This window comes from Melanerpes formicivorus, unplaced genomic scaffold, assembly GCF_026170545.1.
Source record: "Melanerpes formicivorus ecotype bairdi unplaced genomic scaffold, bMelFor1.0.p_v2 SCAF_97, whole genome shotgun sequence".
NCBI classification, from domain to species: Eukaryota; Metazoa; Chordata; class Aves; order Piciformes; family Picidae; genus Melanerpes; species Melanerpes formicivorus.
This window is the reverse complement of record NW_027142449.1, coordinates 532,637-784,482: the sequence shown is the minus strand read 5'-3', so window position 1 is coordinate 784,482 and position 251,846 is coordinate 532,637. Positions and strand designations below refer to the sequence as shown.

Here is a 251,846-nt window from a genome sequence, read left to right as displayed (position 1 = left end):
CATTAAATTCTTTCCTATTGTACTGCACTGCTTGCTAATGTAGGCAGGGTTGGTATTAACACATTTGTAATATGGACATGATCTGATTCTGCACTGCCTGGCAACTCAATGAATTGCCAAGTGACTGACACTAAATGCTGACCCCCCAAAATCAGACTATTTGCATTCAAGAAGGGCCAGGTAGGTTACTGCTACTCTGGTTACTATTTGCAGTCCAGTTTCATAAACAGTGTTTTACTGGGTTATTTGGCATCTGCATTAGCTCCCTGAATTCAGTTCACAATATGCTGCACAAATGCTTGTGGCTATACAGTGCAGGCGTGGTACAGGAATAGAAACACACAGCTGGGAAGGAGGAAATGATGATTTAAGCTGGCCTTAGCAGTATTGTTGCTGAACGTCAAACCTTACTCTGAAAAGTTCCCTCTGGAACACTTCTGGGACAAGGAAAGGAGAATTTACTACCAAAACAAATTATTGCCTAGGCTTCTGCTGTGACTATGCAAGTACCCATGCTATTTTAGAGGCATGTTAGTCACACTGTGGAAAATTAAGTCAGCTGGAGAGATAGAATATAAATATTTTGTATGAAAAATGTAATAATCAAATGGAGTCTCAAAGTATGCTTTCTTCACACCTTGTGGTGCTTGAATCAGAGGATTGTCAGGGTTGGAAGGGACCTCAAGGATCATCTAGTTCCAACCATCCTGCCATGGGCAGGGACACCTCACACTACAGCAGGTTGCTCGCAGCCACATCCAGCCTGGCCTTAAACAACTCCAGGGACGAGGCTTCCACCATCTCCCTGGGCAACCTGTTCCAGTGTCTCACCACCCTTATGGGGAAGAACTACTTCCTAAATCCTGGAATGCTGAGAGCAGTGGCTTCCAGGCTGGTCAGGAACATCTCATTTCTTATGTTCCATTCCTAAACATCTCATTTTGTTATTGCTCTTTGCCTTTTGTAATGGTTGTGAATCTATGGAATCTGAACAGTCACCATGTTCTGTACAGTACCTAGCACAGTGTGGGTCCTTATCCATAACTAGAGCTCCTGGGCACAACAGTAACATAAACAATGTCTAATAATCAATAAATATCATATAAATTAATGTACCATAAGAAAGGGGAGCAGGAGGAAAGTGACTAAAAAAAAAAACCCCAAACCCAACAACAGCAAAACCCAAACCAAACCCTAAACAAAGCAACAGAAAAAGAAGCCACCAAACAGGGAGGGTTAGACTTTTCCTGCATTTATTTCAAGCACATTCAACTGACAGTTTTTTTGCACTAAATAACTCATAAATTTCTTTTCCACAGGACAGCCAAAAGCAGGGTGAAAAGTGGTAGAAAGAAGTGTTTAACCTTTCTGTTCTTGGCAATATTGTTGTTGTTCAGGCATTAGCTGAGGCTCAGCCTCAACAGCATTAACTGCAAATGAAGTTATGCAAAAAATGGACTACATCTACTTTGCTGCTTTGCAATCAAATTTCTGGTTTCATATACCTTAATATTATTACAAAGATAACGGCATCTTTTTTGTTGCTATGACACTAAAATGGCAATGGCATCCTGGCCTGCATCAGGAAGAGTGTGGCCAGCAGGAGCAGGGAGGTCATTGTGCCCCTGTACTCTGCATTGGTTAGGCCACACCTTGAGTCCTGTGTCCAGTTCTGGGCCCCTCAGTTTAAGAAGGACATTGAGACACTTGAACGTGTCCAGAGAAGGGCAACAAGGCTGGGGAGAGGCCTTGAGCACAGCCCTGTGAGGAGAGGCTGAGGGAGCTGGGATTGTTTAGCCTGGAGAAGAGGAGGCTCAGGGGTGACCTCACTGCCCTCTACAACTACCTGAAAGGGAAGGGGTTGGTCTCTTCTCCCAGGCAACCAGCACCAGGACAAGAGGACACAGTCTCAAGCTGCACCAGGGGAAGTTTAGGCTCGAGGTGAGGAGGAAGTTCTTCACCAAGCGAGTCGTTCGTCATTGGAATGTGCTGCCCAGGGAGGTGGTGGAGTCACCGTCCCTGGAGGCGCTCAAGAGAAGATTGGACGTGGCACTTGGTGCCATGGTCTAGTCATGGGGTCTGTGGTGATAGGTTGGACTCAATGGTCCTAAAGGTCCCTTCCAACCTGAGTTATACTGTGATACTGTAAAATAGAAACAAAACTGGGGGGGGGGGGGGCGACTTCCAAGAAAGTTCTTTACAGAATCAATTGAACTTGGCTAAATGCTAGCAGAAAAATAAAATAACTAAATAAATAATTAAATAACCTTAACCAAGTTTGTTTTCTAAAAGACAGATTTAATTCTTGTGCTCCTAAAATTTTACTTTTCATCTTTTCTAAGAGCAAAAGTCTTGGTGGAGTTTTTTTGGAGTTGTTTTTTCTTTGGGGGGGAGGGAGGGTTTGTGGGGATTTTTTTGGGTGGTTTGGTTGGTGATTTTAATTTATTTTTTTAAAAAATATGAATTATTACACTCTTAAGAAAAGGAGGCAAGCTCTTCCAAAGGGTAATAAATCTATTAACTCGCTCAGATGTTTTGTTTTAGATGTTATTTTTGCTGGCTGTATCTCCAATGGGTTGATAATGGTTTGGCAACTGATGTCGTTTACCTGGACCTGAGCAAAGCCTTCCACACTGTCCCGCACCACATCCTGGTCTCCAGGCTGGTGACACATGGGTGTGATGGGTGACCACTAGATGGATAAGGAACTGGCTTGATGGCTGCACCCAGAGAGTGGCTGTCAATGGCTCCATGTCCCAGTGGAGGCCAGGGACAAGCAGAGTCCCTCAGGGATCAGTCCTGGGACCAGGCTTGTTCAACATCTTTGTGGGTGCCATGGACAGTGGCATTGAGTGCACCCTCAGCAAGTTTGCTGATGACACCAAGCTGTGTGGGGCAGCAGACAGGCTGGAGGGAAGGGAGGCCATCCAGAGGGACCTGGACAGGCTGCAGAGGTGGGCACAAGCCAACCTCATGAGGTTCAACAAGACCAAGTGCAGGGTCCTGCATGTGGGTCGAGGCAATCCCAGGCACAAATCCAGGCTGGGCAGGGACTGGCTGGAAAGCAGCCCTGAGGAGAGAGACTTGGGGGTGCTGGTGGACAAGAAGCTCAACAGGAGCTCTCAATGTGCACTTGCAGCCCACAAAGCCAATCAGATCCTGGGCTGCATCAGGAGAAGTGTGGCCAGCAGGTCAAGGGAGGTGATTCTCCCCCTCTACTCAGCTCTGGTGAGACCCCACCTGGAGTACTGCCTCCAGTTCTGGAGCCCCTATTCCAAGAGGGATATGGAGGTGCTGGAACGTGTCCAGAGAAGGGCCACAAGGATGATCAGAGGGCTGGAGCACCTCTCCTGTGAGGACAGACTGAAGGAGTTGGGGCTGTTCAGTCTGGAGAAGAGAAGGCTCTGAGGTGACCTCATTGAAGCCTTCCAGTAGCTGAAGGGGGCTACAAGAAGGCTGGGGAAAGACTTTTCAGGATCTCAGGTAGTGATAGGACCAGAGGGAATGGAATGAAGCTGGAGGTGGGGAGATTCAGGCTGGATGTGAGGAGGAGGTTCTTCACCATGGGAGTGGTGAAGCCCTGGAATGGGTTGTCCAGGGAGGTGGTTTGGGCCCTGTCCCTGGAGGTGTTTAAGCCCAGGCTGGCTGAGGCTCTGTCCAGCCTGATCTAGTGTGGGGTGTCCCTGCCCATGGCAGGGGGGTTGGAACTGGATGATCCTTGTGGTCTCTTCCAACCCTGACTGATATTATGATACTATGATTTCCATCCCATTTTTTTAATTGCATTTATTTTGCTGCACTCTCATGACCCAGAATGAAATACTGAGTTGTAGCCAGAATCACCAACCAGACAAAGTTCTCTTTGAAATGTTTCCACAGAAGCCCAAATTCTGACCTCGTGTCAGCCTAATAAAGGTACTTCTTGAGGAAGTCTGGTTTAGAAACATCTGCCCTGCAAGTCCCTTTGCTCAGACACAGGTCTAGAGTGGAAAGCCTCATCAGGCAAATGTGCAAAGCCCACACTAGACAAAAAGGAGGCTGTTGTGTAGATTTCCTTGATGCTTTCTGGCACATGGGATTAATGCTTAATCAGGCCTTAATCAATGAAAAGACTGAAATGGGACTGTGGAGCAAAAATACAGAATCTATGTGGTGAAGGACTCTGCTCTGCACTGTGCACTTAAAAAACCACAGGGAAAGGAGCATGCCTGGATGATCAGATGAGAAAAAGCAAGGAGAACCTGGTTTAAATTGGCTGTGAATTTTATGACAGTGGCCTTGAAGAGCAGCCTGACATTTACCTTGGAGAAAAGATGAATGAAATGAGGTCTTGGTGTACTACAAATGCATCAGGAACAGTATGGCCAGCAGGAGCAGGGAGGTCATTCTGCCCCTGTACACTGCACTGGTTAGGCCACACCTCGAGTCCTGTGTCCAGTTCTGGGCTCCTCAGTTTAGGAAGGAGGTTGACTTGCTGGAGCGTGTCCAGAGAAGGGCAACGAAGTTGGTGAGGGGCTTGGAACACAGCCCTGTGAGGAGAGGCTGAGGGAGCTGGGATTGCTTAGCCTGGAGAAGAGGAGACTCAGGGGTGACCTTATTGCTGTCTACAACTACCTGAAGGGGGCTTGTAGACAGGCAGAGGTTGGTCTCTTCTCCCAGGCAGCCAGTACCAGAACAAGAGGACACAGTCTCAGGCTGCGCCAGGGGAAGTTCAGGCTGGAGGTCAGGAGGAAGTTTTACACAGAGAGAGTGATTGCCCATTGGAATGGGCTGCCCGGGGAGGTGGTGGAGTCGCTGTCCCTGGAGGTGTTCAGGAGGAGACTTGATGGGGTGCTTGGTGCCATGGGTTAGTTGATTAGGTGGTGTTGGATGATAGGTTGGATGCAATGATCTTGAAGGTCTCTTCCAACCTGGTCTGGTCTATTCTATTCTACCTGGTGAAGGCAGACCAACAATACAGTGAGGAATCTTTTCATGAGCAATTGGTCTAGCCTGGTAATCTGCAAAGTGAAAATCATAACTGTAGAATAAAGGAATCAGAGCCAGTCAAAACATTCTCATTTAGTTTTGCAAATGGTCTCATTGATCTGATCTTAACAGTAGGTGCAACAGAGGGAAATCAATACATAAACCATATACCATACTGCCAATGCCAACCACGAACACATTGCTCGGAGGGGAAAATGCTCAGTGAAACTTGGGGAAGTCAATGAGGAAACGCCAGAGTTCCTCTTCCTTGAGAGAGAACTACAGCTACCACAGGGAAATGCTAGTCCAGTGGGAAGTAAGCTAAAACTAAAATCATGCCACAATCCTCACGCTGTACTACTTTTCCTGGGTTTGAGAGGTTTTGTTCCCGTGAATATTCATTCCAGAGGGTTTGTGTCTTCCTGTTGGACAACACAACACACAAGTATTTTTCAGAGGACTTAATACCAAAATGACATTTACAGGTACTCCCTCAGTGTTCTGGTAGGAACTGCTAGCTGTCACAAGCAAATCTTCTTTTACATGCTGTATCACTGATCAGAAGAGTCTGCTGTCTAGTTCTGAGGAAGTTCCCTCTCACAGCAAACCTTTCAGAGTGTCTGTTTAACATAATGCAACCTCTCAGAAAAGCACACAAAAGCCTTCCCCCCCACCCCCAAATAATCAGAAGAGGAAAGTAACTGAAGAGCCCTTCTTGCATCATCATTTATGAACCATCTCACACAGTCAGGGAGCTATCAGCTTAACAAATATTTGATGATGGATTAGGGAAATTAAAGAATGCCATTGGAATATTGTAGAAGCCGTGGTGCATGGATTTGTTTCAAGACAGTAAAAGTATAACATCATGGGTTTATTATTCATATTCTTGTATTAGTAAGAACACACTAGAACCACCTGGCCTACAGGAACAGGCAAACCAGTTTGTCCTGTCTGCAAGAAACACAGCTTGCAAGAAAAGCAGCAGGCACAACTGGAGGTCAGCCTGACTGAATGGGGGAACCCTAACTCAGCTCAAATACAAAAAGGGAACATATGGGAAGTGGAAGTGGGTAGGGACTACCAAGGACAAATACAGGTGCATTGCCTGAGCATACAGGGATGGAAATAGGAAGGGCAAAGTGTGGCTAGATTGAAAACTGGCAAGGAATATGAAGGGTAACAAGAAAGGCCTCTGAAGTTACTTTGGCATCAAAAAGATGACCAAAGAAAACCCAAGCCCACTCACACATTACCATCATGGGCAAAGCAGGCTTGACCCCAAGAAAAAATAGGTTATTACCAACCAAATCAGAGTAAACAAGGAGAAATAACCCCAAATCTTAAACCCCATGCGTCCCATCCCTCTCAACTTCACTCCCAATTTCTCTACCTCCTCCTCAGTGGTAGGTAGTTTAATAATAAAGAGTACATCTTTTTATTTGGGAGTTGAAAAGGCTGACCTCCCCAGCAGTTCATCCCCCTCTGTCAGCAGAGGCTTCAGTACTCCCAGCTCGTGTGTCCAAAGGAACTTGATTTGGCATGACAAAGGGAAACAGAAATCCCTGGCAGGGAAGGGAAACTCCTAAAATGGATCTGCCACTGACAGGACAGACTCATTCTGGAATCTCTGCCCTCAGCTGCTAGTTCCCATGCCCCAGATAGAGATTGCCACTCTCCTGTTGTGTGACAAATGCCAAGTCAACTGTTTGTGGAGCTACTCTGACTGGGAGTAGCCCATAGCATGGGGCAGGACACCTTTCTTACTGTCACTTTCATATTAATGGTCATTTGTTCTTACAAAATAAAATTAATTACCTCAGTTAAAAGTCTTTAAGGGTTTCTCAGGGCATTAATTCAATGTATAAGTGAAATGCTAACGTTTACAGAATGAAATGTAGGAATGGTACCACTGAATAAAGTATTCCTTTGCACTGTCCAGAAAACAACACAGTATTTCAGGCAGGCAGGTAGGTACTACTGACATCTAAAAGAGATTCCTCGACTTCAGAAGAGTCAGCTGCTCAAAAATCTGCCTCACCTTCCATCTTAGCAAATCTCAGATCTAAATAATTCTTCCTTAAGGCTTCACACATTTCTCTGTGAGAAGGGGGAGGCTGCAGCTACTGCCACTAAGACACCTGCTGCCTGTGACTGAACTGGCAGGGAGGAGAGAGAAGAGCAAAACACAAGAGTCGTTTCGGCTGTCAATTGCCAGCTTCCTTCCAGGGTCACAGAGTGGCTTCTCTGCAGGAGAAGCTACAGCAAGGCTTTTACTGAGCAGAGCATCTGAAAAACGTGAGGCTCCTGCTGTCCCTTTTGAATAGCTAAAACTGAAAGCAAGACACGACTTTCCCTGCACACCAGGAGCCTTCAGTTAATGACACAAGGAACGTCCCAGTGCAATCACAGCTCATTCTACCTGAAATTTCACAATGCCTTCCCTACTTGGGCTAGGCTTGCCTTCATTTTATGGCACTCACATTTGGAAGTGAGAAAACAGCACACACTGGTCTGCTAGGAGACAAGCTGTGGACCAGTTCATCCCCCATACTGCATCGATGCCTATGTTTGATATGCCTTTGAAAACACCTGACACTGTGTTTATGGGAAAGTAGAACAGTAATTCAACAGTGATCTATTTATTCAAATGCTAAGAAGTACCTGTAGGAGTGATCTGAATCACTAGCACTGTCACCATTCTGCCAATGACACTGGCTGCTACAAACAAGAACCAGGCAGGACAGTGCTGGAAGCTGCAGGGCAAGCACAGCACTTTCAAGGTCTGAAGCCAAAAAAGTGTAGTGCATCATTTTCCATCCCTGCCCAGGGGAAACCATTATGAGATACCAGCATCTATCACCCAATCAAAGAGAGTTCAGCTCCATTCATATTGTTCCTATACTATTCAGGTGTACTTAAAAACAACAACAACAACAAAAAAGGCAACATGGGAGCAAAGACCCTAATATTTGAAAGAAAAAACCACAAACCACACTCAAAATTATACAAAGCCTGTTTAAAAACATGTAAAAAAAATTTAATAATTCCTTAAAGGAAGAAGCATAGCTGAAAACAAATAAAACAATGAGAAAATTGGTTTTCTGGTACTGTGTGGCACTACTTACATGCATCATTAATTTCCAAGATGCACCACGGATGCTCTTTCACCAAACCAAGCTGCTCCCAGTGGTTATATAGGGACGATGGGATGCTTTTCAGCTATGTGCCTTGCTACATCAATTTCACAGGGGAAGTGACTTCACAGCTTCTGTAAACAGACAAAAGCTCTGGAAACCTGTGGCTGGGAAGGCTGAGAAGGGTCTGTGTTGGCTGGTACGTTGTCCAGCGTTGCCGGGGAGGAGGGAGGGTTAATTCCCCTGGCGTCAAGAGGTGCTCCTTCCCGTATCAATATTTAAAATCGCAATGACTCCTGCGCTACGCTGCTGAGTGAGTCCTCTGCTATTTCCTTTCACCACTAGCTGATAGGCTCTGTCAGCTCCTGCCTATTTCCACCAATTATTGTAGCTGTGGCCCCCCGGGAACAGATGAGCAAGCCTGGGGACTACAGGCTTGGTTGTGGCTTCGGAGAAAGCTTGGGGGCTGCAGGAAGGGCTGGGACTCTGCTTGCGGTAGATGGTTATGACCTCCTGCGCTGTGCCGCTGGTGCCGCCAAAGGCTCCCAGGCCCTGCGGGGACCCGGATCTCCTTCAGGCACCAGGACCCGGCGAGCACAGGCCGGGAGGAACCCGGGCCCCCAGACAGTCACGTCGGGCAGGGCTGGGCTAACCTCACCCCCAGCAGGAGACCGTCCATGGTGGGCCGCACGGACGCTGGGGGGAGGGTACACACCTCTCTGTCAGAACCAAGCGACCTCCGGGGGGATTATCCCCACTTAGCCCCCAGCGCGGAGAGTAACCGCTCCTACCCCAGCCGCCCCTCACGGTCTGCCTCTCTGCGCGGGGCTCAGCGCAGCGGCAGCCCAAGCCCCGCGGCAGCCCAAGCCCCGCCCCTCGTCCCCCGCCAGCCCCGCCCCGCGGCACCTTTAAGCGCGCGGCCGAGGCACTGAAGGGCAGTGTCACGTGAGGAGGAGCGAGCCGGAACCCGCGCTCGTGCCCGGCCGGCTGAGGAAGCCCTGGGCTCGGCTCGGGAGCGCGCCTTGTCCCGGCCCTCCCCCTTCCGCCCGCGGAGCCGCGCGGCTGCGGAGCGGCGGGAGCTGCCGGAGCCGCCGCTTGCTTTCCCTCGCTCCCTCCGTTCTGGTGGCGGCGTGCGAGGATGGAGCTGTTCCAAGCCAAGGACCACTACATCCTGCAGAGCGGGGAGCGGGCGCTGTGGTGCAGCCGGAGGGACGGCAGCCTGCAGCTGAGAGCCGGTGAGTCCCTGCCGCGGCAGCGGGGCTGGGGCAGGGGCGCGCCTGCCTCCCTGCTTGCTTCCTGTGTGGGGAAGGGCGGGCCGGCACCCACCCGCCCGGGGTGCTCTGGCCGGGGCTCGGCGGCGGTGGACAATAGCCGGGGAGAGGGTCGCTGAGGGGAAGGGCGGTGGTGACGCTGCCCTCCGAGGACCGGCTGAGGGGACCGCCCCCAGGGCCGCCGAGAGCGCCCGGTAGCTGTACCGAGCCCCGGGGGAGGGAGGGGGATGCCAGAGGCCTCTCTGGAAGTCGGTTCCGCGGGGCTTAGCTCTCAGCGGGCGGGGAGCAAGTGCCCTTCTCCATCGCCCCGGCTCCCAGGGAAGTGCCGAGAGAGGTCACCTGTGTCCCCGCTGGGGGCCAGCGAGAAGCCAACCTTCTGCGTGCTGAGGAGCTTTTCTTGCACCCTGTGTTTGTTTCTCACCGAACCGTCCGGCTGCCCCTGCCGGCTCCCTGTGTGTAACCCGAACGGTTCATCATGTTGAAATGCGCCGGGTCACCCTTGGGGGAGCATCATTAAATGGGAAAGGGCTATCTCGCCTCGGTGTCAGCCTTATATGAGGGATGCTTGCTAGTGTTTCTGATGGATTGTGACGGCGTCCTCGAAGAAATGTATTCCCAGGTGTCCTCTTTCAGGGGGAACTGAACAGGTGTCTACGCTTGTAAACTGCTCTCAAATTCTTGTAGCGACTATAGGTGGTGTAAGTGGCAACTCCAGAGTGGGGGCAGGTGTGTTAATAGCAAGCTGCAGAGAAGGTAGTGTGAACAAAAATTGTAGACAGTGAGTTGTGTTAACGGAGATTTTTGCAGCAGTGTTAATTATAATGTCCTACCTGGGAGCTGAGTCAGTAAAGGAGTCTGTAAAATGAAATACTATCCTTAGACATAGCTTGCTTTGAGTAATACGTGTAGCTTGGATGCAAAGGACAGCAGTGTGCCTGCTTCTAAGTTAAAAATGCTCTAAGTTGTTGGATATTTCAACAAACCTTTGGCATGTTTTCTAAAACCTGGATCTGTTGTTACACCAAGAAAAAAGCCCAGCAGTTAAGCATGTATCTGGCTGAGGCTGGTTGTCTGAGTACTGTACGCTTCAGGAGCTTTCTTTCAAAGGCTGGAGAAACTTCATGTGTAAACATCAAATACCATTGTAAGCTCTGTTTATCCAAAGAACTGTTCTTCATGCTGCTCGCTCTTCTGTTATGTATTTGTATTTGAGTCGTGTCTTGTCGGTGTGCTTTTGGTTTTGTATCTCTCAGATAAAATTCTACAGTCTACCTCAAATTAATGTGATGTATTCTTGGGTAAAAATTATAGCACAGCAGGTTCCACCTCAACATGAGGAGGAACCTCTTCACTGTGAAGGGCACAGAGCACTGGAACAGGTTGCCTGGAGAGGTTGTGGAGCCTCCTCCTCTGGAGGCTTTCAGGACCCATCTGGATGCATTCTGGTGTGACCTGTGCTAGATTCTATGGCCCTGCTCTGGCAGGGGAATGGGAGTCGATGATCTCTGGCGGTCCCTTCCAGCCCTTAACATCCTGTGATTGTCCTGCAGCTTCACTGATGGTTGCAAGGCCAGTCATACATTGACTTATAAATCACGTTAAACTATTTGATGTTAAGTTAGCAGACAATGCTACTATTCAGTGAAGTGCATTGTTGTTTTTTTTGGGGGGGTGGGGGAATACAACAAACAACCCAACCTTCAATTTTAGATTTGTTGTAGTTAGGTTTGTTGTAGTTCCAATCATCTGCATAGGCTCTTACTTGACCCAGAGCAATAAAAGCACAAACTAGTCAACTGTAGTACTAGGAGATTGAGAGCTTTAATTTTAAAAGCATTGATTGCTTGTTTTCAGGGAGCCATGGCTGTGACTTATTTATTTATTTTCCCCTCTGAAGTCCATTAATTTCATGGAGGCATTGCCAGAGCCCAGCAGCCTGCCTGCATATGCTCAGCAGGCTTTTGTCCTTAGCCTATCTTTAACTTTTTAGCCAGCATACATGTGATGCCTATTGTGTGTGCCCTACAGATTAAGGAAAGGAAACATGATACTGAAGTCTCTTAGCCTGCTTGAATCTTTTTGTTGGTCATGCTTTCCCATTTCAGTGTGTTTCTAATTCTATTTTTCTAGTCCTGTCTATGGGTTGTCTCGTTGCAAGTGGGTTCTAGGGCTGTGAAAAGGAACACCTGAATATGTTAAAAGTAAAGCAGGGAAGAAGCTTCTCCTTTTTATTTTCTCCACTTCTTGGCTCAGTAGCCTTTGCTTTTATTAAAACTAAGCTGGAGATCCTCAAGTTTATAAATGATCAGACATAATAAAATGCTAATGGAGGCCACTGACCGGAAATGAGTAAATGGATTACTGTGTGATGAGTCACTGTCATATTAAACAAAACAAAGTCATAACTTGGGTTTATTGACATGTTTAGCAGTCCATCAAAGGGTTATAATCTAATGATGTGTCTTTACTGTTTTTTGGCAGGCTTTGGCTTTATTCTGCCTCACAGAGGCTCCTCTGAATTAATCTCTACACGTTCAGGGGTGGAAATAGATGATACTGCCAAACCTCGCAAAATACTGCTTTGTGTGACAGGTCTGACTCGAGAGAGTTGGTGTTGAGCTTTATAATATGCTCCTTCCTCAACTATAAAGGCATGCTGAGAAATTTGTTAATCCTGAAGGCTGTATTTCTGACCTCTTTGAGTCGTGAACAGCTTGACTTAAAAAAGGCATCAGTAAATATTTGCTATAAAGCCAAGTCTGAGGTTGGCCCTAGTTTGAAGGATGTCTGCCTGCGTTTACAACATGTTTCAGTGTTTTTTTTCCCCTCTGAAGTGAAAGCACTTATGAGTCACCTGCAGGAAATCAATGAGTCACTTTGGCATCATAGATTTTTGTTGGGAATTTAGCTCTCTACAGTGTACTTTCAGTGTGGCGAAAAAACATGTGGTCTTCAACCATGCTTTAAATACCTTACATCAGATTTTGGTGAGGATTTCACACTTGATTTACTGTTTATGCTGTGCTTGGCTGCTGCTGACTGGTAGTTCCACAGAGATTACAGATACTGTTTTATTGATGTTGTGGGTTTAATGTATGCGTTTAAATATGCATGTGTATGCACATATAGAAAAGAGCAGAAGGATCGAAGGCACTGAATTCTTCTCACAATTTTCTTGACAGAAAGAGGAATGAGACTGTTTTACTGGGTGAAAACTTGTGTTGGCCTTGATGATACCCTCAACAGTAATGCCAAACCAATTAGGATTGTGGAGAGCTGCTACTAAAACTATTGCTAGTAGTAACACTGGTTCCCACCACCCTGGAGAAAGGCCTACAGGAGACTGAGTGATAGTTTTGGATACTTCATACTCAAGGACTCCATGGCCTCCACCTGTAATTGCAAGGTGGTGCTTATCCCTGAAGCTCTGACTGGAGACCAATGAGCATTTGCTTGTTTTACACACTTTAGAAACTTAGTGCTGTGGTAATGATTTTCATTTGTTGAAAATGGTTGTGAATCAGCAGCTGCAGCAATGCCTCTTAACTGCTTTTCCTGTAATGAAAAACATGTTACCAAACAGTATTTCAGAGCACTGAGACAGATTTTAGGCTAAGTGTCTGAGTCTGATAGATGGTATTCTCAGAGATCTCACACTAATAGTCTACCTACATGTGACCTTAATGACATTACAGGAGTCCTATAGAAATTACTTGTCAGAATTCCTCAGCTGCTCTTCATGCTTGTAGAGTGGAGGAGAAGAGTAGTTCCTTTGTCTGAATGCCTGTAAATACTTAAGTAAAGCAACAGGTGTATCAGTAGGTTTAAGGCTACAGCACAGTCCTAAGCATGGCTCTGAGGGGATGGTGGCCCAAGTGTTAATTCATGCTGCAAAACTAAGTGTTTCACACAAAACTACCTTCCTGGATTTCAGTGGCATGTCTTGGAAACTGCCTGTCTGCTCTGGAAAATGAATTCTGGAGGAGGGAGTTGTAGCTTTAGAAAAACTCTCTCCATATTTCAAGTTACTTCATAGGGAACCTCAAGCTGTTTTTTGACACTTCTTAGCTGCAGTGGTTACCAAACTGTTTCTCACCCTTGTCTGCTCATTCTGTTCTCTTTTCCTTACCCTTTCTTAGTTGCCAGCACAACGTACTTGTGGTGTATGTGACAAACCAGATGTCAGAACTGATCTGCATTAGCTGCAAACTGTCAAGAATATGCACTTAAATCTTGACTCCTCCACCTCCCTGGGCAGCACATTCCAATGGCCAATTACTTTCTGTGAAGAGCTTTCTCCTCACCTCCAGCCTAAACTTCCCCTGGCTCAGCTTGAGGCTGTGTCCTCTTATTCTGTCACAGCAATCCCCACCTGTCTACAACCTCCTTTCAGGAAGCTCTGGAGAGCAATAAGGTCTCCCCTGACCCTTCTCTTCTCCAGGCTAGACAACATTTCATGTCCTCATAGCCATCACCGTGATAGGAACAAGTATCAGGAGGAAAAGAATTTATTGGATGGATTCTATTTCTAGAGGAGAAGTTTGGAAACACTGCAATCCCCTTCATGAAAGCTTTGCTTTAGTAAGCAGGACCATTAATACTCAATGATGGTTTGTACATTTGTTCCAAGCACCTCTGATTGCTTCTACAATAAAAACTCTGGAGAGGATATTTTTTTTTCCTGAAAAGCTGAACTGAAATGAATGGAATTCTATTTGATTTTCCTTTTAAGGAAGAAATCTTAGTTGAATAGAATCCCTGAAATAGTCTTTGTGTCTTGAAATTGAAAACAAGCTCTTGAAAATACTTTGAAAAGTTAATGCTTTGAGTAGTGTAGTAAGTGGGCCTTTACCTCTGATAAGATGATAGGGAGTAGTAGGCAAGATCATAGTGAAATGCCCAAGTACATCACATAAGATGCCAGCATTGTGCAAAACAGAATTCTGAGCCAAATTTAGAAATACAAGCTTTTGCCCATGAGATAGTTGCAAAACAGCAAATGTGCTGGTCTGGCATTAATTGCTAACTTTCAGTTTTTCTCCTCCTCTGTTTCTCAGTGTAGCAACTTTCCCACGTGTGGCTGATGCTTAAGTTTCCCCCTCTACTGAAATGTCTCCCAGTAGTGCTAAAAGATATATTGCTTTTTATTGTTTGACTAAATAGCTTAACAACAAAAATAAGGAAGGGGAGGGATGCGTAGCGTGTGTCATGAAATCCTTTCCTTCTATTTCCTGTTCCTGAAACATGCCAAGGTTTTGAGTATAACTTCTTTATTTTGTGTTCTATGTAGTTATTCCAAATCTATAATTCTCTTTCTGCTTTGAGTTTAACTGGAGAGTCACAGAGGAAAGTTAATTATGGAGTGAGAAGAAAAGGGAGGGATAGGGGAAAACCTCACCTTGCTTTGCCTTGGCTCACCACAGCTATACCAGTGCTTCTCTCATGATTCTTCAGAATCCTTGACATAAATCAGTGATAAATAAAGGTTTTTTTTGATCACTGTGAAATCCTGCTTGTGTTTAAATCTTTTGAGGATGGGATAGCTTTGTGTTCTCTTTTAAGTATAGCTGAAACTGGGCAAACCTTTTAAAGCAGCATGTCTTCAGTACAAGTGAATGTAGTATTTAAGCTGTCTGTTTGGGAAGTAGGTTTGACTACAACCTTTTCCCTACCTTTCTGATAATTTTCCTTTGACAAAGTACATATGCCTAAAAAAAAGGCAGACCACCTACTGCTGTTCTGGCTTTAAGGATATACTTACAAACCACTTGAGCTTTGAGATACAGGCTGAAAATAGGAATGTGTGTTGGTCTGTAGTAATCTTAATGAATACAGTGTTGCTAGTTTTGGAAGGATAAAAGACATTATTTCCTTACCTGTATCTTCTGTTGAGAAAATAGGTGTTTGACCAGCAGAATTCAGCAGTCTAGAAGAATAAAGGGAAATTCTGAAGTAAAAAAAAACCACTGAACTTCAGTGACTTAGTGCCTGCTTGCATTTTAAGAGTCACTGCTGGGCACTTACCAGAATGGCATTTACAGATTCGTGGAAGGGGTAAGGAGGTGATTCTAACTCCCAAGTGGTGGAAATGCATCTACTAGATGCCCACACCAGTGCTCTCTGAAGTGGGAGGCATGCACCTTGGGAAGAAAGTATTTTGTACTGTTAATAAAGATAAAATAAACACTGGGTTTCATTTCATCCCTGTGAATCTGTTGTGCATGTTTTATAGGGTGTAATATTAGTACAGCAGGACATGTATATAATTAGGGTGCAGGCTAAAACACATTTTTACTGCTGTGGTATGTGACAAGATTTGAAGAGCACACATCTGTAGGGTTAGATTGTTTGGAGGGAAGATGTTTCACCTAATAACAGCAGTTTGTTACCTCTTGCAGTACAGGAGTTCCCTGTGCCATTCCTTGTAATGCTGGATACTCTCCAGACTACTGAACACTTTCTTTTCTTTGTTTCCTAATCAATGCCTGGTGACTCAGAAAATTTTATGACTGCAGTAGAATTCAAAGAAGTGTTCTTTATCCAAATGAATAGTAAAGATTCTTTCTTTGGAGCTTGCTTCCTGTTTTTTGCAGCAATAATACAAACTTCTTGTATACTCCCATCCCCTCTGCTTGAAATCTGTCATTATACAGCCTGGGTTGTACTTGGACTGTTCCTGTTAATCTAGTTGAACATTGAGATACTCAGTGTCCAAGGAAGCTAAATCAGTTTCATTTTCCTGGATGTCTGTGGGTAGATATGTACTTTGTAGTGTGGTGGTATTCTGCTGTTGAGGCAGGCACTCTGCAAGAAACTTGCTTTGAATTAGTTTGGAAAACATCATTCTTGTTGTTGGAGAATGGAGGGCAGGCAAGGCTATAAGGTGTAGTAGCAATGAGAGCTCAGGAGGTTTTTACATCCTCCTACTGTATCCTAGCTGTAGGCTTCTTAAGGGCTGTGTGGGTCAGGTTGGGGAGTAGTGGTGATTTAATTCCTCTTTTGTAATGCAAAGCACTTAAATTCAAAGGGATTGAGGGCTCTTAACACTTACAGAGAGCCATATGAATGGCAAAGATAATTAAAACAGGTGACTAGCTGAAGGGGTAACTTGTTCGAAGTTTTGGGAGAGAATATGCAAATACAATACTTCATGTCAACTAAGAGCTTGCACTACCAAACTTCTTACTCCTCCTCCTCCATCTTTTTGCAATTACAGTAGCTTAACTGTAAATTTGGAAATCTGTGCTGAAAGGAAAACTTAATTAGGCTGAATTTTGCTCACATAAGTAGCATTTTATTTCTTACAAGAGAATGAAGTTCAAGTTTATACTCTTGAACCTTTCCAGTTAATTTGTAATCTCTTAATCCTGGTTAATATTTTGGAACACAGTTCAAAGATAAACTGGAACTGGGAAGCAGCCTTTCAGTTGAAAAGCCACAAGAAGTCATAAGGGTCAAACAGTGCTAATAAAGTCTTGTAGTTGTTTTTGATCTAAAGCAGATTGGAGATTTTTTTTTCCCTTTAAAAATGGTATCAAAGATTTTTTTCCTGAAAGTTAACACTTAGGTGTCAGAAGTTACATAGCAGAGCTGAGAGATTTACTCTGGCTGTTAACAGGGGGTTTACTCAACTTTTACTTTCTATACATAAATAGCTATTGCTAGTGAAAGTGATTGTGCAAAGTGCAACTCTGTCAGGCTGTGGGAAGAACTTTGGGGAAATAGCTGCATGAAATGATACAGGGGCTTGTTGAGGGAGCATTCCTGTCCTGGGAGCTGTGGAGAGGAGACAGAGGGCAGCGATTTCCTCTCCATTATCTGCATGGGTGAAAACAGTCTTGGCTATTTGAGTAGATGGGGTGGTGAGGACATTCCTTATAGCCAGCTGGCCTGTTTCAGGTATGGGAGATCCACATTTTTACTGGATCCACAATTAAGATCTCAGTGTTTGAACTTAAGTGCATTATATACTGCTATGAAATTAGATGTTGCGTAGGTACATAGGACCTGATGTGGCTCAGTTGGTAGCACCTAAGACCCTTAATGGGAAGGTTGTGAGTTCAAGCCTGCAGTGGGCAGTAGTGTCCTCCCTCCTCTAGTCATGAGGTCTGTGGTGACAGGTTGGACTCGATGATCTTTGAGGTCTCTTCCAGCCTTAGTTAGTGATACTAATAATAATAAGGACAAGGGTTGAATGTTACATAACTACAATTGGACTCAATTAGAAAGATCTTTTTCAACCTAAGTGATTCTGTGACTTATAGTTACACACACATATATATTATACATATGTAACTGAGCTTGAAGTTCATAGTATCAGTCAGGGTTGGAAGGGACCACAAAGATCATCTAGTTCCAACCCCCCTGCCATGGGCAGGGACACCCCACACTAGATCAGGCTGGCCACAGCCTCAGCCAGCCTGGGCTTAAACACCTCCAGGGATGGGGCCCCAACCACCTTCCTGGACAACCCATTCCAGGGCTTCACCACTCTCCTGGGGAAGAACTTCCTCCTCACATCCAGCCTGAATCTCCCCACCTCCAGCTTCATTCCATTCCCCCTAGTCCTGTCACTGCCTGAGATCCTGAGCAGTCCCTTCCCAGCCTTCCTGTAGGCCCCCTTCAGATACTGGAAGCCACAATTAGGTCACCTCAGAGCCTTCTTTTCTCCGCGTTGAACAGCCCCAGCTCCTTCAGCCTGTCCTCATAGGAGAGGTGCTCCAGCTTCAGTGACACTTTTGTTTGTTTTTGATACTAAGTACACTGACAGGAAACACTTGCTAACTGAGGTCTATTCCTGAAAGCAAACAGTTTGCAGAATTCCTCAGGGTTGGAAGATAAACAGTTACAGCCAGTTGGTGGATTGAACCGGCTACCAGCTCAGTACTAAGTGCAGTATTGAAGTGATGAGGTAATAAATACTTAATGATCCTTAAAATCATTAGAGAGCAGCCATCAGTTTATTGAACATGGTGGGTTTACAGAGGGTCATCCCTGAAAGGTTTCTTACCCCAGAAAGAGCTAATCACACCACTTATATAGAGCCTAACAATACATGCATCAGGATTCTGAAAGCTTATTTTGCAAAGACAAGGTCCTTTCACTCCTGGTTCTTCATTGTCATAGTCTGGCCTCCCGACATCATTGCTACTGATTCTTCTTCTTCTAGTTAATTCAAGTTGGTTTCCAGCCACTCCTCAAGTGAGTGAGAATTCTTATCTTGGCCCCTTCAGGTTCAGCAGCTGTGTCTGGGGGCTGCAATTTTATCAGAACTCAAGGTTGTACCTATGTCTTATGTTTAATTAAAACACTTGTATGTCTAAAAACTTTTATGCTAACTCTTTTATGCTACTGAGAATTTTTTAACAGAAAGACAGTTAACAAAAACCATTCCAGTAGAAAGAAAACACTTAATGAAAAGCAACCAGTGAGTTTCCCCCATTACATTGCCCCCCTTTCCAGTTTCAGTCTGATGCTTCAGCTTGTTCCTTTTCCATTAGCTGTAATCCTGTATAGGGCTCTGACAACACCACATATAATAGTTGAATACCACACAACACTACAATCAATATCAAACTGCCCACAAGGAGTTGCTTTAGCCAGTTTAGGTTGGGTAGCCACTCTGTTAGCTTATGCCATGCTTCTCCAAAGCCATAGCTGGTGTCACCATCATAGAATTGTTAGGGTTGGAAGGGACCTCAAGGATCACCCAGTTCCAACCCCCCTGCCATGGGCAGGGACACCTCACACTAGATCAGGTTGCTCAGAGACACATCCATATTTTATGACTACTCCCTTAATATCAAAGGTCTCTACATCTGTATTGTTATGGCAAAAATTAGCTTTTGGAACATACCTCCTATCAAGTGTAGTGTTTGTTAGCATTAGCAACTGCAATTCAATTCAGGGATTGCAGAACCACTGCCACACTTACATGTACCATTCTCTACCAAAGGATGGTTTAATTTAGAAAATGAGATGTTGGTCCAATTTGCACTGATTATTCCACATAAAGGTACTTCCAAGTTTTCTCTAGGCATGGCAGTGCAGATCCAGCAATCCCTAACCTTAGTGCTACTAGCTCAAGTTTGGAAGGCCTGGTGTTGTGCATTCTTATGCCAAGCAACAGTTACAATATTTACACATCTTATTGCCTCTGTAGTTTTAGCTTCAGGGGGCTGATGGATTCAGAAGTCCACTGCTTATCTGGAGCTTTCTCCACCTGGGACTGGTATATCCATGCTGGCTCTTCCTTGATCTTGATTGCAGTGTAGTTTGTAAGCAGCACCTGATAAGGTCCACTCTGCTTCTCAGCCAAGGGGTCACCTGTGAAATTCTTAACACAACTATGTTCCCAGGACAATGTTATTAATTATCTCCAGTTGGTTTTCTAAAAGATAACAAAATTTTGTAAGTAAGAATTCCCCAACTGATTCACATCTTACCCTGTGTACCTATCACATAGTGTCTTGAAATCCCTTGCACTCCCAGTAATGCAGTTTTGACTTATTGTAGTATATGATTCATTTTCTCCACTGGCCTGTGGTCTGTAGGGTATATGCAATTGCCAATCAGTTTTCAATATTTTCTAGCCTGTTGCATTACTTAAGCACAGCAATGAGTACCTCTGTCTGGTGGAATAACCATGAGCACTCCCAGAGAAAGGCCTTGGTCATCTGAAACGATATCTGAGCACTAAAAGGTACCCCCCCACACACCTTGGCAGTTTTGAGAAAGTGATGTACTGCTATTTCCTCCTAGGAATTTCCTTTCCCAGTGTATATCTCAGTATGTTTTATTCTATTCTACCCTAACAACTCCCCATATTAGTTTACCTAAGATTATAACCCTGATATTGTTTAATTGGTCCCATCCTTAAAGGAATGGATGTCTGTTTTTAAATACTCAAAACTCCTGGTTGCTTAAAATGCTTTTTCTATTATCTAAGGCTAAATCCTGTCCCCTTAACATGTTTTCTGCTGTCTTTGGCCCCATCATCAGCCAATTCATTATCTTTCTCAGGATCAGTGTTACCCTTCTTGGAACAGCAATCTCAGCAGTTGGACCACTTCTGATAGATGTAGTATCTCTTCTGCATATTTTATCTGCTTTCCTTGGAGCTGTTAACTGTCTCTTAAACTTGTCTGTAATGGTCACTGCATTCCTGCTTCTCGGATATCTTGCCAGACGAAACCACTCCAGCTGTCCTCTGCATTCACAGGCTCTTCCTTCAGGTTTGGTCTGTTAGAGTAAATGCAGCTTCTGTAGTGTCCAGACAGTCATGGTTCTGTGGCAACTCCACTGAGAGAAGAAGCTGGATTTATAACATCAGTTATTTCAATCGTGATGTCTTTGTATCAGGCCTAGTGCCGGTGCCCTCATTAGCTTTTTCTTTGAGGGTTTTGAATCCTGACTCAGTGATGTTTTTCTTTATCAGTTTATACAAAGGTCCATAATTACAGATCCATAATTGGCACTAGCCTGTCATTTCCAGAAAGGCTTTCAAGGTCTGTTAGTGTCTGGAGAGGAGTAATCTTGCAGATGGCTGCTTCTGGTGTTCCCACTTCCAGGTGTGTAGGAGAAGACTGCAAGAGACTGAGGCCAAGTGGATTTTTAGTCAGAAAAGCTTGCTCATGCCTCAGTTTCTTGGCCTTAGGTTCTGATGATAAGTCCCAGAACTGTGGGGCTGTTCTTAAACTCTTATGATAACACTGTCCAGTTAAACTGCTTATTTTTTTTTCCTCCTACTCATGGCAGGGCTTTCCATTCAAGTGTAAATAACTTTTCTTGGCTCTCTGGAGGCCAAGACAAACAGAAAACATGTCTTGTAGATGTATCTGTATATTCTCCTAATATATCCCATCTCTTTTTGCTTTCCCTCATACCAATAAATTCTTTAAAATTAAGCTTAAAAGATCCAGTAGCTCTTCCTCCTGCACCAACATTATACTTTCTCACTCAAGTAATATTGCCACACTTGATTCTATTAAGTCATTACATAATAAGTCTAATACATTCCCATTGCTTTTCTTGCTTTGATCTTAAAGATTTGAAGAAAATGCCTTGTCCTGTTGGCCAGTGGCTTTTTTTCAGTTCCAAGACCAGTACTAATTAATCCTTGATTTACAACAGAAGAGGCACCTGCATCCACCAGAAACTCTACCTCTTTTTCCTCATTTTAACCAGGGGGCCCGCTTCTGACGCGGCGTCGGCCCACCACACCGGACAATCTTTCTTCCGATGTTCCTTTTCATAACAATAAGAACATCGGATTTTCCCCAAGCCCTTCTTCACAAAATTTCTTTTCTCCATTGCCTCTCGACTGATAAAAACCCTCCAAGCCTCTTCTACCAGTCTCCTTAGATCTCCTCTGTCAGGTTCTTTAAGTTTTCGGAGCTTTTTCTGTATGTCTGGGGACGACTGTCCCCGAAACAGGGAAATGAGCTGTTGCTTCCCTGCATCGGAGGCAGGGTCCAACCCTGTGTGTGTTCTCAGGGCCGTTTGCAATTTCTCTAGAAACTCTGTGGGAGATTCTTGTGGTCCCTGCCTAACAGAGTATAAAGCTGATTCATTTGCTGCTTCTGGTACTGCGTTTTCTGATCCCGTGCTTAAGGGAAGCATTTTGTTTTTACTTTCGCCCTGCATCTGATCTTGTATGTATTTTAATACTAGTTGTTTCTCAGTTTCAGACCACATCCAAGTCCTGTGATACCACCACAGAGTAATAACAAGTGTCAATCCTAATATCAAACACACAACGAACATATTCCACTTAACGTTCACAAACTTCTGTTTGTTCCGTAGGAATTTGCACTGGGAAAAGGAACTCAATCACACAGGCGGTTTAGATACTCCCTCTCAGGGTGAAGCACAGGTCACGAATCGTATAGCAGAACATGCACACCTCTCCCTGTATTACATCCACACCACACACTTCAAATTCTGATACCGTGTATCACACCAAAGCAAAGCGGACCCTGGACCTGCCGGAGGGTGTTCTCGAAAATCACCGAGTGAAAGACAAACCAAAGAAACACAACACCTTAGTACTAACGGCACAGTCACAACAGCTCAGTTAGCACTTAATCGCTGACGGCCACACAGCCCACTCGCACCCCGCAAAAGCGGCGCGGGAGGGGAGAGGCAGTGCAGTGCCGCTGCCCTCTTCCCCCCTGCCTTCTCCTTTCCGGAGCAGAGGGGAGGGGGAGGGGACCCTCGATGCTCAGAGCCGCAGACCACGTTACCGAGGCCTAAGAAACCGTTCCGACGAACAATCGCAATGGTCTCGTACCTCCCGATTTTCCTACACAGGGAAGGATACTGAAAAGGCGCTCCCCGCACTTACAGAGGGAAGAAAGGCTCACCCTGGTTCTTCCCCAACCAGCACGGGGGTGGATACCTAGCGTCCGGCTGCTCCTTTCACTTCACCTGCGCCTGGCGTCCCAAAGTGACTTAGGGTCTGACCTTCCCGAGAGACCCGGCTTTTCCAAAACTAATTCTTAAAGGATGCTTTGTATCACAGGTGAGTCTTGTCTGGACCTCGGCTGTCCTAGAGAGGAGTCCCTCCGGAAAAATGTCCAGTGGCGCCAGGGAATTGTTTCGGGGAACAGAACGGAACTAGTGAAGTAACTCCAGGGGAGCCCTTGCTGCGGGGCTCTCCTTGGCCCGAGCGGGGGGCCGGAGTCCTTGCTGCGGGGCTCTCGTTTGGCCCGAGCCGGGGGGCCGGAGTCCTTGCTGCGGGGCTCTCCTTGGCCCGAGCCGGGGGGCCGGAGTCCTTGCTGCGGGGCTCTCCTTGGCCCGAGCCGGGGGGCCGGAGTCCTTGCTGCGGGGCTCTCCTTGGCCCGAGCCGGGGGGCCGGAGTCCTTGCTGCGGGGCTCTCCTTGGCCCGAGCCGGGGGGCCGGAGTCCTTGCTGCGGGGCTCTCCTTGGCCCGAGCGGGTCCGTCTCAGTGCCGGTCGCTCCACTCCCAGGATCCGTTGAAGCTCAAAAGCAGATATGCCTGGCTTTCCCACTGATGGAGTGATAAAGGCTTAAAGATCGTTAAAATCATTAGAGAAAAAAACATCAGTTTATTGAACACGGTGAGTTCGCAGAGGGTTGTCCCCGACAGGCTGCAATCCCCGTAAAGAGCTAATCACACCTCTTATATAGAGCCTAACAATACATATGCATCAGGATTCTAAAAGCTTATTTTGCATAGATAAGGTCCTTTCACTCCTGGTTCTTCGTTGTCGCCTTCTGGTCTCCCGACAACATTGCCGCTGATTCTTCTAGTTAATTCAAGTTGTTTTCCAGCCACTCTTCATGTGGGTGAGAATTCTTATCTTGGCCCCTTCATGTTTGGCAGCTGTGTCTGGGGGCTGCAATTTTATCAGAACTCAAGGTTGTACCGATGTCTTATGTTTAGTTAAAACGTTCTTATTGATGTCTAAACACCTATCTCTTACACTGACTCTTTATCTGTTATGCTACTGAGAGAATTTTCTAACAGACAGAAAGAGAAACAGTTAACATTCCAGTAGAAAGAAAACCCTTAATGAAAGGCAACCAGTGAGTTTCCCCACTTCAGAGGTGATTTCAGATCCGTTTTCTTTCTTGCCCTCTCCCCGAAGGAAACTGACAACCTTGTCTGGAGTCATTCAGTGTTGAGCAAGTGGTTTTTAATCCCAAAGCAGCAGTTTTTCTTACCAGTTTGTGCCTGACTGAGCATCAGCTCTGTTAGTAGTGGACTGGAGAAAGAGCTAGAAAGCAGTTTTGGCTTCTGATGCTCTTCCAAGTTCCTTTGATATCACTTTTTTTAGGCTTATATTTGTGTAAATACAAAGAACTAAAGAAATTTTATCAGGCATTGTGTGGCCCTGCATCGCTGCTGGTAAGCTCTGAGGGGTGGAGGTGGAAATAATCTCATCAAAGATGGTTTTGTTCTGTATTTGGGATGGAAGTTCTGTTGTGCTGCAGCCACAATGTTGATAGGATCACTGTGAATGGTAAACTCATTCTCAGTGATGGTTAATCTCTGACAGGAATCAGCAACAAGAGGCAACACTTATTTCAGTAGCTTGAATTTAGTTAGTGGGGTAAGTAAGGGGAAGAGTGAGCAGTTTTGTACTTGGGGATGAGAGCTTCATAAGTGAGTACGCACCTTTGGAGTAGTAAGGGCATGTGTCAATGCCTATCAAACCTGGGCAATTATCTCAATTTAAAACACAGAGGACACTAGAGCAGCTCTGGAGTCAGAGAATAAAAGTGTGTCCCTGGAATAGCAAAGTCTCAATTACACATTTCAGGGTGGATACAGTGTTTGAAAATACAGAGTAGCAGAATGAATGTCAGTTGTCAGATGCACATCTCAGACTTCCAAGGTCTGGTGAATGAAGTGTGTGTGGGTGGATGAGTTGTGTTCTTTTGTATCTTCAGATACTGTGTGAGCTTGTTCTTTTGTGGTGTTCTACTTAACACTGGGAGCCGAGATATTTAATGTGTCTGGATGTTTCTGCAGTTTTAACTCTTCCATCTTGGAACAAGGTAGATGATAGCAAGCCTCTTGTCCTTCCTGGTTTAGGAAAATGTTATTTTCTCCTTTGCATTTGCAAGTTTGTTCCCTTCTACACAGATATCAGCTGCTTTTACATTTGTTTTCACTTAAAACGTTTGACTTGTGACGTTTATTCTTTCCCAGAGTCTTAAACAGATACTATACTAACAGAAACTTTTTGAGAGTATCAGTAATGTGTCTGTGTAACCACAGGTTATTCTTCATGTTTATACTCTTTCACTAACTTGTACCAAGTGATGATTTGAATGAATGTGGAGAGGAGCACCCTTCATAGATGAGAAAGCTGATAGTGTTGTCTTCCTGCTTTCTCTTTTACTTCCTATGTGATTCACTGGAATGCCTTAACAGTAGAAGTGTAAAACTTAACTTGTATATTTTGGTTGTATTCCATGTAGTTGAGTCTTTTGACAAAAGAGGAAGTGTGTGTGTGCATGGATATGGAAAGAGGATGTGAAATGGTAGTTGGGTAGATAAGGGAGAGAGCTGGGGCTGGAAGCTAAAATCTAGGGGCTTTTTGAAGCTACATTAACATCATGACCTGTATTCAGCTTCCCTATAGCCATGCAGAATTTCAGTTAAGCTAATGGATATCAGAAGAATTAAGTCTCCATTGAAATTCATCTTTGTAGCCCAAAACAGTTAGGTGTTTTCCCCTTTAAATCTGGGAAATAGCTTGGTTAGGGCTTTAAACTGGAAACTTAATGATTTAGTTGTACCTTGGTAACAAAAATGAGTAGCATACGAATTTATTGCAGGAATCCTGGTGTATTTTGTACCCTTTAAGGTGGGGAAAGTGGAGAGAATGACCATCTCTGTATTAATTGTCCTGTTGAGTTTGCTCTGATTAAAACAGGAGCTTTGTTCTTCCTTGCAGCTACCGATCTTCTTTTGGCTTGGAATCCCATTTGTCTGGGGCTGGTAGAAGGAATCATTGGTAAAGTTCAGCTTCATACAGGTATGTGGCTGGTTTTGGTGTCATTTGTTGTTTATTTTTCCTTTCTTTTCACTCTTCTCTGGCAGCATCACTGACTCAAAACATACTGTGTAGCTCAAATGGAATTTGTAGTGCTCTTTGCAGTGGAGGAGTACTCTGCAACTGTGTGAACTTGTCAAAGTTGTCATATTGTAGCTGCAGGTGCACATTCCCCCTGCTTTCCAGGTTCATGTGAAAGAACAAACAAATCTTTACTCTTTGGGAATGTGGTTCAAGGTCTGTAGGCTCCATGTGAGATGTGTAAAATTCTTGCACCCTATGGAATAATTCTTTCAAGCACTTTTTGTTGTCCTGCTATGGTTAATGGAAACTTTCACAAATACAAAGCTTGAATTCTTGATGGTATATGAAAACCTGAAGAATAATTACTACCCTGGTAGATGACTTTTTGAAACTAAAAGGAACTCTAAGCTTACTTTTAGTTAAATGTAAGGTATAGCTGTAAAATAGAAGCAGATGTAGAATGCACTGTGACTTTAACTATCTCCAACTGATTCTGGTAAGACTTTCCTGTAAAATAAGGTCAGTGCTCTTTTACCTTTAGTTAGCTGCAAATTCCTATAGCCATAATAAATACTTATTTTGATCCTTACTAGCTTTGTAGAAAAATCTTTCCAGGTAAATAGAGCTCCAATATCTATTTGCTGACAGATAGGAAAGCTAGCTATAAACTCTGCTTCACTGCCTCTGTGCTGTTTTTTGTTGTGGATACTTAGCCCCTGAATTTAAAGTAGTGCCTGGCAATGTGATCAATACAGGTAAAGTTTCAAGTGTGTTCCAGGATAGCAGAATGGATTAAGTGCTGAAATGGATCAGATGCTTGTGCTCCATTGAATAGAAACAGATTGTTCAAGAAGGCAATGGCATAGTAGGAATAGGGAAGGAAGGAAGACAGGGACTGGTACTGCACTGCATGAGGGTATGACAGATTTGGTTCTAGGAAATGCTTGGCTCTCTATTTACTGGAAGCCCTAGGTCCTGCTCCTGGGAGGAGCAGTTCAGAGCCCATGTCTCCACAAAGGTTATTGTCAGACATGTCTTTTCCAGTTACATTGCTTCATCTTCTTTGAACTTCACCTGATTTCCCTTTTTTTCCTATGCTCATTCTACAGAGGAGATTCAAGAGGAGATTGGACGTGGCACTTGGTGCCATGGTCTAGTCATGGGGTCTGTGTTGATAGGCTGGACTCGATGATCCTCAAGGTCCTTTTCAACCTAAGTTATACTGTGATACAGATCTATTCAGCCATCCTTTTTCAGATCTGATGATGTGAAGTGGTTCAGGCTCTGCCACCCCATTTTAACTTCTCATCCAGGTTGTCTGTGCTGTTTAGCATGTGCTGTTTATGCTGAACGATGGCTAAGCTCCAGTAATGACTTTTTTCTGCTGTGGGAAAGTGCTCAGTGATTGTTTTTTAGCATGTTGTTTTGTATTTGCTTTTTTAAACCAAGCACTGAAGTACACAAAGGCCTTTCCCCCTCTCTCTAGGGAATTTAGTTATAAAAGCCTTTGAAGGGGGAGACTTAGTCAAATGCTTTCTGGAAGGTCTAGTATCTTATAGCAACTGAATATCTTGCAGGTGTGCTTATTGTGAGGCACTTCCTCTGCTTATGAAAGCAGAGTTGAAACTTTCCCTAGCATGTGACTCTTCAACAGGTTGCCAGCTTGGATTGCCAAGTAAATCAAGATTATCTCTGGTAGTCTTTCCATGTCTCCTGTAGAGCTACTGAATCAACTATGTTCATCTGTTCAGTTGCTGCCTAGGCCAGGGGAAGCCTTCTGTTTCCTCTCTGCATTGTTTGGTGGACACCATCACCAATTGTTCAGACTGTCCTTGTTTATATTGTGGTGTTTAGTGATGCAGCTGTCCTGTAAACAGGTATTTATTTTCTGCCTTTAAAGGTCTGAAGAAAGATACAACCTTCACATGTTTATCCTTCTGCTGAGAACTGCTTCTCCTTTGAATTTGCTAACAGTTGATGAATGTTCTCCATCAGACTACAGTCAAAATGAGGGGACTGAGATGTCTTAGGTCTCTTAAAGCCTATTGCTGTCCATGAACTCTCACTTGCTCATATTCAAATTTAGTTTTATGTAATCCTCCAGCTGAATCACCTAGCACTCTGTAGCAGTAACCTGTCTTCATTACTTATTCTTGTATCAATCTTTGTCACTTGGAAACTTTGTCAGCAGAAGCATAAATATTTAACACTGCAGAACCATTATCCCCAGTTAGTAAGGGCACTGTGCTGTGGAAGCTGGTTGAAATGCTTGTCTCCCAAAGCTGAGCTGGAAGGAGGACTTGTTGCTCTGCTTTCTTCTCCCTTGCCTCCAGACTATAAGGATCAGAAAACCTTGAAGCTTTTTTGGATTACTAGAGTCCTGTATGGGCTTGTCCTGCTCAAAACCTTGCTATTGGCTCTGGTTAGAAAGAACAACTGGTGTGCATTAAAAATACTTAGCACATGCTGACTAACTCTGGAAAGCTGAAATACCTTTTCATGTATTGAAGTTGCTTGCCCTTTTGCCTTGGGCATAAATCTTTTGGTTTTGAAAGATTTGCTTAATGCAGGAATGGTGGAGTGGTCCTAAAATGACCTTGAAATGTCCCTGTAGTCAGTTTTGGTCTGTTTTTAATTTAACATTGAGGTAGCCTGGACAAATTGCTGTAAGCAGGGATGGGATTTAATTTACTCTTAATCTTGCTGTTGTTATCGCTGGCCTAGTGCAGGAGAACTTGTAGGAAAGCTGCTGTGGCAAGGAAGCAGCCTCTTAAAAAGCAGCTAGCCAACATTAGATGGTCTGTTTTCTAATTCTCTGAAGAATTTTTGCCATGAGAGGGTCAGTTGTACCTCTAGACATAACTTTACACTCACATTGAAGATGAAAGTCTATTTAAAGTATCATTTGTCTTCCTCAGTACTGAATTATCTTTAAGAGGCTTTCTGTTGTTAAGAGGAGGCAAAATATAACCCAAACAACAAAACCTTAATTGAATATCAGAATGCAAGGCTATGGTAATCCTGCCTTTTTCTGCCTCATCCCGTGCTGGAGTGTGTCCAGAGAAGGGCCAGAAGGATGATCAGAGGGCTGAAGGAGTTGGGGCTGTTCAGTCTGCAGAGGAGAAGGCTCCGAGGTGACCTAATTGTGGCCTTCCAGTATCTGAAGGGGGCCTAAAGAAAGGCTGTGGAAGGACTTCTCTGGATCTCAGGTAGTGATAGGACTAGGGGGAATGGAATGAAGCTGGAGGTGGGGAGATTCAGGCTGGATGTGAGGAGGAGGTTCTTCCCCATGAGAGTGGTGAAGCCCTGGAATGGGTTGTCCAGGGAGGTGGTCGAGGCCCCGTCCCTGGAGGTATTTAAGCCCAGGCTGGATGAGGCTCTGGCCAGCCTGATCTAGTGTGGGGTGTCCCTGCCCATGGCAGGGGGGTTGGAACTAGATGATCCTTGTGGTCCTTTCCAACCCTGAATAATACTATGATACTATGTGGAGCAAGAATGGAAATAAAAGGGACAGGATTTTAGGATGCCTTGTTGGGATTAGTTACTGCAGTGGAACATTGCACGTTTTCCTGGTACAGATTCACAATTGAATTGCCTCTGCATGATCTGCCCATCTAGAGGCAAGCATGTCTCTTGCATAAACAGTTTCTCCTTTATAGAATGCTAATTTTGTTTTGTGGTCCCTTTACTGCCTGTACATACAAATATCAGTGTAGCCCCTCAGTTTCCTCTTGTCAGAGTCTCAACACAGGAGGAGAAACAGCTTGTGTTATTTTTTTGTTGGAATTAAAAGTAAGGATACTTTGATCCAGTGAAATGGTTAATGGCAGCCTGAAATGGAATCACTTTTGATCAGAGACAACATTGTAGTGCTAGAACTTGCTCAGAGTTAATTCTTTATATCTACCTATAACCAAAGTTGGATTTCTTAGCTAATTTCAGCAGCTTAGACTTAACTCATTCATTACCACTGCATGTTTTTGTTTCTTGCTCACATTCCTGTGCAGTCTAATGTGTATCAGTTTGTGCTTTTCCAGTGCTGGTTAATTAATACCCAAATGAAACATTGCTGGCAAAGGCTCCATAGACTCAGTAAATAGAAGGGACATGGAGTTCCTCTTTCTCTATCCCCAGGAAAGGAAGACTCCTGTTTTTTTTAGCATGCCTCTGCAACTTGAGAGAAAGAATGAGTGGTTCAGCATCTGAAATCTCCTCAATGAGATGTAACTGCTGCCATTTCTAACTTCATGCAGTCAACAACTCAGAACTTTTGGTTTTGCTTTATTATTTGGCTAAGAAGCAAAAAAGGTTGCATGGAATTCCTTGTCTAACATCATAATACTTGGGATCTCAGGTAGTGATAGGAGTAGGGGGAATGGAATGAAACTGGAGGTGGGGAGATTCAGGCTGGATGTGAGGAGGAGGTTCTTCCCCATGAGAGTGGTGAAACCCTGGAATGGGTTGTCCAGGGAGGTGGTTGAGGCCCCGTCCCTGGGGGTGTTTAAGAGCAGGCTGGCTGAGGCTCTGTCCAGCCTGATCTAGTGTGGGGTGTCCCTGCCCATGGCGGGGGGTTGGAACTAGATGATCCCTGTGGTCCCTTCCAACCCTGAATGATACTATGATACTATGAAAAGGCAGCATTTGTAGTGAATTTATACACATAGAAACACCCAGTGGTCTGGGTTGGAAAGGACCTCCAAAGGTCATCCAATCCAACCCCCTCTGCAGTCAGCAGGGACATCCTCCACTAGATCAGGTTGCCCAGAGCCCCGTCAAGTCTTACTTTGAATATCTCCAGGGATGGGGCCCAACCACCTCCCTGGGCAATCTGTTCCAGTGTTCCACCACTCTCATGGTGCAGAACCTGTTCCTAACATCCACTTTGAATCTGCTCTTCTCTAGTTTGAATCCATAGCCCCTCATCCCATCACTGCAGGCCTTTGGAAACATTAAATATGCGAAAGCATTTGGATGAACTAAATGCTAGGTTATTTGGCAAGTGTTAGAGAAAATAAACAGCAGTGGTGTGCTGCCAATGAAGCAAAAGAAGAGCTAAATTCCTGTTTTAGTGAGGAATGGCAGCTAATAGCTTATTTTAGGTACAGTGCTTTAAATTAGTTGGTGCCATCTGCTCTGCCACAGTGCATAAAACACTGAAAATGAACTTTGGATGTTGAAAGATGATTTGAAGCATGCGGTGTTATGGAATGACATGGCTGTAGTGTTCCTTTCCTGTGCACACCATGCTTCCCTCATTGAGGAGAAAATAGCTAATCTTTTTTCTCTCTCTGTTCTCTGGAACTGCTTTAACTGCAGAAGCACTGCTTTGGGATTCAGTCACTTAGATATTGCTGACAATTATAATATGCTGCTTCTCTGGCTGTTGTTGAAGCTTTTTACTTCAGGGCATACTTTACTACATAATTATTTCCTGACTGTTTTCTTTTGATCTGCTGGGGAATTCCTGCTTTTGTGCAGTGTTCCCTGGCTATAATACAAGTAGGCTTTTGAAATACACCAAGATGATTTTGAGTGCATTGTAAAAGAGTTATAAAAGGGATACAGGACTCACTTGTCTGGGCTCTTCTTGTTTACTGCTGCCAGGGTTTGTTAAGATTAGGTAAACTGAAGAGTAACCAGGGAATATTTTTCTCTTCCAGTTTTGACTAAGGTGTATCTGCTTAGAAATAACTCTATATGATTTCCCCCCCTTTCCCAATGGAATAATTGTTTATTTCACTGGATCTCTAGATTGTATCTTTTCTTAAGAGAGTATCTGGCTTGTTGACATACACAGATGACCTCCTCACAGGAGTAGGTTGTGTGGCTATGCTTCTGTAGCTGGGAATGGATGAGGTTATAGAACAGAAATATCTCTCTGGATGCCCTTTTGTATTACACTTGTGTAAAGCTTGAATTGCTGTGGGTTTCCAGAGGCTCTATTTGTTTTGCCTGTAGGAAAGCAATATAGAAAATGGCTAAGCATTTCCAGATGAAGTGGTAGACACCTGCACCTTTTGCTGGTTTGTGACTCTGGACAACCTGATTTAGTTGAGGATGCCCCTGCTTACTGCAGAGAGGGTTGGACTGGATGACCTTCCAAGGTCAGTTCCACCCCAGACCATTCTATGATTTCCACTTCCTGTTTTAAAAGGATCATCTCACTTTTGCTCTAGAATCTGTCCTGTTTTCCTCAGCTTCCCTTTTCTTTCCACCTCACCCTCACAGTTAAAAGGAATGCTGGAAGCCAAGGCAGGCGTTCCCCAAGTTGTGTTGCCTGTGCTCATACAGGAAAAGCTGTTCCAGCACCTTCTGTCAGTAAGGATGACTGTCTTCCTGGCATTTGCTGTTCTCTTGCCCTTATCCTTTGACCAGTTTTAAGGAGTCTCTATGTATGGCACAGCTTTGACCTAGTCCAGCCTCAGAGCTGACCCTGTGTGAGCAGAGTGATATCCTGAGGTCCCATCTGATGTGACTTGTCTCTGCGATCGTGCTTCTGATGCTGTTTCCTGAGGAAGTAGTGCAGGGCTCCTTTTAGGAGATCACATACATTAAATAAGTGGTGCATGCCTTCATTCCCCTCTTTGCCTTTTGGGGGGCAGCTGTTGGATCTCACAGCACATTGGTAATTATGAGGATCTGTAGCTTTAAATAAAAAGGCTTCTGTGTACCCAACAAAAGCACATCTCTCCTTGAAAGAGTAATGTGGAGGCACAGTAAGAACTGGATGCCATAATACATGTTAGCCTATTTACAATGATCATTCCTTGCCTTTAGACACAGGAAACTGCTACTTACATCATGTCACATTTGGACTGAACTGTTCAAGGATATATTTTCTTTTAGGTTGTAGTTACTGGGAAGATGTTCCCAGCTTTGACAGAGCGTTAATTCTGTGCTGAGAGCATACTGGAAAATCTGGGGAAGAGCACAGCTCTGGATGGGTTGTGGCTTTAAACTCGTTATCCTGTGTGGGCTTGCTCTTGTTTTTTCCTTTTCCTAAGCACTTGAAGGATAAAATACTATTTAGAATTTACTGAGCAGGGAAAACAAACTTTGTATTTGCTCTAAATAGGTTTTTCAAAGGCTGTGGCTGTAGTGAAAGACACAATACATGAGACAACCGACTGTCGCAAGCGTGGAGGCTTATTTAAGTAATCATAGCAGGCTTTTCATGTCTGTATGACCTCTTCAGTTTAACTCAGCTGGTTGCTTCTCAGAAATAGTAAGTGTAGATGTGTGTTCTCTTAAGACTTTCTGTGCCTTTTCCATATCTCAATACTGTTGATTCATAAGAGCCCAGCATGCTACAGATTTAACCAAGGGATTGCAATCTAGGAAGTTTGTCTCCAGGCACATTCAAGCACTCAGAGGGGATGCTTGTTCTGTTTCCCTCTTTCTTTAAAGTGTTGAAGCTGCAACTGCTACTGTTTCAGATCAGATGTGTGCATGGAATGCACCTGTTAGGAGTGCTTCACTGATCTTTGGTACATTATTTCTACACCTCTTAGATGCATATACTACAGGAATGATGCTGTGAAGCTTTAGACATACCTGAGCTGCTTTGTGACACAGTCCATGTTTGCTCACCAGATGTCTTCAGTCATGAATCTTGTAATCAGATGCTACCTATGCCTGTCTTGTTTCCTGTTTTATACACAACAGGAGCTACAAAGGGGCAATCTTAGCTTGCTGTCTCTTGAGCTCCAGCTGTCCTTTTCAAATGGCACTGCCATTAGTGACACTAAGAACGTGCATCATCCTAGAGACTGCCTTATTGCTATGGAATCATAGAATTGTCAGGGCTGGAAGAGACCTCAAGGATCATCCAGTTCCAACCCCGCTGCCGTTGGCAGGGACACTTCACACTGCATAAGGTTGCCCAGATCCACATCCAGCATGGCCTTAAAAACCTCCAGGGATGAGGCTTCCTCCATCACCACCTCCCTGGGCAACCTCTGCCAATGTCTCACCACCCTCATGGGGAAGAACTTCTTCCTAATATCCAGTCTGAATCTATCCATTTCTGGTTTTGCACCATTCCCCCCAGTCCTATCACTCCGTGAAAACCTCAAAAGTCCCTTCCCAGCTTTCTTGTAGCCCCCTTCAGATTCTGGAAGGCCACAATAAGGTTTCCTCGGAGCCTTCTCTTCTCCAGACTGAACAGCCCCAACTCCCTCAGTCTGTCTCCATAGCAGCGGAGCTCCAGCCCTCTGCTCATCCTCATGGCCCTTCCCTGGACACCTTCCAGAACTGGACACAGTGCTCCAGGTGGGGTCTCACCAGAGTGGAGTAGAGGGGGAGAATCACCTCTCTCAATCTGCTCCCTAGGTGAAGCAGTGGTGTTTACCTCTCATGGACAGATCTATGAAATAGTTAATCTCCTTACTACACTGGAGATTTGAATAGGTATGGGTTTGTACAGTGGGGTGATGGGTTTTTTTAATGGCAGTGCATAATTACAAAGCAGAGCAACAGTGGAATCCTCCTTCCCTGGAGCCTTCTAGTCAGGTGGTTCCTGGCAGGGCTTTTACACTGCAGAGAACCTTCTGGCAGACTAATCAAAGTAAATGCCTGCTGGGCAAATCAAAGTGTCTACTAATCTTTTTCCAGATTTACCCTGGTGGCTACTTCTAATTCGACAGAAAGCATTGGTTGGCAAACTTCCAGGAGACCAGGAGGTTTACAAAATAACCAAGATTGCAGCAATTCCTCTTTCAGACACAGAACCTCAGGAGCTGGAATTAGAGGTATGACTGTTTCCAATGAATTCTGGCTTTCCACCTTCTGCTTCAGTGACACTTTAATGTGAAATACAATGGTGAAACCTCTCTTTTTGTTTGCCTGGTGTATGCAGGCATTGAACTTTTTGTACTTTAATTTTTAGATACCATTTTGATTCAGGTTTTAATTTTTTTGGGGTAAACAGAAATCACAAGTTATGCAAGGGAGGGAAGTGACAATAAAATGGTACCTAAACATCATTAAAACCCTCAAAAATAGCACACAGCAACAGGAGTTTTATTAATGGAATTAAGCAACAGATCATTTGAAAGCAGAATGGACTCCACTACAGTAATTTAAAGGGACAGAGTTGTGGAGTAGGAGAGGAACCTTGGGGTTTTGATTTAAAAAAAAGTCCCAAAGGTCTCCAGATTTACCATCCTAGTCATTCAGAGGTAGACTTCCTGTCAAGCTCAGTACTCTGAGATCATCTATAGGCTGGTTATTGGACTGCTGGAAAAACAGTGCTGTCTTCAGGCTTCTTTTTGGAACATGTGTGGTGTGAGGGGGTGGTGATGAAGGGGCAGGACAACTTGTGATCTTATCTGTGGTGCCTGTATGACAGCATGAGAATCCTTCCCTGAAGAGAGTCTCATGTGGAATCTCCAAAGCTTTGGTAGAATTCTAGGAGCATGAAGAGCTGCTGAAGCACTGCTCCAGATCTGCTGGAGGGTAGAGAGGCTCTGCAGAGGGACCTCGACAGGCTGGGCAGATGGGCAGAGTCCAAGGGCATGAGATTGAACACATCCAAGTGCCAGGTTCTGCACATTGGCCACAACAACCCCATGCAGTGCTACAGGCTGGGGTCAGAGTGGCTGGAGAGCAGCCAGGCAGAGAGGGACCTGGGGGTACTGGTTGATGGTAGGCTGAACATGAGCCTGCAGTGTGCCCAGGCAGCCAGGAGGGCCAATGGCATCCTGGCCTGCATCAGGAAGAGTGTGGCCAGCAGGAGCAGGGAGGTCATTCTACCCCTGTACACTGCACTGGTTAGGCCACACCTCGAGTCCTGTGTCCAGTTCTGGGCTCCCCAGTTTAGGAAGGAGGTTGAGTTGCTGGAATGAGTCCAGAGAAGGGCAACAAAGTTGGTGAGGGGTTTGGAACACAGCCCTGTGAGGAGAGGCTGAGGGAGCTGGGGTTGCTTAGCCTGGAGAAGAGGAGACTCAGGGGTGACCTTATTACTCTCTACAACTACCTGAAGGGAAGTTTTAGACAGGCAGATGTTGGTCTCTTCTCCCAGGCAGAACAAGAGGACACAGTCTCAGGCTGCCCCAGGGGAGGTTTAGGCTGGAGGTCAGGAGGAAGTTTTACACAGAGAGAGTGATTGCCCATTGGAATGGGCTGCCTGGGGAGGTGGTGGAGTCGCCGTCATTGGAGGTGTTCAGGAGGAGACTTGATGGGGTGCTTGGTGCCATGGGTTAGTTGTTTAGGTGGGTTGGATTGGCTGATGGGTTGGATGTGATGATCTTGAAGGTCTCTTCCAACCTGGTTTATTCTATTCTAGTCAAGAATGTGACTTGAGATCTGGATGTAATGTCTTACTGGTCTTAGTTGTGTAGGCAAGAACATACCACATCTGCTCTGCGCTTCTGTGCCGGGCAACTTGACAGGAGCTCAGATTTGCAGTGCCCTTTCCCAAGTACTTCAGCTTGCTTACTCCCAAGGTTATCCCCAGATATCTAGGATGGCTTTTCACTTTTTTTTGGGGGGGAAAGCTGTTACATTTTTGCCCTTTGAGTCAGGAGAGACTATATATTTATTTTGTTTTTATTAATGGGTACTCTTTTGGAATCTTAATTCTGTAACTTGTCTTCAAGGGGAAAATCCTTACTTGAAATATGGCTGATTTTTTTTCTTTTTCCCAAAAGAGACTAAAAAAAGGGTAAACAATCCAGGTAAGTAACACTCATTTACACTGTAGCTTGGGTGAGGAGGTGAAGTGGGTTTGGGCACTCAAGTCATATCAGCGTGAGGCAGGAATTCACACAGTCACAGGAGAAAACGTCCTCTTTTACAGAGAATTATACTAGAGCTGGAAAGCTGTATGTACCCCTGGTGTTTCAGAGTGTCTCCCCTAGCTTTGTGGACATTGCAGTCTGGTTTTTGTGGACTTGATTTAAAATTCTCTTGACCTTTTTAAAGAGTGCTCAAGTATTTGCTTTAATTCAATATCCTTATTTAGCTTTGTAAAAAGCATCACTTTGGGATAAACAAGCCGGAGAAGATCACGCAGTCCCCAGATGAGACAAAATTTCTGCTGAAGACTCTTACTCAAATTAAATCAAATGTGTCTGCTCCAAATAAGAAGAAGGTAAAGCTTTCCATTGTTTTCTGGGTGTTTTCTTAAAGTGTTTACTTAGTAATTCAGAGGCTGTGGCTGCTGATCAAATGGAGTACTACAACCTAAAAGGAGAGAGAGTGAAAACCTGCAGAATGTGCAGCTCCTCTGTCTCCAAGTTCAATTTCATTTCTGCTTATGGAGCTGTGGCTTGATTTTTAATTTTCTAAGTGTGTAATTTTGGCAGAATCACTCACAGAGTGCCTTCTTACCAGGACTTCAAACTTGTGTGCTCAAAATCTGTAACTAAGGAGGTTGACTTGCTGGAATGAGTCCAGAGAAGGGCAATGTAATGGGTTGGGGCAAATCCCCTCCCCACCACGGGCAGGAACAACGACTCAGACAAAGGGATTGCAGAAGTGATGGAAAGTTTAAACAGAAAAACAATTTAAAAACAAGCAACAATGAAAGCTTTACAGAGAACCACAAGCACAGTGACAAAGAGATCCCAGAACATGCCCAAGAACATCCCATCCCCACCTGGGGGTACACCCAAACCCCCCACAGGGCTCTTTCCTCCCCCCCAACCCAGCCTCGGGCCCGGGCAGGCCCAAGGGAGGCAGCTCAGGCCATTTTACCTAGGCTGCAGCTGGGGACAAAAAAGGAAGTGAAGACCCCACATGGGCATTTTATAGGGGAGCAGGGCATTATGGGAATGGAATACCTGCCTGTGACATCCCCCTGGGCTGGGCCCACCCCCTGGGACCTCCCAGGTGTGGTCTGTGCAGTGGCATCCGTGCCAGCACCCAGCCTAAACCACCACAGGCAACGAAGTTGGTGAGGGGTTTGGAACACAAGCCCTATGAGGAAAGACTGAGGGAGCTGGGATTGCTTAGCCTGGAGAAGAGGAGACTCAGGGATGACCTTATTGCTCTCTACAACTACCTGAAGGGAGGTTGTAGACAGGCAGAGGTTGGTCTCTTCTCCCAGGCAGCCAACACCAGAACAAGAGGACACAGTCTTAGGCTGCGCCAGGGGAGGTTTAGGTTGGATGTTAGGAAGAAGTTCTATCCAGAGAGAGTGATTGCCCATTGGAATGGGCTGCCTGGGGAGGTGGTGGAGTTGCTGTCATTGGAGGTGTTCAGGAGGAGACTTGCTGGGGTGCTTGGTGCCATGGGTTGTTGTTTGGTTGGGTTGGATTGGTTGATGGGTTGGACACGATGATCTTGAAGGTCTCTTCCAACCTGGTTTATTCTATATCTATTCTGTATCTTCTAAACCCACCACAACTTGCTACAAACCGCCCTGCGTAAGAGTCTCTCTAACAGAGAATTTGATACAGGATTTGGTGCACAGCTCTTCAGAGAACACCATGCAGTCTTATCAAAATGTTTTGAAGATGCTGATGGCCTGGATTAGAAATTCCAAAAAACAGTTGTTAAAATCAGGCCAGGTAGATGCAGTATTTCACAGAAAGTCTTGAGATTGAGGCGTACTCCTTGAATGTAAGCTCCAGAAGTTTTACAGTCTCAAAAGCTCTAAAGTTTTAAAGGGCTTTCAATGCCCTTACTGCTAAAAGTAATAGTGTAATATTCCTGAAGATGCTGTCTTCTGTGTTTAGCTCTGCTAGGAATTTTCAGATCCCGCTCCTCAGTGGCAAAATGTTTGCCTTACGAGGTTAGGCATGGCATTTAGCAAAGCCTGAAGTCTCTTATCAGAGATGTAAAAAAGCTCTTTACTTTTTCTTTCAGATTAAAGAAAGCAAAGAGAAAGAGAGGCTGGAGAAGAGATTGTTGGAGGAGCTGTTCAAAATGTTCATGGATTCAGACTCCTTTTACTACAGCCTTACCTATGACCTAACAAATTCTGTGCAGAGGCAGAGCGCATGTGAGAAAACGAACTTAGCGCTGTGGCGGAGAGTAAGTGTGTCTGGGTTTGTTTGGGGTGGTTTTGTGGTGTTTCTTCTTGTGCCTTTTTTGTGTGCTTTGGTTGGTTTGGGTGGTTTTTCCCTTTTTTTTATTTCTGTTGGGTTTTTTGTTGCTCTGTTGTTTTCTTTCTGGGAGATGTGCTGTTCAGTAATGTACGTGGCCCAAACTTGAGTGGCCACGTTCTCTGCTGGTGTACTATACAGCAGCTTAAGATCTTGCCCTGCAACCAGCTTCAGTGCAGTGAAACAAAGGCTCCATCAGCTTGTCTTGAACTGAGTTGTCACACTCCAAGCAGTGAAGCCTAGACTTGCATGTACAGCTCCAGTGAATAACACCTGGTGCCTTTGCCACCAAACCTTAGTTAAAGTATTGCCAAAACTACCCTTTCTGTTTTGAACAGGTGGATGACAGGTTCTTTTGGAACAAGCACATGATTGAAGATCTCATCAGCATTGATGTGAGTCTGATTTCTAGCAGTAACATGTATTATGAGAACCATTCTTCAGCTGTAGGTGAAATGTTTGCTCAACACTTCAGAGGAGTTTACTTAAGAACCTGCTTGGCAGCCAGGTCAGGGTCAGGGCTGTGCCTTTTGATGCTGAGCAGCTGGTGTTATCTTCTTCCCCCAGCCTTCTAGCTAGCATGTGATCATTAAAAATGAATCAACAACAACAATTAAAGATATTCTTACAATAAAGCACTGCAGAGCAGTTTGAAGTGTGATCCATTTGTGCTGTTTTCTGAAGGCAAATTAAACATGCATTCATCTGAAGTGGCTTATCTCTGGACAGAGCTGAACTTGATAAGAAGGTGGAGGCAGAAGAACAAATTCCTGGGTTTTGAGACCTTTTTAAGTGGAGAAATACTATTTATCTCCTTGAACAGAGTAACTGATGCAACAGTAATGCAGAACAAGTTGTTCTGAACAGCTCTTCAGAGTAGATAAAGCACTTGCCTGGCTAGTAATGTGTGTAGAGAAACTTAAGCCAACTGTTCTTCGATATAGGCTCTCAATTTCTAATTAGCTTTGTAGAAAGAGGACTGAGTTACTGACTATTAGTTAGTATGTCAGTTTAGGTCAAGACTTGGGTTCTTCAAAGACACCAGGAGACATCCTAATGTTATGCTCTGCCTGCCTCTCTCTCCTTAACAATTTTGCAGGGTAAGCATAGGTGCTCTGTGAAAAGTTGTGTGTAATGCAGGAGTTACTACATGAAAAATGCAACTAGTTATAGGTATTAATGGATAACCTTGAATTAAGGAATGTGAATCTCAATTGTGGTCAATAATTTGAGGCTTTAAGATGAAAAAGCACTCACGTACAGAGCCCTGAACCAGTTGGCTTGGGTATGAAGTCAGTCCATATAAAGCTTACCGAAACAGGCTAACAACATTCTGCTTAAAGTTTTATCTTCTAGCTATGTAAATCTAATACACTCTGTCTACATACATAGTGTGAAACTGCCTTGAAGCAGAAACTAGGCAATAAATGATCTGTATTCAGATGCCTGCTGTATCTGAATTGGCTGTGCTTGTCTTTGACATGAGAAACTACTGCTGTAAGCTTTTAATGTGCTTAACATGTCATATGCAGCATTGTATTTAAAACTCCTTTTAGGGAAACTGAGAAAGAAGCTTTAGAATACTGTAGGTTTTTCTTCTGTCCCTAGAGAGCTTGAGAGCAGAAGATGACTTTTTGCCTTGCCTTGATTCAACTTGTCTCATCTCCACAGCAGAATCTAAAGTTGCTTTTGTCCTTCTGATATAAAAGCTCTTTATTTCTTTCTTCCTTCTGATTTATGAGCCTTAGGAGTAATAGAGGAAAAATGCTGGTGGTACTTAAAGAAATAAGAGAAGGATGTGACAAAAACTTCTTAAAAGATGAGAAGCATGCAAAGCAGCTGTGTATAAATATGAGAAATGGCAGAAATAATTGCAGGCAATGTAGAGCAAACAGGAATGTGAATGTTTTTTGTAACCTTCAGAATGCTGAAGTGGACTTCTGGATTATACCCATCATACAAGGATTTGTGCAAATTGAAGAACTTGTAGTAAACTATAGTGAATCTTCTGATGATGATAAGAGCAGTCCTGAAACTCCTCCTCAGGAATCAACTTGTATAGATGACGTTCATCCAACATTTTTGGTGGCACTTATTTCACGCCGGAGTCGGCACAGAGCTGGTAGGCAAACATAGTTCAAGGTACTGGGATTGTTCCTGAGCACTGCAGAGGGATGCAGGAGATAAATCTTGAAATAGTGCTGTGCTGTTCAGCATATGGTCAGCTCTTGCCAAAGTATGTGCCTACAGCCTTTCCTGTTGTTAGGAGGAAAAGAAAAGGCTGTAATGCATGCAGCACTACACAGCTGTTAGTTAGAGGTGTTACTAAGTGAGCTTCACTAGTCTCCTAGTGTGCACTCAATAGATCTTTGGAGGTCACAGTTCTGAGATGAAGTTCTATCTTTGACAAAGAGCAGCTGGGTTAAGACCTTGTGTACAGCTCTGTCTTCATGTACTTCAGTAGGCCTGGGTAGGAGTTAAGTTTTCAGAAGTCTTCCTTTGAGGGCTTGGACAGCAGCTGCATAGAGTTAAAAAAGCACATGTGTGCATGTCTGTGTCCCATGAGATGTGTGGGGCCAAGGGGTGAAATAAGAGCCATGCTTTGCACCTTACTTGACATAGTCTAATAACAAGTAAGGCAAACAAAAAATATTCCCTGTCCTTAGGAACACAGAAAGATAGATTGAATTGCTTTACACTGTGGTAGGCCCTGTTCAGCTCTACCTACCAGACTCTATAAGGTATTCCTATCCTTGTCCAACTCCTTTCCTACACAATCAGGCTTTTAACTTGTCCAAAAATAAAAGAAACAAAAAAGGGAGAGCAAAGCACCTGTTGAGCTGACCCTGATACAGGGCCAGCCTTTGTACTACAGCTCCCTTCAATGCATTTCATTCAGTTCCCAGTTTGTACTGTGCCTTCCATCTCAAGTGTTTCACAGCTAGAGAGGACAAATTTCTTATGGATTACCTCTTATTATTAAAGACACTATGCTCATCTGATGGCTGGTCCAGAGCATAAGCTGAAGGATTTTTTCCCTTAATGCAGAAAGATTATTTTGCTGCATTATTAATATATAATTGATGCAATATTTTGAAGAACAAATTAACCACAACCCCCCAATTCTGTAACACATCACTTTGCTAAGGAGTTCTGGTTAATGAGCAGAACAGAGCTGGCTAGGCAAAAAGCTGTTGTGGTCAGAAGAGCAGTCTCTGTGCTAACTGTGCAGAATTAGCCAAACAGGTTAAAACAGAGGGCTGTGGGTGGGAAGTCTTCAGGTTTGTGGAACATGCAGATCATCTGGGGCTGCTTTGTTGTGAGATGTGGAGCATCTATCAGTGAAAGTGACCTTTAGGTTCCTGGAAAATGCTGAACTGCCAGAACTGATGAGCTTGCCAGAACAGGAAGTGATGTGCCCTTTAGAGTGGGCCAGCTCCATTATGGGACTTCCTAGTGCCAGTAGCCTGCCTTGCCCTGTCGATTTGCTGGCTATTGCTCCTGGTGTATCAGTGAACAAACTTTATCTGAAGAGTCAGCATAACTTTCAGGCCTTAGACTAGGCTAGGAGCAACTCTCAACATTGTGAATTTGGGCCAGAGCTCTCTTGTTAGCATTGTCAAAACTGGTAACAAAGTCCTTTAGTGTTGAATCTTCCAACGTGAATTGATCCTTCTCATCCCTCCTAGGGATGCGGTATAAGCGAAGAGGCGTTGATAAGAACGGAAACGTGGCAAACTATGTGGAGACAGAGCAACTGATTCATGTTCACAACCATACTCTTTCATTTATACAAACAAGAGGCTCTGTGCCTGTTTTCTGGAGCCAAGTTGGTTACAGGTACAACCCCCGGCCCCGACTGGACAAGAGTAAGTATCTGCGTGCAATACCTAAAGATCAGAGCGCTTTAGAAAGGTTCATTCTAGTGTTGCTTTACCACTAGAGCTTTGGTGGCACTTTCTAGAAGGCAGGAATAACAGTAGTCACAGGATGGCAGAGGTTGGAAGGGACACAAAGAGATCATCAAGTCCAACCCCTCCTGCCAGAACAGGACCATAGAATCCAGCACAGGTCACACAGGAACACATCCAAATGGGCCTCGAAAGTCTCTAGAGAAGGAGACTCCACAACCTCTCTGGGCAGCCTGTTCCAGTGCTCTGTGAGCCTTAGAGTAAAGAAGTTCCCCCTTGTGTTGAGGTGGAACCTCCTGTGCTGCAGCTTACATCCATTGCTCATTGTCCTTGTAATGACTTGACTCTTGTTAGCTGCTACTCTAGCTGCAGCTATGCAGAGCTCTGACTTCTTGTCCTTTGTAAATTTCCAGAAGTCTTGGATTTTACTAAGTCCCTGATTTATGTCTAATCTTGTGGCAGTGTTTCCTGTGTTGGAAAGAGACTGTTTGCCTTTCTTGTTTGAGAATCTGCTTAGAAATGTCTTACAAATGTCTTTGAACACAAAGATGACTTATGCTGATGTTCCCTCTGCCATTAAAAAAACTATTTTTAGGGCTGAAAATAAAGTCTCTTTCCAAGGTGGCTGTGATGTTAGAAAGTTAAACAGCTGTTCTTCCCTGTGTCTTGAGTAAGAGCCAGAGCAAAATGGGCCTTTGGGGTTGCTCAGAAACTTGGACAAAGCCCATGATTTTAAGTTGAGAAGCAGTTACTATCTTTGCTAACAGGTTGGGTGATTTTATACAAAGCCTGGAGATTATCATAATATCAGTCAGGGTTGGAAGGGACCACAAGGATCATCTAGTTCCAACCCCCCTGCCATGGGCAGGGACACCCCACACTACATCAGGCTGGCCAGAGCCTCAGCCAGCCTGGGCTGAAACACCTCCAGGGACAGGGCCTCAACCACCTCCCTGGACAACCCATTCCAGGGCTTCACCACTCTCATGGGGAAGAACCTCCTCCTCACATCCAGCCTGAATCTCCCCACCTCCAACTTCATTTCCTTCCCCCTAGTCCTATCACTACCTGGAGAGGAATGGCTTGTTGCCACATCCTGGACATTCAAATGAAGTCAAAGGGAGGGAAGTAAAAATAAGTCACCTCTTAAGTTCTCCTCCTTCCTGATACTTGGGAGACATTTCGGGAGTCCCAAATAAAAGCTTGTGCTGTGGCAACTTTTTATAGAGCTGAGCAGGTTTGTGGTGTTTGTTGTTACCTTTCCTTCTGAGAGAATTAGTTTCAAAGAGTATCAAGGAATTGCATTTAATTTGGTAGATTTACAAATAGGAATTGAGACTTTGAGGCACCAACTGGGCAGTGGTTTAGGGTTTTAGTTACCTATAGTTGTGTTTTGTCCTTTAGGAGAACAGGCTAAGATTTCCAGTATTAGCCCCTGTCCTTCATGCCACCCTCTGCAATTTGCAAACCTTGCTTGTAACTCAATTTTGTTTCCTCAAAAAGGTGTAAACCCAACATCCCTTCTTTTCCAGGAGAGGTGCTTGTGTGGGTGCATGGTGGATAAGTGGAAGGATTAAATGGGCTCAGCCTGCTCTGCACAAAGCCCAGAGTAAACTGGAAGTGTTTAAGAAGAGACTGGATGAGGCACTTGGTGCCATGGTTTAGTTGATCAGATGGTGTTGGGTCATAGGTGGGACTTGATGATCTCAAAGGTCATTTCCAGCCTGGTTAATTCTGTATTGAGAATGTATGAATGTTGTTTCCTGTGCGCTGTAAGAGAGCAGCAATGCTGAAATTGAGCAGGTTGAAAGATGCAACTCTACAACTACCTGAGGGGTGGTTGTGGCCAGGAAGGGGTTGGTCTCTTCTCCCAGGCAACCAGCACCAGAACAAGAGGACACAGTCTCAAGCTGCACCAGGGGAAGTTTAGGCTCGAGGTGAGGAGGAAGTTCTTCACCGAGCGAGTCATTCGTCATTGGAATGTGCTGCCCTGGGAGGTGGTGGAGTCATTGTCCCTGGAGGTGTTCAAGAGGAGATTGGACGTGGCACTTGGTGCCATGGTCTAGTCATGAGGTCTGTGTTGATAGGTTGGACTCAATGATCCTCGAGGTCCTTTCCAACCTAAGTTATACTGTGATACTGTGATGCATCAAAGTAATTCTGTGCAATGTGTCCTGCGTCTAAGTACTTTCAAGTGTAGCTGTCTAAACACAGTCCCATGCTAGCTACTGTGAAGAAAATTAACCCTATCCCAGCCAAACCCAGCACACTTGGCTTTTTAGAGTATAGGTTTGGGCATGGCTTAATACTTCAAACAGATTTTGTTGCTGAACAGGTTGCTGCTGTCTTAACACTGCTCTGCCTTGTAGGTGAGAATGAAACGGTGTCCTGTTTTCGTGCACACTTTGAAGAGCAGCTGAGAAATTACAAGAAGCAGGTGAGTGCAGCATGAGAAAATGAATCATCTCCTGAAAATGCAGGGGATGCCAGCTCATGGTTTTAGCTTGTTTGTCTTTTTGGTGTTAGGAGGTGTGGTTTTCTAGGAGCTTATTGATAACTGGAAGGGTGGTACATAAAGAGATTTTTACCAAGTTTTTCAAGGATCCTTGTAAGTAACCTCTAAGGAACAGCAGTAACTCACATGTGTTGTCCCCACTTTGGTTCTGCCTGTCCTGTGAGTTCATAGTTTCCCCTGTGTTAAAACTCAGCTAGGCAGGTAATTTTTGGAGCTTATTTGATCTTGGGTACAAACTAACAAAAATTGTCCCCTCAGCAAGATTGCCTACAGAGCTTTTAACTGTTGAGCTGTTTGTTTTTCCGTGCTATGTGTCTAAGCAAATCATGCAGCAGATGACAAGTGTTAACTAGTTAAACTTTTGAACAGGTTATTATTAATTTGGTGGATCAGACAGGCAGAGAGAAGATTATTGGAGATGCTTACCTTAAACAAGTTCTTCTGTACAACAATGCAAATCTGACCTATGTTTCATTTGACTTCCATGAGCACTGGTAAGAAACCTTTTAAAAATGTCACTTTGCAGCTTTTGTTAACGTGAAAAGAGAGTGGGAAGGAGGAGAAAAGCCATTATTGTTTCTACTTCTGCATGAAACACTTTGAAAGGGGGAGAATGCACTTTGTAAGCCAAAGAACCATAAGAGATCAAGTTCATGGAATCATAGAACAGTTTGGATTGGAAGGGACCTTAAAGATCATCTTGTTCCAAGCCTCCTGTCGTGGGCAGGGACAGCTCTTGGGACTAGGTTGCTCAAGGTCTCATCCAACCCAGCCTTGAAGACTTCCAGGGTTGGCTCCTAGTTTGAGTAACCAGGCAGTGCTGTTTGATCTTGTGTCCCTGACTTGTTAAATGTACAGTTATTAAACAAAGCTTAGGAGCTGTTGGCATTTTTCAAGCAAGAGGTTTTCCTTAAATATGCTCTGAATCCAAATCCTTAACCATGCTGTGAATGTCAAGCTGTGGCTGACCTGCTTTCCAAAGCATGTAGCTTTCTGCTCCTAATTCTTTACTACAAGGCATTCTTTTATTTCTCTTGCTTACTGCTATAAACATATACCAGTACAAATGTTCAAATCAGGAATCAGCTGTCACTTCTGTTTGCTTTTCTCCCAAGAACTGTTGTAGTGCCTAGGACTGTTTGTTTCTTTACTGTGAGCATGAGTGAATAGAGAACAACAGTGCAACCAGCTTGGTGGGGTGGGGGAGGAGGGGATCATGAAGGGGCTCATGTGCTGTAGGTGGGTTTTGTACAGAATCACTGCTAAAGCAGGGTAGGACATCCTCATTTCAAATCTGTAGTGGCTACTCTTGTTGAGGCTGTGCCCAAGATGAGAACAGAATGCTGCTCATGCCTGAATAGCTGCTCACTTGTTCTTCCTTATGGAAGCAGCAATCAAGAATGCAAATTCTTGAGAAACTGAAGATCTGAATCTCTTGCCTCAGGTTCAGACATTGAACTGTCCTTAACTGGTTCTAAATTGTGGCTGCTACTTAAAGCTTACTACAGGAGAGAATCTCCCTCCCGCTTAGCTGAAGCACTATCGTTGCTAACATTACAGATAACACAAAGTAATGAAAGACAAGAATCACTGCTGTAGGTCAAACTAACTTGTGTAAAATTCTGTGTTCTAGCCGAGGAATGAAGTTTGAGAATGTCCAAACACTAACTGATGCCATTCATGATATTATTCTTGACATGAAATGGTGCTGGTAGGTACTCAACTCTTTTTAGATGAGCGTAAAGCATTTGTGGAGAAGTTAAACCAGTGAATATTCACAGGCCTTGACTTTCTCATAATTGATATGTTCTATATTCCCCTCTTGGTGCCTAGCCTGTGTGTCAGAGCTTCTGTGTTCTGAAGTGTTGGTATTATACACACCCCAGCAAAAAATCTCAGATGCTGGTTTCTGACTCAGGCTTACTGCATTTAATACTTTTAGGGGCTTTATATTCCATGTGAGACACACAGTATTCGACCCACATGCCCTGGAAGGCCAACCTTGCTATTGCTAACCTTAGGCATGTTTGAGCTTTGGTTTGTACTGATTGAAGTTCCTGCATTTTGGTAATGAGGATGGCTGCAGGCTCCAGCCCCTTCCTGGATGTTGTTCAATGCACTTTGTGAATGAAAGGCTGCTGTCATCGTTGGCTTTGGTGGTTTTGAAATGAAAGCTCATGTTATATATGAGTTGAATTCAACATCTGATTACACATGAAATTTATGGCCCCACCAGCATGTGTGTTGGATATCTAACCTAGACTCAGGAGGAGGTGCGACCAAGAGTAGTTAAATCTGGGAGGAGTGAGGCTAGGGTGATGAGTGGGGACTCTGAATAGCACAGCATGTGTAGAGTTGTCTGCTGTTTTGTAGAAGCTGATAGATAACCCTGGGTTTTAAGTGTCTCAGCATGCTTTTGTTCTCTTTCTGTTTGAAAGGGTTGACCAAGCTGGTGTGATTTGCAAACAGGAAGGCATTTTTCGAGTTAACTGCATGGACTGCCTGGATCGTACCAATGTTGTGCAGGCTGCTATTGCCAGAGTGGTCATGGAACAGCAGGCATGTATAGCTAATGTAGAGCTGCTTAAGTGCTGACTGCCTTACAACTTGCTACTCACAGGGAAGCCTGGGTTTGAGAACTGATAAACCGAGCTCTGCTGAAAAGGATCTTTGCAAATGAGTTAGGAAGCTGAAAGCTGTATCTGCAATTACAACAAAGCAGTGATGGCCAGTGTCTTCCTTCAGAGAAGTGACTCTCCACACCTTGTTTTCATTTGGTAATGTTAGTGTAAGTGGTGCAGTAATACAAAGCCAAAACACACCCTCTCTCTCCTCCAGTAAGTCACTCCCCTAAATGATATATTGAACTACTACAATCCAAGTAGAACCTGGTTGTGACTTTGGCCTTTCTGTAGTGAGATATTATGGTACAGCAAGTAGGGAGGTTAGTTGTCTCTTGTGTGTAGAGGAATAATTTACTTCATGATGTTAATACCCCAGATGGCTGAGAGTACCACACTCTGGAATATTTCTCCCTGTGTAGAGAAGGCATTGCCAAGCAGACTGACAGCCCTTCCTTTCAGTCTTCTTCCTCTGTCCTGCCTCCCACTTGCTTTTGGACACAAAAGCTCAGTGATGATTGTCTTCCTTTGTGGAGAATTAATAGTCCTGTAACTGAAACTTTGAAGCCTCAGTTACAGCCCAGCCCAAGATGAAGAAACCTGTCTGTGCTTAGAGTGAAGGATAAAGTGGGTCCTTCATTAGGATGAAGAATGAATGGCTCTGGCCATCTGGCAGTTCCTCTTTGTCATCTGCTTTTATGAGCTCCTGAGGTGGGGTACTGGGGATGAGTGGTGGGGGCAGCAATCCTGCAGTGTTCATTTTACAGTGCAAAGACAGTCTTTCAAAACCAGGAGTTACAGGCTCTTCTGAAGAGGACTTTGCTAATTCTTCTCACAGGAGTAGCTTGTGGTGTGCTACATCTTTATTATGTTAAAGCTGAAGTACTTTACAATCAATTCATAACTGAGAAGCACCCCAAGCACTGGAAGGTGACTGACATAAAATGGAAGACTGAGAGTTCCATATACCTTACCTCTGTATTTCCTTGGAACCACAGGACTTCCTTCCTCTCAGCTGGAAACTTAAATGAAGCTTTCAGAGTCAAGGCACAGGCCTATCACTTGCAAAGGGTGCTGGAGCACTTTGGTTGTACACTGAGGTTTGCCTCTGATTTAGCCCAAGTTCCTGCAGTTGCCTAACTGCACACTGCAGTTGTCTGCAGCTTTAGTCTGTGTAAAAACATTAGTGTGTCCTGTGCCAGAGTCTTACCTTGGGAAAACTTAGGTACTAGTTGTTCTGAAGAGTAAAATACCTTTCTCCCAGTACCCAAGAGTGACTGTCCAAAGTGCACAAGTGTTAATCCCCCACAAGGGATGAGGAAGGGTGAAGGTAGAGCCACCATGTTTGCTTTAGAAGCAGAAGATTGAGGGTCTGGAGTGCCTTGTGTTGTAACTGGAAAGAGATTCCATTGATTTTTATGCTTTTGAGGTCACAAATGTCTGGCAGTAGGAGACATTAACTTATTTATGCATGTTAAAGCTCTGTCCTGTCTGTTGTCCTGATATTTCCATTTCCTATAGAGAACTTTCCTGTATCTTGAGTAATCTGAAGGAACTTGTCTTCCTTCAGCTAGCTTTTGGGGAGACTGACTCCTGCTTCCATGATTGGTACATCACTGCTGCATCCAGTGATTAAATGTTGAACAATGAGTTAGTGATTCATTGCCAACAGCTGATTTAAGCTGACAAATGATCAGAATGGGTTCCTCTTTCAGATCTTGAGGTAGTTAATGAAATTCTTGGCAAGTGTTCTCATGTTCTTAATAAAATGAAACCAAAACACAATTAATCTTGAACCTTGTAATAACCTGTGTCAAATTCCAGCTCAAAAAACTGGGGGTGATGCCACCAGAACAGCCTTTGCCAGTGAAATGCAATAGGATCTACCAGATCATATGGGCAAACAATGGAGATGCCATAAGCAGGCAGTATGCTGGCACAGCAGCCTTGAAGGTAAGGAGTGGAAAGTGTTGTGTGTTCTGATGATGAGCAGGGTGGGATGCTACAGGCTTTGTCTCCACTGCTTTTATGTATCTCAAGATTAGCCAAATGCTTTGCATGGTTTGGTCTTGAATATATTGCCTTGCCTTTGTGTCACACAGAGTGTTGGACCTGTTGGAAAGCAGTGAAGGGGAAAGGGACCTGGGGGTCCTAGTGGATGGAAGGATGACCATGAGCCAGTAATGTGCATGAGCCAAGAAGGGCAATGCCATTCTGGGGTGGATTAGAAAGGCTGTGGTTAGAAAGTTGAGCTTCTTCTCACCTTCTGCTACTGCTTCAGAGTTGCATGTGTGCATGACTGGTGTTTTGTGTGTAACAGGGTGACTTCACAAGGACTGGTGAAAGAAAGCTGGCAGGGGTGATGAAGGATGGAGTTAATTCTGCAAACAGATACTACTTGAATCGTTTCAGGGATGCTTATAGGCAAGCAGTCATAGGTAAGAATACAATTTCAACCAAGCTGAACTACATAATGTGTAGAAAAGTTTATGGAAATCATCTTGGCTTTGTCTTGCTGACCTTTTTCTGAAGCTTGGAAGCTCCTCAAGTGTGTATAATGTTCATGTCTATGTAATGGACATCAGATAGAACAGCCATTCTCCACTTGGAGATGAAACAGAGGGATTACATGCAGCCTAACTTGCTGTAGAACTTCCTTCTGACTTCTTTTCATAGAATCAATAAGGTTGGAAAAGACCTCAGAGATCAAGTCCAGCCTATCACCCAACACCTCATGACTAAGCCATGGCTCCAAGTGCCACATCCAAGCCCTTTTTGAGCACCTCCAGGGACGGTGACTCCACCTCCCTGGGCAGCACATCCCAATGGCCAATGGGTGTTTAACTGTTTTGTAACACCTCTCCTTTAGACAAGGCTTAATCATTGTGATTCTTAAAATGGTGAGTTGACTCTCTCTGAAAGAAGATAGACATCTACCAAGTCTTTAGTGTCAGGCAATGTTCTGTTCAGAAAGAATAACCAAACCTTTTCAAGGGCATCTTCAAATATGGACCATTTGTAAAGCATGTACAAAGCCCTCAGGCTGGTGCTGTGTATCACTTCTAACTGCTGGTTCCTCCCTTGATACTTTGTGGGTTTTATTTAGATTTGATGCAGGGTATCCCTGTAACAGAGGATCTCTACTCCATCTTCACAAAAGAGAAGGAGCATGAAGCCCTGCACAAGGAGAATCTGAGGAGCCATCAGGAATTGATCAGCCAGCTGTTGCAGAGCTACATGAAACTGCTCTTACCAGATGATGAAAAATTCCATGGAGGATGGGCACTTATTGACTGTGATCCAAGGTTTGTTGAATGAAGTCATACCTGACCAGCTGCTGCTATCACACCTCTGTTCATTACTGGGGATTGTTGAAAGATATTGGTAGGATGTGTGAATGGGATCCAAGTGCTTTGTGGAGTAGCTGAAGTCCTTGTAGGGACTGAATGCTTGTAGTTGTGAAAGAGAAGGTTCTGTAAATGTGTGCTTTTCCCAAAGTGCCATAAAAATGGTGCATGCTGGAGCTACCCTTGAGACACCCCCTGGAAATGCAGTCAGTTAACATGGCCAAAGTGTGGTAGGCACTATGAAGAGGAATTCTCACCACCCTTAGTTCCAGAAGGGGCTGTTTGAGTTGTGCCTCCTAATTGCTTTATAGGGAAAATGACTTCAAAGACCTAGCTGATGAGATTCAATTCTTGTGTACTAAGTCAGTAGTAGGAAAGCTTAGTTTTCTCTTCATGATGAGTAGTGAGCTTAAGCCCTAACTTCACTGATAAGTCTCCTTATCAAGTTCAGAGTTCACTAACTTGTAAAAGAACAGTGGTTAGATCTCCTGCAGGTTAAACTTCAGCACCTAAAAATAGCAAAGCAGGATGTTATGGTATCTATTCAAAGCTCAGACTTCTCACCCTAACAGAGTCTGAGGTACTTTTCCACTTCCCTGTTAGCATTTTTAATAGCTTGATTCTATTTTGTTTGTGGCCCTGCTGCTGACCTATTTGGGCTGTTAGATACCTCCAAGTTTAACTCCATGCTTACCTGGATCCAGTCTAATGCTGCATCTTGGCTTGTGAAGTCTGTTGTGCACTTGTGAAGTGGAAAACTCTACCTTGGTTTTTCAGTGGCTATGAAAAGGTAGCAGTATCAAACATGCTGACACACTATAATTGAACCTCTTGGTATGGCAGACTGTCCCTAAAATACAGCTGGGCAAATAAAACCTTCATTATTCTTCTTCCCCTTCTTCAGTCTCATTGATGCCACTCATAAGGACGTGGATGTTCTGCTGTTGCTTTCTAATTGTGCCTACTACGTGGCCTAGTAAGTTACTGCTTTCTCTTCCTATGTCTAGTTCACTTCTAGTAGCTTTGTTTTGAGTAGGAAGCCTTAAATTCTGGTTCTTCTTTGTTCTAGTTACGATGATGAAATCGACAAAGTGAACCAATACCAAAGGTTAAGTCTTGAAGCTCTGGAAAAAATAGAGATAGGTAAGAGTGTAGTCACTGTGGCTTTCCTGCATGCTCTCAAAAGCTTCAGCATTTAGTCAAAACATCCTAGAGAGACTGTAACAGCAAACCTCAGTGTGTTGCATGTATCCTGTGTAGCCCACCACAGCTGGAGATGTGCTGCCTTGCTGGAAACAGATGCCAGGGTTGAGTCTGTGTTCTCTCACTGTCCTGGTCTTTGCTAGTGCTTGAAATAGAAGCTTTGATCAATGGGAGGTTTTGAAATTTCTCCCCTTTCACACTCTTAAAGCCCCCTGGGATACATCAAATTCCATTCTTTACCAAGTGATAGCAACAACTAGAATGAATCCTGGGTTTTGTACATTCAGTGCACTGGATTCTGAATTGTTCTTTGGAGCCACTTCATGGCATTTAAAACTCCCTTTTATCAAGGTCTGATGAGAACCATGCTGTTATGAAATCACCCTGTGGTGCTGGCTTAGCTGACTTGTTGTCTGAAGAATGTAACATCTGCAGGCTAAGCCCAGCATTTTTTTGCTGCAGGTATTAAAGGTGTGATTGACTTTTACAGATGAAAAAGGTATTCCAGTTGTAGAGAAGGGAATGGAACTTTGTGGGCCCCTGATAGTGTAACCCTCTATTGCACAACAATGATTTCATCATCTCCTTGCTGTAACTTTCACTACAACTGTGCAATTTCTGAGTTGGGTGGAAAGGAGACCTAATAGCAGCCTTCCAGTACCTGAACAGTATAAGAAGGATGGAGAGAGACTGCTTACAAAGACCTGTAGTAATAGGACAGGGGGCAATGGACTCAAACTAGAGAAGAGCAGATTTGGATTGGATGTTAAAAACAAGATTGGCACCATGAGGGTGTTGGAACACTGGGACAGGTGGTTGGGGGCCTGGGGGCTCTGTCCCTGGAGATATTCAAGGTGTGGCTCCACAGGGCTCTGGGCAACCTGATCTAGTTGAGGGTGTCCCTGCTGACTGTAGGGGTTTGGACTGGATGAGCTTTGGAGGTCTTTTCCAGCCCAGACCATTCTATGATTTCTTTAGAGCAGGACAGCCTTTAAAGGTCTCCCAAGAGTTTTCTCTCCTCCAGGCTAAACACCCCCAGCTCCCTTAGCTTGTCATAGAAGAGGTACTCCAACCCCTTCTCTGGCCTGTTCCATCAGGTTCATGTCCTTCCTATATTGAGGGCTGCAGACTTGGATGCAGCTTTTGATACTGAAACAGGCTGACAGCACTTCCATATTAGTTCAGGTTATGCCTTTGCAGTGCCTCTTTCAGAGTTTGGCTGAAGAAGCTTTCTACCCTCCTGCTGTGTTTCTCAGGGCCTGAGCCTACTCTCTTTGGCAAACCCAAGTTCTCCTGCATGAGGCTGCATTACAGATGCAAAGAGGCCAGTGGCTATTTCCACACCCTGAGAGCTGTGGTACGCAGCCCAGACGAAGATGGCAAAGGTTTGTTTTCTGCATGCAAGTGGATTTACTGCGCCAGGCTCGCCAGCAGACACTTTTTTTTCCCCTCCCCCCACTGCTCTTAGAGAAATTTCTGGAGAAGGATAATTTTTAATAATCCCCAGTTGTGAGGAGAGGGCAACCAACACAACCCTGTGTGCACACTGGAGCATTGCTCTTGTAAGACAAAGCAAAAGAAGTTTCAGGTCTGGCTTTAAAGCCACATTTCTCTCTAGCAATGAGACAGCTCCACCTCCTGATCCTTCCTGCTCCAAAGCCTGATAAAATGAGCTCTTAAAGAGCAGAAGAATTGATTGGTTTAGTGGGGTCAATGCCTAGAAATGCTCTTGCTTGCTGTTTAGCTGAATGAAATGAACAGCAGTGAGGGATAAAGTTTATTTCTTACTTGGAGCACTGAGTTTTATCTCTAAGAGTTGAGAATAAATATAATTTGCTTCTCTTCCTTGCATTGTGGCACTGACTCAGGCCTGGTATTTAGGGCTTATGGAAAGTCAAGACTTGTAAACTTCCTTTGTAAGCTTTAAATCAGAAATGAAACTTGGAGGGTGGAAAAAAAATGCAACCACCAAAGCCAATCAAACTTTGAACTTATTGCTTTGTAGATTTTGGAATAGGGGATTTCAGGGCTTGTTTTCTAAGGGTCTGACAGGCTGCTGTGCTTGGACTTTCAGACACTCTTCAGTGCATTGCTGAAATGCTGAGAATCACAAAGCAAGCAATGGGATTGGATGTGCCCATCATTGAGAAGAAGCTGGAGAGGTGAGTACTTAGAATAGAATAAACCAGATTGGGAGAGACCTTCAAGATCATTGCGTCCAACCTATCAACCAATCCAACCCACCTAAACAACTAACCCATGGCACCAAGCACCCCAGCAAGTCTCCTCCTGAACACCTCCAATGATGGTGACTCCACCACCTCCCTGGGCAGCCCATTCCAATGGGCAATCACTCTCTCTGTGTAGAACTTCCTCCTAACATCCAGCCTAAACCTCCCCTGGCACAGCCTGAGACTGTGTCCTCTTGTTCTGGTACTGGCTGCCTGGGAGAAGAGACCAACCTCTGCCTGTCTACAACCTCCCTTCAGGTAGTTGTAGAGAGCAATAAGGTCACCCCTGAGTCTCCTCTTCTCCAGGCTAAGCAATCCCAGCTCCCATCAGCTTCACTGATGTGAGCCTTCTGTGTCCCAGTTCTGCTTTTTCCTCAGTAGCCATTGGTGCATGGTACCAGCCAGATATGATGGCTAGAAGAAACATCTGTATCCAGCTGTGCTGCTAGGTGTTACGTTATCCATATCCTGCTCCAGTAGTAACTGTCTGCAAGTGCTTATAGAACTGTCAGGGTTGGAAGGGACCTCAAAGATCATCCAGTTCCAACCCCCCTGCCATGGCCAGGAACACCTCACACTACAGCAGGTTGCTCACAGCCACATCCAGCCTGGCCTTCAAAACCTCCAGGGATGAGGCTTCCACCACCTCCCTGGGCAACCTGTGCCAGTCTCTCACCACCCTCATGGGGAAGAACTTCTTCCTAACATCCAATCTGAATCTCTTCTTCTCTAGCTTAGATCCACTTCTCCCAGTTCTATCACCCCCTGACACCCTCAGAAGTCCCTCCCCAGCTTTCTTGTAGCCCCCTTCAGATATTTGAAGGCCAACAAATAAGGTTTCCTCAGAGCCTTCCCTTCAGACTGAACAACCCCAACTCCCTCAGTCTGTCCTCATAGCAGAGCAGCTCCAGCCCTCTGCTCATTCTCATAGTCCTCTGGGCACGTTCCAGCACACCCATATCCTTCTTGTAATAGGGGCTCCAGGAGTGGACACAGTACTCCAGGTGGGGTCTCATGAGAACAGTGTAGAGGGGGAGAATCACCTCCCTTGACCTGCTGGCCACACTTCTCTTGATGCAGCCCTGGCTCTGGTTGCCTTGAGGTATATTTTGAGGTGTAAGCAAGAATGCTTTTTCCTTATGGACCCACTCCCCAGAGAAGAGGAGGCTCAGGGTGACCTCATTGCCCTCTACAGCTACCTGAAAGGTGGTTGTAGCCAGGAAGGGGTTGGCCTCTTCTCCCAGGCAACCAGCACCAGAACAAGGGGACACAGTCTCAAGCTGCACCAGGGGAGGTTTAGACTTGAGGTGAGGAGAAAGTTCTTCACCAAGAGAGTCATTCGTCATTGGGATGTGCTGCCCAGGGAGGTGGTGGAGTCACCATCCCTGGAGGTGTTCAAGAGGGGATTGGACGTGGCACTTGGTGCCATGGTCTAGTCATGAGGTCTGTGGTGACAGATTGGACTCAATGATCTTTGAGGTCTCTTCCAACCTTAGTGATACTGTAAATAACACACAAATGCAGAGTAGGGGGTTCATGATTGGTTTGTCACATTTAATTTTCCCCACCTGGACTTAGTGCCTGCTACTGCAGCAGGAAGACAACCTGTGAAGTGTGGATCTGGTTTGGGTTGCACTGCAGCTGTGTGACAAATCCATTAGCAGGTCTTGTGTAAAGAAATGGCTGAAGCTAAGCTGGTGAACTCCTCAGTGTTAGCTGGAAGGGCACAGTTTTTGTTTTACAGCCCCATTAAGAGAAGAGGGTACTTGGGAGCTTAGCTGATCATTAAAAGCACTTACTGGGGGTGTATTAGAGGTTCTGTAATAAGTCAGTGGTCTGTAATGAAACAGAAGTAACCTTTATCTACAATTATTGGTGAGCTGTTGACAGTGAGGAAATCCTTTACAAAGAAGAATGGGGTGGAAAGAGGAGAGGATGGCTCACTGAAGCTGGAGTGTGGGGTGTGACCACAGAATCACGGAATGGTCTGAGTTGGAAGGGACCTCCAAGCCCCTCTGCAGTCAGCAGGGGCATCCTCACCTAGGGCAGGCTGCCCAGAGCCCTGTTGAGCCTCACCTTCCTCCCCCTCTCCAGGGATGGGTTTGGATGGTTTTGGACCCTTCCAATTCAGACTGTATGGACTTCCAGAAAATGTGTGTCACACAGTGGGCAATTCTCAAGCAAAACTGACCAGGGCACGTATGTCAATAAGTTTCTTCTGCTGCTTTGGCTTCTATTCCAGCTGCTTTTCCCAGCTGAGTAGAAAGTGTAGCAAGAAAGTCTTGCTTGTTTTCACAGGTACTGCAGACCCAACTGTTTGCTAAATAGTATCACAGTATCACAGTATCACTTAGGTTGGAAAGGACCTCGAGGATCATCGAGTCCAACCTGACACCGCAGACCCCATGACTAGACCATGGCACCAAGTGCCACGTCCAATCTCCCCTTGAACGCCTCCAGGGTCGATGACTCAACCACCTCCCTGGGCAACCCATTCCAATGCCGAATGACTCGCTCGGTGAAGAACTTCCTCCTCACCTCGAGTCTGAACCTCCCCTGGCGCAGCTTGAGACTGTGTCCCCTTGTTCTGGTGCTGGTTGCCTGGGAGAAGAGGCCAACTCCCTCCTGGCTACAACCACCCTTCAGGTAGTTGTAGAGGGCAATAAGGTCACCCCTGAGCCTCCTCTTCTCCAGGCTAAACAATCCCAGCTCCCTCAGCCTCTCCTCATAGGGCTTGTGTTCAAGGCCTCTCACCAGCCTTGTTGCCCTTCTCTGGACACGCTCAAGTGTCTCAATGTCCTTCTTAAACTGAGGAGCCCAGAACTGGACACAGTACTCAAGGTGCGGCCTAACCAGAGCAGAGTACAGGGGCACTATGACCTCCCTGCTCCTGCTGGCCACACTATTCCTAATGCAGGCCAGAATGCTATTGGCCCTCCTGGCCACCTGAGCACACTGCTGGCTCATATTCAGGTGGCTGTCGATCAGCACACCCAGGTCCCTCTCTGTCTGGGAGCTCTCCAGCCACTCCGACCCCAGCCTATAGCTCTGCATGGGATTGCCATAGCCAAAGTGCAGCACTCGGCACTTGGACTTGTTGAAAGCCATCCCATTGGACTCTGCCCATCTGTGCAGTCAGTCGAGGTCCCTCTGCAGAGCCTTTCTACCCTCTAACTGACTAACATCTGCCCCTAACTTTGTGTCATCTGCAAACTTGCTGATGACTGACTCGACCCCTTCATCCAGATCATCAACGAATATGTTGAAGAGGACAGGGCCCAGCACTGATCCCTGGGGGACACCACTGGTGACTGGCCTCCAGCTGGATGCGGCACCGTTCACGACCACTCTCTGGGCCCGGCCCTCCAGCCAGTTCCTAACCCAGCACAGAGTGTAGTGGTCCAATCCACAGGCTGACAGCTTAGTCAGCAGTTTGCTGTGGGGGACGGTGTCAAAGGCCTTGCTGAAGTCTAGGTAGACCACATCCACAGGCCTCCCCACATCCACCAGGCGGGTCACCTGATCATAGAAAGAGATCAGGTTGGAGAGGCAGGATCTGCCCTTCCTGAATCCATGTTGGCTGGACCTGAGCCCTTGGCCATCCTTCAGGTGCGCAGTTATTGCTGCCAGGATAATCTGCTCCATCACTTTCCCTGGCACTGAGGTCAGGCTGACTGGCCTGTAGTTTCCAGGTTCCTCCATCCGACCCTTCTTGTGGATGGGGACCACATTGGCCAGTTTCCAGTCATCTGGGACCTCACTGGTGAGCCAGGACTGGAGGAAAATGATGGAGAGTGGCCTAGCTAGCACATCTGCCAGCTCTCTCAGCACCCTAGGATGGATCCCATCTGGTCCCATGGACTTGTGGATATCCAAGTGGCTCAGCAGGTCCCGAACTAACTCCTCATGGATTTCCAGGGTATTACTCTGCTCCCCGACCCCAACGCCCAGCTCCGGAGACCACTCGTCCTGAACTCCTGCCTTGCTGTTAAACATTGAGGTAAAGAAGGTGTTCAGGACCTCAGCTTTATCCTCATCCTCAGTAACTGTGTTCCCCTCCAGGTCCACTAGGGAGTTCAGGTTCTTCCTGCCCTTCTTCTTATTGTTAATATATTTATAAAAATGCTTTTTATTGTCTTTGACTGAGGTGGCCAGCTTCAGTTCCAGCTGGGCCTTAGCCTCCCTAATTTTATTCCTACATAATCTAACAGCTTCCTTGAACATACCTCGAGAAGCCTTCCCCTCCTTCCAAAGGTGATACAGCCTCCTCTTCCCCCTTAAATCCTCCAGGAGCTGCTTGCTCATCCAGGCTGGTCGCCTTCCCCGCCGGCTTGCCTTCCGGCACATGGGAACCGCCAGTTCCTGTGCCTTCAAGAGCTCCTGTTTGAAGTAGGTCCAACCCTCCTGAACCCCTTGGTTCATGAGGGCTGGTACCCAGGGGACTTTGCAGACAAGTTTTTTAAATAGGCTGAAGTTCGCCCTTCGGAAGTCCAAGGTGGAGGTTCTGTTGGTGCTCCTCCCAATCTCCCTGCATAATGAAAACTTCACTATCTCGTGGTCACTGCACCCTAGGCAGCCTCCCACGATCACATCTCCCACCAGCCCTTCCCTATTGCAGAACAGCAGGTCAAGCAGAGCCTGTCCCCTGGTAGGCTCGCTTAACAGCTGTGTCAGGAAGCAGTCCTCCATTCGCTCCAGGAATCTTCTGGACTGCCTCCTCCCTGCTGAATTAAGTTCCCAGCAGATATCTGGGAGGTTGAAGTCACCAACAAGGACAAGATCAGATGATCTTGAGACAGCCTCCAGTTGCTTGTAGAACAACTCATCAGCCGCCTCATCCTGGTTGGGTGGTCTGTAACAGATTCCAATCAGGATGTCAGACTTGTTAGGTTGTCCTCTGATTTTAACCCACAGGCTCTCAACTACCTCATCTTCCACCACAAGTTGTGTGGCAGAGATTGACTCTCTAATATACAGAGCCACCCCTCCTCCTCTTCTCCCTCGCCTGTCTCTCCTAAAGAGCCTGTAACCCCCCATTGTAGCACTCCAATCGTGGGTGCTGTCCCACCAAGTTTCTGAGATGGCGACTACATCATAGTCGCCCTGATGGATTAGGACCTCCAACTCCTCTTGCTTGTTGCCCAGGCTGCGTGCATTGGTGTACATGCATCGCAGCTGGGTTCCTGACTTCTCAACTGACCCTACCTTGCGCCCTACTCTTACCTCTGCAGAGGGACCGATTGCCTCACCCACCCCCTTCAGACCTAGTTTAAAGCCCTCCTAATGAGCCCTGCCAACTCCAGTGCCAGGACTCTTTTACCCCTTCTAGATAGATGCACCCCATCAGGACCCAGCAGGTCAGGTGCAGTGAAAGTTGCCCCGTGGTCATAGAACCCAAAGTTCTGCCGCTGGCACCATCCCCTGAGCCAATTGTTGATGGTGTGGGTTCTCCCATTCCTCTCAGTGTACACCCCTGACACTGAAGGAATTGAGCAGAACACCACTTGAGCTCCTGCCCCATCAATCAATTGTCCAAGGGCCCTGAATTCCTTCTTAATTGTCCTAGTGCCCTTCCTGTCAATCTCATCACTCCCAGCCTGTATTACCATCAGAGGGTAATAGTCTGTGGGCTGGATTAATTCAGGGAATCTCTTCGCAATGTCCCTAACCCCTGCCCCTGGTAGGGAGCAGACCTCCCTGTGGGATGGGTCGGGACGACATATGGGTCCCTCAGTACCCCCCAGGAGAGAGTCCCCAACAACTATAACCCTTCTCCCTTTCTTTGTGGAGCTAGTCGTTATAGCCGGTGGGGACCGCTTGGGCTTAGGCTTCCCCCCCAGAGCTGGCCGTTACAGCTGGTGGGGTCCGCTTGGCCTTAGGCTCCCCTCTGGATGGCTGCTCTTCAGCCTCAGCCCTCTCATCCTTACTGCCCTCAGCCTGCAGGGCCTCATACTTATTATGCAAGGGCAGAGGAGGAGGAGGAGAGGGTCGGGGTGGACATGAAGTCAGGGTTAGAAAGGTAAAGAATCCAAAGGCAGTTCCACCCACACCTGCCAATGCCTGCAGCAGCTTGCTTTACCCCTTGCTTGGCTCTGCCATTCTGTCAGCCCTCCTTTGTTTGCCTTTTTGATGTGGGCACCTTTATGTAAAACAAGGAGAAGAGTAGCTGAAATGTCCATCTCTGTCATAGAAGTGGCCTGGAAGATGGTAAGCCTGTGTAACAACCAAAGGATCTTAGGGGTTGGAAGTGACCTCTGGAGATCTTGGGTTCCAATCCTCCTGCCAGAGCAGGACCATAGAATCCAGCACAGGTTGCAGAGGAACACATCCAGTCAGGGCTTCAAAGTCTCCAGAGGAGACCACTCCACAACCTCTCTGGGCAGCCTGTTCCAGTGCTCTGTGACCCTTACAGTAAAGAAGTTTTTCCTGCCCTGAGATGCTTTTCTTTCTCTTTCAGGAAGAGCAGTAAGCCTCATGAGGACATCATTGGCATTCGGTCCCAGAACAGAGGGTCCCTGGCCCAAGGCAAGAATTATTTGCTGAGCAAGTTCTCCTCTCTCAATCAGAAAGTGAAACAAACCAAGTCCAACGTCAACATCAGCAACCTGCGCAAGCTGGGCAGCTTTACCAAGCCCGAGATGAAAGTCAACTTCTTAAAGCCAAACTTGAAAGTGAACCTTTGGAAATCAGACAGCAGCCTGGAAACTTTAGAGAACCCAGCGGTGGATGCTCAAGTCCAGGCCGAGTCTGATACGGAAGGCTCAGACAACGATTCCTTCCACTCCGATGACTTCCTGACTAACTCCAAGTCGGATGAGGACCCCCAGCTGACTGACTCCCTGGAGAACATAGGGCAGGCAGACTACGTGCTGCCCAGCTGTGGGATCATCGCCTCGGCCCCGCGGCTGGGCAGTCGCTCGCAGTCTGTCAGCAGCACCGAGATGAGCATCAGCATCCACGTGCCCTCCGAGGGCCCTGTCTCCCAGGCGGACCGCTCGGACTGTGAGGACGTGCCCATGCCCTCTGCTGACAGTGCAGAGATGGAGCTTGCGAAGCCCATGGATGTCTACTGCCAGAGGTTTGTGCAGGACGCTCAAAAGCAGGTGTCAGGTGTGTTGGAGGCTGAGGCTGGCTCTCAAGAGCCCCAGCACGTAATGCATCAAACCAGCAATAACACAGCGAGGCAAGCAGAAGCCAAGGCTGAAGCCGTCAGAGACATTCCTTCCAGGCCATCCAAGCTGGATGTCCAGTCTGCTGAGCCACGTCCTCAGCTCTTATCTGTTGGTGGGACTGAATCCACTAAATCCCAGAAAAGCCCAGGATCTGTATCAGGCAACCTAGAGACAGGACTGCACACGACTCCTTCCCCGGCTGACGGCAGCAGCAGCAGAGCTGTGTCTCCCTTTGCGAAGATTCGCAGCTCCATGGTGCAGGTTGCTAACATCACGCAAGCAGGACTGACTCAAGGGATCAATTTTGCAGTGGCCAAGGTCCAGAAGAGCCCTGCAGAACCAGAAGCTCTGAACGAGATCAAACAGAAAGAACTGAGAGAAATGTTTACGCAGTGCCAGACACGAATCATTCAAATCTAAGCTGCCGCTTTGGGGAGCGTTCACAGTAGGACAACGGGACTGACTGTGGCACCAACTGCTACAGAACACTGGCATCAGTCATGTGGGCAACTTGTTTACAGGAAGGGAGAGACACAAAGGGATTTGGTTCTGGCCAAGCTTTGTGATTGCCTCAGGCAGCTGAGGCAGAAGGGTAACCCATAGCTAAAGCGGTAGTGTAGACACTGGGATGTGGTGAGCGTGTTGGCTGCCTTGGGTGCGTTGCACAGTTACTTTGGGTTTGACTTTTGTTGGGTTCTTTGTTCTTTTTTGGCCCTTTGGAGACTGGTTTTGCAGCTCTTCTGAGTTCTCCAGGAAAGGATTTACAGTGGAAAAGGTGGCACTGCACTTCTGTGACCTTACTTAACCCTGCACTGCACCAGCAAAATCACTTAGCGGTAAAGGACACTTTAGTTTTCCTTTAGTCTTGTTACTTGTTTCCATGGAAGGCTGAAACGCAACTTCCTCTGACCTGTGCCTCTACAGGGGGAATTGATGATGCTTTTTTTTGGGGGGTTGGATTTAGTTGTCTTAACCTGGAATTTGCATTACTATTACTTTTTTTGTTTCTTTCTTCCCTGGGACACTTTCAGTGAGGGCAGAACTTAACAGATCCACTTTGAAACACCTCCAGTCCTGCAGTGCTGGTTGACTTAATGGATTTTGCTTTTTCCTCACTGGTTTTCAGATGAGGGGGAATGGAGCCAGTGTCCTCCAGTTGTCTTGTCCATGCTGAAACTGTTCCCATTCCCCCTTTTCCTGAATTCCAAACACTAGCAGCTGGCTGTAACTTGGTCTGTGTGTGAAGCAAGCCAAGCCAGATACCTGTCCTTCAGCCTTCATCTCCCTCTGTGCTGTGCTTTTGTTTGAGCTATGTTCCAACTGTCCATGTGCAAAGAACTTCTGAAGCAGCGGTGTGGTACTCCATGAGCTCAGTGTTGCACTAGAGCATAGCTGTCAGCATCTAATCTAAACCAAGCTCATTACCAGCTCCAGCTTTGCATACTTGCAGGGTAAAGGCTGAGCATCCATTCATGCTGGCTAGAGAAACCAAACCCTTGTTTGTGTGTGTCAAAACCCCTCCAATCTCTCTGACTTACTCGTTCCCAGGAATGCCTTTGCCATGCCAGTCTAGTATAGGACACGATCCCAAAGCTACTGTAAAGCAGGATCTGACTCTGCTGTGGTTTGTAGCTAGAACCACCCTTAGAGACCCAGAGCCTCCCTCTTCTTAGTCCATGTACTGTAGATAGGCTGCACGTGGTGTTCCAAGAAACTCTTGTCCTAGGGGTAGGGTAGTGCAGTGTCTTAGGACTCCTGGTGTGTCTGAAATGGTTATCACCTCACCCTGAGGGGCTGGAACTTTGATAAACAGAGTGGGTTTATTTATTTGTTTAACTACCAGTGAGGTGGGGTTGGGTGCTTGTGTGTTTGTTGGGTTGGCTGTGGTTTGTGTTTGCTGAGTGTTCATACCTGTGGCTCTATTTAAACTGAAACTCCTGCTGTATTTTAATGTGAGCAATAGACACCACATATTTTAATAATAAAAGGGGAAGCAAAAGGTGCAGTTGTCTTCATTTTTGCTGTGGGGCTGCAACTGCAAAACATGACTTCAGTTCTTCTGTGGGGCTGTGACTTAAGGTGAAAGGAGCCTGCTCCAGCCCTGCCTGCTCCAGCCCTGCCTGCTCCAGCCCTGCCTGCTCCAGCCCTGCCTGCTCCAGCCCTGCCTGCTCCAGCCCTGCCTGCTCCAGCCCTGCCTGCTCCAGCCCTGCCTGCTCCAGCCCTGCCTGCTCCAGCCCTGCCTGCTCCAGCCCTGCCTGCTCCAGCCCTGCCTGCTCCAGCCCTGCCTGCTCCAGCCCTGCCTGCTCCAGCCCTGCCTGCTCCTTGCCCAGGACCATGTCTAGACAGCTTTCAAGGAGTAAGGCTGGGGCCTCCCCCACCCCTCTTGCAGTGCTCAGCCTTCACACTAAGAAGTGTTCCTTGATGTTCAGAAGCAATCTCTTGTGTTCTGGTTTGTACCCATGGCTACTTGTCCTACCTCTCACTGGGCACCACCTGCAGGAGCCTGGTGCTCTCCTCTTTGCAGCTCTTCAGGCAGTTGCCTGAGAGGGGATCTTACTAATGTAAGGGACACAAAATCCTGACCAAAATCCTTTCTCCTTCTAGCACTGTGCTGCCACAACCCTGCCCTCAGTAGGGAGAAGAAAACCACAGACATGTTTGTGAGAGCATTTTAAACTGCCTGAGCCTTGGTACTTGTAAAGGTACTGGAGGGGGAGAGAGGGGAGTCCAGAAGCTTTGCCATCCTTTTGGCAGAAGAAACTTGACTCTATGCTGATTTCTGCAGGCCAGGAGTCCTTCAGGGTAAAGGGACTCTCATCTTCAAACAAAAGGGGGTTAGGCAACACTCTGGAAACCAATTCCTGACCTCCTCTAGGGCTGATCCAAAATGTCCTTCTAATACTTAACAAATGAGACAGTCTCACCTAATCCATACCAACATGCATAAGCCCATCCTCTAAGCTGTGCTGCAAGCAGCTGCTTGCCAGCCAGGCTGCCTTCTGAGGAGAGACTTCCCTTCCTTCCTGTATTTGTTCAGCTGCTTGACTTCATATGAGTGTAAGCCAAGGCAGATGAACCCATGAATATTCATTTTAGGGCACAGAACTTGGCTCACATTGAAGAGAAACTATTTCTGGGTCTTTTAATAAAGAGTGTGCAGAGACAAAGGCCACTTCCAGCTTGTGTTTTGAGCTAATGCCATCCTTAGAACAGAAATGTGCAACAAAAAGAGGGAGGGGGTCCTGTTCACTCACTCTTGAGAATCATAGAATTGTCAAGGCTGGAAGGGATCTCAAGGATTCTCCAGTTCCACCCCCCTGCCATGGGCAGGGACACCTCACACCACAGCAGGTTGCTCACAGCCACATCCAGCCTGGCTGCAAACACCTCCAGGCAGGAGGCTTCCACCACCTCCCTGGGAGGTGGTAGAAGAGGCTCAGTAGAGAGGGTATCAGCTTCATGTGAGTCTGGCAGGAGGCAAAGAGGAAAGGGGGAAAGAAGATTTTTAGGAAAATAGAAAGGTGAAGAGCAGGATCAATTAAAGCAATGAATTGTAGCTTAGCTCCATCCTTCTCCCCCGAGCCTAAGGAGGGCTTTCTGCATTATGGAATCAGAGATTTGTTTCTTTTGGCAAACACCTCTGAAGATCAGAGCCTCCACCTGTTACCTAACTCTACAACTCCACATTGCTTTAGGGTCAAGCCAGGGTGGTTGAAGCAGCGGAACTAGTTCTGTGAGTCAGAGTAGGAGCAAGAGCAGCCTCTCAGAACCAGCCTGAGCTGCACAGCAAGAGAGGTAGAGCCCACTCTTAATGCCTAAATTGCTGTTATTCATACAATTTAAACCCTGCCTCGCTGCTCATGGAGGCAGGCAGATGTTTGCTGTGAGTGCACCACCAGTGCTCCAGTCAGCGCCAGAACAGAGCTCAGCAGAGAGGAGAGAAGGCAGTCATGGTGTCCTCTCAGCACAATGCAGATGCATTTCATACTGGGTCCTTATCATGGGTGAGATCAAATCACTGCTTTCTACCACACTGTGCTCTCTATTGTGCTGCTGCTGCTGCTGCAGTGAGCACAGCATGCCTCAGCTGCTGGGAACACAGAGTCCTGGAGCCTGAAGGCTGGCTGGGAGCTCTGAGCCTCAGAATTCAGGAGGTGTTAGCACAAGCTTAGTCCCAAACCTACCCCTGCTGTCGTTGAAAGGGTCCTGGGATAAATTTGCTGCTTCTTGAAGGAAGGAAGCTGACAACAACATCAGTATTAAAGTTTAATATCAAACAAATTTGCTCATTGTTACCAATTTTTCAATTACAAAACAGGCTCCAAAAAAAGGGCAAAAGGTCTGCTCCGGTGGCTGAACAGAGTTAAGCGTGGCCAGCCTGCCAGGGGAAACAGCCACAGCTTTTTGGTATAAATTATCTACAAAACCTGCTATAAACAACCTTCCAATCTCAGGCTGGGCTCCACCTAGGATTAGGCCAAGGTCAGAAGCTGTTAAAGTTCATTGCCATTCACACACTTCTGCTGCTGCAGCCTGGCTTTGCGTAACGCCTCCAGCTGCTTCGCTCTCAGCCACCTCTCTCTTGACAGCGTCGTCTGCCCCGCGCTGAGAGATAGGAACCTGCAGAGGCACAAACAGCAGGTGAGCAACAGCACCTGCCAGGCTTCAGGAGGGAATACAGCACAAACCCACTTGCCTTTCGGTATCCTGTGGACTAGAATGGAAAGGGGAAGGAAATCACACACTTGAGGTCCCTTCCAGCCCCTGACAGAGATCATCCAGTCCAACCCCCCTGCCAGAGCAGGTCACACACGAACACATTCAGGCAGGTCTTGAGTATCTCCCGTGAGGGAGACTCCACACCCCTTGTGGGCAGCCTGTTCCAGTGTTCTGTCACCCTCACAGGGAAATAATTCTTCCTCCTGTTTCCATGGAAGTTCCTGTGCCTCTTGTCCTGTCATTGGGCATCACCCAGCAGAGACTGGCTCCATCCTCTTGGCACTCACCCTTCACATCTCAACACAAATGAGGTCACTTCTCAGGCTCCTCCTCTGCAAGCTACAGAGCCCTCAGCTCCCTCAGGCTCTCCTCATAAGGAAGATGTTCCACTCCATTTACTTGGCTCTGCACAGGACTTCCCAAGCATTTCCCTGAGGTTCTTCTTGAACTGAGAGGCCCAGAACTGGACACAATATTCCAGGTGTGGCCTCAGCAGGGCAGAGTAGAAAGGGAGGAGAACCTCTTTCAACCTCCTGACCACAGCCCTTCTAATATAACCCAGGATGCCATCGGCCTTCTTGGCCACCAGAGCACATTGCTGGCTCATGGTCAACCTCCCATCCACCAGGACCCCCAGGTCCTTTTCCCCTACTTTGCCTAACTAAGAATCTGTGACAAGAGAGCCAAAAGGAGAGGGACATTCCATCTTTGGATTGCCAGCTGGCCTCATGCAACTACAATCCAACTGCAAGCTACCAGAGCTGACTTCATTTGTCAGGAGCTTGCTAGGAGGCCTCCAGTTTGGAGCCAGAACACTCCCCACCTTGCCACAAGCAGGGTTCTGTGCAGGTCATCAGCTGTGATGCTCTCAGGGTCACTCTTGCGCATCTCTACGAAGTCTTCTTCTACTGCCTGCAAACAATGCAGTGTGCAACTCAGGGGCAAGGAGGAGCTCACCCCAGAGTGAAGATTCTTAAGGGGCTAAGCACTGGAACTACCCTTAGGCTGCAGAGAGACACATTTCATAGAGGGCTGGAAGGGAAGGTGAAGATGCTCATCCAGTTGCAACCCCCTGCCGTGGGCAGGGACACCTCCCACCAGCCCAGGTTGCTCAGGGCCTCATCCAGCCTGGCCCTGAACATCTCTAGGGAGGGGGCATCCATGGGCAACCTGTTCCAGTGTCTTCAATGCAGTCAGTGTGCAAGCCTGACTTAAAATGGGCTACTGCTTCTCATCCTTGAGGAGAATTAGCTTTCAAAAGGAGTTTTTGAAAGCAGGGTACCAAAGCCTATACTGAAATACTCAGGAGTACAAATCCTTAGAGGCACATTCAGGACAGGAAAATGCCTCTGCTTGGATTTTGGTACACTTGAAGGAGAATCAGTGACAGAGAGAGCAATGGGAACATGCAGTAACTCCACTAAGGTGCTCTCAGTGAGGTGGAAGCATTGCTGAAGTCTTTCATACCTTGGTCACTTCCTCAGATATGCTGTAGTCCAGCAGCTTCAGTAGGCTTAGGTAAATTCTGAACTTGTTCAGCACAGAAGGGAGCACTGCTGTTAGGAGGCTGTTCATGTACTCTTCCATGTTGGGTGGAATTAGCTGTGGTTGTAAGTGGACTTGGCAATCTGACTGAAAAATACAATTACATATCATCTCTTTCCACATCTTGGCTTTTGAGTACTGAAAGGCTGATTCAACCTCTAAAGCAACACAAGTCACTATCTCCCACACTTAACCAAGAGAATTCTTTCAGTATTTAACAGTTCCCTTTTTGAAAGCCAGTGTGAGGTCTTGCCTTTAGCAGGAGCCAGTTTGACTGAGAGGCAAGAAACACTCACTCAGCTCACCCAGCTGGAATGCAACAGATCAGGTATTTGTAAGCTCAGGCTGCTCCGTTTTCCTAGGGTCAGTGCCAGATCTGTTGCTCTCTATTCCAGTGCCCATCAGCTCAGGAGCTACTGTGCTAGAGCAGGGCTCTGGGAGCAACAGAGTGGCTGCAGGTTTACCCACTGCTGGGATCTTCATGAATGACTTCAGTTACTGCCTTGCCATCACAGGAGGAGGGAAGGTCAGCCTCCTGGCTTTCCTCTGAACAGGTTTTGGCCTGTCTGCAGCCACGAGCATGAAGGCAGTAACCAATGCAATCATAGAATTGTTAGGGCTGGAAGGGACCTCAAGGATCAGCCAGTTCCAACCCCCCTGCCATGGCTAGGGACACCTCACACTACAGCAGGTTGCTCACAGCCACATCCAATCTGGCCTTAAAAACCTCCAGGGATGAGGCTTCCACCACCTCCCTGGGCAACCTGTGCCAGTCTCTCACCACCCTCATGGGGAAGAGCTTCTTCCTAACATCCAATCTGAAGCTACCCATTTCTAGGTTTTTTCCATCCCCCCAGTCCTATCACTCCCTGACACCCTCAAAAGCCTTTCCCAAGCTTTCCTGTAGCCCCCTTCAGATACTGGAAGGCCACAATTAGGTCTCCTGGGAGCCTTCTCTTCTCCAGACTGAACAGCCCCAACTCCCTCAGTCTGTCCTCATAGGAGAGGAGCTCCAGCCCTCTGCTCATCCTTGTGGCCCTTCTCTGGACATGTTCCAGCACCTCCAGCTCCTTGCTGTACTAGGGCCTCCAGAAGTGGTCACAAGACAGTGCCTTCGCTTGTCCCTGGACCAGCAGGCTGCAAGGCAGGAGCTACCAGCTCTAGTTCTTCCCTCAGCTCAGGAAGCCCTTGCCGTACCGGTAGGAGCGATCGGCCCTCTGAAGTGATCAGGACGTTAATATTGCATGGGAATTCCATCTGGTGGTAACTGAAGTCATAATCCACCTTCTGCCAGGTGATCAGGTTCCCCAGCGCGGTCACGTTGTGCACACCTACAAAAGCAGCAACAAATCCTCTCACAACAGCACCCAAACAAATCTCAGACCTGATTTGTGGCTTTTCCCAATGGGTTTTCAATGAGCAGCTGGCAGGAAAACCTCTTGCAAGCATCCTGCTGCTCCTTGCATCTGTGGTGTCTGCCAGGTAAGAACTTGGCTGTCTCTGAGACCAACATTACAAAGTCTTGCAGGATCTCAAGGCTCAGTTTTGTCTGGCCTAGTACCTGTGCTAAGAGCCAATGATTTCATGGGCCCTACAAAGCCTATATAGAAGCAGAAAAAACCCCAACACCCAAAGCCCAACACAACCCCAAACCTCCTCAAACCACTACCTCTTATCTGACAGAAAGTGTGATCTAACAGTTTCAGGTGAGCAAGCCCAGAATGATAGTGACAGTTTCTGCAGCCATTTTGCCCAATTTTTGTAGGGAAGTTACTCACCCTACTTGGAACTGAGCTGTTTAAAATCTAGGGGGAGTCAAAATCCACAAATTGACTGCTTGGCTAGCTCTAGGAATGCTCCCTCTGAAAGACTCAGCTGCACCTGACACACTGGATTTCTCTTCAGCAGTGTTACTGCATCAAATGACACAGCTACTGCCAGGCCTTTGTCTATACAGATCTACTATTAGTTTGCTATACTAAAGGCAAAGTTAATAACTAAAAGGCAAATTTAATGTTATGGTTCACTTCTGGGACATTTTCCCATTTGAAACCTCTGAGGTGTAAGTTCTAAGAGTTCTAAGCCAACTGCTAGATACTTCATAGTATCAGTCAGGGTTGGAAGGGACCACAAGGACCATCCAGTTCCAACCCCCCTGCCATGGGCAAGGACGCCCCACACTAGATCAGCCTGGCCAGAGCCTCATCCAGCCTGGGCTTAAACACCTCCAGGGACAGGGCCCCAACCACCTCCCTGGACAACCCATTCCAGGGCTTCACCACTGTCATGGGGAAGAGCCCCCTCCTCACCTCCAGCCTGAATCTCCCCACTTCCAGCTTCATTCCATTCCCCCTAGTCCTATCACTACCTGACATCCTGAGAGGTCCTTCCCCAGCCTTCCTGTAGGCTCCCTTCAGATACTGGAAGGCCACAATGAGGTCACCTCAGAGCCTTCTCTTCACCAGACTGAACAGCCCCAACTCCCTCACTCTGTCCTCACAGGAGGATCCTGCCCTTCTGCAGGATTCAGTTTTGTTCCACCCTAAATTCAGAGCCACATCCTCAGCTCTTAGCTGTTGGTGGGACTGAGAGGGGATTTAATCAATGTTTATAAATATCTAAGGGCTGTGGGGCAAGAGGGAGGGGATAGGCTCTGCTCACTTGCACCCTGGGATAGCACAAGGGGCAATGGAAATTGTTCAGTCTTCCTGCTCTCCTCAGCTACCTGATGTGAGAGTACAAGAGAAGATTTTTTCCAAGTTCCCTTTCTGTGATATAAACTCCAGCACAGGAGGTTCCACCTGTGAGGGTCACAGAGCACTGGAGCAGGCTCTCCAGAGGGGTTGTGGAGCCTCCTTCTCTGGAGACTTTGCAGACCCCTCTGGATGCATTGCTGTGTGACCTGTGCTGGATTCTCTGGTCCTGCTCTAGCAGGGGGGTTGGACTGGAAGGCCCCTTCCAAGCCTTAACATCCTGTGCCATTGTTGCAAGGAACTAAGAAAAAATATCTACTTTTCCACTCTTAATTGAGTAGACAAGAAGATCATTTCATACCAGCAGAAATGAAATGAATCACCTTTTCTTGGTTTTGCCTTCAACTTCCAATACTTCAAGGATGACTTTTCAGTAAGTGTTTTGCTGGCTATCAAGGACAAACACTTGAGCCTCTCAACCAGCCCAGGAAGGGTTTTCTGGAAATGGCAATTTTGGTTTTGTCATCTTTTGGGTTTTGTTCCCCCCTCCCACTCCTCTTTTTGAAAGCACAAAAGAAAGATTTCTACTACTTTTACCGTTTGCTGTAGGGAAACTCTGAACTTGACTACAATTTACTGTTTTCTTTAGTGAAATCCTGAACTAAAACAGAGTAGTAAAAAAAACACCTCCTCCCTGCAGACTCAAACCCAAGGGAATAATTTCAATGAATAGAATAGAATAAACCAGGTTGGAAGAGACCTTCAAGACCATCACGTCCAACCTATCATCCAACACCACCCAACCAACTAAACCATGCAACCAAGCACCCTGTCAAGTCTCCTCCTGAACACCTCCAGTGACGGCGACTCCACCACCTCCCCAGGCAGCCCATTCCCATGGCCAATCACTCTCTCTGTGTAAAACTTCCTCCTGACCTCCAGCCTGAACTTCCCCTGGCGCAGCCTGAGACTGTGTCCTCTTGTTCTGGTGCTGGCTGCCTGGGAGAAGAGACCAACCTCTGCCCGTTTACAACCCCCCTTCAGGTAGTTGTAGAGAGCAATAAGGTCACCCCTGAGTCTCCTCCTTTCCAGGCTAAGCAACCCCAGCTCCCTCAGCCTCTCCTCACAGGGCTGTGTTCCAAACCCCTCACCAACTTTGTTGCCCTTCTCTGCACTCGTTCCAGCAAGTCAACCTCCTTCCTAAACTGAGGAGCCCAGAACTGGACACAGGACTCGAGGTGTGGCCTAACCAGTGCAGTGTACAGGGGCAGAATGACCTCCCTGCTCCTGCTGGCCACACTCTTCCTGATGCAGGCCAGGATGCCATTGGCCCTCTTGGCTGCCTGGGCACACTGCAGGCTCATGTTCAGCCTACCATCAACCAGTACCCCCAGGTTCCTCTCTGCCTGGCTGCTCTCCAGCCACTCTGACCCCAGCCTGTAGCTCTGCATGGGGTTGTTGTGGCCAATGTGCAGAACCTGGCACTTGGATGTGTTCAATCTCCTGCCCTTGGACTCTGCCCATCTGTCCAGCCTGTCAAGGTCCCTCTGCAGAGCCTCTCTACCCTCCAGCAGATCAACTCCTGCCCCCAGCTTGGTGTCGTCAGCAAATTTACTGACGATGGACTCAATGCCCTCATCCAGATCATCAATAAAGATGTTAAAGAGCACAGGGCCCAGCACTGATCCTTGGGGGACTCCACTACTGACTGAAGACATTCTAACAACAACAACAACAAAAGAAAGAGAGGGTTCCTAAGTAGAGTCAACCTGAAGTGTGAAGTGCATTGGTGCTGCTTGAATGGGACTGAGAAGTGGGACCCAACATGCCCCCAACAGGCTTCTCAAAACAGCAGTTTTATTTTGAAATGAAGGCACTTCCAGTGATTTCCTCCTCTCCTTTCCTTGAAGCCACCAGAGACAAGCACTATGCAATCCCCAGTTACAGAACTTTTCATAGGTACTGCAACTCACCTCTTCTGCAGGCTGTAATTAATGCCTAAAGCAGTGCAGGAAGCTGGTGACACAGCTCAAGTCAGCTTACAAGAGGGAATCATCACTCTGTTCCTCACAGTAACAGCTACCTTTTTTTCCAGCTCCAGCTTTAAGCTGGGTTTTCAGGGATGCTTTCCATATGCACAGTGAAAATACAAAGCACAAGGCAGCAGCACGTGGTTCTCCTCCCTCATCCATTAAGCCAGCAAACTGAAAGGCTGTTCTACTCAATCCCAGGTATTGTGGTCCAAAGAATTACCCAAATGAGTGGCATTCTCCACCCAGTGTCAGACACTGTCCACAGCTCCCTACAGTGCAAAGCTACGCTGAACAAGGAACTGCCTTGGTTCATTATCAGGCATTTGTGGGCTGAGATTTGTGATTCAACAATCTCAGAAGCTTCCAGGAAATAAAATAGGGAATAAAAAAACCAACCAAAAACTCCCAAGAGATCAAACCTCAAGTTGTCTCAGAAGGCTGCAGACTAACAGGAAGCTAACTCATGGAGTGAAGGAGGTCATGAAAACCACACAGAGTTTTGCAACAGGAACTTTTCAGTGGGGCACAATTAGCATCACTGGCTTCAAGTACCCCAGCCTCTAACCTCGGGGTGAGATTTCTCTTTGCTAAGGGCAGAAAGCCTACCTGTGGTGTCAAGCTGTCCTTGCTCCAGCTGAGTCTCATCTATCACGAGGGAAGTGTTGCTGGCAAGCTGCAGCACTCCGCTGACCAAGCGGTTGGCTGCGTAGTCTTTGTGGGGGATCAGCCGCGAGTGGTTCATGTTCTCGATGGTCATCTGCAGGCGGTGGGACTGCAACCACAACAGGAACTCATCAGCACCTTTCCCAGCCAATCCTGCTTCCTTCAGCAAGAGCTACAGCTGTGAGCCTCCACAGTAACTAAAAACCAAACTTGGTCACCAAAACAAGGCTTAGATTTGCTACTTGGAAAAGTTTCCTTACTGAAAGAGTGCCCAGGGAGGTGGTGGAGTCACCAGCCCTGGAGGTGGTCAAGACACCTGGGGATGTGGAACTTTGGGATGTGATTCTCCCCCTCTACTCCACTCTGGTGAGACCCCACCTGGAGTACTGCCTCCAGTTCTGGAGCCTCTATTACAGGAAGGATCTGGAGGTGCTGGAAGGTGTCCAGAGAAGGGCCATGAGGATGAGCAGAGGGCTGGAGCTGCTCTGTTATGGAAACAGACTGAGAAAGCTGGGGCTGTTCAGTCTGGAGAAGAGAAGGCTCCAAGGAGACCTAATTGTGGCCTTCCAGTATCTGAAGGGGGCTACAAGATAGCTGGGGAAGGACTTCTGAGGGTGTCAGGGAGTGATAGGACTGGGGGGAATGGAGCAAAACTAGAAATGGGTAGAATGAGATTGGATGTTAGGAAGGGTGGTGAGAGACTGGCACAGGTTGCCCAGGGAGGTGGTGGAAGCCTCATCCCTGGAGGGTTTTGCAGCCAGGCTGGATGTGGCTGTGAGCAACCTGCTGTAGTGTGAGGTGTCCCTGCCCATGGCAGAGGGGTTGGAAGTGGATGGTCCTTGAGGTCCCTTCCAACCTGACAACTCTATGATTCTGTTAGCTTGATGGTTGGACTTGGTGACCTGAGAGGTTTTTTCCAACCAAAACAATTTTATGATTCCAATACAAAAAATGCTTTATCCCAAATGCTAGAACTCAACCCCAGAAGGAACACAGTGCTGCTGAGAGCTGACATCACCTGTACTGCACATCTGGGGTGAGCAAAGCAATGACAACTGATTCATTGCAGTAATACAGTTATGAGTAGCAATTTCCCAGAGAAGAGGGGGATAAACACTAATGGCACAATAACTAAATGACCTAGATGTCTAAACAAATCACTCCACAAAGGCAAAATAAAGCATGCAGCATCTGTCAGTTTAATACCCATGAGGATATGATTTTATCCCATGTTCACCCCAGATGCTGAGGTAAAGAGAGACCTCAATTGACAGGCACGCTGTGCCTCCACTTTCATCTGCCCTCCCCACGGACAGCAGGGGCCTGCCTTTAACGGCAGTGTTGTTTGTCTGCTTGAGCAGTTAGTCCACCATCTCCCACCAGAAGAGGAAGGCACTGTGGTGCCCTTGTCCTTACTGCTGGCACAAGCTGCTGGAGGATGCGGTAGATGTGCTCTGTGAAGGTGCTGCTGCGGGGACAGCCGCTCAGGTTGAGGGCGAATTTTCCCAGAGGAAGCACATCTCTTCTGGCATAGCTAAATCAAAACCAGCACAGGTTAGAAAGCATCCCATGAGCACAGGGAAGACAGGGACTGACCACTCTGAGAGCTGTGCAGGGGCTCTGGTAGCTAGCAGGGTTTCCACACTGGTCCATATACAGGTGGCAGCCACCTTTTCTTCCTTCTCCAGTGGCCCAGGAGCTAGGTTAGGCTGAAGGCAGCTTTGGAAAGCTTTGCAGCACTGCACAACAGCAGGACAACTGCAGGGATTGAGATCCTGTACCATATCTTCCAGATGTTCTGTTCTCCTTGTGCTCTATTATTACCCAGTAAACCTGATGCTTCACCCTTTCCCTTTCTCATTGCCTGAGCTCAATCTCCCTGCTTAGCATGCTTGTTTCACTTCCTTTGCCTGCCCTCAGCTTTCCCCTCCCTCTTCTTACTCTATTTCTTCTCCCCATTCTTGAGGAATTTCAACTTTTTTTGTGATACCAGCTAAGAGAGAAAACACATTCTGGTCTAAGTCTTAGAGGAACCACAGTCTCACTAGAAAGAACAAAAATGTGCTCAGAATAAAAAAACCCTAAGCAACCAAAGCCACAGTGGCACTGAATGACTTCTGTGCACATGGGGCCAAGGGTTCAGGGCAGACTGTAAACACACTCTCACCCCAAGTCTTGTGAGCTCCCATCTACTCTGCATTATGATTTATCTGCCTTCATACTACCTGTCTCACCAAGGCTGGGAAGTGTCTTACAGCTTTTTACACCTCAGCAGCAGGCCATGAGGAAGGTGAAGATGCTGAGTCCCACTACAGCTGTCAACACTTCTGCTCAGCAAGTACATGCTCTACTATTTCCTTCTCAGAGGAATGGAAATTTTGAGAACCACAAACCAAGTGATTAATTTCCCAAGAAATAACTCTCTTCCCCACCCCAATATTTATCAAAAAAATGGAATCAGTTTTCATCCTGCCTGACAAACCTGGTCGCCTTCTATGACAAAGTTACAACGTTAACAGATGAAGGCTGAGCAACTGACATCATTCACCTGGACCTGAGCAAAGCCTTTGACACTGTCCTGCACCACATCCTCATTGCCAGGCTGGTGCAGGATGGGTTCCATGGATGGACCATTCAGTGGATAAAGAACTGGCTTGGCAGCTGCACCCAAAGGGTGGCTGGCAATGGGTCCATAGCCAAGTGGAGGCCACTGACAAGTGGAGTCCCTCAGGGATCAGTGCTGGGACCAGCCTTGTTAACATCTTTGTTGGTGTCATGGACAATGGCATTGAGTGCACCCTCAGCACCAAGCTGTGTGGTGCAGCAGACACGCTGGAGGGAAGGGATCCATCCAGAGGAAACTTGACAGGCTGGAGAGCTGAGCCCATGACAACCTCATGAGGTTCAACAAGACCAAGTGTAAGGTCCTGCTGCTGGGTCAGGGCAATGCCAAGCACCGATACAGGCTGGGCAGGGACTGGCTGGAGAGCAGTCCTGAGGAAAAGGACCTGGGGGTGCTGGTGAATCAGAAGCTCAACAAGAGCCAGCAGTGTGATCCTTGAGGTCCCTTCCAACCCTAAGAATTCTATAATTCATTTTAAAGGAAGACTAAAATTAAATTTGAGCCCAATCCAATACTTAATCCAATCACAACATATTGTCTGAAGTTTCACACCTGACATTTTGGTGCGTTAAAGGATGCTGCTCTTTCATCCACTGACAGTTTAAACCAACCTCAGAGGACATTAAGCAAATCCACTTTAATCAGCCATGATTCAACTGCAGCATCAGCTCAGGTGGTAAGTTTCTATCACACACTAAACAGGGGTCACCTGAACCTCCCATTAAGCATAAGTCTACATTTAATTATATAAACTCCCAGAATGGACCTTTCAGTATCTTTTAATACCTAAACAACAACTACTGCAGTTAGTAAATGCCACCTTCAGAATAGAATAAACCAGGTTGGAAGAGACCTTCAAGATCATCACGTCCAACCTATCATCCAACACCACCTAATCAACTAACCCATGGCACCAAGCACCCTGTCAAGTCTCCTCCTGAACACCTCCAGCAATGGTGACTCCACCACCTCCCCAGGCAGCCCATTCCAATGGGCAATCACTCTCTCTGTAAAACTTCCTCCTGACCTCCAGCCTGAACCTCCCCTGGCACAGCCTGAGACTCTGTCCTCTTGTTCCAGTGCTGGCTGCCTGGGAGAAGAGACCAACCTCCGCCTGTCTACAACCTCCCTTCAGGTAGTTGTAGAGAGCAATAAGGTCACCCCGAATCTCCTCTTCTCCAGGCTAAGCAACCCCAGCTCCCTCAGCCTCTCCTCACAGGGCTGTGTTCCAAACCCCTCACCAACTTTGTTGCCCTTCTCTGAACACCTTCCAGCAAGTCAACCTCCTTCCTAAACTGAGGGGCCCAGAACTGGACACAGGACTCAAGGTGTGGCCTAACCAGTGCAGTGTACAGGGGCAGAATGACCTCCCTGCTCCTGCTGGCCACACTCTTCCTGATGCAGGCCAGGATGCCATTGGCCCTCTTGGCTGCCTGGGCACACTGCAGGCTCATGTTCAGCCTACCATCAACCAGCACCCCCAGGTCCCTCTCTGCCTGGCTGCTCTCCAGCCACTCTGACCCCAGCCTGTAGCACTGCATGGGGTTGTTGTGGCCAGTGTGCAGAACCTGGCACTTGGATGTGTTCAGTCTCCTGCCCTTGGACTCTGCCCATCTGCCCAGCCTGTCGAGGTCCCTCTGCAGAGCCTCTCTACCCTCCAGCAGATCAACTCCTGCCCCCAGCTTGGTGTTGTCAGCAAATTTACTGATGATGGACTCAATGCCCTCATCCAGATCATCAATAAAGATGTTAAAGAGGATGGGGCCCAGCACAGATCCCTGGGGGACTCCACTACTGACTGGCTGCCAGCTTTGAGAAGTCCTCCCTCCTATCCACTAGAAGAAGCTACAGGAAAAAATTGTTTCCATACCTCTGTATAAAAATGTACCTTGGAGACTTTGTCCCACTCTCAAAGGAACACTGAGAATCCCACAAAGTGGCCTTTTACCAAACCCCCCTAACAGTTCAGTGAGGCCTGTTTGACAAGACAGCTCTAGCTGGAGAAAAGCACTGCTGGAGTAAGTACCATTTGAGCTACCTCTGCCTTTTGTTTTCAGAGTGGTCAAGTACCCCACAGTAAGAGATTTCTTTTAAAAGATGAATATACAAAGTCTCAGCAAACACCTAAACACTTACACTGTTGAGATGAGATGCAATATAAGGTACTCAGCAGCCAAGCCATCTCCCAGGAGGGCGTGGGTGAGGAACCCAAGCAACTCTGCTCTCACTGGCGACAGCTCAGACATGAAGTTAGAGACAACTGATAAAAGAGCAGAAGAGAAGGAGTGTCAGGAAACATGCAGGTCCTCACCCTCTCCCCTCTGTGGAAAACTTGCTTTCTGGTAGAGTTTGATGAAGAAAAATGGTTACTTCAAAGCAGTCTAGGAAAAATAAACAGGCATTCAGTGGGTTCAGCAATGCCTGGCTTTGGGTAACCTGAATCACCCAGCGTCTCCCTGGAAGTGCTTTGATAGTGTGAGCTGCATTTGCAGAAGGCTGTAGACTTTGGAGCTAGGTTTCTAATATCAATAGTCTAAAGGCAGACACTTGATTGCTCTGAGCAATCTGATCTAGTTGAGGATGCCCCTGCTTACTGCAGAGGGGACTGGACAGGATGATCTTTAGAGGAACCTTCCAACCCCAAACCATCCTACACTTCTACCCCCCACCCCCTTACATGTAGCACAGCTTAGGACAACCACCACAAGGCACAAGCAAGGAAGTGTAAATATTAATTAGAGGTTTGCATGCAATAATACAGTGACAGAAAAAACCAACAAGTCAAACATGCCACAAGGAATGGCACAGCTGCTCAAAACCAGAATTGCCTTCTTTTCTTTGTGGTATATTAGGAGTCTTCATGGTATCAGTTATCTTTCTTGTTTTCACTGTCCTACTGCTTTGGAAATCCAATTCTCCAGTAGTTCACTTAGTCCACTTGAGCATAAATGAAAATAGGATGGCTGAACTGGGTGGTAAAAATCCTTGGGCACATAGAATGCCACACTTACTGCAGGAAGATAAATGTGTAGGCATGACACACACAGCCACTCTGCCCCTTCTCTGGTGCTGTGGTGTGAATGGTTCCTCCATTTAACAAGATTTAAACCCAAACCCTAGCACTGATGCATCTGTCCCCCAGCAGTGAAGTGTTTTCACATGTACACAGAGAAGTCACCTTCAGGTACTCACAGGTTTTGCTCTCTTCATTAAGGCAGGCAGGCAGTAATGGGTTAATGTGCTGTAATTTCTGTGCCAAAATCACGTGGATTCTGGGGACTAATGAGGCTGGAGGACTGTGTACTCTCTGTTCTTCTGCTGTGTCCATACACTCCATGAGATCCAAGGCTGAGCCTTCCCTAGGAAAGGGCACAGCACAACTGGACTTAGAAACATTCTAGACAAATTCCTCTCCATCTGACTAAGGGCAGCTGGAACCAGGCCAACAACAGAGCACATCAGAACAAACAACATCCCCTCCCAGCTCCTGCCAGCTCCTCCCATATTCAAACTACCTGCCTTATGGTTTTTAAAGCCACCATAAATACTGAGTAACACAGAAATGCCAGCGCATGCTTGACCAAAACATGGTTATTTTCACACAAAATCTGACTTTCCTCAAAGAACAAACAACCTCCCCCCCAAAAAACCAAACCAACCCACACCCCAGAAACCAACCCCCCAAACCCAACCATTCCAAACAAACCCATACTAATTATTGGCAGAACTATTTGCTGCCTAAGGTGTAGCTTCAAATACAATGTTACAGAGTGCTCTGTTCAGCAGGTACTGACTGAAGCCTGAGCAGTAACTTCTAAGGAAATAAGGCAATGATCTACGACATTTGCCTGGGTTTGCACACGTGGGACTTTCCTTATTCCAAACAAGACTTCTACAAAGTCACACAGCAGCTGTACCACTGGCTGAATGGAAATAAATGAGCAAATAAATCCTCATGTACCTCAGCTGCAACTTGAAGGAATTACTACTCAATTTAAGAGTTAGATACAGAAGCTTTGCTCTCCCTGGTGATGCCTCAGCAAATCCTTTCCAGGTGGCTTTTTCTTTGTTATGTACAACCTGAAATCCCTCAAGGCTGGATGCTAGGAGGAAATTCTTCCCAGCAAGAGAGATTGGCCATTGGAATGGGCTGCCTAGGGAGGTGGTGGAGTCACCAGCACTGAAGGTGTTTAAAAAGAGCCTGGATGAGGCACTCAGTGCCATGGTTTAGTTGATTAGATGGTGTTGGATGACAGGTTGGACTTGATGATCTCAAAGGTCTTTTCCAACCTGGTTAATTCTGTATTCTATATCAGATGACTGTAACCTTGAGGACATATTTCACCAAGCTGTACCAGTTTTAAAAGCTGAAAGGCTTTCTAACTTCAGAGCCTCTTCAGCAGTCCACCACCACGCTGCCAGCTCTTTTCATGACAAGAAAGTTCTTTTGTTTGCATTCAAACCATTGCTGAATGCCACCCTTTTGTCTATTTGTGACAGAATGACACGCAGGGAAAAAACCCCCAGCAGCCTCTGACAGCCCAACTGAGCTGTCACTCCGGGATCAGCTGTCAGATAGATGATAACAAAGAGCAGCTGACCAGCAGGCTGAGTTAACTTTTAAGAAGCTGGCACCAGAACAGATTGACCCTGCACTCTCCATGCTCTGCTTATCAGAAAGATAAACAGAATCATCAGCAGAAATTATTTAAAGCACAATCAGTTGTGCAGATGTTGGATTGGGCAACAGTTTTAGTCTACAAACTGACTTCCTGAGTCCCTCTGGTTAGCTGGTGTTACAGTATCACAGTATAACTTAGGTTGGAAAGGACCTCGAGGATCATCAAGTCCAACCTATCAACACAGACCCCATGACTAGATTGGACATGGCACTTGGTGCCATGGTCCCCTCTTGAACACCTCCAGGGATGGTGACTCCACCACCTCCCTGGGCAGCACATTCCAAGGACGAATGACTCGCTCGGTGAAGAACTTTCTCCTCACCTCGAGTCTAAACCTCCCCTGGCACAGCTTGAGACTGTGTCCCCTTGTTCTGGTGCTGCTTGCCTGGGAGAAGAGACCAACCCCTTCCCGGCTACAACCACCTTTCAGGTAGTTGTAGAGGGCAATGAGGTCACCCCTGAGCCTCCTCTTCTCCAGGCTAAACAATCCCAGCTCCCTCAGCCTCTCCTCACAGGGCTGTGCTCAAGGCCTCTCCCCAGCCTTGTTGCCCTTCTCTGGACACGTTCAAGTGTCTCAATGTCCTTCTTAAACTGAGGGGCCCAGAACTGGACACAGGACTCAAGGTGTGGCCTAACCAAAGCAGAGTACAGGGGCACAATGACTTCCCTGCTCCTGCTGGCCACACTATTCCTAATGCAGGCCAGGATGCCATTGGCCCTCTTGGCCACCTGGGCACACTGCTGGCTCATATTCAGGCAGCTGTCAATCAGCACCCCCAGGTCCCTCTCTGTTTGGGAGCTCTCCAGCCACTCTGACCCCAGCCTGTAGCTCTGCATGGGATTGCCATAGCCAAAGTGCAGCACTTGGCACTTGGACTTGTTGAATGCCATCCCACTGGACTCTGCCCAATGGGATGGCACTCTGTGTTGTGTCAGGCAGATAACTGCAGGAAGCAGGTGAAATGGGAAGGGCTGTGTTTTAACCAATGAAAAACAAATCAGTAACAACCCAGTTTTCACTCATGTTGGGTCACTTTCACCCTCCATGAAGAGATGCAAGCTCTGTTATGTTCCTCAGAACTGTTTATGGGAACAATTTGCATGGACTTATAAAACCTCCTTCTGAAATCATTTCTAATTTTGAAGCTGACTAAGAGTTTTGTTCACTATTTAAAGTTTAATAGGCATGAAAGAGTACAAAACATACAGCTATAAAAGCACTTTCTGTATGTCTCAGGAGAGACCTTGTTGCTCTCTGCAACTACCTGAAAGGAGGTTGTAGCCAGGTGGGGCATGGTCTCTTCTCCCAGGTAACCAGCACCAGAACAAGAGGACACAGTCTCAAGCTGTGCCAGGGGAAGTTAGTTCTTCCCAGAAAGGGTAATTTGCCATTGGAATGTGCTGCCCAGGGAGGTGGAGGAGTCATCGTCCCTGGAGGTGGTCAAAAAAGGCTTGGATGTGGCACTTGAAGCCATGGTTTAGGTAGTCATGAGGTATTGGGGGACAGGATTGGACTTGATGATCTCTGAGATCTTTTCCAACCTTACTGATTCTATGCCAACCTAAAGAGAGCCGAGTTGTGCATCCAAGGGTAGGGCTTCAGCTTACAGGACAGCGGCTCTAACATTTTCCACATGAAACATTTCAAGTAACAAAATTCACCTCTCCAGCATAATTCCTATGTACTTGCACATTGGATTAGGCATTAGGAAGAAATTATTCTCCATGAGGGTGATGAGGCACAGGAACAGGTTGCCAAGAGAAGTTGTGGAGGCTCCAATCCTGGAATTGCTCAAAGCCAGGCTGGTTGAAGCCCTGAGGCACTATTCTATGATTTCCCTGTCTGTAGGATGGGTATAGACAAAGTATTTTGCTCACTGAAGAAAATGTCCTTCATTTCACATCAGCAAAGCCTTACCTCTCCTCATTGTTTACTATGCTCAACACTGGATCCACTGACAGAATCCCATACACCTCCAGGACGTCGTTGACTTTGAAGCTGTCCCAGCTCTCATACACCTGCCACAAAAGGTAAGAGAGAGATGGGCCACATGCAGGACTGCACACAGACAGACACAAAGACATTTCAGGACCCAGCTGTAGGCTGAGAACAGGCTGTGTCAAGAGATCTGTCCTAGCCCCCAGTGTCAGTAAGCTTGCATCGGACAGATGAGTTTTTATGACAACTTTGCTCCACAAACAAACAATTCTAATCTGATTTACCAGGATTTGCTGAACAAGAGAGTATTCCACACACACACAAAACAAAACCTCTGTTGGAAGTTTCACAGTCAACACAGCACATTCAAAGGCTATTCCAAATATAACACAGAAACGTGTAGTTTGATTTCTGGCTTGTCCCATCACAAATACTCCCTTTTTGCCGTTAGGATTTGTCCTCTAAATACCAGCTACACCCTCAAACATCTTGTGATGGACTTGTTTTAAGTAAGCACAGTGGGAAGGTGCAAGCCCTAGGAAATGCAGTCCCAGCACACAGCACTCATGAGGAGAAAATATAACAGTGAGGAGAAACAACGTCATTAGCCGCAGAACTCCGGATGTGAGAGAGCATTTCTGTGCCTATAAATCACTGCATGACTAACTCCTGCCATTCCAACTCCAGGTTCTGCCTGCCTCACTTGGGCCACAGCCACATTCATCCTCTCTCCACTTGTGTTACCTTGACAAGACACGCCGGTCCCTTCTCTCCTGGCAATGGAAAATTTAAGTCAAGCGGCGGGGAGCAGTTAGGAGAAGCGAGATGGTGACCTGCAGAAGCTTCTGTTTCTAATCTCTTTGGCTCCACACATCCATGGATATCACTTCCACTGCCTGGAAAATACAGGATTTGCAGGCTCTTCAATCCGAAACGCAAGGTAACAACTTCCTTTAGCGAGCACCACAGAATTCAACCAAGTTAAGCAGACATCCGAGACAAAAACATTGAACACTGCAATATATTTGATATGTAAGAGGCTTCTAGTCTCACAAATGCACATTGTACAGCATCAAGTCAAGTGTGTGTGAGAGCTCTGCTAAAGATCCAGGTGTTTCAACATGTAATGCTTAAACTGTGGGAACAAGAATTTCCTAAACCCCACAGGACCATAATGGTAATGTTTTTCTGCACCTCATTTAAATAAACAGCTAGCTCTCAAAGGTGAGAGGATGCATCAACAAAAACAGTTTATATTCTAAATCTCCAGAGACTTTCAGCAATAATAAAGCTGTGAAAAAATCTATTAGCCTGAGTAGGAAAACAAAGCAGCCCAAACTATCTTGCAAGCTGCTAAGAATAAGAATAAGATAGTGATAGGACTAGAGGGAATGGAATGAAGCTGGAGGTGGGGAGATTCAGTCTGGAAGTGAGCAGGAAGTTCTTCCCCATGAGAGTGGTGAAGCCCTGGAATGGGTTGTCCAGGGAGGTGGTTGAGGCCCCATCCCTGGAGATGTTTAAGAGCAGGCTGGCTGAGGCTCTGGCCAGCCTGATGTAGTGTGGGGTGTCCCTGCCCATGGCAGGGGGGTTGGAACTACATGATCCTTGTGGTCCCTTCCAACCCTGACTGACACTATGATAATACAAAAGGAAAAACCTGGATTCAGCTAATGAACCAAACATAGAACTCCAGAGCAAAGCAAGCAATAGCTTCCATGGTTTCTTCCAACAGGACTGACAATTTTCACAGAATTGTCAGGGTTGGAAGAGACCTCAAGGATCATCCACTTCCAAACCCCTTGCCATGGGCAAGAGACACCTCACACTAGATCAGCTGCCCAGAGCCACATCCAGCCTGGCCTTCAAAACCTCCAGGGATGAGTCTCCCACCACCTCCCTGGGCAACCTGTGACAGTGTCTCACCACCCTCATGGGGAAGAATTTCTTCCTAAAGCCAAACCTAAATCTCCTCTTCTCTACCTTGGACCCATTCCCCCCAGTCCTGTCTCTACCCAGCACCCTAAAAAGTCCCTCCCCAGCTTTCTTGTAGCCCTCTTCAGATACTGGAAGGCCACAATAAGGTCTCCATGGAGCCTTCTCTTCTCCAAACTGAACAGTCCCAAGTCTCTCAGCCTGTCCTCATAGGGGAGGTGCTCCAGCTCTCTAATCATCCTCATGGCCCTAACCATTTTCTCTTGCTCAAGGAGAAAGAAAACTTGTCAAAACCTCCACGAAAACCCCCATGACCCCCATGCACCTCTGCAGATGAGCATCCAAAAGGTCAGTTCACAGACTGATCATAACATAACAAAGAACTGTACACCACTGGAACACTGCTGGTGTTTGAAACACCATCCTCTTATGAGGTTTAATTCAGGATGCTACACCTGCCTGGCATTAACCTGCTTCCTTTACAAAGCTGGGTTAATAAATCAAGTTAGGAAAAAAGGTAAGGCTGGGAGAATTTTTTTGATATATACTATTGTTTGCAGCAAAGCAGCACCAAAGTGACATGTAGCTTGGCTTCAATTTACACAGTGAGATCCCCACAGAGTGTGAGAGATGATGACATGCTTTTCTCTCTAAATTACTGAAAAATCTGTAACAGAGTGGGAAATGAAGAACTCCTAAATCTCAGCCTGCTGCTGCAAATACATGTTTGTGAGCTGCTGTGCAAAATATTCATGTTAGGAATTAACAACAACTCAGACAGTGTACATGCAACACCATCAGCTCACCCACACCACTTTGGGTTAAACCACAGAGGACTTCAACAATGCCACCAAGATAGTTTTGAAGGCTGCAACAATAGGACAATAGGAAAAGGGGAAACATTGCCCCCATCTTCAAAAGGGGTAAGAAGGAGGAACCAGGGAGCTCCAGGCCAGTCAGTCTCACCTCTGTGCCTGGAAAGATCATGGAGCAGATCCTCCTGGAGGCACTACTCGCTCAAAAGAATAGTGAAGAGGTGATTGGGAGCAGTCAGCATGGCTTTGCCAAGGGCAAATCCTGCCTGACCAACCTGGTGGCCTTCTATGGGCAGGTGACAAAATTAATAGCTGAGGGGCGAGCAACTGCTGTCGTTTACCTGGACCTGAGCAAAGCCTTCGACACTGTCCTGCACCACATCCTGGTCTCCAAACTGGTGACACATGGGTGTGATGGGTGACCACTAGATGGATAAGGAACTGGCTTGATGGCCGCACCCAGAGTGGCTGTCAATGGCTCCATGTCCCAGTGGAGGCCAGGGACAAGCAGAGTCCCTCAGGGATCAGTCCTGGAACCAGGCTTGTTCAACATCTTTGTGGGTGCCATGGACAGTGGCATTGAGTGCACCCTCAGCAAGTTTGCTGATGACACCAAGCTGTGTGGTGCAGCAGACAGCTGGAGGGAAGGGAGGCCATCCAGAGGGACCTTGACAGGCTGGAGAGGTGGGCACAAGCCAACCTCATGAGGTTCAACAAGAGCAAGGGCAGGGTCCTGCATCTGGGTCGAGGCAACCCCAGGCACAAATCCAGGCTGGGCAGGGACTGGCTGGAAAGCAGCCCTGAGGAGAGAGACTTGGGGGTGCTGGGGGATGAGAAGCTCAACAGGAGCTCTCAGTGTGCACTTGCAGCCCGCAAAGCCAATCAAATCCTGGGCTGCATCAGGAGAAGTGTGGCCAGCAGGTCAAGAGAGGTGATCCTCCCCCTCTGCTCTGCTCTGGTGAGACCCCATCTGGAGTACTGCATCCAGTTCTGGAGCCCCTATTACAAGAGGGATCTGGAGGTGCTGGAAGGTGTCCAGAGAAGGGCCACGAGGATGATCAGAGGGCTGGAGCACCTCTCCTGTGAGGACAGACTGAAGGAGTTGGGGCTGTTCAGTGTGGAGAAGAGAAGGCTCTGAGGTGACCTCATTGTGGCCTTCCAGTATCTGAAGGGGGCTACAGGAAGGCTGGGGAAGGACTTCTCAGGCTCTCAGGTAGTGATAGGACTAGGGGGAATGGAATGAAGCTGGAGGTGGGGAGATTCAGGCTGGAGGTGAGGAGGAGGTTCTTCCCCATGACAGTGGTGAAGCCCTGGAATGGGTTGTCCAGGGAGGCGGTTGGGGCCCTGTCCCTGGGGGTGTTTAAGCCCAGGCTGGCTGAGGCTCTGGCCAGCCTGATGTAGTGTGGGGTGTCCCTGCCCATGGCAGGGGGGTTGGAACTAGATGATCCTTGTGGTCCCTTCCAACCCTGACTGATACTGTGATACTATGACTGCTCCAAACAATTGCAAAGATTTCAGTTTTGGAGAATGAAACTTCTGCAAATTCTGGAAAGCTATCATCACAAGCATTCATCAACAGAGATTATTACCCATATGCTGCTCCTTCTGTTTAGATGGATGTAGATCCATATCCTCATCTTCCTCATAGCTCCTCTTGTGGCGACTCGGTGTGTAGGATGTTGAAGGACTAACTCGAGCTTGGCTGGCACTAATGTATGCTTGAAATTGTGGATTAAGGACAACAACTACAGGCTCACTTCAGGAAGTCCAAAAAGAAGCAAAAGAAATTGTCGTTTGGTGGGCTTTGGTTTGGTTGATGTTGTTTTTTTTCAATCTATTAAAAGAAATTTGGAGCAAACCATTACAATAAGGGCTCCAATTGTTAGGCAGACATCATCTCTTTAGATATCTAAAGTAACCTGCAGCCTACAGCAGTCATTGCCTTTGCTGAAAACAGAAGACTAAAAGCCACTGAGTGTTATTCCACTCTCCATGCTCACAGAGCATGCCTGTGGTCAAGCTCAACACCAAATCTCAAGAGTTTTTTTTCTCTCTCCACATCTCAACCCTAAAGACTTTGCATTAATATTCAAAGACTTGCAATTATTACTACTTTAAAAAGAAACAGAAAATGTACAGATTAATTGTGAGACAAGGGCAACACTACATTTGCAAGTCAGTTTTGGGAAAGCTCATACACTTTTCTTTTTCCTTAGCATGGTGGTAAGCATTGGAATCCTGTTGACTGTTTTCACTACAGTCCAGCTCACTTCACTTTTCCATTGCTGCAAGCTTACTTCAAAGACTGTGTTAGCCTAATTTTAAAACTGCATTGGCATTCTGAGCCAATGACAAGTCAGTTTTCTTATTCTGAAGTCAGAATATGAGACATCAAATCATTACAGATTTTGCATCAAATCCTTAGCTTGTTACAAAATGCAAAACACCAAGTTTTCTAGACCTCTCCCTCAGTTCCTTGGAGAAGAAAGTGATATAAAATTCCTAGAAGGTGTTAAAATAAGCATCCTGTATCCATTCCACTCAGATAATTCTGCTTCTCTTCACTAGAAGAAACTAAAGACTGTTTCTCCTCAAAATGCTTCCTGTACTCATGGATAAAAATGACATCAAACTATTATAGCCACAATACTTCAGTTCTCCAGGAATTATTGTCTTAATGTGCTCAGCTACAGGTATTCTTACAGGTTCTTGGAGGAGAAGGGCAACAAGGCTGGGGAGAGGCCTTGAGCACAGCTCTGTGAGGAGAGGCTGAGGGAGCTGAGATTGTTTAGCCTGGAGAAGAGGAGGCTCAGGGGTGACCTCATTGCCCTCTACAACTACCTGAAAGGTGGTTGTAAGCCAGGAAGGGGTTGGTCTCTTCTCCCAGGCAACCAGCACCAGAACAAGAGGACACAGTCTCAAGCAGTGCCAGGGGAGGTTTAGACTCGAGGTGAGGAGAAAGTTCTTCACTGAGCGAGTCATTCGTCATTGGAATGTGCTGCCCAGGGAGGTGGTGGAGTCACCATCCCTGGAGGTGTTCAAGAGGAGATTGGACGTGGCACTTGGTGCCATGGTCTAGTCATGGGGTCTGTGTTGATAGGTTGGACTCGATGATCCTCGAGGTCTCTTCCAACCTTAGTTATACTGTGATACTGAGAACCTCACTGTGTCTGCTAATTTTAATCAGGGTATGTCAATGGGATGTCTGTAGCTCAACTGAACTTTCTTTTCCCAAGCATTTGCAAATAGAAATCAACAGAAATTGTCAAGACCCTCTGAAGCAAACATGAGAAATCTTGTCTAAATCCCCACTCAATCAAAAAGCAACCATTGGTGCATACAGGACACCACTCATTTTTCCTTTCACATTTTCTACACCTACCACCTCTCCTGAGTCACTCAGAATAAAACTCTGAACTTATTTCAATCAACTGTTTGTACAACAGAGCACTAGCTCGGTCACAAAAGATATTTCTTTCACCCATGCTGATTCACCAGGCACTGGAACACAGTAGAAAGTCTGTCTCTCAGAGGTGATGGTTTGTGAAGAGTTCAGATCAATTTCCTGCTGAGGCTACAATACCAAGAGAAATTTTGTTAAAGATCTGATTAAGAGTTTTTCTTTAAAAACAAACAAACAAACCCCAAACAAACAAAAAACCCCAACCCCACAGATTCAGCTACTCAGCCAGAAGTTAAAATATCCATGCAGGACTACATACTCATGAAACAGTGAAACCAACCAGTCTGCATCACAGAATGGTTTGGGTTGGACAGGGCCTTAAAGATGATCTAGTTCCAACCCCCCTGCTACAGGCAGGGACACCTCCTACTAGAACAGGTTGCTTAAAGCCCCATCCAATCTGGCTTTGAATACTCCCAGGGTTGGAGTGTGCTGTATCGATGCTGCCTGGACTCTATGTGCACTGTACTACCAAAAGTAAATTCTCTTCCACAGCAGAGAGTTTCAAAATGAAAAATTCACTCCTTCCCTCAAGCAAAACAGATTTGAAATAAACCAGAAACAGCTTGAAGTCTGATGAGCTTAGAACACCCATGAGCAGTTGAGGATATTCTGCTCTCCAAATCCAAGGTTGTCCTTTAGGAGCAGCACCTCCAGGAATCCTCTGCCTTCCAAATAAGCTGCACTGCATTTATAAAACACATCTTTCTGTCCAGTACTTAATCTCAAGATTTGTATGACTTGTATGACTTACCCCACATTCTGCCACGTCTCTGTATTTACCAAAATGCAAAACCTGCCAAGAAGAAAAAGACAAAGCCATCATCCCCCTTCTGACAGCGCCCTGACAATGGGTGGTTGCTTGCACCCCAACCACCGCAGCTGACAGCCCCTCCAAGACACACTGCCCAAGCTTCCACTCAGGTTTCATTCAGAAAGGAGAGAGATGTGAGGGTTGGAATGGATGAAACGGTAAACATTTACTAAAGCAACAAATCAGTATTTCACTTACACGTGCATTTGTGTTTGGGTCCACTGTTTCATACACTCCCATATAAAACTCAGGATCAAACATATCTTGAACCATGCAGCGGAATTTCACTAAGCTGTTGGGTTTCAGGTAATGCACAGGAACATCATTCAGTGATGGCACCTACAAGAAAAACCTTATTCTGAACACCTGGTATATGTTAAGAAATGCTCTGAGGTAAGCTAAAAATCAGTACACAAACCATCACCAACTTATTCTCACATCTCACTGTTCGGTTACTTGCCTCAAACCCTGTATTGTTGTTGTTATGATTAATTGCCTCTGACAATTCAGTGCCTTAGCAGGTAACATACTGAATATTTTCTGATCACATCTCCTGCCTCGATCCAAGCAGTACCAAAGTGTAGCTCAACAACAGAAGTTTCTGCAATAGCTATCACAGATAAGAGTTGTGACTCTCAGACTCGTAACAGCTCCCAAATTCTTCCAGCTCCAAAGCCTCCAGTCCTGTTCATTTCTCAATCCTGACACTTGACTATAAAATAAATGCAGTTCAGCCACTGAACCAGTATGAAAACTGTGCAACATTTGAAACTAACTCTGAAAGTAGGAATTATTGTGGCTGCAGAACTACATAGAATTTACTGTTTGCCTTATTCCCACTTGACAGCACTTTTACCATGTACCAGTGGCACCACAGCAATTGCATGCACAATTTCTTACAAGAAAAGGCTGTGGAAAACCTGTATGTTAATCTCCAAGTTCACACTGGGAGAGTCTTTCCATGACAATGGAAGAACAGAAGGGAAAAGAAAAAACAATAATTAATGCCTAGGCATGTGGACTAACTTGAAATAATGAGACTTGAAAAAGAAGAGTTTTCTGCTTTTGAGGATAAACCCTCTGTTGAAAAAAAACCAAGCACCACCACATGCAACATTAAAATGCAACAAAACCTTAAAGTGGCTCTATAGGGAACAGTGTTTTCAAAACCAGAGTCCCTCATAAGAAAATGCACTTCTGCTTCCTTCTAACATTTTTAATTCTGCCATCTACACTCTGATTTAAACTGTCATTAACTACAGAACACTCTTACTGACAGAGGAAGAAATGAAGAAACCTGATCCTTTTCACTTGTTGGGTGCTCTCTTTTCCAGCCATAAGTAGAACAGATTTGATATGAACGTTTCTAATCCATTTAGTGCTCCCCAATGCAGCTTTTCACCAAAGTCTTTTAGACAAAGATCAGCTTTTGAACTCAAGTATTCATGCTTCATTTTAAAACCTGAAGCACAGCTTTCTTGCTGAACTGCATAAACCAGCCCTGATTCAGTTTTAGCAGAAAGTATTTTTCCCCCTCTGAAAGCTAAAAGCTCAAGCAGCTATTCAACCCACACAAAGTTTGCAGAATCACGACAAAAGATGAGGAGAGAATAGAATAGACCAGACCAGACCAGGTTGGAAGAGACCTTGAAGATCATCGTGTCCAACCTATCATCCAACACCATCTAATCAATTAAATCATGCAACCAAGCACCCCATCAAGTCTCCAATAATAAGATGGGCAGTGCAACAGCTGGGAACTGTAGAGCAGAGAGGTCTGTGAGAGAAGAAAATTGAGACTGCTTGTACAAATGCAAGGAAAGGCTGGAAAACCACTGTGGCAAGGTAAAAAGCTGGAGTGAAGAAAGATAGAAATTGGCTGGTCAAATGGATGGGGACAAATAATATGTGGAGAAAGACCAAAAAGGTAGCCTGAGACAATGAGTTGAGCAAAGGAGATTGTAATTACTTGAGCAAAGCCTGGAAATAAAACATGACAACTTTTTAGGGGAGATTAAACCTAAGCTAGTGAGTGTGACAAGGACTGAGGAAGTGATAGGGTGGAGGAAGAAAGGTCAGATCTGGAGAGGAACAAGTAGAAAAGGCTGCACAGACTAGAGATCATACTCTGCTGTCAGAAGGAGCTCTAAAAGCAGCAGCTCAGAACCTGGCGGTGTACAAACACTTACTGCAGACTCACAGTAGATGGTAAGCAAGAATGCCTTCAAAAATGACAGTTTTTGTCAGCTCCTGCCATCTACAGGATAGTCACACAAACAGGCAGCACTCAGCAGTTACGGCCCAGGGCAAAAGAATACACTGAGGTCAAGTGGATTGGCTTCTCTGTTTCAGTCAGCATTTTACATCTTTGCTTTGAACGCAGATTAAAGCGACCGAGATGTAAATAACACAGCACAAAGTCTAGGCTTAACACTGGTCCTCAAAGGAAGAGCTGCTCAGAAGCACGGCACTGCAACAACTACAGAGATAAAACGAACGAGGCTTCAGAAAGGGATAACCACAAGAGAATAAAACAACCTTACCCAGTTAGTAGCATTATTTTCTTTTAGTTTCTCCTTGAAGTATTCGGTTACCTTCTTTTCCCAGTCAGAGTTGGGAACATTTTGGGCTACAAGCAAAACATATTTATGCGTGTATTAGCATCACATAACAGATTTCTGCTGGGCATTTTGCAGCACGGTAAGCAAGGTTTAATTCTATTCTGTTCATACGACTGCATTTTAGACTACTTTATACCCCTTATAATTACACTGACTTTGCATCTCATACCCTTTCAGGCAAACGAAATGAACACTGATGCTCAGAATCAAGGAAGAGCCCTGAAATACTGCAACAGACCCAGCTAGAAAGTGGAAGAAACGGGGTACAACTTTCTGCCTTACGTTTGCTGCAGAAAATTGTATTTCAATGTGCTTTTAGGGAAGATCAAACCTTGCACAGAAGCAGCTTCAGCTGATGGCACTGGTAACACTCCTGCTGGTGGGTAATCCGTGTAGGCAACAGACGTTGTTCCTGGACCCCAAAACACACTTTCTTTCCTTTCTTTCCCCACCCCAGCTGGCCTACCAAGCCTAGGCAGATCCTGCTGCTCAGGCGTGAGGTATCGCACGGCTCCAGGACAGGACCCCGCCAAGCCGCAGCTCCCGGAGGCCTCGGGAACGCGGCTCCCGCTCGCTCTTCGCCCGGAAAGGACGAAGCGGCCACCCGCCCTCGCTCCTCTTCCCAGCCCACACGGGCGCTCCCCTGTCCCCGCTGCCCCCGGCCTCGGCCCCTCAGGCAGGGCCAGGCCCGCCGCTCTCCCGCCTCCCTCCCGTGAGGGAAAGCCCCGTCCGGCCGCCGCGCGGTTACGGGCGCCCTCACAGAGCTCTGCTGAGAAGAGCCCGGCCCGGCCGGCCCGCGCTTACCGAAGATGCCTTGCACGATGCTGAAGGGGTTGTTGAGCCAGTCGGCAACGCACGGCATGGCGAGGGCGAGCCTCGCCGCGGCGGACGAGGGCAGGCAGGGGGCTGCCGGTGCCCTGCAGCCGCCGACTCCCGCTCACAAGCCTAGCACGGGGGCTCCCTACTTCCGCCCTTCTTCTCCTCCTCCTCTTCCTGCGGTAATGGCGGCGCTGCCAGGGCCGGGCCCGCCTTCTTCTCTCCCGTACGTAGAGAGGCCGTCAGGGCGCGTCGCTGCCGCCGCCATTTTACAACCGGGCAAAGCGACTGAGGGCGGAAAGGGTCGGGCTGCCGCGGGGGAAGGGACGTGGCCGGGGTGCAGCCATGGCGGCAGCGAAGCCCGGGGCTACCGGCGGCGGGACCAACTTGCTCTTCTCTACTTCAGCTATCGACTTCAACTTCACCGTGCCCTTCATCCCGGTCAGCCAAGCTCCGGCTGCGGCGCCGGAACCCGCTCTCCTGGCGGCCGGTAGGGAGGGCGCCGGGGGGGTTGCTGAGGCTCTGCTGCGAGGGAATCGGGGGGATGCGGAGGGGATGAGGGCTCTGCGCCGCTGAGCTTCCGCGCAGCCCCTGTGTGCCGCTGGGTCAGGGCATGGGGGGTCGGCGGGCGCCCTGAGGAGCCGAGCCGGGATTCGCCAAGGGCCACCTCGGGCCTGGCCGGCGTCTGGGCCCGCTAAGTGTCGGCTGGAGCCGAATCGCCTCTCCCTGGGGCTCTCTGAGCCGGTTGCCATTGCCAGCTGTCGGGCGCTGGTTCTTTAGGCAAGACAAGCTGCTTGAGACGTCTCTGTGCTGCTGCTGGTGCTTCGCGTGGACTTCACGCTGACGTGCTTGGCTTTGCCTTCGGTGTCGGAGGAGAGGGGATGGTTGTCATGTTTTCAGCTCATTGATTTGCATATTTGTTTCAGCAATTAAAAGTTGTTAGTGCTTCCGTTCTGCTTTTCTTCTTCTTCTTCTTCTTCTTCTTTTTGTTTCCTTTCTTAGCTCTCCCATGTTATCTTCTATTATCCCACTATGAAAATAGCATGTTAAGTAGGCACCTTAAATGCCCTTGCTAATTTAACCACGGTTTTAATATCCTTGCCTTCTAAAGCCTTCGTCATGTTCCAAACACATGCATGTACAACTTTAGCCTGGAGAAGATGAGGAGGCTCAGGGGAGACCTTATTGCTCTCTACAGCTACCTGAAGGGAGGTTGCAGCCAGGTGGGGGTTGGTCTCTTCTCCCAGGCAAGCAGTACCAGAACAAGAGGACACAGTCTCAAGCTGCACCAGGGGAGGTTTAGGCTTGAGGTGAGAAGAAAGTTCTTCCCAGAAAGAGAGATTGGCCATTGGAATGTGCTGCCCAGGGAGGTGGTGGAGTCACCATCACTTGAAGTGTTTAAGAAGGGACTGGATGAGGCACTTGATGCCATGGTTTAGTTGGTTAGATGATGTTGGATGATAGGTCGGACTTGATGATCTCTGAGGTCTTTTCCAACCTGGTTAATTCTATTCTATTCCATATACAAAATCTGGTGCTCAGGCAGTTTCAGGTAAAAGAACAGATCCTTCTGGAAATGTGTTCTGTGTGAGATTAAAGCCCTAAACATCGGAGATACATCTAAAAGTCAGATATTTTGAATTTTACTGCGCTGGTGCATGTTGAATCCAAAGTCTTAAGACCCAATTTCAGTGCTTTTTGTAAGTATTGATATAGCTGGAAATCAGTGGAGTACATTTCTATAGATTTGGTGCAATGTTTGTCAGGTATGGATTTGAATCATATTTTTGTAGTTCAGCTACATGTTTTTTAGGTGAGTGAAATAAAAGTATCAGTGTTAGTCCAACTAACCTGAGGTATCCAAGTACCTGATGTGTTTGCTACTTTGTGGTGCAATCCTTACAGCTTTTCTTCCTTGCAAATATACATGGTTTCTACTTTTAAAAATAAGAGTAATTTTTCAGTGCTGTTCTGGCCAGTAACTTTGCATAGAGGACCTGTGGCAATTTCCTGAAGAGTTTAAAACTAGTCAGGGAGACAATCTGATGAGATGTGATTCATGTGGTGAGTTGTTACACTCTCCATCTCACTTAAAATCTGATCAGATGAAGATACATTGTGTTGCAGCTGGAGTGAATTTCAGTGCCAGAGGTTGTGCCACGTTCCATCTCTGTCCAAGCTAGTATCATAGTATCATTCAGGGTTGGAAGGGACCACAAGGATCATCTAGTTCCAACCCCCCTGCCATGGGCAGGGACACCCCGCACTAGATCAGGCTGGCCAGAGCCTCAGCCAGCCTGGGCTTAAACACCTCCAGGGACAGGGCCCCAACCACCTCCCTGGACAACCCATTCCAGGGCTTCACCACTCTCCTGGGGAAGAACTTCCTCCTCACATCCAGCCTGAATCTCCCCACCTCCAGCTTCATTCCATTCCCCCTAGTCCTATCACTACTTGACATCCTGAGCAGTCCCTCCCCAGCCTTCCTGTAGGCCCCTTCAGATACTGGAAGGCCACAATGAGGTCACCTGGGAGCCTTCTCTTCTCCAGACTGAACAGCCCCAACTCCTTCAGTCTGTCCTCACAGGAGAGGTGCTCCAGCCCTCTGCTCATCCTTGTGGCCCTTCTCTGGACACCTTCCAGCACCTCCAGATCCCTCTTGCAATAGGGGCTCCAGAACTGGATGCAGGACTCCAGGTGGGGTCTCACCAGAGCTGAGCAGAGGGGGAGGATCACCTCCCTTGCCCTGCTGGCCACACTTCTCCTGATGCAGCCCAGGATCTGATTGGCTTTGTGGGCTGCAAGTGCACACTGAGAGCTCCTGTTGAGCTTCTTGTCCACCAGCACCCCCAAGTCTCTCTCCTCAGGGCTGCTTTCCAGCCAGTCCCTGCCCAGCCTGGATTTGTGCCTGGGATTGCCTCGACCCAGATGCAGGACCCTGCCCTTGCTCTTGTTGAACCTCATGAGGTTGGCTTGTGCCCACCTCTGCAGCCTGTCCAGGTCCCTCTGGATGGCCTCCCTTCCCTCCAGCGTGTCTGCTGCACCACACAGCTTGGTGTCATCAGCAAACTTGCTGAGGGTGCACTCAGTGCCACTGTCCATGGCACCCACAGAGATGTTGAACAAGCCATATCCTGTCAAATGTTTAATTTCCATGGTTCGTTATGCTCACCATTTGTCCAGCCAGATGTCATAGGGATCTGGCTGTGTAGAGCACCTTGTGTCTTGAGTCATACTTTGAAGCTGGAGAGGGCAAGCTCTTGATTTTGAATTGTAAATTGTTTAAACTATAATCAGAATTGATCATCAGGAATTCTTTGGCATCTGACAACCAACGTTAGGAAAACTGTGTGCAGTCATAAATTTGTTTGATCTCCAAGGGCGAGTAAGAAGTGTTCTGTGCCTTGCACTGTGCCCAGGTGGCCAAGAAAGCCAATGGCATCCTGTCTGGGATTAGAAGTGCTGTGTTCAGCAGGAGGAGGGAGGGGAATTGTCCCTTTGCACTCAGCTCTGGTGAGGCCCTGCCTTGAGTATTGTCTTCAGTTTTGAGCACCTCAGTACAAGGGAGATGTGGAGGTGCTGGAACCAGTGCAGAGGAGGCCAAGGAAGGTGTGAAGCGCCTGGGGAATAAATTTGATGAGAAGTGTTTGGTTTGGAAAAGAGGAGGCTGAAGGGAGACCTCATTGCTGTCTACAACTACCTGAAAAGACATTGTGGAGAGGCTGGTGCTGATCTCTTTTCACAGGTAATTAGTGATAGAACAAGGGGTAGAAGCCTTAAGCTGCAACCAGGGTAGGTTTAGACTGGACATTAGGAAACATTTTTTCAGAGCAAAAATAGTCAGGGATTGGAATGTGCTGCCCAGGGAGGTGGTGTATTCCCCAAGCCTGGATGTGTTTAAAGGTGGTTTGGATATGGTGCTTGGGGCTATGGTTTAGGGGTGAGCCTTGTAGAGTAGGGTTCTGGGTTGGACTTGGTGATCCTGAGGGTCTTTTCCAACCTGAATGTTTCTGTGAGTCTGTGATGGAAGCTGCATTCCCTGACTCAGGTGTGGGTACAGTAACTGATATACTTCATGTAGGCAGCAAAGGGTGTGCCCAGTGAGGAAGTGCACTGTCCATGTCACATGTGGCTGTTAGGTGGCAATCTAAATAACAAGGTTCCACCTCGTGCAGGGAGAGGGAGGTTGTCACACAGCTGCTGTTGAAGAAAGACTGTTTTGTATATAGCGAGAACACTGCCCTTGTATGTCAAGGCTGTACACTCACAGGGAGTTCATAAATTTGTATGAAATGCTTGGTTTTCTGCCAGTCTGGCCCTAGGTTCCAATGTAGCTTTCACAGACATAGGAAAAGGCAAAGTAGAAAGTAGTGTACTGTGTTGGAAAACTGCTTGTGTATCTATCTGAATAGACACACACACAACTTCTGCTTTGACAGACCCTTGGCCAACCTTGTTTTGCAAGGAGGGACCGAGTTAGACTGAATGTCTGAAACCTAGTTGGAATTGGAGAGTAGTAGGTGTTTTGTGAAGAGGGGGTTGGTAAAGGCCTTGAAAACTCTTCAGCACGTTGCTGTGTGTTTAATCATGGTCTGAACACGGGGAGGTGAATTGCCTGCTCTGCTACCAGTTGTTTTGGAAAGCTGAGAACTGACAGTGGTATGCAGGATGCTTCTCTCTGTTCCACAATGTTTGTGAAAGTGAAAGGGAGAAGGATTTTATTGTTTGGAAATGGAGGCCTTTTATTTGGTATAAATGGCTATTCTGCTTATAGTTGGGAGATAAACCATGGGCCTGAGTTCATGCTTATCATTGCTTCTAAGTGGTTTTAGTATTCTCCACATGATGGTTCACACACCAAGATTTTGGTGCTTGCTTCTCAAAGTGCTATAGGGAAAAGTAAGAGAAATTGATAACTGCAGGTGATGCCTTGCATTGACATAGCCAGGAAAGATTACTAGATAAAAGATGATTAAAATAGTCCTTTCTAGTTGTGGCAGCTGCTTCTTTTGTGATTAATTAATTAGAACAGCAGCTTTCCAGGGAATCTTCTCTGTGGATTCCCCTGTGCTCCCCTGGTACTCTGGATTACAGTTACATCGGCTGTGGACAAAGACATTTGTTACTGGCTGCTTGTTGCTGCAGAGATGTTTGGCCTCTTTGGCTGGGGATTGAGTAGCAGAGAAGCAATGGTAACATTTGGGTTTCTTCCCCAAGTCCTGGGCAATATCAGATTGTCAGAGAAGATGACAACAACTCTTTACAGCTTCTGCAGATTGCACTGGCTGCTTGCAAGGTGCTGCTCTCTCAGATGGTGGTGCTCAGACTGTCACAGGTTAAATGGAGTTTACTGTGAGACCTTGGATAATGTGACATCAACTTTTCTTCCACTTGTTACTAGACCCCTGCAAAGCAGCAAACTATGATTGACCAGGACTTGGTTTATGTATTTTCCCAATGGGAAAGGGCAGTCGTGGCCTTGCACCTTTTAAAGCCCTACCTTGCAGTTGTGCAGAATGGGGATTTATTTTTTTGCACCAGAGATTTAGCTGTCATGCCAGACTGGAGTAGGATTTTTAGGGAGAACTGGAATGAGTCCTGCTCATCAAATAGCTTGGGGTGATGAGTTGCAGCCACCTTGCAAATCAAATGAGAAACCCTGCAAGAGCTCTGCTGGAGGAGCAGGTGAGGACAGATTGGTTAGCCAGTAGGTTTGGCCGACTTGGGAATGTCCTTAAGCTCTACTTCTGAAGTTGATCTTGGAAGTCTGAAAATCAGAGCATGAAGTCCCATGTTTATCAGCTGTTTGCATGGTGAAAGGAAATGGACCAAAGCTGCTCTTGCATTTGGTAGGCATAAGGGAAATTGGAAAGAATTATAGTGCCCTGAAAGCAGGGATCTTTGCCAGTTGGCTTGGGAAAGTCCTGACTTCAGTCATACTGTGATCTCTGATTTCAGATTTTTAAGCTTGTTGTTTTTATCAGTGTAAGCTGAGTGACTTTTATGGTACATTTTAAGTGTTCTTGAAGACTTGCTATCTTCTGTTTCATTTTGTTATGTATTTCTTCATCAAGGATATGCAGGCTTTGGAGCCCTTGTGGTAGCAGGTGATAATGTTCCAGGACATTCTGAGCACATACACTAACCAGTTTAAACCTCTCACAATATCTCTAGTGACCTTGTGTTCTTTTTATTTTGTTGTAGATGATTCTGCAGATGTGGGTGAAGAGGACAGCTTCCTGGGTCAGACTTCTGCCAGCCCTAATCCACCACAGACTTTCAACTATTTCTCTCAAGTACCCAGCAGCAGTGATCCATTTGGAAGTATCGGGCAGCCACCCTTAACCACTGCTCCCCCCGTGGGAGCACCAGCCTTCTCCAGGCCTCCAGCTTCACTGCCCCTGGTGTCTGGGGCCCAGGATGGGCAAAATGCCTTCTCACCTCACATTCCAAAGTCACAGGCCTCTTACGGTGCTCCACCTGCTTCTCAGGGCGGGGTCACCGCTTATCAGACTCCTCAGCAGAGCTGTCCCCCCCCTGCCAGTGCGTCTGCTCTTCCCCATGGATCCTCTCCTCAGGGCTATAACCCTTACCGGCACACCACCCTGAGCAGCAGAGCCAACCCCTACCTTACTCCGCCCCAGCTGCAGCAGAGTCATGCTCCTGCTCACCAGCCGTCCTCTGTGCCGCCTGTCCAGATGTATCAGACACCTCCAGGACCACTGACAGAGGTACATAAATCGTTCCCCATGGCCTGGTACCAGAACAAACCAATTTTCAGTCATTTTCCTCTTTGAACTGTGTATTTTATCTTCTGAAGGCTTTTCTTTTCCTAAAACACAAACAAGAACCCTTAACCGAACCAAACAACCAAACAAAGCAAACACCACCACCAACACCCCCCCAAAAAACGCTCCCCACAAGTAAACAAAAATAATAAACCAAAAGAACAAAAAACCCACAAACAAAACCAAACAAACCAACAAAAAACACCCAGAAGAGGCCTCAAATGATTTCTGATAGCAGGAGATTGAGCACATTCAAGTGCCGGGTTCTGCACATTGGCCACAACAACCCCATGCAGTGCTACAGGCTGGGGTCAGAGTGGCTGGAGAGCGGCCAGGCAGAGAGGGACCTGGGGGTACTGGTGGATGGTAGGCTGAACATGAGCCTGCAGTGTGCCCAGGCAGCCAAGAGGGCCAATGGCATTCTGGCCTGCATCAAGAACAGTGTGGCCAGCAGGAGCAGGGAGGTCATTCTGCCCCTGTACACTGCACTGGTTAGGCCACACCTTGAGTCCTGTGTCCAGTTCTGGGCCCCTCAGTTTAGGAAGGAGGTTGACTTGCTGGAACGAGTCCAGAGAAGGGCAATGAAGTTGGTGAGGGGTTTGGAACACAGCCCTGTGAGGAGAGACTGAGGGAGCTGGGATTGCTTAGCCTGGAGAGGAGGAGACTCAGGGGTGACCTTACTACTCTCTACAACTACCTGAAGGGAGGTTGTAGACAGGCAGATGTTGGTCTCTTCTCCCAGGCAGCCAGCACCAGAACAAGAGGACACAGTCTCAGGCTGCACCAGGGGAGGTTTAGGTTGAATGTTAGGAAGAAGTTCTATCCAGAAAGAGTGATTGCCCATTGGAATGGGCTGCCTGGGGAGGTGGTGGAGTCACCATCATTGGAGGTGTTCAGGAGGAGACTTGCTGGGGTGCTTGGTGCCATGGGTTAGTTGTTTAGGTGGGTTGGATTGGTTGATAGGTTGGACGTGATGATCTTGAAGGTTTCTTCCAACCTGTTGTATTCTATGTATATGTATCTCTTCACTAGAAGTAGCTTGGAACTGCTGCTTTAGAAAAGCTTTCTCATCTATACAGTGAGCTGTAGTCTGAAGCTGTAGTTGTGTGAGCCTCTGGGGTGAGAAGCAAAGCCTGGTTGTGAAGTTCTGTTGCTCTTCTCTGTCTGTCACTGAACCTGCTGCCATTTCAGCTGTGCTGCTGCATTGTGTCTGCCTCTGCTTGAAATCAGGTTGTTCATCCTTTTGCAAGATAGGGACTGAAAATCTTTTTTTCCACCTGGTTTTGCTGATGGAGGCAGCACTTGAAATTAGGATTTAAGTCATGCAAACGATCAGTAAATCCTTTGAAACACCTGGGTTGAGGATTTTGTGTGACCGAAAGCATTAATCTCCATTCCTTCTTTTTCCCCTTCACAAAAAATATTGTTAAAACCCCATGAGCCTGTTGAGTGATAACTTGAAAAGTTTTCTTTGAAAACAACAAAGGTTGTTTTTATTTTGCCTGAACTGTTACTATTTTGACTAAAGAATAGAAACAGGTAAAGACTTAAAGAACCTAAAGATTAACGAACTTCAGAAGTCACTTGCAGGATTTCCTGTGCTATACAATGTATTAGTTTGGTTTTTTTTCTCTTTAACTACATCAACCAAAGCAGTTGCTGCTGCTTTGCTTCACTTGCTTTTAGTTGGACTGACTGGGATCTTAGAATCATAGAATCAGTAAGGTTGGAAAAGAGCTCAGAGATCGTCAAGTCCAACCTATCACCCAACACCTCCTGACAACTAAACCATGGCTTCAAGTGCCACATCCAATCCCTTTTTGAACACCTCCAGAGATGGTGACTCCACCACTTCCCTGGGCAACACATTCCAGTGGGCAATTACTCTTTCTGGGAAGAACTTTCTCCTCACCTCCAGCCTAAACTTCTCCTGGTGTAGCTTGAGACTGTGTCCTCTTGTTCTGGTGCTGGTAGCCTGGGAGAGGAGACCAACCCCCACCTGTCTATAACCTCCCTTCAGGTAGTTATGGAAAGCAATAGGGTCTCCCCTGAGCCTCCTCTTCTCCAGGCTAAGCAACCCCCTGTCTTTGTACAGTGTATATGGCCTCAGTTTTATGGAGGCTGTTGTCCCTTTCAAAATCAGTTCTTTTCTTGCCTCACTAAGGCTACCATTCAGATTGGAATCTGCCTGTCCTGATCACTTTGCAGGAAGAGAGCTACAGCTGAAGCTGCAGTTGCTGAAATTGACACTCTTAATACAAACATACAATTAGGTATAAAAGGATCATAAGGGCCTTGATTATTTCATTTTCATGTCAAATTCTGTGACCATAAGCAATAAACTCAGCCTGAGTTTTGAAAATTTAAGGGCATATTTTAAATCTCACTGGTTTTATGTGATCAGGGTGCTAGACCTGTAACAGGGTTTTTTTTGTATGGGGCTGAAATTCACATCCTTCCTCAGATGGGAAAGGTGTACATTTACAAAAGCCTGAGAAAGTAGACAACTTGTCAGTAATGTTTTTAGAATGGAAAAGAATGTTCTTGGGGGGAGGAAAAAGTGGTTGAAATAAAGGCTCAGAGTGTTCTTCACAGGCAAGTGCAGATGAGTTGTATAAGAACTGTGTGACACTGGGGTGCTGAGCCTGTGGGTGTTTTCAGTTTCCACAGGCTCAAGCACAGCTCCGAGCTCCCAGGCCGGCAGGTCCACTGGTCCAGGCACCTCCTGTTTTGCTGCAGAACCAATATGAACCTGTTCAGCCACACTGGTTCTACTGTAAGGAGGTGGAGGACAAGCAGATATGGCTGCCCTTCAGCCTTCTGGATTCTGCAAAGCTAGAGGAAGTCTATAATTCTGGTAAGTCATGTCTTACTCAAAGGTGTTAGAAGGAGGATATTAGAGTAATGCCACTGATGTGTGGGAGGGTGATCTGGCAGTAATAAGTAGAGTTAATACATAGCTTGAATATGTATTTTCATAGAATCATGGAATTGGCTCAGTTGGAAAAGACCTCCAAGATCATCAAGTCCCAACTGTCACCACCACCATAGCCATTAAGCCATGTCCACAGGCTTCTTGAACACCTCCAGGGATGGTGACTCCACCACCTCCCTGGGCAGTCTGACCACTCTTTCAGTAAAGAAATGTTTCCTAATACCCAGTCTAAACCTCCCCTGGCACAGTTCCAGGCCATTTCCTCTCACCCTATCACCTGATACTAACGAGAAGAGATTGAACCCCACCTCACTACAACCTACTTTTAGGTAGTTGTAGTAATTTTGTACTAATTTTGTGCCACTTAATTTATTTCTCTTATATTATCTGTTGCTTGATGCTAACAGTGTTAAGATCTACATCCCTAGTGGATATCTCATTTTCATGTAGAACTTCTGATTATCTGTGTCTTGGCTGTGTAACTCTGTCAGCTGGAGTAAGCATTCATATCTGGGAGTTGTTCAAGGCTTTTTTGTTGTATACAGAGCATGCAGAGGAGTTTCAGGTGCACACAATGATTGTCTGATGTTATGAACCTTCTCTTCCATGGCTTATCTAAGTGCTGGGTTCTACGCATTGGCCACAACAACCCCATGCAGTGCTACAGGCTGGGGTCAGAGTGGCTGGAGAGCAGCCAGGCAGAGAGGGACCTGGGGCTACTGGTTGACAGTAGGCTGAACACAAGCCAGCAGTGTGCCCAGGTGGCCAAGAAGGCCAATGGCATCCTGGCCTGGATCAGGAACAGTGTTGCCAGCAGGAGCAGGGAAATCATTCTGCCCTGTGCTCAGCACTGGTTAGGCCACACCTTGAGTACTGTGTCCAGTTCTGGGCCCCTGAGTTTAGGAAGGGGGTTGACTTGCTGGAATGAGTCCAGAGAAGGGCAACAAAGCTGGGGAGGAATCTGCACAGCCCTGTGAGGAGAGGCTGAGGGAGCTGGGGTTGCTTAGCCTGGGGAAGAAGGGGCTCAGGAAAGACCTTATTGCTGTCTACCTGAAGAGAGGTTGTAGCCAGGTGGGGGTTGGTCTCTTCTCCCAGGCACCCAGCACCAGAACAAGAGGACACAGTCTGGATTTAGAATAAACCTTTATTTAGAATAAACCAGGTTGGAAGAGACCTTCAAGATCATCGTGTCCAACCCATCAACCAATCCAACACCACCTAAACAACTAACCCATGTCACCAAGCACCCCATCAAGTCTCCTCCTGAACACCTCCAGCAATGATGACTCCACCACCTCCCTGGGCAGCCCATTCCAATGGGCAATCACTCTCTCTGTGTAAAACTTCCTCCTAACATCCAACCTGAACCTCCCCTGGTGCAGCCTGAGACTGTGTCCTCTTGTTCTGGTACTGGCTGCCTGGGAGAAGAGACCAACATCTGCCTGCCTACAATGTTAGGAAGCAATTCTTCCCAGAAAGAGGGATTGGCCATTGGAATGTGCTGCCTGGGGATGTGGTGGAGTCACCATCATTGGAAGTGTTTAGTTGATTAGATGGTGTTGGGTGACAGGTTGGACTTGATGATCTCTGAGGTCTTTTCCAACCTGGTTAATTCTTTAGAATAGAATTGGAATAGAATTAACCAGGTTCTGTTCTATTCTAACGGCCTGATAGTCATCAGAGAAGTGACTGAGGTTGGGATGAGAGAGAAAAATGCTTGCACTTGTGCTGTAAACAGTGTGACTTTTGTGTCATAGTCCAGCCTGACCCTGAGAGCGTGGTTCTGAGCACTGATGGGGGTCGCTATGATGTGTACCTGTACGACAGAGTGAGGAAAGCTGTGTACTGGGAGGAGGAGCCCTCTGAAGTGCGGCGCTGCACCTGGTTTTACAAGGGAGACAAGGACAGCCGCTTCGTTCCTTACACTGAGGATTTCAGTGAGAAGCTAGAGGTTAGTGGTACCTTTACATACACTTCACCTGGAGTACTGCACTACACCTGGAGTGCTATGTACAGGTCTGGAGCCCTCAACATAGGAGGGACACGGACCTGATGAAGACGGTCCAGAGGAGGGCCACAAAAATGATCAGGGGCTTAGACCACCTCTGCTTCAAGGACAGGCTGAGGAAGCTGGGGGTGTTCAGCCTGGAGAAGAGGAGGCTCTGGGGAGACCTAATAGCAGCCTTCCAGTACCTGAAGGGGGCCTATAGGACAGATGGGATGAGACTGTTTACAGGGGTCTGCAGTGAGAGGACAAGGAGCAATGACTTCAAAGTAGAGAAGGACAGATTTAGATTGGATATCAGGAAGAAGTTCTTCACTATGAGGGTGGTGGAACACTGGAACAGGTTGCCCAGGGAGGGGGTTGAGGCTCCTCCCCTGGAGATATTCAAGGTGAGGCTCAGCAAGGCCCTGGGCAGCCTGATCTAGTTGGGGATGTCCCTGCTCACTGCAGGGAGGTTGGACTGGATGACCTTTGGAGGTCCCTTCCAGCCTGGACCATTCTATGATTCGTGAAGAGCTTGGCCCTTCGTTGTGTTTATGATCTTAGAAGTACTTCTTTGTGTCTCCTTAAAATGATTTCCAGCAAACTTAAGTAAAGCATATCCTGGGGAGTGACAAGAAGTCTGTGTTGCTCATACATGGGTCCTGCACTGCTGTGACCTAAAATCAACTTGTGTAATGCCTCGTGTGACACACCTGAATAAATAAAGTTATGTAAATTATAACCTTAATGTTGCACTTGATGCACAGGGCCAAGGAATAATTGGTCTGAGAAGGCACACTGATTGTGTGTAACTTGTTTGCTGTTTCAGGCAGAATATAAAAGGGCTGTGACTACAAATCAGTGGCATCGGAGACTCGAATTCCCAAATGGGGAGACAATTGTGATGCACAATCCCAAGGTAATAGATTTTGGCAGTTGATTCTCACAGAATTCTTTAGGGGTAAATCAGCAGGGGAATGGAAGTATGAATTCAATGCAGTCTTAGTCTTGCTTGAGAGGGACTTGCTGATTAATTTGGATATCTGTGCGTCAAGGATGATAGAGTTTACAGAAGGCTGAACTGCTGCTTGCTTCAATGTCCTGCTGTATGTTTAAAAGAGAATGCTTTCTGGAACCTAAGAAGAATAAGGGTTTGCTTAGTAAATATTTGGACTAAGCATAACTGGCAACAAAGGGAAGGCAGTTTGAATTAGTTTGAGCTCAGACAGTCTGCAGTGAATGGAAGGTAATTTAAGCTAAGAGCTTTCATGTGGAGAAGAGCATTAATCTAACTGTAAGTTAATTAGTTTGTCTATCTGTGCTGTGAGAAGTTTTCCACTGCAACTATTTTTAGGCCATGAGAAAGTATAGCAAAACACCCCCAAACCTCTTAAAGTGATTTTAAATGTCTGCTAACAGTGCTTAAAACATGGACTTCAGCCTTACAGCCTTTTGGCCAACACTGTTAAGTGTTGTTAAGTGTTCACTTACTACAGATGCAGTAATTAATAAATAAATACAATAATCCAAGGGCCAGAAAGAATCACAGTTGCTCCTGCTTTAAGCACTTAATGCTGGTTAAGGGTTTTTGTCTAGTGAAGTCCTAATGAAGCCCTTAGACCACTTGGTGGTACAAATAGTTCAGACTATACTGAGTCAGTGTAAGTCTTACAAACAGCCATCCTACTGAATTCCTCATTTTCTAGGGTTTCTGGGCTGCTCTGAATGTTGTCCTTCCCTGAAAAGCACTGCTTTGTTTTGATTCCTTGTGTTAGTTAGAAATAGGGGCAGTGCTCAGTTTCCTCACATAAATTGTAATCTGCTAAGGAAGAGTGGATGCTGAGGCCTATCTGGGAAGCAGGAGCTTGAATAATACTTGTCTGAGGAGCTTCAGTGATACTTGTCTGAGGACTTAAAAGTGCAGAATCACTGAGTAGGTCAGTTTCTTCAACTAGTGGTTGCTTTCATTTAGGTCTTCTGTTTGCTTTTCATGCTAATGAGGATTATCTGTGTTATTATTTTATATATATATAATCTGTCAGTGCAGTTTTAATGAAGCTCTCTGCCACAGGGAGCAGCTCTGGGGTTTTCTAAATTGGTTTTTTTTTTTGGGTGGGGTTTTTTGTTTGTTTTGCTTTGGTTTGGTTTTTTTTCTGGCCTTTTTGTTTTGACATATGTGCTTATACTGAAGAGAACAGTTGAGTCTCAGATGCAAGTTAGAGCAATCAAACTGAAAATGTGTTAAACCATGCAATTCAGACCAATGTTATGAAGCACACTTTTAAGAAAATGTTTATAATTGGACAATATCTTTTTTGTCAGGTGATAGTTCAGTTCCAGCCTTCTGCCACACCAGATGAATGGGGCACCAGTCAAGATGGTCAGGCAAGGCCGCGGGTAGTGAAACGTGGAATTGATGATGACCACGATGAAATTCCTGATGGTATGTGATTACTGGACCTGAGAATGCAGCTTGAGCTGCAGTCAGTTTGGTCCTGTGCAAAAACTGGACAGTAGAGGAGGGGCAATGCATTCTTCATGCCTATAGTGTAAAGATTAAAGTTATTCCTTGAAAGATGTGATTGAAAGATGTGGTTTGGCTTTGGCTTTTTTTAATCAATGGAGTCTTGGGGCCTATCTGATGTCCTGAACCATTTTATGTAATAGAATAGAATAGAATAGAATAGAATAGAATAGAATAGAATAGAATTAACCAGGATGGGAAAGACCTTAGAGATCACTGAGTCCAACCTATCACCCAACACCATCGAATCAACTAAACCATGGCACCAAGTGCCTCATCCAGGCTCTTCTTAAACACCTCCAGTGATGGTGACTCCACCACCTCCCTGGGCAGCACATCCCAAGGGCCAAGCTCTCTTTCTGGGAAGAATTTCTTCCTAGCATCCAGCCTAAACCTCCCCTGGCACATCTTGAGACTGTGTCCTATTGTTAGAATAGAATAGAATAAACCAGGTTGGAAGAGACCTTCAAGATCATCGCATCCAACCTATTAACCAATCCAACCCACCTAAACAACTAACCCATGGCACCAAGCACCCCATCAAGTCTCCTCCTGAACACCTCCAATGATAGTGACTCCACCACCACCCCAGGCAGCCCATTCCAATGGGCAATCACTCTCTCTGGATAGAACTTCTTCCTAATATCCAGCCTAAACCTCCCCTGGCACAGCTTCAGACTGTGTCCTCTTGTTCTGGTGCTGGCTGCCTGGGAGAAGAGACCAACCCCTGCCTGTCTACAACCTCCCTTCAGGTAGTTGTAGAGAGTAATAAGGTCACCCCTGAGTCTCCTCCTCTCCAGGCTGAGCAACTCCAGCTCCCTCAGCCTCTCCTCATAGGGCTTGTGTTCCAAACCGCTCACCAACTTTGTTGCCCTTCTCTGGACTCGTTCCAACAAGTCAACCTCCTTCCTAAACTGAGGGGCCCAGAACTGCGCTGATTGCCTGGGAGTAGAGACCAACCCCCACCTGGCTACAACCTCCCTTTAGGTAGTTGTAGAGAGCAAGAAGGTCTCTCCTGAGCCTCCTCTTCTCCAGGCTAATCAACCCCAGCTCTCTCAGCCTCTCCTCACAGGGCTGTGCTCCAGACCCCTCCCCAGCTTTGTTGCCCTTCTCTGGACACCTTCCAGCATCTCAACAGCTTTCCTAAATTGAGGAGCCCAGAACTGGACACAGTACTCAAGGTGTGGCCCAACCAGCGCTGAGCACAGGGCAGAATGACTTCCCTGCTCCTGCTGGCCACACTACTCCTGATACAGGCCAGGATGCCACTGGCCTTCTTGGCCACCTGGGCACTTTCTCAGCTTTGTAAAGCAAGTATTTCTTAAAGTTGCTTGACTCTAAACTTCACCATTGAAGTACATATTGGTACTATGAGTTTTTCTTTTCTTTTCCTACAGGAGAAATGTCCCAGATTGACCATCTGGTGTTTATGGTCCATGGCATAGGCCCTGTATGCGACTTGAGATTCAGAAGCATTGTTGAATGTGGTATGGTTTTGCTTGTTTAATGAGCAGTTGTATTCTGGACTGTTGAGGTGTGGGTTTCTCTATCTCCTATTCAAATAAGCAGTCTATTTTTTTTTTAAATGAAGTTCACTGATGTTAAGAAGTTCAATTTCTGATAGAATTTTTTTCCCCTGATTATTTTCCAAAAGCAGAACTTGTCCTTTGTTAGGCTGACCCCTTTAACTGTTAATATTAGCCATGCAGAGTGGCTTGGGGTTTGGGGTGTGGGTGTGTGCTTGCTTGGTGTGGTGCTGTTTGGCTGAGGTGGGGCTTTGTTTGCTGTTTTTGAACTTTAAGTGTGCAGCTGAGTAAATTAAGAAGGTCATGTCTGATGATGGAGTAAAAATGCAGCCATTGTGAGATAGCTTCCTTGCGGGTGCTGGTGGACAAAAAGCTCAACATGAGCTCTCAATGTGCACTTGCAGCCTGCAAAGCCAATCAGATCCTGGGCTGCATCAGGAGAAGTGTGGCCAGCAGGTCGAGGGAGGTGATCCTCCCCCTCTACTCAGCCCTGGTGAGACCCCACCTGGAGTACTGCCTCCAGTTCTGGAGCCCCTATTACAAGAGGGATCTGGAGGTGCTGGAACATGTCCAGAGAAGGGCCACAAGGATGAGCAGAGGGCTGGAGCACCTCTCCTATGAGGACAGACTGAAGGAGTTGGGGCTGTTCAGTCTGGAGAAGAGAAGGCTCCCAGGTGGCCTAATTGTGGCCTTCCAGTATCTGAAGGGGGCCTACAGGAGGGCTGGGGAAGGACTTTTCAGGATCTCAGGCAGTGATAGGACTAGGGGGAATGGAATGAAGGTGGAGGTGGGGAGATTCAGGCTGGATGTGAGGAGGAGGTTCTTCACCATCAGAGTGGTGAAGCCCTGGAATGGGTTGTCCAGGGAGGTGGTTGAGGCCCCGTCCCTGGGGGTATTTAAGAGCAGGCTGGATGAGACTTTGTCCAGCCTGATCTAGTGTGAGGTGTCCCTGCCCATGGCAGTGGGGTTGGAACTAGATGATCCTTGTGGTCCCTTCCAACCCTGAATGAAACTATGAAACTATGAAAATCCACTTAATATTGAAGAAATTATATTAAATTGATAAAAATATTCCTATTAAGAAATAATATTTTTGTAGGGGAGTAATACCTGAAAAGATTTTTCCACTTAGCAGTTTCCTTCATGTGTGTTCTGACTGTGTCTGGTGAAACTGGGTGGAAGGGGAGAAAGATTTCTAAGAGTGTGTTACCTGAGTACTGCTACTGACAGATTTTCATTTCTCTTCTCTCCAGTTGATGATTTTAGGACTGTTTCTCTGAAGCTGCTGCAGACTCACTTTAAGAGATCTTTAGAGGAACGTAAAGTGAGCAGGGTGGAATTCCTCCCAGTCCACTGGCACAGTTCTCTGCATGGGGATGCAGCAGGTGTAGACAGGTGAGTACATTGCTTAATGCTGAGAACTTCATACAAGCTGCAGCTGGAGGGTTTTTGTCAAGTGGATAAGAAGAGAAGTTCACAGTATCACAGTATAACTAAGGTTGGAAGAGACCTCGAGGATCATCGAGTCCAACCTGTCACCACAGACCTCATGACTAGACCATGGCACCAAGTGCCACATCCAATCTCCTCTTGAACACTTCCAGGAATGGTGACTCCACCACCTCCCTGGGCAGCACATCCCAATGACGAATGACTTGCTCAGTGATGAACTTCCTCCTCACCTCGAGTCTAAACCTCCCCTGGCACAGCTTGAGACTGTGTCCTCTTGTTCTGGTGCTGGTTGCCTGGGAGAAGAGACCAACCCCTTCCTGGCTACAACCACCTTTCAGGTAGTTGTAGAGGGCAATGAGGTCACCCCTGAGCCTCCTCTTCTCCAGGCTAAACAACCCCAGCTCCCTCAGCCTCTCCTCACAGGGCTGTGCTCAAGGCCTCTCCCCAGCCTTGTTGCCCTTCTCTGGACACCTTCAAGTGTCTCAATGTCCTTCTTAAACTGAGGAGCCCAGAACTGGACACAGGACTCAAGGTGCAGCCTAACCAGTGCAGAGTACAGGGGCACAATGACTTCCCTGCTCCTGCTGGCTACACTATTCCTAATGCAGGCTAGGATGCTATTGGCCTTCTTGGCCACCTGGGCACACTGCTGGCTCAAATGTTAATGTTCTCTTCAGGCTAGATCAATAGGTGCATGACAGGGTTATAAAAGAGAATGGCTTATGTTTTTATTTTTAATTGTTTGATGAGTACAGGGAAAACTGGAAAGGCATGTGTGGACTATTTTTTATATTAGTGCCTTTACAGAATACAGAATTAACCAGGTTGGAAAAGACTTTTGAGATCAAACCCAACCTATCACCCAACACCATCTAATCAACTAAACCATGGCACCAAGTGCCTCATCCAGTCTCTCTTTAAAGAAACACCTCCAGTGATGGTGACTCCACCACCTCCCTGGGCAGCACATTCCAGTGGCTAATTTCTCTTTCTGGGAAGAATTTCTTCCTAACATCCAGCCTGAACCTCCCCATGTGCAGCTTGAGACCATCCCATAACACTGAGTGCCGGGAGATATATGTGTATACACACACACACACTTTTTCAGTACTTCATTTTCATGGTAGTGGCTGATGAACTGATACACAATGGGTGTGTGGAGATAGTGGTTGTAAGTATGAGGTGATGGCAATCTGTTCCAGTGTCTCACAACCCTCATGGGAATAACTCCTTCCTAACATCCAATCTGAAGCTACCCATTTCTGTTTTCTTTTCATTGCCCCCAGTCCTATCACTCCTTGACACCCTAAGAAGTCCCTCCCCAGCTTTCTTGTAGCCCCATTCAGATACTGGAGGGCCACAGTTAGGTCTCCTCCGAGCCTTCTCTTTTCTAGACTGAACAACACCAGCTCCCTCAGTCTGTCATAGAATGAGCCATGTTGGAAGTGACCTCCAAGATTATCCAGTCCAACCTATCACCCAGCCCTATCCAATCAACTGGACCATGGCACTAAGTGCCTCATCCTCATAGGAGAGGAGCTCCAGCCCTCTGCTCATCCTCATGGCCCTTCTCTGGACATGCTCCATCACCTCCAGATCCTTCCTGTACTAGGGGCTCCAGAAGTGGATGCAGTACTCCAGGAGGGGGTCTCATGAAGTTATTATCTGCATTTCTCCAAAGGCTTTCTAATGGTTTTGTGTTGCTAGGAACATAAAGAAGATCACTCTGCCCAGCATCGGTCGCCTACGCCACTTCACCAATGAAACCCTCCTGGACATCCTGTTTTACAACAGCCCCACCTACTGCCAGACCATCGTGGAGAAAGTGGGGCTGGAGATGAACCGCTTGTACGCCCTCTTCATGAGCCGCAACCCCGACTTCAAGGGAGGAGTCTCCGTGGCCGGGCACAGCTTAGGTAATCCGCCGAGCAGCTGAGTTGGGATAAACGATAAGGGAAACACAACCTTCACTAAGTGTCAGGCTAGAAGTATCACAGAATCACAGAGCGTTAAGGGTTGGAAGGGACCTGCCTTTAGCCTGGAGAAGGGGAGACTCAGGGGTGACCTTATTGCTGTCTGCAACTATCTGAAGGGAGGTTGTAGACAGGCAGAGGTTGGTCTCTTCTCCCAGGCAGCCAGCACCAGAACAAGAGGACACAGTCTCAGACTGCACCAGGGGAGGTTCAGGCTGGAGGTTAGGAGGAAGTTTTACACAGAGAGAGTGATTGCCCATTGGAATGGGCTGCCTGGGGAGGTGGTGGAATCGCCACTGCTGGAGGTGTTTGGGAGGAGACTTGACAGGATGCTTAGTTGCATGGTTTAGTTGATTGGGTGGTGTTGGATGATAGGTTGGACGTGATGATCTTGAAGGTCTCTTCTGGTCTATTCTATTCTATTCTATTCTATTCTATTCTATTCTATTCTATTCTATTCTATTCTATTCTATTCTATTCTATTCTATTCTATTCTATTCCTCATCCAGTCCAACCCCCCTGCCAGAGCAGGGTCACCTAGAGCAGATCACACAGGAATGCACCCAGGTGGGTTTGGAATGTCTCCAGAGGAGACTCCACAACCTCTGTGGGCAGCCTGTTCCAGTGTTGTGTCATCCTCACAGTGAAAAAGTTTTTGCTTCTGTTCACATGGAACCTGCTATGCTCCACCTTGCACCCTTTGCCCCTTGTCCTATCATTGGGCATCTCTGAGCAGAGCCTGACTCCCATCCTGACACTCACCCTTCCCATACTTATAAACATTCATGAGGTCACCTTGCAGTCTCCTCTCTAAGCTGAAGAGCCCCAGCTCCCTCAGTCTCTCTCCCTTCATCATCTTTGTGACCCTGTTCTGGACTCTTTCAAGCAGTTCATTGAGGTTCTTCTTGAACTGAGGGGCCTAGACCTGGACACAATATTCCAGATGCAGCCTCACCAGGGCAGAGTAGATGGGGAGGAGAGCATCTCTTGACCTACTAACCCCTTGATAGAGCATGGCTGTTTTTCAGAATATGGGTGACTAAAAGTCAAGCACCTCTCAAGAGGTAAGTTTATAAAGCTTTGAGAGGAAGTTAGTACTTCATGGATGCCTGCATCTCCTCCCACCTTCTCCCTCTGCCTTCTCCCATTGTTTCCCTTCATAGAATCATAGAATATCTTGAGTTGGAAGGGACCTTAAAGATCATCTAGTTCAAATCCCCCTGCCATGGGCAGGAATACCTTCCACTAGTCCAGGTTGCTCAAAGCCTGCTCTTGAACACTTCCAGGGGTGAGGCATCCACAACTTCTCTGGGAAACCCATTCCAGTGTCTCACCACCCTCATATTAAAGAATTTCTTAGTGTCTCATCTGAATCTGCCCTGATGTAGTTTAAAACCATTGCCCCTTGTCCTATTACCACAAGCCCTTCTAAAAAGTCCCTCTCCAGCTTTTCTGTAGGCTCCCTTCAGGTACTGGAAGACATTCTGTCCTCTGAGTTTAAAGGTTGGCAGGCTATCTGGTGTGTCATCTTAGGCAAGTAACTTCTGGGTCTCAAAACCCTCACTTTGTAAAACCAAGGTAAGTTTTTTGGAACATGAATAAGTATTATAACAACATATGACATGCTAGTTTGGGCTGAGACTTTCTGTCCAGTTTGGCAAGTAGTCAAAGATAGTTGAGGACAGATAATTTAATCAAGGCAACTCCATAAGGCATGAATGAGGTTTGGTTTACTTTCTGCTGAGAATGATCATGTTCAGGTTTGTGTGTGGGCATTGTAGTTTAATCCAGACATTCCACAACAACCCCATGCTGGCTGGGGATGGAGTGGCTGGAGAGCAGCCAGGCAGAAAGGAACCTGGAGGTTAGTGGTTGACAGCAGCTGAGCATGAGCCAGCAATGTACCCAGGTGGCCAAGAAGGCCAATGGCATCCTGGCCTGTATCAGGAATAGTGTGGCCAGCAGGAGCAGGGAAGTCATTGTGCCCTGTGCTCAGCGCTGGTTAGGCTACACCTCGAGTCCTGTGTCCAGTTCGGGGCTTCTCAATTTAGGAAGGATGTTGAGATGCTGGAAGGTGTCCAGAGAAGGGCAACAAAGCTGGGGAGGGGTCTGGGTCACAGCCCTATGAGGAAAGGCTGAGGGAGCTGGGGTTGCTTAGCCTGGAGAAGAGGAGGCTCAGGGGAGACCTTCTTGCTCTCTCTAACTGCCTGAAGGGAGGTTGTAGCCAGGTGGGGGTTGGTCTCTTCTCCCAAGCAACCAGCACCAGAACAAGAGGACACAGTCTCAAGCTGCACCAGGGGAGGTTTAGGCTGGATGTTGGGAATAATTTCTTCCCAGCAAGAGAGATTGGCCATTGGGATGTGCTACCCAGGGAGGTGGTGGAGTCACTGTCCCTAGAGATGTTCAAAAAATGGATTGGCTGTGGCACTTGGAAGCATGGTTCAGTTGTCAGGAGGTGTTAGGTATTGGGTAATAGGTTGGACTTGATGATCTCTGAGGTCTTTTCCAACCTGGTTGATTCTATGATTGTTTATGATCAACCTCTGTGTTGCTATCACTTTTGCATATAAAACTTGCTTGGGATTTAGGGAAAAGAAAATCTGACTTTTTTTTTTCCCCAAGGCAACTTTAATTTCTGTTTCCAGGTTCCTTAATTCTATTTGACATATTGTCTAACCAGAAGGATTTGGCTTCATCAGTAAGTACTGGACAGTTCTCTGGTGTTAATGGGACTGTGAAGGATGTGGCTGCTCCTGATAAACAGGTAATTTGCTCCCTTGTCTTTCCAGGAATTAGAGCTGACATTTTCAGTAACTTTGCCTTGCAGAATTTATTAGCTGAAACACTCTTGTGGGTTCTGATAGTACATGTGGACATGTTAGTCAGAGGGTAGAAAGGCTCTGCAGAGGGACCTCGACAGACTGCACAGATGGGCAGAGTCCAATGGGATGGCATTCAACAAGTCCAAGTGCCGAGTGCTGCACTTTGGCTACGGCAATCCCATGCAGAGCTACAGGCTGGGGTCAGAGTGGCTGAGAGCTCCCAAACAGAGAGGGACCTGGGGGTGCTGATCGACAGCTGCCTGAATATGAGCCAGCTGTGTGCCCAGGTGGCCAAGAGGGCCAATGGCATCCTGGCCTGCATTAGGAATAGTGTGGCCAGCAGGAGCAGGGAAGTCATTGTGCCCCTGTACTCTGCTTTGGTTAGGCCACGCCTTGAGTCCTGTGTCCAGTTCTGGGCCCCTCAGTTTAAGAAGGACATTGAGACACTTGAATGTGTCCAGAGAAGGGGAACAAGGCTGGGGAGAGGCCTTGAGCACAGCCCTGTGAGGAGAGGCTGAGTGAGCTGGGGTTGTTTAGCCTGGAGAAGAGGAGGCTCAGGGGTGACCTCATTGCCCTCTACAACTACCTGAAAGGTGGTTTTAGCCAGGAAGGGGTTGGTCTCTTCTCCCAGGCAAGCAGCACCAGAACAAGAGGACACAGTCTCAAGCTGTGCCAGGGGAGGTTTAGACTCGAGGTGAGGAGGAAGTTCTTCACTGAGCGAGTCGTTCATCATTGGGATGTGCTGCCCAGGGAGGTGGTAGAGTCACCATTCCTGGAGGTGTTCAAGAGGGGATTGGACGTGGCACTTGGTGCCATGGTCTAGTCATGAGGTCTGTGCTGATAGGTTGGACTCGATGATCTTCGAGGTCCTTTCCAACCTTAGTTATACTGTGATACTGTGATACTGTTAGCAGAAATGTGCAGTTTTGTCAGTAGAGCCAATTCTTAGGACAAACTATGAACTTCCAATTGGGACAGTAATGGGATTTGATTGTAGTCCTCAGATTTGACCCTTGTGAACACATAACATTTGTCCTAACAGTATCTGAATGGTGGGGGAGAAGTGGAAGAGGGAAAGAATCGATCTGTGTTCAGGCTACAAACTGTGGCCCGATGTTTGATGATTAAAAGGAAATAGTTTTGAGTGTTAGAAAGCTCAGGAAGCCTTTTGTCTGTCTTAGTAATTTTTAGATAGATGCTTTGCTGCTCTGTTACTATCAGTGGAAACCCTGTACCCTGCTTCACTGACAATGGGCAGAAATGGGAAAAGCTTACATCACAATGTTTGTAAGAGAAAGTCATTAAACTGGGTTTTGCTTTTTGATGTGGTTCTGTTTCTGTGCTGTTTTGTTAAGGTGACTGAAGACACCAGTTCCTTGGGCTCCTCGATTACTACTTCTGGTGATGACCTTTGTGAGCCTGAAGTAGATGATGATGTTCCTACTTTGCAGAAGACTCTGGAAATGCTTAGTTTGTCAGAGTATGCAAGCACGTTTGAGAAGGAGCGAATTGACATGGAGTCTCTGGTACAGTAGGATCCACTTAACTTATGGGCATTGCCCTGGGTATGGAGGTTTATGTTTTGAGTTTGCTTTTGTTTCTTTATGAGTGTAGTGTTCCATGAAGCTTGAAAGCAGTTGCAAAAGTAGGATAATTAATGCAGGTCATGAAGATAAATGTTATGTGACTCTTTCTTGGTGCAGTGTATTTTCCCCCCAGTTATGTTAATGCACTTTGTGTCATGTCATGACAGAAGGACAGGACACAGTCTCAAGCTGCACCTGGGGAGGTTTACAGAATCAATAAGCTTGGAAAAGACCTCAGAGATCATCAAGTCCAACCTGTCACCCAAGACCTCATGACTACTAAATCAGGGCTCCAAGTGCCACATCCAATCCCCTCTTGAACATCTCCAGGGACAGTGACTCCACCACCTCCCTGGGCAGCACATTCCAGTGGCCAACAACTCTCTCTGTGAAGAACTTTCTCCTCACCTCCAGCCTAAACTTCCCCTGTCAAGTCTTCCAGCAGATCTGGCTGAAATCAATCACTGTCCTCACAAGTCCTTAAGGAAAGTCAGCCAGACAAGCTTTGACTCCTGTGGCTGAAAAATTACCCAAGTCTAGCAGCAGAGACAGACACATCCTAGAGCATGGCTGTCCTTTAGATGATAGACTGAGTGAGGAAGGGGAGGTATTTCTATGATGTATCTTTGCATGTTCTGAATTATAGCCACTTCTGAAGCTTAGAGGAGTGCCTTCCTCTCACTACCAATGCAGAATGTGTTTTCCAAAGCAAATTTGCATCAGAAACAGGCAACTCCCCCTGCCTCTGAGAAATAACTTACATTAACACCTGAAAAAAATAGGACTTCCCCCCCCCACTTTCTGTTCCACTTCTCAAAAGAAAGGAAACCCTCACTCAAAAGGCTTTCTTAGAGTCCTGAGAGTCACTCCAAGATGTTATTTACTTTGCATGTTCTGAAAAAGAGGAAACCACATCCCAACGTGGGTCTGCATGCTCTTTTCAGTACCAAACATTCCCAATGTTGGGATGAAAGAAGGATGTGTCTGTGAAGAGCTGCTATGGTTTTAAACCCCTGTAAGGCTGGATGGTAGGAAGAAATTCTTCCCAGAAAGAGAGATTGGCCTTTGGAATGGGCTGCCCAGGGAGGTGGTGGAGTCACCATCACTGGAGGTGTTTAAGAACACTTAGTGCCATGGTTTAGTTGATTAGATGCTGTTGGGTGATAGGTTGGACTCAATGATTTCTAAGGTCTTTTCCAACCTGGTGTATTCTGTGTGTCTTTGGAATGTTTTAAATGTCTTTAGCTTTATAGAATCAGCTTTTGCCTGCTTCCTAAGTCATTGCCAGTAAGAAATTATCTATGTCACTAGCAAAGTTATAAAGGTGCCTGGTTTGTTGGTGATGGGTTTTCTTTTAATACTTTTTTTTCCCTTAGCTCATGTGTACAGTGGATGACCTGAAGGAAATGGGGATACCTCTTGGACCAAGGAAGAAAATAGCTAATTTTGTAAAAGACAGAGCAGCCAAGCAGGTAAAAACAGTTTTCAGGAAGAAAATATTAATCACTAGCCAAGAAGGCTAATGAGATCCTGGGGTGTGTTAGAGTATGTCCATCAGGGAGGGAGGTTCTCCTTCCCCTCTACTCTGCCCTGCTGAGACCTCATCTTGGGTACTGTGTTCAGTTTGGGGCTTCCCCAGTTCAAGAGGGACAGGGATCTGTTGGAGTGGGTCCAGCAGAGGGCTATAAGGATGATTAGGGGACTGGAGCACTGCCTGGTGAGGAGAGGCTGAGGGACCTGGGGCTTTTTAGTCTGGAAAAGAGAAGACTGAGGGGATTTAATAAATGTTTCTAAATATCTGAGGGCTGGGGGTCAGGAGGGAGGGGACAGGGTCTGCTCACTTGCTCCCTGAGATAGGACAAGGAACAGTGGATGTAAGCTGCAGCACAGGAAGTTCCACCTTAACAGAAGGGAGATCTTCTTTACTGTAAGGGTCACAGAGCACTGGAAGAGGCTCCCCAGAGAGCTTGTGGAGTCTCCTCTGGAGATTTTCAAGGCCTGTCTGGATGTGTTCCACTGTGACCTGAGCTATATTGTATGGCCCTGCTCTGTCAGGGGGGTTGGAGTCGATGGTCTCTTTGGAGGTCCCTTCCAACCCCTGACATCCTGTGAGCCTGTGACTCTGTGAAATGCAACTGACTTCCTTCCTTGTTAACATTGAGGATATATTAAAAGAATTTTGTCAGCTGTGAAGTGAACTTTGTTGTTCTGATTTTGAAACTTCTCTCCAAAGGAACAAAAGAAAACAGCAGAAAAGAAAGCAGTGCTGGCTGCAACACTCCAGACTCCAGAAGATGCCCAGAAAGCAAAAGAGCCAGTTAGTCCTGTCTCCCCAGCAGAGTCTGGTCAGCTGCATCCAAGGAGGAAGCTTCCACTTGGTGCCTCTGTTTCTTCTGTGAACATTGACTATGACTATTTTGAAATGGGAACTGGCCAGGTGAGACTACGTGCATCTTAATGGTTCATCTGGACCAGTGCTGTCCTTTGGCTTGACTTTGGGTTTTTGAATGTTGATGTTGAGGACAGACTGAAGGAGTTGGGGCTGTTCAGTCTGGAGAAGAGAAGGCTCCCAGGTGACCTCATTGTGGCCTTCCAGTATCTGAAGGGGGCCTACAGGAAGGCTGGGGAGGGACTTCTCAGGATCTCAGGTAGTGATAGGAGTAGGGGGAATGGAATGAAGGTGGAGGTGGGGAGATTCAGGCTGGATGTGAGGAGGAGGTTCTTCACCATGAGAGTGGTGAAACCCTGGAATGGGTTGTCCGGGGAGGTGGCTGGGGCCCCATCCCTAGAGGTGTTTAAGCCCAGGCTGGCTGAGGCTCTGGCCAGCCTGATCTAGTGTGAGGTGTCCCTGCCCATGGCAGGGGGGTTGGAACTAGATGATCCTTGTGGTCCTTTCCAACCCTGACTGATACTATGATACTATGATACCTGGACTTTGTGTTACTTCCCTTGATTTTTGTACAGAGGTTATACTAGAGTAGATCATAAGGGAGGGCTGGGAAAGGGGTTTAGATTAGTGAAAAGCAAAACTTATTATAACAAGGACACCACCAGAATTCATTTTTTCCCTTCCATGGTTCTGTTCCAGAAGCAGAATGAACCATATTGAATTGTTCTATGGCTTTACAGTTAACATAAATGGATCATAGAATCTTAGAATTGGCAGGATTGGAAGGGACCTCAAGGATCAGCCAGTTCCAACTCCCCTGCCATGGTCAGGGACACCTCACACTACGTCAGGTTGCTCACAGCCACATCCAGCCTGGCCTTAACCTCCAGGGAAGAGGCTTCCACCACCTCCCTGGGTAACCTGTTCCAGTGTCTCACCACCCTCATGGGGAAGAACCTCTTCCTAGCATCCAGTCTAGTTCTGCTCCATTCCCCCCAAGTCCTATCACTCCCTGACACCCTAAAAAGTCCCTTCCCAGCTTTCTTGTAGGCCTCTTTCAGATACTGGAAGATACATTTATGCTGTTCTAGTTAAGATTTTCCTCAAGCTGAACTTAAAACCCAAACCTTGAAAACTTCCTGATTTAAATATTGTTCCTTGTGTTCAGCCTAAACCTCCCCTGGTACAGCTTGAGGTTATTTCCTCTCATCCTGTTACCTGATGCTAAGAGCAAGAGACCATCCTCACCTCACTCTAACATCCTTTCAGGGAGTTGTGGAGAGCCACAGTGTGTCCCCTCAGCCTTTTTACTTTGGATTTTTGGTTTTACATTGAAAACATGTTTGGTATTATGGTATTCATATGTCCTCTGGCATTTGTAGTGAAGAGGGCAATGCAGCTGAAGCTTCCTGGAAATACTGTGAGAATGTGGTTGATTTAATACACAGCTTGTTTTCCCTTGCCAGCTAAGCATTATATGGCAGCTCAGAGTTTATAGATCTGATTTCTCTCGGGTAGGTCTCTGTTGTTTACAGCGCCCTGGACTTTGAACCAGACATTTTCTTTGCTCTCGGCTCTCCTATCGGTGTGTTCCTTACTGTGAGGGGTGTGGAGAAGATTGATGAAAACTACAGGCTTCCAACTTGCAAGGGATTCTTCAACATCTATCATCCAGTGAGTAAGCACTGCTTTAGGGGGCTGGTTTTAGTGGATGGAGGTGACAGTAAAGCAGAGTCCTGAGTTTTAACCTCTGAGCATTACACCTCCTCTTCCCTTATCCCTTAGTGATTTCCCAAATCACTCTATTTAGTGGCTCAACTGAAATGTATGTTCCATGTGTCTGTGGCCTTTACTGCAAAAGTGAAGTAGAGCTGGCTGTAGGTTCCATAATTAGAATTCTGGATATGAGTTGGCTTGGTAATCATTTGCCCTGTTCATTTTCAGAGCGTGAAGAATCCTTTTTGCCATTGTTAATTTCAAGCCACGCTTGTAGATTTGTCTCAAGTGTTTGTGTTTGAGCCTTTTGCAGGGCTCTTCTGAGTTTCCAGTTTACATTCTGGGAGGTTTAGAAATCCTGGGAGGTTTTGCAGTGCATGCAGTATATTTATCCTCTTCTGTTCCATCTTGGTTAATAGCAGTTAAACAGTGAGCTGTTGGTAGGGCTCATCAGAGTGCAAGAAAATTCTGCTGCTCTTTCACTGTTGTGCTTCTCCTTTAGAATCTCTGCAGGAGAACCAGACCTAATTAGTTAATGAACCTGCTTAATCTTACAGTCAAACTAAATGACCATGCACTGAGTTTCTGTAAGCTGAAATAGAAGATAATTAAAAAATGTTTCTGTATTTACCATAAATAGGGATGGTTTTCCCCCACTGGAATGTGATAAATAGAATTAGAATAGAATAGAATAGAATAGACCAGACCAGACCAGACCAGACCAGACCAGACCAGGTTGGAAGAGATCTTAAGATCATCGCGTCCAACTCACCAACCACTCCAACCCACCTAAACAACTAACCCATGGCACCAAGCACCCCAGCAAGTCTCCTCCTGAACACCTCCAGTGATGGTGACTCCACCACCTCTCCAGGCAGCCCATTCCAATGGGCAATCACTCTCTCTGGATAGAACTTCTTCCTAACCTCCAGCCTAAACCTCCCCTGGCACAGCCTGAGACTGTGTCCTCTTGTTCTGGTACTGGCTGCCTGGGAGAAGAGACCAACCCCTGCCTGGCTACAACCTCCCTTCAGGTAGTTGTAGAGAGCAATAAGGTCACCCCTGAGTCTCCTCTTCTCCAGGCTAAGCAACCCCAGCTCCCTCAGCCTCTTCTCACAGGGCTTGTGTTCCAGACCCCTCCCCAGCTTTGTTGTCCTTCTCTGGACACCTTCCAGCATCTCAACAGCTTTCCTAAACTGAGGGGCCCAGAACTGGACACAGGACTCAAGGTGTGGCCTAACCAGTGCTGAGCACAGGGGCAGAATGACTTCCCTGCTCCTGCTGGCCACACTGTTCCTGATGCAGGCCAGGATGCCATTGGCCCTCTTGGCTGCCTGGGCACACTGCAGGCTCATGTTCAGCCTACCATCAACCAGCAACCCCAGGTCCCTCTCTGCCTGGCCGCTCTCCAGCCACTCTGACCCCAGCCTGTAGCACTGCATGGGGTTGTTGTGGCCAATGTGCAGAACCTGGCACTTGGATGTGTTCAATCTCCTGCCCTTGGACTCTGCCCATCTGCCCAGCCTGTTGAGGTCCCTCTGCAGAGCCTCTCTACCCTCCAGCAGATCAACTCCTGCCCCCAGCTTGGTGTTGTCAGCAAATTTACTGATGATGGACTCAATGCCCTCATCCAGATCATCAATGAAGATGTTAAAGAGCACAGGGCCCAGCAGTGATCCTTGGGGCACACCACTAGTGCCTGGCTGCCAGCTGGCTGTGGCACCATTCACCACCACTCCCTGGGCTCAGCCTCCAGCCAGTTCCTAACCCAAGGCAGTGTGCTCCCATCCAAGCCATGGGCTGAGAGCTTGACCAGCAGTTTGCTATGGGGGACAGTGTCAAAGGCCTTGCTGAGTTCCAGGTAGACTACATCCACAGGCCTCCCCACATCCACCAGGCAGTCACCTGATCATAGAAGGAGATCAGGTTGGTCAGGCAGGACCTGCCCTTCCTAAAGCCATGCTGGCTGGGCCTGATCCCTTGGCCATCCTGCTATGCTAAGATAACTAAATGTCAGTATGGTTTTTTTCTCAACAGCTTGATCCAGTAGCTTACAGGTTAGAACCAATGATCATTGAAGACATGGATTTAAAGCCAGTTCTCATTCCACATCATAAAGGCAGAAAAAGACTTCATCTGGGTAAGAAAAAATAAGTATTTTATACATGGATCTTATTCCTGATTTATTTACTTGAAGCATTAGAATATTGTAACATTTCAAGAGCCTAATGATTGTTCCCAAATATCTTGACTCCATCTGTTTCATAAACATCAGAGGGAATTCCTCCCAGCCCCATAATTGTATTCCCATGTAATAATGAATCATAGTTCCTGCAGTCTTGAGGTCCTGATGACCATAATTCCATTTAGAAATTGCTGTACATCACTTCTTCACCTTAGTTTTGAAGATGATGTGCAGCAGAACTAAATTTGCTTGTTTTTTTTGCTTTGCCCTTAATGACCACCAGTTCAGTATTGGAAACACTGAGGAAAATGTTGGTTCCATAGCCACTGATGGACAGGGACTGGATTTTTTTTGCTCACTGCTACACAACAAATCAAGGCGCCCTTGTTCACGTTTGCATACCCAATAAAGAAAGTCAGGTTTGCTGTACAATGCCAGCATTACTGTTGTGCAAGTTCACAGAGCCCTTCTGAAAGCCTGTTTGCAGGCACCTGGATGGAGACATTCTGCAGCATCTACCCTTTAGAATGGTACATTAGAGTGAGTCTGCTTCCCTAGACTAGACAAGGTACTTGTTAAGAGATGTTTCAGGTTTAAAAGTCTCAAAGTGTGTATAGTAAAGGAGAAAATTCTGCTCTTTTGCTCTATTGTTTTTTAATTTGAATTAGACAAATGTTCCATGGAATAGTTGTGAGCCCTGACCTAACAAACCCATGTGGCTCTTAACAAGATATTGTGAAGAGTTGTCCTTCATTCAGAGTTTCCCACCAGTACTGAATGACAGTTTGGTTACTGGTGACTGTCTCGGTCCGGAGAGGGAAGGAGACTGACTTCTTTTGAACATTCCCATGATGTGAAATGAGAGGCACAAGCGAGGCCAAAATACCAACAGCTAGACTATTTATTAGATAAATAAAGTGGATATAAGAAGGGGAGAGGGAGAAAAGAGAGAGGGAGAGAGAGGAGAGAGAGAGAAGAGGAAAGGAATTATATTACCACACCCCTCACCCCCCCCCAAGACAGTTTGAGTCTGTGGAGGAAAGGTGCTGCAGGAGATGTTGGGTTGGTACAGGAACAGTGCTGAGGCTCTGGCTGGAGAAGAGCTGTGGTCCTCTGGGGAGATGCTGGGTTGGTACAGGAACGGTGCTGAGGCTCTGGCTGGAGAAGAGCTGTGGTCCTCTGGGGAGATGCTGGGTTGGTACAGGAACGGTGCTGAGGCTCTGGCTGGAGAAGAGCTGTGGTCCTCTGGGGAGATGCTGGGTTGGTACAGGAACGGTGCTGAGGCTCTGGCTGGAGAAGAGCTGTGGTCCTCTGGGCAGCCTGGGTCTGTAGAGCTTCCAGGCTCCACAGCCTCTTTTCTCCGGAGCAGCCTTGTCCTGGGCTTTCCCTTCTCAGCGGCATGGTCCGTCTCCTGTGTTTTCCTTCATCCCCACATTTTTCTTCTATGTTTTTCTTCTACAAGCCAGTAGTTGCTCAAGTCTTTTATACAGTTTTAGTCCTTAGATATGTGTCCAAGTATTGTCCCTCAGGAATTCCAGGGCCAGGGAATCATCCTTAGGTAAATGTCCAGGTATCGTTCCCCCAGCAATCTTTCTGTGCATTCCTGTGTGTTTGGGCAAGAGTCTGGATGGAGGGGGGGGCCTCCTCCTCCTCCATCCTCATCTACATGCCCCCATACTCATTACACATCAGGAAACAGGTGGTGAACCCATTGTCTACCCTTTCCAGGGTACTTGATGGGTGGAGATTATCTTGTCCTGAAGGCGTGATGGCTGGGTCCTTGGGTCCATTGTTGTAGGCCGGCTGCAGTCCAGTGTTGTTATGATGCAATCACAAGGTGATTTGCATCCAGGATTGGTAGACAGGATTCCTACATGATCTTTGCACCTTCCTTCCAGTGGCTCTGCCCAACACATATCAGCTATTGTCTGGGCAAGCAGCAAGTGATTTGATCTTTGTTGAGTCACACCAGGAGAGCCAACTTTTCGTCTCTCACAGTGACACAGTTAGTGACCTGTAACAGAATTCCAGGATAGAGTTCTTCTCCAGATTCACTACTACTGCAGGAGACATTTGCAGCTCACCTGCTCTCTTCTGCAGTGCTGGAGTTTGAAACTAGTTTCTCTCTGCTTGTCCTTTAGTGTGGGATGTTAGGAGTGAATGTAGGTGGTGGTGGGATTGGCTGGCAGCTATTTTTGTGGACCTTTCTAGATTTGGAGGCTGCTGGAATGTTTCCTCTGCTAGTAGATTTTAGCTCCTTGACCCATTCAGTGAGAAACCAATGGTGTGTTAATTAGATTTCACCTGATCTTTTGGAATGGAATAGAAAAGCAGGGAACACACATTCATGACAGAGCAGGCCCATTTCTCCTAGTAAGTGTGATCTGTGCTGAACACTGTTTCATCAGTCTGCTTTTAGTTTGTAACTGAAATCCTTCTGTTAGAGTGACTTGTTAATCTGTGGGTTTTTCTCTTTTCCTCAAGAGTTGAAAGACTCTCTGTCTCGTATGGGCTCTGATCTGAAACAAGGTTTCATTAGCTCTTTGAAGAGTGCCTGGCAGACCCTTAATGAATTTGCACGTGCTCATACATCTTCAACCCAGCTCCAAGCAGAACTGGAGAAAGTAGCTAACCAAATCAAAGAGGAAGAAGAAAAGCAAGTGGTAGAAGGTATGTGGACGTATTATTGGCTTGTTTACAACTTAATGCTCTCAAATTAGTAGAAATTTGGTTGTGCCAGTGATTGCTTGCTATTGATTTTTCCAGACCCTGTGCTAGACACCAGGTACCTGCCAAAGCTGCTTTATCACTCTCCCTTCTCAGGTGGACAGAGGAGAGAAAAAACAATGAAAGGCTCGTGGGTCAAGATAAGGACAGGGAGATCACTCACCCATTGCCATCAAAGGCAAAACAGACTCAACTTGGGGAAAGTAGTTTAAATTGCTACCAATCAAATCAGAGCAGGGTAAAGGCAAATAAGCCAGTGTCTTTAAAACATCTTCCCTCCAGCCCTCCCTTCTTCCTAGGCTTAACTTCTGAGATGCTGCAGATGGCTATCTCTTACACCATTAACCTCCATGGGCTGCAGGGGAACAATCTGCCTCAGCTTCTTCTTTACCATGGGTTGCAAGGGAATCTGCTCTGGTGCCTGGAGTATCTCTTCTCCCTTCTTCACTGACCTCACATATTCTCATGCCTCTGACTGCTGTTAATATTGCACAGCAACGTTTCCCCCCTTCATCAATCTGTTATCCTGGAGACAATACTCCTGTTGCTGGTGGCCAGGGGCAGGCCCATCATCAATCTAGCTGGTCTTGGCTCCATCAGACATGGGTAAAGCTTCTAGCAGCTTCTCAAAGGAGCCACCTCTGTAGCCCTTCCACTACCAAAACCCTGCCATGCAAGCCCATTGCAGGAGTATTAATATTAAATGTAAGATGTGCTGCTGGATTGGGATTTTATTTGTGTCTTCTGCAAAAGCAGAAGTTAACAGCCTTTCATGAAATATTTTAGGCTTGACTTTCAACTTCCTGTTGGTGGGGCAGGTTTCTAAATCAGTTGTGCTTTCTTTCCTCTCAGGGAAAATTGATACAAAGAAATACTTGTGAGATTTATCCTCTTCAAACTCAAACCAACTCTAAACTGTTATGGAAGTCATTAGCCTATGGTTCCAGTAAACTTTCTGGATGATGCAGTGGAGTGCTTGTCAGCTGAGGCTGTTACTGTTGTCTTGCTGCAGGCACATGGAGCTTATAGCAGGGAAAATGGGTGATGTTTCATGATTATCATAGTATCAGTCAGGGTTGGAAGGGACCACAAGGATCATCTAGTTCCAACTCCCCTGCCATGGACAGGGACACCCCACACTAGATCAGGCTGGCCAGAGCCTCATCCAGCCTGGGCTTAAACACCTCCAGGGACAGGGCCTCAACCACCTCCCTGGACAACCCATTCCAGGGCTTCACCACTCTTATGGGGAAGAACCTCCTCCTCACCTCCAGCCTGAATCTCCCCACCTCCACCTTCATTCCATTCCCCCTAGTCCTATCACTACCTGAGATCCTGAGCAGTCCCTCCCCAGCCTTCCTGTAGGCCCCCTTCAGATACTGGAAGGCCACAATGAGGTCACCTGGGAGCCTTCTCTTCTCCACACTGAACAGCCCCAACTCCTTCAGTCTGTCCTCATAGGAGAGGTGCTCCAGCCCTCTGATCATCCTCATGGCCCTTCTCTGGACACCTTCCAGCACCTCCACATCCCTCTTGGAATAGGGGCTCCAGAACTGGAGGCAGTACTCCAGGTGGGGTCTCACCAGAGCTGAGTAGAGGGGGAGGATCACCTCCCTCGACCTGCTGGCCACACTTCTCCTGATGCAGCCCAGGATCTGATTGGCTTTGCGGGCTGCAAGTGCACACTGAGAGCTCCTGTTGAGCTTTTTGTCCACCAGCACCCCCATGACTCTCTCCTCAGGGCTGCTTTCCAGCCAGTCCCTGCCCAGCCTGGATTTGTGCCTGGGATTGCCTCGACCCAGATGCAGGACCCTGCACTTAGTCTTGTTGATCCTCATAAAGTTGGCTTGTGCCCACCTCTGCAGCCTGTGCAGGTCCCTCTGGATGGCCTCCCTTCCCTCCAGCATGTCTGCTGCACCACACAGTTTGGTGTCATCAGCAAACTTGCTGATGATAGTCAAGCAGGCTGTGGCTTGAAAATAATTTCCATCTGTAAACCCTAATTTTAGCTGAGAAGATCACTGAAAGTCCAGACCCTCCAAAAGATGAAGATGTTTTGGTGAAGGTTGGAATGCTCAATGGAGGACGTCGCATTGACTATGTTCTACAAGAAAAGCCAATAGAAAGCTTCAATGAGTACCTCTTTGCTTTACAGAGTCATTTGTGCTACTGGTAAGAGGAAATATTTGTGTTTCTGTAAGTTTCTGATGTGGCTGTGTATCTTTCCATGTCGGTAATGACATGCCTGCTCTTTCTCTTGCTCCTGTTGACTGCTGTTAGGTGTGTTGGCATCACCTGTGACCAATATGGTGATGGCTAGAATTCTATTTCTTGTCTGGAGGATTTTATGCTCAAGAAAACTCAAGTGATCTCTCAAAAAACCATGCCCTAGAGTTTCACTTCAAGTACATTTTGACCAAAAGAACTGGGTTTATACACCCAGATCTGTTTTATAGTTGGTTTGACCGACCAATTATAAAGATACCAGAGCAGGAGGTGTTGCAGTGGTTGCTGTGTGTACATATGCCTTAGGAGACCTGAGTTTTCAGTCATTGTAGTCTTTGAATTGTTTGGAAAAGGCAGTTGCAGAGTTTCATAGTTTCATTCAGGGTTGGAAGGGACCACAAGGATCATCTAGTTCCAACCCCCCTGCCATTGCAGGGACACCCCACACTAAATCAGGCTGGCCAGAGCCTCAGCCAGCCTGGCCTTAAACACCTCCAGGGATGGGGCCCCAACCACCTCCCTGGACAACCCATTCCAGGGCTTCACCACTCTCATGGGGAAGAACCTCCTCCTCACATCCAGCCTGAATCTCCCCACCTCCAGCTTCATTCCATTCCCCCTAGTCCTATCACCACCTGAGATCCTGGATATGAGATCCTCATCACTTCTGAAATTACCTGTTGATAGGGAAGAGGTCACCTTCCCACACAGGCATATACCATAAAGATAAATGCCTTAGACTCTGGGTGCTCAAGGTAATTGAGATGATTCAAGTGTAAACAGAATGTGACTGCCCAGGAGTGTCAGTTTCAGGGTGTCACACCTAGATGTCACTATTGGCTAATTTAGTTTCAAAATGCAATCCTGTCTTTGCACAAAGTAAGCAAATCTGCTGGCCTGCTTACAATAAATAACACTAGATAGCTTGCTTTTGATTTTTGACACTCAAAACATCCACCTTTAGCTACAGACATTTACAAAACCAGGAAAGCATTTGGACAGCTGTAGTTTTTCAAACAAAACTATTCATAGAATCATAGAATTGTCAGGGCTGGAAGGGACCTCAAGGATCAGCCAGTTCCAACCCCCCTGCCATGGGCAGGGACACCTCACACTACAGCAGGTTGCTCACAGCCACATCCAGCCTGGATGCAAAAACCTCCAGGGCTGAGGCTTCCACCACCTCCCTGGGCAACCTGTGCCGGTCTCTCACCACCCTCATGGGGAACAACTTCTTCCTAACATCCAATCTCAATCTACCCATTTCTAGGTTTTTTCCATTCCCCCAGTCCTATCCCTCCCTGATACTCTAAAAGTCCCTCCCCAGCTTTCTTGTAGCCCCCTCCAGATACTGGAAGGTCTCCTGGGAGCCTTCTCTTCTCCAGACTGAACAGCCCCAACTCCTTCAGGCTGTCCTCATAGCAGAGCAGCTCCAGCCCTCTGATCATCCTCATGGCCCTTCTCTGGACACCATCCAGCACCTCCAGATCCTTCCTGTAATAGGGGCTCCAGGAATTGTGTTAGACCACAATATGTAAAACATGATTTCCTCATCACATTGGAATGAAATTGCTGGGTGATGATGCTCTGCTGTCAAAGATAAGCACACACACACACAGAATGGAACTGCTTTTGAATTGTGATGGTTCTGATTTGCCACTTGTGTGCAGTGGTCATTTGCACATGCAACAATCCACAGAACAAGAAACAGAGTTTGGTGTCATCACAAAATCAGCACTACAGTACAGCAATGCCTTATCTGGTTTGGAATTTGCTTTCTTTTCAGTGCTCACATGTTTCAGATGGAGAAAGATACCATTCACTTTCAGGAACAGCCCTGGCTGTTGACCTGTTGTATTTGCCCTTAGGATTGCTGTCTTACATAAAATGAAGCACACTTGAAACTACATAGGATCACAGAAAGGTGGGGGTTGGGAGGGGCTTCTGAAGGTCACCTGGTCCAACCCTGTAAAATGGCAGAGGAAAAGATGTGTGAAATGTATTTGGCAACATGACTGCAGCTCTTGCCATTTAGGAGAGAATCTTGGGTGTCAGTTTCTGAGCTGTGCAAAACACTGGTGTTGAGGGAGGAGTGCCTAGGCTCTTGTCTAGCACCTGCTAAATTGGTGTCCTGTACTATATTTGAGGGTTTCTATTTTCAATAGCTAATAATTTTTAGAAGCAGGTTGAAGTATGGAATGGAAAGCATTATTTGACCCAGTGGTGGCAGTGCTGTTTTGTGGGTAGAGCTGAAGGAATGAAGAGCTCTTTTCCATGAGGTGGCAGCCAATCGTTGAGAGGGTTTAAAAAACTACCCAGAGGGTTTTTTGGTTTGTTTTGTGTTTTCCATTTAAATAAGGAGGAGAAGTATGATGATTAATGACCCAAATAGGAGAGTTGGGTGGAGGTTTTGGTTGGTTTTCCTGAGGGGGATGGTGGAGGGAGCTTAAAATGAAATGCTTTATGTGTTAGAGAGAGGAGAGCTTCAGAGCTGATCCTTCTCCTTGCTTATTTGCTTGCTCATTTAATAGCCAAGATCATCAGGGAATGTGATTACTATCTCTGTGCTCAATTGTGGAGTATATTTGTAGTCCCTTAGCTTGTGTATTCAACTGTACTGGGGGTCTGTAAATGATGTTCCTTGCAGTTCTGACCATCTAAATTTCCTTCACTGTCTTCCTGTGTCATTTCTTTTGAGAAGCACAAGCAGCCACTCTTACACTAACAACTGCAGCAGCTTTGGAACTTTGTTAAACTTTGCCTGTTGAACTTTGCTGTTTTTTACAGTGGTTGTTACTGTTTTAATATTGCTGTTGTTTATGTGTGTTTAAATAACATTTCATAGACAAATAAGCAAATCAAGCCTGGCCATGGCAAATTCAAATGCAGATAGCCTGGAATTTGATTTTGAAAAGAGGAGGGGAAGCAACAACTCAGAAAGATGGAACTGGAGTTGATCTGCTGGAGGGTAGAGAGGCTCTGCAGAGGGACCTCGACAGGCTGGGCAGATGGGCAGAGTCCAAGGGCAGGAGATTGAACACATCCAAGTGCCAGGTTCTGCACATTGGCCACAGCAACCCCATGCAGTGCTACAGGCTGGGGTCAGAGTGGCTGGAGAGCAGCCAGGCAGAGAGGGACCTGGGGGTACTGGTTAATGGTAGGCTGAACATGAGCCTGCAGTGTGCCCAGGCAGCCAAGAGGGCCAATGGCATCCTGGCCTGCATCAGGAAGAGTGTGGCTAGCAGGAGCAGGGAGGGCATTCTGCCCCTGTACACTGCACTGGTTAGGCCACACCTCGAGTCCTGTGTCCAGTTCTGGGCTCCTCAGTTTAGGAAGGAGGTTGACTTGCTGGAAGGTGTCCAGAGAAGGACAACGAATTTAGTGAGGGGTTTGGAACACAAGCCCTATGAGGAGAGGCTGAGGGTGCTGGGATTGCTTAGCCTGGAGAAGAGGAGACTCAGGGGTGACCTTATTACTCTCTACAACTACCTGAAGGGAAGTTGTAGACAGGTGGATGTTGATCTCTTCTCCCAGGCAGCCAGTACTAGAGCAAGAGGACACAGTCTCAGGCTGCGCCAGGGGAGGTTTAGGCTGGATGTTAGGAAGAAGTTCTATCCAGAGAGAGTGATTGCCCATTGGAATGGGCTGCCCAGGGAGACGGTGTAGTCACCATCATTGGAGGTGTTCAGGAGGAGACTTGACAGGGTGCTTGGTGCCATGGGTTAGTTGTTTAGGTGGGTTGGATTGGTTGATAGGTTGGACATGATGATCTTGAAGGTCTTTTCCAACCTGTTTTATTCTATATTCTATTCTAAAATATTTGGGAACATCCATACTTTCTAGTTGTAAGGAAGGGAGGAAGACTATGGTTACTTAATGCAGTCTAAGTCCAAGAAAGTGCAAGCTAGTTACCAGAGGAGAATTAGCAACTTGCTGATAAAACTCTCAGGGCTGAGCTTTAACACTGGGCTGATAGATGCAGTGGGGCAAATCAAGAAAGAGAGCCTTGAGAAGTATCCTTGACGGAATATATTCAGGGGCCCGTCACAGACAAAAACTGATAGACTGAGGAGACTTAAGCCAAATGAGTAGGTCAGTGGGGCAGAGTGGAGGGAAAATGCAGTAGTATGCATTTGCATGGAATCACAATGCTGCTGAAGTTGGAAGAGACCTTTGAGATCAAGTCCAACCACTCACCTAGAGCTCACAATTCCACCACTACTGCTAAGCCACTACCACTCAACTATGTCCCTCAGCATCACATCCATGTGTCTTCCAAGCACTTACAGGGATGGTGACTGCACCACCTCTCTGGGCAGCTTGTCCCACTGCCTGACAGCCCCTTCTGTGAAGAAGCTTTTCCCAGTATCCAACCTGAACCTCCCCTGGCACAGCTTGAAGCCTTTTCGTCCCAATCTACCACTTGCCACAAGTGAGAAGAGACTAAGCCCCACCTCACTCCAACCTCCTCTGAGACAGCTGTAGAAAGTGCTGAGGTCTGCCCTCAGCTTCCTCCTGTCTAGGCTGAGCACCCACAGCTCCCTCAGCTGCTCCTCACAGGACCTGTGTTCAAGGTCCAGCCTCCCCGTTCCTCCCAAGCCTTGTTAGCCTTCTCCAGACATGCTCCAGCATCTCAATGTCCTTCTTGGAGGGAGTGACCCAAAACTAGACACAATATTTGAGGTGCAGCCTCCCCAGTGCTCAGTACAGTTGGACAATCACCTTCCTGCTCCTGCTGGCCACACTGTTTCTGATACAGGCCAGGATGCTGTTGTCTTTCTTGGCCACCTGAGCTGATAGCAGAAATAATGCAAGCCTGATGAGGAATTGTAGTGTGAAGCAAGCTAGCAGAGGCAAGTCCACATTCCCAAAAGGTAAGTATGAGGGAAATGAGTTGTGTGTTCCAGGAGAGCTAGGATGTGGCTTACAAGAAATAGAGAATGGACCATGCTAAAATAATGCTTTTCTTAATGTTCTTCATAGGGGATCTGAAGACACTGCCTTGCTGTTCCTCAAAGAAATATACAGGACTATGAATATCAATCCTGAGCAGCCACAGCATTGATGGAGAGAAAGATGAACTTGTAAGTTTGTTCTAACTCCTTCACTCATGTCCAATTCAGCCTCAGCTGAAACATCTTTACTTTCTATTTGCCCCCTGAAGTTTTAGTTACAAAGCATACAGCTGCAAAGTGTCATTTGGATTGCAAAAGCAATTTCTGGACTTAAACACGGGGCAAGTCTTCAAGTTTTCCCCTCTTCATTCCCAAAAAGATAGCCCCAAAAGGTGTTAGAGTTTTTGATATGGGGTAATAATTGTCAGCAGAAGATAGGATCTCTTTTTGTCATGTTTGTCCCCCAGTTCAGTTGTTTAGTGAACGTTCAAGTGTAGGAAAACTTGGTGATATTGGGTGTGATAAAACTTCATTTGCAGTGTAGTAGATGAAAAAATAGCAGCAGTGCTCCACTGCTGTAATGTCCAGGCTGTGGTGTTGATATCTTTATGGTATTGATATCTTTATTGATGATCTGGATGAGGGCATTGAGTCCACCAGCAGTAAATTTGCTGACGACACCAAGCTGGGGGCAGGAGTTGATCTGCTGGAGGGTAGAGAGGCTCTGCAGAGGGGCCTCGACAGGCTGGGCAGATGGGCAGAGGCCAAGGGCAGGAGATTGAACACATCCAAGTGCCAGGTGCTGCACATTGGCCACAGCAACCCCATGCAGTGCTACAGGCTGGGGTCAGAGTGTCTGGAGAGCAGCCAGGCAGAGAGGGACCTGGGGGTGCTGGTTGATGGTAGGATGAACATGAGCCTGCAGTGTGCCCAGGCAGCCAAGAGGGCCAATGGCATCCTGGCCTGCATCAGGAAGAGTGTGGCCAGCAGGAGCAGGGAGGTCATTCTGCCCCTGTACACTGCACTGGTTAGGCCACACCTTGAGTCCTGTGTCCAGTTCTGGGCCCCTCATTTTAGGAAGGAGGTTGACTTGCTGGAACGAGTCCAGAGAAGGGCAACAAAGTTGGTGAGGGGTTTGGAACACAGCCCTATGAGGAGAGGCTGAGGGAGCTGGGGCTGCTTAGCCTGGAGAGGAGGAGACTCAGGGGTGACCTTATTGCTGTCTACAACTACCTGAAGGGAGGTTGTAGCCAGGCAGAAGTTGGTCTCTTCTCCCAGGCAGCCAGTACCAGATCAAGAGGACACAGTCTCAGGCTCAGGCTGGGGGTCAGGAGGAAGTTTTACAGAGAGAGAGTGATTGCCCATTGGAATGGGCTGCCTGGGGAGGTGGTGGAGTCACCATCACTGGAGGTGTTCAGGAGGAGACTTGCTGGGGTGCTTGGTGCCATGGGTTAGTTGATTAGGTGGTGTTGGATGATAGGTTGGACGTGATGATCTTGAAGGTCTCTTCCAGTCTGGTCTGGTCTGGTCTATTCTATTCTATTCTATTCTATTCTATTCTATTCTATTCTATTCTATTCTATTCTTTGATATGCCAGGGAAGAAGTTGCTTGTCTCTGAAGAAGGTGTTAGACATCGCTGTTGGTAAATTACTGCATGAGACCTCTGCCTAGGCCACTAATTTATTATCTTTGGATGGCTTAAGAATTTCAGAGCAGGTGAAATGATACAGCATGGAAGGTGGCTCACTTAGGAAAGAAATGAAATGTGTTGGTTCTCCTTGGAAAGAAATGAAAGGTACAATACTGGAATCTGAGACATAGAATCACAGAATCAATAAGGTTGGAAAAGAGCTCAGATAATCAAGGCCAACCTATCACCCCACACCTCCTGACAACTAAACCATGGCTTCAAGTGCCACATCCAATCCCTTTTTGAACACCTCCAGCGATGGTGACTCCACCACCTCCCTGGGCAGCACATTCCAGCGGCCAATTCCTCTTTCTGGGAAGAACTTCCTCCTCACCTCCAGCCTGAACCTCCCCTGGCACAGCTTGAGACTGTGTCCTCTTGTTCTGGTGCTGCTTGTCTGGGAGAAGAGACCAACCCCCACCTGGCTACAACCTCCTTTCAGGGAGTTGTAGAGAGCAAGAAGGTCTCCACACTTGCAGGTATTTCTGTTCTAAGCAATGTGCTTTCTGAGGCCAGTTTGTGTGTGTTCTCTGGTACCAGTTTGCATCAATGGATGTCATAGAAAAGTCTATGCTCTTTTGAGAAGCAAGGAGAAAATAGGCAGCAAGAAGGTTTCTGATGTTCTTTTCTGTTTTCCAGAAGATCTGATAAGCCAGGGTACCTGAATACACAGCATGAGGAGTTGGACATTTCAGAGGGATATTCTGGGTATCTTGAACTGTTACCATGCATTTTTACTAGTCTTTTGTAACAGAAGGCTTCTGAGGAGCAATCACCAGCATCTTTTTTTTGCTTTAAAACAGGGATGTCATAAGTTGATCAAATACATTTGTTTGTTGTTTTAAAGCATGGCCAAGTAATAGGAAAAAGGCACTGCTGGGCTGCCCAGCTCTGCCAGTGGTGAGCCAAATAAGAGGAAAAGGCACTGCTGGGCTGCCCAGCTCTGCCAGTGGTGAGCCAAATCAGAGGAGAAGGCACTGCTGGGCTGCCCAGCTCTGCCAGTGGTGAGCCAAATAAGAGGAAAAGGCACTGCTGGGCTGCCCAGCTCTGCCAGTGGTGAGCCAGATAAGAGGAAAAGGCACTGCTGGGCTGCCTAGCTCTGCCAGTGGTGAGCCAAATAAGAGGAAAAGGCACTGCTGGGCTGCCCAGCTCTGCCAGTAGTGGATCAGTTGTCACAACAGTTTATGTAGAGTTTCAAATCATATTTGCAGAACTTTTTATCTGCTTTTTTTCTTTATGGCTGCTTAGAATGCAATCATATGAAGTTTATTACTACAGAAATATCTTTCAGTCTTCTAGTGGAGGGGAGGGGAGTGTGATTATCTGTCACCACGAAGCCAACAGTGGATTTGCAGATAATTGTGATTTGCACTGATAACTACGCAGCTGGAGGCTGTTTCAGCAGGATTTCATGCAACAAAGCACAGCCAGGGAATTCCCAGTGACTGTAATACCATTAGGAATTGCTCAGATCCTCTCTTAGCACTTGCTTGACTGCACAGCATTGGAGATTAGGATTCAGATGCCAGAGGCTTAAGTGGGAGGGCGTTTGGGGCCCACTGGGATGTGGGTAATGAGAAGTGGTATCTTGGGAAGGCTGCACGCTCCAAGACCAGCAGCTTTTTTGGATGAGGAGAAATGTCTCTGCATGTGCTATGCAAAGTGTTACTGCTCAAGTGTCTCAGCAGGGAAAAGCAGAATTCTCCCTCAGTGTTAGACAGCAGTCAGGTAGGGTTGGCCTGGGAGGTTTTCTCTTTTTGCCCTTTCTTTTTTTCTCTTAAGACCTTTGGGTGTGAAGGGTGGCATGGGAAGGTAATGGATTATCCAGCAGTGCCTATGACAGCCACATCCATTTACCTATCAAGAAGTAGATGTTCTGAAGAAACAGCCTCTCCCTGTTTGTGGGCTGCTCTAGGAAAAGAGTAAATGCCCAAGGTAGCTCTGGGCTCCCTCTTCATACTTTTCATCTTAGTTGATTTGAATGCTGAGACCTGACCTATTTCCCTGCTTTGATGTGCAGAGCTGCCTCATGCTGTCCAGTTTAATTTCAGGGTGCAGAGGGATGGAGACAGCATCTACCAGCCTGCTTGCCACTTCTCAGGAGTGTTGATCTTCCTGGTGCTATGGGCTGGTGTACATCCTTTTAACTTCTTGAGGACTGTGGTAATTTCAAAGCAGATAAGAATTTGGCAGGGACAAGTTAAGGAAGGAGCTGGTTGTTCAGCTTTATCTCTGCCTCAGATCAGCTGTTTGTTTTGTTTTGGAGGAGTGAAGGGATTTGGCCAAACATTGTTCTTAGAAGCAGAGGAGGGACTAAGGTGGCCATTGTGCTTCATGGTATGGAAGATGAATTCTAAAAGCAAGGAGAGTCATTGATGCACAGCATCTGCTGCCTAGCATCTTGGTGTAGTGTTCTGTCTTGGGAGGGTTTTCTTGACATCTGCTGGTAACTTACTCCTAACTCAGGTTGGCAGCATTAACTATTTTAGCTAGCATTACTTCTGAGAAGAATTTGTTGCCCTTAAAGTGGGTGAGCAACTACCAATAGCCATTTGCTTCTGCTCACTGGTGATGAAATAGGATAAATGGTATTAAAACCTCTGGAGTTCTACTTTTACTTGGTATGAATGACGTGGGTTAGACCTTCTAGATCCCTGGAAGCTGTTCTTTGTGGAACTGATGCAGAGTTTCATTTAAACAATGGAAAGAATTGCTTGGGACAGCTTTACCACAGAAATAGGAAGTTCCATTTCCTGTGTCTATTTTGGTGACTTGGTTGAGAGGAAACTGAAAATGTCAGGAAACTGCAAGGAAGCTGAGAGGTTTTTAAATGCCTGTTGCAAAGGAGAATGTTGTTCTTTAGTAGTGTGGCCACCACTAGCATCACAGCCTTTTGATTAGATTCACAGGAATACCTTTCACTATGCTAGTTAGAGGATTTGTTTAAAACACTGTAACACACTATATATTCTGCACATTGGCCACAACAACCCCATGCAGAGCTACAGGCTGGGTCAGAATGGCTGGAGAGCAGCCAGGCAGAGAGGGACCTGGGGGATGCTGGTTGATGGTAGGATGAACATGAGCCTGCAGTGTGGCCAGGAGGGCCAATGGCATCCTGGACTGCATTAAGATCAGTATGGCCAGCAGGAGCAGGGAGGTCATTCTGCCCCTGTACACTGCACTGGTTAGGCCACACCTCGAGTCCTGTGTCCAGTTCTGAGCCCCTCAGTTTAGGAAGGAGGTTGACTTGCTGGAACGAGTCCAGAGAAGGGCGACAAAGCTGGGGAGGGGCTTGGAACACAAGCCCTATGAAGAAAGACTGAGGGAGCTGGGGTTGCTTAGCCTGGAGAGGAGGAGACTGAGGGGTGACCTTATTGCTCTCTACAACTACCTGAAGGGGAGTTGTAAACAGGCAGAGGTTGGTCTCTTCTCCCAGGCAGCCAGCACCAGAACAAGAGGACACAGTCTCAGGCTGTGCCAGGGGAAGTTCAGGCTGGAGGTCAGAAGGAAGTTTTACACAGAGAGTGATTGCCCATTGGAATGGGCTGCCTGGGGAGGTGGTGGAGTCACCATCCCTGGAGGTGTTCAGGAGGAGACTTGACAGGGTGCTTGGTACCATGGGTTAGTTGATTAGGTGGTGTTGGTTGATAGGTTGGACACGATGATCTTGAAGGTCTCTTCCAACCTGGTCTGGTCTATTCTATTCTATTCTATTCTATTCTATTCTATTCTATTCTATTCTATTCTATTCCATATTGTTCTTCTTTTCACAGCTCAATTGCAGAGGGCCCTGGTGAGGCAGGAGTGTGCAACTGCAGATGTATAAACTATCACATCTTTATTTCTGACTCTAAAGAGTTGTACAAGTTATTACCATAAGTTAAAGGGTTTGGCTGAGGGAGCTGGGGTTGCTTAGCCTGGAGAAGAGGAGGCTCAGGGGAGACCTCATTGCTGTCTATAACTACCTGAAGGGAGGTTGTAGCCAGGTGGGGGTTGGTCTCTTCTCCCAGGCAAGCAGCACCAGAACAAGAGGACACAGTCTCAAGCTGCACCAGGGGAGGTTTAGGCTGCATGTGAGGAGGAAGTTCTTCCCAGAAAGAGAGATTTGCCATTGGAATGTGCTGCCCAGGGAGGTGGTGGAGTCACCATCCCTGGAGGTGTTTAAGAAGAGCGAGAGCCTGGGTGAGGCACTTGGTGCCATGGTTTAGTTGATGAGATGGTGTTGGGTGATAGGGTGGACTTGATGATCTCTGAGGTCTTTTCCAACCTGGTGAATTCTGTATTAAAACATCTTGCAGATGACATCCTCTGAGCTCTTTCTGTTTGTAATTTCCAACTCACATCCACAAAAGGTATATTCCAGGAGCACACTGTGTGGAAAAAAATGGGCTTTAAAAATAAGTGTGTAGTGATTTTTAGGTCTTTCTGAGTCCTTCTGAGATGGAATCCTGGCATATTTAATTTTCTGAGTACTTTTGTGGGCAGACAAACCCTGCTGCATTTCATGTGTGCATGTTCTGCTTTCTCTGCACAGCCACACCTGCTGCTCCCATGGACCTGGTGACAATGCTATGAGGAACATCTCATCTATTTTCATGATTGCAAATGACAGGATGAACATCAGGCTCTGTTTTGGCTTTTTTTTTTTCCCTCTGCCAGTCCTGAACTTGCTCAGATTCTCCCTTCTTGTCTCACTTCAAGCAAAGTTCACTTTTGAGCTGATCAGCACCGTCGTTCAAGAGATGGAAGGAATGACACCATTGTGATCTTCAATCAGCTTCATTGTACAGTTGCCAAGCCTAAAGTGATGGCCAAAGAAGTGGGGTTTTGGCATGCAAAGCATTACTTCTCTCCTTCAGCTCTCCTGGCTCAGCTGGCTGTCAAACAGGCTTTGTCTGTCAAGGCAGCATGTCCTTATTAAGGAGGACTTGTTGGGAAGCAGCAATAATCTGCTTTTCTTGACACATTTGTTGGTCCACCTTTGCAAATGCAATGTGAACTGTGCTTACAACCATCTTCCATACAGATTACACACAAGAGGTTTACTAAAAGCTACCAGCCAGAATCATTTTCTTACTATTGTAAGTGCGATGGAAATTATTTTATAAAGACCTTTTTAAGCCTCTGTTAAGAGTTTTATTGTGGTTTGGGTTGGGGTTGGTTTTGGTTTGTGTTTTTTTTAAGTAAAACTGACCCTTTGAAGATGTTTAGCAGTTTGTCACAGCTGGTTCAGTGTTCACAGCTCCTGAAATGAAGAATTGAAAAGAATGTTTTGGTCTGATAATGAAAGTAATTTTAGTGAAGCTAGGCCTCAGTTGTGAGAACTAAATACTTACCCTGACTGTGCAGTTTGATATCTCAAAGCAGCTGCTGTAGATGGAGGAGTCTGAAGCATATGGGTGCTAGATAACATCCTGAGTGCAGAGCTGCAATCCAAGCTCCAGTTTCACATAGAGTTGAATGATTTGAAAGCCTTTGAACTCCTGTCTCTGAATACTGAGCTCCTGTAGCTTTCCCCTGGCTTCAACTTCCCTGCAGATTGTGGCTTTCCTTGATATTGGTGACTTAACCTTACTACTGACTCTCTGCCTCTGTTATTGCAGTAAATGAATCTTGAAATGCAGTGTGCTTTGGGTTTCTTTTTCTTGGCATATGTAAAATACACATTTCTGTGTATATCTTTTGGTTGTTATTAGTAAGAATGCTTCCAGCGGATCTTTACAGCAAGGTTTTATATTTCATCAGAGAAAAGTAGGTTGGAAGGGCCTTCTGGAGAGGTTACTTAGTCCAGTTCCCATGCTCGAGGCTTAGGGCTGTGTTCATGATCAAGTTCCTTCACCTCTCTGGGCTCTCTTCTGTTGTTTGACTACTGTGATTGTAATATTTTTTCTAATATATACAATTGGAATTTCTCAGGTGGATCTTCTGTCTGTTGCCTCTTGTCATTTCTCTGTGCACCTTCAAGAATAATGTCTCTATTTCCACAGGCTCACAGGGTGTTAGGGGTTGGAAGGGAGCTCTGAAGATCCTCAAGACTAACCCCACTGCCAGAGCAGGACCATAGCATCCAGCACGGGTCCCACAGGAACCCCTCTGTAGTTCAGCAGTGAATTTGAGATTTGGACTAATTTAAACAAAAAGGTTTGAATCTTGATCACAGAATGTTAGGGGTTGGAAGGCATCTCTGAAGGTCTTTGAGTCCAACTGCCCTGCCAGAGCAGGACCACATAACCATGTAATCCAGCACAGGTCACACAGGAGCACATCCAGATGGGGCTGGGAAGTCTCCAGAGAAGGAGATTCCACAACCTCTCTGGGCAGCCTGTTCCAGTGCTCTGTGAGCCTCACAGGGAAGAAGTTGCTCCTCATGTTGAGGTGGAACCTCCTGTGCTGGAGTTTATATCACAGGATGGGAACTTGGAAAAAATCTTCTCTTGTACTCTCACAGTTGAGGACAGCAGTAAGACTGAACAATTTCCTTGACACCTTGCATTCCATGTGCTGCTGCTGTGTAGTCATCTTGGGACTTTCCCTGGGACTTTCTGTAGTTTATGGTTTACTGATTGACAGCCAGGGGAACACGAGCCAGCAGTGTGCCCAGATGGCCCAGAAAGCCAATGGCATCCTGGCCTGCATCAAGAATAGTGTGGCCAGGAGGATCAAGGAAGTCATTGTGCCCCTGTGCTCAGCACTGGTTAGGCCACACCTTGAGTCCTGTGTCCAGTTCTGGGCTCCCCAGTTTAAGAAGAACATTGAGACACTGGAATGTGTCCAGAGAAGGGCAGTGAGGCTGGGGAGGGGCCTGGAGCACAGCCCTGTGAGGAGAGGCTGAGGGAGCTGGGGTTGCTTAGCCTGGAGAAGAGGAGGCTCAGGGGAGACCTTCTTGCTCTCTACAACTGCCTGAAAGGAGGTTGTAGCCAGGTGGGGGTTGGTCTCTTCTCCCAGGCAGCCAGCACCAGAACAAGAGGACACAGTCTGAAGCTGTGCCAGGGGAGGTTTAGGCTGGAGATGAGGAGAAAGTTCTTCCCAGAGAGATTTGTTAGCCGTTGGAATGTGCTGTCCAGGGATGTGGTGGAGTCCCCATCCCTGGAGGTGTCCAAATTGGATTGGATGTGGCTCTTGGTGCCATGGTTTAATAGTCATGAGGTGCTGGGTGACAGGTTGGACTTGATGATCTCTGAGGTCTTTTCCAACCTTATTGATTCTATGATTCTATGGCAGTCCATCTTGTTCTGGGAAGTGAGCTCGCCAAAGGAAACTTTTTATCCCAAACAGGTGTTTGTATCTTTGCAGGTTAACCTTTGAAGAGCAGTTTTTCTAAGCTTCACAGTCTGCTTTGTTAGCTGGAATACAAATGATGAATAAATCAAGACCCCCACAAACCCACAAGCACTGGCCTCATTTTCATCTTGGGTATCACAGAGAGGAAGGTTATACCCTGACATTTATCAACTCTGTGCAGCACTGACTGATCTGATGTGTATGCTGAAATAGCTCTGATGGTGTCTTGTTCGCTTTCTTCTACTGTGAAGCTGATGGGCTGTGATATCAGTCTCCTGGGAGGGCACAGCAAGCCAAGGAGCAGCAGCAATTTATGGATGTGTGAGAAGGCTGAGCTTTGCTGAGCTACTTCAGTTCATAGGTTGGATGCCACGATCTTGAAGGTCTATTCTATTCTATTCTATTCTATTCTATTCTATTCTATTCTATTCTATTCTATTCTATTCTATTCTATTCTATTCTATTCTATTCTTTCTTCTGCTTCCTACAATTAACACAGTTGTGCTGCTTGCTCTCTGGGGGATCTTCTGAACTTGATCTGCTGAACCTGGGTCCAGAGGAGAGTGAAGGGACAAGAGGAAAAGAGGAAAGGCTGAGGGAGCTGGGGTTGTTTAGCCTGGAGAAGAAGAGAGGCAGGGGGACCTTATTGTTCTCTGCAACTACCTGAAGGGAAGGTGGGGATCAGGATCTTCTCCCAGGGAACTTGTGGCAAGACCAGAGGGCATGGCCTGAAGCTGCACCAGGGGAGGTTTAGGTTGGATGTTAGGAAACAGTTCCTCATGGAAAGGGGAATTAGACACTGGGATGGACTGCTCAGAGAGGTGGTGGAGTCCTCATCCCTGGGGGTGTTTAAGGAAAGATTGGATGTGGCACTTAGTGCCATGTTTGATGTGGAGGTGTTGGGTCACAGGCTGGGCTTGATGATCTCTGAGGTCTGTTCTAGAATAAACCTTTATTTAGAATAAACCAAACCAGGTTGGAAGAGACCTCCAAGATCATCACATCCAACCCATCAACCAATCCAACCCACCTAAACAACTAACCCATGGCACCAAGCACCCCAGCAAGTCTCCTCCTGAACACCTCCAATGATGGTGACTCCACCACCTCCCCAGACAGCCCATTCCAATGGGCAATCACTCTCTCTGGATAGAACTTCTTCCTAACATCCAACCTGAACCTCCCCTGGTGCAGCCTGAGACTGTGTCCTCTTGTTCTGGTGTTGGCTGCCTGGGAGAAGAGACCAACATCCACCTGGTTACAGCCTCCCTTCAGGCAGATGTAGACAGCAATAAGGTCACCCCTGAGTCTCCTCTTCTCCAGGCTAGGCAACCCCAGCTCCCTCAGTCTCTCCTCACAGGGCTGTGTTCCAAACCCCTCACCACCTTCGTTGCCCTTCTCTGGACTCATTCCAGCAAGTCAACCTCCTTCCTAAACTGAGGGGCCCAGGACTGGACACAGGACTCGAGGTGTGGCCTAACCAGTGCAGTGTACAGGGGCAGAATGCCCTCCCTGCTCCTGCTGGCCACACTCTTCCTGATGCAGGCCAGGATGCCATTGGCCCTCTTGGCTGCCTGGGCACACTGCAGGCTCATGTTCAGCCTACCATCCACCAGCACCCCCAGGTCCCTCTCTGCCTGGCTGCTCTCCAGCCACTCTGACCCCAGCCTGTAGCACTGCATGGGGTTGTTGTGGCCAATGTGCAGAACCTGGCACTTGGATGTGTTCAATCTCCTGCCCTTGGACTCTGCCCATCTGCCCAGCCTGTCGAGGTCTCTCTGCAGAGCCTCTCTACCCTCCAGCAGATCAACTCCTGCCCCCAGCTTGGTGTCGTCAGCAAATTTACTGATGATGGACTCAATGCCCTCATCCAGATCATCAATAAAGATGTTAAAGAGCACAGGGCCCAGCACTGATTCCTGGGGCACACCACTAGTGCCTGGCCGCCAGCTGGCTGTGGCACCATTCACCACCACTCTCTGGGCTCAGCCTCCAGCCAGTTCCTAACCCAGTGCGGTGTGCTCTAGCCTCAAGGATTCTGTGATTCCGTGATGCTCTCCCTGCATTGCTCTGATGCAGCCTGACTTCCATTTTTATTATGGGAGATGATATCTGTGCCCTAGTATCTGTGCTGAAGATGTTTCTGAAGACCTCGAAAGACCTTTGGCAAGACCCAGTGCTTCATTTAAAGAAAGTGTTGAAAGACAAAATGCCCTCCTCCTGTGGGGAAACTGCTGTGCTGAGTGGCATGCAGGTGAGCACCTATGTTACATTGTTTTGATCTTACTTTATGTCTACCATACAGTCTCAAGCTGTGCCAGGGGAAGTTTAGGCTGGAGGTGAGGAGAAAGTTCTTCCCAGAAAGAGTAATTGGCCATTGGAATGTGCTGCCCAGGGAGGTGGTGGAGTCACCATCCCTGGAGGTGTTCAAAAAAGGCTTGGATGTGGCACTTGGAGCCATGGCTTAGTTGTTAGGAGATGTTAGGTATTAGGTAATAGGTTGGACTTGATGATCTCTGAAGCCTTTTCCAACCTGGTTGATTCTGTGATTGTATGATTTTTATCAAACCAGAGTTGCTTGAAGAATGGCAGTGCCCTGGCTGACTTTGCCTCAAGAACTTCACCCTCATAGCATTACACCAGAGAACATCAGCAGGAACTGTAGGTTTTTGGTGAGTTCCCCAAAATGACAGAGGTGATGCACAGGCAGAAAAAGTCCCCAGTGTGCAGAATAAATTGACCAAAGAACCCCCAGACAAGTGAAAAGCTAATTGGTCTCCACTGAAAGGTCATACCTTGTTGAGATACATTTTCATACGCTAATTCAGACTCTGATCCAGTCCAGGTTCTGTGGAACCCACAGATTGCACCCACCTGGATGCATTCCTGTGCAGACTACCCTAAGTGATCCTGCTTTGGCAGGGGGTTTGAACTCTCTGATCTCTTGAGTTCCCTTCCAGCCTCTAATGTACTGTGAGACAGTGAAAATTAATTTTCAGGTGGAAATTTTAGTGAATTCATTCCAAGGGGAAACAGAATCAGAGTCTTCCTTCCTCTGAAATCCAGCACCCTTCCAAAAGCTTCCCACTGGAATGGAATTGAACCTTCTGCTGAGAAAACTTCTTTGGAAAGACCTCTTGGACCACTGCTCCTTCCCTTCTGCTTCAGGAGCCATTCCCTCCATGGGCAGTGAATGTTCTGCTCTCTATGAACAGCCCTTTGCACAGCTCTCTGTAAAAGGAGCACAGGCAAATAGTTTCTCCTTGTGCTGCAAAGGTGACAAGGCTGGTGAGAGGTCTTGAGCACAGCCCTACGAGGAGAGGCTGAGGGAGCTGGGGTTGCTTAGCCTGGAGAAGAGGAGGCTCAGGGGAGACCTTATTGCCCTCTACAACTACCTGAAAGGAGGTTGTAGCCACATGGGGGTTGGTCTCTTCTCCCAGGCAACCTGTGACAGAACAAGAGGACACAGTCTCAAGCTGTGCCGGGGGGAGGTTTAGGCTAGAAGTGAGGAGAAAGTTCTTCCCAGAAAGAGAGCTGCTCACTTGTGCCCTGTGATAGGACAAGAGGCAATGGATGGAAACTACAGCCCAGAAGGTCCTCAACATGAGGAAGAACTTCTTTACTGTGAGGGTCACAAAGCACTGGAACAGGCTGCCCAGAAAGGTTGTGGGGTCTCCTTCTCTGGAGACTTTGCAGCCCCATCTGGATGTGTTCCTGTGTGACCTGTGCTGGATTCTATGGCCCTGCTCTGGCCGGGGCTTGGACTTTATGACCTTCAGAGGTCACTTCCAATCTCTAGTATCCTGTGATCTTTTGATCTCTGGAGGTTCCAATCCCTAACATCCTGTGGCAGCTTGCTTTGATTTCCTAGCAGCACTCTGGTGCTTGTTTCCAGAGTGTTCTAGCAGCAGGTCTTAAAATGAAATATGAGCTTGGCACTGGATTTCTGTCTGATTTTCATAATTGTAAATCAGGATTAGCTTCCCAGAGGCTAATGGAGCCACTCCAGTGTAAATACAATGACAAACAGCCCTGCTGGGGCTCAGCATTTCCCAACCAGCGAGGGATTTCTTACTCAGTCCAGAAGCAGATGTACTGGCAGTCTCTTCTGAAGAATTACCACTTCCCATGGGGATAGGAAGGAGGTGAAAGAAAGCAGAAGGCAGGCTCTGGGTACCACATAGCTCCTGGGAGGCCTCCCAGACAGCACAGGGAAGGAAGCTGAGGAAAAGCCAAGCATCTCTATAGTTAGCTGGGGTCTGGTGCAGCAAAACTGGGAATCATTTGGAGCATCCTTGACCCTGCAGATGGGGTTTTGATGGAGAACCTGGAAGTGTGTGAACTTTATGTTCTTTGTCTGCATGATCCAAACAGTGGCAAAACAAGCAAGGATATAGATGTTGTTCACACAGTCACCAGGACCCCAGGACCTTTTCTGCAAAGCTGCTTTCCTGCTGGTCAGTCCCCAGCCTGTGCAAGTCACTGAGGCTGTTCATTCCCCAGGGAAGGCTTTGTAGTTGTCTTTGAACTTCAGGAGACTCCCCTTTGCCCATTTCTCCAGCCTCTTGGCTGGCAGCACAACCTGCAGCCAGCACTCATTGTCTGCAGTTCATTTGGCAGTTTATTCCTAACTGCAAAAGCATACAGTTCCATTTCCTTTGTTGCCAAGCCCGTTTGTCTTCTTTCTGCAGTGGAAGTTTTCAGTGACTTGCCCTGAGGTGATCATCAGCAGAGGTTTTGCTCGCAGTGTCAGTGTTCAGCTGAGATGCTTGGAGGGTACAAGAAGCCTGTGTAATGCACCTGCTTGAAATGAAAATGCAGTTCTCCAGTGTGCATGAGGAATGATGCTTTCAACTCCAGGAATTTCAATACCTAGGGGTCTCCAGGCTTCCTTTACAGAGGGAGACTACAAAAGAAGAAACATTTTTTTGGGGTATGTCAGTAAAATAGCTTCAGTGTCATGCAAATCCAGGAAATCAAGAGTGAGGTGTGTCTGTTTCAGAGCTGGTAATGGAGAACAAAGGTCTGAGAGGAGAAGAAAGCAAGCAGTTGACCTTGTGTCTCCCTTCCTGCCAAAAAATGTTCAAATAGCTCTTAATGTAATCATGTTAAAATGGCCTTATGGATGCAACTGAAGCAATAATTGTACTCCAGACTGCTCTGAGTGTGTGAGTTGGGAAAGGCTTTGCTCAGAAACCACGAGCTCTCTTGAGTCAAGTTTTCCTCAGCCAAGATTCGTTATGGGTATTGTGAAGCATTTAGAATATAGAATACAGAATTAACCAGGTTGGAAAAGCCCTTTGAGATCATCAAGTCCAACCCATCACCCAACACCATCTGATCAACTAAACCATGGCACCAAGTGCCTCATCCAGGCTCTTCTTAAACACTTCCAGGGATGGTGACTCCACCACCTTCCTGGGCAGCACATTCCAATGGCCAATCTCTCTTTCTGGGAAGAACTTCTTCCTAACATCCAGCCTAAATCTCCCCTGGCACAGCTTGAGACTGTGTCCTCTTGTTCTGGTGCTGGGTGCCTGGGAGAAGAGACCAACCCCCACCTGGCTACAACCTCTGTTCAGGGAGTTGTAGAGAGCAATAAGGTCACCCCTGAATCTCCTCTTCTCCAGGCTAAGCAACCCCAGCTCCCTCAGCCTCCCCTCACAGGGCTGTGCTCCAGACCCCTCCCCAGCCTCATTGCCCTTCTCTGGACACCTTCCAGCAACTCAACATCTTTCCTAAACTGAGGGGCCCAGAACTGGACACAGGACTCAAGGTGTGGCCTGAGCAGTGCTGAGTACAGGGCAGAATGACTTCATCTGTTTGTAGCTCAGGGAATTAATGATGCTGTCTGCTCTGCAGGGTGTCCAGGTATGATTGTCCTTTCCCCAGCTTTCCTTTCTGCACAAAGGCCTAAGAAAACACAGCTCTGAATTTAAAGATAACAAACCCCTAGCAGCCTACCGGGGAAGGGCTCCTAAGTGCTGTAGGAAGGGAGCAGGAGAAGGGAGCTGAAGGGGAGAGAGAGCTGAGGTTTCTGCCAGTATGTCTTGGCCAGCAGCAGGGGAAGGGGAGCACAGCTATGTCATGACAAATATTGTCTGTCTGGGGCTGTTTTTCCCCCTTGGCTTCTCAGTTGAAGCTGCATGTGGAGAAAATAATGATAGTGCTGCTGGGTGAAAAACAGGAGCTGTGGTCATAGAGTAGAAACAAATAACCTTCCTGGAGCTGGCAGCGTTTCTGCAAACTGTCTTGGCTAAATGATTTGTTAAGAGACTTTTTCTTTTCCCCTTTTTTTCCCTCTCCCAGAGCTGAGCTCTGTCAATAAACAAGATTAGATTTGTTTTTCAGCCCATCCTTGGCACAAACAGATGTGGTTTTAGGCACTGGAAGAGCCTTCGCTAATAGGCTCCCGGTACAAGGGTATTGATTGAACTGTAATGACATCTATTAAACGATTTGTGGAAGCCTCTCAGGGGGTAACTCACTGACAAAATTGTGGTGCCTGAGGGTAGTCTAAAGAGAGCTGATAGCAGAAACTAGTAACTGAGTTGAGATCATAACTGTATGGGACTAATGGTTAGGTATAAATCATAGAATCATAGAACAGCTTAGGCTGGAAGAGACCTTAGAGATCATCTAATCCAACCTCCCTGCTGTGGGCAGGGACACCTCTCAACTAGCCCAGGTTACTCAAGCCCCATCCAACCTGGCCTTGAACATCTCCAGAGAGGGAGCAGCCAGAGACATTGTCAGGGAGGGGGCATCCACAACCTCTCTGGACAATCCATTCCAGAGTCTTGCCACCCTTATAGTGAAGAATTTCTTCCTAAGTTCCAATCTAAAAAGATTCTCCTTCCATTTAAATCCATTTCCCCTTGTCATAGGGGTGGACACTTCTGTAAAATATCCCTCTTCAGCTTTCCTGTACATTCCCTTCAGCTGCTGGAAAGCAGTTACAAGGTCTCCCTGGAGTCTTCTCTTCTCCAGGCTGAACAATCCCAGTTTCATAGTTTCATTCAGGGTTGGAAGGGACCACAAGGATCAGCTAGTTCCAACCCCCCTGCCATGGGCAGGGACACCCCACACTAGATCAGGCTGGCCAGAGCCTCATCCAGCCTGCTCTTAAACACCTCCAGGGACGGGGCCTCGACCACCTCCCTGGACAACCCATTCCAGGGTTTCACCACTCTCATGGGGAAGAACCTCCTCCTCACATCCAGCCTGAATCTCCCCACCTCCAGCTTCATTCCATTCCCCCTAGTCCTATCACTACCTGAGATCCTGAGAAGTCCTTCCCCAGCCTTCCTGTAGACCCCCTTCAGATACTGGAAGGCCACAATTACCTAATTACCTCGGAGCCTTCTCTTCTGCAGACTGAACAGCCCCAACTCCTTCAGTCTGTCCTCATAGGAGAGGTTCCCTTAGCCTGTCCTGGTGGCAGAGGTGTACATTGATGTACATATTGCTTATATGCACACACACATGGGTGTGCATGTGTAAATGATCTGCATTCTGCACATATTAATTTAGAAAATAGAAACAGTTCCAAAGTTAACCCTAAATACTCATTAGCCTAGGCCTGCATGTTTGGTATTGAGAAGGAGATAAGTGTTGTGCAGACATCAGGCAGCCATAGGACGGGGGTTTATTGCTATCTTCTTGGTAAACTAAGGTGTGGAAAAGGTCAAATGACTTTGAAATCACTTAAATGGCTGTTTGTGGAGTCTGGGGGGGTTGGAAGATATGGCCAAAACACCTAGTCCTCAGAGTGAGGCTTTGTGGTATTTGGGTGGTAAGCACAGGAGTGTAGGTAAACCACTCATGAGAAAATCATCCTGAAGTCTACAGGAAAATCCAGTGACATATTCTACCTCCATCAATAGAGCTGACTCAAATGTCTGTGTTAAACTCTTGCAGGGTGGTTTCTCCTTGCTTCCAGTCCTACTTCATCATCATGTTGTTTTCAGAACGTTGATGGAATTGAAGAACAGTGCAGATCTTCTTTACAGTGGTGCCCAGTGATAGGACAAGGAGCAACAGGTATAAGCTGGAACACAGGAGGTTTCACCTCAACATGAGGAGGAGCTTCTTTAGTGTAAGGGTGGTGGAGCACTGGAGCAGGCTACCCAGAGAGACTGTGGAGTCTCCTTCTCTGGAGACTTTCAAAACCTGCCTGGATGCATTCCTGTGCTGCCTGCCCTAGGTGAGCCTGCTCTGGCGGGGGGGTTGGTCTGGATGAGCTTCTGAGGTCCCTTCCCATTCTCAGCATTCTGTGATTTTGCACATAGCAAAACTTGAAGAAGATTTAGCCACAGTGTGAGATAAATCAGGTAAGATTTAATCATCTTTCCTGGAAAACACTTACAGAGGGAACATAAATCCCATATAGCTCCCTCCCTTGCTGTGTGAGACAACTCAGGGAAGCATCTTCCTTAATCACTGGAGTGAGAGCTTCATTTCATCTCCTGTCCTCCCGAGTGGGGGTGTGGTGCATGGAACAAGGTGCTTCACGTTAGGATGAGAGGATAGAGGAAGGCTGCCTGTGTGTGTCTGGCTTAAACAGCTACCACCATCCCACTGCCTCTGCCAACAGCCAATTTCCTTTTACAGACAGAGAGTCCTCTTGTTTTGTTAGCTGTGTTAGCTGTGCAGGGGTTTGGTGGCAGGGGTCAGGCTGACAAGCATCACTGCAGAGGAAGGAGTGGCGTGAATGGGCAAACAGCAGCACTGAAAGGCAGAGCGAGCAGGGGAAAGGCAATTTCAGGGTGAAAACCTTGTCTGAGCAAAGAGGCAAAACCAAAGACTGGATATCAAAATGAGAGTCACATGTGAGCAGAGAGCCTCTGGGCCACCTGGGCTACAAAAAAATATTGCTAGCTAGTGATAATAAAGGCTGAAATATTTCTGCCTTCTGGCTGTTAAACTGCCACTGTCAGGCTGACCAATGCTCTTCAGAGGTAAAAGCTCACACAGGATCTTGGCAGCCTTAGCTGTGGGCACAGACAACTGAGGCATGATGCCTCAGCTGTTGTGCTTATTGCTGATTCCAAATGTTTAACATTGCTCCAGCAGCACAAGGTTATGTTCTGGTGTTTACTGGAGCAGAGCCTTCTGCTCACAAAGTGGTATCACAGGCAGCTTCTGTGGATCTCCTGGCTGGCACCAAGCAGGACTGACCAGGTGATTCAAGGTCATTGCAGTTTAGCTCCACACTGAGATCAGCTGCTGCTGGAATCAACAGGCATTTTCTCTCTGGAGTCTTGTAGGAGTCAGGTAGAAGGACATTGGTGCAGCAGGGTTAGCTTGCACATACACCAGGGGTTCACTGCCTGGTTTGAGGCTACATAAAACCATTCCTGCCCAGGTTTCTCAGCTCTGAGCCTTGCAGTCTTAAGTTGATGTCCTGTTTGAGAGTATTTAGGCTAAGGGCTTAGACGTGGGCAATTGTTTGGAAGGTTCTGTCCCTTGAGGAGAGAGTAACAGAACCATAGAATCATTAAGGTTGGAAAAGACTTCTAAGGTCAAGTCCATCCTTCTACTCAATATCTCCATGACCACTGGAGACATCTCTTCTTGAGTTTTTGACTGCCTATAACTTCTGTGATGATGTTAGGAAGAAGTTCTTCCCCATGAGGGTGGTGAGACACTGGCACGGGTTGCCCAGGGAGGTGGTGGAAGCCTCATGCCTGGAGGTGTTTTTAAGGCCAGGCTGGATGGTTTGGGTTGGAAGGGGCCTCCCAAGCTCATCCAGTCCAACCCCCTCTGTAGTCAGCAGAGGCATCCCCAACTAGATCAGGTTGCTCAGAGTCCTCTTGAGCCTCACATTCAATATCTCCAGGGATGCAGCCCCAAACACCTGCCTGGGCAACCTGTTCCACCACTCTCATGGTAAGGAACTTGTTCCTAACATCCAATCTAAATCTGCTCTGCTCTAGTCTGAAGCCGTTGCCCCTGGTCCTGTCCCTGCAGGCCTTTGCAAACAGTCTCTCTCCATCCTTCCTGTAGCCCCCTTCAGGTACTGGCAGGCTGCTATTAGTTTTCCCTGGATCCTCCTCTTTTCCAGGCTGAACACCCCCAGCTCCCTCAGCCTGTCCACATCTATGCTGTGTTCACAGGGCTCAAGTCAGGACTGGTTTTACTCTGGTGTGAATTCTGCTTAATGGGCTCAATCTATGAATTAATTCTACAACCACTCAGTGTCTTGACAGACTTTAAGTTGTAACCTCACCCTTAAGAGCCTCTTTCCCTGTTTTAGCCACTCCACTGCCTACTTGGACATGTCTGTGCAGCTGGGGCCCCGTGGGGAACTGGACTTGGGTTAAAGGCATCTCAGAAGGAGGGAGAGAGAGGGAAAAAAAAATGCTTTTTCATTTGGCTTATCTCCAAGTTCTGGTGAACCAAACATCTCAGCCACAACAGAGGAGGCAGCAACACTGCCAAAGCAAATGCTTGCCAGGATGTTCCTGGCAAGGTTTGTCTGGCAACAACTGATAGTCCTGAATCCCTGGGTAGGTTTGCCCACACTTAGCAAAATCTCCATTCTATCCTGCACTTATCAAAACCTGCCATAGCTGTTAGTGCACAGCCACTGCTGGAAAAAATACAGGAACTGCATTGGCAGCCTGGCAATAGCTCAGAGGGGCACTAGGAACTGTCACTGAACATTTCATCTGTGAAATGACAAGATGTTCTCCCTGGGCTGTGAACCAGCTGCTGCTTTCCAGCACCACCCACCCTAAAACCCCAGACTGATGGTGAGGAGGGGGAAAATTGCTTTACACTCCTCCTCACTGGGGCATGAGAGGCTCTTCCAGACTTGTGTGCCATATGGAGGTGCAGTACAGCTCCCCATGGCTGCCTCTGCAGCTGCTCAGGGCTGCTTGCTCTGAAGCAGGAGGAAATAATCACTTCTCACTCCTAGCTCCTTTATCCCAAACACATACTTTACATGCATCAAGTATGTCCAGTCCCAGGCTAGGCCAGCTGTGCTTTAGCCCAAGATTTAGTGAACATTCTTGTGCAGCTTAGAAGTTTGTCCTCCTCTGTGGCAGAGGCTGTCAGAGGGTTTTTTGTAAGTATTTGTACCCATTACTCACTGCTGTGCCCAGCAGAACTCACTGAGTAACTTCTCCTTGCAAAGAAAAAAGCTGGGTGAGCATGCATCAGCCTGGGGTGCTTGGAAGGAAGGGAATTGTAGAACCATTTAAGCTGAGAAAGATCAAGTCCAACTGTGAGCCCAGCACTGCCAGGTCACCACGTCCCTCAGCCCCACATCTACACAGCTTTTCAATCCCTCCAGAGATGGTGACTCTGCCATTGCCCTGGGAAGCCTGTTCCAGGGCTTGACAACCCTTTCAGTGAAGAAATTTTTCCTAACATCCAACCTAAACTTCCCCTGGTGGAGCTTGAGGCCATTTCCTCTCAACCTATCACTTGTCAAGAAGAGACTGAACCCCTCCTCGCTCCAACCTGTTTCAGGTAGCTGTAGAGAGTGAGAAGGTCTTCCCTCAGCCTCTTTTTGGTTTTTTCCAGACTAAAGAACCCCAGTTTGGCAGTGCTTGGAATGGTCAACTGCCTCAGTCCATCTTAGTAGGCAGGTTACATTTGTTTTTTTTCCTGCATGAAAATGAGGACAACCTAAGTGGGATCCAGATTAGAGACCTGTCCCTGTGTCTTCTCTCCTGAGAACCCAGCAAAGGGACATGGTGGCTCTCAGGTCCAGGTGAAAATTATTTATGCTATTTTAGGGGGTGGGTGGGTGGGGGTGTTTGTGGTTGTTTTGTTGGGGGTTTTGGTTGTTTTTTTGGGGGGGGGCTGGTGGTGGTGGTGTGTCCAGAGAAGGGCAACAAAGCTGAGGAGAGGTCTGGAGCTCAAGCCCTGTGAGGAGAGGCTGAGGGAGCTGGGGTTGCTTAGCCTGGAGAAGAGGAGCAGCCTCAGGGGAGACCTCATTGCCCTCTACAACTACCTGAAGGGAGGTTGTAGCCAGGAGGGGGTTGGTCTCTTCTCCCAGGCAAGCAGCAGCAGAACAAGAGGACACAGCCTCAAGCTGCACCAGGGGAGGTTTAGGCTGGATGTGAGGAAGAAGTTCTTCCCAGCAAGAGAGATTGCCCATTGGAATGTGCTGCCCAGGGAGGTGGTGGAGTCACCATCCCTGGAGGTGTTTAAGAAGGGACTAGATGAGGCACTTGATGCCATGATTTAGTTGATTAGATGGTGTTGGGTGATAGGTTGAGACTTGATGATCTCTGAGGTATTTTCCAACCTATTCTATTCTATTCTATTCTATTCTATTCTATTCTATTCTATTCTATTCTATTCTATTCTATTCTATTCTATTCCATTCCATTCCATTCCATTCCATTCCATTCCATTCCATTCCATTCCACTTTCCTTAGCAGCAGCTGTAGGCAAGAGTTGAAGTCAGTGAGCAGCTATGAACAGAAACGGAGGGCAGCATCCAAAGCAGACTCTGAAGGTGTGGTGAGTACATGGGGGATGTCCTGTGTCTGTAGTGTCCACTTGGAAAAAAAAAAACAAACCAGAGTTATTCTACCTCCATTTATGCTGATCATGCTTAAAAGCAAGAAGAGAGGGCTGGGCAGTAAAAAGTTATGTCAGGCTATAGAAGATATATATCACAGGATATATTTCAGGGCTGGAAGGGACCCCAAAACAACATCTAGTCCAACCCCAAATAGATGTTGGTGGTGACAGTTAAAATTTAATTGAACCAAGTGAAACTTACCTACAGGAAGGCTGGGGAAGGACTTCTCAGGATCTCAGGTAGTGATAGGACTAGGGGGAATGGAATGAAGGTGGAGGTGGGGAGATTCAGGCTGGATGTGAGGAGGAGGCTCTTCTCCATGAGAGTGGTGAGACCCTGGAATGGGTTGTCCAGGGAGGTGGTTGAGGCCCTGTCCCTGGAGGTGTTTAAGCCCAGGCTGGCTGAGGCTCTGTCCAGCCTGATCTAGTGTGGGGTGTCCCTGCCCATGGCAGGGGGGTTGGAACTAGATGATCCTTGTGGTCCCTTCCAACCCTGACTTGTCTTAAAAACTGTAGCATTACATAGTCTAAAAACATCCTTGAAGGCAAGGGACAAGAGGGCACACCTGGTGCAATGCTAGGAGGGAACCAGACACTTCAGGAAAGACCACAAAGAAAACTCACCACAAACAACAAGAACTGTACCTGTAATTCCAGGTGCAATTAAAGATGTGTCTGTCATTGCAGGGAAACAGGTTACAATGAAAATTGTTCCTTGCAGTGGTTGCATCCAGATATCACAGAATCTCTGGTCCAGAAGTCAGTCTTTATTACTGTGCTAAGAAACATTCTGGAGGGCAATCAAGTGCATGGTATTAATTAGAATAGACTTCTTCACTTGAAGTGGTTCTCACACCCTAGGGCAGGCTCCCCTGGAGGTGGCTGAATGGCCATCCTGAAGGTGTTAAGAGAGGCAGAGATGTGGTGCTGTGGTAGAGTTAGAGGATGGTTGGACTCAACAATTCATAGAATGGTTTGGGTTGGAAGAAACTTTAAAGAGCATCCAGTTCTAACCCCCCTGCCACGTGCAGGGACACTGCCCACTAGCCCAGCTTGCTCAAGGACTCATCCAGCCTGGCCTTGAGCACATTCAGGTGTCTTAAAGATCTTTTCCAACCATGGTTCTGTGATTTTGAGTGACCTATTGCTGGGTTTGTTTTTCTAGGGCAAAACATGCAGCAGAATTGTTATCTATACCAACAGCTAGTCAAGTGTGATTTGCCCAGGATCTGTGCTGCCTGCCCTACTTACCAAGCATCTTGTGCATCCTTTAATCTGGCTTAACTGTTATGATGCATAAAGGATTTTTGTACCCTTAAAATCCATGGGAAGTGTTAGCCAGAGAGTTCCCTGTTGACTACAAGCATATATCCTTAGCAAAATAACAGCTACCACTGTGGTTAAAACCTTTCAGACTGTGTGTGTGCTGAGCTCACATTGTGCCTAATTTGCTGATAAATGTCTCTTGTTAGGCAGCATTTTCTCTAGATGTGCATTGACCTTTCCTTGGATTTCAGCAGGAGGTTCATGGTTAAAGCACAAGATAATTAATGGCATAGCTAATCATATCAGATGCTGTACTGGAAGCACTGAGGGTAAAGCAATTAGGGTTCAGCTAAGTACAAGTTAAAATAAGCTGTAGGCTAACAACTTTGGAGGGATTGTGCTTGGTCACTACTGAAACCTTGAAAGTTGGTAGGAAGGACAGAAGTGTTTCCAAATGGGCATAAGTTCAATGAGCTCAGCAGCAGCCCTGAAGCAGCCACAGCCCTGAAGGGAAGCTGGAAGAATCCTCCCAGGATGTCAGGATTATGAACTTCACCAAATTCATTTGGACTGAAGCTGGTGGCAGGAGGGAGTCGGAAAGGAAAAGTCCACACAACCTCAGCCTCTGAAAACTGTTCAGGAAAACAACCTTTGGGGGTAAAACTCCTAACCCTTTGGAGAAAAGTAGGCTCTGCGGGGAGGGGAACTCCCCTTGCCACCCTCCTGCAGCTGAGCAGCTCCTGGGCTTTACCCGGGGCAGTATCTGGGCTGCTACTGCTGGGAGGGGCTGGGGCTCTGCTTGAGAGAGTTGAGGCTATTCAGGCTGGAGATGAGAAGGCTCCGAGGAGACCTTATTGTGGCCTTCCAGTATCTGCAGGGGGCTACAAGAAAGCTGGGGAGGGACTTTTGAGGGTGTCAGGGAGTGATAGGACTGGGGGGAATGGAACAAAACTAGAAATGGGTAGATTGAGATTGGATGTTAGAAAGAAGTTCTTCCCCATGAGGGTGGTGAGAGACTGGCACAGGTTGCCCAGGGAGGTGGTGGAAGCCTCATGCCTGGAGGTGTTTAAGGCCAGTCTGGATGTGGCTGTGAGCAACCTGCTGTAGTGTGAGGTGTCCCTGCCCATGGCAAGGAGGTTGGAACTGGGTGATCCTTGAGGTCCCTTCCAACCCTGACAATTCTATGATTCTGTGACATGTTTGGTGGGTGACCTGTGGTGCTCATGGCTGGCACAGCATCATCCCTCTGCCTGCTGCACACTGAAAGGTGACAATGGTTCCTGAGGGGTCCTGCTGAGAGGAGCCTGTCCCCACAGCTGCTTCTGTCATCACCAAAGGCACTGCCCACAAAGGCTGCCAGAAGGGAAGACTTCAGCTGATGTCCTTTGCTCTCTCCTTCCTGTTCTGAGTGCCCAGCAGATCCATACACTCTGTGCTTCTTACCTCTTACCCTGCCAATGCAAAATGCCTAACTCCAGGAAGCCAGTGTTTCCTGATGCATCTCACCTAAGCTCATTTCTTCTTGGTCACAGTCAGGCAGTCCTGGCTGTGACCACACAGTGTGGCTGCAGAGAAAAGGACTAATATTTTTCTTTTACTGCTATTCATTCCAGGTGTCTGTATATGTAACACAGACCCTCTGGTGCCTTCTTGCAGCAGTCTGTAAATCAGAGCCGTATTTTGCTAGAAACATTTTATTTACAGTGCTCACATTTATTGTAACAGAAAATTCACTGGGAGAGAGCTGCCAGAGTGGCAGAACTGCTCCTGATGCTCATCCTGGATCTGAGTGAAACAAGCAGGAGTCCATAACATGGACTCGTGGCCAAGAAGGCCAATGACATCCTGGCCTGGATTAGGAATAGTGTGGCCAGCAGGAGCAGGGAAGTCATTGTGCCCCTGTACTCTGCATTGGTTAGGCCACACCTTGAGTCCTGTGTCCACAGTATCACAGTATAACTTAGGTTGGAAAGGACCTTGAGGATCATCGAGTCCAACCTATCAACACAGACCCCATGACTAGACCATGGCACCAAGTGCCACGTCCAATCTCCTCTTGAACACCTTCAGGGACGGCAACTCTGCCACCTCCCTGGGCAGCACATCCCAATGACGAATGACTCGCTTGGTGAAGAACTTTCTCCTCACCTCGAGTCTAAACCTCCCCGGTGCAGCTTGAGACTGTGTCCTCTTGTTCTGGTGCTGGTTGCCTGGGAGAAGAGGCCAACCCCTTCCTGGCTACAGCCACCTTTCAGGTAGTTGTAGAGGGCAATGAGGTCACCCCTGAGCCTCCTCTTCTCCAGGCTAAACAATCCCAGCTCCCTCAGCCTCTCCTCACAGGGCTGTGCTCAAGGCCTCTCCCCAGCCTTGTTGCCCTTCTCTGGACATGTTCAAGTGTCTCAATGTCCTTCTTAAACTGAGGGGCCCAGAACTGGACACAGGACTCAAGGTGTGGCCTAACCAATGCAGAGTCCAGGGGCACAATGACCTCCCTGCTCCTGCTGGCCACACTATTCCTAATGCAGGCCAGGATGCTATTGGCCTTCCTGGCCACCTGGGCACACTGCTGGCTCATGTTTGGGCAGCTGTCAATCAGCACCCCCAGGTCCCTCTCTGTTTGGGAGCTCTCCAGCCACTCCGACCCCAGTTCTGGGCCCCTCAGTTTAGGAAAGATGTTGAGTTGCTGGAACATGTCCGGAGGAGGGCAACAAAGCTGGGGAGGGGTCTGGGGCACAGCCCTGTGAGGAGAGGCTGAGGGAGCTGGGGTTGCTTAGCCTGGAGAAGAGGAGGCTCAGGGGTGACGTCATTGCTGTCTACAACTACCTGAAGGGAGGTTGTAGCCAGGAGGGGGTTGGTCTCTTCTCCCAGGCAACCTATGACAGAACAAGAGGACACAGTCTGAAGCTGTGCCAGGGGAGGTTTAGGCTGGAGGTGAGGAGAAAGTTCTTCCCAGAAAGAGTAATTGGCCATTGGAATGTGCTGCCCAGGGAGGTGGTGGAGTCACCATCTCTTGAGGTGTGGTGTTCAAAAAAGGATTGGATGTGGCACTTGGAGCCATGGTTTCGTTAGTCATGAGGTGCTGGGTGATGGGTCGGACTTGATGATCTCTGAGGTCTTTTCCAACCTGGTTGATTCTGTGACTTGGTGAAGGCAAAATTTACCAAATTCAAATACTGGGGCACTAACTGGGACACAGCAACCATTACTGCTGTGTGTAAGGAATTTGCTGCCAGCAAATGGTGATGGAAAAATCTTCACTGTCTGTCTTAAACTGGGTTTGATCACCACAAATCTGCCATTTGCAGGCCAAATTAGGCTTTTGAGTTGAAAACATTATTTCTGCCTTAACATATGTGGAAGCAGAGGAAAGACCAGAAGCAGAGACAGATGGCTTGTCATCTTTGTAAGCAGTTCCCTTAGGAATACACCAAGTTTCAAATGCAATGAATAGATGCCACTTGATGCACCAAGAGAAGTGTGGCCAGCAAGGCCAGGGAGGTGATTCTCCCCCTCTGCTCCACTCTGCTGAGACCACACCTGGAGCACTGTGTCCAGTTCTGGAGTCCCTATTACAGGAAAGATCTGGAGGTGCTGGAAGCTGCCCAGAGAAGGGCCATGAGGATGGTTGGTGTTGGTTTGTGGTGTTGGTTTGGTTTGTTCTTCCTACCACTGTGGAAGTTAATTAAAATTTCTTCTTTGATATGGTAAGGAAAGACCAACTGCAAGAACTTTTTCCAGAGACAAGAAAGAGTGGGTGTGAAGGATGTGTGAAGGAAGCAGCACCCTCCTGTGCTGAGGGATTCTTCCCACAGTGACACTTCACCTGTTAGCATCTACCCTGAGCTCTTTTTCTGGAGAGCAAGGTTTCCCAGTGCCTCTCCTGCTCTCCTCATGCACATTGGCGCTGGAGAAGGAGCAGGGGGATCAGCAAAGCAAGAAGAGCCACGTTGGAACTCAAGCCATTCATCTTTCTTGTCATCCCTGTGCACTCAGGGGCTCTCTGTTCCTTGAGGAGACACGAGGGCCATTGAATCCCTTGGAAGGAAGAGGTGATGAGCCAGAGAATGAATGAATTACCAGCAAGTGCAGGAAATCCATGGGAGAACAACGTGCACAATGTCGACCTTGTAGGGAGATAATTTGTGTGTGAGGCATGAACACAAAAGTCGACTTCATTTTTTTCCCACCCCTCCTCCCTTTAGTTTTAACTCTAGGGAGTAAGGAAAGAACTACAAGATGAAAGTCTACTGAAAAAAGTGTGTGGGGGGGGAATTGTACTTCAAAAAAGGTTTATACAGTCCTTCCTCTGAGCACACAGTAACATCCCTCATAATTTAGAGCAGATTTGTATTCCCTGCTATGACAGTGCTCCTGGGCTTGGGTATCAAAAATTTGCCCCTCTCCTGCACACATCTAGTTAGGATGCAGCCTCCACGTTGGCCTTTTCTGGGGCAGATCCTTCAGCTCATGTCTGATTTTTATTCCATAGCTGAATCCTCAAGCTTTGTACTTAATGAGAGGAGGAACTTCTTCACTGCGAGGGTCACAGAACCCTGGAACAGGCTCCCCAGAGAGGTTGTGGAGTCTCCTCCTCTGGAGACTTTCAAGCCCCATCTGCATGTGTTCCTGTGTGACCTGTGCTGGATTCTCTGGTCCTGCTCTGGCAGGGTGGTTGGTCTTGAGGATCTCCAGAGGTCCCTTGAAGCCCCTAACATCCTGTGAACATCCATTTTCACACAAGATACTGATAGCTTGATCTGATCTTCCACTAGAGAGAAGTGGAAGACTAGAAGGAAGAACAGGGTAAGACAATCACAGCCCCTTTGCAGGTATCCCATAGACATCTTGCTGCTCAGAGGAACAGAATCACAGAATTATTGAGGCTGGAAATGACCTCTAAGATCAAGTTCAGCCTATGACCTAACACCATGACTGTGACTTTACATGGGCTTGGAGATAAAGAGGTTGGGTTTGGCTTACAACCCTGGATTCTATGATTTCCATTACTATTTGTAGCCTTGTGCTGGGTACTGGAATGTTATGCTTGGACAGCTTCTCTTTTTGGTGAAGGGTCTAGAGCCCAAGTCTTATGAGGAGTGACTGAGGGAACTGGGCTTGTTTAGCCTGAAGTATGGAGCAGATTATCCTGGGGGCAATAACTGCGCACCTGAAGGATGGCCAAGGGCTCAGGTCCAGCCAGCATGGATTTAGGAAGGGCAGGTCCTGCCTCTCCAACCTGATCTCCTTCTATGATCAGGTGACTGCCTGGTGGATGTGGGGCAGGCTGTGGATGTGGTCTACCTGGACTTCAGCAAGGCCTTTGACACCGTCCCCCACAGCAAACTGCTGGCTAAGCTGTCAGCTCGTGGCTTGGACTGCAACACTCTGTGCTGGGTTAGGAACTGGCTGGAGGGCCGAGCCCAGAGAGTGGTGGTGAATGGTGCCACATCCAGCTGGCAGCCAGGCACCAGTGGCGTCCCCCAGGGATCAGTGCTGGGCCCCATCCTCTTTAACATCTTCATTGATGATCTGGATGAAGGGATTGAGTCAGTCATCACTAAATTTGCAGATGACACCAAGATAGGAGCAGATGTTAGTCAGTTAGAGGGTAGAAAGGCTCTGCAGAGGGACCTCGACCAACTGGACAGATGGGCAGAATCCAATGGGATGGCATTGAACACATCCAAGTGCCGAGTGCTGCACTTTGGCCATGGTAACCCCATGCAGAGCTACAGGCTGGGGTCAGAGAGGCTGGAGAGCTCCCAAACAGAGAGGGACCTGGGGATACTGATTGACAGCCACCTGAATAAGAGCCAGCAGTGTGCCCAGGTGGCCAGGAGGGCCAATGGCATCCTGGCCTGCATTAGGAACAGTGTGGCCAGCAGGAGCAGGGAAGTCATTGTGCCCCTGTACTCTGCACTGGTTAGGCCACACCTTGAGTCCTGTGTCCAGTTCTGGGCCCCTCAGTTTAAGAAGGACATTGAGACACTTGAAGGTGTCCAGAGAAGGGCAACAAGGCTGGGGAGAGGCCTTGAGCACAGCCCTGTGAGGAGAGGCTGAGGGAGCTGGGATTGTTTAGCCTGGAGAAGAGGAGGCTCAGGGGTGACCTCATTGCCCTCTACAACTACCTGAAAGGTGGTTGAAGCCAGGAAGGGGTTGGTCTCTTCTGCCAGGCAACCAGCACCAGAACAAGGGGACACAGTCTGAAGCTGTGCCAGGGGAGGTTTAGACTCAAGGTGAGGAGAAAGTTCTTCACCGAGCGAGTCATTCGTCATTGGAACGGGTTGCCCAGGGAGGTGGTGGAGTCACCATCCCTGGAGGTGTTCAAGAGGGGATTGGACGTGGCACTTGGTGCCATGGTCTAGTCATGAGGTCTGTGTTGATAGGTTGGACTCGATGATCCTTGAGGCCCTTTCCAACCTAAGTGATACTGTGATACTGTGAAGTAAAGGAGGCTGAGAGGAGACCACCTTGCTCTCCATAGTTACCTGAAATGAGGTTATTCCAAGGTGGGGGTTGGTCTCTTCTCCTCAGTAGCAAGTGATAAGATAAGAGCAAAGGGCCTTAAGTTGCACCAGGGGAGGATTAGGATGGACATCAGGAAATATTTCTTCCCCAGAAAGGTTGTCAAGGCCTGGAACTGGCTGCCCTGGGAAATGGTGTTTAAAAGACATGCAGATGTGGTGCTTAGGGACGTGTGCTGTGCTGGGTTAATGGTAGGACTGATGATGTTGAATGTCTCTTCTGTAATGAATGATTCTATAATTAATCTGTCCTGTCAGCCTCTAAACCAAATTTCCCAGGTTTTCACCTCAAACACCTCATTAATCTCTATTAGTGTTGTCAAATAATTGATGTTCCACGAGAAGGCAAAAGACATTTTACAGGCTCTAATATTGCTTGAAATCTTTCACTGTATATTCATTTTGTTGAAATGAAGTGAAGGAAACCTCTGCCTACAAATCTCTCTCAGCACTTCACATGTTAGAGGACCCTGCTGAAACCTGACATCTCAGAAAGCAAAGTGAGTACAGAGACCGGGATGGCCCAAGACATCTAACCTGTGAGTGCCAAACACCGAAGAGTAAATGAGATTTAACCCTCCCCCGCAACGTTCTGTCAGAGTTAATAACAGGGAATGTTGTCAGCATCACAGATAGGGTTTTGTTTTATAGAATCATAGAATCAACCAGGTTGGAAAAGACCTCAGAGATCATCAAGTCCAACCTATCACCTAATACCTAACACCTCCTGACAGCTAAACCATGGCACCAAGTGCCACATCTAATCCTTTGTGGAACAACTCAGACAGTGACTCCACCACCTCCCTGGGCAGCACATTCCAATGGCTAACAACTCTCTCTGGGAAGAACTTTCTCCTCACCTCCAGCCTAAACCTCCCCTGGCACAGCTTGAGACTGTGTCCTCTTGTTCTGGTGCTGGTTGCCTGAGAGAAGAGACCAACCCCCTCCTGGCTACAACCTCCCTTCAGGTAGTTGTAGACAGCAATGAGGTCTCCCCTGAGCCTCCTCTTCTCCAGGCTAAGCAACCCCAGCTCCCTCAGCCTCTCCTCACAGGGCTGTGCTCCAGACCCCTCCCCAGCTTTGGTGCCCTCCTCCGGACATGTTCCAGCAACTCAACATCTTTCCTAAACTGAGGAGCCCAGAACTGGACACAGGACTCAAGGTGTGGCCTAACCAGTGCTAAGCACAGGGCCGAATGACTTCCCTGCTCCTGCTGGCCACACTGTTCCTGATGCAGGCCAGGATGCCATTGGCCTTCTTGGCCACCTGGGAACACTGGTGGCTCACATTCAGCCTACTATCAACCAGGTCCCTCTCTGCCTGGCTGCTCTCCAGCCATGCTGACCCCAGCCTGTGGCACTGCATGGGGTTGTTGTGACTGAAGTGCAGCACCCAGTACTTGGACTTGTTACATGCCATCCTGTTGGACTCTGTCTCTCTCTTCAGCCTGGCAAGGTCCCTCTGCAGAGCTCTCCTACCCTCCAACAGATCAACTCCTGTCCCCAGCTTGGTGTCATCTGCAAACTTACTGATGAAAGACTCAATCCCCTTGTCCAGATCATCAATAAAGACACTGAATAGGATCAGGCCCAACACTTAATGAAGCCTTTCACTTGTCAATTAAAAGAAACAATAAAATCCATAATTTATAGGCAGGATAGCTGCCATGAAATAAGATGCCAAGGAAAACAAAACCCTGATTAAAATGAGAATAGTTCTGCTTTATTTTTTCTTCATTTCCATGCTTAGCAGGATTTAATTCCTAGAACTCTCCTGCTCCTGATTACAATTTACATCTCATCATAAAGTCCTGCTCTCTGGAAACTCTGTCTTTTGGCACCTTGTGTCACTAACATTATTCATGGCAATCCTAGCTCAGCTATGTGCCCATCAATCAATGCTTTTTTGGGTTGGTTTTTTATATCAATGTCTTTTCCCCTTCTTTCTCCACTTGGTTTATTGGTTTCTTGTCAGAAATGGAATGTTGCATGACAGCTCCATTTATAGCTGATGCAGAACATGAAATTGGGACATTTCTATTATCTCATAAGGCTTAAGATGTAGCAGTTGCAATGTGTTCTTGCAGGAAGTATGAAATTACACCCAAACACAGGTGTGAAAAATGGAAGTGGTGATGGCTGAACCAGATCCTGACCTCTGGATTACTTCCTACCTGGACTAGGACTTGCCTCATCCCTCTGCTATGGGCTTTTGGTTGGATGTGGCTACTGTCACTGACCCTGGCTCTGCTTTGCTTGGATACCTGTGGCAGATATAGCTGCCCTGATACTCCTACCAAAGATCAGGGCTGGCCAAATACCTGGTAAAGATCAGCTTGGAACCTCAGGACCGTTGGAAGGTTCTCACCATCCAGGACCTCAATCTGATTTTGTCCTGTGCTTGCCCCCACGTAGAATGACCATGGTTTAGCCTGGTCTAGGGTATAGATGGAGCCCTGCTTGAGAGCCACTTTGAGTTGATTCCCTTGGAGCAAACAAGTTTTGCAGTTGTAGATCCAACAATACTATGACTCCTAAACCACGTCCCTCAGCGCCACATCTATGTGTCTTTTAAATACCTTCAGGGATGGGAACTCACCACCTCCCTGGGCAGCCTGTTCCAATGCCTTTCAGCAAAGAAATTTTCCCTAATATCCAATCTAAACCTCACCTGGTGCAACTGGAGGCCATTTCCTCTTTGTCTTACTGCTACTTGCTTGAGACAGGAGACCAACACCCACCAAGGACCTTATCCAGCCTTTTGAAGCTCACCTGTCACCACTGCTCCTGTAGAGAATGAAGTGCAAGAGTTCCAAAAATCCATTTAACAGGTAGTTTGTTTTAAAGTGCTCCCTGCACAGGGAAACCCCTGTAAACTCACTGACACTACGTGGGGTACTGCATGCAGGACTGGCGCCCTCCATACAGGAAGCACATGGACTTGATGCAACAGGTCCAGAGGAGGGCCTTGGACTTGGTCATGGGGCTCTGCTATGAGGACAGGCTGAGGGAGCTGGGAGTATTCAGCCTGGAAAAGAGGAGGATCCCGGGAAAACTAATAGCAGCCTGCCAGTACCCGAAGGGGGCTACAGGAAGGATGGAGAGAGACTGTTTGCAAAGGCCTGCAGGGACAGGACCAGGGGCAATGGCTTCAGACTAGAGCAGAGCAGATTAACATTGGATGTTAGGAACAAGTTCTTTACCATGAAGGTGGTAGAACACTGGAACAGGTTGCTCAGGGAGGTGTTTGGGGCTGCATCCCTGGAGATATTCAAAGTGAGGCTCAACAGGGCTCTGGGCAACCTGATCTAGTTGGGGATGTCCCTGCTGACTACAGAGGGGGTTGGACTGGATGAGCTTTGGAGGTCCCTTCCAATCCAGACCATTCTATGATTCTATGATCTCAAAACCTGATGGTGAAGGAAGGTTGAGAATGCTGTCAGCTGCTATAAAGTCTTTGGCCTGTTGGAGTCAAAGGAGTAAGGTTTATGGTTAACAGGTTAGTTTTGATGACTGGGACCATATGCTAACCAGTGGTGGAGTTTTCTTCCCTAAGAGCAGCCAAAAAGTCAAGAATCATAGGAGCATAGGATGTTAGGGGTTGGAAGGGACATTCCAAAATCATCAAGTCCAATCCCTATGTCATCCTTTAAAATAAAGTTTAGTTACACTTAGACTTACACTTAGACCTGCAGCCTGCACCACAGTGATGCTAACCCTTTCTGGCTTCACTGCCCACAGATATATAAATCCTAGAGCAGTCAGAGCTCACACAACTCTTGTGCTCCTCTTCCCAGGCTGCTTCTACAGGTCATAAGAGGCTGATTTGTTTAACAGCCTCCCTAATTTCAGTGGTTTGCTGACAGTAAAGTGCATCCATCCTTACGAGGAGTACTTTGTTTTGCCTGCCAGCTGCCCAGGTGGCACAATCTGCCCCAGAAATGTGTGTTTAGTTCTCTAAAGTCAACTGTGTTTCATCCTCTTCATAGCAAAAAGACCCACCACCACCCCAAACCCCTCACAGACCCTCCCACTCCAATGCATAACACTTGTTTGGTTTGAGTGCTGCAATGTTTTCTGCTTTGCTTGGCTTTCAATGTGTTGGGACTCAAGATCCTAAGTCCATTACAGGAGGTCCAGGTGTTTCAGGGCTTTTATTCTGCAGAAGCAATGTTTGGTAGTATTTTTGGCTTCCATGTGTGTTAGATGGTTGACTCCAAGGTTGTATACTGTTCTGATAACTGTAAGCCAGTTGTTTAGCCTGCAGCAACCTGTACGGGGAAGTCAGTGGTGAGACTGACAATGAAATTAGTGTGAACATGATGTAAGACTTTCTCATTCAGGAATAATTTGGGGCAGCTCAGTTATCTCACTGAGGTGCTCTGACTTTCTTTCTCATTTTCAGTACCAAAGCAAGCCTTCTGTAGCCCCAAAACATCAACAAGTGACAAGCTACCCCAAAACCCCAGACAACAGAAAAAGAGATGGGAATGGAGCAGTTGCAGCAAAATACCCTGGCTAATTATGCTGATGTGCCCCTGTGTCATTAGGGCTTAAGGGGAGATATATAGGGAGCCAGTGGATTGCTTTAATGACTGTAACACCCAGTGCAGTACACATGCTCCTCGTGAGAGCTCATTTTAGTTCACTCCCTGAAATTCCCTCTAAACTCATCATATACTACATGTTCTGCTGCTGACATTTAAACCAGAGCAGCATACTAATGAATCCAGGAATGGGGGGAGCAGTTTTCAGCAGTGGCTCTGCAGCTGCAGTGGACTTAGCAAGAGGAACAACACTGAATTAATAGCCTGCTGCTTCCCCAACCTGGGTTCACAGGTGGCTTGGGCAGTTTGCATAGTGACATCGAGGGCTTAGGATTCAGCTGGAGAGTTACAGAGTAAAGGCTCGCTTCCAAAATCATTCTGAGCTGCTTTCTTCTGCTGCCCACTTTGCTGGAGCTGCTTGGGTTGTTTATGATAGAAGCCACACTCCATTAAAGCAGACAGGGATGATGGCTCCTCAGGAACCTGTCTTTGGCTTATCCCTCTGAAGTCAGTACAGCAAACCCATTATGTAGCAGCTCCTTAACCTTCAGTTAGCTCCATCTTAAGGTTGCTGTGGTTTATTTTTATGTGAGGCTACGAGCTGTCCCTCATGTATGTGCCAGCCTGGGTTCTGTATTCTCTCCTGGCAGTATCACAGGGACAAGAGATGCTATTTACAACAAGTGGGCACCTGAAGCAGGTCTGGTATTCCTTAGTGGCCACAGTTTATCTCTTGCTGCACTCTTTAAATGCAGCAAGGTAAGGGCTGTGCAGGGGCTTGACTTCTGCTGAAGCATCCCTGCAAGCTTTGGGCTGCCTCCTCAGGGGATGCAGCTCAACCCTCGGCATGGCTGCTGGAGGGACACAGGAGCTTGCTCTCTGCCCCCTCCTTTGGGGTAGTTAGAAGGAGAAATCTCTGCTCTTCCCCCAAGGACTTGAGAAAACACAACATGGCTGAGGATGAAACTGTCTTTATTTTCCCAAGAATGCCACTCCTGCCTGCATGTCTACTTGGCACAGATCCACCCTGCAGTTTGAGGAGACCTCTGAGGTCATTCCAATGTCATTACTGCTACTGGGAGTTCAGTGCAGGTAAATATGAGTCTCACATTGTCTTTCTTGAATGTGAAGATTTACTTATTTGCAAATACCAGGGACAAAAACAGAAGAAGGCAAAATTCTGTCTAATGATTCTTATCCTGGTTGAGTTAAAAATTTAGGGTTAGAAGAGTGGTTAAATATGATTTTTTGGGGTGGGTCTAGGGCTAAATGTGATTATAGCATTTCCCAGGCTCCAGTGTTTTTTAAAACCATCAATAAATTTCCTACCAGGCTGATTTAATCACCAGTGTGGTAAATCCTGATGTGTTTATTGTATGTCTTTAGTCCCAGTCTGATGTAACTCAGTGGGAATCATTGCATCGCTCGTGATTTACTCTGGAATGAAGGAAAGGAATCTCTCTCTCTCTCTCTCTCTCTCTCTTTTTCTTCTACATAGATACCAAAGCAGTATGACTTTTGCAGACTTTGAGCTACATATTCTCTCCTCTGAGGTTATAGCAAGAAAGCTTCCTTTGGGCAAAGCATTTGATGAATAATTACTGTGAGGCTCTGTTTAAATTAAGAATCATGCCGAGTACAGACATCAGTGCCCCATCAGCTGCTGTGTGGTAAAAACTTTTTACTTGAACATTGCTTTCCTTCTGCTAGCTAATGATAATAAATCAGCTGCCACTAGCAATCCTACCACCTGTGGAGCTTCATTTCTCATGCCCTACCACCGCCAGCACAAACAGAGCTGAACAGCTACAGCAAGCCCCTGAAGAAAGAAAGGGGTTAAAATAACCATGGTGAGAGGACACCTGTGTCCAGCCCTGCTGTGACTGAAACAAGAATGAGATAAGAGAACTGGGGACTCACAAACTGGCAAAAGAAGATTAATCATAAGAAACCTTGCAGGCAGGAGAAAGCAACTGCTGGCTGTGAGAGAGCTTAGGAGTGGTCAAGCTAGAGTGGGACTGTGAAAGAGGAAATTACATAGAATTACATAGAATAAACCAGGTTGGAAGAGACCTTCAAGATCATCATGTCCAACCCCTCAACCAATCCAACCCACCTAAACAACTAACCCATGGCACCAAGCACCCCATCAAGTCTCCTCCTGAACACCTCCAATGATGGTGACTCCACCACCTTCCCAGGCAGCCCATTCCAATGGGCAATCACTCTCTCTGTGTAGAACTTCCTCCTAACATCCAACCTAAACCTCCCCTGGCACAGCCTGAGACTGTGTCCTCTTGTTCTGGTGCTGGCTGCCTGGGAGAAGAGACCAACATCCACCTGTCTACAGCCTCCCTTCAGGTAGTTGTAGAGAGCAATAAGGTCACCCCTGAGTCTCCTCCTCTCCAGGCTAAGCAACCCCAGCTCCCTCAGCCTCTCCTCATAGGGCTGTGTTCCAAACCCCTCACCAACTTTGTTGCCCTTCTCTGGACTCGTTCCAGCAAGTCAACATCCTTCCTAAACTGAGGGGCCCAGAACTGGACACAGGACTCGAGGTGTGGCCTAACCAGTGCAGTGTACAGGGGCAGAATTACCTCCCTGCTCCTGCTGGCCACACTGTTCCTGATGCAGGCCAGGATGCCATTGGCCCTCCTGGCCGCCTGGGCACACTGCAGGCTCATGTTCATCCTACCATCAACCAGCACCCCAGGTCCCTCTCTGCCTGGCTGCTCTCAGCCACTCTGACCCCAGCCTGTAGCTCTGCAAGTTGCAGCCTTCTTCAGTCCTTGGCCCTTGGTGGTTGAGGATGACCCAGAGTTAGGTGCAGCCTGTGTAGAAGTGATATGTCTTCTAGATTCCAGCTTGTTCTGTTGCCATGGGAATATTTCACTCTTTCCCCCCACACGCTTTGTGGGGGATTGTGAACATTACTTTAGGATGTTCTGGGCAGATGCTCCCTTTACAGCAGCCACAGCTCTAAGCTCCCTGCTCAGAAGTGGCAGCACCAATTCTCAGCTTTGTGTGACAGCAATATATTTGAATTCCAACCTTTTCTGGAAGCTGATGTTGTCTTTCTAAATGTCCTTAGAGCTTTAGAGGTCACTACTGTTATCAAAAACTTTTCCTTCAACTCATTTTGTCTTCTGCTGAGATAATATTGGCCTCCTCTTCTGGGTTAGAAATTCCAGACTTGAGATTGTTTGGAATTTATTGCACAGATCAGCTTAATATATTATTTCTTATAGCTTATTCAACTGCCTAGCTTGGAAAAAAACACTTCATACTCTTATGATACTTTTTCTTCAAAAATAATCAGAAGTGAGTGCTTTGAGCTCTACAAAAATCATTTGACAGTCCTTGTCAAACTCTGCTAATTCTATGTCAGGTTCTTACTTAGAAGTCATTCAGCTCTATCATAGAATCATCAGGGTTGGAAGGGATCTCGAGGGTCAGCCAGTTCCAACCCCCCTGACATGGGCAGGGACACCTCACACTACAGCAGGTTGCTCACAGCCACATCCAGCCTGGATGCAAAAACCTCCAGGGATGAGGCTTCCACCACCTCCCTGGGCAACCTGTGCCAGTCTCTTGCCACCCTCATGGGGAACAACTTCTTCCTAACATCCAATCTCAATCTACCCATTTCTAGTTTTGTTCCATTCCCCCCAGTCCTGTCACTCCCTGACACCCTCAAAAGTCCCTCCCCAGCTTTTTGTAGCCCCCTGCAGATGCTGGAAGACCACAATTAGGTCTCCTTGGAGCCTTCTCTTCTGCAGACTGAACAGCCCCAAGTCTCTCAGTCTTTTCTCATAGCAGAGCAGCTCCAGCCCTCTACTCATCCTCATGACCCTTCTCTGGACACCTTCCAGCACCTCCAGATCCTTTCTGTAATAGAGGCTCCAGAACTGGATGCAGTACTCCAGGTGTGGTCTCACCAGAGCAGAGTAGAGGGGGAGAATCACCTCCATCCACCTGCTGGCTATGCTTCTCTTGCTGCAGCCCAGGATGTGATTGGCTTTCTGGGCTGCAAGTGCTCACTGCTGGCTCCTGTTGAGCTGCTCATCCCCCAGCACCCCCAAGTCCTTTTCTTCAGGGCTGCTCTCAAGCCAGTCCCTGCCCAGCCTGGATCAGTGCTTGGGATTGCCCTGACCCAGCATCAGGACCTTGCACTTGGTCTTGTTGAACCTCATGAGGCTGTCATGGGCTCACCTCTCCAGCCTGTCAAGGTCCCTCTGGATGGATCCCTTCCCTCCAGCCTGTCTGCTGCACCACACAGCTTGGTGTCCTCAGCAAACTTGCTGAGGGTGCACTCAATGCCACTGTCCATGGCACCAACAAAGATGTTAAACAAGCCTGGTCCCAGTACTGATCCCTGAGGGACTCCACTTGTCACTGGCTTCCACTTGGCTATGGACCCATTGACAGCCACCCTTTGGGTGCAGTTCTTTATCCACTGAATGGTCCATCCATAGAACCCATCCTGAACCAGCTTGGAGATGAGGATGTGGTGCAGGACAGTGTCAAAGGCTTTGCTCAAGTCCAGGTAAATGACATCATACCAGCTTTAAATTCACTTCAGTGACCTTCTCAGCATGAAAGGAAGTCAGACCTTTCTCTTAGCTGCTCAAGACTTCAACATTTGAATTGCTTCTATGATACCTGTCATTAACCTCAGCAGCAGTGGCTCCATCAAGATTGAAGGGCAGGTCCTGCCTGAGCAACCTGATTGTCTCTAGACTTCTGGGCCTACAAAAGCATGCAAGAAAGAAACCTTTTGATAGCAAAGGAATGAGGAAGCACACCTTAAATTTTTAAAACACATGCCTTTCAAGGGATCATTTTGAGCCCATTAAAATTAATGACATTCCATCCATCAGCTTTGATGAATGTCAGGCCAGGCTGTTGTCTCCTAGACACTTTCTGAGCTAGCTAGACATAGTCAACAAAAACTAATGAGCTGTAATTAAAATCACATTGTTTAATATGTATTACTTGGCAGAGGTATCTTTTGCTTTCAAGCTAAGGTATGGCTCTGATCTGGAAAGTCACTCTAGGAGTGGCACTGGGACATGGCACATTTATTTGTCACTTAACTCTTCCAAGTTCCTAAGCAAACCACCATTTCTTCTGCCTTACTGCAAGCCCTGTAAATGGCATACTTGAAATTTAAGCCATGTCCTTTGCTCTTTATTCCTCATCATTACTGAACACAGTAAAGCCTTGAGAGATCACAGCTGGGATCAAAAATGCAAATGGAAGTTACCTTTTGTAACCCTGAATCAAAGACACATCAGGGATTTGGCAAGCAGCTTTCTCTTCTCAGTGATCTTTCTGTCTGGTGTTTGTGAGCTATATCTGAAAGTTTTTACACAGTTGCTGAAGCCTCATGTGGAAAATATGTTTGTCAACAGCTCTTCAAGCCTAATTATGGCAACTCTTCCATTTTCCAATGTTTTTGTAAACTCTAGCTGTAGAACTGATGTTGTGAGGGGGGGAAAAACGGAAGGAAAATAGGGAAATCCTTCTAAATCTCACATTGTATGTGTCTCACATCCACCTTGTTACCCACTTCACACTTCCTCAGCCTCTGTGTGCTCTGAGGAACATGAATGTGGCCAAAGCAGCTGCACAAGGTGGCTGGAGACTTTGAAGCCCTGTCTAGATGTGTTCCTGTGCAACCTACACTAGTGTCTAAGGTCCTGCTCTGGCAGGGGGGTTGGACTCAAAGATCTCCAGAGATCTCTTCCAACCTAACATCCTGTGATCTATCCAGAGACTAAAGTTCTTCCCAGAAAAAGCAGTTGGCTATAGGAATGTGCTGCCCAGGGAGGTGGTGGAGTCACCATCCCTGGGGGTGTTCAAGAGGAGATTGGATGTGGCACTTGGAGCCATGGTTTAGTTGTCAAGAGATGTTGGGTATTAGGTGATAGGTTGGACTTGATGATCTCTGAGGTCTTTTCCAACCTGATTGATTCTATGATGACTACCTATCCTGCTGAAAGCTCCTGCTCTGGTCCCAGAGGTGCTGAGCACCCTCTTGGACTGCCTGAGCTTAGATCTTAAAGAGCATGCTAAAATCTGTCTGACCAAAAGGCCACAAAACATAATGAGAAGCAAGGAAATGTCACTGAGTAGATGTGTTTGTATCATGTCCTGCAAAGAGTACTTCTGAGGTCTTCATTCAATAAAAATGAAAAGAGAATCAGCAGTGACTGGCCCATAGGTTGTGCAGCAATACACAACACCTCTGCTTTCACACTGTGACTGGGAGAGCTACCAAAGGGATGGTAATGGAAGGCCACAATTAGGTCTCCTCAGAGTCTTCTCTTCTCCAGACTGAATAGCCCCAACTCCCTCAGCTGGGGAGCACGTCCAGAGAAGGGCCACGAGGATGGGCAGAGGGCTGGAGCTCCTCTGATATGAGGACACGCTGAGGGAGTTGGTGCTGTTCAGTCTGGAGAGGAGAAGGCTCCAAGGTGACCTTATTGTGGCCTTCTAGTATCTGAAAGGAGCTACCAGAAAGCTGGGGAGGGACTTTTGAGGGTGTCAGGGGGTGATAGGGCTGGAGGGGATGGAGCAAAACTAGAAATGGGTAGCTTCAGATTGGATGTTAGGAAGAAGTTCTTCCCCATGAAGGTGGTGAGAGACTGGGACAGGTTGCCCAGGGAGGTGGTGGAAGCCTCATGCCTGGAGGTTTTTGCATCCAGGCTGGATGTGTCTGTGAGCAACCTGCTGTAGTGTGAGGTGTCCCTAGTCATGTCAGGGGGGTTGGAACTGGATGATCCTCGAGGTCCCTTCCAACCCTAACAATTCTATGATTCTGATGATGACACTGAAAACTGTGAATGGATAATTTCCTCCAGAGGAGGTAGTATAAAGCCTTGGCAAGTTTATGGATGTTCAGTGTGTGCTGAATGCCTGCATGGCAACCTGCAGCACTGCTGCTCTCCCCTGCTCCTGCCATCACCTGGCTTCTGCTGTGCTATGCAGATGCACACCCAAATGGGGAAGGCCGTGAAGAGTTCAAAGTGGATTAATTACTGTGGAATAAGACACTCTTGCACACAATGTTGCATTTCTTTGGACCAAAGCCAGTGCTTTAAAGCAAAAAAGAAAAAAGTAAGTTTTAGTCCAGATTTAAGGTTCCTAATCCTTCATTTCCAGGAGCTCCACAGCAGGAAAATAGTTGTAATGTTTGGAAAGATGTAACAAATATTGAAAATCATTTCAATTATCCAGTGCACATCTGAGCACACACACAGGCTTGTGTATGCTCAGGTGTGTGATGGGTAATTAAATAAGAAAGGGCTGGATAAATAATAATAATGGGTGGATTAAATAATAATACTGTGATGGATAATGAATGTGCTCTAGAGCAGATTTTTTTAGCTGATAGTGCCTTTGCCATTCCCTGAAGTGAAACTGTTCTCACCTCACCACAACAGTTATCAGGGTCACTTCAGGACTGCTGGAATCACACAGTAAAAGTATTAAGTAGGAACATTTAGGGACTCTGCCATCTACCCTCTCTGCAAAGTGACTCAGTAACTTGCTAGCTTTTGAGTCTTTATTTTAGAATAAACCTTTATTTAGAATAAACCAAACCAGGTTGGAAGAGACCTTCAAGATCATCGCGTCCAACTCTTCAACCAATCCAACCAACCCAAACAACTAACCCATGGCACCAAGCACCCCATCAAGTCTCCTCCTGAACACCTCCAGTGATGGTGACTCCACCACTTCCCTGGGCAGCCCATTCCAATGGGCAATCACTCTCTCTGTACAGAACTTCTTCCTAATATCCAACCTGAACCTCCCCTGGCACAGCCTGAGACTGTGTCCAGTTGTTCTGGTGCTGGCTGCCTGGGAGAAGTGACCATCATCCACCTGTCTGCAACCTCCCTTCAGGTAGTTGTAGAGAGTGATAAGGTCACCCCTGAGTCTCCTCTTCTCCAGGCTAAGCAGCCCCAGCTCCCTCAGCCTCTCCTCACAGGGCTTGTGTTCCAAGCCCCTCACCAACTTCGTTGCCCTTCTCTGGACTCGTTCCAGCAAGTCAACCTCCTTCCTAAACTGAGGGGCCCAGAACTGGACACAGGACTCGAGGTGTGGCCTAACCAGTGCAGTGTCCAGGGGCAGAATGACCTCCCTGCTCCTGCTGGCCACACTGTTCTTGATGCAGGCCAGGATGCCATTGGCCCTCTTGGCTGCCTAGGCACACTGCAGGCTCATGTTCAGCCTGCCATCAACCAGCACCCCCAGGTCCCTCTCTGCCTGGCTGCTCTCCAGCCACTCTGACCCCAGCCTGTAGCACTGCATGGGGTTGTTGTGGCCAGTGTGCAGAAGGTTGTCTGATTTATTTGTCTATTTATTTCTTTATTTGCTTTGAGATTTTATTTTTCTATCTATTTATTTATATATGTCTTCACTTGCTGCCTGTAGTGACAGGACACAGTGCAAACTCCATCCCTGGAGAAATTCAAGGTGAGGCTGTGTAATGGGTTGAGGCAAACCCCCTCCCCACCACGCGCAGAAATAACGACTCAGACAAACGGACTGCAAAAGTGATGAAAAGTTTAAATAGAACAGTGAGTGCGTGCAGAGAGCTAGAAACACAGTGACAAGAGAGAGACCCAAACCAGACCCAGAGAGATCCCATCCCTACCTGAGGGTGCACCCAAAACCCCCAGGGCTCCTCCTTCCCCCCCCCCACCCCCCGCTAGGCTAGTCTCAGCTGGCCAGATCTGAGACTGCCCATCCCCCCGTGGCCTTGGGCCTAGCCAGGCCCATGGCCGGGAGATCTCTCCCCCAGTTACCGGGTGGCGAGGAGGAAGGAAAGAGGAAGTGCCAGACCCCGCCGTGAAACTTATAGTGGTGCAAGGGATCATGGTAGGAAATAACCTAATTCCCTGTGTCCACCCACTGGGCTGGACTTCTGGACACAGGAAACACCCCTGTAGCAGAGGGCACCCAGCCCAAACTACGACAGGCTGGACAGGGCTCTGGGCAGCCTGATCTAGCTGAGGATGTCCCTGCTGACTGGAGTGGCTTGGACTGGATGAGCCTGGGAGGTCCCTTCTAAGCCAGACCATTCTCTGATTCTGTGAATGGCTTTATACTGGAAGAGGACAGATTTAGACTGGACATAAGGAAGTAATCTTTTTTTTTTTTATGATGAGAATGGTAAGACACAGGCTGCCCTGAGAAGCTGTGGATGCCCCATCATTGTAAATAGAACAGATTAGAATAGAATTAACCAGGTTGGAAAAGACCTCAGAGATCATCAAGTCCAACCTATCACCCAACACCATCTCATCAACTAAACCATGGCATCAAGTGCCTCATCCAGTCCCTTCTTAAACACTTCAAGTGATGGTGACTCCACCACCTTCCTGGGCAGCCCATTCCAATGGCCAATCTCTCTTTCTGGGAAGAACTTTCTCCTCACCTCCAGCCTAAACCTCCCCTGGCACAGCTTGAGACTGTGTCCTCCTGTTCTGGTGCTGGTTGCCTGGGAGAAGAGACCAACCCCAACCTGGCTACAACCTCCCTTCAGGTAGCTGTAGAGAGCAATAAGGTCTCCCCTGAGCCTCCTCCTCTTCTCCAGGCTAAAGTTGTACATGCATGTGTTTGGAACATGACGAAGGCTTTAGAAGGCAAGGATATTAAAACCGTGGTTAAATTAGCAAGGGCATTTAAGGTGCCTACTTAACATGCTATTTTCATAGTGGGATAATAGAAGATAACATGGGAGAGCTAAGAAAGAAAACAAAAGAAGAAGAAGAAGATGAAGAAGAAGAAAAGCAGAACGGAAGCACTAACAACTTTTAATTGCTGAAACAAATATACAAATCAATGAGCTGAAAACATGACAACCATCCCCTCTCCTCCGACACCTAAGGCAAAGCCAAGCACGTCAGCGTTAAGTCCACGTGCAGCAGCAGCAGCAGCAGCACCACCAGCAGCAGCAGCAGCAGCAGCACCAGCAGCACCAGCACCAGCAGCACCAGCAGCAGCACCAGCAGCACCAGCACAGAGACCCCTCAAGCAGCTTGTCTTGCCTAAAGAACCAGCGCCCGACAGCTGGCAATGGCAACCGGCTCAGAGAGCCCCAGGGAGAGGAGATTCGGCTCCAGCCGACACTTAGCGGGCCCAGACGCCGGCCAGGCCCAAGGCAGCCCTTGGCGAATCCCGGCTCGGCTCCTCAGGGCGCCCGCCGACCCCCCATGCCCTGACCCAGCGGCACACAGGGGCTGCGCGGAAGCTCAGCGGGGCAGAGCCCTCATCCCCTCCGCATCCCCCCGATTCCCTCGCAGCAGAGCCTCAGCAACCCCCCCGGCGCCCTCCCTACCGGCCGCCAGGAGAGCGGGTTCCGGCGCCGCAGCCGGAGCTTGGCTGACCGGGATGAAGGGCACGGTGAAGTTGAAGTCGATAGCTGAAGTAGAGAAGAGCAAGTTGGTCCTGCCGCCGGCGGCCCCGGGCTTCGCTGCCGCCATGGCTGCACCAGAAATGTTCAAATTCAGTCTGGATGAGGCTTTGGTGGAAGCCTCACCACCGGAGGTTTTTAAGGCCAGGCTGGATGCGGCTCTGGGTAACCTGCTGTAGTGTGAGGTGTCCCTCCCTGCAGCAGGGGGGTTGGAACTGGATGATCCTTGAGGTCCCTTCCAACCCTGACAATTCTGTGATTCTATGATCCTACTCTAGTGACAGCTGTTACCAGCCCATGGCAGAGAGGTTTTACTGGAGGTTAAAGGTCCCTTCCCACTCACACCATTCTGTGATTCTGTGGTTGATGTGCATGTGCTGCTGAGCTTCAGTGACCTGTGAGGCAATGTGGGGAGATGTCAGGGACTGGAAATGAAGAAACAAATGCCTGGTTTATGAGAAACTCCTGAGGGTCTGGTTACTACTGCCTGTGTCCTGTTGTAAATGAACACTCTGCAGCATCGGAGGTGATTGTTCCCTTGTTTTGGGCACCTCAATACAAGAGAGATGTGGAGCGAGGGCAGAGCAGGGTGAGGAAGCTGTGCAGGGCCTGGAGAATAAATCTGATGAAGAGCAACTGAAGGAGCTGGGGATGGTTAGTTTGGAAAAGAGGAGGCTGAGGGGAGACCTCCTGGCTCTCTGCAACTACCTGAAGTTGTGAAGAGGTTGGCATTGGTCTCTTCTCACAGGTAATTAGTGACAGAACAAGAGGGAATGGCCTCAAGCTGCCACTGGGTAGCTCTAGACTGGACATTAGGAAACACTTTTTCCCAGCCAGAGTGGTCAGGCATTGGAATGTGCTGCCCAGGGAGGTGGTGGAGTCCCCAGCCCTTGATGTGTTTAAAGGTGGTTTGGATGTGGTGCTTGGGGCTATGGTTTAGGGCTGAGCCTTGTAGAGTAGGGTTCTGGGTTGGACTTGGTGATCCTGAGGCTCTTTTCCAACTTGAATGTTTCTGTGATTCTGGGATAAGTCAGAGAAGGTGGAAGCTCCAGCTGGCTCTCAGGGTGTGATACTGCTGGCTCTGGCACGCATCTGTGTTTGGACACAAAACTGATTGTTCATCATGTTCTGCTGCCGTCAGATTTTCGCTGTGCAGCGGAACACAGCACTCTCCATCAGGCAGCACTTTGCTCTGAGGAGGCAGACATGTTTTTATAACTTGCTCTTTTCCTTCTCTGAGAAAGGAGAGCAAAGCAGCCCCACTGAACAGCAGCAGCAGAGTGCTCTGGGGGAGCTGCAGATAACCGCCAGGCATCATCTGCTCGCTGGCAATGCCACCACCAGAAAGTGCAGGAGGAAAACCAACTCTTCAGTCATATTTCCTAATCTGGAGGGACAGGTGGGTGTGGAAAATAATGACAGCCTGTAATAGCCTTGGCTAGCCATCTGGTAAGGGGTTTATTTGCACCATAAAATATAGTGAGTTTAATGCTGAGCTTTGAATAACTTGTGCTGCCTGAAAATTGAGCCAGGAAAATAGGGTTCTAGGAGGAGAGGGAATTTCTCCCATTCCCAAAACATTTGTAGGCATGGAGGTACTCTCTATATACTGATGCATATATGTGAATCCCTCAGAAAATGAGCAAAGGTCTCAAAGTTAGCTCATTAGCAGTGCTGGGTTTTAGAGTGATAAAGAGACACAGAATTATAAGAGAGGTTTTAAATGTCTCCTGTTTTACATGTTGAATAAATTAAAAGACATATGAGAATGAACTCAAGCACAGTAGTTAATCAAAAGCCTTAAGAGAACACTTGAGGAGCTGCAAAATCAGGTATTCAGAGTTTCAGAAGTGGATAGGTACCACAAGCAGACCTATCCTGCATTTCTCAGCCAAAGCTGGCCCATGTGCAACACTGAACCTCAGCTTAGTTTGAAGGCTGAGCTGCAGGTGGGCTTAGGCTTTCAGCTCTATTTAGCTGTTCAGGTCCTCTGAATCTGCAGCTATGTTATTTCTAGCTCAAAGCTAGAAGTAACTCATTTAAGGAGGCTTTATGGAGCTGCTTTCATTTGGAAGTTAAATATCCAGCATATTGTGACCCTATGGTTTGTTGTGCAAAACAACAACTGGAGGCTTGACAGCTGTCTCTTCATGTTTCAAGATGCAAGCTTTGAGCAAGGACTGTAAAAAACCCACTTCTAGTGTGTCAAGGTGAGGATAGATCAGTGGGTAATTTAATAATCAGCTGCAGCAGTACAGGTTAGGAGGTGATCTGCTGGAGAGCAGCCCCGTGGAGAGGGACCTGGGAGTCCTGGTGGATAACAAGGACAGCAATGTGCTCTGGTGGCCACGAAGGCCAATGGGATCCTAGGGTGTATTAAGAAGAGTGTGTCCAGCAGATCCAGGGAGGTTCTCCTCCCCCTCTACTCTGCCCTGGTGAGACCTCATCTTGGGTACTGTGTTCAGTTTTGGGCTCCCCGGTTCAAGAGGGACAGGGATCTGCTGAAGAGGGTCCAGCAGAAGGCTATAAGGATGATCAGGGGACTGGAGCATTGCCTGGTGGGGAGAGGCTGAGGGACCTGGGGCTTTTTAGCCTGGAAAAGAGAAGACTTAGAGGGTCTTATATGCTTCTAAATATCTGAGGGCTGGGGGTCAGGAGGGAGGGGACAGGCTCTGCTCACTTGCTCCCTGTGATAAGACAAAGAGCAATGGATGTAAACTGCGGCACAGGAGGTTCCACCTCAACACAAGGGAGAACTTCTTGGAAAACAAGTACGGGGCATTGGAGGTTGAGGGTGAGGTGATTCTGATATCAGAGGGCACGCCATCTGGGGTTTTCCCTGTGGCAAAACAGCCTAAGGTGAAACGACCTAAGGTGAAACAGCCTAAGCTTAAACAGCCTTCCCCCGGCATCAGGACTTGCTCCCTTAAAAAAAAGAGGGGGGGTAATTGTTATTGGCGATTCCCTCCTGCGGGGAACAGAGGGCCCCATATGTCGGCCAGACCCTACTCACCGGGAGGTTTGTTCCCTTCCAAGAGCCATGGTTGGAGATGTTACCAGAAGACTGCCTGGTATGGTGCAGCCCTCTGACTATTATCCCTTGATAATTATGCAGTTAGGGAATGATGATGTTGCAACCAGAACTCCCAGGGCTATCAAAGATGACTTCAGGGCCCTGGGAGATCTGGTTGAGGGGTCAGGGGCACAAATAATTTTTTCGTCTATACCCTTAGTTGCAGGTGGGAATACCATAAGGAACAGGTCAGCAGCTGAAGTCAACAAGTGGCTTAGGGGCTGGTGCAGGCAAAAGAATTTTGGGTTTTTTGATCTTGAAAAACTTTCTGCTGCACCAGGCCAGCTGGCAACAGATGGAGCACATCTGTCCCAGAGGAGGGGTAAGATCAGAGTGTACGAGAATGGCCTATCCCTCAAAGGGAAAAAGATTCTGGGGAGGGAATTGGCAGGTCTCATAGACAGGGCTTTAAACTAGTTTCGAAGGGGGAAGGGGTTGAAACCAGTCCCCCCAGGCTGGGGTCTGGGGGTGATAAGCCAGAGCCAGAGGTGAAACCAGCAGCCCGGCTGAAGTGCATGTACACTAATGCACGAAGCATGGGCAACAAACAAGAGGAGCTGGAAGCCTTGCTGCAGCAGGAAAGTTATGATGTAGTTGCCATCACAGAGACGTGGTGGGACGACTCACATGACTGGAGTGCTGCAATTGGTGGCTACAGGCTCTTCAGGAGAGACAGGCAAGGAAGAAGGGGTGGAGGGGTGGCCCTGTATGTCAGGGAGGCACTAGATGCCATTGAGACGGAGATTAGGGATGATCGGGTTGAGTGCCTGTGGGTAAGAATTAGAGGGAAGGCCAACAGGGCTGACATCCTGGTTGGAGCCTGTTATAGACCACCCAACCAGGAGAAGGATGTTGATGAGTCATTCTATAGGCAGCTTAAGGCTGTCTCAAGATCGCCTGACCTTGTTCTCATGGGTGACTTCAACTTGCCTGATATCTGCTGGGATCTTAACATAGCAGAGAAGTGGCAATCTAGGAGGTTCTTAGAATGCATGGAGGACAGCTTCTTATCCCAGGTGCTGCGAGAGCCTACCAGGGGCAAGGCTATGCTTGACCTCCTCTTCACCAATAGGGAAGGGTTGGTGGGTGATGTGGTGGTCGGAGGGTGCTTAGGGGCCAGTGACCACGAGATAATTGAATTCTCATTATTTGGTCAAGCTAGGAAGGGTAGCAAGAAGACCTCCACTCTGGATTTCCGGAGGGCGGACTTCAGGCTACTCAAGGAACTAATTCAGAGGGTTCCTTGGGATAAAGCCCTTAAAAACAAAGGGGTCCAGGAGAGCTGGTCCTACTTCAAGGAAGAACTGTTGAAGGCTCAGGGACAGGCTGTGCCAATGTGCCGGAAGATGAGCCGCCGGGGCAGACGGCCAGCCTGGATGGTTAAAGAACTTTTAATGGAACTAAGGGAAAAAAAGAGGGTGTATCACCTTTGGAAGCGAGGGGAGGCAACCCGTGAAAAATTTAAGGATGTTGCTAGGTCTTGCAGGAAGAAAATTAGGGAGGCAAAAGCGCATTTGGAGCTTAGTCTGGCCTCTGCTGTGAAGGACAACAAAAAGTCCTTCTATAAATACATTAATAGTAAGAGGAAGGGCAGAGACAACCTCCACTCCTTGGTGGACACGGAGGGGAACGTTGTGATAAGGGATGAGGAAAAGGCAGAGATACTTAACACCTTCTTTGCCTCAATTTTTACCAGCAGGACAGAATGTCTTCCAGACAGCTGGCCTGCAGAGCTGGCAGAAGGAGCCAGGGAGCAGCATAGTTTTCCACTGTTCCAAAATGGGGTAGTTGGTGATCTGCTCAGCCGCCTGGATCCCCACAAGTCCATGGGACCAGATGGGATCCATCCTAGGGTGCTGAGGGAGCTGTCAGAGGAGCTGGCCAAGCCACTCTCCATCATTTTTCAGCAGTCCTGGCTCACTGGCGAGGTTCCAGAGGACTGGAAGCTGGCCAACGTGGTGCCCATCCACAAGAAGGGCCGGTTGGATGAGCCAGGGAATTACAGGCCTGTCAGCCTGACCTCAGTGCCAGGCAAGATCATGGAACAGGTCATCCTGAGTGCAATAACACAGCACTTACAGGATGGCCAAGGGATCAGGCTCAGCCAACATGGATTTAGGAAGGGCAGGTCCTGCCTGACCAACCTGATCTCCTTCTATGATCAGGTGACCCGCCTGGTGGATGTGGGGAGGCCTGTGGATGTAGTTTACCTGGACCTCAGCAAGGCCTTTGACACCGTCCCCCATAGCAAACTCCTGGCCAAGCTGTCAGCCCATGGCTTGGACAGCAGCACTCTGAGCTGGGTTAGGAACTGGCTGGATGGCCGAACCCAGAGAGTGGTGGTGAATGGTGCCACATCCAGCTGGCAGCCAGTCAGTAGCGGAGTCCCCCAGGGATCAGTGCTGGGCCCCATGCTCTTTAACATCTTTATTGATGATCTGGATGAGGGCATTGAGTCTATCATCAGTAAATTTGCTGATGACACCAAGCTGGGGACAGGAGTTGATCTGCTAGAGGGTAGAGAGGCTCTGCAGAGAGACCTCGACAGGCTGGACAGATGGGCAGAGTCCAATGGCATGAGATTTAACGCATCCAAGTGCCGGGTTCTGCACATTGGCCACAACAACCCCATGCAGTGCTACAGGCTGGGATCAGAGTGGCTGGAGAGCAGCCAGGCAGAGAGGGACCTGGGGGTGCTGGTTGATGGTAGGCTGAACATGAGCCTGCAGTGTGCCCAGGCAGCCAAGAGGGCCAATGGCATCCTGGCCTGCATTAAGAACAGTGTGGCCAGCAGGAGCAGGGAGGTCATTCTGCCCCTGTACACTGCACTGGTTAGGCCACACCTCGAGTACTGTGTCCAGTTCTGGGCCCCTCAGTTTAGGAAGGATGTTGACTTGCTGGAGAGAGTCCAGAGAAGGGCAACGAAGTTAGTGAGGGGCTTGGAACACAAGCCCTATGAGGAGAGACTGAGGGAGCTGGGGCTGCTTAGCCTGGAGAGGAGGAGACTCAGGGGTGACCTTATTGCTCTCTACAACTACCTGAAGGGAGGTTGTAAACAGGCAGAGGTTGGTCTCTTCTCCCAGGCAGCCAGCACCAGAACAAGAGGACACAGTCTCAGGCTGCGCCAGGGGAAGTTCAGGCTGGAGGTCAGGAGGAAGTTTTACACGGAGAGAGTGATTGCCCATTGGAATGGGCTGCCTGGGGAGGTGGTGGAGTCGCCGTCACTGGAGGTGTTCAGGAGGAGACTTGACAGGGTGCTTGGTTACATGGGTTAGTTGATTGGGTGGTGTTGGGTGATAGGTTGGACGCGATGATCTTGAAGGTCTCTTCCAACCTGGTTTATTCTATTCTATTCTATTCTTTACTGTAAGGGTCACAGAGCACTGGAACAGGCTGCCCAGGGAGGTTGTGGAGTCTCCTTCTCTGGAGACTTTCAAGACCTATCTGGATGTGTTCTGTCTGTGACCTGAGCTATATTGTATGGTCCTGCTCTGGCAGGGGGGTTGGACTTGATGATCTGTTTGGGTCCCTTCCAACCCCTGACATCCTGTGAGCCTGTCAATTGCTCCAGTTAGAGTATTCTTAACAAAATTTCTGCTCCCAGGGAAGAGTTGGACCCAGCATGGCCAGTGGGGTAAGCACACTGGGCCCAGAGTGGAGTCAGATCACTCTGCTCTAGAGCAACTCCTGAGAAATTTGGAGATGCCAATCAGCAGAAATGCACTTGTAAAATGGGGGACTTCATGGAAACTTACTCTGTGGTAGCTGGGGCTGTGGGGCTGACTCTTTCAAGTCAACTCTAGGCTATAAACAGTATCATTCTGGAGAGGGATGGAGGAAGGAGGTGGTCTGAGCAAGCAAAATACCTGAGAGAAGTTGTGTCTTTTTTACTGTTGCTTTTAAAAAATGTATATTTCAGATGCCAGCTCAGCTTTGTTCCCAACCACAGACAGAAACATTCAGGTTGGAAAAGGCCTTCAGGATCACCAAGTCCAACCCAGAACCCTGTCCTCTAAGGGTCACCCCTAAACCATATCCCTAGGCACCACTTCCAAACCACCTTTGAACACATCCAGGCTTGGTGACTCAACCACCAATGTTGGGGTCATTGTTGAGAGTTCTACTTAAATTTGGGATGTGGATTTCAGTTAAGGACTGCAGAAAAATGTCTCCCACTTTGGATGTACTGATACTAGTAACCAGCAGTAACTCCAGTTACTGCCCAGTGCTGTATGACTGTTCCAATCCCATACACCAGCCTAATGAAGAGGGAAATAGTTCACAGTTGGACTTGATGATCTTAGAATCACAGAATTGTTAGGGCTGGAAGGGACCTCAAGGATCTTAAAGGTCTTTTCCAACATAGAATCTGTGAATCTGTGGAGAGGTGGTGCCTAGGGCCCAAACACCAGTGAGGCAGCAAATAATTTGGTTTCAAAGAAATAATCAACAGTTGACAGCTTAGATTTTGGTTTGGGTTTTTTTGTTGTTGTTGTTGTTTGTTTTGTTGTTTGTCTGTTTTAACACTCCTTCCAGGTTTCTGAGTAGTTACACAGCAGGTCAGATAGGGCCTCTGTGCTAATGATGGTCGTCAGGGGGAATTGCCCTGCTGCTGAGCACAGAAAAGGGTGAGGAGAGAACCTCTAAGTCTTCTCTTTTCCAGGCTAAAAAGCCCCAGGTCCCTCAGCCTCTCCCCACCAGGCAGTGCTCCAGTCCCCTGATCATCCTTATAACCCTCTGCTGGACCCTCTCCAGCAGATCCTTGTCCCTCTTGAACTGGGGAGCCCAAAACTGAACACAGTACCCAAGATGAGATCTCACCAGGGCAGACTTAGAGGGTATTTAATATATGTTTCTAAATATCTGAGGGCTGGGGGTCAGGAGGGAGGGGACAGGCTCTGCTCACTTGCTCCCTGTGATAAGACAAAGAGCAATGGATGTAAACTGCAGCACAGGAGGTTCCACTGCAACATTTGAACATTGAGGTACAGACAGGCATTACCACATTAATCTTCTGGAGATCAATAACCACAAACCAGAGGGCTACCAGTAACATCCAGAGGATGTGCCTTGGCTTGAAAGAGGCTGATGGGTGAACAAGTGGAGGTGCCACAGGCGTCAGAGGGCTGAACACTGCCGTGGCCCAGCCTTACGTCTGCCACCCTTACCAAGTGCCAATCATGGCAAGCAGCTCAGCAAACTGCTGCTGCTTCAGCTTGCCTGAAATGTCTTTGGCACTGGATAGCAGTCATGTGGATTGGTAGTTCTTATGGATGCAGATTGTCTTGCCATCTAATTTTATAGCTGCTGCCTAATAGCACAGAAAGCTGCTGGCACGTTGCTTGCCATGGAAACTGCTGGATAGCTTTGATAGAAAGCTTGGGAGAGGTCATTTCTATACTTGGTTCAAGTCACTTCCATGAATTGAGATATAATTTCAGGAAGTACTAAAGCTGTTTCTACTTCTGTAGAGCCCAAGCTGGAAGTGGAGCAATAGTTTTTGCTTCCCCATTTTTTAATATTTATTTCTTTTCAGTAGGGAAATGATAGAAAGTGAATTGTAAAAGTGTAGATTAAAACTCTTCCACCTCAGATGGGAAATGCTGTGCAGAGTAGACTTTAGCCACGCTGCTCAGTCTTAACCTAGAAGCTTGAGCAAAACCTCTCTGCTAGTTGCAGCCTCAAGATGAAGCATTCAAAAATAAAGCATCCCAAATATTAAGAGAAATGCTTAGGTTTCTTAGCTACTTCTTCTTTACAGTGCTGTGAATAAGCATTGCAAAAGCAGTCTCTCACTTTGGAACTGTGATTATTTGAGAGAACAAGCCCTCATCTGAAGAGCAGATCTGCCACACCCTCCACATACACTGCAGAGCATTTTGGTATAATGGCTGAACTAAAACATCGATTTAAGTTCAACAAGAATCCTGGATGCTGACTTGGCATTAGCTTGTGGTGCTGACTGCCTCAAGACATGCAAGGTACTCACATTGAGTCATTGATTGTACTTGATTTCTTTTTCCCCAGTACTTAAAAAACAAGACCCTGATGCAATGTCCACTTTTCAAGCAGTCACATTTCTGATATGGAACATATTGTGTGGCCAGCAGGAGCAGGGAGGTCATTCTGCCCTGTACTCAGCATTGGTTAGGCCACACCTTGAGTCCCATGTCCAGTTCTGGGCTCCTCATGTCCTTAAGAAGGACATTGGGACACTTGAAGGTGTCCAGAGAAGGACAGCAAAGCTGGGGAGGGGTCTGGAGCACAGCCCTGTGAGGAGAGGCTGAGGGAGCTGGGGTTGCTTAGCCTGGAGAAGAGGAGGCTCAGGGGAGATCTTCTTGCTCTACAACTACCTGAAGGGAGGTTGTAGCCAGGTGGGGGTTGGTCTCTTCTCCCAGGCAAGCAGCACCAAAACAAGAGGACACAGTCTCAAGCTGCACCAGGGGAAGTTTAGGCTTGAGGTAAAGAGAAAGTTCTTCCCAAAAATAGAGATTGGCCATTGGAATGTGCTGCCCAGGGAGGTAGTGGAGTCCCTGTCCCTGAAGGTGTTCAAAAAAGGCTTGGATGTGGCACTTGGAGCCATGGTTTAGTTGTCAGGAGGTGTTAGGTATTGGGTAATAAGTTGGACTTGATGATCTCTGAGGTCTTTTCCAACCTGGTTGATTCTGTGAGTCTATGATTCTATATTGATTTTGAATTGCAGCTTTAAACTGTTCCAAACCTATGCCATGTAGATTTAAAAGTAAAATGCATCAATGCAAAAAAAAATTAAAGCACTTAAAAAATAAAAAAAGGAAGAAGACAAGAAGAGTCTTTATGGCAGCTTCCCTGCTGTGTTTACTTGGACAGTTCCTCTGCATGGTTGTTCCACCAAGACTTCAGCAGATGGAGTAATAAGCAAGCTTTAAAGACTGGTTACTAATTCCTGCACAAGTGGCTGGTTTTGTTTAATGGGTTTTTTTCTTCCCCTGTTTTCTCAGTTGAGAGATCTTTCATAAGCATTTCCCAGAAGGCTCAGAATCACAGAATTACTGAGGCTGGAAAAGACCTCTGAGGTCATCACGTCCAGACTATGACCTAACACCACCCCGTCAGCTAAACCATGCCACCAAGTGCCACATCCAAGCTTTTCTTATATGCCTCCAGTGATGGCAACTTCACCAGCTCCCTGGCCAGTCCATCCCAGTGTCTATTTCCCCTTTCTGTGAGGAAGTGCTTCCTAACATCCAACCTAAACCTCCCCTGGCACAGCTTCAGGCCATGCCCTCTTGTCATGTCACAAGTTGCCTGGGAGAAGAGCCTGACCCCACCTGACTACAACCTCCTTTTGGGAAGGAAGGCTCCTCTCTAAGTCTTCTTTTCTCCAGACTGAACACCCCCAGCTTCCTCAGCCTCTCCTCATACTAATCTTAAACCAAGATTCCCCAACAGACTGCCAGAACTAACTGTTTTCCATACATGTCACCCTGGTGGCAGACATCAGCCCTTACATTCCAGTTGGAAGCAGATGCAGCAAGAACTGTCTGTGACCCAGCTCTTGGGGCAGCTGCCCAAGGATACAGAGACAATCTTCCTTTAGCCTGCACCCATATTCCTTCTGCCATATGTTGATTTTGCCAGCATTTTGCACTTTCTTATGATCTACAGAGATTTGAAGCCCAGTTTTGTCAGCAACCTTTTGTTTCCAGCTGTAACATTTCAAAAGCATCCTACGCTGCCGAAGAATTTCCTTTCATCCAGGTGTCAGCCCCCTCTTTGTTTGATCTCCTTTGAATGAAAGCCAGCAGGTGACCACTCTAAAAGCAGAAAAATCACTTAGGAATTTGTTATTTATATCAAAGCATGCCTCAATGTGTTCAGACCACAAAGAGCACTCGAGCTGCCTAAGAAGTGAGACTATGCTCAAGGCATTTGTTGATCATTTAAAACATGAATGCTGCCACTGGTCCTTGTCTTTTGTTCCAGTGATACAGAGCTGAACTAGGATACAGCTTTTGCTCATTAACACTCCAAGAAGACAAGGGATGAAATATAAACATTGCATCAAGTAACAAATCAGCTTTCTGACTCGTGATGTTTATGGCAGAGGGCTTCATAAAGGCAACCTTGAAGTGTCTTGTCAGGGTTAGGCATTATAGAAAGAGTTGGCTTTTGTGCTTGAATTTCATGATCTATCCTCTGCCCACTACAGGCTTGTTTTTTTCCTGAGTTCTCACTGCACTTCCTTTCTTTCAAAAAGAAACCACTATCTTATGCACTCCACTGAAATGCCTTTGTGCCTGCATGCTGGGAACATCCACATCTCAGCTCCCTTTGATGATCTCTGTATTTAATTTGTGCGCTTTCCATATGCGATGCGCTAATTGGCTTTTCACAGCCTGACTTTTCAGCTCTGCATGATAGATCTTCTTGCATTCAAACCATTTTTACCCTTCTTTCCTTTCCCATTCTCCAGTTTAGTATTTTCCCTCTTTGCTAGTTCTGTGTCATCCTTTCCTCCCCCTGCCCCCTCTTTTTTTTTCTGCCAGCACTGTGTATACACAGAGCTCAAAAATACTTCAAATTAACATCTCACCCAACTCTTTTCCTAGTCTGTGAAAGCTTATCTAAAGACTAATTGGCCAAGCCTTTTGAGCTTGTTTGGGTTTGCTAGGTAGGCTCCTCTGCAGCTGTGCAGATTTACAGCACCTCTCAACCCGGCACTCCAAAGCTGTGGGCTCAAACCTGGTGTTTGGACAGTAGGTGTGCAGTTATCCATCACTTACCTTGCCATCATCGTTAGTGCTTGCTCACATATATCACCTGTCACAGGAGAAATGGTTTGCATCTGAAATAAGACAGCTGCTGATCCACAAGTAGGTTACTCAGAGTTTCAGACATGGCTCTCTTTTGTCCCTTCAATGCTGTTAACTTTGCAGCACATTCGTTTGAGCTACCAAGGATTATTCAGCCTTCCTTGCACAAGGGAGGTTGTAGCCAGGTGGGGGTTGGTCTCTTCTCCCAGGCAACCAGCACCAGAACAAGAGGACACAGTCTCAAGCTGGGCCAGGGGAGGTTTAGGTTGGATGTGAGGAAGAAGTTCTTCCCAGAGAGATTGGCCATTGGGATGTGATGCCCAGGGAGGTGGTGGAGTCACCAACCCTGGATGTGTTTAAAGGTTGTTCAGATGTGGAGCTTGGGGCTATGGTTTAGGGGTGAACCTTGCACTGTAGGGTTCTGGGTTAGACTTGGTGGTCCTGAGGGTCTTTTCCAACCTGAATGTTTCAGTGATCCTGTGGTCTCTGTGATATAAACCACTTAAGAAAACGCTTATTATGAAAACAATATCTGTTTCCTGCAAACTCTTCTTCCCTCTGTTTACCTGGGCCCCACATAGCTATTGTCACAGACATAGTGGGAAACAACTTATTTTAACTACAAATGGGTCTTGTGCTTTGGTTTTGGTTTTTTTTTTTTTCATCTAAAAGCAGACATGTAATTTCAAACAAAGGGCTCAGGAGTCTAGCACTGCTTATGTTTCTGCTTTGTTTTTAACTGACATTAAAAAGGAAACAACCAAGCACGGTAGACCTTAATGAATAAAATATCTGGAAACACTGTGAAGCACAAATATAGTGAAGCAAAGTCTGACACTTTTTGTTTCAGAAGGAAAACAGAAGAAAAGAAAGAAAAGGAGCAAAAAAGAGGCAAGATGTATTAGCATTGCTTTGAGAGGCTGGAAGAGTCTTAAGAGTCAATAAATTATCAGAAGTAGTCCACGTTTATCCAAACCTTTTGTCAGAATTAAGGTTGATATCTGCTAAGGAAAAAGGCAATACCTCAGTTCAGGGAAGTCTGTGGAAACCCAAAATAAACAGTTTTATCTTCTCCCAAAGGAATAGAATAGAATAGAATAGAATAGAATAGAATAGAATAGAATAGAATAGAATGGAATAGAACAGAACAGAATAGAATAGAATTAACCAGGTTGGAAAAGACCTTTGAGATCATCAAGTCCAACCTTATCACCCAACACCCTCTAATCAGCTAAACCATGGCATCAAGTGCCTCATCCAGTCCCTTCTTAAACACTTCAAGTGATGGTGACTCCACCACCTCCCTGGGCAGCACATTCCAATGGCCAATCTCTCTTTCTGGGAGGAATTTCTTCCTAAAATCCAGCCTAAACCTCCCTTGGTGCAGCTTGAGACTGTGTCCTCTTGTTCTGGTGCTGCGTGCCTTGGAGAAGAGTTACTAATGTATCACAGTATCACAGTATCACTAAGGTTGGAAGAGACCTCGAGGATCATTGAGTCCAACCTATCAACACAGACCTCATGACTAGACCATGGCGCCAAGTGCCACATCCAGTCTCCTCTTGAACACCTCCAGGGATGGGGACTCCACCACCTCCCTGGGCAGCACATTCCAATGATGAATGACTCGCTCAGTGAAGAACTTCCTCCTCACCTCGAGTCTAAACCTCCCCTGGCACAGCTTGAGACTGTGTCCCCTTGTTCTGGTGCTGCTTGCCTGGGAGAAGAGACCAACCCCTTCCTGGCTAAAACCACCTTTCAGGTAGTTGTAGAGGGCAATGAGGTCACCCCTGAGCCTCCTCTTCTCCAGGCTAAACAACCCCAGCTCCCTCAGCCTCTCCTCACAGGGCTGTGCTCAAGGCCTCTCCCCAGCCTTGTTGCCCTTCTCTGGACACCTTCAAGTGTTTCGATGTCCTTCTTAAACTGAGGGGCCCAGAACTGGACACAGGACTCAAGGTGTGGTCTAAACAATGCAGAGTACAGGGCAGAATGACTTCCCTGCTCCTGCTGGCCACACTATTCCTAATGCAGGCCAGGATGCCATTGGCCCTCTTGGCCACCTGGGCACACTGCTGGCTCATATTCAGGCGGCTGTCGATCAGCACCCCCAGGTCCCTCTCTGTTTGGGAGCTCTCCAGCCACTCTGACCCCAGCCTATAGCCAACCCCCACCTGGCTACAACCCTTCAGGTAGTTGTAGGTGGCAATAAGGTCTCCTCTGAGCCTCCTCTTCTCCAGGCTTAGCAACCCCAGCTCACACAGCCTCTCCTCACAGGGAGAGGCTCCAAACCCCTCCCCAGCTTTGCTGCCATTCTCATCAGAATAAGAAAACCTAACAAGCTGCAATCTTTCCCTCACTGTTAACAATAATTCCAACACTTGATGATGACTGACAGCAAATCAGGGACTCATTAGACACTGCAGAGGGAGGAGGAAAGAGTGCAAGGAAATCTCTTTGCACGTAGGTCAATGTCCCTTACTTGGCAATTTAGAGAAGATAATTTTGAGACAGCACAGTCATGAAATCAGTTTAGTTGTGCACTATTGCAAAATGATCTATATGCTCATAAAATGGGAGACTAGTGAGAGCAAAATTCAGACTCTCATGGATGCACTGGAATATATTTAATCTCTTAACATAAACATTTCTGTCTGATGCAGGGAGCTCCTTCTGCCCTGTGCTCAGCAGTGGTTAGGCCACACCTTGAGTCCGGTGTCCAGTTCTGGGCCCCTCAGTTTAGGAAAGATGTTGAGTTGCTGGAAGGTGTCCAGAGAAGGGCAATGAGGCTGGGGAGGGGTCTGGAGCACAGCCCTGTGAGGAGAGGCTGAGGGAGCTGGGGTTGCTTAGCCTGGAGAAGAGGAGGAGGCTCAGGGGAGACCTTTTTGCTCCCTACAACTACCTGTAGGGAGGTTGTAGCCAGGCGGGGTTTGGTCTCTTCTTCCAGGCAACTAACACCAGAACAAGAGGACACAGTCTCAAGCTGTGCCAGGGGAGATTTGGGCTGGATGTTAGGAAGAAGTTCTTCCCAGAAAGAGAGATTGGCCATTGGAATGTGCTGCCCAGGGAGGTGGTGGAGTCACCATCACTGGAGGTATTTAAAAAGAGCCTGGATGAGGCACTTGGTGCCATGGTTTAGTTGATCAGATGGTGTTGGGTGATAGGTTGGACTTGATGATCTCAAAGGTCTTTTCCAACCTGGTTTATTCTGTATTACTCTGAGTTGCTGGTTTGTTGGGGGGTTTTGGGGGATTTTTTTGGTTGGTTTGTTTGTTTTGGTTTTTTTTGGTGTGGTTTGTTTTTTTAGTGTGCTGAAATGATTTCAAATACAGGCCTCAGAGCCTGGATTTCACAGGGGAAGGAGACTTGGCAGTCTGTATCTCTTCTCTTACAAACCACATTGTTAAATGCACACGATGAATTAATTAGAAAATACAATAGAGAAATCCAAAGCTTGGCTGTTTGTTAGGCTCACTAGGGAGACTAATTAATATTGCTAGACACCATATCAGGATTGGTGAATAAGTGGCCAATCCAATTGGCTGGGGAAAAAATACAACAAAGGCAACTGGAAGCTAAATCTCTCTGATGGGATAAGGAGTGTGATGGCTTGAAATTGAAACACTGAAGACTGTTGGGCCATGACATATGAGTTTGACAGTGTGAATATCTATCCCACAGCTCTGGAAAGGTTATAGGATCACAGGCTCACAGAATCTCAGGGATTGGAAGGGACCTAAAGAGATCATCAAGTCCTAACCCCCTGCCAGAGCAAGACCATACAATCTATCTCAGGTCACAGAGGAACACATCCAGATGGGTCTTGAAAGTCTCCAGAGAAGGAGACTCCACATCCTGTTCCAGTGGTTCCCCAGAGGGATTGTGGAGTCTCCTTCTCTGGAGACTTTAATCATGGAGACTTTAATCAGGTTAAATCATGCCTTGAATAAAGGGACAGCAGAATGCATGCTCTGGCATTAGTCCTTCCTCCATGCTGCTGCTGCTGTTTGTCTTTCAGCACCAGCTTGAGAGTTTTGTCTCATTTGTAGTTCAGAAGCTAAAAACAGGCAACAGAAAGAAAAACATTTCTGCAAACCAGAGAGGATTGGTTTTGCATCTCATCTGCAAATCTTGGAAGAAGGCACAAAGAGCATGTCCTTGTTCTTGGAAACATCTTCCTCACGGGCCAGAACTTCTTCCCCAACACCATGCATGGCATCCTGCCCCTCAGCCTCCTGCAGGGAGCTCCCTCCCTCAAGCCTGCTCTCACTTCTGTTCCCCAAGTCCTCCAGGGTGCTGTTCAGGACCCTCCTGTTGGTTGAGCATGCTGCTGACCAGCACATCCTGGGAGAGGATTCTAGCTGCCAGTCCTGAGAAGAGAGTTAGCAGATGAACTTGTTTGGTGGAAACCAGTTTCTCTCCTCGTTTGCTGTGTAAGTGATTGCAGTGCATGGTCCTGCACGTGGGTAGGGTCAATCTAAAGCACAACTAATGCAGGCTGGGTGCTGAGTAGACTGAGAAGGAGGCTATCAGTTGACAAGAAGCTCAACATGAGCTGGTAATGGGTGCTCACAGCCCAGAAAGACAACCCTAGCATAGGCTGCATCAAAAGAAGCATGACCAGCAGGTTGAGAGAGGAGTTTCTAATCCTCTACTCTTCTCTCATGAAATCCCACCCACAGTACTGTGTCCAGCTCTGGGGCACCTAGCATAAGAAGGCATGGACCTGTTGGAGTGAGCCCAGAGGAGGGCCACAAAGACCATGAAAGCCTGGAGCACCTCTCCTCTAAGGATAGGCTGAGAAGAGTTGGAGTTCAACTTGGAGAAGAGAGGGTCTGGAGAGGCCATGGAGTAGCCTTCCAGTATGTAACGGGGGCTGCAGGAAAGCTGGGGAGGGACTTCTCACAAGAGAATGTAGTCATAGAACAAAGGATAATGGCTTTAAAGTGAAGAAAGTAGGTTTATATTAGAGGTAAGGAAGAAATCCTTCACTGTGAGGGTGGTGAGGCACTGGAACAGGTTGCCCAGAGAAGCTGTGGATGCTTAAACATTCAAGTCCAGGTTGGATGTGGCTCTGAGCAACCTCATCTAGTGAAAGGTGTCCCTGTCCATGGCAGGGGGGTTGGAACTAAATGCTCCTCAAGGCCCTTTCCAACCCAAATAACTCTATGATTCTGTGTTTGTAAAGGTCAGCATTGCTCCTCAAACCATCCAGTGGGCTGCACAACTGAGCACCACCAGTAGAGCTGCTCCTTTAACTCTGACTGCTTCCAGATGGTGCAGACTGCAGGCTGCTATATCAGCAGGGCTAATGGGATTAGAGAGCAAAAAAAAATAGCTTTCCCCACTGAAGTAAACAGAAATGACAGGCTGAATAATATGTAGCTCTTAAGGTTACATTTTAGATGGTTCAGCTGACAGAAATTTTGCCCTGTTTGTCTCAAGTCAGAATCTTTTCCACTGCCATTAAAATAACAGCTGATGTACACAATCAAGGCAAGAGCTGAAGCGAGTTACATGGTCTTAGAAGGCAATCAATTAAAAATATCTAACACAAATGTAGCTCCTTCCTTAAAATAAGCAAAATGGAATCTGTTAAACAACAACAACAAACAACAAAATCCATTTTGATATAACCATCAGTATTCAAGTGCAAAGCAAGCTGTGCTTCTCACTGCATCTCCCATTTGGTCCAACACAAGATGAGGTGTGACACACTCTCAGGGGTGTTTTTCCGCTGGACTGAGTTGGTTTGCCTTTATGCATCCATGACAGTACCACACACAATCCTTGCTGTAGAGCCTCAGAATCCTTTACCCCTTGCATTCTTTGATGTTTTATCCAATACTGCAAACAAAATGGTCTGAATCATAGAGTCATAGGATCACAGAATGGTCTGGGTTGGAAGGGACCTCCAGTCCAACCCTCTCTGCACTCAGCAGGGACATCCTCAACTAGATCAGGTTGCCCAGAGCCCTGTCCAGCCTCACCTTGAATATCTCCAGGGAAGGGGCCCCAACCACCTCCCTGGGCAACCTGTTCCAGTGCTCCACCACCCTCATGGTAAAGAACTTGTTCCTAATATCCAATCCAAATCTGCTCTTCTCTAGTATGAAGCCATTGCCCCTCATCCTGTCACTGCAGGCCATCGCAAACAGCCTCTCTCCATCCTTCTTGTATTCCCCGTCAGGTACTGTCAGGCTGCTATTAGATCTCCCTGGAGCCTTCTCTTCTCCAGGCTGAACACCCCCAGCTCCCTCAGCCTGTCCTCATAGCAGAAGTGCTCCAGCTGTCTGATCATTTTCCTGGCCCTCCTCTGGACTTCCTCTGTGTCTTTCCTATATGGCAAGGACATATCTAGGTGTCTAAAGCAGGTTGGGAAAATTGTCTTTAGCACTAACTGCTTGGATTTTGCCAGGCATTGTGCCATAGCCAAGAAAATGATCTTCTCAAGATACCTGAGGAAGTGGTGGAGTCACCACCCTTGGAGATGTTAAAAAACACCTGTAGACATGGCACTGCAGGACATGGTTTAGTGAGCATGGTGGAGTTGGGTTGACAGTTGGACTTGATGGTCTTAGAAGTCTTTTCCAACCTCTGTGAATCTATGTTCCCTATCTGAAATCACCCCAGTTCTACAAAGGTGTATCAGGGAAATATCTGTGTGCTCAGTATCTCCCATCAAATAATTGTGCACACAGAAGGTCTGAGTTTGCTTTTAAATAACCAGGAAAAAAAAAAAAAGAGAAAAAAGAACAAAAAATAATCAGGAAGTCCTTGTGTAAATCTGAGCTCCAGAAAAGGCTGCAAAAGCTGGGGAGCCTGAAGAAGAGAAGGCTCCAGGGACACCATAGAGCAGCCTTCCAAGACCTGAAGGGGACCTACGAGAAAGCTTGAGGAGAGTAGATTTAGGCTGGAGATTAGGAAGATGTTCTTTACAGCAAGGCTGGGGAGACACTGGCACAGGTTGCCCAGGGAGGCTGTGGCTGCCTTCTCCTTGGTGGTTGTCGAGGGCTAAGGGGAAGGTGTTGTGGTTTGAGCCTTAACTGAGAGTTAAAAGCTCAAATGGGGAAAAGGCTGAGAATCTCTTCCCCACTCCCCCCGCCCCCCACCTCCTCCCTCCAAACAGGGAGAGGAGAAAAAAAAAAAAGGGTAAGGAGCAAATCCACTAAGCAACAATCTGGAGTCAGCTTGGAAGTAGAGAGGCATATGATCTTTTTTCTTCAAATTATATATATAACAATAACAGGGAAAAAAAAGGTTCACAAGGGCAAGGAACAAGAATGGATGGGAGTGGGACAGAAAAGAATAATACAAAACCAGTCTTTCTCTGAGGAGGTGCAGAGGCAGCAGGGAGAAGGATCAGGTCCGGCCATGTGGCTGAGGATCAGGAGGGCAGCTGCAGTAGCTCTCATCCAGCAGAGGCAGGAGCCAAAAAGGAGACCCAACAGCTATGATGTCCTGTTTTTTATACCCTAGCTGGGCAGGGAGGGGGGAGTGGAGCAGACTCAGCTTTCCCAGGGGGGAAACGCCCTTCAGGGAGTGTAAAGTACCCGCAAGCCCTCCGCCCTGCTTTCTTCTTTTGTTTTCAGAAAAAGGTGTTAACCCACCACAGAAGGCCAGGCCTTCTCCCCCCCCCCCTCCCCCCCCCGTAAAGTAAAGGGAAAGAAAATTGAAGGGAAAAAAAACCCACAGCTGGATTAGCAAAGGGATTGTGTGCTGTATTTACAAAGCAGTTTAGGGAATACAGGTTTATATACAGGATTTACAGTATTTACAATATATACACAGAAATATACAACAAAGTAACACAGAATGAGATTGCCTTCCCCTGTCTGGAGGACCCTGTACCCCCTTCTCTCCCCTTTTTCCCTAGAGACGGTTAGAAAGAGAGAAAAAAGAGCAAATTAAAAGCAGTTATGTGTTAGAAGAGGCCTTATCTGCTCCAAGGTCAGTCTGGCCGAAAGCCCAGAAGCTGTGAGCTGCGGGAAGGAGGGGGAAAAGTGCAAGACTGAACTGAGGCAAGTCCCACTGGGAATCCAAACTTAAGGCAGTGCTTCTGCTTCTCCACCAATGAAATTAGTTTAGACCTGTCTTGTTTATAAAACATTCAGCCATGGTGTCCTTTTGTTAAAGGCACCGCCTCAAACGGTCACAGTGGTGTTCAAGGCCAAGTTGGCTGAGGCCTTGAGCAACCTGGGCCGGTGGGTGTAGTGAAGGCACATTATGCCCCAATACTGAATCTTGTCCCAGCATGTGGACAAGTTTCCCCTCCTCCAGAAGGAAGACAAAAGCCAAGGCATTAGCCAGGCTTGCACGCACCCAGCGCATGCAGTGCTCATGCTGACACCAAGTGTGGGCATAATTTTAGCTTCACGCTTTCTATAGGCTGAAGCCAGTTGTTTATGAGAGTGCCCGTTGGTCAAGCCCAGCCTCGAGGAATCTATAAGTATCACCCCAGCTGGTAAACACGTTGCCCCCTCATTCACTTTGTCTCTGTGCTTGCTCGAGAGAGTAACTCTCGAGCTGCAGCCTTTGCCATTGAGCTTATTTTTGTTAGCTTCTGTTATACATGCACGCATACTGAAAGCCTCTGCATCGTTAAGAAGCCCAGAGGGAGGACCTTCGCTGTTTCTGAGGAGCTCAGCGTTGCTACAGCCAGTCGTACCGACCGGGAGAGCCCATCATGCCACCAGAGGACTGGACCAACCCCCGAGGGTAAGATTTGCCCAGTTTCCGGGGAGAAGGGACTTGATCGATACCGAGTCCACATATGCCTAGCCCCCCGTAGCGGGAGAGGAGCTGCTGAGTGCCCCTCTGAGCCCTGTGAACCTCAGGGAAGACTAAAACATTGTTCATGCCTATACTGCACCGAACCCGGGACCACTCTGAGAGTCCCGCTGCTCCTTTAAGCTCAGTAAATGAGAATCTGCCACCTAACACAACTGCATTCTCTCCCCGAGGCTGTTTGCATCAGCCCCGAGAATCGCCGTGATTGGGCCGACCCCCATAGCTTTGCCTGCTGCCGTGTCGTCTGAGCCCACCTACCAGCCACCGTCGTTCTGCCCTGCCATGCGAGTCGACTTTGAGGACCGATCCCACGGGCCGACCCCGACCAGGACCGATCCCTGTTGTCTGGAGGGAATAGAATATCTTCCACGTGCTTTCCATGCACTAGCACTCAGTTCAAAGTATCCGCGTCTAGCAGAGTAAGCGCTGATGCATAGAAAGATTGTAATATTGCTGTGTATAGCCAGGAGCCGCCCGCGTCCCGCCGAGTTGCCGTCTAGTGGCCAAGCGGCAGAACCGCACCCTTCATTATATAAATATAGAGATAGTCTGTAACTAGTTCAATTAAGTTATAATCATAACACTAAGCCACTTGTGGAATCTATTTCACGAACGTGCACTAGAACATGTATATAAGTTGGTGATTCATCGGTTATTAATAGTTTGATAATTAATAAAAATAATCTTTTTAATAATTAATATTTCATATTTATAAATTTAATAACCTCTTCACCACAGTGGGAGGTGTCCCTGCCCACGGCAGGGGGCTTGGAACTGGGTGGTCTTTAAGGTCCCTTCCAACCCAAGCCATCCTATAATTTTACGGCTTTCAAACTTAGAAGTATCAAATGTTCTCAGAAACTTTCTGCATGGATGGTAGCTCTGTGTGTGTGTGTGTATGTGTGTGTGTGTGTGTGTGTGTGTGGAGGGGTGTTGTGGCTTTTTCTTTTTGTTTTTTAAAAGGTACTATTCTGATGGATTTTGCACAGAAACATTTTGTTCCCAAAGTATCTCATAGAAAGTAACCTCATTATTTTTAACTGGTGTTTTTTTTTCCCTCCCTTTTCTTTTGCTGTTGTGAAGGATCTTGCTAAAAGTTATTGCTAAACAGGGCAAGAATTATAAAGCTATTTCAGTGGAAAGTTTGGCTGGGAAAGTACTTTTCTGTTCCAAGAAGTGGAAAGCAAGATCCACTTTTATTCTGTGAAATAAAAAGGCGAAGCTTACTGTAAGACTTCAGCCTTTTTTTTTTTTTCCTTCTTCTTTTATTTCTTTTTTTTTTTTTTTTTTTTTCATAGTTGTAGAAGAAGCACTTAAAAAGTTATAATGAACCTTGGAGCTTTGAACAATTTCAACCAAATGTCATTTGCTTCAGGACAGACTCTGCCCTCGCTTACGACTGGGTAAAGCCTGCTGCAGGCTTTCAGTGAAATCGTTTCTAATGATTTCAATTCCCAGTGATTGATGCTGGGGAAGGCTAACAGCTGATAGCATGACTAAAGAAATGGAAACCCAAATGACACCTTGGATACAGGTTTTTATATGAGAGAGCACTGTGCCATTTCACAGTATCACCAAGGTTGGAAGAGACCTCAAAGATCATCGAGTCCAACCTGTTACCACAAACCTCATGACTAGACCATGGCACCAAGTGCCACGTCCAATCCCCTCTTGAACACCTCCAGGGATGGGGACTCCACCACCTCCCTGGGCAGCACATTCCAATGACGAATGACTCTCTTGGTGAAGAACTTTCTCCTCACCTCCAGCCAAAACTACCCCTGGTGCAGCTTGAGGCTGTGTCCTCTTGTTCGGGTGCTGGTTGCCTCGGCGAAGAGACCAACCCCCACCTGGCTCCTCCATTTTTTTAACAGGTTGGTGTAGATGTGAAGGCCAAATTAAATCATAGAATCAACCAGGTTGGAAAAGACCTCAGAGATCATCAAGTCCAACCTATCACCCAACACCATCTCATCAACTAAACCGTGGCACCAAGTGCCTCATCCAGGCTCTTTCTGAGCAACTCCAGGGCTGGTAACTCTATCACCACCCAGGGCAGCACATTCCAGTGGCCAATCTCTCTATTTGGGAAGAACTTTCTCCTCGTGTCCAGTCTAAACCTCCCCTGATGCAGCTTGAGACTGTGTCCTCTTGTTCTGGTGCTGGTTGTCTGGGAGAAGAGACCAACCCCCCACCTGGCTACAACTTCCCTTTAGGGAGTTGTAGAGAGCAATAAGGTCTCCCCTGAGCCTCTTCTTCTCCAGGCTAAGCAACCCCAGCTCCCTCAGCCTCTCCTCATAGGGCTTGTGCTCAAGGCCTCTCCCCAGCCTCGTTCCCCTTCCCTGAACACATTCAAGTATCTCAATGTCTTCTTAAACTGAGGGGCCCAGAACTGGACACAGTACTCAAGGTGTGGCCTGACCAGTATTGAGTACAGGGGCACAATGACTTCCCTGCTCCTGCTGGCCACACTATTCCTGATGCAGGCCAGGATGCCATTGGCCCTCTTGGCCACCTGGGCACACTGCAGGCTCATGTTCAGCCTACCATCAACCAGTACCCCCAGGTCCCTCTCTGTTTGGGAGCTCTCCAGCCACTCTGACCCCAGCCTGTAGCTCTGCATGGGGTTGTTGTGGCCAAAGTGCAGCACCCAGCACTTGGACTCGTTAAATGCCGTCATGTTTGACTCTGTCCATCTGTCCAGCTTGTCAAGGTCCCTCTGCAAAAATTGCAGCAGTGTGTCTGCCCTGCCAAACACATTTGTTCTTTTGAAACTGCTTTCCCAGTAGCAATGGTGTTCTTTCTCTTCTTCTGTAGGAAATGGCTGCTTTAGAAGGCAATGAGGTGTGTTAGCAACGACTTTGTAAACACTTGCTCCTCTAAGCAACAGTTCCTCCTCTTTATTGGGAAAAATAGGGAAGAGGTGGAGATCTGTGTGAAGTTATTCACAGAATCACAGAATTTCACAGAATTCCAGGGGCTGGAAGGGACCTCAAATGCTCATCCAGTCCAACCCCCCTGCCAGAGCAGGATTAACCAGAGTAGATCACAGAGGAACATATCCAGTGAGTTTTGAATACCCCCAGAGAGGGAGACTCCACAACCCCCCTCGGCAGCCTGTTCCAGGGCTCTGTCACACTCACAGGAGAAAAATTCTTTCTCATAATTACATGAAACCTTCTATGCCTCAACTTCCACCATTGCCCCTTGTGTTGTCATTGGGCATCACCCAGCAGAGCCTGGCTCCATCCTCTTGGCACTCACCCTGCACATCTTTGTAAACATTGATGAGGTTGCTTTTGTTGCTACTGCTGCCTCCGTGCCAGGCAGTCACGCTCCAGCTTATGGCATCACCCTCATCATAGAATCAACCAGGTTGGAAAAGACCTCAGAGATCATCAAGTCCATCCTATTACCTAACACCTCCTGATAACTAAACCATGGCTCCAAGTGCCACATCCAAACCTTTTTTGAACACTTCCAGGGACAGTGACTCCACCACCTCCCTGGGCAGCGCATTCCAAGGGCCAATCTCTCTTTCCGGGAAGAACTTTCTCCTCACCTCCAGCCTAAATCTCCCCTGGCACAGCTTGAGACTGTGTCCTCTTGTTCTGGTGCTGCTTGCCTGGGAGAAGAGACCAACCCCCACCTGGCTACAACTTCCCTTCAGGTAGTTGTAGATGGCAAGAAGGTCTCCCCTGAGCCTTCTCTTCTCCAGGCTGAACACCCCTAGCTCCCTCAAGCCTCACCCCATGGTGTGAGGAATAGGGGTGATGAACCTCTCTAATTGTGAGGCACTCTAATAGACTCCCTGGGGAGCCATTACACACTAGGGCTGCTGTTTGGTGAATCTCCTCCTGGGTTCTGATCACCCCCACTTTTCCTCACAATGAGGCCTTTCATCTTAAGCTCTGCTAGTGCTTTGCAAACATCCATTGCATTTCACAACAGTCAAGCGAATGGAACCGCTCTCTGGTATCCAGTTATAACTTGCATGGCAGAGGTATGTCAGGGCCAGATGCTGTTGTCATAGGGACATGTGGGACCAGAGGTTCATAACCACTCCTGCTGTGCCATGTAACCAGCTAGAAACCATCTCTCCCTTTGGAGAGGATCCCATTCCTGCCAGATTACAAAGCATGTCTGCTGTGTTGCTAATTCTAGGCACTTGCTTGGGCCTAGCAAACACTAGTCTTTTAATGAGCTAGTCCTGCTTAGACTGGAGTTCCAGTTTTGGTGGGACTATGATTTAAAGGGTATTGCTCAACCCACTGCAGCTTGCCAGGGTACTCAGTACCAGCAAGCAAAGAGAAAAATGCAGATGCTATGTGCACGTAGTGCATGAAGAACTTTGTAATGTATGATTGTAAGGAGAGATGAGAGGGATCTAATACACCCGGCTTGAAGGTGGGCTCCCTGATGTTCGAGGTTCTGAAAAGCTGTTTGCTCTGTGTTTCCTCTTTGGTGTGGCTGGGTAAAAGGCAGGGAGCTTGTGCTCCAGACATTCACGTACAAAGAGCAGTCAGATCAATATCAATCTCCGCAGCCTGGTGCTGTTACAAAGGCACACAAGCACAGGCTGGCTGTTGTTCAGCTGTAGTTTGTGCCTGCAAGAGGGATCAAAGTGAGCTGAATACTGTGGCAGCTCCACCAGAGATGCAGAGGGCAGCTGAGACAATGGGCTTGGCAAGGTGTAAATGGGGATGAAGAATGGTGTTCTCTTAAATGCTCTCTGAAATGGGGTGGGGGAGCTGCTTTTCCAGTGTGGTGTTGGATAAGTTTGTGGACTTGCAGCGTCCAGTTCTGGAGCCCCTATTACAAGAGGGATCTGGAGGTGCTGGAAGGTGTCCAGAGAAGGGCCACGAGGATGATCAGAGGGCTGGAGCACCTCTCCTATGAGGACAGACTGAAGGAGTTGGGGCTGTTCAGTCTGCAGAAGAGAAGGCTCCCAGGTGACCTCATTGTGGCCTTCCAGTATCTGAAGGGGGCCTACAGGAAGGCTGGGGAAGGACTTCTCAGGATCTCAGGTAGTGATAGGACTAGGGGGAATGGAATGAAGCTGGAGGTGGGGAGATTCAGGCTGGAGGTGAGGAGGAAGTTCTTCCCCATGAGAGTGGTGAAGCCCTGGAATGGGTTGTCCAGGGAGGTGGTCGAGGCCCCGTCCCTGGAGGTGTTTAAGCCCAGGCTGGCTGAGGCTCTGCCCAGCCTGATCTAGTGTGGGGTGTCCCTGCCCATGGCAGGGGGGTTGGAACTAGCTGATCCTTGTGGTCCCTTCCAACCCTGGATGATACTGTGATACTATGATACTATGAACTACAGTAAGGCACTGAGGAAAGCCTCCCGAAGGAAAAATCATTTTAGCCAAGAGTTTTGAAAAGGCCCAGAAACAGTGATCAGCTTTCAGAGTTTCCCCAGTTTTTAAAACAAAAATATGACTACAAAGATGTCAGTTTTATCACTTGATGGACTGCATGTCTGTTTGGGTACAGGGAATCTGAGGGGGAGCTTTATTTCCTCAGGGTGCTTTTGGACTATGTCTCTGTTTCCTGCCTTGTTCAGGCGTGCAGCAGTTTTGCTTGCCCAGTAATACCACGATGCAAAAGCAGGTCCTGAACTCTTTCACAGAACTCCACCTTTACAGCATTTTCCCCTGTTTGAGGCTGTTTTTACTAGGCATCAGACAGTGCTTATGACCACTCAAAAGGAATCCATCTGTAGCTTTCCTCTCTGTTGCCTTGACCCTCAGTTTCCATTTCTTTTTGTAATTCTAAATAGTTCTTACCAGTCAAGCTGTGCTACTCTCCCATGAAATGTTGTCTTGACTACAGTAAGCACAAAAGATGCACTCCAGACCACAGCTCTGGTATTTCTTGCAGCTTCATGCCCTCTTTGGCAGCAGGTCTGCTTAGATTTCTGCCATTGATTGCTGGTGAGGTAGATAATGGACTTCTTGAACTCCAATAGGCAATTTTATGCTGCAAAGGACTTGCATTGATCACAGGCTACCAAAGTTAGGGCAGAGGCATCCACTCTTCTATTTCATATAGTATGTGCTCTTTAAAAGAATGTATTTTTTTGGCCATTGTTATAAATTCATTGTTTTAAGAAAACTCTGGTTGTGCAAAAATCAGCTCTGAGGGAATTAATTCTTTTGTCTGCTTGGTATTTTGCTGTTTCAACTTTTAGCTTTAGAGCTTCTTCTTGGTAAAGACAGAATTAATTCATGCAGTGGTTTAATCTTGTTACTTCTGGAATTATTGCAAATCACAGAAACATTCAGGTTGGAAGAGACCCTCAGGATCACCAAGCCCAACCCAGAACCCTACTCTACAAGCATCACCCCTAAACCATTGCCCCAAGCAAGCACCACATCCAAACCACCTTTAAACACATCCAGGCTTGGGGACTCCACCACCTCCCTGGGCAGCCCATTCCAATGCCTGACCACGCTTGCTGGGAAAAAATGTTTCCTAATGTCCAGTCTACAGCTACCCAGTGGCAGCTTGAGGCCATTCCTTTTTGTTCTGTCACTAATTACCTGTGAAAAGAGACCAGCACCAACCTCTCCACAATCTCCTTTCAGGTAGTTGTACAGAGCCATGAGGTCTCCCCTCAGCCTTTTCTTTTCCACACTAACCATCCCCAGCTCCTTCAGTTGCTCTTCATCAGATTTCTTCTCCAGGCCCTTCACAGCTTCCTTGCCCTCCTCTGCCCTGGCTCCAGCACCTCCACATCTCTCTTGTATTGAGCTGCCCAAAATTGGACACAATACTAGAGGTGTGACCTCACCAGAGCTGAGTACAAGGGGACAATCTCCTCCCTGCTCCTGCTGGACTTGGATTCAGCCCTTCATAAAGCTGTGGCCTTTAGGGCTGTTTTTAGATTGTATTCTGGTTGTGTAGAAATACTTTAAAAGTAAGCCAGATACAACTATTTTTCTTTGCCAGGCACTGGGTGTGACTTACTGTGTTCACAGCATCAATGTGTATTTAGGCATATTTCAGGGTTCAATAGCCTAGCTAGTATTTAGATCTCATGGTATTACAGCAAAAAGACCCATAAAGAAACCTGTGTAAGCCAAACAGTCCACATAAGCTTGAGATATAAATAAGAGATGAAGGTGGAAATAAGTCAGCTTTGAAATATTTCTTCAGGCAGCCCCATAAAGGGTTGGGTGAGATTGAATCAAATGAAGAAATCTGGAAACACAAACCAACCTCTCAAAATCCTCCTCACCTCAATAGCTCTCCTGCTTTTGCAAGGTAATGTGGTTGTGGTGGGTTGAAATTACTCCCCCAAAATAAAATTGCCAGACTGGCTCCGGTGGAAGGCAAATGAAGCTACATTTACAAGCACACTAAAACCCCAGAAACTCCAGGCCAGTCAGCCTGACCTCAGTGCCAGGGAAAGTGATGGAGCAGATTATCCTGGTGGCAATCACTGCGCACCTGAAGGATGGCCAAGGGCTCAGGTCCAGCCAACATGGATTTAGGAAGGGCAGGTCCTGCCTCTCCAACCTGATCTCCTTCTATGATCAGGTGACCCGTCTGGTGGACATGGGCAGGCTGTGGATGTGGTCTACCTGGACTTCAGCAAGGCCTTTGACACCGTCCCCCACAGCAAACTCCTGGCTAAGCTGTCAGCTCGGGGCTTGGACCTCAACACTCTGTGCTGGGTTAGGAACTGGCTGGAGGGCCGAGCCCAGAGAGTGGTGGTGAATGGTGCCACATCCAGCTGGCAACCAGGCACCAGTGGCGTCCCCCAGGGATCAGTGCTGGGCCCCATCCTCTTTAACATCTTCATTGATGATCTGGATGAGGGGGTTGAGTCAGTCATCAGCACATTTACAGATGACGCCAAGTTAGAAGCAGATGTTGGTCAGTTAGAGGGCAGAAAGGCTCTGCAGAGGGACCTCGACCGACTGGACAGATGGGCAGAGTCTAATGGGATGGCATTCAACAAGTCCAAGTGCCGAGTGCTGCACTTTGGCTACGGCAATCCCATGCAGAGCTACAGGCTGGGGTCAGAGTGGCTGGAGAGCTCCCAGAGAGGGACCTGGGGGTACTGATTGACAGCTGCCTAAACATGAGCCAGCAGTGTGCCCAGGTGGCCAAGAAGGCCAATGGCATCCTGGCCTGCATTAGGAATAGTGTGGCCAGCAGGAGCAGGGAAGTCATTGTGCCCCTGTACTCTGCTTTGGTTAGGCTGCACCTTGAGTCCTGTGTCCAGTTCTGGGCCCCTCAGTTTAAGAAGGACATCGAAACACTTGAACGTGTCCAGAGAAGGGCAACAAGGCTGGGGAGAGGCCTTGAGCACAGCCCTGTGAGGAGAGGCTGAGGGAGCTGGGGTTGTTTAGCCTGGAGAAGAGGAGACTCAGGGGAGACCTTATTGCTTTCTACAGCTACCTGAAAGGTGGTTGTAGCCGGGAAGGGGTTGGTCTCTTCTCCCAGGCAACCAGCACCAGAACAAGAGGACACAGTCTCAAGCTGCATCAGGGGAGGTTTAGGCTCGAGGTGAGGAGGAAGTTCTTCACCGAGCAAGTTGTTCGTCACTGGAATGTGCTGCCCAGGGAGGTGGTGGAGTCACCATCCCTGGAGGTGTTGAAGAGGAGATTGGACGTGGCACTTGGTGCCATGGTCTAGTCATGAGGTCTGTGGTGACAGATTGGACTCGATGATCTTTGAGGTCTCTTCCAACCTTTGTGATACTGTGATACTGTGATCTTGCAATATGGAATGCAATGAATGTGTAGAGAATGTACAATAGTGACAGTTTATAAACAGCACATGAACCCCCCTGCACAAAACCCGGGTGGCTATCAACAGCATCCCACTCCCTGCTCCCTTCCTCCACTCTATATGAGAGAAAAGAGAAGAGCAGAGGGTAGCTTTTCTACTTTTTCTCCTCCATCTGTGGAAAATTCTCCTAGCCACAGCCTAAAACTACCACAGTGGTCTTAGGGAGAATTCAGACCTGGAGTTCTGCTAGGAGCATTTGCAGCACTCTCTTAGAATGGAAAGCAGACTTAATTGTTTTCCTTACAGAGGTTCTTTCTCCCTAAGAGAGGCAGTGCAAGGTAAAATTGCAGAATGAGTAGGTTGTTTTAATTCTCACATCCATCCATTACTAAATGGCCTTTAATTTCCTTTTTCGTTGGGTGGTTTTGTTTTTCATGTTCTTGAGCTCTTTCTAGCTGTGTTTTCTCAGTGCTCATGGCTTTCCAATGAAGGATAAAGGGCAGCTCACTATGAAATTCTCTTGTCTTTTTCTTGATCTCTATCACTATAAAAAGAATCTAGTAAGGGAGTAGTCTTGGGAGGTGTGCAGTAAACAGTAGGCTTGTTTTCATCAAAAGGAAATTAAGATTTTAATGCTGCTGGATGAGAAACTCAACAGGAGCCAGCAGGGAGCACTTGCAGCCCAGAAAGCCAACCAGAGCCTGGGCTGCAGCAAGAGAAGTGTGGCCAGCAGGGTGAGGAAGGTGATTCTCCCCCTCTGCTCCACTCTGGTGAGACCCCAGCTGGAGCACTGTGTCCAGTTCTGGAGCCTGTGTTACAGGAAGGATCTGGAGGTGCTGGAAGGTGTCCAGAGAAGGGCCATGAGGATGATCAGAGGGCTGGAGCTGCTCTGCTATGAGGACAGCCTGAAGGAGTTGGGGTTGTTCAGTCTGCAGAAGAGAAGGCTCCAAGGTGACCTAATTGTGGCCTTCCAGTATCTGAAGGGGGCTCCAAGAAAGCTGGGGAGGGACTTTTGAGAGTGTCAGGGAGTGATAGGACTGGGGGGGAATGAAGTAAAACTAGAAATGGGTAGATTGAGATTGGATGTTAGGAAGAAGTTGTTCCCCATGAGGGTGGTGAGAGACTGGCACAGGTTGCCCAGGGAGGTGGTGGAAGCCTCATGCCTGGAGGTTTTTGCAGCCAGTCTGGAAGTGGCTGTGAGCATCCTGCTCTAGTGTGAGGTATCCCTAGCCATGGCAGGTGAGTTGGAACTGGATGATCCTTGAGGTCCCTTCCAACCCTAACAATTCTATGAATATACAACCTTAATACTGCCAGAAGTGCATGGTGATGTACTTGTGTGCAGGCAACTAAGTCTTCAATGGATCTAGCCCAAGTGACCTTATGTTTTACAGCAACTGATAATTAATTGTCTACAATTAAATACACTTAAGGGTTGCACTGCTGTTGGTGAATGGCTTTCTGGAGGCTTGGAAAAAAAAATCAAATCATCTCTTAAGAGGACTAACATTCTCCAAGAGAATGCCAGCTCTGCAGACGTCTGGACCTGTGTCAGAACTGGAGAGTCTAAGGTTTGCTAGTTGATGCTGGGATGTAGTTTGAAATGATGAATCTTCTTTACAGACAGATTGATCAATTCTCTTACAGGGTCTAATGAGTTCACTGAACTGTTTTAGTCCCTGGAAAACGGTGATGCAAGGAGCTTCTTCTATAAATAAGGCTAACATCTGTGCTTGCATTACTTGGGGGGGGAAAAAACCCACAATTCAGGGCTGTTAATGCTTTGAATCACTGACTGGAATGGGAAGAAAAATCTACCCCTTAATAGCATGTCCATGCTATGCTGCAATTAAGTGCATTACCCTTGCTCTGATGAAATGCAATTCAGGCTTGTATTTAAATAATAATAATATAGTCAGACAAAATTAATAACAGACATAGATCCAAACCACTTTCTGGGTTCTGAACTGTTCAAAGCAGCACAATTCTGTTGATATTTGGAGCAATTCACAGCCCTGTGCACTATGCCTCCATGCTGTGTTTAGGGTACTGGTAATTACAGCAATTAAGGCCATAGGTGTTAATGAGTTAGATGGGCTCCAAAGCCTGTATGCCTTTGTGACCTCCTCATGCTTTTGGAAATGTGAATAGTTGGTTCATGCCTTCTTCAGGATGTTGTATTGCAGATTGAAGGCAGGCTGGGTGGGGATTTGAGCAGCCTGGTCTAGTGGAAGATGTCCCCGCCCATGGCAGGGAGTTGGAACGAGATGATTTTAAGGTCCCTTCCAACCCAAACCACTCTATGGTATGTTATAAAGTATTATGGTATGACAGTCTTGTTAGTCTCTGGATGGATCACAGGATGTTAGGGGTTGGAATTGACCTCTGGAGATCTTCAAGCCCAACCCTCCTGCCAGAGCAGGACCATAGAATCTAGCACAGGTTGCACAGGAACACATCCAGACAGGGCTGGAAAGGCTCCAGAGAAGGAGACTCCACACCCTTTCTGGGCAGCCTGTTCCAGTGCTGTAAGCTTTACAGTAAGGAAGTATTTCCTCATGTTGAAGTGGAACCTCTTGTGGATGACCTTGCTTTGTGCTGCCATTCGATTTGGAATGCCTCACTAATGAGGACAAAACTATATCCCCTCCTTTCTCTATACCAAATACAGTGATCTGAATGCTTTGTTGTCCTTAGTAGGCTGCTGCTGGTTGTTGTGTGTTTTGATATATATATATATGTATATATGTTTTTGGGGTGTTTTTTTAAGGTAAGGACCACACATTTATGTGTATTATACATTTATGTGTATTATGATAGTGGCTATAACTCTGGGTGCCTCTATTTTTAATCTTCAAAGGTGTGGTTAAATGGAAGGACGGCAGGCTTCTGACCATGAGACAAACCAGCTTTATCTCTTGAAATAATTATCAGGAGACTGTAGAAACACTGAAAACAAATTTAATAGAGGAGGAACTCCAGATGGTGGAAGGTAGAATCATGCACTCAGAACATTCCTCACTATAATTGCAGTCCCATGCATGGAGACTCGTGCGGATGCTTTGGGCAAGCTGCAGATGACATCCACCACACTCTGCTAGGAGGCACAATATCCACAGGGTTTTATTGTCACAGAAAAACAGCATAATGACTACTGGAGAAAACTAATTGCTGACAGTTTCTGAGCTGGCCTTGCTGCACACTCCATTTGTTCTGCCCTGTAGATCCCTGTTTCAAAACATTTAATGTGTACGGGCAGATAGAAACATCGCTCTGGTCTCCGTGGCATTTATGGACAATTTTCCTTAAAGGGCTCCAAGCTTCCTTTGTCTATAGAGGTGCTTAGTTGGCAATGGAATTCTTTCAAAGGTTCAGTTTCTATTCAGCTCCTAGATTGTGCAGATAAGGGTCCAGATAAAGTGAACTGATGAGAAGGGCTTTAAATAACGTGCTTAAATAACTGCATTGGTGTTACTCAGTCTAGAGAAGAGAAGGCTCTGAGGAGGCCTTATTGTGGCCTTCCAGTATCTGAAGGGGGCTACAAGAAAGCTGGGGAGGGACTTTTGAGGGTGTCAGGGAGTGATAGGACTGGGGGGGAACGAAGTAAAACTAGAAATGAGTAGAGATTGAGATTGGATGTTAGGAAGAAGTTCTTCCCCATGAGGGTGGTGAGAGACTGGCACAGGTTGCCCAGGGAAGTGGTGGAAGCCTCATCCCTGGAGGCAAATAGAATAGAATTAACCAGGTTGGAAAAGACCTTCAGGATCGAGTCCAATGTATCACCCAACACCATCTAATCAACTAAACCATGACACCAAGTGCCTCAGCCAGGCTCTTTTCAAACACTTCCAATGATGGGGACTCCACCACCTCCCTGGGCAGCACATTCCAATGGCCAATCTCTCTTTCTATGAAGAATTTCTTCCTAACATCCAGCTTAAACCTCCCCTGGCACAGCTTCAGACTGTGTCCTCTTGTTCTGGTGCTGCTTGCCTGAGAGAAGAGACCAAGACCCACCTGGCTACAACCTCCTTTCAGGTAGTTGTAGACAGCAATGAGGTCTCCCCTGAGCTTCCTCTTCTCCAGGCTAAGCAACCCCAGCTCCCTCAGCCTCTCCTCACAGGGCTGTGTTCCAGACCCCTCCCCAGCCTCATTGCCCTTCTCTGGACACCTTCCAGCATCTCAACAGCTTTCTTAAACTGAGGGGCCCAGAACTGAACACAGGACTCAAGGTGTGGCCTAAACAGTGCTGAGCACAGGGCAGAATGACTTCCCTGCTCCTGCTGGCCACACTACTCCTCATGCAGGCCAGGATGCCATTGGCCTTCTTGGCCACCTGGGCACACTGCTGGCTCATGTTCAGCCTACTATCAACCAGTACCCCCACGTCTCTTTCTGCCTGGCTGCAACTGTGCATGAAGCAATTGGAATGGAGTCCAGGCAGTGCCTCCTGGGATCGGTAGAGTGCTGCCAGGGCTTAGGGAAGGAAAAGCTTTGGCTCAGTAGGATTGGGAAGAGATGAGAGTCTTCAAAGTTGGGTGGCTGCATAGGTGTGATGATTGATGATACAATAAATCTCTCAAGCTCAATGAATTATAATCACAGAATGGTTTGGGTTGGAAGGGATCTTGAAAGGTCATCTAGTCCCACATCTCCTGCCATGAGCAGGGACATCTGGAACTTGCTCAGGTTGCTCAAAGCCACTCCAACCTGACTTTGAATGCTTCCAGAAATGAGGCATCTGTAACATCTCTGGGCAACCTGTGCCAGTGTTCTAGCAAATAATCCTAACTGTGTGTATTTGCTCCTTTAAATGAAATACAGCCTGAAAAAAATAACAGTAATAACAAGAAGTTTAGACCTTGGAGAAATGTTTTGTTTGCAGCATTAGTATAGAGGCCCCCCCCCCCCAAAAAAAAAAGTACCAGGGGAGCATTTCCAACACAAATTTGACAAAAGAATGAGTGAGGATTACAGGACTCAAACTATTCAACCCCCTCTTGGCACCTGCTCTAATCCATCAGAGCTCTGGGAAAGTCAAATGTATAAGCAGCTTCTGGAACAAAACAATCACTATGGCTTTCAGTCCCTATATTAAAGTTGTATGTGCCTAGTTGCAGGGAGAGAAAAATACCACAAAAAGCCTGGGAACTGTTACAGAGCAATCTGCTGGCTGATTTAAGCAGCTCACTCACGTCTGTGGGACGGGAGCATTTTAGTGCTGAAAATTGATTTCTGGACAAAACTGGGATCAAAGAGCCAGAAATTGGAACTCAAAACATGTTTCCTCCAGCAGCCAGGCTTCAGACAACTGTATGGTGGGAAGGCTTAGCAGCAGGTTGAGCTGTGGTTTGGTGGTACAATAAGCCTGGCTTTGCAGTCAGTTGGTGGAGGATCAAAAATGCTGTGAGTGTGTGACACACAGCCCTGATCAGAGAGAACTTGCTGTAAAGGCTGAAGTTCCATTTGAAGAAATGTTTATGGATTAGCTTTGTGCAGGAAGGTTTGATGGCACATCAGGAGCTTTGTCAGTGGGCATGGATTCACTAGCATGTGGCATGAAATTCAGGCTGTGCTCTCTGATTAATCAGAAATGAAATTATGTGGCAGTGTTTGTACAGCTGATGATTCAGTAGTGCCCTGGCCATGGTATGAATCACTGTGGAGAAATATCCTAAATCCAAACCCTTAAGAACCATGGATCAAGAATCTCTACTTCCTGCATGATAGCAGAGAGATACAAGATCACAGGATGTTAGGGGTTGGAAGGAACCTCTGGAGATCATAAAGTCCAAGAGCAGCACCATAGAATCCAGCACAGGTCACACAGGAACACATCCAGACAGGGATGAAAAGTCTCCCTCCAAAGGAGGAGACTCCACAACCTCTCTGGGCAGCCTGCTCCAGTGCTCTGTGACCCTCACAGTGAAGAAGTTCCTCCTCATGTTGAGGTGGAACCTCCTGTGCTGGAGTTTATATCCATTGCCCCTTGTCCTATCCCAGGGTGCAAGTGAGCAGAGCCTGTCCCTGACCCTTCCTTCCTGACCCCTCAGCCCTCAGATATTGATAGACATTGATCAGATCTCCTTTCAGTCTTCTCTTCTCCAGACTAACCAGCCCCAGGGCTCTCAGCCTCTCCTCATAGGGCAGTGCTCCAGTCCCTTCAGCATGCTTGTAGCCCTCCCTTGGACACTCTCCAGCAGCTCCCTGTCCCTCTTGAAATGGGGAACCCAGAACTGGACACAATATTCTAGGTGAGGTTTCACCAGGGCAGGGCAGAGGGGGAAGAGAACTTCCCTTGGTCAGTGCAAACAAAATTGGAGCAAACCTATATTCCATCTCTGCTCATCTCTCCTAGCCTTCAAGAATTAAGGATGTGGTCCAGTCACAGGTATGAGTCAAGCATGAACACTCTTCTGTGATGGTAATATTAAGCAAATTTGCCTGCTTAATGGAGGAGCTGCCTGCTCTTTGCAGCAAGAAAAACATTGGTTAAGGAAGGAAAGCAAAGACTGATGGGTGGAAGAAAAGATACCTCTAATCATTTTGCCTGTTCAATACAATTATGTGCTTTGGTCAGTTGAATAAAGTGAGAGTAGTGAGATGTGTCTGGTCTTTGACCTATTAGTTCATCATCCTGAGTTATTGAATGGGTGCAAGGAAAATGTCAGGAGATGAAAAGTAATTTTTAATCCCAGGCTTTGTCATTATTTTTTAAATAGATGAATGAAATCTGTGGGTGGTGAAAAACAGCCCACTGCAGAAGGACTAGCAAGTGTAATGGGTACTTGTTTGCCTTTGACTCCTATAAATCAAGAAATGAAAGAAATTCATCAGGCTCTAATGACAACACTTCCAAAATGACAGAAATTTCCCTGCTGCAAGAGCCAGAGAGGAGAATTTGTTTGGTTCTCTCATCTTCTTTTAGAATCACAGAATTGTCAGGGTTGGAAGGGACCTCAAGGATCATCCAGTTCCAACCCCCCTGCCATGGGCAGGGACACCTCACACTACAGCAGGTTGCTCACAGACACATCCAGCCTGGCTGCAAAAACCTCCAGGGATGAGGCTTCCACCACCTCCCTGGGCAACCTGTGCCAGTGTCTCACCACCTTCATGGGGAACAACTTCTTCCTAACATCCAATACAATCTACCCATTTCTAGCTTTGCTCCATTCCCCCAAGTCCTATCCCTCCCTGACACTCTCAAAAGTCCCTCCCCAGCTTTCTTGTAGCCCCCTGCAGACACTGGAAGGTCACACATTGGTCTCCTGGGAGCCTTCTCTTCTCCAGCCTGAACAGCCCCAACACCCTCAGTCTGTCCTCATAGGAGAGCAGCTCCAGCCCTCTACTCATCCTCATGGCCCTTCTCTGGACACCTTTCAGCACTTCCAGATCCTTCCTGTAATAGAGGCTCCAGAACTGGACACAGTGCTCCAGGTGGGGTCTCACCAGAGTGGAGTACAGAGAGAGAATCACCTCCCTGGCCCTGCTGGCTGTGCTTCTCTTGATGCAGTCCAGGATGTGATTTGCTTTCTGGGCTGCAAGTGCTCACTGCTGGCTCCTGTTGAGCTGCTCATCCACCAGCACCCCAAGGCCCTGTTCTTCAGGACTGCTCTCAAGCCCGTCCCTGCCCAGCCTGTATCAGTGCCTGGGATTGCCCTGACCCAGCAGCAGGACCTTGCATTTTCTAAAAATATCTCTTACTCACAGCCAAGATCATAACTCCTCTTGCTCCTCTGGCTTTTTGTTTTGCCTCTCTCCAGTCCTTGTTATGTCTTATGACTATACCACGGCAAAATGTTAATCAGACAGAGGCTGATCTCTGGCAACCTTGTGTGCATTTAATTTCCTGTGCCCCATTGATGAGCTTTCATTATTGCAGATGCTTTTGTTTGTTTTTAATGTGGTTTCTTAAAGAAACTGAGTTTAGTGCAGATGACAGGTTCCAGTATGTCTGCTTACAGCATAAAAATAGGGTCAAATGTTATCAGAAACTAAAGCTGAGTCCCACCAGGGTAAAAAGAGAAAGATGGCTTGTCAGAACAATGAGCTTCAGGGAGCTATTACCTATTTATCTATTTGTTTTTCCACGTTGAAATGATTAGCTTTTATTTTAATTGACTTTGTGTTGCATTACTACCTATGCACATGGTCCAGGTGCATTTGCCCTTGCTGCAAACTGTGGTGTGCAGCCTGTCAAGGGCTGGGCTTGGAGCAGAATCAGCTCTGATCTGAGGATGCTGTCACTTAAATGTGACATGTGGTGCATCACCCCCAAATCTGTTCTCTCTGAAACATCTGTGTGACTTCACAGCTTTGCAGGAGGCAAATGCCATTTGTGCTAATGCTTAGTGGCTTCGTGAGCCAAGTCTTTGAGGACGTTAAGCCCTGGCACATGAGAAGTGCCAGTGCCAGACCAGCTCCTGGCTGTGTTGAAAATGTGGTCCTAACCTGATTAAAATAGGCTAGAAACATATTGTTCTCAGGCTGTGTTTTTCTCAGGGTGTAAATGAGCCTTTCCTGTTGCTTCAGTACTGGGTATCATTTTAGCTACGTGAAAGAGGTGGCATTTTTGGAGTGGTGAAGGGAAGAGGAAGTACTCTGTGTTAGGAGAGTATTTTTTGCTTTTACAGAGAGGTTAACTCCTCTGCTATCCCCTTGACTAAATTAGAGCTGGCAAGAATGTGAAGAGGCTCTCTCAGGAGGAAAAGAATAACAGCTCATGTTAGAAATACTGCCTTTTCTTTTAGAGGGAAAAAAGATATTGGAAGGAATTTGAAGTTAAAAGTAATCTCAGGATAACAGACTCACAGGATGTTAGGGGTTGGTAGGAACCTCTGGAGATCATAAAGTCCAAGAGCAGCACCATAGAATCCAGCACAGGTCACACAGGAGCACATCCAGATGGGGCTGGAAAGTCTCTAGAGGAGGAGACTCCACAACCTCTCTGGGGAGCCTGTTCCAGTGCTCTGTGACCCTCACAGTGAAGAAGTTCCTCCTCACGTTGAGGTGGAACCTCCTGTGCTGGAGTTTATATCCATTTCCCCCTCTATGGTAAAAGTTGTAGAGAGTGAAGATTTGCTGTTGTTCTGTTCCCTGTTCTACCTCTTTGAAACGCAAACCTGTATGGGTGGTGTTGGGTGTTTTGCACGTTGGAAATGTCTGAGAGGCATCCATAACACCTTGGAGTGGGGCAATGAAAGGAGGATTGCTAAGTCATTGGGAAGCCTCACCCCTGGAGATTTTTAAGGCCAGGCTGGATGTGGCTGTGAGCAACCTGCTGTAGTGTGAGGTGTCCCTGCCCACGGCAGGGGGTTGGAACTGGCTGATCCTTGAGGTCCCTTCCAACCTTGACAATTCTGTGATTCATTGTTAACCATTCCTGCTCTGGCCTTTGGTGTGCCCATTTGCTGGAGCAACCCTGACCATTTCTCAGTCATTTTGCATGAGAGAGGGCTCTGTGGGAAGCACAGCTGCCATGCTTCACAACAATGTGCTGAGCTCTCGGAGCACTGTTGCTGTGGGAGACAGGGAGCCTAACAAGATGCACAGTCTGAGGTGGTTTCATGTTTTCTTGGGGAATTTCCAACAAGACAGTTGACTACTTCCTACCTTTGATCGTTTATCAGTGCCTCTTTACATGGAGCGCTGCAGCTCCAGACCGATTTCATTTCCCCCCCTTGATTTAGCACTTCTCTTATGTGTTAAATCCAAGATAGCATGGAGGAAGGGTAGAAACCAGTCTTCTTATTTAGAGGGTCCTTATGTTTAAAGCAAGTTTGGGAATTAATTTTTGCATATGGGTTGAGACACTAACACAACTACCTCTGAAGTGTCATTCCTTCTAAATCTGCTGTGTTCAGCCATCACTCATTCTGACAAAGGTGATGCACTCTTTGGCTGGCCCTGCTCTGCCTTTTACACCCACTGTGTGGAAAACCTATGCAACCTGCTTTCTCACAGTGCTAGCTATCAAACAACTCCTCAGTTTAGGAAAGAGGTTGAGTTGCTGGAAGGTGTCCAGAGAAGGGCACCAAAGCTGGGGAGGGGTCTGGAGCACAGCCCTGTGAGGAGAGGCTGAGGGAGCTGGGATTGCTTAGCCTGGAGAAGAGGAGGCTCAGGGGAGGACTTACTCCTCTCTACAACTCCCTGAAGGGAGGTTGTAGCCAGGTGGGGGTTGGTCTCTTCTCCCAGGCAAGCAGCACCAGAACAAGAGGACACAGTCTCAAGCTGCACCAGGGGAGGTTTAGGCTGGATATTAGGAAGAAATTCTTTCCAGAGAGACTGGCCATTGGAATGTGCTGTCCAGGGAGGTGGTGGAGTCACCATCCCTGGAAGTGTTTAAGAAGAGCCTGGCTGAGGCACTTGGTGCCATGGTTTAGTTGATTAGATGGTGTTGGGTGACAGGTTAAACTCAATATCAGAGGTCTTTTCCCACCTGGTTAATTCTATTCCAAAGGTAAGGGAACATTCAAAGGCACTCTCTCTGAGAGCTGCAGACCTCTTCCTGATCCTGTACTTCCACTGCAGGATTTTCAGGTGATGCTGCAAAGCATGCCCAAACTCCCAAACTCCTTTATTTCTTTCAGTTCTGTGGGATCAGAGTTGCAGCTAATTAGAGTGAAAATGTAAATGAGGCAGCTCTAATTTTGAGTAGGTCAGCCCTTGGCTGTGAGAGGAAGGTCTTCAAAATGTCAGTTCTTGAATACATTCCTCAGACATGCTCATAATTTGCATGTGAAGTTCTTCCTGTGTCTATAAAAGTCTGTTATCATGGAATGTGTGTTTTATAGAGTCTATGCTCAAAACACTAATAAAGCATGTGCTGAACTCAGGAGAAAGGTCCCTGGTAGGTGCTTGAGTCACCAATGCTGGATGTGTTCAAAGGTGGTTTGGATGTGGTGCTTGGGGCTATGGTTTAGGGGTCAACCTTGTAGACTAGGGTTCTGGGTTGGACTTGGTGATCCTGAGGCTCTTTTCCAACCTGAATGTTTGTGTGATCATCACAGAGGACTACTTGAAAGAGTCCAGTACAGAGCCACAACAATGGTTAGGGGATTGGAATGTCTTCCTTATGAGGAGAGACTGAGGGAGCTGGGGGCTCTTGAGTTTGGAGAAGAGGACACTGAGAGGTGACCTCATTCATGTTGATAGAGATGTGCAGGGTGAGTGCCCAGAGGATGGAGCCAGGCTCTGCTGGGTGATGCCCAATGACAGCACAAGGGGCAGTGGTGGAAGTTGAGGCATAGGAAGCACCACGGAAATTTGAGGAAAAGCTTTTTCCCTGTGAGGGTGACACTGGAACAGGCTGCCCGGGGGGGCTGTGGAGTCTTGCTTTCTAGGGATATTCAAGACCTGCCTAGATGTGTTCCTGTGTGATCTGCTCTAGGAGATCCTGCTCTGGCAGGGGGGTTGGACTGGATGATCTCTGAAGGTCCCTCCCAGCCCCTGTCTCTTTTGAACTGGGGAGCCCAAAACTGGACACAGCATTCCAGGTGTCGTCTCACCAGGATGGAGTGGAGGGGACGAACAACCTCCCTAGCCCTGCTGGCCACACTTTTCTTGCTGCACCCCAGGATCCCATTTGGTCTCCTGGCCACAAGGGCACATTGCTGCCCTATGCAGAACTTGCTGTCCACTAGGAATCCAAGATTTTTCCCTGTGGAGCTGCTCTCCAGCAGAGCAACCCCTAACCTGTCCTGGTGCCTGTCGTTATTCGTCCCTAGACGCAGGACCCTGCACTTCTCCTTATTGAACATCATAAAGGAAAATGATGCTTTTTGTGTAAATCCATTAAGAGACAGCTTTGAAAAGAGACAAAAGAAAAAGTTGCCCTTGCATAAGTCTTGTTTTTACAGAGGTATTGAAATTGGTTTGTACTGTTGGAGGCGTCAGCCAGGAGTCAGTGTGCTTTGGGGAAATAAGACTGACAAGTTTATTACTGCTCAGCCTGGAGTGGTGCCGTGCCTCAGCCAACTGCAGCATGCTAAATAGTTTCTGAGGAGTTGAAAACACAAGTTTTGATACTTTGGAAGGTCACACAATGTTATATGGATCACGAATGCATACAAACAGCTGTAAAATGCTAATTCACTTCTGCCATTAAGCAAAATGAACATGAGCCAGCAGTGTGCCCAGGTGGTCAAGAAGGCCAATGGCATCCTGGCCTGCATCAGGAACAGTGTGCCCAGCAATACCAGGGAAGTCATTCTGCCCTGTACTCAGCACTGGTTAGGCCACACCTTGAGTCTTGTGTCTAGTTCTGGGCCCCTCAATTGAAGAAGGACATTGGGGTGCTGGAAGGTGTCCAGAGAAGGGCAACAAAGCTGGGGAGGGCTCTGGAGCACAGCCCTGTGAGGAGAGGCTGAGGGAGCTGGGGTTGCTTAGCCTGGAGAAGAGGAGGCTCAGGGGAGACCTCATTGATTCTACAACTGCCTGAAGAGAAGTGGTAGCCAGGTGGGGGTTGGTCTCTTCTCCCAGGCAACCAGCAGCAGAAGAGGAGGACACAGTCTCAATCTGCACCAGGGGAGGTTTAGGCTGGAGGTGAGGAGAAAGTTCTTCATAGAGAGATTGGCCATTGGAATGTGCTGCCCAGGGAGGTGGTGGAGTCACCATCACTGGAGGTGTTCAAAAATGGATTGGATGTGGCACTTGGAGCCATGGTTTAGTTAGCCTTGAGGTGTTGGGTGATAGGTTGGACTTGATGATCTGTGAGGTCTTTTCCAACCTTATTGATTCTATGACTTAAAAAAAAAACAACCCTCCAGGCATGAGGCTTCCACCACCTCCCTGGGCAACCTGTGCCAGTCTCTCACCACCCTCATGGGGAAGAATTTCTTCCTAACATCCATTTCGAATTTACCCATTTCTAGTTTTGCTTCATTCCCCCCAGTCCGATCACTCCCTGACACCATAAACAGTTCCTCACACCTGCAAGAGACAAACAGGGCAGAAAAAATGATCAAAATGTTTGAGCTGCATTTATTAATGAACAAATATTGACTGACATGGGCTGCTTCATGAACTAGAAGGACCCAGCCCAGAAAATAACTTTTCTTGGGGGTGGTGGTGGTTTTTATTTCACATACCAGTGTTTTATCCTTCACTTTTGCAGACTTCAAGTTTCTGCAGACTTCAATGAAGAAATTTCCTTTAACCCCATAAACTTTTGTGGTTTGTTTTTAACTGTCTCTAAACTTATTTTTCTCTCCCAGAACCTTACTTCTTTCACAGCATATTTTCATCTCTTTCACAGGGGAGATAAAAAAAAAAGGTCTGAAAATAAGTTTCATTCCTTGGAGAGAAGAAAAAAATTTGCATAATTTTAACTTAGGGGTTGGACTCTTTTGCCTGAAGATGTACAATGCATTTTATGACTGTTTTATCTCTCAGAGTGATTTTTGGCTGCCTGAATTCACACAGCATTGCACTCAAATAGTTTTTTATTTGATAGTTAAATAGTTCTGGCCTGCAGGGTTATTCCTGAAGGCCATTGGAATCTTTTCTGGAGTCTAAACTACAGCACAGGAGGTTCCACCTCAACATGAGGAGGAAATTCTTCACTCTGGAGGTCACAGAGCACTGGAGCAGGCTGCCCAGTCTCTGGAGACTTTCAATCCCCATCTGGATGTGTTCCTGTGTGACCTGTGCTGGATTCTATGGTCCTGCTCTGGCAGGGGGGTTTGGGCTCAAAGATCTCCAGAGGTCTCTTCCCTGGAATGGGTTGTCCAGGGAGGTGGTTGGGGCCCTGTCCCTGGAGGTGTTTAAGCCCAGGCTGGACGAGGCTCTGGCCAGGCTGATCTAGTGTGGGGTGTCCCTGCCCATGGCAGGGGGGTTGGAACTGGATGATCCTTGTGGTCTCTTCCAACCCTGACTGATACTATGATACTAAAAAATTCACAATTACTCCCTTGATTAAATTTAGAATTAAATATTATTTAGAGTTTGCTTTCAAATATTTTGTGGGAAACTTGATCATCTTTGGCACTAGGGTTTGGTTTGGCTTGTCATTAAAAAATATCTTAGTTGGCTTTTATGAAGAGTTTGAAAGAAATCCATGAACTTGTAGATATAACTGACCTCCAACAACAAGAATGTTTTTATCTGTCTGAACAATGATTCATGACTGTTTATTTTGTGTAAATGCAGAATCTGGGCTATGGAATCACAGAATTGTCAGGGCTGGAAGGGACCTCAAGGAGCAGCCAGTTCCAACCACCTGCCATGGGCAGGGACACCTCACACTACAGCAGGTTGCTCACAGCCACATCCAGCCTGGCTGCAAACACCTCCAGGCAGGAGGCTTCCACCACCTCCCTGGGCAACCTGTGCCAGTCTCTCACCACCCTCATGGGGAAGAAATTCTTCCTAGCATCCAATGTCAATCTAAATTTCTAGTTTTGCTCCATTCCCCCCAGTCCTATCCCTCCCTGACACCCACAAAAGTCCTTCCCCAGCTTTCTTGTAGCTCCCTTCAGATACTAGAAGGCCACAATTAGGTCTCCTTGGAGCCTTCTCTTCTACAGACCGAACAGCCCCAACTCCCTCAGTCTGTCCTCCTAGCAGAGCAGGTCTAGCCCTCTGCTCATCCTCATGGCCCTTCTCTGGACACCTTCCAGCACCTCCAGATCCTTCCTGTAATAGATGCTCCAGAACTGGACACAGTGCTCCAGGTGGGGTCTCAGCATTTATTGCTATGGTTTAGTTGATTAGATGGTGTTGGGTGATAGGTTGGACTTAATGACCTCAAAGGTCTTTTCCAACCTGGTTAATTCTCTTCTGTTCTATTCACCAGAGTGGAGGAGAGGGGGACAATCACCTCTCTGGCTCTGCTGGCTAAGCTTCTCTTGATGCAGCCCAGGATGTGATTGGCTTTCTGGGCTGCAAGTGCTCACTGCTGGCTCCTGTTGAGCTTCTCATCCCCCAGCGCCCCCAGGTCCTTTTCTTCAGGGCTGCACTCAAGCCAGTCCCTGCCCAGCCTGTGTTGGTGCCTGGGATTGCCCTGTCCCAGATGCAGAACCTTGCACTTGGTCTTGTTGAACTTCAGCCATCTCTTTTCTTTCCTATGCATAAAAGAAGATCGTCAAGCTTTCATGCAGATTTAGTTTGAAGAGAACTAGAGAAATTTGGGTACTTGGAGCAATTGGTTAACACTGCATACCTTCTATTTTTTTACACCAAAAAGTATAGCCTATCCTCTGCAAGAGTCAATAAATGTAGATCTGAAATAATCAGGGCTTGCTTTCTGACCCTTTTGGAGAATGAACTCGGTCTGCTACTTCTCAGGGAGAGCATCTGGATTCTTCTTGCTTCACAAAATGCATAGAATGATGTGAGGCTGAGCTTGTGTTAATGCTTGTGTGGTGCTTAGGAACTACAGTGTGAATTCCACACAAGTCTCTTATCCAGTTAAGCCTTAAAAGAATAAGAAGTGTACTTTGGAGGTAGCTGCTTGCTTTGAAACAGCTGTGTTAGCAGTCTGCTCTTTCATCTCAATGGAGACTCCCAGGCAACCAGCACCAGAACAAGGGGACACAGTCTTAAGCTGCGCCAGGGGAAGTTTAGGCTCGAGGTGAGGAGAAAGTTCTTCACTGAGAGAGTCATTCATCATTGGAATGTGCTGCCCAGGGAGGTGGTGGAGTCACCACCGCTGGAGGCGTTCAAGAGGAGATTGGATGTGGCACTTGGTGCCATGGTCTAGTCATGGGGTCTGTGGTGACAGGTTGTACTTGATGATCCTTGAGGTCTCTTCCAACCTTGGTGATACTGTGAGACTGGGGAATAGTGAACCCATGAGCAGTCAGTTCCTCTTATGAAGACATAAAGTGGGGTGAAAGAGCTGCTGGTTAGAATAGAATAGAATAGAATAGAATAGAATAGAATAGAATAGAATAGTCCAAACCAGGTTGGAAGAGACCTTCAAGATCATCGTGTCCAACCCTTCAACCAATCCAACCCACCCAAACAGCTAACCCATGGCACCAAGCACCCCAGCAAGTCTCCTCCTGAACACCTTCAATGACGGCGACTCCACCACCTCCCCGGGCAGCCCATTCCATAGCGCAATCACTCTTTCTGTATAGAACTTCTTCCTAACATCCAACCTGAACCTCCCTGGTTGTTTCTTTCTCCCCCAGATATTTTGGGGGATATGGAAGTGAGGGTCAGAGAGCACGCAGGCCACTGTCTTCAGACGGCTAAAACGAAGAGCAAGAGCTCTTCAGCCTTCAAGAGATGCAGCTTGATGACTTCAGTGCAACTTCTGTTTGGTTTTGTTCTGTACCCATCACTCAGAAGTTTAATGTGCAGGTGAGACACAATTGTAAGGATGTACTGACTAGCATTATCATGTTTCTTCCTGATTTTCTGCTGCAGCTGTTATTGAAGTGCTGAATCTTCCTGCCTCTGTTTCTGACTGCTGTTGGGGGGAGCTGACAGCCTGCCATGGTTGATGGCAGATTTTCCCTTTACTGACTACTTTTGTGCTCCAGGTGTGCCTGCATCAAATTTTATTACAATAGACTCTTGTTTTGTGATTTCATCATGCAGCTGTTGCAAGAAGGAAGGACTGGAAGAGTAAACACTTTTTGTAATGAAACAGTATGTAGACTTCTGGCTTCCTATCCTGAGATTCTCAGTGTCTGAGAGATAAATACAATGCTTCAAACAGGAAACACTAGTGAGACAATTCTAACCTAAGGCCTTAGAGAACCCAGCTAAGGTCTCTGCCAGTACAAATAGGCAGTCAGAAAATATATCTGCCCCAAAGGGGTTTAGATTGATCGACTAGACAGGCAAGCTGCACTGTAGGAAGCAGAATAGGGATAAAAAGGCACAGAAAAATGTTTGAGAGGATATGACATGCCAGTGACAGAGCAGCAACAAGAATGTTGTGACATCTAGGCTCTCCTGCTGCTTGTTATTAGGAAGCTGGGAGAATTTGGTGTGTCTGGCAGGGCTCCTGATCATGACCTGATCCCATGTCCGGGTAGGCAGCACACACAGTGTGCCAAAGCCTCTGCTTCTCACAGCTAGAGTGTGGGTGGGATTTATTTGCATGGGAAATAGCCTGAAACATCAGGATGTGGGCTCCAGAATGGCTGAGTCCTGCAGACTCCTATATTGCAGCCTCTTAAAAGTGACTGAAGCAAAGGGTGGGGAGTGGTGAGTTGTGCCTTATTACCTTTTGGGAAGCCTTACAACAAACAGCAAGCTTAAACTTTTGTTTGAAGATGTTTGGTTCTCCCACCTGCGTCCCTCTGTGTAAAAGCCCTCCAGACACTGCCCTAGGTGTGGGCTTTACAGAATACAGAACAGACCAGGTTGGAAAAGACCTTCAAGATCATTGAGTCCAACTTATCACCCAACACCATCTAAATTACCAGCTTCACCCTCTTGTCCTTTGTTGTAAGCTATGTGCAGTTGGATCAGAACTTCCAGTGAAGGATGGACTCAGGGAACAGAAAGCAAAGCAGAGCTGTGGAGACAAAGTACAATAAATGCACCCTGGGATTTCTAAGTAGATTTAAAGGATAAATGTGGCCAGTTTTCCATGAAATCTGACTGAGGTTTAAACCAGCAGCTCCTTAAAGCTCTTTTGAAAGCTTTAATTTAAAAGGAAGGGACAAGAAATTTTAGGAACCAGGTGTCCATTTCCTAGGTGGCCCAACACAACAGGTGCAAGTCTGACCCTGTCAAAGAACTCTTGCCATGGGGCTCCATGAGAGCTGGAGTCTGATTAAAGGGATTAAATATCCTGGCCTGTGTTAAATGATGAACAGAAAGCAGGGCCAGGAATGCTGTCATTGCCAAGCTGTGCCCAGTCCCTTGGATTCTGGTTTCCATCCTATGCTCAGCTCTGCCATATGAGCCAGGTGAAACCCACTGCCATAAATAAAACCAAGAATGTGTTTGCTTTGTGCTCTCTGAGGCTCGGGGGGGTCTGAGATGGACGGTGAAGAGTTACTGTAAGCTTTACAGGAGGGAGAAGCTTGTGGAGAGAGCAGATGGAGGTCTGTAATGGAAGTCTAAGCCATGCAAAAAGGCTATGGATGAGGAGTTCAACTCAACTGCTGCTGCTGTTGTCACTGTCAGTGACTTTGAGGATATTTAATTCAATGCCAGCTATTTTTGAAGTGAAACTATTAAAGTCCAGTACTACTCACACAGTTTTCTTTTTATACCATGGGGAACAGAGTACAGATCCCTTAGATGTGTGCATTGCAGATGTGCTCATCCCAGTTCATTTACTGTCAGTGAAATGCATCCTTCTTAAAGAAGAATGATGATGGCTCAAACTTTGGTTGACAATGCATTGCAAGGAAAGAAACAGCTTGAGGGAAGCTTGGTTCTGATTCTGACTGTGCTTCCTTAGAAGCTTTAGGTGTTATACCTTCATGATGGTGATTATAAGACCTTGTGAATTGTCCCTTACCTCATTGCCCTCTACAACTACCTGAAAGGTGGTTGTAGCCAGGAAGGGGTTGGCCTCTTCTCCCAGGCAACCAGCACCAGAACAAGGGGACACAGTCTCAAGCTGCACCAGGGGAGGTTTAGACTCGAGGTGAGGAGGAAATTCTTCACCGAGCGAGTCATTCGTCATTGGAACGGGTTGCCCAGGGAGGTGGTGGAGTCATCGTCCCTGGAGGCGTTCAAGAGGAGATTGGACGTGGCACTTGGTGCCATGGTCTAGTCATGGGGTCTGTGTTGATAGGTTGGACTCGATGATCCTTGAGGTCCTTTCCAACCTAAGTTATACTGTGATACTGTGATTATACTGTGAAATGATATAATGGTACAGAGACATTAGCTACAATGCCCTGGTGCAGTTACAACACACCAGGAATGTGCTCTTTGACCTATGAAACAGTCTCAAGCTTGTCAGCTGCACCAACTAAGCTGCCACTGGCACAGGGTTTGGTAAAGATTCTGACTTGAGCCAAACCACTGATTTCTGCAGAAATTCAGTACACACTTCTTGCATCAGTTTGTTGGGTTTGTGATTTCCCTCCTTCCCCCCTCCCTATTTTTGGAGTTTTTATGCTTATAACACTTTTTTTTCCTTACCCAGCCAAGCTTCTACTCTTGATTTCACTTTACACTTCTGAGAGCATAATTCAAACCATATTCCAAGCTGCTGTAAAGACCAAATTTGAAGCCTTTCATTCCTTTTTAAAGAAAAGGAAGTGAAGGTTCTGACTTAGCAATCTGGTTTAAATAATTAAGGTGTTTAATATCTGAATAAATAATTTTGTTTCTTGATCTCACAGCTATCATGTGGCCTTTAGAAACAGGCCTTTAATGACCCATTTTGCCTCAATGCTTCTAAATCCTGAGGGAGGGAGGGAGAGAATCAAACCCTTGGTTTGAAGGTTGGAGCTCCTAGACACCTTTAACTGAGCACATGCTCAAACCAAATGACCTCATACATTTGCAAAGTTTATTTCTGGAGCTGACTTCACAGCTTGTTTGCTTACCACTCAAAGAAAAGGAGGAGGAGGGGTAAAAAAACAGAGGTAATCTGTCTTGTTCTCCTTTGTTTAAAGAAATCCTGTCTTGGTGACTAAAACACAGGCGCATTTCTTCCCAAATAGGCAGCATACAGGCATTGAGGTGTGACTGCCAGAACAATAGCATTCATCTGAATAAATCACTTAAATCTGTGCTATTTTATGGAGGTAAGATACCCATATTCATTTCCTTAGTTCCAATTTGCATGAGTTGGTCTCTCTCTTCCATTGCCAACCAGCAAAGCAATGATATCAGGGCATGAAATTAGCCCTGACCAAGGAGAACAGTGCACAATCTATTTAGTCAGTGCACCGACTCTTTAGCCAGACTGATTCCTTCCTTCCTATTTTCTCCCCCTCCCCCCCAGTTTCCTTTAAAATGAAATTCAGAGAAGTATTAAAAACACAGGGCTTATTCACTTGTTTGTGTTGGGTAAGTGAATTCAGTGCTTGTGGGAGATGCCAGATGGGCTGCACAGGAGACAGAAGGTCTCTGTCTCTCCACCCAGCAGCAGCAGCAGCACATGGTCCCCAAACTGTGTTGCCAAAGTGCCTTAGACCTGGCCCATAGGTAAGAGGCTGAAACCACTTCCATCCATTAATATCTTTGACAGTGAGAGATCTTTTATGCCCTGAATACTCCATTTCTTCTTGGCATGCTGCTGCTCAGCATGTATGCTCCTCAGCTTCAACCATTCTTTGAGATAAACATGTTCTGCCCTGCAGAAAACATACATGGCTGGTTGTGCTGATAAAAAACCCAACCACACAAAAAACCCAGCAGGGAAAAACCCATCATTCAGTTGCCTTTCAACCTTGGGTGGTTGAAAACAACATAAATAAACCAGCTTTTTCTGTTTGTAGTGCTTCTACTGGGAAGTAAACAGATTAATGTCACAAATGCATTCTGTTGCAACCAGAGGCAGTAGGAAGCAGAAGTTTCTATGAATTTCAGTCTGAAATTGCAGTTTCAGAATGTTCTTTGGGGACTGTACAGGCTTATGGTAAGAGCTTATGTCCACTTAAGTTTTATGCTGGTGTCCTGGTTTGATCTAGACTAGAACTAGTTCTGTTCAGTGACTTTTGGCTCAGTCTGTAAGGCACTGCACTTGCTGAAGTTACCAGCATATTTTTGCAGGCAATGTCTGCTTCTGAAAGTGCTAAATCTTGGTGTTTATAATTACTATCAAGGATTCATATGCAGAAAGGCTCTTGCTGAAACTTGCCCATATAGAAGGCAAGGCCACTGCTAAATCTTAAGTATCACATTGGGAGTGCAGAAGGTAAAAGGCCATACGTATAGGGAGGGGTGGAGAGATCAATTGACCCTAAACTGACCAACAAGGGATTCCATGCTGTGGATGTCTTATTCAGTATAAAGCTGAAGGATCATGAGAGTTAAACTTCTTCTTCAATGGCCAATGTCGGAGGAGGAATCTGTCAACTCTGACTTCAATCCCAAACTGTGTGTTCCTGAATCCAGTCTCAGAATCCAGTTCCTGTCACTAAGTTCAGTTTGGAACTTGTGCAGCAACTGCCCACAGCATCACAGAAAACAGCCAGTTGTAAGAGGCCTCCAATCTCATCCAGTCCAACCCTGGGCCCAGCACTGAAAGGTCAACACTAAACCATGTCCCTCAACACTACCTCCACAGGCTGCTTAAAGACCTCCAGGGATGGTGACTCCTCCACTGCCCTGGGCAGATCATTCCAGTGTTTGAGAACCCTCTCTGGGAAGAAAGATTTCTTGATATCCAGCCTCAAGGGTTAGGGTTGAAACCATTCCCTCTAGTGCTGTGGCTGGCCACCAAGGAGAAACAGCTGCCCCCTCCTTGCTCCAATGTCTCTTTAGGTAGTTGTAGAGAGCAATGAGGTCTCCCCTCACCCTCCTCTTCTCCCCCAGGGTGGTTGGGTTCAATACTGGGGTTGTTGTATATATTTGTACATATGTTACTATTTGTTTTCATGAAAACTGGTTTAGTTTTCTAATCTGTAAGTCTCTCCAACTCAGTCTTTCTTCCCTCCAATAGGGAAGGCAGAGAGGTTAATAGAGGGCATCTGACATTTGTCTTGTGGCTGTCCCAGCCCAGAGCCTTCACAGCCAGTTTAACTCTTTCTCCACTGAGTTTAATGAATGTAAGATTGAGGCTACACTGTGTCTTCTGGAAAAGCACCTGCAGAAGTGTTTGCAGTGCTTCTATTCAGGTGCTGTACATCTGGTGCAGCCCAAGAGAGACAGAGACCTGCTGGAGAGAGTCCAACATAGAGCCACAAGGGTGGTTAAGGGACTTAAGCATCTCCCCTGTGAAGAAAAACTGAGAGCCCTGGGGCTGTTTAGTCTGGAGAAGAGAAGGCTGAGAGGGGATCTGGTTGGTGTCTATCAATGTCTGAGGGGTAGGTGTCAAGTGGAGGGAGCCAAGCTCTTTTTGGTGGTGCTCAGTAACAAGCCAAGGAGCAACAGTTACAAGCTTGAACATAGAAGATCTCACCTCAACGTGAGGAGAAACTTCTTTACAGTGAGGGTCACAGAGCCCTGGAGCAGGCTGCCCAGAGAGGCTGTGGAGTCTTTGGAGACTTTCAAGCCCCTTATGGTTCCTGTGTTCCTGTGTGGACTACCCTGGGTGATGCTGCTTTGGCAGGGGGGATTGGACTGGATGATCTCTGGAAGTCCTTTCCAACCTCTGGTGTGCTGTGATGCTGTGGTTTCACAAAGATGTTGCATAGCAGATTTGGTGTTTTCTGCTGAGGTTTGCTAAATATATCTTGAGAATGGAATGTTTTGGGTTTTCTTTTAAGTTTAGAGGAAAATGATTAGCTTGAGTAGTTGGGCAGGAACCAAAAGCTGCAAGGAAAACAAAGAGGACTGCATGGGGGATACTGGAGGAGGGCTTCATTTCTGACACAACAAAACTTGTAATCACATATTGTTGTATCTGCTTTGCTGTATGAGACTTTCTGAACAATAACAATAGGACATTAATCACTGCAGGCATTGCAGCCCAAAGAGAAACTAACAGCTTTTCCTTCTGGAGTATGCCTCCTTAGTCAGATAAATCTCTATACAAACCAGTGACAGGATTGTTTCCTATAGTTTCGAAAGGATTGGTCTGTGTATATGTAGGGAGTTAGCTGAGTTTGCAGCATGTTCTCTCTTTTTTTGTTTTTAATCCAAAGATTGTTTTGATTTATTTTTATTCTTTTTAAATTTAATTTTATTCTTTTTAATGCTTAGAAAGTGCCAGTGTTCTTTATGGGAACATCTGGTTAGTTCCTTGGTTAAATGGACAACTCAAAACCCCAAGGACTCAGAACCCGCCTAGAAGATAATAGAATACAGAATGGACCAGGTTGGAAAAGACCTCAGAGATCAAGTCCAACCTATCACCCAACACCATCTAATCAACTAAACCATGGCACCAAGTGCCTCACCCAGTCTCTTCTTAAACACCTCCAGTGATGGTGACTCCACCACCTCCCTGGGCAGCACATCCCAATGGCCAATCTCTCTTGCTGGGAAGAACTTCTTCCTAACATCCAGCCTAAACCTCCCCTGGTGCAGCTTGAGACTGTGTCTTCTTGTTCTGCTGCTGGTTGCATGGGAGAAGAGACTGGCCCCCATGGTCAGGAGGCTGAGGGGAGACCTTGTTGCTCTCTAAAACTACCTAAAGAGACATTGGAGCAAGGAGGGGGCAGCTGTTTCTCCTTGGTGGCCAGTCACAGCACTAGAGGAAATGGTTTCAACCCTAACCCTTGAGGCTGGATATCAGGAAATCTTTCTTCCCAGAGAGGGTTCTCAAACACTGGAATGATCTGCCTAGGGCAGTGGAGAAGTCACTATCCCTGGAGGTCTTTAAGCAGCCTGTGGAGGTAGTGTTGAGGGACATGGTTTAGTGTTGACCTTTCAGTGATGGGCTCAGGGTTGGACTGGATGAACTTGGAGATCTCTTCTGTGTGGGTGTTTTCTGTGATGCTGTGGGCAGTTGCGTCACAAGTCCCAAATGCATGAAATATCACAGTTACATCTTGATTTTCCTCCTTCATGTGAAAGGTTAATACCTATATTTAAAAAAAAGAGTTGGGTTTTTTTTCCCATCCAAAAGTTTCACCCAAACATGACCTGAAATTATTATTCTTCTCTTTTCCCCCACCCTGTCTTTAGTGCACAAGCCCCTAGAAGCAAAGGAGCATACTGTCTGCCCTTTGCATACAGAGAGTTTAAATGTTTTTACACTCAGGTGGCTCAGCCAGCAGAACTGAGATGATGCTGACATCTTAATCTGATTGCTAGATCAATGTCTCATACTAATGAAGTAACTTCATTGCAGTTCAAAATGCTGGGGAGGTGAATCCTAAAAATCAATCTGTTTGTCTTCAGACAAGAGGCAGACAGTGTTGAACATTCATCCTGCTGCTTAGTTTGGGGCTTCAGTTCTTTGTGTTAATTATTGCTGCAGTCTTGTTAATTATTATTTCAGTCTTGAAAGGTTCTGAAGTTGCTCTTGGTTTGGGTACACAGAGTAAAAGAAGGGAGGGAATGAATCAGCCTGGCAATGCTCTTCAACTCTTGTTCCCAGAGCAGAAAAAAGGTAGCGAATAAAGGGTGTGGGGGAATGGAAGTGAATAGGCAGGAAAAGAGAAAAGAGCAAGTGCTGCCTGCATCCTCAGGGGACATGCTCTGAATTCTTCTGACAAAGTCAAACTCCATCCTTAAATGCCTTTTAGAGGTGGAACTGTTTTGTTTCAAACCTCTGCCATCACAAATACATCTCCAAATCCAAGGCAGATCTCTGCTTCCCACATCAAACCTTTGGCAGAGCTTGGCAGGAGCCTGCTGCATGTATCAGTATCTCTTCCTGGTGATCTGGATAGGTTTTTGGTGTAACAGACATTCTGAAAGGGGGTAGAAAAATCATTTTAACTCTGGGTTCTTCCTAACATCCAATCTGAATCTACCCATTTCTAGTTTTACTTCATCCTCCCCAGTCCTATCACTCCCTGACAGCCTCAAAAGTCCTTCCCCAGCTTTCTTGTAGCCCCTTTCAGATACTGGAAGGCCACAATTAGGTCTCCTCGGAGCCTTCTCTGCTCCAAACTGAACAGCCCCAACTCTCAGAGCAGCTCCAGCCCTCTGCTCATGCTCATGGCCCTTGTTGCACCCTGGGTGCTAGGACAAGGGGCAATGGATACAAACTCCAGCACAGGAGGTTCCACCTCAACATGAGGAATAACTTCTTCACTGTGAGGGTCACAGAGCACTGGAACAGGCTCCCCAGAGAGGTCGTGGAGTGTCCTTCTCTGGAGACCCATCTGGATGTGTTCCTGTATGACCTGTGCTGTGGTCCTGCTCTGGCATGGGGGTTGGTCTCCATGATCTCCAGAGGACCCTTCCAACCCCTGACATCCTGTGAGCCTGTGTAATACAGTATCCATCAGGATGATCTGTCAACTGCCTTCCTTTCTGTTCCTAGGATTCAGCTCTGTCTTCTTGTTTCCTTCCCTTGTGTCTCCAGGATATGATCTGTAAGATGCTTGATGTCTCTGCTGATCACAGATGGGTCATGCACTTGGGTTCTGTGTCTGAACCCTCTCCAGGCTTAGGGAGAAATGAACTTCAAACTCTGTTTTCACAGATCTCAGTGAAATCAATTGCTCTGAAGAACCCAGACTCCAAAACAAGTTCAGCACTGAGGCTGACTCTGTAAACATGACCAACATCTGCTTTGCTCTCTGCTTGCCCTCCTTTGTGACACTGGAGGTGCTCAGACTTAGCATCCCCGACCCACTATTAATAACTTCTCTTACTTGGTGCTGCTTTCTGCTTGACATTATCTAACTGCCCATCAGAGAAGGAAGGTGAGAGTAGTAGCACTCAGGCCACTTGTTTCAGGTAACTGTCATGCAACAGTGTTTATGGAGCTTGAATGTCAAACATTTGAATAATTTCAGCTTGACTGAACAGGATTTAATTACTAAGAGGGGGGGAAGATGTTCACCAGCTGCAAGCCCACCATGTGCATGAGGAGATAATGTGATCCCCATTCTTTATCAGTTCTTATTAGAATTCCACTGTGTGGAGACCAGTGAAGAGACTGATCCCATAAAAGTTTAAGGAAGCAGGTATTCCCTGTCAGGTAGTCTAAGGGCAAGTGTCTCATGCCATGTTCTCAGTTGTTACACATAACCAAAACCTGGGGGTGTCTTACTGCATTACAGAACCTGAATTTGTTAATACATCTTCAGCTTATAAGTGTGTTAATTTGGTTGGGTAGTTTCCTTCCAGCTCCAGGGCTGTTCATGTTTGCTGACAGCATACATTGAAGAGGGCACCTCTACCCTGGACAGGTAGAGAGGTAGTGATCAGGGTCTGTAATTCAGCATAAATAGATGGGTTTGGCAGCAGACTGTGCAGGTAGGTAATGGCTGTACTCAGTGCTCTTAAAGGTCTCTTCCAACTGAAGCGATTCTGTGATTTATGGCTTCTGCCTATGGCATGGACCACACTAGTAGCAGTCTATCAACGAATCAAGTGCAGTCTCAAAGGGGAATTTGGTAGAAAAATAGTCCATGGATAATGTCAAGCAGCAATAATTGCCACAAGACTTGTTACAGTTTATAGGAAAGCTCCTCAGCTGTTCCTGGTACCAGCTCCAGGACAGCTTGCAAATGGTTTTCATCACATGCAGCTTCAAAGAAGGAAGGAAGCTCTTAATAAATTGTGTGCTTCATAAATATCAAAATACAGACGAGAGTGAGATGGCTGAGAGAGGAACAACAAACCATGCCAGGAGAATAGAATAGAATTAACCAGGTTGGAAAAGACCTCAGAGATCATCAAGTCCAATCTATCACCGAGCACCATCTGATCAACTAAACCATGGCACCAAGTGCTTCATCCAGGCTCTTAAACACTTCCAGTGCTGGTGACTCCACCACCTCCCTGGGCAGCACATTCCAATGGCCAATCTCTCTTTCTGGGAAGAATTTCTTCCTAACATCCAGCCTAAACCTCCCCTGGCACAGCTTGAGACTGTGTCCTCTTGTTCTGCTGCTGGTTGTCTGGGAGAGGAGACCAAGCCTCACCTGACTACAACCTCCCTTCAGGTAGTTGTAGAGAGCAAGAAGGTCTTCCCTGAGCCTCCTCTTCTCCAGGCTAATCAACCCCAGCTCCCTCAGCCTCTCCTCACAGGGCTGTGCTCCAGACCCCTCCCCAGCTTTGTTGCCCTTCTCTAGATAAATTCCAGCAGCTCAACATCTTTCTTGAACTGAGAGGTTTGTTGTTGGGCAGTGTTGATGTGAGAAATCATCACTGTAGACCATTCACCTTAGGGGCAGCTCTTAAAACTAAGCAAAAGGGGGGTTTGTGTTTTGATCTTCAATTGTGTTTTGCAGTCACTGGGAAGCCAGTTCAAAGCAAATGAAGATAATGTGATGCCAGTAAGGTGAGTTTATGGCCAGCTGAACTGCTCATCTTTTGGGGATATTGCTTTTCATAGCTGTTTGTGGTGCAGAATTCTTGTATTTCATTGAGTGTATAAAGCCAATGGATATTTTAGGCTATTCTCTGTGTGTTGAAACTTGCCTTTCCTGGCTGTCAGTTACTACCCAGCTGGCTCCTGCAGTGCTCAATGAATTCAAATAGGTTGCCCAGGGAGGTGGTTGAGGCCTCATCCCTGGAGATATTCAAGGTGAGACTGGGCAGGGCTCTGAGCAACCTGATTTAGTTGAGGATGTCCCTGCTGAGTACAGAGGGGGTTGGACTGGATGACCTTTGGGGTCCCTTCCAACCCAGACCATTCTGTAAACTGTCCCTTTGTGTGCATTCTAGGCATACTGCAGTCCAATCTAAGTCTGTCTGTATTAGCGGGGGGGTTGATTAATGGATCTCCAGAGGTCCCTTCCTTCCCCTACCATTCTGGGATTCTATGTCAGTGCAAGCTTTGTGGGACAGAGCCTTTCTTCTGACATGTATGTCACCTGTAACATGATAGAGATCAGATCTGTGATGGTTTCAAGCACTATGGATATTCTGTCCATATTTTGCCCCTCTCCTCCGCTCTGCTGAGACCACACCTGGAGTGATGTGTCCAGTTCTGGAGCCTCTATTACAGGAAGGATCTGGAGGTGCTGGAAGGTGTCCAGAGAAGGGCCACGAGGATGAGCAGAGGGCTGGAGCTGCTCTCCTATGAGGACAGACTGAGGGTGTTGGGGCTGTTCAGTCTGGAGAAGAGAAGGCTCCAAGGAGACCAATGTGTGACCTTCTAGTATCTGAAGGGGGCTACAAGAAAGCTGGGGAGGGACTTTTGAGAGTATCAGGGAGGGATAGGACTGGGGGGCATGGAGCAAAACTAGAAGTGGGTAGATTGTATTGGATGTTAGGAAGAAGTTGTTCCTCATGAGGGTGGTGAGAGACTGGCACAGGTTGCCCGGGGAGGTGGTGGAAGCCTCATCCCTGGAGATGTTTGCAGCCAGGCTGGATGCGGCTGTGAGCAACCTGCTGTAGTGTGAGGTGTCCCTGGCCATGGCAGGGGGGTTGGAAGTGGATGATCCTTGAGGTCCCTTCCAACCCTGGCAATTCTATGAGTAAAGTCAAGGAAGGCATTTTACAGAGTGTTAGAAACCACTTCTCTGAGGGGAAATGTTCCAGGTAATGAGAGTGCAGGAGCTGCTATGGAAGCTGCTTGTGAGATAAGTGGCAAGACATAACAAAATCAATGCTAGTATCCATCCATGGTAGTAGTAAACAGATGTGAATTTGCCTATGAAGGCCTTCACTTATAAAATAGCCTCTTTTAAACCAGTTTAGGTGGCTAAAGAATTAACCATTGGGTTCACCACAACGAATGTCTGGCTAACCCCCTTTTTCAGACAGCCTTTCCTCCTGTATCCCATTGGATAATTTCTCTATCCTCTCTGCAGTTTGTTTTGATCACCTACCTTTTACAAGCTCAGTCCAATAGCTTTCTGTGTTTTCCCCAGGTTACAGCATTTTTCAGAGCCCTTGTAAATGTCTACACAGTTTATAGTGCTGTCCAAAGCGCCTCTCTGCAAATCTCTCCTTTGTCTCATCATGCCACCATTTCTATTCAATTTTTTCCCCATTTTCCTAACAACTTGAATACAGTTTTGAGGCTGTCAGGCAGTGAAATAGAAATAGGACCAAATAGCACAGTGGTTGGCTGCTTTCCTAGGACTTGTCCTAGGTTTCCTGGTGTAAATTCTTGTTTCTTTCCCTGTGACAGGATTTATTGGAGAAGAAACTAGATGCAGAAGACATCTGTGCTAAAAGCATAGCTGCAGCATCAATTATTTGGTTAATTATTTTCTTTTCTGTATTTTATTTGGTGTTGAGGTGGGGTTTTTTTGTGTGGGGTTGTTTGTTTTGGTTTTTTTTTGTCCCCTCTCAAACTGAGTTAGAATCACAGAATTGTCAGGGTTGGAAGGAACCTCAAGGATCATCTACTTCCAACCCACCTGCCATGGGCAGGGGCACCTCACACTACAGCAGGTTGCTCACAGCCACCTCCAGCCTGGATGCAAAAACCTCCAGGCGTGAGGCTTCCACCACCTCCCTGGGCAACCTGTGCCAGGCTCTCACCACCCTCATGGGGAAGAACTTCTTCCTAACATCCAATCTCAATCTACCCATTTCTAGTTTTGCTCCATTCCCCCCAGCCTTATCACTCCCTGACATCCTAAAAAGTCCTTCCCCAGCCTTCCTGTAGCCCCCTTCAGATACTGGAAGGCCACAATTAGGTCTCCTTGGAGCCTTCTCTTCTCCAGACTGAACAGCCCCCACTCCTTCAGTCTGTCCTCATAGGAGAGCAGCTCCAGCCCTCTGCTGATCCTCAGGGCCCTTCTCTGGACACCTTCCAGCACCTCCAGATCCTTCCTGTAACAGAGGCTCCAGAACTGGACACAGTGCTCCAGGTGGGGTCTCACCAGAGTGGAGTACAGAGAGAGAATCACCTCCCTTGCCCTGCTGGCTATGCTTCTCTTGCTGCGCCCAGGATGTGATTTGCTTTCTGGGCTGCAAGTGCTCACTGCTGGCTCCTGTTGAGTTTCTCATCCACCAGCACCCCCAGGTCCCTCTCTCAAGGGCTGCTCTCAAGCCAGTTACCTTTGTGATAATTTTTTTAGTCAGGATTTCTAACTTTTGCAGTCTGACTATGTCTGAAATACAAAGATATGGTGTCAGCAGCTGCGCTCAGGACAAGGATGTGTATTTCTTGGCTTCCAGCAGTGGTTTAGTTATTGACATGCAGCACTGCTCCTGAAGCTCATCATGTACAAGGAAACAGCTCTAGGGAGCTGTGCATCAGGTTCTAGGGGATAGAAACTTCTCAAGCTTCTGTTCATCTGCAAGGTGGTTAGCAAAAAAGCTATGCACAGTATTGTTTCACTTTAAAAATGAGATTCTGTCCATACCCTCTGGCTTTCTCAGTTCTCCTCTCCCTGCTGTTATTGCAGCAGATGTTCCACCAGGTGAGACAGCTGCTAACATGCCTCTGTGTTTAGCAGCAGCTGACATTGCAGGGCCTCTAGCAACAGCACTAGAGCTCTGGAGGGACTTGTAGGATGAGTGGGAGAAGTCTTCTGGACTAGGTCTTCAAGCAAATCAAGACTGATAGTTAGTGGAGGCTAGCTTTTAGTGAGGCAGGTCCTCAAACGTTACAAACCGGTGTAGCTCTGACTGTGAGGAGCTTACATGCAGAATGTCATTCATAGTTTCATAGTTTCATTCAGGGTTGGAAGGGACCACAAGGATCATCTAGTTCCAACCCCGCTGCCATGGGCAGGGACACCCACACTAGATCAGGCTGGACAAAGCCTCATCCAGCCTGGGCTTAAACACCTCCAGGGACAGGGCCTCGACCACCTCCCTGGACAACCCATTCCAGGGCTTCACCACTGTCATGGTGAAGAACTTCCTCCTCACATCCCGCCTGAATCTCCCCACCTCCAGCTTCATTCCATTCCCCCTAGTCCTATCACTACCTGATCCTGAGCAGTCCTTCCCCAGCCTTCCTGTAGGCCCCCTTCAGATACTGGAAGGCCACAATGAGGTCACCTGGGAGCCTTCTCTTCTGCAGACTGAACAGCCCCAACTCCTTCAGTCTGTCCTCACAGGAGAGGTGCTCCAGCCCTCTGATCATCCTTGTGGCCCTTCTCTGGACACCTTTCAGCACCTCCACGTCCCTCTTGTAATAGGGGCTCCAGAACTGGACACAGTACTCCAGGTGGGGTCTCACCACTTTCCCTTTAAATACAGCAGTTAAATACTATCTATTAACCCAGAATTATTCCTAGTCTAATTTATTACCTGCTTTTATGCTTCTGTAAGGGGCTATATATTTAATGCAGTCATTAGCTTTGTCGGTGTGGAGCGAGGTAGGCACCGCAGAGAATAAACCCCATGTGGTGGGCGAGGGGAATCCATGAGCAAATAAAGCACCAAAAGGAATCTGTAGAAAGCTTTAAAACCTCCTGAATGTTGTGTACAAGTAATTGTTCAGTTCTGTTTTCACTGCTTTTCTCTCTCCTCTTTGTGCTTTGTTATTTTATTAGCTGCAAAAAAGGAGTTCAAGGTTCATCGTGTAAAATCACTTACCTTTTTCTTTTCACTTAAGGCCTCAAACAGATAATATAGATAAGCCTCAACATAAAAATATTCATAAGTGCCCAATAAATATTAATAAGGCATAAATATTATTATGCCTTATTAATAGACAAATAGAGACAAATAGAAACAAATAAAGAATATGAATTAATTAATATTAATAGACCAAGAGAGGTTCTCCTCCCCCTCTACTCTGCCCTGGTGAGGCTGCATCTGGAATATTGTGTCCAGTTCTGCTCCCCTCAGTTCAGGAAGGACCTCAGGGAATTGCTGGGAAGAGTCCAGCACAGAGCCACAAAGCTGATGGAGTGGAACATCTTCCTTAGGAGGAGAGCCTGAGGGAGCTGAGAGGCTCTTTAGCTTGGAGAAGACAAGACTGATCCTAAGGAAGAATAGTAATCCATCTTTATATTAGCTACCTTGGACATGTAGTCTGATGTCTGAGGCTTTATAGCCACTTCTGAATGGTGGTGTGTTGGGATCTGAAGAGAGACATCACTGCAGGACACTTTATCCTGCATTTCCAAAAGTGGCACTGAACAAACAGTGTTGGGACTAGGGAGTGTGTGTGGAAAAAAAACTCTGGAAAAGCAGAAGGCCTTTCTGAAAATGCAAATACTTTTCTGCTAAGGTGTGGGTAAGAGAAGGGCCACAAGGATGATCAGAGGGCTGGAGCACCTCTCCTATGAGGACAGACTGAAGGAGTTGGGGTTGTTCAGTCTGCAGAAGAGAAGGCTCCGAGGTGACCTAATTGTGGCCTTCCAGTATCTGAAGGGGGCCTACAGGAAGGCTGGGGAAGGACTTCTCAGGATCTCAGGTAGTGATAGAAATAGGGGGAATGGATTGAAGCTAGAGGTGGGGAGATTCAGGCTAGATGTGAGGAGGAGGTTCTTCACCATGAGAGTGGTGAAGCCCTGGAATGGGTTGTCCAGGGAGGTGGTCGAGGCCCCGTCCCTGGGGGTGTTTAAGAGCAGGCTGGCTGAGGCTCTGTCCAGCCTGATCTAGTGTGGGGTGTCCCTGCCCATGGCAGGGGGGTTGGAACTAGATGATCCTTATGGTCCCTTCCAACCCTGAATGAAACTATGAAACTATGAAACTATGATAAGAAGGACTTCACAGCTGCAGCACAGGAGGTTCCACCTCAACACGAGGGGGAACTTCTTTACTGTAAGTGTCAGAGAGCCCTGGAACTTGGACTTGTATAAGGTGTAGTCTTCTTGACTCAAAGTCTTGTGTCTGGGGTAGTTTAACCTTTTAAAGTGTATTGTCACTAAAGAAGGTGATCACAGTGTATCACAGAATCATTTTGGCTGGAACAGACCCTTTAAGACTGAGCCCAGCCATTGGCTTAACATTGCCATGGCCATTAAACCCTGCCCTGAAGTGCCACACCTATATGTTTGATCTATGAGAAGTGGACATCTGAGGATATTGTGTCAGTTGTTTTATTCTCTGTATCTCCCCTCACAGGGCATAGTGTGAATAAACCACCCACAGCATTTAACCCTGTCAGTGGTAGTCTTTGGGGATGTGAGGTCCATGTGGATCACTGCTACCTTGGAATCTCAGTGTGATACCTTTCTAGTAGCCATGTGTAGTGTTGGCTTGCAATGACAGTTCTACACAGTTGTGGTGTGTTGAAATCTCCCCCCTGGCAGTAAATTTGCCAGCCCAGCTCAGCTGGAAGCAAATGAGAGCTGGATTTACAAGCAAAACTATAATCTACAATGAAATGCAAAGAATATGTACAAAATATACAGGATTTACAGGTATTTACAATTAATAAAGAGCACAAGAACCCCTCTCTGGTCAAGGACCAGGGAAAGCTACTAGCTTCTCCATCTCTGCCTCTCCCTGACCCCCCCTGTACAAAAGGGAGAAGAGAAAGGAGCAGAGAGAAGTTAGATGTCGCTGTATAGGGGTCGAGGTAGAGATAAGGTGATGGTCTGTGCGACAAGAATCAAACACGAGCAGCACATATAGAAGGCATAAAGCAAACTGATTTATTCCAGCACACAACTCATATATTGTGTGCATTGTTAGTGTGGCTGCCTGCAATTGGTTAATGAACTTTTCTCAAGATTCTCATGGGTCAGCGATAGCATTGCTATAGTTACTTGTTAAGCTAGTCCAGGTGGCCTCACATCTTATCTTGCGGTTTCTCATTGCCACTCATTCTGTCCAGGCAGTTTCCAGATTCCCATGGGAGCACAGTGATGTTTTCTCACCAGAGCTCTTCCGAGGGTTCACAGATACATCACAGTCCCCCACGGTTAGACTTAGCCAAGACAATGCATCCAAGGTCAAGCAGAAGCCACTTAATATCTCTCCCAGAGCAAAGTAGTGAGGAAAGAGAGAAATTGTTTTGGACACTAAATCTTATGGTAGATACTTTTTAGAATAAACCTTTATTTAGAATAAACCAAACCAGGTTGGAAGAGACCTCCAAGATCATCACATCCAACCCATCAACCAATCCAACCCACCTAAACAACTAACCCATGGTACCAAGCACCCCAGCAAGTCTCCTCCTGAACACCTCCAGTGATGGTGACTCCACCACCTCCCCAGGCAGCCCATTCCAATGGGCAATCACTCTCTCTGGATAGAACTTCTTCCTAACATCCAACCTGAACCTCCCCTGGTGCAGCCTGAGACTGTGTCCTCTTGTTCTGGTGCTGGCTGTCTGGGAGAAGAGACCATCACCTGCCTGTCTACGACCTCCCTTCAGGTAGTTGTAGACAGCAATAAGGTCACCCCTGAGTCTCCTCCAGGCTAAGCAGCCCCAGTTCCCTCAGTCTTTCCTCATAGGGCTTGTGTTCCAAACCCCTCACCAACTTTGTTGCCCTTCTCTGGACTCGTTCCAGCAAGTCAACCTCCTTCCTAAACTGAGGGGCCCAGAACTGGACACAGGACTCAAGGTGTGGCCTAACCAGTGCAGTGTACAGGGGCAGAATGACCTCCCTGCTCTTGCTGGCCACACTCTTCCTGATGCAGGCCAGGATGCCATTGGCCTTCTTGGCTGCCTGGGCACACTGCAGGCTCATGTTCAGCCTACCATTGACCAGTACCCCCAGGTCTCTCTCTGCCTGGCTGCTCTCCAGCCACTCTGACCCCAGCCTGTAGCTCTGCATGGGGTTGCTGTGGCCAATGTGCAGAACCTGGCACTTGGGTGTGTTCAATCTCCTGCCCTTGGACTCTGCCCATCTGTCCAACCTGTCGAGGTCCCTCTGCAGAGCCTCTCTACCCTCCAGCAGATCAACTCCTGCCCCCAGCTTGGTGTCGTCAGCAAATGTACTGATGATGGACTCAATGCCCTCATCCAGATCATCAATAAAGATGTTAAAGAGCACAGGGCCCAGCACTGATCCTTGGGGCACACCACTACTGACTGGCTGCCAGCTGACTGTGGCACCATTCACCACCACTCTCTGGGCTCGGCCCTCCAGCCAGTTCCTAACCCAATGCAATGTGCTCCCATCCAAGCCATGGGCTGACAGCTTGGCCAGGAGTTTGCTGTGGGGGACAGTGTCAAAGGCCTTGCTGAAGTCCAGGTAGACTACATCCACAGCCTGCCCCACATCCACCAGGCAGTCACCTGATCATAGAAGGAGATCAGGTTGTTCAGGCAGGACCTGCCCTTCCTAAATCCATGCTGGCTGGGCCTGATCCCTTGGCCGTCCTGTAAGTGCTGTGTGATTGCACTCAGGATGACCTGTTCCATGATCTTGCCTGGCACTGAGGTCAGGCTGACAGGCCTATAATTCCCTGGCTCATCCAACCAGCCCTTCTTGTGAATGGGCACCACGCTGGCCAGCTTCCAGTCCTCTGGGACCTCTCCAGTGAGCCAGGACTGCTGAAAAATGATGGATAGTGGCTTGGCCAGCTCCTCTGCCTCTCCAATGGGACTTTTAAGAATGATATTTATTTTCCTTTTCACACCCAACAGTGATTTATTAACATTTATTAACATTTATTAACATTTCACTACTTTTCTGCTCAAGATCTGTGCAAAAAATGTAAAGGCATAGCCTAAAACTACCCCAACTCTCCAGCCCTTTCAGAAGGCTCTGGAAGCTGGGTAGCAAGGACTCATGGCTGAGTGCTTCTCTTAGAACAGAGTTGAGGAGAGTGTGGGATTTTTAACTCTGAAAAGAGCAAGCACTAGTGGGGGTTCAACAGTAAAACCTTCAGTTCTCTTTGCTATACAGAGGAAGAAACAGAAGCTTTTGGTGCAGACTCACTGCCAGGCAGCTCTGGCCGGTTTCTAGCTCAGAATACATTAAACTCTTTCTTTGCTAACTAGAGTAGTGTGCAGGTGTCTTGGTCCAGAGAGGGAAAGAGATTCAGTTCTTTTGAACATCCCCCTGTTATGAAATTAGAGGCACAAATGAGGCCAAAATATCAACTGCAAGGCTATTTATTAACAGAATAAAATGGATGGACCATAAGGAGAGAGAGACAGAGAGAAAGTAGAGAGAGAGAAGAGGGAGTGAGAAGAAGAAAGGAATTGTATTATCACACCCCTCACCCCCCAAGTCAATTAGGGTCTTTGGAGGAAGGCTGTTGCAGCTTTGGTGTGGAGGAGAGGTCATCCTTGTTGGCTATTCTGTCCTCCTCTGGAGGAGGGGAGGGAGAGATCCCAAAGTCCAAGTCCAAGCCCTTCTCTGAGCAGCCTCTTGCTGCAGGTGGAATTTAGGACACAGAGAGAAGGTTCCTCCTGGTTTGCTGTCTCCAGGCTCCATGGTGGTGTCTTTTTCTCCTGTCTCTGTCCTTTTCTCTCCTGGTATTCTCTTTGGTTTTCTTCAGAACAGCATTGCCCAGGTCTTTTCCTTCTCCTGAGCCAGCAGTTGCTCAGATCTTTCATACAGTTTTCTAGGTATGTGTCCCTTTCCGGAGTAGCTGATGGGTAAAGATGATCTTGTCTATGCTCGTTCCAGAGTGATCCAGTGGCTCTGCCCAATGCACATCAGCTATTGTCTGGGCAAGCAGGTGATTTTATCTTTGTTGAGTCACACCAAGAGAGACAAGATTTAGTCTCACAGCAGGTAAGTAGGCAGGGCTGGGCCTCTGGAGCACATCTCTGACGGCAATCTTCCTTTTCTGCTGTGATCCAGATAACAGCCCGGTTCCCACGCTTATTAAATGAGCGACCACTCACCAGGCACAAGAAAAATACCAACTCCCTTCCTTAAAATAGGTTACCTTCAGCTTTATGCTGCTCACACAGTCTGCCCTGAAAGATCTAAATCCTATTTGCCAGGCTGCAGACCCCAGTGGTAAGCAAGGATGATATGAAGGATGATGTTAGCGAGCTGGCATCCCCTTGAATGATGGTGCTCCACAGAAACCACAGTTGGCATTGCTCTTAAGATAATTGGGTTGCATGCAGGGGTTGGGCTATAATGAAGTTTTCTGCTACAGACCAGGGAATCTGATGTAATCAGACTGATGGAACAAAATCAGATATTTGAGGGAGAGGCAATTAATCCTCCATTTAAGGATGCTCAAATCAGCAAGACGTCTAGTGTTAAGGGTATAAATGAATCTTTAATGTAGACTTCATGATAGGTAGCTCCTGCAGAGGCATCTATCAGCTGTATATAATGGTAATTTGCAACTCCCTGAGGAATTCAAGGCAACAGCTGCTAATTTCTCAAGCTTTTGCTGCTAGAATTTACAGCAGGGTTAGCCTCTTGTTCAAGCAGTAGGCCCTGCCCCCTCGAAGATTGGTATTACAATAATCTGCTTCTGAAGAACACAACAGGATGGGCTGAAGAGGGAAAAAGCTTGACTCTAAGAAAAGATAAGTTGGAAAAAAACATTGTGGTAGTGTAAACACAGTAGTCTACCTTCAGTGCCTGGGCTTGGGGCTTTGGCATGAGATTCAAAACAAGCCACGTGGTGATGTGGTAGCTGTTGAGAAAGGGCAACTGAAAGGGAGTGATTTAAATCCTGCCCTTTGTCCAAACTTCCCTGTTGCACTTGAGGCTTCAGGAGAGCACTTCTGTATAGCAAGAGCAAGGCTCCATTTGAAAAGTAAATCTGTTTACCAGTTGGTAAAACAAAACTAGGAAAAACCTGACACGTGTTGTAAAACAGTTGTCATTGTAGGGAGGCAGAAAGCACATCTCCTGGGTGAACCCCTTCATCACTCTGGGTTTGGTTGGTTGAAATAGGCAGGTGCATGTCCTCTTAAGTCCCACTCCCAGCTGAGACTCTCTTGTTCTGAATTGTAATTTTACTGTCATTGAAAAGAACCCAAGATTCAGAGCCAACAGATGTGAGATTGGCCCTGCAAATAGAAAGTTTATGAGCATGTGTGTGCAATGAACCAAGAGGTCTCTTCCTGGCTTTTTCCTTCTGACTGCTAAATAAAACAGCCCTGTGTCAGACTTCAAAACTTAGGGCACTTTGCACGCTAGAGGCAAACCTTAACTTTTCAGATATGATAGCTGAACTCAGAGAGCTTCCTCCATCAGAGCCCTTGAGAATCACAGAATCATAGAATCAACCACGTTGGAAGAGACCTCCAAGATCATCCAGTCCAACCTATCACCCAGCCCTATCCAATCAACAAGACCAAGGCACTAAGTGCCTCATCCAGGCTTTTCTTGAAGATCTCCAGGGATGGTGACTCCACCACCTCCCTGGGCACCACATTCCAACGCAAATCACTCTCTCTGTGAAGAACTTCTTCCTAACACCCAGCCTGATCCTCCCCTGGCACAACTTGAGACTGTGTCCCCTTGGTCTGCATTCTGGATGCCCCAGTCCCAGAGAAGTCTGCAGTGCCTGACTTGCATACCCTGTCTGGAGGTCTAATGCAAGCTTCTGCCCTCCATAAGGTCTGGGAGTCAGTCTGAAGTGCTAGGCTGAGATTTTGTGAAAGCACACTGGGCATTTTCCCCTGGAATAAGAGGTATGCATCCTGCCTTGCCAGCAGTGCTGCCTTTGTTGTTAAGGCAATGTTGTTGCTAGCAAGAATGTGGGCAAAGGTTTGGCTGAACAGTAGCTCTCCATCAGCTTTCTCTTTCAGGGTAATATTGGGCACCATAAGATAACAGGCAGCCTTTACATGAGCAGCTGAAGATGCATAATCTTGTCTAGGAGGGTCTGGCAGCCTGCACCTCCCCAGTCTCCAGCAAGAAGTAGCTGCTGCTGTCTATTCATGGACAATTTTGCCAGTCTTTCTTGAGAACTGCCTTGCAGACAAACTCCATCATTCCGTCCCAAGTGAGCATGTTTTCCCTCCTGGTGGCTTCCTGTCTCGGTCCGGAGACACAGTTCTTTTAAATATTCCTGTGTTGTGAAATTAGAGGCACAAATGAGGCCAAAATATCAACAGCTAGACTATTTATTACATAAACAAAGCAGAAATAAGAAGGGGAGAGGGAGAAAATGGAGAGAGAGAGAGAGAGAGAGAAGAGAGAGAGAAGAGGAAAGGAATTGTATTACCACACCCCTCACCCCTCCCCCAAGACAGTTTGAGTCTGTGGAGGAAAGGTGCTGCAGGAGATGTTGGGTTGGTACAGGAACGGTGCTGAGGCTCTGGCTGGAGAAGAGCTGTGGTCCTCTGGGCAGCCTGGGTAGAGAAAGGGTGCTGAGGCTTCTTTTCTCCAGAGCAGCATTGTCCTGGGCCTATCCTTCTCAGCAGCATGGTCCATCTCCTGTGTTTTCCTTCATCCCCTGTGCTTTTCTTCTCTTAATCATCCAGTTTGGGGGACACAGTCCCCCACATTTTCCTTCTGCGTTTTTCTTTCTAAGTAGCAGTAGTGGCTCCAGTCTTTTATACAGTTTTTTAGTCCTTAGGTATGTGTCCAAGTATTGTCCCTCAGGAGTTCTTTCTGTGCATTTCTGTGTGTTTGGGCAAGGGTCTGGATGCAGGGGGGGGGGAGGGGCCTCCGCCTCCTCCGTCTCCATCCAGACAAGCCCCCACACTCATTACACATCAGCAAACAGGTGGTGAATCCATTGTGTCACCCTTTCCAGGGTACTTGATGGGTGGAGATTATCTTGTCCTGAAGGCATGATGGCTTGGTCATTGTTGTAGGCCAGCTGCAGTCCAGTGTTATCATGATGCAATCACAAGGTGATTTGCATCCAGGATTGGTAGACAGGATTCCTACATGATCTTTGCACCTTCCTTCCAGTGGCTCTGCCCAACACATATCAGCTATTGTCTGGGCAAGCAGCAAGTGGTTTTATCTTTGTTGAGTCACACCAAGAGAGACAAACTTTTAGTCTCTCACACTTCCCCACAGCAGTTGCACTGGTCAGAGAGGTTGTTCCACCACATTTGCCACATCAGGGCGCAGATACCCACTCACTCTGCAACAACCTGCAGGCAAGCAGAGTACCAAGCCTGACCCAGGCTCCAGAGCAGCATGAAGCAGGGGAAGCAGTAGTTTCATTCCTGATTACTATTACTCAAAGTCTTGTGGCTAATTTCCTTATGAATAGCAATCGATGTTTTCGACCAAAAAAACCCAACACCCAAACCAACCACAAAACCAAAGCCACAAGAAAACAAAAAACCTTCTCCTGGATGAGGGTGAATGTATTATCACAGAGCCACTGAATGTTAGGGGCAGGAAGGGACCTTGAAAGCTCAGCCAGCCCAACCTCTCTGCCAGAGCATCACCTAGGGCAGGTCACACAGAGAAATGCATCCAGCTGGATTTTTTAATATCTCCAGAGAGGGAGATTCCAGAAACACCACCACCACCACAGGCAGCCTGTTCCAGTGTTGTCACCTTCACAGTGAAAAAGTTTTCCCTCCTGTTTCCATGGAGCTTCCTATTGGACGGGAGCACACTGCGATGGGTTAGGAACTGGCTGGAGGGCCGAGCCCAGAGAGTGGTGGTGAATGGTGCCACATCCAGCTGGCAGCCAGTCACTAGTGGTGTGCCCCAAGGATCAGCGCTGGGCCCTGTGCTCTTTAACATCTTTATTGATGATCTGGATGAGGGCATTGAGTCCATCATCAGTACATTTGCTGACGACACCAAGCTGGGGGCAGGAGTTGATCTGCTGGAGGGTAGAGAGGCTCTGCAGAGGGACCTTGACAGGCTGGGCAGATGGGCAGAGTCCAAGGGCAGGAGATTGAACACATCCAAGTGCCAGGTTCTGCACATTGGCCACAGCAACCTCATGCAGAGCAACAGGCTGGGGTCAGAGTGGCTGGAGAGCAGCCAGGCAGAGAGGGCCCTGGGGGTGCTGGTCAATGGTAGGCTGAACATGAGCCTGCAGTGTGCCCAGGCAGCCAGGAGGGCCAATGGCATCCTGGCCTGAATCAAGAACAGTGTGGCCAGCAGGAGCAGGGAGGTCATTCTGCCCCTGTACACTGCACTGGTTAGGCCACACCTCGAGTCCTGTGTCCAGTTCTGGGCCCCTCAGTTTAGGAAGGAGGTTGACTTGCTGGAACGAGTCCAGAGGAGGGCAACGAAGTTGGTGAGGGGCTTGGAACACAAGCCCTATGAGGAGAGGCTGAGGGAGCTGGGGCTGCTTAGCCTGGAGAAGAGAAGACTCAGGGGTAACCTTATTGTTCTCTACAACTACCTGAAGGGAGGTTGTAGCCAGGCGGAGGTTGGTCTCTTCTCCCAGGCAGCCAGCACCAGAACAAGAGGACACAGTCTCAGGCTGCGCCAGGGGAGGTTCAGGCTGGAGGTCAGGAGGAAGTTTTACACAGAGAGAGTGATTGCCCATTGGAATGTGTTGCCTGGGGAGGTGGTGGAGTCACCATCACTGGAGGTGTTCAGGAGGAGACTTGACAGGGTGCTTGGTGCCATGGTTTAGTTGGTTGGGTGGTGTTGGATGATAGGTTGGACACAATGATCTTGAAGGTCTCTTCCAACCTGGTTTATCATATTTATTATTATTTATTCTATTTATTATTATTATGCCTCAACTTCCACCACTGCCCCTTGTGCTGTCACTGGGCATCCCCCCGCAGAGCCTGGCTCCACCCTCTGGGCACTCACCCTGCACATCTCTATCAATATGAATGAGGTGACCTCTCAGGCTCCTCTTCTCCAAGCTAAAGAGCCCCAGCACCCTCAGTCTCTCCTCATAAGGAAGATGTTCCACTCCCTGAATCTTTTTTTGCAGTTCTGTGCTGGACTCTTTCAAGCAGCAAAAAAGAAAATGGAAAAATAAAAGGAAAACTATCTTGCTGTAAATCAATCCCTTTTATTCCTTCCAGACTGTCTATAGAGTCAGGCCTTCTCTGTTTTTATTGATAGCTTTTCATATTCATGACAGATGGATGTAATCAGTGTTTTGGAGAAAGGTCTTTACCCTAGGAGGGCTACAAGGATGCTGAAGGGACTGGAACACTGCCTGATGAGGAGAGGCTGAGAGCCCTGGGGCTGGTTAGAATGGAGAAGAGAAGACTGAGAGGGGGTTTAATAAATGTTTATAAATATCTGAGGGCTGGGGGTCAAGAGGAAGGGGACAGGCTCTGCTCACTTGCACCCTGGGATAGGACAAGGGGCAATGGATATAAACTCCAGCACAGGAGGTTCCGCCTTAACATGAGGAGGAACTTCTTCACTGTGAGGGTCACAGAGCACTGGAACAGGCTCCCCAGTAGGTTGTGGAGTCTCCTTCTCAGGCGACTTTCCATCCCTGTCTGAATGTGTCCCTGTGTGACCTGTGGTGGATTCTATGGTCCTGCTCTGGACTGGATGATCTCCAGAGGACCCTTCCAACCCCTAACATCCTGTGAGCCTATGTAATAAAGTATTCATCAGATCTGTCAACTGCCTTCCTTTCTGTTCCTAGCATTCAGCTCTGTCTTCTTGTTTCCTTCCCTTGTGTCTCCAGGATATGATCTGTAAGATGCTTTATGTCTCTCCTCATCACAGATGGGTCCTGCACTTGGGTCCTGTGCCTGAACCCTCTCCAGGCTTAGGGAGAAATGAACTTCAAACTCTGTTTTCACAGTCTTCAGTGGAGTTTCCTTCTCTGGAGATTTTCAAGGCCCATCTGGATGTGTTTCTGTGTGACCTGTGCTGGATTCTAAGGTCCTGCTCTGGCAGGGGAGTTGGACTTGATGATCTTCAGAGGTCCCTTCCAACCCCTAACATCCTGTGATCTGTTATCCTAGGGATCAGCTGGGCATGTTCTGTGCAAAATGTATTAATTTCAAAGCTTTCTCTGTTCACAACCAAAGCTGCTGCCTTATTTCTTGTGCATTATAAATACGGAGAGTAAATTATCCTGGTTTTCTTAACAGTGTGATTTAACATACTCAGGAACTTGATGATGTGTCTCTGTCTTTTCATGTCTGGATGAAGTGGTCCCAGTTCCTGAATAATTTGTTTTCACTGCAAAAGAGCCTTGCAGTAACTATATTGTATAATGATACCCTCAGAATATTACTCTGAAAGCTTGTCTTTAGATGTGTATGACAGCCTATCAGATGTGACAGACTGGATGAATCAGAAAGTGAGTATTAAACAGAACAACAGAGAAACAGAAAACTTATACTGTAGGATAAGATAATGGCAAAGATGTCACAGTTGCCAAAAGGTGACCCATGGATTGATAGGATGTCTGTCAGAGAGACCCAGGTGCTCTGTCAAGAAGACAAAGACATAATTTGCTGTTGAAGACATTCTAAAGATGGAGCAGATAAACATTAAAGGAATGGGACTAGTTAAAATGCTGCCTCCTAGGAGATCAGAGATTGATTAACAACAGCTGCCAAATAGTGGAATATCAGTGAAGGAAGCTGGTATGAGATCTGGAGAAACAGAACCCAGTCTGCAGGAGGGAAAATTCGGGGTGAGGAAAGATGGATTGAGGGTACCTCCTCGGGAGGCTGCCTGTGGTTTCTCCTTGATGAATAGCAGCTTCAACTTGAGAACCATGCAGAGCTCTGCTTTTTCTGCTCAGAAGCTTTTGTCTGCCTCCTTTGACAGCTTTTGGGCTTCCTCAGGTACACAGACAAGAAGGTTGGTTATGGTTAAAAAGGTATGAGGCAGGACTGGTGGGTAATCAAGAATGGGAAGTAAAGAAGTCTCACCAGTTTTGTCTTAACCCAACAGAGAAGCAAAAGGGGCTGAGGTGAATGGAACTTGGGGACAAAATGGAGCCAGTAGAATGGAATCATAGAATGGTTTGAGTTGGAAGGGACCTTAAAGTTCCACCCCCCCCCCTCCCCCCCATACCCCCTTCTATGGGCAGGGATACTTCGTACTAGAGCAGTTGCTCAAGGCCCCATCCAACCTGGCTTTGAACACTTCCAGGGTTGGAGCCTCCAGAACTTCTCTGGGCACGTTAAGAATGCTGGGTTTTAATCAATTCCCATGTACTTTCTTCCCTGTTTTGGAATGGTCAGGGGCTGCTTGCTTGATGTTTTTTCTCTGTAACTACAAAGTATTAGTTCCCAACCACAGGGTCAGCACCAGTTGATAATGAGAGTTCTACCCAGGGTAATCTCCCAGAGAAAAGAAACAAGTTTCACAGTAATCTTGATCCTTTTTTTCCCCCTCCAAACTCTAATTCCTTTCCAGCAAATTAAAAGTTGGTTGTAAGAAAGCAAGAAGGTGCAATCACTTATGAATGCTGTTAAGAGAAGACTTCAGCTTCTTAGGGAACAGATAAACCAATCATCAAAGTATAACAGTGTGGCATTTCTATTTATTGCCAGTTCTTCCTGTCACATTTTCATTGGACACATCAGAGGAAGCAGCAGGCAGGCTGTTTTGGCTTTAATGTTTGAGAAATAGAAAGAGATAATTCAACTCCAAGCAAATGTAAGATCAGCATAAAAGATGCTTTTTTTTGGGGGGAAGCCAGTGACATTAGATAATCAAGTGTAGAAACCTCACATTTCTGTTTAACTGCTTTTCTTTGCTGGATCTCCTGAAGCTGCCATCAGCAGTCAGTTTGTAAACCAGAAAACAAAATGGTAATTGGAAAAACACTTAAATGTGCACTCTGAAATCCATTTAAAAATGCAACTTCCACAACAAAAGCAGGTGTAAATGAAAAAGGTATGCAAAGCTGAAGGGTTATGTTTAAAAGAAAGAGCTAGGGGGTGAGATTAATCAAAGGGGAAAGTGCTGAAGTAGCTTCACTGAATGTTTGAGAAATAAAGAATGTATATTATTAGCAGGGGAAAAGAACCCCACAGACATCAAAATCCAGTCCAAAACTAGAGCAGGAATCAAAAAGAGTTAAAATGTGAAGAAATGGAGACAAAATCCTGTGCTGGGGCTGAGACTCTCTGCCTAGAAGAAAGCTATGGCAGGCACTGTGCTGCCAGGAGTGGCCTGGTGTGGTAAGGGGAAGGCACAGGCTCTGTTGTCCTGGCTGCTCATCTCTTCTCATGTTGCAGCCACTGCTCTGAAGGCAGCTACTGGATCTGTGCAGAGTGCAGGATTCCTTAGCTGACCAATTCCTAGAGCAAAACATGACATTTCATGTGTGTCAAGAACAACATCCTCATGTTGACACCCTTGGATTGGAGCATGCTGCAGAAGCCACCTCCTTGACACACTGGCACCATTCATTGGGAAAGGATTTTTAGCATATAGATGTGGATGGATTTTACTGCTTAAGGGATTGGTAACAAAGAATACAGTTGCCTGTGGGTAGATCTTAGGTTAGGGGCTTCTGCTTCTGCTAGTTAGCTACTTAGAATCATAGAATTAGGGTTGGAAGAGACCCCAAGCATCATCCAGTTCTAACCCCACTGCCATGGGCAGGGACACCTCACACTACAGCAGGTTGCTCACAGCCACATCCAGGCATGAGGCTTCCACCACCTCCCTGGGCAACCTGTGCCAGTCTCTCACCACCCTCATGGGGAAGAACTTCTTCCTAACATCCAGTCTGAATCTACCCATTTCTAGTTTTGCTCCATTCCCCCCAGCCCTATCACTCCCAGACACCTTCAAAGTCCCTCCCCAGCTTTCTTGCAGCCCCCTTCAGATACTGGAAGGCCACAATTAGGTCTCCTCAGAGC

The 251,846-nt window shown here is 47.2% G+C and overlaps 3 protein-coding genes across 5 annotated transcripts; 2 read left to right on the top strand and 1 right to left on the bottom strand.

Moving 5' to 3' along the window:
* Positions 1 to 9,162: 9,162 nt before the first annotated feature.
* Positions 9,163 to 63,976, top strand: INPP5F (inositol polyphosphate-5-phosphatase F). 3 transcript variants are annotated; one of them, XM_068166119.1, is made up of 20 exons: positions 9,164 to 9,340; positions 25,806 to 25,886; positions 34,542 to 34,678; positions 36,892 to 37,020; positions 38,739 to 38,906; positions 39,316 to 39,372; positions 40,901 to 41,099; positions 42,667 to 42,846; positions 45,258 to 45,325; positions 45,773 to 45,897; positions 47,037 to 47,114; positions 47,842 to 47,962; positions 49,849 to 49,977; positions 50,345 to 50,462; positions 51,131 to 51,329; positions 52,276 to 52,347; positions 52,441 to 52,514; positions 53,831 to 53,959; positions 54,649 to 54,736; positions 61,263 to 63,976. In XM_068166119.1, the coding sequence occupies exons 1-20, from the start codon at positions 9,244 to 9,246 to the stop codon at positions 62,395 to 62,397; spliced, it is 3,384 nt and encodes a 1,127-aa protein (XP_068022220.1). In that variant the 5' UTR covers positions 9,164 to 9,243; the 3' UTR covers positions 62,398 to 63,976. The 3 variants fall into 3 exon arrangements, with proteins under 3 accessions (XP_068022221.1, XP_068022220.1, XP_068022222.1); XM_068166120.1 differs by lacking the exon at positions 25,806 to 25,886 and having other exon boundaries at positions 9,163 to 9,340; XM_068166121.1 differs by lacking the exons at positions 9,164 to 9,340; positions 25,806 to 25,886; positions 34,542 to 34,678; ... (1 more) ...; positions 38,739 to 38,906; positions 40,901 to 41,099.
* Positions 63,977 to 66,230: 2,254 nt separating this feature from the next.
* Positions 66,231 to 93,532, bottom strand: MCMBP (minichromosome maintenance complex binding protein). Its single transcript, XM_068166113.1, has 16 exons — positions 93,324 to 93,532; positions 92,442 to 92,527; positions 90,097 to 90,237; positions 89,839 to 89,880; positions 89,096 to 89,195; positions 87,211 to 87,342; positions 83,619 to 83,770; positions 82,854 to 82,954; positions 79,446 to 79,612; positions 78,390 to 78,513; positions 75,047 to 75,164; positions 73,574 to 73,739; positions 69,439 to 69,572; positions 68,164 to 68,328; positions 67,520 to 67,608; positions 66,231 to 66,597 (listed from the first exon to the last, which is right to left on the bottom strand). The coding sequence occupies exons 1-16, from the start codon at positions 93,379 to 93,381 to the stop codon at positions 66,471 to 66,473; spliced, it is 1,902 nt and encodes a 633-aa protein (XP_068022214.1). The 5' UTR covers positions 93,382 to 93,532; the 3' UTR covers positions 66,231 to 66,470.
* Positions 93,533 to 93,594: 62 nt separating this feature from the next.
* On the top strand, positions 93,595 to 140,682 carry SEC23IP (SEC23 interacting protein). Its single transcript, XM_068166111.1, has 19 exons — positions 93,595 to 93,825; positions 99,540 to 100,066; positions 102,785 to 102,980; positions 104,816 to 105,009; positions 105,875 to 105,964; positions 107,368 to 107,488; positions 108,967 to 109,056; positions 110,349 to 110,490; positions 112,255 to 112,463; positions 115,166 to 115,284; positions 116,698 to 116,868; positions 118,305 to 118,400; positions 119,162 to 119,365; positions 120,836 to 120,991; positions 123,071 to 123,173; positions 125,703 to 125,888; positions 127,955 to 128,117; positions 133,155 to 133,255; positions 139,296 to 140,682. Exons 1-18 carry the CDS (start codon positions 93,681 to 93,683, stop codon positions 133,234 to 133,236), a joined length of 2,994 nt encoding a protein of 997 aa, XP_068022212.1. The 5' UTR covers positions 93,595 to 93,680; the 3' UTR covers positions 133,237 to 133,255; positions 139,296 to 140,682.
* The last annotated feature ends 111,164 nt before the right edge of the window (positions 140,683 to 251,846 follow it).

Bases quoted from the DNA above. Each gene is read 5' to 3' on its own strand.
- MCMBP (XM_068166113.1), bottom strand. From the start codon at position 93,381: ATGCCGTGCGTTGCCGACTGGCTCAACAACCCCTTCAGCATCGTGCAA. The intron at 75,165-78,389 runs GTAAGTGTTTAG...GTTTTGATTTAG, and splicing joins TTGCATCTCATCTCAACAGT to CTATGCCAGAAGAGATGTGC. The intron at 73,740-75,046 runs GTAAGGACAAGG...TTGTGGTTGCAG, and splicing joins TCCAGCAGCTTGTGCCAGCA to TCCCACCGCCTGCAGATGAC.
- SEC23IP (XM_068166111.1), top strand. From the start codon at position 93,681: ATGGCGGCAGCGAAGCCCGGGGCTACCGGCGGCGGGACCAACTTGCTC. The intron at 105,010-105,874 runs GTTAGTGGTACC...TTGCTGTTTCAG, and splicing joins ATTTCAGTGAGAAGCTAGAG to GCAGAATATAAAAGGGCTGT. The intron at 105,965-107,367 runs GTAATAGATTTT...CTTTTTTGTCAG, and splicing joins TTGTGATGCACAATCCCAAG to GTGATAGTTCAGTTCCAGCC.
- INPP5F (XM_068166119.1), top strand. From the start codon at position 9,244: ATGGAGCTGTTCCAAGCCAAGGACCACTACATCCTGCAGAGCGGGGAG. The intron at 39,373-40,900 runs GTGAGTCTGATT...TGTAACCTTCAG, and splicing joins AAGATCTCATCAGCATTGAT to AATGCTGAAGTGGACTTCTG. The intron at 47,115-47,841 runs GTAGGTACTCAA...TCTGTTTGAAAG, and splicing joins CTTGACATGAAATGGTGCTG to GGTTGACCAAGCTGGTGTGA.